At 39.8% G+C, this 278250-nt stretch overlaps 2 protein-coding genes and 3 pseudogenes across 9 annotated transcripts; 4 read left to right on the top strand and 1 right to left on the bottom strand.

The window, feature by feature from the left end:
- The first annotated feature begins 9440 nt into the window (after positions 1-9440).
- On the top strand, positions 9441-85253 carry GK5 (glycerol kinase 5). Of its 3 annotated transcripts, none has more exons than XM_060011362.1 (16): positions 9443-9660; positions 15057-15150; positions 16894-16969; positions 42206-42299; positions 46789-46920; positions 54622-54697; positions 55267-55328; positions 55798-55871; positions 56076-56136; positions 57545-57671; positions 58876-58980; positions 70341-70474; positions 76793-76896; positions 77760-77819; positions 78185-78318; positions 82064-85253. In XM_060011362.1, the coding sequence occupies exons 1-16, from the start codon at positions 9499-9501 to the stop codon at positions 82210-82212; spliced, it is 1644 nt and encodes a 547-aa protein (XP_059867345.1). In that variant the 5' UTR covers positions 9443-9498; the 3' UTR covers positions 82213-85253. The 3 variants fall into 3 exon arrangements, 2 of the variants coding, with proteins under 2 accessions (XP_059867345.1, XP_059867346.1); XM_060011363.1 differs by having other exon boundaries at positions 9444-9660; positions 70380-70474; XR_011246450.1 differs by lacking the exons at positions 77760-77819; positions 78185-78318; positions 82064-85253 and adding an exon at positions 70915-71263 and having other exon boundaries at positions 9441-9660.
- LOC132425038 (large ribosomal subunit protein eL15-like) lies at positions 16979-19335 on the top strand (annotated as a pseudogene).
- Positions 85254-94098: 8845 nt separating the features above from the next.
- On the top strand, positions 94099-265678 carry TFDP2 (transcription factor Dp-2). 6 transcript variants are annotated; one of them, XM_060011358.1, is made up of 13 exons: positions 94099-94412; positions 133636-133750; positions 141733-141799; positions 209707-209783; positions 214884-215005; positions 216578-216625; positions 236751-236913; positions 243013-243159; positions 245932-246000; positions 250376-250527; positions 254772-254938; positions 258931-259036; positions 259253-265678. In XM_060011358.1, the coding sequence occupies exons 2-13, from the start codon at positions 133736-133738 to the stop codon at positions 259434-259436; spliced, it is 1317 nt and encodes a 438-aa protein (XP_059867341.1). In that variant the 5' UTR covers positions 94099-94412; positions 133636-133735; the 3' UTR covers positions 259437-265678. The 6 variants fall into 6 exon arrangements, with proteins under 6 accessions (XP_059867341.1, XP_059867340.1, XP_059867339.1 ...); XM_060011357.1 differs by having other exon boundaries at positions 209680-209783; positions 243016-243159; XM_060011356.1 differs by having other exon boundaries at positions 94100-94412; positions 209680-209783.
- Positions 239655-239974, bottom strand: LOC132424286 (protein FAM32A-like; annotated as a pseudogene).
- A 6506-nt stretch (positions 265679-272184) lies between the features above and the next one.
- Positions 272185-272592, top strand: LOC132424285 (large ribosomal subunit protein eL32-like; annotated as a pseudogene).
- Positions 272593-278250: the final 5658 nt, after the last annotated feature.

Here is a 278250-nt window from a genome sequence, read left to right as displayed (position 1 = left end):
ATGTATACATATATCCCCATATCTCCTCCCTCTTGCGTCTCCCTCCCACCCTCCCTAACCCACCCCTCTGGGTGGTCACAAAGCACCGAGCTGATTTCCATGTGCTATGCGGCTGCTTCCCACTAGCTGTCTATTTTACATTTGGTAGTGTATATATGTCCATGCCACTCTCTCACTTCGTCCCAGCTTACCCTTCCCCCTCCCCGTGTCCTCAAGTCCATTCTCTATATCTGCATCTTTATTCCTGTCCTGCCCCTAGGTTCTTCAGAACCATTTTTTTTTAGATTCCATATATATGTGTTAGCATGCGGTATTTGTTTTTCTCTTTCTGACTTACTTCGCTCTGTATGACAGACTCTAGGTCCATCCAGCTCACTACAAATAACTCAATTTCGTTTCTTTTTATGGCTGAGTAATATTCCATTGTATACATGTGCCACATCTTCTTTATCCATTCATCTGTCGATGGATATTTAGGTTGCTTCCATGTCCTGGCTATTGTAAATAGAACTGCAATGAACATTGTGGTACATGACTCTTTTTGAATTATGGTTTTCTCAGGGTACATGCCCAGTAGTGGGATTGCTGGGTCATATGGTTGTTCTATTTTTAGTTTTTTAAGGAACCTCCATACTGTTCTCCATAGTGGCTGTATCAATTTACATTCCCACCAACAGTGCAAGAGGGTTTCCTTTTCTCCACACCCTCTTCAGCATTCATTGTTTGTAGATTTTTTGATGATGGCCATTCTGACTGGTGAAAAACACTACTCTTGAACGTAACAGGAGATGTTAAATACAATGGAGAAATGATGAGTCTCCTCAATTAAACCTAATTAATCCTCCAAAATAATATTTTAAATGTGGGCAAAAGTTCATCAAGCTATAGTAAGAAAGCTAAATTTTAATACTATTAAAATTAATCAAAAAACAGGCCTTGGCCACTATAATTGTAGGTAGTTTTTTTGCCTGCATCAGACAAACTGTATCATAAACAGGAAAATCATACCCAACATGACCAATTGAGGGATTTAACTTTTCACATACATACCAAATTGCAAACACCCAAGAGTCAGGGAACACACGAAAACTAACTCCTAGTAAATACTAACTGAATTCAACCCAGTTAGAAACCACAATTTCTCAAAGTAGAAAAACAGGCCAAAGCAATCCAATAGACTTCTTTCAAGTGCTAAATAGGTGGACAGAAAACATGTAAACAAGGATAAAATTTATTTAGTCTAGAAAAATGAGTGCAACTAAGCTTTATACCAAAATCTCTTTTAAGAAAATAAGAGGTTCCTTGGCCTAAAGGAAAATTTTTCTGGAGAACTTGCCTTAGAGATGAGAAACAGGGCAAGAAAAAATAGACTTCTCTTTTGATCTCAGGAATCAGGGTGCACACTTGTTTCATTTAACATATTGGTACTAAATCTGGGAGAGGAAGATCATAGTGACATATTTAGGTTGTTTGATGAACCCAAATTGTTGTGTTATAAAAATGTCAATCAATAAATCAATAAATGTAGAAAGAATGATGGAATGAAAAAAAATCACAATTTGGCAACCATCTTAATAATTGATTAAGGCAAGAATCATCAATAGATGCTAAAATTATTGGGTGAAATTTTGAAGAGTGATAGGATATTTGCATAGTCTCAAAGTATCTCCCTATAAGACATTTATTAATTACAAAAAGAATTACAGTACCTGCACAATGAAGAAATCTGGCTGACACCACCTTAATCAAGTGACCAACAGACATCATACTGAAATAATAGATACCACATACCTCCTAAGATGATGTACTGAGAAGCAGGGCGGGTACTCGGTTGAGGCAAGCAAGGCATTTGTAGCTTACCCTGTACTAGCTGAGAATGAATATCTCCTTAACTTTTGTGCACTGGGTACCTCCTTTGCCTCATCCAGGGCCCAGCCCTGCTAAGAAGAGCACGTTGCTTTTGTGCTGTTCTGGCCCGAAGTGCATAACCACCTGAATCTAATCAAGAAGAAACATCAGTCAAACTTAAAAGGAGGGACGTTCTAGGGCTTCCCTGGTGGCGCAGTGGTTGAGAGTCCGCCTGCCGATGCAGGGGACATGGGTTCGTGCCCCATCCCACATGCTGCGGAGCGTCTGGACCCGTGAGCCATGGCCGCTGAGCCTGCGCGTCCGGAGCCTGTGCTCCTCAACGGGAAAGGCCACAACAGTGAGAGGCCCGTGTACCGCAAAAAAAAAAAAAAAAAAAAAAATGAGGGACATTCTACAAAATGAGTAGCCTGTACTTTTCAAAAATGTCATTGTCACTAAAGACAAAGACTGAGCAATGGTGCCAAGTGAAAGGAGACTAAGAAACATGACACTGAATGCAGCACACAATCTGGGATTTTCTTTTTCTGTAAGAGACACTATTGTGACCATCAGTGAAATCTGAATAAGAACTCTAGATTAGCTAACAGGATTGTGTATGATGATTATACAAGAGAATATACTTGTTTTTAGGAAGTTCTGACTCAAGTATTTTGGAGCAAATGGGCGTCATGCCAGCAACTTACTTTCAAATAGTTCAGAAAAACATACAGGTAAATAGATAAATAGAAAAAGATAAACTTAATGTGGTAAAATGTTAGCGTTTGGGAAATCTGGGTAAAGGCTATATAGCAATTCTTTGTGCTATCTTGTAACTTTTCTGTAAGTCTGAAACTGTGTCAAAATCATTTTTTTAATCAAATATCTAATAGGAGAAACTAGGGAGGCTAGGAGGAGGCAACATGTACAAAGCAGTACATTTTCCAGAACTGAAGACCCAGGACTTCAGTCTGAAGGATAAACTAAAAAGAAGACCACACCTGTGAAGACCAGAACACTGAATCTGAATAGAAAATCTTAAAGGCACATGAGAGAAAAGACAAGAGTACCCACAAAAGAATGAGAATTAGACTGGCAGCAGACTTCTCATTAGTAATTACAGCTAGAAGCCAATGGAACAATATTTTCAAAGTGCAAAAGGAAAAGCTGTACACTAGTATTCTCTACCATGTCAAACTATCTTTGAAAAGTGAAGATATATGTGTAGATATTCAAAAACTGGGGAAGTTCACTCCCCAAGCATCCTCACTGAAAAGAACTACTTACTTGTATCATCTGAGAGAAAGGAAACTGGCTTAGAAAGATGGAAGTTGAATGAGATATGAAAGGCAATGCTGGGAAAATAAATTGATCTACATGTTGCTAAATCTAAATACGGAGACTTAGAGAGACAGAGAGATGTGCACATTCTCAGCTGAGCTCAGATAAGATGACATTCTGCCTTCTTCTTTCAGCCTTCATACTGTAAACAGATGTCCTTTCTACTGTCTATTTAGTGCCGCATTTTTCACGTGCTTGTGCTTTTTGTTGGTGATTTTGTGTTTAAAATGGCCCCGGCATAGTACCAAAATGCTCTGAAGTGTTTCTAAGCCCAGGAAGGCCACGATGTGCCCTGCAGGGAGAATACATGTGTTAGATAAGCTTCACTCAGGCATAAATTATAGTGCTGTCAGCTCTAAGTTCAATGTTGATGAACCAACAATATATATTAAGTAACATGTTTTTAAATAGAAACACATATTGAACAAGGTTATGTACTGATCAGTCGTTGGAAATGTGACCAGAGGCTGCAGGAGCCTAACCCTATATTTCCTCCAGCAGCAATGATTCAGTATTTGCCAATTGTGTTGGCCATAACTTTATAGAACAGTAACTACTGCAAATAATGAGAGTCAACTGTAATTCTTTTTCAGTTAACTTAAAATCTGCTGGTTTTTATGGCTCTTTATTTCTAGTTTCTTTACTTTGTGCTCTGAATTAATTAGATTTTATTCTGAGTTTCATCTCCTTTATAGTTAAAGGATCTATCTTATTAATAAAGCATAACAGAGATTATTAAGGCACACTATCTAGAGCTACAATTTGTGAAATACAACCTGTAGTAACTGTATTTCAAAACAGGGCTTTTCCTTCCTTGACAGGATAAAATGTAAGCTTGCCAACTGAATGTTCTCATTGCTTAGAATCACTTCAAGTAGTGTGGATTTACTCAAAACATATAAAGGAACCAGGAAGTATCAAGCTATTACACTTAGCTTTATGTAAGCATGTCATTTGGTGAAAACCCCAAGTCCACAATCTGGCCCACATGTCACGAGGACCAAGCTCATTTACAGTCAGTCTGGAACGGGCAACTTCTTTTTGGGATGGGTTGCATCTCAAATTACTGAGATCAATCTGCTAAATTCAAGAGTTCTGAGTTACGTATGCAGATGACATCACCTTATGCTCATAGTAAAGGATTCAGAGTACTGTGTGCAAAAGGGACTTTTTAGAGTGATGGAGATATTTTCTATATTAATGGTGGTGGTGATGGTTTCAGGGCTGCATATGTTTGTCAGAAGTCATAAAACTGTGCATCTCAATAAGTATGACGTCAAGAAAAGAATCCTGTGGGATCTGGGGAAAAAATAATGCCAACAGAGGCTAAGCAATATGTAAGGAGATGTTTCCTTCTTTATTCTGTCTTATTTTTAGCCAAAAGGCCAAGACAGAAATCTTTATTTTTGAAAACTTACCTCAAAAGTAGTAACAGTTACTTTTCTACATTTTCTTCCACAGTACCATTCTTTATTTTGGATTTAAAATTGCCTTCTACAAAAATTCAAAATTTTTCCTCAAAAAACAAAGTTTTATTTGTATCCATGAATTCAAAAGTGTTTTCAGCCATTCTCTAATGTGGTTTAAATCTTAACTCACAGAACTCATTCATTTGAGACTTTATAATCTCCCTAGTTGAATAAAGGCTTCTGACCACAAGTGAAACAGGATGATTGGGATGAGGAGGGAGGTCGAATGCTTTTGTTTTGTTTTGTTTTGCTTTGTTTTTGCAGTACACGGCCTCTCACTGTTGTGGCCTCTCCCGTTGCAGAGCACAGGCTCCGGACGCGCAGGCTCAGCGGCCATGGCTCATGGGCCCAGCCGCTCCACGGCATGTGGGATCTTCCCGGACCGGGGCACGAACCCATGTTCCCTGCATCGGCAGGCGGACTCTCAACCACTGCGCCACCAGGGAAGCCCTAGGATGCTCCTTTTAAGCCATGGCCTCTCTTCAGAACTTTCCAGCCTCTGGGTGTTCACAAACATGAGAAACCTGGCCACATAAGGCTTCTTCCCCTCCCACAATGTATACAGACAGGTGAGTGGAGGAAAAGATTTCCTGTCACTTAATCCACTTCAGGAGGGGAGAAGTTAAGACACGGAGCAACGAGCCAGCTCATGTTTCTGACACTGGATGCCTCAGAAGGGCATGGAGATGAGCAAATACCTGGGCAGGTGTGGCAGGTGTGGCTCTGGAAAGGACCTTAGCAGCACAATGGTGAGAAATGGGCAGGGTCTGGATCTTAAGTTGGCCCGGATGGAGGAGGCCAGGGCTTATAACCATGATTACTCAGAGCTGTGTAGGGAGGACAGACTTCATCAGCTGATGACAGTATTCAGGCGGTTCTGAACGGTGAATTGGGGACTATGTTACTCAGAGTGCATGCCAACGGCATTCCAGACCACCACACTGGGATCCAGAGAGGAAGTCCTCCTGGCTTTGAGGACTATAGAAAGGTGGGGAGGGCTATGGTGTTTGGGTTTTTTTGAATTTTTATTGGAGTAGAGTCGATTTACAATGTTGTGCTAGTTTCAGGTGTACAATAATGTGAATCATTCATACATATACATATATCCACCCTGTTTTTAAGATTCTTTTCCCATATAGATCATTATAGAGTACTGAGTAGAGTTCCCTGTGCTATACAGTAGGTCCTTATCGGTTATCTATTATATATATATAGTAGTGTGTATATGTCAATCCCAATCTCCCAATTTATCCCTCCCCTGCCCGCTTTCCCTCCTGGTGGGAGGATTATGGTCCTGTGGGAATCGAAGCTTGCACAATTTGGAGGGCCCACTTTAGGAAAATAATACAGAAAGAATCCACTTTTGCAAATGCCATAAAGCACAGGATGCTGAACAGTTTGCTAGGGCTCTGCTCAGGGCCTCGGTAGGAGCCCATGCAAAGTGGGGGACATGAAGACATACTACGGTAAGTCTACCCCTGTGTTGAGGCCAGGGCTGCAGACGCAGTCAGGAGTGGAGCTACAGAGCAGGAAGCCAAAGAGGGAGTCCAACCCAAGTTCAGCTGAGCTCATGAAATAAGGGTGAAAAGAAAGGATGTGGTTTGACGCTCACGTGGGGATCTGGGGCTCAGTCCTGATGTTCCAGGCGCCAGGCTCAGGGCAGGCTGCCTGACCTCCTTCCACATCAGAAGGGCTGCATCGGTGGTCAGATGACGACAAGCCCAGATGAAAGCAGACGTTAGGAAGGGTTCACTGCCCTCTGTGTCCTGTAGCCACGTCAGGCAGAAGGTAAGGTCTGATAAGGACTTGCAAACATTAACTTGTTTGTTCATTTAGTCATTCAGCAGTTACTTTGTGCCTCTTGGAGGAAAAATGACTAAGGCCCTGTTTCTGTCCTCAGGGAGCTCACTGTCTAAAAGCAGTGTCTGACACCTAAACATGAAGCAGCCAGCACCCCAAAGGAAGTCACCTGTGGACCCCAAGAGTCTCTGAGCGGTGAGGAGGACTGTTCTGGTTTTAGCATTGAATGTCCTGTGTTTCAAGAAATTCCTCAGTCCCTGGCAAATAGGGACAGTTGGTCACCCTAGGAGGGAAGGACAGTGATTTGTTTCCTTGGAGGGAGGAGGGCATCGAGTGAGGTCCCTGGACTCAGCCTTGAAGCACCATCCATTTCCCTTCAGGGAGTCCCAGGGAATGCTGGCTCACACGCTTTCTGATCCAGCCCTGAGTAACCGCATCCACGTTTCTCAAGAGCCTGGGAGGCTGGTGCAAGTTGTAATTCTGGGCCTGCTGCCAGAGGAGAAAGGGTAAGGAGACACAGTGGTGGGGAATGAGCCTGGGAGAAAGCCTCAGTGGCCACCTCTGGGCCAAGCCCAGAATCTGAGGGGAAGCAGCAGCTAAGCCAGAGGCAGACCAAGGCCATCAGGTGATGGAGCTCAGAGCAGCAGTGGCCTCTGAATCCAGAACAATGAACCGACCCACTAGCAAAGGGACTTTCAGAGTTTCTGAGCTCTGTGCCCGCAGCCACTTGCTCCTTTCCCTGAGGGCGGAGCAGGGTGAGAGGCGCTAGCAGAGAACAATGAAGGAGGAGGAAACACAGTATCCCTTTGTTCCCCCAGGCCTCTCCTAGGCAACAGTCTGTCCAGGTTAGGGAATTCACTCTGGATTTTTAATCTGCGATCTTCATGTTTAGTTTATCCCACACCCACCTGAAACCTCATGCCAAGTATTGTGTATATAAGCATGTTCTTGGGAAGATCGCGTCATCAGGATCTCAAAGTTGTTCAAGATCAGAAACAGATTAAGAAACACTAGACGAAGTGGTTGCTAAGCTCCCTGTTTTCACAGTCTATGATTCTTTGTTAATACTCAAGATCACTTGATGCGGATGTACAAAAAGAATCACAAAAGAAGTTACTGTAGGTGTCCAAGAAGCCCAAGAATTATCACTTTGAGAAATATGCTAAATGCTCATATCAGGAATACAAAACAGCTTTCTCTCTTGTGAAAGGGGACCCGGGATGGTTAATTTTATGTGTCAACTTGACTAAGCTAGTGGGCACACTGTAAAGGTGCCCAGTTGTTTGGGCAAGCACCAATCTAGATGCTGCTGTGAGATATTTTTTAGATGTGATTAACATTTAAATCAATAGACCTTGAGTAAAGCAAATGACGCTTCACAATGTTGGTAGGCCGCATCCAATCAGTTGAAGGCCTTAAGAGCAAAGATCGAGGTTTCCCAAAGAAGAATTCTCCTTAAGATTGCAACATAGGAACCCTGCCTGCGTTTCCAGCCTACTGCCCAGCAGAATGTAGACTCAGACTGTAACATCAACTCTTATCTGAATTTCTAGACTTCCAGCCTGCCCTAAAGATTTCTGGGACTTGCCAGCCCTCACGAGCATGTGAGCCAATTCCTTAAAATAAATCTCAATCTCTATCCTATTGGTTCTCTTTCTCTGGAGAACTCTGGCCAGACTACGTGACTCATTAGTCATTTATTTCAAAATTACAATACTGGGGATTAACATAGTATATATGACTCACCAAAATGGTCACCACTGGTGAAGGCAGTCCTGGGGCCATTTGGAACGAATGAGTACTATTAGAGAGTTACAGGGTACAAAGACAAAGATTAAACACAAAAACAAAAACCATGCTCTTCCAGGTGCTTGTTCCAAGTTTCAAGTAATATGGCCAAAGAACCATTGGTCAAAGGCCATTGGTCAAATGGGCTGAAAGCAAGTGGGTTAGCATGACAAATTGTTCAAAAGAACGATTTGGCTCAAAATGAATATCCCTTACTTTTTTTTTCCCTTACTTTTTAATTGATATACCACTCTGCACTGTGAAACTTTTTCACAAAGAGCACATATGAATATTACTTTCATAATTTTACAAAAAGAAGACATTGAATATTTTCAGACACTGGTATTTTTGGAGTGCTGGTGTGGTGATGGTGGAAAGGTGGCTGAAGCGGGCATTAACGCCTCCGCACTCCCCGCCTGTAAGGACCACCCCATGGGAATCCCCCTGGGCTCGAGGCTGGTGACCAGAGCTGCAGGAAACTCGAAATTTCCGCAGGCCTCCTTCTCTGTCCCCTGCATGGAAGAGCCCACGCTCTTCGGGCAGGAGTGAAAGGTAAAGGGCCCTTGAGGGACTTCCATGTTCCTGAAAAGGCAGTCGTTGGGGTGGAGCTTGATGGTAAAAACAGCCACCCCTGGCTTTGTCCCTTCTTCCCCACCAGAGGGCTGGGGAATGTTCAACTCATTTGAGTGTTTATTTCATTGAGCAAGTATTTTTTGATGTGTATTATATGTGCAAACCTGACCAGGTTTTCTGAGAAGTCTTGGGGGTAAAACCCTCAGTTTATTAATGAATACCTTCGGCGGAATTTTGAATTTCTTTTCTTTTAATTTTTCTTAATAGAGATTCATAATACGTAATTGGGTTGAAAGAAATGCAGGCACTGCCGCAGGGTACGTGGAGTTAGGAGGGAAATCACGAAAATTACGGGCCAGGGCAACGTTGAGAGCTGCCGGTGTTTGGAGAACCGGGCGGCACGGGTGACCCGGGACTCCAGGGACCCTCCACCTTCCTGCTCGCCTCCACGCACCCCACACTGCCGCCGAGACCGCGCTCTCTCCTGCAAAGAGTTCCTGCGCCGCCGTGACGTCACGGCGTCGGGGCGGGGCCCGAGGCGGGGACGGGGCTGTTCCCGGATCTCGCGGAGGGGGCGGGCCGGGGGCGGTGGCCCGGCGGGGAGCGCTCAGCCTCTGAGGTACGGGCGTTTAGAGCGCGCCCGCTCGGCTGGAGGCAGGTGCGGAGAGGCGTGGGGGTCGGGATGCCAGGGCCGCCCACAGTCGCGGAGCAGACGCGCCCCGAGCAGAGCGCGCCGGACCCGCGGCGCGCAGGCTTCGTGCTGGGGCTGGACGTGGGCAGCTCGGTGATTCGCTGCCACGTCTATGACCGCGCGGCGCGGATCCGCGGCTCCAGCGCTCAGAAGGTGACCGAGGAGCTGGCGTCGGGGCAGCGGGTCTGGGTCGCGCGGGGCACCCGGGATCGGGTCGCGGGGGGGCGAGAGGGCGGGACCTCCTCATGCGGCTTGGACGCAGCCACCTGCAGCACCGCGGGCCCTCCGACCTGAGCGGCGCGCTGGGACCGGCCAAGTCTCCGCATTCCCTCCCCGGGCAGGGCTGAAACCTGCGCGCCCTTCCTGTCCCGGCTGAAGATAGCAGGGGCTCGGTTTGTGACCTGGGGTCGCTCACTCGCTTCCGCTCACCTGAGGATTCGCCTCTCTGGCCTCACCTGGGTGGGACTGCGGTGACTCCCGGGGCAGGGCAGGGCAGGCTGGCTGCGCGTATCCAGTCAGAGGGTGCTTTGTGACTTGCTTGGTTTCTCCTGTACTTCCTTGATAGGCATCCAACCCTGTCTTTATTTACATTTAGGATTTTCAAATCTTGTTGGAATTTAAGTTTATGTTCGTAATTCAGTTATCATCATTAACTGATTCTCAAAGTGCTGAGCAACTGATTCCCAGAGATATGAGAAGTATTGGACAAGTTTCGAAGGCTGTGTTGTCATTACTTTTCTCATTTCCATCTTTGACAATTCATGAAAGTATCTTTTTTTCTGGTTTGAGAAACCTATCAAGTCATTAGTTGTTATTAGTAAAGCAACTAACAGATTGGTATTCTTCTGTTCTCGTTTTAATGAAGTGTTGATTTCTACACAGTTGACAGCATGCCAAAAATAATGTTGATTCCATGTGATGTTTCTTATTTACTCTTCTTTCCAATACCAACATCTTTTTATGTTGGCGGTGTTGGGGGAACAGGAGCTATTAGTTACCTAACCCATTCCCAGCAGCACTGGACTCCCTCATTTGCTTGGTTCCCACCCTTTCCCCCACCCCCTTAGAAGTGTTTTTCAGCTGCAGGGGTTGCCCAGGAGCAGGTCCAGCCAAAAGACTGCTTTGAGCGTTTGATTTCAGGACTTCCTCATTCTGGTTTCAGGACCAGGACAGGGAGCTGGGACTAGAGCAGCTCCCTGGTCCCTCTTCTGTTCACCTCTGCAGGAACACTGCCCACCACCCACACACCCCACCCCTAAACCCACCTGAAAGGACAGCTGAAAGGCGGACTCTGTCCTTCAGCGACTATGTCCTCCTTATCTTTTTATGAGTCTTTATCAGAACACGATGATACTTTACACAGTCTCCCTTACAATTCTAGACACAAAGTACTTTTGTTTTAAGCAGTGATTTTTTTTCAAAGAAGTTGAAGTGTTTGAAACCGAAGGGATGCAGGAATTGTTAGAAGATCAAGTTTCACAGTTGCTATATAATTTGGGGGGAATCATTATTTTTTTAGAAATGAGGTAAGAATCTCAAAGATGAATCGAGATTGCTGTGAGCAGCATTAGACTAGAATGGTTTGGTCAGACTCAAAACTGTGGCGAAGGTGTCTGGAAAGGTATGTGAGTAAATAAAAATACAAAAATTCCTTGCCCTCAAAGGATGAAGTGCTATATCTTAAATTAGGAGTTGAAAGCAGTGCCTCCCAACCTGTGATAGGCGTTTACAGCAGTGCTTCTGAAAGTGTGGCTCCCAGCTGCTGGGGTTGAAGAGAAAAACTAAGATTTAGAAACTTGTGTAGCAACTTGGCAGAGTCATTTTATGTCTGTTGAACTCAATAATAAAACATTTGGGATTTTACTTTGTATGTCCTTTTTTCCTAGAAAGTTGTTTTAATTGTGTCTTAAAAATTGTTGGTTCACGATGAATTACAAATCAGAAAAAAACCCAAACAACAGCTGGTCCTTTACTTCAGATGGCTTGAGTTCTTTGGGAAGAATGGTCTTGTTGGTCTACATTGCTTCTTAGCACCAGGCTTATTACTTCATGAGTACAGAATAAATAACTGAATTGCATTTAATCAAAGTATTAGGAAATCAGTTTGCTTCATGGGACTCTATGGATTAGACACGGAACTTGTGTTTATTTACTCAAGTGAAAATCACACCTCTGCTAAATTATGTTGGAAAGAATGTATAATAGAAACCCAAACGTCTTAGTATAGGATTTGATTGATATTGCTAAATAAATAGCTTAAAAAGGAGAGAAAGAAGAACTGAACAGATCACCCTTTAGAGATAAGAACAAAGTAGGCTTTGTTGGTCTTTTAATTAAAATTGAAATCCCAAACAGGAGCCTTTACATTAGAAGGCTAGTACTAGGTCTCTCAGAAGACTTTAATTTTATCTCTTATCTCATTTTTTAATAGCAGAGGCACATTTTTAGCCTTTTTCTATAAGTTGTATTTTTAAAAAAATCTTTCTATGGACTCTTAAATATTGGCATTATATACTAGAGTAGTATTCACAGTTAGAAATCCCACATGTGAATATTTAATATGTTTAGTTTTTCAAAATGAAGAAGGTTCATCATGTTCCCCATTGAAACATAATGCCATTGTGAGAAACCATAAAAGATGATAACATCTTGGTTGGAAGAACAGGACAGAAAGGCCACTCCAAAGAAAACAGTGGACTCTCCAATACTGTGTACCCTCTGGACATTCTTGAAAAACACTGGTTGTTGTCTTGTTGTCTTTTGTTTTTAATCAACAAAACACGTTTTCTTCCTAGCTTTGATTATATTCTTGATCTAATTTCGGTTTGGTCTTCTAAACTATTGTGACATGTTTAGGGATGGTGAGCTGTCCGGGTTGGTGGAGTCGGGGGAAGGGACCCTGAAGTGCCAGGGACCCTGGTTTGTAGGCTTGACGCGATTATGGCCACGGGGTACGCGGGCCTCTCACTGTTGTGGCCTCTCCCGTTGCGGAGCACAGGCTCCAGACGCGCAGGCTCAGCGGCCATGGCTCACGGGCCCAGCCGCTCCTTGGCATGTGGGATCTTCCCGGACCGGGGCACGAACCCGTGTCCCCTGCATCGGCAGGTGGACTCTCAACCACTGCGCCACCAGGGAAGCCCAAAAGTTGTATATATTTAAGGTATATAAATTGATGTTTTGGTATACGTATACATTGTTAATTAAATAACATAATTAATGTTAATTACTCATCATGAGTATACAGATGAGATACTCATCATCTCACATGGTGACCATTTGTGTGTTTGTGTGTGTGGGTGTTGAGAACACTTGAGAACTACTCTCTTAGCAAATTTCAAGTGTATAATACATTATTATTAACTCTAGTCACCATGGTGTACATTAGGTCTCTAGACCTTATTCATCTTATAACTGAAAGTTTGTATCCATTTCCCCCACTCCCCTAATAATTGTATTTTTTTAATCCTGAAATTGTTAGAATTTCTTTTTTCTTTTGTTTTTTTTGGCCATGCTGCTCAGCTTGTGGGATCTTAGTTCCCCGACCAGGGATTGAACCTGGGCCTTGGCAGTGAAGCGCCAAGTCCTAACCACTGAACTGTCAGGGAATTACGAAAATTTTGTTTTTCTTCATGTCTTTTATTTCTTTGCTGAGACTTTCTATCTTGTTTCAAAAGAATTCACCCTTACTTCTTGGAGCATTTTTATAATAGCTGCTTTAAAGTCTTTATCAGATATCTGTGTTATGTTGGTATTGGTATCTATTATCTTTTCCCATGTGAGCTGAGATTTTTCTGATTCTTAATATACCTTGTAATTTTGGATTATATCCTGGGCATTTTGATTATCATGTTATAAGACTCTGGGTCTTGTATAAAGTCTATGACAAATGTTGATATTTTTCTTTTAGTAGGCAGTTAATGCAGCTGTGTTCAGGCTACAAATGCTGACCAGCCTTCCTTGGGCTTTGGTTTCAATGTTAATTCTGTTTTTAAGATCTTGGAGGGACTATTTGGATCTGCCCTGTGTAGTATGTGCCACCTAGAGGTCAGTCTGGGACCTGGGCAGTGGTCTATTTTTTCAGTTCTGCTTTTAACATCGTTGCTCTGCTGTCTGCTATTATATTCATATGTGTGCAGCTTCCAGGTGAGCCTAGGAATTCATCCACAACTTTCTGGAGTAGCTTTCCCAAGCTCTTCCCTTTCAGATCTTCCTGGGATTTTTGGTTCCCTGAGCCTCCCCCTTTTGGGTCCTCTTGCCAGAAGCTGGAGCTTTCATTATCCCATTCTGCTGGACACTTCCTATGTCCACATCTGAGGCTAGGCATCAGGAGCACACAGAGAGAAAAAAGCCATCGGGGGTTCACCTTACCCTCTTGGGCCCCCAGCTCCTCTGATTAGAGAGGAAGTTTTACCTCCCTCAGTATTTTGGGTGCTTGTGGTTACTGCTGCAGCCACCACGATGGGCTAGCCAGGATATAAAAGTATGGAGGCGGGTGTGGGGGGATAAAAAACAAAAGTGAGGGATTTCTCGCATTCCCTCTGAGTGTTAGCAAAAACTCTGCAGGCGTTTTCACTGCACCCTGATACCCACTTCTGGTTTTCAGGCTGCCTTGAGTCCAGGCCAGGGGGTACCAGAAGAAAAGTGGGAAACTCACCACCAGTTCAGTGGTATTCTAATTCTTATCTTCTTCCCCAATCTGCCTGCCACCACATGCTTTTTGCAGTCCACAGATAGCTGCTCCATGCATTCTGTCCAGGTTTTACATCTGTATTCAGTGGGAAAGAGGGGGTGGAGTGTGCTTACTCCATCATAGCTTGAACCAGAACTCAGTACTTTATTTGCTAATTTAAGGTTTTTTTTTAAGTTTGACTTTTTTTTACATTACAAAAACAACACATCTTCATTGTAGAAAACCTGAAAAATAAAGGTAAACTTAGAAAATAAAATAAAGCTAAAATCTTCTGTAAACTTATGAACTGAAGAAAACTGTTATTTTGGTGTATCCTTTTTTATTTCACATATGTATTTTTAAAAATTTATTTATTTATTTTTGGCTGCATTGGGTCTTTGTTGCTGCGCACGGGCTTTCTCTAGTTGTGGCGAGCAGGGGCTACTCTTCGCTGCAGTGCACAGGCTTCTCATTGTGGTGGCTTCTCTTGTTGCAGAGCATGGGCTCTAGGTGCGCGGGCTTCAGTAGTTGTGGCACGCAGGCTCAGTAGTTGCGGCTCGCAGGCTCAGTAGTTGTGGCTCACGGGTTCTAAAGCTCAGGCTCAGTAGTTGTGGCACAAGGGCTTAGTTGCTCTGCAGCATATGGGATCTTCCCGGACCAGGGCTCGCACCCATGTCCCCTGCATTGGCAGGCGGATTCTTAACCACCGAGTTACCAGGGAAGTCCCTGTATATGTATTTTTTCCATGTTAACAATAAAAATGAATTAGGTAATTAATAAAATCTTGTTTTAAATTATTTTAACCAGTAACCTTAAGACCCAGCATGCTATTGACTTGATCTAATGTTGTTTATACTAAATCTTCTCTTTTCCTAAATAGGTAAAAAGTCTTTATCCTCAAGCTGGCTGGGTTGAAATTGATCCTGATATTCTCTGGCTTCAGTTTGTTGCTGTAATAAAAGAATCTGTCAAAGGTATTTGGATTTATAGAAGTAAAGATAGGCAGTAAATATGTTTTGTGTGTAATAAAGAGTTTTCCTCAGGCGTCTGTAGAATTTTGTGGGTTTCCTAAGTTATACATACAATATTTTATTGGGGTCACAGTTTCCCAGTAGTTTGGGGAGGGGAACATTTGTGGTTTACACTGAACCACTTTGTCAAGAAAAGGTAACAGCAGCTCTGTCCTCTGCTTTAACTCTTTTTGAGCTGCAGTATTAAAGTCTCACCTTCCCTCTTGGTTCCCTGTTGTAGCTAGTGCCGATTTGATTTCCTGTTGTGTTTAAAATACCAGAGGGTTATAAACAAAGTTACAACACACAGTTCCTGCTCTTAGGAGTTTACAACTGAATTACCTTTATTGTAAAATAAGTTTTTGTTTTGTTTTTTCCTGAGCAGCCTCTTAATGCAAAGTGCTCTCCTGGCCACAGCCAGGGTAAGAGATCTTAGCTCTTTAAGAACATTTGCAGTGCTACCTTCTTTAAGAATATGGCGAAACAGTACTTGTCAATTCGAAAAGGTCTTTTACTTCATTTTTCTGACTGAATTGCTTCTCCTTCTCACCTTTCTGGCTTGAAGTATTTCAAAACCTATAAAAAAGAGTTCAGAGAATACTACATTGGACAGCTGTGTACTTTCTCCTAGATTCAAATGTGTTTTACAGTGTTTACATTACCATCCTCTACAAACTATTTTTCTTTTTGGCTGACCAATGTGAGAGTTGGTTGTGATGTAATAACCTATCATCCCTAAATACTTCATCATTACCTCCACAGATAAGGAGTATTCTCAAATGGAAACACAATGCAGTTATCACACAGGAAATTTAACATTAACCCAGTGATATTTTCTAATACTTGGTCCTCAATATTCCCCACTTATCTCAGTCTTTTTTTGTTTTTAATCTTAGTCTTGAATAACTTTTTTTTTCAATCCAAAATCCAACCAGAGATAAGGCATTGCCTTTAGCAGTCAGTCTGTTTAGTCTCCTTTAATCTAGACCATGTTCTTCATGACACTAAGAGTTTTTAAAAGTACGGAAGAGTTAAATAGACTGTCCTGCATTTGGAGGTTGTCAGATTATTTACTTATGATCAGGTTAGGTTAAATATTTTTGGAAGGAGTACTGAAAAAGGGGGGGATGTGTCTTCCTCAGTGCTCAAACTGAATTTGTCCCTATGTTGTTCAGTGGGATAAATTGCTTTTTAAAAAGAATATCACGAAAACACTTGAGCTGCTATATTTTAAGCCTTCCAAAAATCCAAATTTTTATTTGCATTCTAGCATCTGTTTGTGTGGAAAATAAGATCTGTGCTTCAATATTTATACTACTTTCCCTGAGGACTTTCTCTTGTTGCCATCAACCAGCTTCCATTGTGGCTGATCTTTGCTTAAATTAAGATCCAATTTTTTAGTATCAGTATTATCAAGAAGAAAATACAATCTGACTTACTTTAAGTAGTGTTTGTTTTTTTCTAATCTTTAAAGTAAAAATGCCATTTTATTATTATTAGATTATAACCTTTTTTCCCTTTAAGTAAAAAAATACTAGAAAATCATCCTGGTAATGCTTTATTTATTAGCTCCAATTGTGTTATTAAAATGCTAAGCCCAGTTGTTTTTCTTAAAGATTATATTAAATGATTTCTTTTCCATATGATAATATTATAAAGAAAAACTTCCTGGGCTTTTAAATGTATCTTTTCTATCTTTATTTTTAGCTGCAGGACTAGAGATGAATCAAATTGTCGGTCTTGGCATCTCAACACAGAGAGCAACTTTTATTACGTGGGACAAGTAAGTGCATTGTGCAATAAGAACTCTAATGCTGGGTTCATACCATGGTGAACACATTGCTGAGAAACCTGTTTGGGTAGTTTTAAATTTTTGAAGTAAGAACAGTTTTGCTTGATTAAGAGGGATGAAGGTGGACCTACTTTCTGGCTTAATTAAATATGCTCGCTGCCAACATTGTTCTCAACGGTGAAAAACTGCAACCATTTCCACTAAGATCAGGAACAAGACAATGTTGCCCACTCTCACCACTGTTATTCAACATAGTTTTGAAAGTTTTAGCCACAGCAATCAGAGAAGAAAAAGAAATAAAAGGAATCCAAATTGGAAAAGAAGAAGTAAAGCTGTCAATGTTTGCAGATGACATGATACTATACACAGAGAATCCTAAAGACGCTACCAGAAAACTACTAGAGCTAATCAATGAATTTGGTAAAGTTGCAGGATACAAAATTAATGCACAGAAATCTCTTGCATTCCTGTACACTAATGATGAAAAACCTGAAAGAGAAATTAAGGAAACACTCACATTTACCATTGCAACAAAAATAATAAAATACCGAGGAATAAACCTACCTAAGGAAAAAAAAGACCTGTATGCAGAAAACTATAAGACACTGATGAAAGAAATTAAAGATGATACAAACAGATGGAGAGATATACCATGTTCTTGGATTGGAAGAATCAACATTGTGAAAATGACTCTACTACCCAAAGCAATCTACAGATTCAATGCAATCCCTATCAAACTACCAATGGCATTTTTCACAGAACTAGAACAAAAAATTTCACAATTTATATGGAAACACAAAAGACCCTGAAGCCAAAGCAATCTTGAGAAAGAAAAACGGAGCTGGAGGAATCAGGCTCCCTGACTACAGATTATACTACAAAGCTATAGTAATCAAGACAGTATGGTACTGGCACAGAAACAGAATTATAGATCAATGGAACAGGATAGAAAGCCCATAGATAAACCCACGCACATATGGTCACCTTATTTTTTATTTATTTATTTTTTTGCAGTACGCGGGCCTCTCACTGTTGTGGCCTCTCCTGTTGCGGAGCACAGGCTCCGGACATGCAGGCTCAGTGGCCATGGCTCATGGGCCTAGCCGCTCCGCGGCATGTGGGATCTTCCCGGATGGGGGCACGAACCCATGTCCCCTGCATCGGCAGGTGGACTCTCAACAACTGCGCTGCCAGGGAAGCCCTGGTCACCTTATTTTTAATAAAGGAGGCAAGAATATACAGTGGAGAAAAGACAGCCTCTTCAAAAAGTGGTGCTGGGAAAACTGGACAGCTATATGTAAAAGAATGAAATTAGGTCTTCCCTGGTGGTGGCAAAAATGAACTCAAAATGGATTAAAGACCTAAATGTAAGGCCAGACACTATAAATGTAAGGCGGAACACTCTGTGACATAAATCACAGCAAGATCCTTTTTGACCCACCTCCTAGAGAAATGGAAATAAAAACAAAAATAAACAAATGGGATCTAATGTAACTTAAAAGCTTTTGTACAGCAAAGGAAACTATAAACAAGGCGAAAAGACAACCTTCAGAATGGGAGAAAATATTTGCAAATGAAGCAACTGACAAAGGATTAATCTCCAAAATTTACAAGCAGCTCATGCAGGTAAATATCAAAAAAAAACAAACAACCCAATCCAAAAATGGGCAGAAGACCTAAATAGACATTTCTCCAAAGAAGATATACAGTATTCTATCTGCTGCAGATCTCTTTTCATCTCCACCATTCAGGCTCAGGGACCCTGCAGCCTCGGAGCTCCTCCTGTCTCCTGTGAGCCAAGATGGGCGCTTACAAGTACTTCCAGGAGCTGTGGAGGAAGAAGCAGTCAGACGTGATGCACTTTCTGCTCAGGGTGCGCTGCTGGCAGTACCGCCAGCTCTCGGTGCTGCACCAGGCCCCGCGCCCCACCTGGCCCGACAAGGCGCGCAGGCTGGGCTACAAGGCCAAGCAAGGTTATGTGATATATCGTGCACTGCGGTGGCTGCAAACGCCTGGTCCCAAAGGGCGCCACCTACGGCAAGCCCATCCACCATGGTGTCAACCAGCTCAAGTTTGCCTGGAGCCTTCAGTCTGTTGCCGTGCTATCAGAAGAAACCCTGACACCCAGTGGATCACCAAACCAGTCCACAAGCACAGGGAGATGCGGAGACTGACGCCTGCAGGCAGGAAGAGCCGTGGCCTCGGCAAGGGCCACAAGTTCCACCACATGATCGGTGGTTCTCGCCGTGCAGCCTGGAGAAGGCGCAATACTCTCCAGCTCCACCGCTACCGCTAATATAAGTAATGTTTGTAAAATTCTTACCTAATAAACAGTTTAGGACATCCAAAAAAAAAAAAAAGAAGATATACAGATTGCCAACAAAGTCATGAAAGAATGCTCAACATCACTAATCGTTAGAGAAATGCAAATCAAAACTACAATGAGGTATCACCTCACACCAGTCAGAATGGCTATCATCAAAAAACCTACAAACAATAAATACTGGAGACGGTGTGGAGAAAACAGAGCCCTCTTGCACTGTTGGTGGGAATGTAAATCGATACAGCCACTATGGAGAACAGTATGAAGGTTCCTTCAAAAACTTAAAATAGAACTACCGTATCACCCAGCAATCCCACTACTGGGCATATACCCTGAGAAAACTATAATTCAAAAAGAGTCATGTATCACAATGTTCATTGCAGCTCTACTTACAATAGCCAGGACATGGAAGCCACCTAAGTGTCCATCGACAGATGAATGGATAAAGAAGATGTGGCACATATATACAATGGAATATTACTCAGCCATGAAAAGAAACAAATTGAGTTATTTGTAGTGGTGTGGATGGACCTAGAGTCTGTCATACAGAGTGAAGTAAGTCAAAAAGGGAAAAACAAACACCATATGCTACCGCATATATATGGAATCTAAAAAAATATATGTTCTGAAGAACCTAGGGGCAGGACAGGAATAAAGATGCAGACATAGAGAATGGACATGGGGAGGGGGAAGGGTAAGCTGGGACCAAGTGGGGGAGTGGCATGGACATATATACACTACCAAATGTAAAATAGATAACTAGTGGGAAGCAGCCCCATAGCACAGGGAGATCAGCTCAGTACTTTGTGACCACCCAGAACAGTGGGATAGGGAGGGTGGGAGGGAGATGCAAGAGGGAGGATATATGGGTATATATGTAGATGTATAGCTGATTCACTTTGTTATAAAGCAGAAACTAAGACACCATTGTAAAACAATTCCAATGAAGATGTTAAAAAAAGTGCTTGCTGCATGTCAGCTGGGCCTAACTTATATAAAGTAATAGTAATAAAAAGACTGTTGCTTTCATTAAAATTCAAATAAGCATGGATTGAAGATCTGAAAAATTAGTTTATACCTAAAGAGATTCAGGAGAACCTGAAAAATTTCTAAGACACAAGACTATATAATATGAGTTATATTTTCAGTCTACTCCAAATTTAATACTGAAGTACCTACAGCATATGAGGTATGTATGGATTAAACACAGTAATAATACCATAATGGCTACCATATAGTGATTACCTGTGATACTTCCTTCAGGTTCCAGTATCCTTAAAACAAACCTGTTATTTAGTTGTTAAGTGTATTTTTACAGAGAAAGAAACTGAGGATCAGAGAAATAAGTAAGTTATTCAAGGTCACTCAGTTAATTAATCAAGCCAAGATTCCAAATTATCTTTTTGATTCCAAAGAATATGCTCTTTCCACTCTCCCCATATCGCGTTCAACAGGTGTTTCTTGTCTTAAAAACAATAACAACAGAAATGCTGTAAAATGTTTCTCTGTTACAAAACCCTAGATTCCAAAGGGCACCTTGAGCTTGGGGCAGTGGGGAAGAAAAGTGGTGGATGTGGAGATAAGGGTGAATTCGTGTGGACTTGGCCTTTAATTCAGTGTTAGGAAAGAGGAAGAAGTTTAAATTTTCCAGTATTTGACTGGATGGGATCGAGATGGTGGAGTAGGTAGACCCTGAGCTCACCTTCCCCCACAAACACATCAAGACTACGATGACATATAGAACAGCTCTCTCTGAGAACAGCCTGAAGACTAGCAGAATGGCTCTTCTACAACCAAGGTTATTAAGGAAAGTGGAGTCTGGTAGGAAGGAAGGAGAAGTGATCTAATCGGGACCCACATCCCTAGTGCTAAGAAATAAGAAAATATTTATTTGAAGGAAAAATATCTCACTGATGTATGTAAATATATTGTAAAGGCAGTTGATCAACCACTTAAGTAAGCTACTATGAAGGTTAAAAGACAAAATTGTAAAATCAACCATTAATCAACTATAACTACAATAAACAGTTAAGGGATATTCATAAAAATGTAAACTATGACACCAAAACATACAATGTTGGTGGGGGGGCTTAGTAAAAAAAAAGTAGGGCTTTTAGAATGTGTTTGAACTTAAATGACTGTCATTCTAAAACAAGTAGATATATTTATAGATATGAACCTCATGGTAACTGCAAATCAAAAACCTACAGTAGATACACAAAAAGCAAAGAGAAAGGAACCCAAACATAATACTTAAAAAGTTATCAAACCCAGGGGCTTCCCTGGTGGTGCAGTGGTTGAGAGTCCGCCTGCCGATGCAGGGGACACAGGTTCGTGCCCCAGTCCGGGAAGATCCCACATGCAGCAGAGCGGCTAGGCCTGTGAGCCATTTGTGAGCCTGTGCTCCACAACGGGAGAGGCCACAACAGTGAGAGGCCTGCGTACCGTGTACCGCAAAAAAAAAAAAAAAAAGTTATCAAACCCAAAGAGAAGAGGTTAAAAGAAGAAAAGAACAAAGAAATACAAAAACAACCAGAAAACAAGTAACAAAATGGCAATAGATACATACCTATTGATCATCACTTCTAATGTAAAATAGACTAAATGCTCCAATCAAAAGACATAGGGTAGCTGATTAGATTAAAAAACCAAGATCCATGTATATGCTGCCTACAAGACACTCACTTCAGAGCTAAAGACACACCCATTGATAGTGAAGGGATTAAAAAAGATATTTCATGCAAATGGAAATGAAAAGCTGGGGTAGCGGTACTCATATCAGATAAAATAGACTTTAAAACAAAATCTATAACAAAAGACAATTTAGGACATTAAATAATGATAAAGGGGTCAATCTAAGAAGAAGATATTAGACTTGTTAACATATATGCACCCAATACATTTATGCACCCAATATATAAAGCAAATATTAACAGACATAAAGGAAAAAATTGATAGTAATACAATAATAATAGGGGATTTAAATTACCCCAATCACATTAATGAATAGCTCATCCAGACAGAAAATCAATAAGGAAACATTGGCTTTAAATGACATTTTAGACCAGATGGACTTAATAGATATCTGTAGAATATTACATTCTAAACCAGCAGAATACACATTCTTCTCAAGTGCACATGGAACATTCTCCAGGATAGATTACATGCTAGGCCACAAAAGAAGTCTCAGTAAATTTACGAAGATTGAAATTAAATCCAGCATCTTTTCTGACCACAGCAGTGTGAAACTAGAAATCAACAGCAAGAAGAAAACTGGTAAAAACACAAACAAGCAGAGACTGAAAACCTACTATAAAAAAGCCATTGGGTCAACAAAGAAATTAAAGAAGAAGTCAAAAAATACCTTGGGATGAATGAAAATAGAAACACAACGTCCAAAATCTATGGGACACAACAAAAACATTTCTAAGAGGGCAGTTTATAGTAATAGAAGCCTACCTCAAGAAAAAAGAAAAATCTCAAATAAACAACCTAACTTTCCCTCTAAAGGAATTAGAAAAGAAGAACAAACAAAGTCCAAAGTCAGTAGAAGGAAAAAAACAATAAAGGTCAGAGTGGAAATAAATAAAATAGAGACCAAAAAACATAGAAAGGATAAATGAAACTAAGAGCTGTTTTTTTGAAACGATAAACAAAATTGATAAACTTTAGCCAGACTCATTAAGAAAAAGGGAGAGTGCTCAAATTTAAAACATAAGTAATGAAAGAGAAGTTACAACTGATAGAAGTTACAACTGATATCACAGAAATACAATCATAAGAGAATAATGCAAACAGTGATATGCTAACAAATTGGACAACCTAGAATAAGTGGATAAATTCTGAGAAACATACAGTTTTCCAAGACTGAATCAGGAAGAAACAGAAAATCTGAATAGATTGATTATTAGTATTGAAATTGAATCAGTAATCAAAAGACTCCCAACACACAAAAGTCTGGGACTAGATGACTTCACAGGGGAATTCTACCAAATATTTAAAGAAGAGTTAATATGTATACTTCTCAAAATGTTTCAAAAAATTAAAGAGGTGGACTTCCCTGGTGGCACAGTGGTTAAGAATCTGCCTGCCAATGCAGGGGACATGGTTTTAGCCCTGGTCCAGGAAGATCCCACATGCCACAGAGCAACTAAGCCTGTGCACCACAACTACTGAGCCTGCGTCTAGAGCCTGTGAGCCACAACTACTGAGCCTGTGTGCCACAACTACTGAAGCCCACGTGCCTAGAGCCTGTGCTCTGCAACAAGAGAAGCCACCACAATGAAAAGCCCATGCACCGCAATGAAGAGTAGCCCCTGCTCACTGCAACTAGAGAAAGCCTATGTGCAGCAATGAAGACCAATGCAGCCATAAATAAATGAATAAACAAACAAACAAATAAATAAATAAAAGAGGAGAGAACACTTCCCACCTCATTCTATGAGGCCAGCACTACCGTGTTACCAAAATCAGATAAAGATACTACAAAAAAATGTACAGGCCCGTATAGCTGATGAAATAGATGCAAGAATCCTCAACAAAATATTAGCAAACCAAGTTCAACAATATGTAAAAAGGATCATACATCATGATCAAGTGGGATTTATTCCTGGGATGTGAGGATGGTTCAATATCTGCAAGTCAATTAACATGATACACCACAGATACACCACATTAACATAACCAAGGATAAAAATCACATGATCATCTCAATAGATGCAGACAAAAACATTTGGCAAAATTCAATATCCATTCGTGATAAAAACTGTCAACAAAGTTGGCATAGAAGGAACAAACCTCAACATAATAAAGGCCATCTGACAAACCCACAGCTGGCATCATACTCAGTGGTGAAAAGCTGGAAGTATTTCCTTTAAGATCAGGAACAAGATGAGGATGCCCACTCTTCCCACTTCTACTTAATATAGTATTGGAAGTCCTAGCCACGGCAATCAGACAAGAAAAAGAAATAAAAGACATTCAAATTGAAAGGGAAGAAGTAAAACTACCACTGTTTGCAGATGACGTGATACTATATAAGGAAAACCTTTGACTCCACCAAAAAAACCTACTAGAATAAATGAATTCAGTAAAGTTGCAGGATACAAGATTAATATAAAGAAATTTGTTGCATTTCTGTACACTAATAACAAAAGAAATGAATCCCATTTATAAATCAAAAAGAATAAAATATCTAGGAATAAATTTAATGAAGGAGGTGAAAGACATGTACTCTGAAACCTATAAGACATAGATGAAGGAAATTGAAGAGGATAGAAATAAATGGAAATATATCCCATGTTCATGGGTTAGGAGAATTAGCATTATTAAAATATCCATACTACCCAAAGCAATCTACAGATCTAATGCAATACCTATCAAAATACCCATGACATTTTCACAGAACTAGAACAAATAATCCTAAAATTTGTATGGAACCACAAAAGACCCTGAATAGTAAAGCAGTCTTGAGAAAAAAGCACAAGGTTGGAGGTATCTCTGCTCTCTGACTTCAGACTATACTACAGAGCTAAAGTAATCAAAACTGTGGTATCAGTACAAAAACAGATACATAGATCAGTGGAACAGAATAGAGAGCCCAGAAATAAACCCACGCACACATGGTCAATTAATCTATGGCAAAGGAGGCAAGAATATATAATTTAAAAAAAAGACTGTTCAATAAGTGGTATTGGGAAAACTGGACCAGCTACACATAAAAGAATGAAATTAGAACATTTTCTCACACTATTTACAAAAATAAACTCAAGATGAATTAAAGACCTAAATGTAAGACCTGAAATCATAAAACTAGAAGAAAACATAGGTACTACACTTTTTGACATTGGTCATAGCTATATTTCTTTGGCTTTATCTCCTTAGGCAAGGGGAATAAAAGCAAAAATAAACAAATGGGACATAATCAAACTCAAAAGCTCTTGTACAAAGGAAACCATCAACAAAACAAAAAGGGAACCTACCAAATGAGAGAAGATATTTGCAAATGATACATCTGGTAATGGTTTCCTATGCAAAACATATAAAGAACTCATACAACCCAATATGAAAAAAAAATAGCCAACCCAATTTAAAAAGGGCAGAGAATCTGAACAGACATTTTTCCAAAGAAGACATACCGATGGCCAAAAGGCACATGAAAAGATGCTCAACATCACTTATCATCAGGGAAATACATTTCAGAACCAAAATGAGATATCACCTCATACCTATTAGAATGGCTATTATCAAAAAGAAAAAAAATAGCAAATGTTGGCAAGGATGTGGAGAAAAGGGAACCCTTGTGCTCTGTTGGTGGGAATGTAAATTGGTGCAGCCACTATGGAAATCAGTATGGAAGTTCTTCAAGAAATTAAAAATAGAACTACCATATGATTTAGCCATTCTACTCCTGGGTATTTATCTGATGAAAACACTAATTTGAAAAGATATATTTACCTCAGTGTTTATAGCAGCATTATTTACAATGGCCATGACATGGAAGCAACCTAAGTGTCCATCAATAGATAGAAGGATAAAGAAGATGTGTTATATATATAGAAACATAGGACTATATATATGTGTGTGTGTGTGTATATTTTATATATATATATATATATATATATATATAGGACTATTACTCAGCCATAAAAAAGGATGACATTTTGCCATTGGAAACAACATGGATGGACTTGGAGGGTATTATGCTTGGTGAAATAAGTCAGACAGAGAAAGACAAATACTGCATTTCACTTAATATGCAGAACAAATGAAACATATACAAACAAATGAACAAATAGAACAGATACTGAGAACAAACTAGTGGTTACCAGAGGGAAGAGGTGTCAGGGTTGGGCCAAGATAGGTGAAGGAGATGAAGAGCTACAAAATACCAGGTGTAAAATAAATAGGTTACAAGGATGTTATGTACAGCACAGGGGATATAGACAATATTTTATATCTTTCTATGGCATATATTTTATAAAAATATTGAATTACTATGTTGTACACCCAAAACTAATATAATATTGTAAGTCAACTATACTTCAGTTAAAAAAAATTAGTTCAATTTAAAAAATTAACTTACCACTATTTCTGGTCTTGATGTTTGGGACGACGTGAAAGAAATTATAGAGAACATAAGAGGAGGAATGAGTTAGGTGGTGATGAGGGTGGGTAGAAGGAAACATGATGAAGTGTTTGGTTTGGGACATGTGAATATGGAGATATCCCACAGGTTTAGGCAGGCATGGCTCATTTCCTCCAGAGAGGTACTCTTCCTTTTTCTTGTTTTGTTTTGTTGTTGTGTTGTTTTTTTGTTTTTTTGGCTGCACCGTGGGACATATGGGATCTTAGTGCCCCAACCAGGAATGGAACCCACACCCCGTGCATTGGAAGCACAGAGTCTTAACAACTGGACCACCAGGGAATTCCCTAGGTACTCTTTTTTTTTTTTTTCAGCTGCATTGGGCCTTTGTTGCTGTGCACAGGCTTTCTCTAGTTGTGGCGAGTGGGGGCTGCTCTTTGTTGCGGTGCGTGAGCTTCTCATTGCAGTGGCTTTTCTTGTTGTGGAGCTCAGGCTCTGGGCATGTGGGCTTCAGTAGTTGTAGCATGCAGGCTCAGTAGTTGTGGCACTTGGACTCAGTAGTTGTGGTGCATAGGCTCAGTTGGTGTGGGATCTTCCCGGACCAGAGATCTAACCCGTGTCCCCTGCATAGGCAGGTGGATTCTTAACCACTGCACCACAAGGGAAGTCCTCTTGCTCATTGTTGAGAGAAAAAGAGAGACAGATTTGACCCTGTGGAACAACCTATTGTTCATCCAGCCCCAGCCAGCGCCTGCTCTTCCCAGCTCATTGTTTTTTCCTCCAGCGTCCATGGTGCATTCTGTCATCATGGCCATAGAAATTTTGTTTTCCTTAGAATGCTGTTAGGATGTCTAAAACTTTGAACTTTCTTTTTTCTTTCTTTTGTGGTACACGGGCCTCTCACTGTTGTGGCCTCTACCGTTGCGGAGCACAGGCTCCGGACGCGCAGGCTCAGCGGCCATGGCTCACGGGCCCAGCCGCTCCGCGGCACGTGGAATCCTCTCGGACCGGGGCACGAACCCGTGTCCCCTGCATCAACAGGCGGACTCTCAACCACTGCGCTACCAGGGAAGCCCTGAACTTTCTTTTTATTTTTCTCCTCGTTCCCCCCCACCCCTCAGATGCCAGAAAACTCTTTTTGATGGTTTGTTTTTATTTCTATTACTCTAGGGGGTGGGTCAAAAAGATCTTGCTGTGATTTATGTCAAAGAGTGTTCTTCCTATGTTTTCCTCTAAGAGTTTTATAGTGTCCGGTCTTACATTTAGGTCTTTAATCCATTTTCAGTTTACTTTTGTGTATGGTGTTAGGGAGTGTTCTAATTTCATTCTTTTACGTGTACCTGTCCAGTTTTCCCAGCACCATTTATTGAAGAGACTCTTTTCTCCATTGTATATCCCTGCCTCCTTTGTCATAGATTAGTTGATCATAGATGCATGGGTTTATCTCTGGACTTTTTATCCTGTTCCTTTGATCTATATTTCTGGTTTTGTGCCAGTACCATATTGTCTTGATTACTATAACTTTGTAGTATGGTCTGAAGTCAGCGAGTCTGACTCCTCCAAGTCCGTTTTTTTCCCTCAAGATTGCTTAGGCTCTTCAGGGTCTTTTGTGTCTTCATACAAATTTTAAGATTTTTTTGTTCTAGTTCTGTAAAAAATGCCATTGGTAATTTGATAGGGATTGCATTGATTCTGTAGATTGCTTTGGGTAGTATAGTCATTTTCACAATACTGATTCTTCCAATCCAAGAACATGGTATATCTCTCCATCTGTTTGTGTCATCTTTGATTTCTTTCATCAGTGTCTTATGATTTTCTGAGTACAGACCTTTATCTCCTTAGGTAGGTTTATTCGTACGTATTTTATTCTTTTTGTTGCAATGGTGAATGGGATTGTTTCCTTAATTTCTCTTTCTGATCTTACATTCTTGGTGTATAGGAATGCAAGAGATTTGTGTGCCTTAATTTTGTATCCTGCAACTTTACCAAATTCATTGATTAGCGCTAATAGTTTTCTGTTGGCATCTTTAGGATTTTCTATATATAGTATCATGTCATCTGCAAACAGTGGCAGTTTTACTTCTCTTTCAATTTGTGTTCCTTTTATTTCTTTTTCTTCTCTGATTGCCATGGCTAGGACTTCCAAAACTATGTTGAATAATAGTGACAAGAGTGGACATCCTTGTCTTCTTCCTGATCTTAGAGGAAATGCTTTCAGTTTTTCACCATTGAGAATGATGTTTGCTGTGGGTTTGTCATATATGACCTTTATTATGTTCAGGTAGGTTCACTCTATGCCCACTTTCTGGAGAGTTTTTATCATAAATGGGTGTTGAATTTTGTCAGAAGCTTGTCTGCATGTATTGAGATGATCATATGCTTTTATTCTTCAATTTGTTAATGTGGTGTATCACATTGATTGATTTGCATATATTGAAGAATCCTTGCATCCCTGGGGTAAATCCCAGTTGATTATGGTGTATGATCCTTTTAATGTATTGTTGGATTCTGTTTGCTAGTATTTTGTTGAGGATTTTTGCATCTATATTCATCAGTGATATTGGTCTGCAATTTTCTTTTTTTGTAGTATCTTTGTCTGGTTTTGGTATCAGGGTGATGGTGACCTCATAGAATGAGTTTGGGAGTGTTCCTTCCTCTGCAGTTTTTTGGAAGAGTTTGAGAAGGATATGTGTTAGCTCTTTTCTAAATGTTTGATAGAATTCACCTGTGAAGCCATCTGGTCCTGGACTTTTGTTTGTTGGAAGATTTTTAATCACAGTTTCAATTTCATTACTTGTGATTGGTCTGTTCATATTTTCTATTTCTTCCTGGTTCAGTCTTGGAAGGTTATACCTTTCTAAGAATTTATCTGTTTCTTCCAGGTTGTCCATTTTATTGGCACAGAGTTGCTTGTAGTAGTCTCTTAGGATGCTTTGTATTTCTGTGGTGTCTGTTGTTACTTCTTTTTCATTTCTAATTTTATTGATTTTAGTCCTCTCCCTCTTTTTCTTGATGAGTCTGGCTAAAGGTTTACCAATTTTGTTTATCTTCTCAAAGAATCAGCTTTTAATTTTATTGATCTTTGCTATTGTTTTCTTTGTTTCTATTTCATTTATTTCTGCTCTGATCTTTATGATTTCTTTCCTTCTACTAACTTTGGGTTTTGTTTGTTCTTCTTTCTCTAATTGCTTTAGGTGTAAGGTTAGATTCTTTATTTGAGATTTTTCTTGTTTCTTGATGTAGGATTGTATTGCTATAAACTTCCCTCTTAGAACTGCTTTTGCTGCACCCCATAGGTTTTGGATCATTGTGTTTTTGTTGTCATTTGTCTCTGGGTATTTTTTTATTTCCTCCTTGATTTCTTCAGTGATTTCTTGGTTATTTAGTAATGTATTGTTTAACCTCCATGTGTTTGTGTTTTTTACGTTTTTTCCACCTGTAGTTGATTTCCAATCTTATAGTGTTGTGCTCGGAAAAGATGCTTGATATGATTTCAGTTTTCTTAAATTTACCAAGGCTTGATTTGTGATCCAAGATGTGATCTATCCTGGAGAATGTTCCGTGTGCACTTGAGAAGAAAATGTAATCTGCTGTTTTTGGATGGAATGTTCTAGAAATATCGATTAAATCTATCTGGTCTATTGTGTCATTTAAAGCTTATGTTTCCTTTTAAATTTTCTATCTGGGTGATCTGTCCATTGGTGTAAGTGAGGTGGTAAAATCCCCCACTATTATTGTGTTGCTGTCGATTCCCTCTTTTATAGCTGTTATCATTTGCCTTATGTATTAGGGTGCTCCTATGTTGGGTCCATATATATTTATAATTGTTATATCTTCTTCTTGGATTAATCCCTTGATCATTATGTAGTGCCTTTCCTTCTATCCCATAATATTCTTTATTTTAAAGTCTATTTTATCTGATATGAGTATTGCTGCTCCAGCTTTCTTTTGATTTCCATTTGCATGGAATATCTTTTTCCATCCCCTCACTCTCAGTCTGTATGTGTCCCTAGGTCTGAAGTGGTCTCTTGTAGACAGCATATATATGGGTCTTATTTTTGTATCCATTCAGCTAGCCTGTGTCTTTTGGTTGGAGCATTTAATCCATTCACATTTAAGGTAATTATCGATATGTATGTTCCTAGGACCATTTTCTTAATTGTTTTGGGTTTTTCTGGGTTTGTTTTTTTTTTTTTGCAGTACACGGGCCCCTCACTGTTGTGGCCTCTCCCATTGCGGAGCACAGGCTCCAGACGCACAGGCTTAGCGGCCATGGCTCACGGGCCTAACCGCTCCGCGGCATGTGGGATCTTCCCAGACGGGGGCACAAAGCCGTGTCCCCTGCAACGGCAGGTGGACTCTCAATCACTGCACCACCAGGGAAGCCCTGGGTTTGTTTTTGTAGGTCCTTTTCTTCTCTTGTGTTTCCCACTTAGAGAAGTTCCTTTAGCATTTGTTGTAGGGTTGGTTTCGTGGTGCTGAATTCTGTTAGCTTTTGCTTGTCTCTAAAGCTTTTGACTTCTCCGTCAAATCTGAATGAGATCTTTGCCAGGTAGAGTAATCTTGGTTGTAGGTTCTTCCCTTTCATCACTTTAAATATATTGTGCCACTACCTTATGGCTTGTAGAGTTTCTGCTGAGAAATCAGCTGTTAACCTTATGGGAGTTCCCTTGTATATTGTCATTTTTCCCTTGTTGCTTTTAATAATTTTCTTTGTCTTTAATTTTTGTCAATTTGATTACTCTGTGTCTTGGTTTGTTTCTCCTTGGGTTTATCCTGCCTGGGACTCTCTGCGCTTTCTGGACTTGGGTGGCTGTTTCCTTTCCCATGTTAGGAAAGTTTTCGACTATAATCTCTTCATATATTTTCTTGGGTCCTTTCTCTCTCTCTTCTCCTTCTGGGGCCCCTATAATGGGAACGTTGGTGCATTTAATATTGTCCCAGAGGTCTCTTAGGCTGTCTTCATTTCTTTTCATTCTTTTTTCTTTATTCTGTTCCATGGCAGTGAATTCCACCATTCTGTCTTCCAGGTCACTTATCTGTTCTTCTACCCCAGTTATTCTGCTATTGATTCCTTCTAGTGTATTTTTCATTTGAGTTATTGTATTGTTCATCTCTGTTTGTTCTTTAATTCTTCTAGGTCTTTGTTAAACATTTTTTGCATCTTCTCGACCTTTACCTCCATTCTTTTTCCAAGGTCCTGGATCATCTTCACTATCATTATTCTGAATTCTTTTTCTGGAATGTTGCCTATCTCCACTTCATTTAGTTGTTTTTCTGGGGTTTTATCTTGTTCTGGTACATAGTCCTCTGCCTTTTCATTTGTCTGCCTTTCTGTGAATGTCGTTTTCGTTCCACAGGCTGCAGAATTGTAGTCTGGTGAAAAAGGCTATCTAAGAGCCTTGTGCAAGCTTCCTGATGGGAGGGACTATTGGTGGGTAGAGCTGGGTGTTGCTCTGGTGGGCAGAGCTCAGTAAAACTTTAATCTTCTGTCTGATGATGGATGGGGCTGAGTTCCCTCGCTGTTGGTTGTTTGGCCTGAGGTGACCCAGCACTGGAGCCTACAGGCTCTTTGGAGGGGCTCATGGCGGACTCCAGGAGGGCTCACGCCAAGGAGTACTTCCCAGAACTTCTGCTGCCAGTGTCCTTGTCCCCGCGGTGAGCCACAGCCACACCCCGCCTCTGCAGGAGACCCTCTACCACCAGCAGATAGGTCTGGTTCAGTCTCCCTTGGGGTCACTGCTCTTTCCCCTGGGTCCCGCTGGGCACACTACTTTGGGTGTGCCCTCCAAGAGTGGAGTCTCTGTTTCCCCCAGTCCTGTCAAAGTCCTGCAATCAAATCCCGCTAGCCTTCAAAGTCTGATTCTCTGGGAATTCCTCCTCCCATTGCCGGACCACCAGGTTGGGAAGCCTGACGTGGGGCTCAGAACCTTTACTCCGGTGGGTGAACTTCTGTGGTATAAGTGTTCTCCGGTTTGTGAGTCACCCACCCAGCGGTTATGGGATTTGATTTTATGGGGATTGCGCCCCTTGTACCATTTCATTGTGGCCTCTCCTTTTTCTTTGGATGTGGGGTATCTTTTTTAGTGAGTTCCAGTGTCTTCCTTTCGATGATTGTTCAGCAGTTAGTTGTGATTCTGGTGCTCTCACAAGAGGGAGTGAGCACATGTCCTACTCTGCCATCTTCTGCCTATTCACCGAAACTCTTTTTTTTTTTTTAACTCTTTTCAGTCCTTGAGTTTTCTTCTTTTTTTTCAACATATTTGATCAGTGGTTGTGTTTAGCTTGTTTTCTAAAACAACTGTAAATGATAACTCCTCCATTTTGGTTGTTTTAAATTCACTTTGTTCTAAAAAAAAAATCTTGAGTTGTTTTCTTTCTTCTGACACTGTGTCTCTCAGGGAGGCTTCTGCCAACTAACCTCAGATCAGGGTGCGTGCCAATTAGTAGTATAAGCCATGAGTCCCTGCACCGGGATACACTTGGTAACTGTTTGAGGGCTCATCGCAAGCAAGGCATTGTGCTAGTTGCTGATTTGAATATAAAGATGCATCAGAACAACAGCCCTCCAGGAATTTACAGTCTCATAATGCAAGTATCTAAATTAGTCTGCATTCACTCAGCACCAAATCTATCTTTTATTGTGGCACCTGCTACTTGTGTTAATGGTTCTTAGCAATTATTTATGACACAAAATAGATTCAGAGCCAAGAATGGTACACTGTGTTAGAGAGGTTTAAGACAGTTCATTTACAATACTGCATTCTTGTTTTCCCTCTCTTTTTCCTTTTACTGTTGATAGAGCTAAAACAAACGTAAGTCACCACAAGTGAATGTTAAAACATGGGCTATTACTTGAGATCAGCATTATATATCATCTTCTATCCTGTTGAGTTAATGATGCCACATTCACTTTGTGATCTTCTCCCCTCTTTGTTCTTCAGCTATACCAGCCTTTAACACATCATGCCCCATCCTGCCTTAGCACCTTTGGACATATAATACATTTTGTTGGGAATGTTCACCCTCCTTGTTTTTTCCTACTTATCCTTTGGAGCTCAGTTCTGTTGTCACTTTTCAAAGAAGCCTTTCCTGACCTCCCAGACACAGTAGAGTCTCCCCATTAAGACACCCATGGTACCCTTCATGGACTTGTTCCTTTTGTAAGTAAGCAACTGAGTAATTGATTATTTGTTTGACTTCCCTGGTAGAAAATATATTCATAAGGGCAACGATGCCATGTCTCTGTTCACAGCTGTATCCCCAGCTTCTGGCAGAAATTGCTGTATAAATATTTGATGAACCAGTGAAAAAATCAGATTTAAGTGTGTAAGTATATGCTGTTGTAGAATGGCTCCAAAGAATCATATATCAATAGATTTCATTTCTGACAAACCCAGTCTGATAGTTCTCATTAGCAGAGCAGCGTTTATTCATTTATCAATCAAATACCTCTTTTGTATCTGGGCTAGGTGGTGAGAATCTGAAAATGAATTCACTGTTCCCTCAGGAGGCTCACAGTCTAGTGTTAGATACAGACGTGTACATAGTGAGGGTGCAGCTGACAGACGTCTGCTCTGCAGGACTGCTTTATACCTTAATGAGGGAGCTGGAGGGGGTGACTGAATAGCCTAGAAGTGGGAGTTAGGGAACGTTTCACAGAGCCAAGTCTCGAAGGATGAGTAGGAGTTCCCTTAGTGGAGAGAGCAAACCACTGGCAGAGGCGGGAGATGCAAGAGCATGGTGCGTCTGAAGCATCTAAAGGACTCTGGAAGGAGTTCCCTGGCGGCCCAGTGGTTAAGACTCCGTGCTTTCACTGCTGAGGACGCGGTCCAGCCTCTTGTTGGGAAACTAAGATCCTGCAAGCCGTGCAGTGCAGCCAAAGAAACTAAAAATAAACAAGATAAAGGGCTCTGGAATTCAAGCAGTGACATCGGGAAGGCACCACACCCAAGTGTTCTCACTCCTTCCTGACTCTAACCTCATCTCTGACCAACCCTCCTGCTCTGCTCTGTGCTGCAACCGCCCCTCGGCCTGCTTCTTGAATGCTCTCCACTGATTCCTGCCTTCGAGCTTTGTGCCTGCTGCTCCCCCTGCCTGGAGCTCTGTTACCCAAGATCTTCCCTTTCTCATCATTTGGAGCTCACCTCAAAGATCACTTCTTCTAAGGGACCTTCCCTGACCATTTTATTTACCTGTGACTTTACCATTTTATTATCTTCCTGTCACTCATCACTAAAATTTTTCATATCTAAAATCACTTCATGTCTAAAATTTTTATTTACTTGTTTACACATTTTAAAAATTACACCTCTCCCATAGAAGTAAGAAGTTCCATGAGTGTTGGGACTTTCATCTGCCCTATCCTCACAGGGTCCTTCACACCGAGTGCAGTACCTGGCACATAGTAGGCACTCAAGGCTTTGATTGCGATGAACCTGGAGAGGAACGCAGGGACCCAGACCAGAGAAGGCCATTGGTTGTGGTAAAGAGTTTACCCCTTATAAGCAGTGGGAAACTCAAAAGCTGTTAAGTGGGAGAGCAGTGTGACCAAATTTATATTTTAGAAAGAGTATTCTTAAAGCAGCATGGACAGTGGGTTTGAGGGGAATGAGGCTGAAACTGGAAGTCTCTTTGAAAGCTGTTGCTTATTCAGGTCTCTGATCTCATATCAAAAAGACACCTCAGGACTTCCCTGGTGGCACAGTGGTTAAGAATCCACCTGCCAATGCAGGGGACACGGGTTCGAGACCCTGGTCCAGGAAGATCCCACATGCCGTGGAGCAACTAAGCCCATGCACCACAACTACTGAGCCTGCGCTCTAGAGCTTGCGAGCCACAACTACTGAGTCTGCGTGCTGCAACTACTGAAGCCCGCGTGCCTAGAGCCCATGCTCCGCAACAAGAGAAGCCACCACAACGAGGAGCCTGCGCACCACAACGAAGAAAGTCCTCGGAGATCCAGTGGACTTGGCACTTTCACTGCTGAGGGTGAGGGTTCAATCCCTGGTCGGGGAACTAAGATCCTGCAAGCCACTCGGCCAAAAAAAAAAAAAAAAAAAGAAAGCAATACTAAATAAATAAATAACTACATTGATGAACGTAGTGAATGTAATTTTCATGAATGATTGGGAATCTAAATTGCATTTGAATTGTATGTAGTTGAGGTAGTAGGAAGTGATATGGAAACTGAGAGGGCTTAGTTGGGTGGGGAGGTATCGTGGGTCAAAGATGGGGAGATTTAAGCAAGTTTAGAGAAGACAGTTGCAGGAATGTTTGCAAAATGAAGTGATAGAAGAGACAGGAAGGCATGGATAAAGAGAGTACAGGTGGAGGTGCCAGCCTTAGACTTGGAGAGGGAAAGCTTCTCCTCTGACCCAAGAGTGAGATGCACCATCGCTGTAGGTGTAGCTGGAGGAGTAGAGAGTTGAGGAAAGTCATTTCCTGTGTCCTTACTTCCCTTGAGAAACAGGAGGCAAGTGGTGGCCTAGGGCTTGAGAAATCTAGTGAAAAGTTAGATGTGCCATTGGTGGGGAGTGGAGAGGAAACTAATTAGGGACAAGAGAGAGACTTTCATCATTTTAAGTGACTTTGAGAGAGCAGACGAGCTTGTATCTCATAGGTATGGTACCAATTCACAAGGTTATGGGACTTTCCTCCAACTCCTCTCAATGGTTCTGACATTGAAAGTGAACCCAGAAGAAAGTTAGATTAATCCCAGATTAGGTATTGAAAAGGTACATAGTTAACTTGTAAGTCAAGGGGTAGAGAGTGACATCACCAAAATAGTGGAGTGGGAAGCTATAGGGGTTGGTCCCTCCACCAAAGCAATTGTTGATTTGGAGAGATTGGAATAAGCTCTTTCAGAACTCTGGAACCTGATCCGACCTTATAACAGCTAGGGGACTGCTGGATAAAGGTAGAGGCTGCTATCCTTGGGTAAGAGAGGACATGTGCAAACCAGCCACCAGCCTCCATTCTTCAGCCCTACTGCACATGTGGGGAAAGCGGCCCACATTCCAGGAATGAGGGCTGAGAACTTTGTCCTACCAAAATGTGGGCCTATGTACTTTGGTAGATTTTGCAATGCCCTGCAGAACTGGCACAGATGCTTACCTAGGTTCTGGCCCTCTCAGCTGCAGTTGCTTCCTTTGGCAGCGTCTGTTGGAAGATTTAAAGGGCCAGTATCTTTTGGGGGTTCGCGAGGCCACACATTTTAGAAAATGTTCGTCAGATCACTAGCCGATCACAGAGAAAACATAACAGACGTTTCAGAAACTTCAGCGACCACACACCAACAAGGAATACATACTTTGCCAAAGTAGTTTGGAAAAGTCGCAAATTGACAGCCCTCAGCCAGGAAGAAATGACAATCCCTGAGGAGTGGGAAAAGCAGATTTCTAGAGTTATTACACTTATTTTCAAAGGAATAAAACTTGAAAAAATCTCACTCACCTGAGTTAAGTAATTAGTCAACTTAAGGAATGTTTGAATTTATCTGTTAAAAACTGAAATTATACATTAAGGTATAATACTACACATTACAAAAACTGTATAAAACCATACAGTTCAGGATTCATGCCTTTCCTTAAAACCTTTTCAACTCCCTTAATTACTCGGTCTTTCCTGTAAACGGCACCTCCCAGTATTCAACCTCACAAGTTATTAAAGCAAGGTGCATTTTTATACCTTAATCTAACAAAAAGAAAAATCAATGTGTGTGAGATTATGACAGATTTGTTTCACTCATGCATTACTCTCATATTCTATAATATATTCAAGTTTGCTTTCATCTAAAATTAATGTCTCCAAATACTTATTAAGGAAACCTGTAGTTCCAAACACTGCCCATGCACCGTCTGGAAGGGGCAGCCTAGCTGAGAAGGCATCTAACTGTGTGGCATTAAAAGTGTTAAAACAGTCAATATGCAATATTGATTATAAGAGCAAATATTGCAGGTTTCATCACATTTGAGGAGCTGGAAAATTGTCTTACTCTTTGACTTAGTAATCTCACACTTAGGAGCGAAGGAGATTTGGGGGAAATAACTCAACAGCAGTGCCTCAAAACGTAACCTTTGGAAATAGGGTCATTGCAGATGTAATTATTTAAATTAGGATGAGATCATAATGCAGGATGAGGTGGACTCCTCATCAAATATGACTGGTTTCCTCATATGAAGACTGCCATGTGAAGACAGACACAGGGAGAACACCATGTGAAGAAGGAAAGATTGCTGCAAACTACCAGATCCTCCCAGGCAAGGGAGGATCCCCTTACAGGTTCCAGAGGGAGGACGGCCCTGCTAACACCATGATTTTGGACTTCTGGCCTCCAGAACCGTGAGACAATACATTGCTATTGTTTTAGTCACCCAATTTGTGACCTTTGTTATGGCAATCCAAGGAAACTAATACGGTGGTCACTTGGTTTTATACCAGGGAGCCATGACCAGACAATAGGGAAAGAACAGTCTCTTCAACAAATAATGCTGAGAAAACTGGACATCCACTTGCAAAAGGAAGAAGTTAGACTCTTACCATATACCACATACAAAAATTAACTTAAAAAAATGGATAAAACACTAACTTTAAAACAGAAAACTATAAAACTCTTAGAAGAAAACAGAGGAAATCTTCATTACTGTGGATTTAGCGATGACTTTTTTTAAAATTTATTTTATTTTTGGCTGCGTCGGGTCTTCATTGCTGCCCCGTGGGCTTTCTCTAGTTGCGGCGAGCGGGGGCTACTCTTCGTTGCAGTGTATGGGCTTCTCATTGCTGTGGCTTCTCATTGTGGAGCATGGGCTCTAGGAGCACAGGCTTCAGTAGTTGTGGCTCACGGGCTCAAAGAGTGCAGGCTCAGTAGTTGTGGCTTGCTGGCTTCAGAGCGCAGGCTCAATAGTTGTGGCTCATGGGCCCAGCTGCTCAGCGGCATGTGGCATCCTCCCAGACCAGGGCTTGAACCTGCGTCTCCCACATTGGCAGGCAGATTCCCAACCACTGCGCCACCAGGGAAGCCCCAGCAATGACTTCTTAAATGATATCAAAAATACAGCTAACAGGGACTTCCCTGGCAGTCCAGTGGTTGAGATTTTGCAGGTTCGATCCCTGGTCAGGGAACTAAGATTCCGCATGCTGCACGGCCAAAATAAGATTTTTTTAAAAAAAAAGAAAAAGTGCAGCTAACAAATGAAAAAAATAGGTAAGTTGAATTTTATCAAAATTAAAAACTTTTGTGCATCAAAGAATACTATCAAGATATTTTCTTCTATTTATGATGAGTAATTTTTCTTTAATTTTCTTAACTATTGGAACTGTCCAAAGTAGAAACTGAGAAGAGCCCTAAATTTAGTACAGAATAATAAGAAATAAAGTCATGCTGAAATTATTTTGACATAACGAATAATTTGCATTTTAAAAATGTCTGAGGGCTTCCCTGGTGGCGCAGTGGTAGAGAGTCCGCCTGCCAATGCAGGGGACACGGGTTCGTGCCCCGGTCCGGGAGGATCCCGCATGCCATGGAGCGGCTGGGCCCGTGAGCCATGGCCGCTGAGCCTGCGCGTCCGGAGCCTGTGCTCCGCAACAGGAGAGGCCACGACAGTGAGAGGCCCGTGTACCGCAAAAAAAAAAAAAAAAAAGTCTGAAAAATTTTATAGCCATTGATATCTTAAATCTACAGTTAGATGTCTGAAAACTGACTGAAGCATGTAATATGGAAGGTATGTGTCTTGGTATGTTTGGTTTGTAATTTAAGATGGAGGACTAAAACAATAGGAGAGGAACTTCCCTGTGGCACAGTGGTTAAGAATCCACCTACCAGTGCAGGGGACACAGGTTCGAGACCCAGTTCGGGAAGATCCCACATGCTGCGGAGAAGCTAAGCCAGTGCGCCACAACTGCTGAGCCTGCGCTCTGGAGCCTGCAAGCCACAACTACTGAGCCCATGTGCCTAAAGCCCGTGCTCCACAACAAGAGAAGCCACCGCAGTGAGAAGCCCGCGCACCGCAACGAAGAGTAGACCCTGCTTGTTGCAACTAGAGAAAGCCTGCGCACAGCAACGAAGACCCAACGCAGCCAAAAATAATTAAATAATAATAATAAATAAATAAATAAATTTATTAAAAAATAACAATAGGAGAATCACTTCTCTGATTTGCAGTAACGATAATCGTGATCGTTTGGATCACTAAAGGAAAAAGACGTACCATATTCATGATGTATGTGAATGCTGTGATCCCATTAATAAAGGTGAAAAACAGAAAGAAAAAAAAGGACACTTTAAAGTAAGTGAAAACTCATAAAATGGGAGAAAATATTTGCAAATCATATATTTGATAAAGAATTAATATCCAGAGAATATAAATAACTCTGACAGCTCAGCAACATCACCAAAGCCTAAACCTAATTCATAAATGGACAAAGGGTTTAAATAATATTCAAGTGGTCAACTAGCACATGAAAAGGTGCTCAATATCATTAGTCATTGGGGAAATGCAAATCAAAACCACAATGAGATACCACTTCACATCTCCCAGGATGGCTATAATTTTTTAAATGTAAACTAACAAGTGTTGGTGAGGATATGGAAAAATTGGAACTCTTACATACTGGTTGCTGGAATGTCAAATGGTGCAGCTGCTGTGGAAAACCATTTGGCAGTTCCTCAGAAACTAAACCTAGGGGACTTCCCTGGTGGCGCAGTGGTTGAGAGTCCGCCTGCCAATGCAGGGGACACGGGTTTGAACCCTGGTCCGGGAAGATCCTACATGCCGCGGAGCAACTAAGCCCATGCGCCACAACTGCTGAGCCCACATGCTGCAACTACTGAAGCCCATGAGCCTAGAGCCCGTGCTCCGCAACAAGAGAAGACACTGCAATGAGAAGCCCTCGCACCACAGCAAAGCGTAGACCCTGCTCTCCACAACTAGAGAAAGCCCACGTGCAGCAATGAAGACCCAACGCAGCCAAAAATAAATATATAAATAAGAAACTAAACACAGAATTATCATATGACCAAGCAATTCTAATCCTAGGTATATACCCAAAAGAATTGAAAACAGGGACTCAGATATTTGTACAGCAGTGTTTGTAGCAGCATTATTTACAGTAGGAAGAAGGTGGAAACAGCCCAAGTGTTTGGAAATAGTGCTGATGGTTACACAACATTAATGCCACTGTACTGTGTACTTAAAAATGGTTGAAATGGTAAATTTTATGTTATGTATATTTTACCACAATTTAAAAAAGAGAGAGTCGAGGGATAGACAGTGTGTGAAGGCAAGTTATTAAAAGTAATAGACCATGTAAGTAAGCCTAGTAGGAAAGTAAGCCTAGGAGGGGTCGGTAAGAAGGAAAGGGAATGTTTGAGGGATTAAAGGATGCAGTAAGTCTGAAGGGAAGGTATTTAGGGAGTAAGATTGAGAGAACTGAAATAATAGCAAGAAGTATTGACTGATATATTAGAATGTTAGGATTTCTTTTTCTTTTTGGTTAATTTGCCTTATTTATTTATTAGCAAATTGGGATTGCAATATATGTAAAGTTTTTATCCTGATTTTTTTCCCTTTAATATTATACTGTGGGCATTTCCCCGTCATTAACCTATTGTTGTATAGCAAAGGTGTATAGCAAAGTGATAGAATTTCGTGGTAGAATGTTTCCAGGTGATGAGTTGAGGATGTGACCATGGGTGAGGACTGCTTAAAAAGAGTGGGAAATGACAGTCTTGGGAATTGAACGTGGTCAGTCACATAGGAGGAGGCCTGGAGGGAGCACAGAAGGCCAGCCTGAGCTGGATGTTGAAGCTGAGTGGATGGCAGTGGTTGATTTGTAGGAGCCTCAGAGGAAAAACGTTTATTTCAACTCTATTTCTTAGTGCTGTGCTTTTATTGTAGTATTGACCCAGAGTTTGTTGAATTTCTTTTTCTTGGACAAATTTTGGGAAGCCTGGGAAGGTCGCCAGTCAGGGGCTGAACCAGTCCTAAAGTTGAGAGGTTTAAAACAGGCTCAGGGGTTTCCCTGGCGGTGCAGTGGTTAAAAATCAACCTGCCAATGCAGGAGACACAGCTTTGAGCCCTGGTCCGGGAAGATCCCACATGCCACGGAGCAACTAAGCCCATGCGCCACAACTACTGAGCCTGTGCTCTAGACCCCGCGAGCCACAACTACTGAGCCCGCATCCCACAACTACTGAAGCCCACATGCCACAACTATTGAAGCCCACGCACCTAGAGCCCGTGCTCTGCAAAAAGAGAAGCCATCACAATAAGAAGCCCGTGCACCGCAACGAAGAATAGCCCCCGCTTGCTGCAACTAGAGAAAGCCCATGTGTAGCAACAAAGACCCAACGCAGCCAAAAATAAATAAACTTATAAAGAAAAAAAAAACAGGCTCAGGCTACATTTTAGCTGTTCTGTAGGTACAGAAGTTTTTATCTGATTGTGTATATTAAGATAAGTAAAATGAAAAGAGAAAATATTGGCTTCTTTGTCTTGCTTTTAAAATTGTATGAGCAAGTCTTTGAAGGCTTTTCATCAGTTTTGTTTTTGGAAGTGTATACATTGTAATGCTTCAAAAAGAAGATTTTTTGGATAGAATCTGATCTAAAATTTTATACTGTACATCACATAATTGTTACAAAGTGTGTTCAATTTATCAAATCAAAGAGAAGAAGGCATTCAGAAAGCCCCAATTAATTAAATCATATGTTGAAATTACAGTTTGGCTTCTAATTTTGTTTTCTCTTGTGACAGATCTTTTATATAATATAGTCTCTGATTTATATTGAGTCTCAAAATACTGTTTCCATTTTTCTTAGGAAAACGGGAAAGCATTTCCACAACTTCATTAGTTGGCAAGACCTAAGAGCTATTGAACTTGTAAAATCTTGGAATAGTTCTCTTTTAATGAAGGTAATATTTTTCTTATGTTCGGTGATTTGGTTGTTGCTGTTTTTTCCTGTAAATGTCCTTTAGCCGTAGGCAGAATTGTACCATTGACTGATGATGTCTTAGGACATTAAGCAGAAAATACACACTTGCACACTCCCCACCCCAGTGAAATTTAATAGTAGTCACCCAAGAGCGTGCTGGTGGACCGAAGTCCTTAACAGCTGCACATCAGGAACTGATGAGGAGGTTTGGGGTGGACCAGAGGTTCACAAGTTAGTGAGAATTCATTTCCATTCCTGGAGAAATTGAAAAAATACGGACTATGTCCAGAAAAGGTACAGACTATGTCCAGGTTTTATCATCTTTTGCTATAAAAATGGTTAATGGATGTTGAGATAGATAACTGGCTGACTGCCACAAGCTTTCACCATGATGCCTGGCAAATGATGATGCTGATGACTACAGTGACAGCCGTAGTAGCATCTCACTCTGAAGTGTGAGACTACCGAGTTAAAGAGCGAGACAATTTTCCAGCTCCTCAAATATGTTGAAACCTGCAATATTTGGTCTTACAATCAATATTGCATATTGATTGTTTTAATGCTTCTAATGCCGCACAGTTAAATGCCTTCTCAGTTAGGCTGCCCCTACCAGGTGGTGCATGGGGAGTGTCTGCAGCATCAGTTTTCCTTGATAAGTGTTCGGAGACATTAATTTTATATGAAAACAAACTTGAATACATTATAGAATATGACAGCAATGCACGAGTGAAACAAATCTGCCATAGGCCCACCCACAATGATTTTTTTTGTTAGTTTAATATATAAAAATGCACCTTGCTTTAATAACTTGTGAGGCTGAATACTGAGAGGTGCTGTTCATGGGAAAGATAGAGTAAGAGAGTTGAAAGTGGTTTTAAGGAAATATTGTGAACTTTGAATGATATAATTTAAAATTATACTATTTATAATGTGCAGTGTTATACTTTAATATATAATTTTAGTTTTTAATAGGTCAAGTCATTAGATGTTCCTTAAGTTAGTCAGTGAGGTGTTTAATAAAACTTTTATTCCTTTTAAAATAAATTGTGAAAACATTTATTTCTGTAGTATAAGCCCCAGATCTCAAATCGTGATGAAAAACTGACATCAAGCACAAAACTGAGCATTTAAAGCACTTGTCTACTTGATATTGAACAGGTATATGATATAAGTTTTGGCCTCTCTTAGCAGAGAAATGCACGCAAACAGACTCATGGAGTTTAGCACACAAAATTGCAGAGCTGGTCCTGCCAGTGAAGGAACCCTACCCTATAATCATCCTTTTCCAGATGCTTATGGTCTGTTGACTCAGGTTCTTGGAAATGTTTAGGGAGGATGTGCCAAAGCGGGCACCAAGGTCATGCGTTTAGCCAAGGCTACCCACAGGCAAAGTGGTGAAGTAATTGGGGCGTGGTGGCAATCTCCTGGCACCACAGTTTCCTCCAGTCACGCCAGGCACCCATGCTTCCTCTCACTGTTCCGATTCTTGCCTGTTGGTTGCTAAGGCTTCTCTTTGCTTTCAGCATAAAAGTCCCAACTCCTTACCAGAGTTTGACCCTGTCTCCAGCTCTGACCCCTTCCCAGACCCCTCTCTCCCTGAAGTTGCTAAGGATTAGGCTCCAGCTTTGTCAGCCCTCAAGCCCTTTCTTACCTGAAGGCCCTCGTATCTGCAAGGGGCTCTCTCTGCCACCATGGCTGGATCCTTCTCATCCTTCAGGGCCCAGCCTCACCACCACCTCCTCTGTGGGAGCCCTTCTCTGCCATCCTATTCATAGTAGCACTCCTCACCCCCCCAATCCGATCTCTATTACTGTCCTTTATTTCTTTCACAGCACTCATCAAATTTCAGAGACTCTGAGATGTACATTTCTTAATTGAAGTTTTAATTGAGGTCATTGCAGATTCACATGCAGTTGTAAGAAATAATAGAGATCCCTTACAGGCTTTGCAGTTTCTCCCAGGGGTAACATTTTACAAAACTATAGCATAATGTTACAACCAGGATATTGACATTAATATAATCCATAGATCTTATTCAGATTTCCCCAGTTTTACTTGTACTCAGTTCCATCTGTAGGTATGTGTATGTGTTTTAGTTTCTGTACAGTTTTTTCCATATGTTCACGTATCTGTCACCGCACGGATGATGAACAGACGCGGAACTGTTCCATCACTACAAGGATCCCTCCCTCATGTTGCTTTTCATAACCACATCCACTGCTCTCCTGTGTACCTCCCCACCCTCTCCCATCCCTAGCTCCTTGCAACCACTAATCTGTCCTCCATTACACATTTTTCTCATTTCAAAAATGTTATATATGTGGAATCATGCAGCATAAAACATGTTTTTGATTTGCTTTTTTCACTTAGTATGATTCTCTGGAGAATGCAGGTTGTTACATGTATCAATAGCTTGTTTCCTCTGTATTACTGAGTTGTATTCAGTGGTACAGATGTACCACCTGTTGAGGGACATCTGTGCTAATTCCAGTTTGGGGCTATGACAAATAAAGCTGTTATGAACATTTGTTTATGGAATTTTATGTGAACATAAGTTTTCATTTCTCTGAGATAAATACCCCAAGAGGATGATTGCTAGGTTATAGGGTAACTGCATGTTTTATTTTGTAAGAAACTGCCATACTTTTTCCCCAAGTGGCTGTACCATTTGCATTCCCACCAGCAATGTATGAGTTATAAGACATACATTTTTTTTTTCCAATTTTGAAAAGGATGATTTTTAACTAGGATACATTTTTTAATCATCAGGGGTTTTTTGGTCATTTTAACCATAATTTATATCTTACAATTATGTCATAATTTAACTAGCAGGATTTTTTACTTTTTTGCTAGTACATTAAATAGTGGTTCATCTTACAACCAGTGTCTTCTTAGATTATCTCATTTATTGATTTGATTACGTATTTGTCTGTCTCTTCCCACTAGAATGTAAATTTCAAGAAGGCAGGGATTCTGCCTCTTGTTCACTCTGTTTTCTCAGGACCTAGCACACTTCTTGGTACATGGAAGGTACTCAATAAATATTTGTTAAATATATGAACAAAAGTGTTCCTCGTTCATATGTTGACTAAAAGTGCAGGTATTAGAACTCTTAGTACTTTTTGTGTGCCCCTGCCAAAGTATCTGCATTTTAACAGAAGATCCCTGAAGGATCCTAAATCTAGGTTTTTATACGGAAAAGTATAAAAGTATAAAAGTATAAAAGAAGTATAAAAGAAGTTCTTCTTATGGAAGAAGAACTCATTTCAGTTCGAAATGTTTCTTAACATATAACACATCAGAAGAAGGATTCTGGGTGTTCACCTTAAATACTTTAAAAAAGTCTTATATTTAATAAGTAATGTAAAATATAAGGAAGTGCAGAAGGTTTGAGTACTGAACAGGGTGAAAAGGACGGTACAGACTTTCAGGTATAACGATGAATAAGGTCTGGGGATCTAATGCATAATATGGTGACTAGTTCATAATACTGTATCGTATAACTGAAATTTGCTAAGGGAGTAGAGCATAAATGTTTTCACCAAAAAGAAAAAAAGGTGAAAAAAATTAAAATGAGCCTCATTGTTCAAAAAAAAAAAAAGACAAAACTGAAATGTAGAGAGAACTGAGTCTACACATTTCTTGATTGATGCATTATGCTAAAAATGAAAGAAAAATAAATTTATTTCTATTTTAAATAAATAAACCAAAATCTTTCCATTTATTTTGGGGAGGGGTGGGAATAATAGGAAAAAAATGCATAAAGTAGGTAAGTTCTCTATAAATGAATGTTTTGTCCAACATCAGTTTCAGAAGTTGAATTGTCCATCTGCGTCCTTCTAGTTAGGTAGCAGGATAAGGGTTCATTTTGTTGTGGTTTTTTTGGGTTTCTTTAGTATGTCTTACAAACCTTAAAACTCAATGCTAGTTTTCTGTATAAGGCTTTTTTTTTTCAGCTAAAGGTTTTGCATACGAAAAAGTAAATTGAAAACTGTATGTTTCATCTTCAATCATTAGATAAATATAAATAGTATTAAATAAAATCTCTTATCCCAAATTTTAAGCACTTAATGTGTAGGGGGAGCTTCCCTTCTGAGTTAATACTAACTTGATTAAAAATATATTTCTAATAGAAAAATAGCCTTCTCCCTTGACTCTCTACCTTTACTTCCATAGTTAAAAATAGGTAAAGAGGTAGAAAATAGTTATTTTTAAAAGACTTTTATAAGTACTTGAGCCTCTAGTGTTTGCTAAAGAAGTTCATAGTAGATGTGTCACATTTCATAATTTAGAATGCAAATTGTCCTCTTAGGGTGCTTTGCTCGATCTCCTTAAGTGCTGAGAACACTTTATAAGTAGTTAAATAAATTGTTTGCTATTGGGTTTGTTTGCATGTGTATGAAACTTAATATAGAAACATCAAACACCATTAAATGCATTTTCCTAAAATATCTTTTTTTTTAAAATAGCTCATACACAGCTCCTGCCGAGTGCTGCACTTTTTCACTAGAAGTAAACGATTTTTAGCAGCCAGTTTGTTCACTTTCACAACCCAACATGTTTCTTTGAGATTGGCCTGGATTTTGCAGAACCTGGCTGAGGTAAGGAAAGAGTGTGTGTGTGTGTGTGTGTGTGTGTGTGTGTGCGCGTGCGCGCACGCGTGTGTGTGTGTGTGTGTGTGTGTGTCTAGATTACAGGGATGAAAAAACTGCAAGGAATAAAGATAATAATTTGCTTATTTGAGGGAAAATTAAGTGTCCACCACATTGGGGTGGAAGACAAGGAATCCTTACTCAGTTTGTTTTTTTAAAACCTTTTTATTGTGAGTCATGGCACATATAGAAAAGTGAACAAAACAAAAATGTACCACTCAGTGATATTTTGTGGAGCAAATATCTGTGTAACACTACTCGAATCAAGAACTAGAACACTGTGGCACTATGTATTACATTTTCTTTCCACTTTTACAATTTACATGTTTATTCCTCAACACTACACTCTAGCTTTCTTTGCCTGAATATTTTTGAAATTTGTAAATGGAATCATACAGTGCTTATTCTTTTGTGTCTGACTCCTTTTGCTTAACATATTTGTGAAATATGACCAAATTTTATGTAAATTAATTTCCTTATATTTTCATTGCTATTTAGTGTTCAGTATATGATTTTACATAGTTTATCCATTTATCCATTTTGTTCATGTACATTTGAGTTATTTCCAAATGTACATTTTGGGCCATTATGAATAATGCTATGTAAATGCATTTCTGCTGTATCTATACATGGGAATGGAATTTTTAGGGCATGAATGTGTATATATATTTTCACCTTTCGTGGATAATATCAAACATTTTCCCACAGTTTTTGACAATTTACACACCCCTCATCAGCGAAGGAGGGAATTTATAATTTCATTTACCATCATAATTGATATTATCAGTCTTTTTTTTTTTTTTTTTTTTTGCGGTACGCGGGCCTTCACTGTTGTGGCCTCTCCCGTTGCGGAGCACAGGGTCCGGACGCGCAGGCTCAGCGGCCATGGCTCACGGGCCCAGACGCTCCGCGGCATGTGGGATCTTCCCGGACCGGGGCACGAACCCGTGTCCCCTGCATCGGCAGGCGGACTCTCAACCACTGCACCACCAGGGAAGTCCTATAAGTCTTTTTAATTTTAGTCATTTTGGTGGGTAGGTAGTGATATTTCATTGTGGTTTTAGACTGGATAAAAAAGCAAAATCAAACTATATGCTGCCTTATGGGAGACATACTTTAGATTCAAACATACAAATCAGTTAAAAGTAAATGGATGGAATCTATGCAACGGAAACAGACTCACAGACATAGAGAAGACAGGCTTGTGGTTGCCAAGGGGAAGGGGGAGTGGGGAGGGAAGGATTGAGTGGTTGGGATTAGCACATGCAAACTATTATGTATAGGATGGATAAGCAACAAGGTCCTACTGTATGGTGCAGGGAACTATATTCAATATCCTGTAATAAACCATAATGGAAAAGAATATGAAAGAGAATGTATGTATATGTATATAGAATCACGTGGCTGTAAGGCAGAAATTAACACAACATTGTAAATCAACTATACTTCAATAAAATATTTTTTTAAAAAGCAAATGAGTGGAAAAGATTTCCATGCAAACAGCAACCACAAGCTAAGTGACTAATGTCAGACGAAACAAACTTTAAAAACAAACAAAAAAAATGTTGCTAGAGAAAGTAAGGGCATTTTATAAGAAGAAGTCCATTCATCAGAAATATATAACAATTGGGACTTCCCTGGCATTCCAGTGGTTAAGACTCCACACTTCCACTGCAGGGGGCACAGATTCCATCCCTGGTCAGGGAAGATCCAGCATGCTGAGCTGCGCAACCAAAAAGTATATATACGACAGTAATGCACATAATAACAGTGCTCCGAAATACAGGAAGCAAAAACTGACAGAACTGAAGGTGTAAATAAACAGTTCACCAGTGGTAGTTAGAACAACTAGAGAGAAGATCGACAAGGAAATAGAAAACTTGAACAGCATAAACCAACTAGACCTAATAGACATTTATGGAAAACTAATAACAGCAGAATATACATCCTTCTTAAGTGCACATGGAACCTGCTCCAGGATAGAACATATGCCCCACCATAATACAAGTCTCAATAAATTTAAAAGGACTGAAATTATACAAAGTATTCCTATGACTACAAAGGAATGAAATTAGAAGTAAGTAGCAGAAAGAAATTTGGGAAGTTCAAAAATATGTGGAAATTAAACAAAGCACTTTAAAATAATCAATGGGTAAAAGAAGAAGTGTCAAGAGAAATTAGAAAAATTTTGAGATGAATGAAAATGAAAACACAGTATACTAAGATATGATGTAGCAAGAGTAGTCTTTACAGGGAATTTTAGAACAAGACTATATTACATAGAGAGACTACATGAAAACAAATCTAATATTCTCTCTTAAGACACTGGAAAAAGGTGAGCAAACTAAACCCAAAGCAGGCAGAAGGAAAGTAATATAAAGGCTAGAGTGAAAATTGATGAAACAGAGAATCGAAAAACAGTTGAAAAAATCAACAAAACCAAAAGTTGGTTTGAAAAGATTAGCTAGACTGACAACGAGAAAAAAAAAAGAGAGAAAGATCCAAATAACTGAAATTATGAATGAAAGAGGGAACATTAATTCCAACTTCACAGAAGTACAAAGCTCTATTAAGCAATACTATGAACAAGTGTATGCCAAATTAGATAACTTAGATAAAATGGAAAACTTCCCAGAAATGCACAGACTACCCAAACTGACTCAAGAAGACACATACAAGCGGAATAAATCTTTTGTCCTTTAAAAAAATTAGTACATGTTAATTTTAGAGGAGTTTTAGGTTTACAGAAACATTGAGCAGAAATTACAGAGTTCCCATATTCCCCCCAACACGGTTTTCCTGTTATTAACATCTTGCATTAATATGCTACATTTGTTGCAATTGATGAATCAGCAGTAACACATTATTATAAAATATTATTAATGTAATGTATCTATGATTACAGTGTCATACAAAATAGTTTCATTGACTAAAAATCCCCTGCACTTCATTTATTCATCCCTCTCCTCTTACCCCTGAAATCCTGGCAACCACCGATTTTTTTTTTTAACTGTCTTTATATAGTTTTGCCTTTTCCAGAATGTTGTATAGTTGGAATCATACAGAATGTAGCCTTTTCAGACTGGCTTCTTTCACTTAACAATATGCATTAAAGGTTTCTCCATGTCTTTTTGTGGTTTGATAGCTTATTTCTTTTTACCACTAATTAGTATTTCATTGTGTAGATGTATCACAGTGTGTTTATCCAGTCAGCTATTGAAGGATATCTTATTGCTTCCAGTTTTTGGCAATTATGAATAAAGCTGCTGTCAACATTTGTGTGGAGGTTTTTGTATGAACAAATTTTCACCTCGTTTGGGTAAATACCTAGGTATGTGATTGCTGGATCATATGGTAAGACTATGTTTAGCTTTGTAAGAAACTGCTAAATTGTCTTCCAAAGTGGTTGTACCATTTTGCATTTCTACCAACAGTGAATGGGAGTTGCTTCACATCCTTGCTAACATTTGATGTCAGTTTTGGATTTTAGCCATTCTGATAGGTGTGACATAGTATCTCATTGGTTTAATTTGCAATTCCCTAATACAGGGGTCCCTAACCACTGGTACTGGTCGGCGGTCTGTTAGGAACGGGGTTGCACAGCAGGAGGTGAGTGGTGGGCAAGCGAGCGAAGCCTCATCTGCTGCTCCCCATCGCTCGCATGACCGCCTGAATCCCCCCAGCCGCCGTCCATGGAAAAATTGTCTTCCATGAAACCGGTGTCTGGTGCCAGAAAGGTTGGGGACCCGCTGCTCTAATAGCATATGATGTAGAAATGTGACTCTTCTCTCATTTCTTTTCCTTTGCATTGACAAGGACCTCCAGGATATATTGACGAGAAGGGATGACTACAAACATCCTTTTCTCATTCCTGATCTTGGAACAAAAGCTTTCAACATTTCACATTTAGTATAAATTTCTTTAGCTATCCTTTATCAAATTAAGGAAATTCTCTACTTTTCCTAGTTTGCCAAGACATTTTGTTATGACTGGATGTTGACTTTATCAAACACATTTTCTGTGCTTATTATCTAGATGTGACAACCTGCTTGGCGTTTGTAGGGCATCTTAAATTCATTGTTTGATGTCTGTTGTTGATTTGAAAAATTTCTCAGCCATTATCTTCAAATATAAATTTCTGCTGCATTCTGCTTATCTTCTTTCCTTCTGAAAATCTGATTACATGTATGTTAGACCTTTTGACTAAATCCTTTTTGTCTCTCACTCTGTCTTACATATTTTCTATTCTTTGGTCTCTATGGACTTTATTCAGGATATTTTCTTCTAACCTTTCTTCCAAATCTCTTATCTCTTTGTTTCTAATGTGCTATTATGAAAACCCGTCCATTAAGTTCTTAATTTTTTTAGTTCTAGAATTTCACTTGTTTTCCGCACATAATTAGCATCGTATTTTAAAAGTCCATGGCTATTAATTCCAGTATCTATAGCTCCTATGGACTGTCTCTTTCTCCTCCCCCCACCCCCTGCAATGTTCTCTTGTTTCCTTGTATGCCTGGTTACTTAATTGGTTTTTTAAAAAATTTTAAGCCACTTTATTGAGGTATGATTATTGGCATACAAATAGCTATGCATATTTAATGCATACAACTTGATGAGTTTGGTGAACCTGGCTACTTGTTTGTATGTATGTGTGTGTATATATATACATATATATGTGTGTGTGTGTGTGTGTGTATGTGTGTGTATATATATATGAACTAGACATTGTATTTGTGAGCTTGTGTGTAGAAATTACGAGAGCCTTAACATATGTTGCTCTGGATAGGATCTATGTATGCTTCTTCCATTCTTCTATGCACCAGCATTATCTCAATTCAATTTAATGATTGAGATGGTTCAAAGCTGAGTTGGAGTTCCTATGAGAGCCCATCCTTCTAGTTTACCCTTTCTCCGAGGGTAGAGCCGTTTGGAGTCTTAACCCAATGTGCAGAGGATTGCCCTTGGTCCTCCTACCTTAGGAAGCCCTGATACCTACTCTGTGTCCATCTAGCCTCACAAGGGCCTACTACCTATCAATCAGAGGGCCTGGCTCTCAAATATTTATTTTAATAAATTTATTTATTTTATTTATTTATTTTTGGTTGCATTGGGTCTTTGTTGCTGTGCGTGGGCTTTCTCTGGTTGCAGCGAGCAGGGACTACTCTTCGTTGTAGTGCGCGGGCTTCTCATTGTGGTGGCTTCTTGTTGCGGAGCATGGTCTCTAGGCATGCAGGCTTCAGTAGTTGTGGCACCCAGGCTCAGTAGTTGTGGCGCACGGGCTTAGTTGCTCCGCGGTATGTGGAATCTTCCCGGACCAGGGCTTGAGCCTGTGTCCCCTGAATTGGCAGGCAGATTCTTAACCACTGCGCCACCAGGGAAGCCCTCAAGTATTTTTTGAATGAGTAAATGAACTTACTACCTGGCACACATTATTGCTACTTGCTGAAATACAGATTAACCTTTGTCTAATCTGAAACAAATTTTAGAATCACAATTTCTAAATTTAAGAAGAGTTTGAAATCTAATAATATTACTTTAAGTACTCCATATTTAAGTGGTATAGTACTTGACTCTTCAAAATACTAGTTATAAGTAATCTACAAATGACTTCTTTTTTTGGAACTCATGTCATCTGTCTTCTTTTTTTTTTTTTTTTTTTGCGATACGCGGGCCTCTCACTGTTGTGGCCTCTCCCATTGCGGAGCGCAGGCTCAACGGCCATGGCTCACGGGCCCAGCCGCTCCGCGGCATGTGGGATCTTCCCGGACCGGGGCACGAACCCGCGTCCCCTGCATCTGCAGGCAGACTCTCAACCACTGCGCCACCAGGGAAGCCCATGTCTTCATTTTATTGATCCTTTCTACTGTTAAAATATGATTCATTCTTAAATGTCTCCATTTGCTGTTTTTTTAAATCTCATTTATTTAGCAAGCTTTATTTTTTTAACATCTTTATTGGAATATAATTGCTTTACAGTGTTGTGTTAGTTTCTACTGTATAACACAGTGAATCAACTATATGCATACGTATATCCCCATATCCCCTCCCTCTTGCCTCTCCCTCCCACTCTCCTTATCCCACCCCTCTAGGTGGTCGCAAAGCACTGAGTTGATCTCCCTGTGCCATGCAGCTGCTTCCCACTAGCTGTCTATTTTACATTTGGTAGTATATATATATGTCATATTCCATTGTATATATGTGCCACATCTTCTTTATCCACTCATCTGTCGATGGACACTTAAGTTGCTTCCATGTCCTGGCTATTGTAAATAGAGCTGCAATGAACATTTTGGTACATGACTCTTTTTGAATTATGGTTTTCTCAGGGTATATGCCCAGTAGTGGGATTGCTGAGTCATATGGTAATTCTATTTTTAGTTTTTTAAGGATCCTCGATACTGTTCTCCATAGTGGCTGTATCAATTTACATTCCCACCAACAGTGCAAGAGGGTTCCGTTTTCTCCACACCCTCTCCAGCATTTATTGCTTGTAGATTTTTTGATGATGGCCATTCTGACTGGTGTGAGGTGATACCTCATTGTAGTTTTGATTTGCATTTCTCTAATGATTAGTGATGTTGAGCATCTTTTCATGTGTTTTTTGGCAGTCTGTATATCTTCTTTGGAGAAATGTCTATTTAGGTCTTCTGCCCATTTTTGGATTGGGTTGTTTTTTTGATATTGAGCTGCTTATATATTTTGGCAATTAATCCTTTGTCAGTTGCTTTGTTTGCAAATATTTTCTCCAGTTTTTTTTTTAACATGTGCTATATGAAAGGAACCCTCCTAGTGCTGGGGTTATAAACGCAATCTAGTTCCTGCTCTTAAGGAGCTTAGGGAAGTAATGATGCTATGAGATAATGGCTATATGGAAGTTGCCCGTGTGGTACTGGGTTAGGCACACCCAAGAAATGCTAGTCTTGAAGGACAAATAGGAGTTGAAGAGGTGATCAAGTAGGATTTGTGGAATTGTTTTCCAGTGAGTTAATGATATCTTTACAAGCATGCCAATTTCTCTATTGGCTAGTTTAAAGAGGTTTTGATTCTTTTGTTTCTTTTGGTAGATTTTTTCTGTGACATTCCAGGTAAGTAATATTTTAGACTTTAAAGGCCATGAGGATTCTTTCACAAACAGTCTGCCATCGTAGCATGAAAGTAGCCATAAATAATACATAAATAAATGAGCATGGCTGTGTTCCAGTAAAACTTTATTTAAGGACATGGAAATTTGAGTTTCATATACTTCTCATCTGTCACAAGGTATTCTTTCTGTTCTTTTAACCACTATAAAATTACAAAAATGTTCTTAACTTGAGGTACAGACAACAGGTTGGATTTGACCTATGAGCCATACTGTGCCATCCCATTTTAGACTTTCTATATTTAGACATATTTGTATATCTAAACTGAAAAAGAGATACACTTTGTTTTTTTCATCACAAAAGTAAACATTCTTGGTGTAAAACTAAAGCCTTTCATACCCTATAGTAATTGCTTAGAACCATTGGGGGTAAATTCTAGAAATTATTTCTCTATGTATATATTAATTTTTATAAAAAATGGGATTATATTGTATTTAGTGGTTGGCACTTAGTCATGCACTTAATAATTTAGCCTTTTGAATTGATTTTGTGCTGTTGTGTTTTCAAGGTGCGAAAGGCAATTGAAGAAGAAAATTGCTGCTTTGGGACTATTGATACCTGGTTGTTACATAAGCTCACAAAAGGTAAAGATGATTTGATAGATCTGTATCTCAAGTAAGTGGAATTTGACTGACAGAAATGACTTATCTGAAAAAAGTGGAAGTTTGAAACTTTTTCCCCCATATCCCAGACATACTGTTTCTTTGGTACCGTGGTTACTTCATATTATACTAAAGCTAGATTAATTTCAGATTTATTCTAAGAGGAGGGTGATTTTAAAATTGTGATGAAACCTCAAACATAAGACCGAGGAACAGTCGTAATTTCGAGAGTGGTAAGACTTGAGTTCAATTCCTAATCTACCACTTTGCAACTATACCTATAGTATAGCTATAGGTAATCACGTTGCTTCTCTGAGCCCCTTTCCACATCTTTAAACTGGGAATCATGATATGGAAATGTGCCTGAAAGTGCTTTTGTAAAGTATAAAATTTCAAAAAGGTTTAGTGGGAAATTGCTTTGGAGACTTTGCACTGGAAATACACATTTTGGAATGAATTTGAGGGCAGACAAAAGTTGAGACTATAAACTAGGAATAGGTGTTGATTTATGCTACCTGATCATAAATAAATTGTTTCCAATATAAATTTAGGTTCTGAATTTGCCACAGATTTTTCAAATGCCAGTACAACTGGACTTTTTGACCCATATGAGGTAAAGTTTTTTTCCCTTCTTTTTTCTTTTTGAATTTATTTATTTTATTTATTTTACTTTTGGCTGCATTGGGTCTTCATTGCTGCTCACGGGCTTTCTCTAGTTGTGTCGAGCGGGGGCTACTCTTCGTTGCGGTGTGCGGGCTTCTCATTGCGGTGGCTTCTCTTGTTGTGAAGCCTGGGCTCTAGGCGCGTGGGCTCTAGGCGCACGCGGGCTTCAGGAGTTGTGCACGTGGGCTCAGTAGTTGTGGCTCGCAGGCTCTAGAGCGCAAGCTCAGTAGTTGTGGTGCGTTGGCTTAGATGCTCCTGGCATGTGGGATCTTCCCGGACCAGGGCTCAAACCCGTGTCCCCTGCATTGACAGGTAGATTCTTAACCACTGAGCCACCAGGAAAGCCCCTTCCCTTCTTTTTGAGTCACCAATTTTTCTGTAATTTAGCTTGGATTCTGATGACATGTTTCTGTGCTCAGATGTGTTGGAGTAAGCTCATCACCTCCCTGCTTTCAATCCCGCTCTTTCTGCTGCCTCCCGTGAAGGATACAAGGTAATAATGAAAATCAGACATAGAAACCAGCAAAATTGTCCCTGAATTCACCTGGCCTGTGTGGGGAAAAGCATCTTATTATACGTTTGAGGTGCTTGTATGTTCATTATGTAACTTTTTGGCCTACGCTAAAAACAATTTGCTGAATTTTAGAATTAATATTTCTAGAGCTATAACTTACTTTTTAACCAATTTTATTTGAAGCCACAATTTTGGATCAGTGGATGAAGAGATATTTGGCGTGCCTATACCAGTAGTGGCCTTGGTGAGTAGAAAACTTGAGGGCTTCTCCTTGTATAGTATAAACTAAATGAATGTGTATGAATAGTTAGGATTAGATTTAAGAAACAAAAAAGGTCCTTGCAGAATAAAGTTAAAGTATCTTTTTTCTTTTTAACTTAAAGGGCTCTCAATATAATCAGAAGTGTTCTCCACTTTCTGGAAAAGGGACCCGTGGGCCAGTGTTCTATCATGGAAATATTTTATAACCTTTTCTGACTTCTCTATATATAGTTTTTCAGAAAACTGTGTTAAAGTTTTTTAAAATGTTGTATTTTGAGTAATGTGTGGCTTGTATTTAATACTCTGAGATAAAAAACCGTGATGGGGCCAATGCTTAGTTTATATATGACATAGTATAATGATAAACCGTGATAGGGCAATTAAAGTAAAGAAGAAATATATTTACATTTTATAAAATCCTTCATCAGCATCTACTTAGCTGGTAAAGAATTTGTGGATGAGTGAAAAATTAGCTGTTTCTGATTTTTGAGGTTTCTTTCTTGATTATAGAAACTCAGATCTTGCCTTTAATTTCCTGTAACAGCTTAAACAGGAGGTATAGAGCATCTGTCCCTAGATGGACAGTCACTATGGTAGGTGGAGAAATCAAGTGAGGGGAGGGGAATTAAATTCTCAAGTTACAAATTCCTGGAGAGGATCAGTCTTAGTAGGCTCAGGTTTAGATTAAGGTATGGCTAGAAGACATAGATTAGTGAGAAAGCATTCTTCAGATGAGTTTTGGTCCTTAAAATATTGCTGTATATATATATCTACATGTAGTTACATTAACCAAATGTGATAGGGAAGTCCCTGGTGGTCTAGTGGTTAGGATTTGGCACTTTCACTGTCATGGCCTGGGTTCAATTCCTGGCTGGGGAGCTGAGATCCTGCAAGCCGTGAGATGTGGAAAAAAAAAAAAAGTTATAATTATTTTTAACAAAAATGTATGTTTGGGAAATGTATAGTTTTAACCTACATCTACTTATACACCTATCTCTCTTATTAAAAGAGAAATTTGTGTGGCCAGTTATTTTGACTAATGAATGAAAATGCTTGCAAGTTGCAAATGAACGATCTTAGTTGTTTTTTTCTGGACAAATTTTTTTTTTCTGGGCAAATTTTATTCTGACTTTTATTTCTAAGATTATTCTTATGATACTTAAAAGTGGTAAAGTAGGTAGACTGCTGAAAATTCCTGAGACACGTTAGTTATCCCCATAACGTTAGTCCTAGAGAGACTCCTATCATATAGTTGTTGCTCTCTGTTTCCTTTTTTTAAGGAAAAGGAAATAAAATGGTGAACCATGAGAATACAATAAGTAAGACAGTGGGATACAGTGAAATGGAACACTGCTAAGGGCCCAAGGTCTTATTTTGAATGTTTTTGGCAGGTTGCTGACCAGCAATCAGCCATGTTTGGAGAATGCTGCTTCCAGACAGGAGACGTGAAGTTAACCATGGGAACTGGGACATTTTTGGATATTAATACTGGAAATAACCCTCAACAGAGTGTTGGAGGTAGGTAGTTAGAATATATCCTATTTATTAATAAAATATCCCTTCTTTTTACTTGTTTAACTTTTGTGACACTATTTTCTTATTTTATATTAAGGATATTGTCTAATATTTTTCATTATTCTTCTTAGAGACAGTTAATCCCCATTTCCCTTTTTTCTTAAATTAAAAGCACTAAAAAATGAGAAAGATTTTAGGGAAAAGTTCAGAAAGACTGGGGTATTTTGGTCAGCTTTCCAAATATTTACCTATAATACATGTTATATTTGTTGAAAACATCTTTCTAGGCCTCTAAAATTTGTTTTATGTGTTAGAATTTCTTCTTTTTGCGATACTTTTTGGCGGTGGTACTTCTCAACTAGTGATCCATGCATATTTAGGGTTTTAATGACAATTGCTAAGCATTTGCTCTCTCTAATGGAGGAAATCCTGGAATGCACAAACCAAGAAATTTAGATTGTGTAACTACACCCAGGAGAGCTTGAGGCTCTTAGTCTGAGCTCTGGTCTCCTAACATGGTTACTAAGAGGTGGATTTAAAAATGTTTTTCTTGCCTTTCATCCCCCCTAAAGTTCTTCCTTTTTCCCTAACTGGGAAAATGAAAGCTGGAAAAATGATCATTATAAAAATTAAATTAAATGAAAAAAAAAACAGAAGAATGATTATTGTTTCTATTTAGGAACGTTGATTAGAAACTACAGATAGGGGACTTCCCTGGCAGTCCAGTGGTTAAGATTTTGCCTTCTAATGCAACAAATTCAATAAAGAGTTAAAAAAAATTAGTAACTACAGATAAATGCAATAGCATGGTTAGTTGTCTGACAAACCAATCTCATAATAACCTTTAATTTCTCAATTAAAATATTGTTTCTGTGTTTCTAGAGACACAGATATGCTTGTAGCTACTAAAAGCTAATATTTATTGTTCTTTTTCTATGCCAGGCACTGCCCTAAGTCCTTTTTCAGTTTATTTTCACAGAAGCTCTCCGAGGTAGACCACTTTACAGTCGAGGAAACTGAGACTAAGAAACAAGAAACTTGTAAGACCACAGCTAGAAAATGAGAGAGGGCTGGGATTTGAACTCAGGCAGTCTGACTCCACAGGCATGTTGCTAGTTTTTGAGATAATCAAATTGTTCCACTGTAGACTTCTCTGTAATTAATTCACTATTTATTGTGTAACTTATATTGTTTATTTGTTTTTAAGGCTTTTATCCATTAATTGGGTGGAAGATTGGGCAAGAAGTGGTGTGCTTAGCTGAAGGCAATGCAGCAGACACCGGTACTGCCATACAGTGGGCTCAACAGTTAGGTGAGTTGTCTGTTTCAACAGATTTCATAGGCCAGACATAACTCAGGAAAGCCACAGGATCACAGATCAGCACGAATGGATGATTCAAATGAAACGAAATAAAATGACGTGCTAGAAGAAAATACAGGATGTTATTTTTATGACATTGGGATGGTAAAAGGCTAGGCATTAAAGCCAGATACCATAAAGAAAAAGAATAATAGATGTAAGTATAGAAAACATTAGAACGTGTAGGGAGAGATGCTGTAGCAAAGTTGAAAGACAAACTGGTAAGGACAATTTGTAGCATATGTTAGAAAAATTTAAAAAGATGAACAAAAAATTGGACAAAAGGCAGAGGAATAGGTATTTTTTAAATCAAGTGACTTAAAATATGCTGTTTAAATTCAATAATCAAAGAAATACACATTTAAAAATTGATGTCTCCTATGATTGTCAGAAGTTAATTACTTCTACGATGCTCAGCATTGATGGAAACGTAGAGAGAAAAGTATTCTTGTTTTCCATTGCGATGAATGTTAATTAGTATGGCCTTTCTGGAGGGCAATTAGGCAACATGTATCATTTTATAGAGTACAGACCCTTGGCCCTCAGGTCTATTCTTTGTTTCCTAAGAAAATAATCATACAGGTGTGCAAAGACATGTGTACATACATGGGTGTTTAACATGGCAATTGGAAATAAGTTCCTGTCTAATAATAAAGCGTTAAGTAAGTAAATGTCAGTACATCCATATAGTGGAACACTGTACAAATAACACAAATACTGTAGTCACAAATAACCGTGTAGTTGCACATCTTATTGACATGCAACATTGTCTGTGATACATTAAGGAAGGGATGAAGCAGTCGCAGAACAGCCTGTATGAATATTTTTTGCTTTTTTTTAAAAACAGCTTTTTGAGATATAATTCACATGCCAAATAATTCACTTACTTAAGGTGTACAATTCAGTATTTTTTAGTATTTTTACAGCGTTGTGTAGCCATCACCACAATCTAATTTTAGCATATGTTTGTTCTCCATAAAAGAAACCCCCCTACCCCTTGGCGGTGACTCCCTGTGCTACCCCCCAGCCCTAAGCTACCATTAATCGACTTTCTGTCTCTATGGATTTGCCTATTCTGGACATTTCATATGGATGGAATCAAACAATATGTGGTCTTTTGTGACTGGCTTCTTTCACTCAGCATGTAATGTTTTCAAGGTTCACCCATGTTGTAGCATGTGTCATTACTTCATTTCTTTTCATTGCTGAATAATTTTCCACCATATGGATGAACCAGCATTTATCCATTCAACAGTTGATGGCCATCTGGGGTGTTTCCACTTTTTTTTTTTTTTTTTTTTTTTGCATTACGCGGGCCTCTCACTGTTGTAGCCTCTCTCATTGTGGAGCACAGGCTCCAGACGCACAGGCTCAGCGGCCATGGCTCACAGGCCCAGCCGCTCTGCGGCATGTGGGATCTTCCTGGACCGGGGCACGAACCCGTGTCCCCTGCATCGGCAGGCAGACTCTCAACCACTGCGCCACCAGGGAAGCCCTGTTTCCACTTTTTGACTGTTGTGAATAATGAAGAGCCTATATATTATATAACCATATTTAATGCATACAGTATGTAGTGTTATATACCAAAGTATTAACAATAGTTATGTCTGATGATTAAATTATGAGGGGCTCTGCTATCTACTTTGCTGATTTGAACTAAACTGATTTGTTTAAAGACAAAGATAATTCTGTTGGCAGAAAACATACACTTCAGGAGGAAAATGCCAATCCATTTCTTCCTTTCTCTCTCTTTCTCTATAAGCCTGCACCTGCATTATCACCATAAGATTACTTATTAACAACAACAACAAATTGTTTATTTGGAAGCTTTTTATCACTTAAAAGTCTCTTCTTCCTTAAATATACTTCTTTTAATTTTTTGGACATGTATCTTTAGTCAACTCAGAATTATCAGAAATAGAAAATATAGGTTACCTATTTCTTCTCTTTTAGTTATACCTTTTATTAATTTTACTCCTTCCCCCCGCCAAAAAAAAAGTGCAAAAAAAAAGCAGAATAATTTCACATTCCTCATTAAAAAAAAAATCTTTCCCAAGTTCCTTTGATATCATGTACACATTATCAGGGGGAATCATTTCCACTGCTTTGCTGAGTTGGGGCTCATTCACTGTGATTCTCAAATGATGAAAACTCTTTTCTGGGGGTTGGAGCTAAATGGCCCTGGCCTAGAAAAGAGGTGTGATTTCCAGTGGACACATAAGGCCCTCCTAAAGACCAGTCCCATCTCTGGCAGGAAGCAGGACCATTTGTCTGACTGGAGAGAGAGAGAATTCAGAGTTGAATTATTTACTTAAAAATTTCAATCATTGGCAGAGCTAAACATCACTGGTATACATCTGTCTGAAATGTAAAAAAAAGTTGACCTTTATTTGAATATATCTCTTTCTGTTCTGAGAATTCACTTTAATGAGTATAGTGAGAAAATAACTGAATTATGTTCAGGAGAAACACAGTGCATAAGAGCCTGAGTGACCCTGTCATTTCCTTGAAGATGTGTATTCTGAGAATTTATGTCTGTGTGACATGCTGGGTTTGTTCCACTCTGAATGGTGGCTTCCTCCTACCCCTTTACTGGGTTGAATGCCTCAGTCGAGCTCAGGCACGAAAGCTCTTTTAAGCCCCTTTCCTCTTGGCTTTCAGATTTATTTTCTTAATCTTTTTCACACAGGCCAATTCTCTCACTTTTTTCCCCCTTGAGTCCCTATGGGATCATCTCTTTTTCCTTTTCATCTGGTCCATCTCGGCTCCCCTTCACTCTTTGTTCTCTATTTTGCTATCTCAATCTTAGAAATATTTCTATGTCTTCCAGCTTTTATTCGGTTAACAAGTAGTTAAGTGCTAAGTACGAACCTGGACCTGTACATGCTAGGAGACACCAGTGGATGAGACAGTCACTCCCTGCCCTCACGGAGGTTATAGTCTAGCAGGAAAGAAGTATATTAAATGAATAATGGAAAAAAACAAAAGAAATTAGTGTTAAGTACCAGGAAAGAGAAGTAGAGGTAGAATCAGTGATCTCTTTCTAAAGGGAGGGCTTTGTTTGGTCTGGGGAATCAGAGGGCTTCTTTAAAGAAGTCATGTTTCAGGCTTCCCTGGTGGTGCAGTGGTTAAGAATCCGCCTGCCAATGCAGGGGACACGGGTTCGAGCCCTGGCCTGGGAAGATCCCACATGCCGCGGAGCAACTAAGCCCATGCTCCACAACTACTGAGCCTGCACTCTAAAGCTCGTGTGCCACAACTACTGAGCCCGTGTGCCACAGCTACTGAAGCCCACGTGCCTAGAGCCCGTGCTCCGTAACAAGAGAAGCCCCTGCAATGAGAAGCCTGCGCACGGCAACAAAGAGTAGCCCCCGCTCGCCGCCATCAGAGAAAGCCCCTGTGCACCAACGAAGACCCAACGCAGCCAAAACCAATAAATAAATAAATAATTTATTTTTTAAAAAGTCATCTGCAACTAAAAAAAATAAAAAATAGAAAAAGAAGTCGTGTTTCAGCTAGGACTGAAGTTAGAACAAGAGTGGCTGAACAGACGGGAGAAGCACTTGGTCAAGGAGCAGCCCAAGCAGAGAGGACCAGTGAAGAAGGCCCTGAGCAGGGAGAAGCATGGCCTATTTAAGGAACTGAAAGAATGCCCTATTTCTTTTCTACAACTGAGACAGTTCCCGTCTCTGTTGTCCTCCGGTAACTTGGGTCAGGGGACATCGTTTCCCTAGCAGTTCCACTTTTAATTGCTACATGTCACATCTGCCTGCTCCAGGCAAGCCCCATCAGACTCCCAGTATACATTGTAAATTACCCAGGACTCTTGTTTACTAGAAATAAAGGAAACTGATTTCTTCTCTCTGGATCTCTTCCGAAGAGAGATAACAGCCTCTCTCATTAGAGGAGATGAGATAAACATTCTCTCATCTAGGAACTAATTAGGTGGTGGTGAATGGTTACATGCTATTGCTAGTGAGTAGGGTTTTTGTTCATGGTCTTGCATCCCCCTTGCTTCCTGCTGGGATGACACACAGTAAGATAAATATGGCTGCAGCTGGAGTGGAACCCAGCCATGAATGAAACTTTGAGTTGTCAAGGAGACTGTGCAGACCCAGGGTCTGTAGAGGGCACCAACTGAGTGTTATTGGTGAAAATACCAGAGGCTGATGAGGACCCTGTAGATGTTCTCTATGGATCGAGCCGGCTGAGTCAAGAGAAAATCCCCTCAGATGTGGAGAAGGAAAAGCTGGGCCTCCCCACTCCTGGGAGAACGTGATAACAGTGGACGTCAGTACTGATTGGTCTGAATTGCTCCTCTTCCAGGATAAGTGGAGAGGCCTAATCTTTCTCATACTCTGAGAAACCCGAGAGCCAAGGGTATTCATTCCCTTACCTCTCACTTCCTGCCAACCCCATAAGCCTGACCTGAAGGAGAGCACAAAGCATTCAAGAACATCCAGTACCTTGAAGGAGGGTGACCAAGTTCGATAAAGCACAACAGGTGGCTCCCACAGAGGCAGATGTCATGGAGGAAACAGAAGATTAAAATAACAACAACAGTGGGCTTCCCTGGTGGCGCAGTGGTTAAGAATCCGCCTGCCAATGCAGGGGACACGGGTTCGTGCCCCGGTCCGGGAAGATCCCACATGCCGCGGAGCGGTTAGGACCGTGAGCCATGGCCACTGAGCCTGCGCGTCCGGAGCCTGTGCTCCGCAACGGGAGAGGCCACGGTAGTAAGAGGCCCGCATACCACACACACACACATGCACCCACACACACACACACACAAATATATATATATATATATATATATATATATAACAACAACAAAAATAAAACAGTAAATGGATAAAAGAAAATATTGCAAAGAAATGTTGGGAACAAATAAAGAATTTCAAAGGACAAAAACCATGATATATAATATGTAAAGAAATTAATAAAATGTAAAATGGACAGTACTGAAAACCCAAGTAGGGATCAGGAAGAATTTAACAACAAAAAGGAAAAAAATAGAAAATAAAGCTGAAAGGTAAGATATATAGAAGAAAGATCAGAGGAAAGAAATATGTGACTAATTGTCTCTTTTCTAGAATATGAAAATGGAATTATGAAAATGTAAAAATTGAAGAGAGAATTGAAAATAAATGTCCCTGAACTGAAGAAAGACCTAAGTTTTCAGCGTGAAATGGCTTTACCAAGTTTAAAAAAGTCGCACACTAAGACAGTCATATGTAGATGAATTGTCTGAATCCCAAGAATAAAGAAAAGAGTTGAGACAGGAAGAATAGTTGATTTATAAAGAGAAAAGAATCAGACCGGCCTGGAAGTTAGTTGTAAAATTTTGAAAGTGGAACAACATCTACCCATTACAGAGAAAAAAGAACAGGGAGCCAATATTCCAGGGTCTGGCTAAGATGTCATTCAGATTAAGTGCAAAAGGCACATTTCTTGGCCATGCAGTATATACTTTCTGAAGAAATTACCCAAAATGATCTAGAACAAAGATCTCAAAATGGAGAAAGCAAAGGATACAAATAAAGTGTTTTCCAAATAAGAATATATTTTTTTCCTGGTAGTAGGCCAGACTTCTCTTTGTTCTATTTTATTTGAGCTGTTCTTATACCAAACTGATTTGTTTTCTTACTGTAATGTAGACACTTTATTTCCATACATTAAGAACATAGTTTTGGGGCTTCCCTGGTGGCGCAGTGGTTGAGAGTCCGCCTGCCGATGCAGGGGACACGGGTTCGTGCCCCGGTCCGGGAAGATCCCACATGCCGCGGAGCAGCTGGGCTTGTGAGCCATGGCCGCTGAGCCTGCGCGTCCGGAGCCTGTGCTCCGCAATGGGAGAGGCCACAACAGTGAGAGGCCCGCGTACCGCAAAAAAAAAAAAAAAAGAACATAGTTTTGGATATCCTTTTAAGAGATTGAAATGATCTTAACACTAAAAAGAGCCCCTAATTAAGCTGGGCTTAAAGATTTTATGTGTGTGCATGCTTGCTCTACAAAAGAAAGTAATGTTCCTGTCCAATGTTTCAAAATGGTATTTTTTTTTTCTTTCCCATAAATGCTTTTAATTCTGTGATGTGTAATTTATGGGGCAAATTGTTGGTCAAGAATAGACAACGGAGTATACATCTTTTCTGTTGTTCATTCTTCTTCCTGTTCATCTATGTTTTTATTTCAAGTCTGTGTAAATCCCTTTTCACACACACACACACACACACACACACGCACAGAACCAAATCCTTTTCTCAGTGCCATACTTAGACAAGCAAGAGTGGAACATCTCAGGGCTTCCCTGGAGGCGCAGTGGTTGAGAGTCCACCTGCCGATGCAGGGGACACGGGTTCGTGCCCCGGTCCGGGAAGATCCCACATGCCGCGGAGCTTGCGCGTCTGGAGCCTGTGCTACGCAACGGGAGAGGCCACAACAGTGAGAGGCCTGCGTACCGCAAAAAACCCCCCAAAAAACAAGAGTGGAACATCTCAGCCTGTTATGTAATACAGTTAGAAATGAATAGTAAAAACAGTATTTAAATGGTACTTAGCCACATGGAAATTTGAAATGTCTTTTCTTAAGTAGCATAGGGCCAAGGAAAACATTTGAAACACAATTTAATAGTGTCCAGAAAATAAAGAAAATGACTATAATTCTGTAAAAATTAGTAATTAGATGAAAATGATGAATGCTTATTAATATGCAAATAAAGAGAAGCATTTTAAATTTCCAAGCCAAAAATGATAAAGGTATGCAAATCATAAAAGGTAGACTGATAAACTAAATCTCTTTTAAACATATCTAAGTTACCCTATATACGTTTCAGTGAGTTTATATACGTATATGTGGGGGGGTGGAGAAAGAGAAAATGAGAACTGTTTTAACTTTTTGTTTTGAAATAATTTCAAACTTGTAAAATTAGTACAAAAATTCTTGTATACCCTTTATCCCAGATTATCCCTATGTTTCAACATTTTGCCATAATTGCTTTGCCTATCTATCTATTACCCACCCATCCATCTATCCATCCAATATACTATAGGATAGATAAATATCTATATAATTTTCTGAGCTCTTTGATAATAGCTTGCGTGCATCTTACTTCTTTCCCTGTAGTATTTCACTATGTATTTCCTAAGAATAAGAATATTCTCTCACATAGCTAAAGTATGGTTATTAACTTCAGAAAATTTAACGGTGGGTACAATACTTTTGTCAGATGTCCCAATCCTGTCCTTCATGGCAATTTTTTTCCAATACAGGGTCCAGTTCAGGATTGCTTATTGTATAATTTCCTTTAATCTAGAACAGTTTCATCAACTTTTCTGTTTCTATTGACATTTTTGAATAATATAAGTCAGTTATTTTATAGAATGTCCCTCAATTTGGGTGTTTCATGTCTAGATCCAGGTTATATAGTTTGGACTGAAATTATACATAAGTGATAATGAGTCTTTCTCAGAATACATACCTGGAGATGCAAAGTGCCTCTTACTCCTGTTTTGCTTCTGTCAGTTTTGTTCAAGTGCATAAGATATTTTCTGATTTCTCCATTGTATAATTACCATTTTTTTGTAATAAATAATATGTGGCGAGATACTTTGAGATTAGCTAGATACCCCTTTTCTCACCAAACTTCCCCCATCCCCTAAATTTAGCTTTCATTGATGATTCCTACCCGGATCAGTCTTCACTCTGATAGTTGCAAAATGGTGCTTTCTAACTCCATTTTTCCCTCTGTTTATTAGTTAGCATTCTGTTATATAAGGAAGAGCTTTCCCTTCTCCTCTGTTAATTTATTATTGGTATAAACTCATGGTTTCTTATTTTATTCAGCAGGTTATAATTTTTACCGTTCTTATTTGTTTATTTTTTTTCATGCTCAAATAGCCCCAGATTTGGCCAGTGAAAACTTCCTCAGACTGGCTTCTATGTCTTTGAAGTGTCTATCTGTATTATTTTTGAGCACTTTCTTAATTTCTGGCACAAGGTGGTTTTAAGCTCATCTTGTGTTTTTTGTATCCCTGCCCTGGAATTAGCCACTTTTCCAATGAGCCCTGCCTCCTTTTAGTGGGAAATTGGTATTTAAAAGCAATGAGGGACTTCCCTGGTGTGCAGTGGTTGAGAATCTGCCTGCTGATGCAGAGGACATGGGTTTAAGCCCTGGTCCAGGAAGATCCCACATGCTGCGGAGCAACTAAGCCCATGGGCCGCAACTATTGAGCCTGCGCTCTAGAGCCTGCGAGCCACAACTACTGAGCCCGCGTGCCACAACTACTGAAGCCCGCACACCTAGAGCCCAAACTCTGCAACAAGAGAAGCCACTGCAATGAGAAGCCCACGAACCGCAATGAAGAGTAGCCCCCGCTCGCTGCAACTAGAGAAAGCCCGTGCTCAGCAACTAAGACCCAACAACGAAGACCCAATGCAGCCAAAAATAAATACATTTATTAAAAAAATAAAAACAATGACTGGGGGAATTCCCTGGTGGTCCAGAGGTTAGGACTCCGTACTTTTACTGCTGAGGGCTCGGGTTCAATCCCTGGTTGAGGAGCTAAGATCCCACAAGCTATGCAGTGCAGCCAATAAGTAAATGTACAATTTGATAAATTTAAAAAAATTAAAAATTAAAAAACATATAAGAACAATGACTGGAATGCCTTTGTAGCAGAGCTGGAAATGTGTGTGTGTGTGAGAGAGAAGGGTCCCTGTTCTATATTTTTGTCTCCCACTTGTTTTTTCTCGACGTGGAAAAAACCACGTCGAGAACCTGGCTCCCAACAACATTAATATTATGTACTTATTTGCTCAATCTTAAAATATACACCAAAGAGTTTGAGTTACTAGACCCATACCACTCCAACAAACAATGTTCAAAGATTTTTTTTTTCTTTATATTAAGGGTATATGGTCCAAGCATGCTATTCAAATTACCTGGATTAATTCTTTTTCTTCTCCCTTCGGTGAGTTTATTAATTTGAAAAGAACTGTGTTCATTTGTTTCTGTTACCATTCATTTTTAGTTTTTTTCCCTCTGCATCCTTTTTAAAAACATTTTTTAATGTGGAATTTTAACATGATTTCCAAGTCAAATTCATAAAAGAAGGAGCAGTTGACTCCCTCTCCTCTCCCTTCACCCTGTCTTCCTACCTCTTGTAGATAATCACTACATTTGTTTTTGGTTTATCCTTCCTATTTGTTTTTGCAAAAACATGAAGATACAATGTTTTTCCTCTCTCATTCAGGTAGAATGAAAAAAACATTCAAAAAACAAAAAAACAGGATCATTTCCCCACTCTCTGTCCTGTGGAGACCCCTGACTCTCACCCCTCAGACCAAAAAGAGGGGCTTCTTCAGAAGCTCTTCATATTTGTACCTGGTGTACAGACCCAAGTTTCAGGTTTCAGGCTGTCCCTGATTCTAGGACAGGAGATATCAGAGAAAATAAAAAACAGGAAACTCACTGCTGGTTTGGTGGTACTCAGAGTTCCTTGGTTGGACTGCCAGCTTATTCTTTTGAGTCTTCAGATAGCTTTTGTGTGTATTGCATCCAGGATTCTTAGTTGCATTCACTGGCAGAGACAGAGTGAAGTCTGCCTACTCCACAGGACTTTCCATTAATCAGCTCATTGGTGAGCATTTTAGGTAGAAGATTGTTTAGAGAAATTCTTCAAGCAAGGACAGAACAACCAGTAAAGAATGTGGACAAACTAGATTTTCTTCCCCCTGTTTCTTTGTCTGTTACCAAAAACTTTCCTCAAACCAGCCATCTAGTATGTTTTCCACATCTTGGTTGAAAAATGTAGACATTTAGACATGATTTCTTCAAAGTATAGATTTTAAGAGCAGTGTTTTCTTCTTAATATATTAGTTTTTGAAGTGCTGTCTATTTTGATGTGTTATTGGACATTTTGAACAAATGAATGTAACTTATGGATCTGATAACTGTCATTTTGAGTAAAATTTGTAATAATTATTGAGCAATCCTCATTAACCATAGTTTTATCATAGGTGTTCCTTAAACGTCTTGTCTTTAATCAATTCTTCATTATAAGAATAACAAAACATACAAGAAAATAAAACCAGCTTAAGTATTACTGTATAAGGCCAGCAATATTTATTATGACCAATTCCTGATCTTTTGCATCTGATCTATGCTGTCAGTCTCACATGCTTATTCAGGAGTCACATTACAAACAAGCGTATCCAAATGGCCAATGAAAAGGATTTCAACTTCATTAGTCAACAGAGAAATACAAAATCAAGCTATTGTGCAATACCACCAAACAGTGAAAATGAAAACCATAGACAGTATCAATTGTTAACAAGAATATGGGATAACTGGAACTCTCATATGCCTGGCAAGAGCCTTAAATTGGCAAAACCACTTTGGAAAACGATTCAGCAATATCTGCTAAAGCTAGTCCTAAATGTGAAGATCCTAGGACCAGCAATTCCATCCCTTGGTATATAACAAACAGAAATATATACATATGCTTACCAAAAAGAAGGTACATGAGTGTTCAAAGTGGCCTATTTATATTAGCCCAAAACTGGAAACTACCCATATGCATATCAGCTGTAGAATAATTGAATGAACTGTGTATGGCGAGAATGGAATACTATACAGGCATGAGAATGAATGAAGTACAACTACTTGTAACAAAAGAATCTCACAAACATGATGTTGAGCAAAAGAAGTTGGTATCTTGACCTAGGTGTTGGTTTCCTGGGTGTATTCACACTGAAAATTCGTCCAGCTGTACATTTAGCACTTGTGCATCTTCCTATATGTATACTTCAATAAAAAAGTATACTAAATAAATTAGATCTTGATTTTTTGTTTGTTTTATAAAGATTGACTCTTAGTGTATCTCTGTGTTACTGGCCCTTTACTGAACTCCTTAGATGGAATAGTTTTTCAGTTGACTCTCTTGTTTGTTATAGGTAGATGATCTTTTCATCAGAAAACTAGAATGGGTGTAACCTTTAGGAGAATAAAGTTTTTAATGCCAAAAAACACATAGAATTAATTCTTAAACAGCCCAATTATTTTTAAAGGAAAAAAGTAAGGCCTGTTACATCCAGAGCCCATCTAAGAGGGTCTTCTGTCTCCCTTGTCCTTTCCATGGGCCATAAACCTCTGCAGTGGGAGAACCCAGATAGCACTAGAGCAGATTGCCTTTGTGTTGACCCTTTTAAGTGAGCGACCTCTCACATTATATTCGTAATAAATGCTGATGCAGGTGAATACTAGTCGTATAACATAATTCTGTTTGTCCCTCCCCAACCCCTTCGTTTTGTTTTAGGGTTTTGTTGTTGTTGTTTGTTTGTTTTTGTTTTTGCAGATCTGTTCACAGATGCTGCTGAAACTGAAAAAATGGCCAGAAGTTTGGAAGATTCTGAAGGAGTTTATTTTGTTCCATCTTTTAGTGGATTGCAGGTATTTTTTTTAAGTTAATGGCAATTACAAACATTTCCCTCTTCATACTCACACCTAATATTATGTATCTGAAAATGTGGGCACTGAACAGAACTGAGGTGAAAGGTACTTTCTAGGGCTGAGAAGTTGTGTTTTGACCTAGCATGAATTCCACGAGAGGGCAGGGCAAATTCTGCTGGCTTCTGCTCAGAACTCCATCTCTGTGAAAACTAAAAGTTGGCAGGTTTATTATAGAACTTTTACATAAGACCCATGTTTACTTTATCATGACCAAAAATAGCCATTTGCCAGTGGGGGAAAATAGATCAGCATTCTTTAGTTAGAGGAGGTGTACCACTGAGAATTAGAAAAATAATGTTAAGGTATATATTATACCTTATTTTTTTCAGTTGTTTATAAGTTTCATTAATTTTTTTTTCTTTTTTTTTTGGCTGCATCAGGTCTTCGTTGCTACGTGCAGGCTTTCTCTAGTTGCAGCGAGCTGGGACTACGCTTTGTTGTGGTGCATGAGCTTCGCATTGCCATGGCTTCTCTTGTTGCGGAGCATGGGCTCTAGGCGCGCAGGCTTCAGTAGTTGCAGCATGCAGGCTCAGTAGTTGCAGCACATGGGCTCAGTAGTTGTGGTGTGTGGGCTCTAGGGTGTGCGGGCTTCAGTAGTTGTGGCGCATGGGCTCAGTAGTTGTGGCGCACGGGCTTAGTTGCTCTGCAGTATGTGGGATCTTCCCAGACCAGGGATCAAACCCGTGTCCCCTGCATTGGCAGGCAGATTCTTAACCACTGTGCCACCAGGCAAGTCCCTAACATTTTAAAAAAACATCAGAATTTCTTTTCGTTAACCATTATGATGTGGGATGTTGGTTACCTTGCCTAACTAAGAAGTGAACTCAGTATAATACTTGATTTTGTAATATTTAACTTTGTATTTAATTGAAAGATCTGTTGATACTACCTTTAATTTTAGCATAGTGTTACAAAGACTTTTACAAACTGTTTTCAAGTATATTATTATAAACAAAATTCCTTTTTGGGGGGATAATTAGTCCTTTAATACTCCTCTAAATATTTTTTTCTTTCAAAAAATAAAAATTTCCCTTTCTTCTAGTCCATCTATACTCAAGCAATCAGTTACAAAAAATCCAAAATTTAAAAGTTTGGATAATACAATGTAGAACCTGGTGAAAGGAGTTAGATCAGGATGGTTTTAAAGGCCTTAAAATACCGTATTTTCAAACTAGATTTTTAAATGAGCATTATTTTAATATCTGTAATAATTTCCTTCTATATGCTTTATCACAAAGGACTAAAAGTTTATTAACTACATAAAGAGGTTGCATTGCATCCTCTTCAGAGTGATGTGAGGCACCTAAATGGCATCCATGATAGGACAGGTAATGAAGAATATTTGTCTGATTGAGGTTTAAGGAGGAAGGTTGGATGAATAGTTGTCATCAGCAAAGGGAGGGTTTAACTAGGTTACTGTGGATTCTTCCCTTTTTGAAAACTGTGCTGGGGGACCTAGTTGTGACTCTGTCTTGACAACTCTAACTTCTCCACCAGTTCATATGCCTGTAAAAATAATGTAAACTATGTGATTAGAAAAACCAAAGTATAGCTAAAGTCTAAAAGATTAGACAACACTATCACAGATGTGATTTTAATTTCACGTTGCTAACAAAATGTCCCTATGCTGCCATGATTGCAGCCTGGCAGTATGTTGAAGTGGGTGGGGTGGGGTAGGACCGCAGGCTCATTATTTCCTGAAGTAAAATGAAACTCTTAATTGGAAACCAAAAGTTAATTCAAACAACAATAGTGTGTTGATACTAAGCTGTTCAGAAAATAGTGGGGAGATCACCTGTAAGTTGCCAACGTCAACAACTAGAGAAAATGTGGGCTAGGAGAATGGAAGGAAGGAAGGGTCAAGTATCTATGATACTGCCTTTAATTTTAGAATATTGTTACAGTTGCAGGTAATGGGAGGCAGGATATTGAAGGCTCCTAATAGCCTCAGGGGCGTCATCTGAGAAAGGGGCATTGGAGGAACTTTGAGGACAGGGGGAACTTGTGGGGCAGCCACTTTAGGGAATGGGCTGGAGCATAGGGCTGTACACAGAGTGGCATCAATTGGTGCAGCCATTGTGGCTTTGTCTAGGTTTGGGGAGGGGCATGCTAGAGCAGAGCATCCCTCACAGGTATCGGAGGCAAGAATCAGTGGTCATCTACCTGACGTTAAAGTTACTCTGATGTTGGCCATACATAGTAGGATGGCAGGACCGTGAGCCAAGTGCCAGTCTTCAGCGGATGAGGAGTCATACTCCAGTGAAGGTTCTTGGGTTTGCAAGGAACAGGCTTGCTTGAGCTCCTCCCTCTCTTCCCCTGCCCGCCCAAGAGGAGCTGGCTGTTCACACACTCCTGAGCACCAGGATTGGAAAGGAGTTGGCAACTGATGTAGCAGTTCTCAGTGTTCTTCTCTGTGGTTTCTGCCTCTCTGTGGCTCTGCTTTTCCCTTCTCCTTACCAGCTTTGCTCTGTACCCTTTCTTCCTCATAGCTTCTGTTTAACTGTCATTCTTTTCCTTATACTTTCTGCCTTTTCACAGTTTGGATATAAACACAACAACCTTTTTCCATCTTGCGCATCCTTTTCGCGTCTGTTCCCTCTGAAGCGCTTCCTCTTTCAGATTCCAGGGGAGGGAATCTGATTGGGCCACCTTGTCTTTTCAAGCCTTGGACAGACTTGTGCTCACCCCCTGCAGTTGTGGTGGCAGCAGTAGGACTAGGGCATGAAACATGGCTGCTTTAGACAAGGAATCAAGCAGTTTGCTGAGAACCCCTCCCCCTGTAATTCCCCCCCTAGTTCTGTGCGTGACTGGGGCATCTGAGCCATGGAAATGTAAAGGGATATAAAGCACGATATTGATGCGGGCCTAAGCAAACACAGGGGAGGCGACATGTCTGCTGACAGCAGATGCATGGTGGCTGACGGTGGTCATGGGCGGCTAGAACAGTCCTTCTGGTCCTTGTGTATGGAAGCCTGTGGACCTTCCCCTCCATAGCTGCAGCTGAAGCCATTTGCCCAGCACAGAGCCAGGCTCGTTATAGCAACCAACCACAAAATCAGTGGAAGGCACGTCTCAGAGTTGTTTAAGAGTTAGAGGAGTTTATTGACAACAGAAGGAAAAGTTGAAAAGGCATAATAAAAGAGTTATGAAGAAAGTGAGTAATAGTGGGAAGGCTTTGAGTAAGAAATGACAATTAAAATATAAATTATAGTGGCAGCTAACCTGTGAATACTCGCTGTGTCTCAGGCACTGTCCTAAATTCATTACACGCGTCGGTCTCATTTAATCCTCAGTCACTCAACAAGGTAGAAGATACTCTTATCATCCCATTCTGAAGCTGAGGTTTGGAGCAGTTCTATCACTTGGGCAGTGTCACACAGCTAGTGAGTGACAGAGCTGGCTTTAGGACTCCGGAGTCCAGATTCTTAACCGCTCTGCTGTTTCCTGGGAGAGCATAAAATACTCTGACAACAGGAATACATAACTGGAGCCAGAAGAACTTACTTTTAGGGTCTAGGTTGACAAGGACAAGAGGCATGGTGGCTTAACCATTGTGCAAGTCCCCAGCGGATTAGGCTGAGGTTCCAGTGGGGACAAGGACCTGTGGCCTGGGCAGGAGTCTGCTGGTTTTGCTTAGAGAGCCACACACAACTTTGCTGAGTCCTGCTGTTCTGGAAAGCTCACTTGATGGGCCTGGCAGTGATAGATTGGAGGTGTGGCTGGAGGCTGTCTGCCCTGGCAAGATGTGACCAGGCCCTTAAAAGTACCTTGCCAGTGTTTTTCCTACTTTATCATCCCAAAGAGAGACTCAGTTGGACTAACAAATGCAGGGACATTGTAACCTATTAAGAAATTTTTAGGTTTCTATGGAATTTATAACTCCTCAAGTTGGCCTATTACTAACGGTAAATTATGTTCATAGCTATTTGTACAAAAGTGATTTCAGGCCAGGATTTTATGTGGTATATTGGAAGAAGTAATTTTTACGCAGAAAAAAACCATAGCAAGGGAATTCCCTGGCTGTCCAATGGTTAGGACTCAGCTCTTTCACTGCCGGGGCCCAGGTTCCATCCCTGGTCGGGACCTGAGATCCTGCAAGGCACGCGGCACAGCCATAAAAAACACAAAAAACCCATCACATACTACTAGGGACTAATTGAACTGGCTGAGTCTGACCCATCTTTGTCATACAGTATTATATCACTTGGTATATAGGCCAGCTTTACTATATAACTTAGCTTTTGCTGAGTGAATCACCAAAAGATGTTTTAATAAGTTTGAAAAATTCTTTCAAAGTAAAGTTGAAAGATAAGATCGCAAGGAGGAAAATCATGGCTATGATAAAGATAAGATGTAATATAGAATTTCTTCATTTAAGGCATTAGGAAAAGTATTATTTGTTCATGGATTCAACAAATGCGTATTGATCCCCTGTGTGGGGCTAGGTGCAGTGCTAGGCCCTGGAGACACACCGTGAGCACATCAGATGCGTTTCTGCCTGTGATGCTAACAGTGTAGCACAGAAGATGGAGTTTCAACAATCACACAAACATCTGTGATTATAAACTGGCACATGATATGATGGGAAGTTACAAGGTTCCATAAAAATGGATAGTGGGGAACCTGACCTAGTTTCTGGGATTCGAAGTTTTCCCAGAGGAAGCGGAGCCAAAATTTGGAAGGGGAGTAGGATTAACTAGGAGGAGGTGTGGTAGAAAGTTTTCCAGGGAAAGATGGTATGTCAAGCTCTGAAGCTAGAAGGAGCTTCCGGGGACCATCATTTCCTGACAACACTAGCCTGTCCCTCTGTCATGACTTTGCGTAGGTGTGTTGGGACTCTTCTGTCTGTTTCCTTGTGAGATGGCAAGGCCTGACAGGGATCTTTGTGTTTCATCTTTGTGTCCCAGAATCGTCTTGCATTTCTGGCTACACAAAGATGAATACAAACTTCATCTGATGAATACATAATTCCAGCTCAAGATTATGCCTTTTAAACGCAGATGTTAGGCAGGGTCATTTCTTTTCTTTTCTTTTCTTTTAAATCTACAGCTCTATGTTCTCTTTTTTAATATAAATATTTATTTATTTATTTATTTATTTATGGCTGCATTGGGTCTTCGTTGCTTCGCATGGACTTTCTCTAGTTGTGGCGAGCGGGGGCTTCTCTTGTTGCAGAGCACGGGCTCTAGGTGTGCGGGCTTCAGTAGTTGTGGCACGCGGGCTTCAGTAGTTGTGGCTCGCGGGCTCTAGAGCACAGGCTCAGTAGTTGTGGCGCACGGGCTTAGTTGCTCCGCGGCATGTGGGATCTTCCTGGACCAGGGCTTGAGCCCATGTCCCCCGCATTGGCAGGCAGATTCTTTAGTGTTATTGCCTAATATCATAAATGACCCAGCCTAGGACTTCCCTGGTGGCACAGTGGTTAAGAATCCGCCTGCCAATGCGGGGGACACGGGTTTGAGCCCTGGTCCGGGAAGATCCCACATGCCGCGGAGCAACTAAGCCCGTGCGCCACAACTACTGAGCCTGTGCTCTAGAGCCCGCGAGCCACAACTACTGAAGCCCGCACACCTAGAGCCCGTGCTCTGCAACAAGAGAAGCCACTGCAATGAGAAGACCGTGCACCACGAGGAAGAGTAGCCCCCGCTCACCGCAACTAGGAGAAAGCCCGTGCCCAGCAAAGAAGACCCAATGCAGCCAAAAATAAATAAATAAAATATATAAAATAAAAGAAAAAACACTATTTAAGCTAAGAAATAGAGTTTACTTTGAAAGTCTGACAACATATTGGGTGTAAGTTATGATACTGGAAAACACTTTTTTTGCTTTGAAGTTTTTTTATCTTAAGTCTAACTTAATATCCTCAAAAAACCACTCTACATAGTAAACAGTTTCAGTGTAAACACTTTACAGTTGGAGAAAAGGGGAAATACTGGCATTGCTTTCCATTTTCCTCATATATCAAGCTAAGCATTTCATAATCTATTACTCTGGGCTTCAGTCCCTTTTCTTGGTACAGGTGCAAACAGAAGATCCAGCCCATATGTCTGATATCTGTGACTCATCCTTGCTTAAGTCCTATCAAAAGGTTATTTGAATAGTTAACATCATTTTGGGGCTATCATTTATGTTAAAACTATTTATCTCTAAATGAGCATTCTTTTGTTTTCTAACATGGCTATGTTTTTATTGTGTAATATACCTTCAAGTCTATAGATATAATTTAGAGCAGTAATAATATATTACTGTCTTTTACTTCAGGCTCCATTAAATGACCCCTGTGCATGTGCCTCTTTTATGGGTTTGAAGTCTTCCACCAATAAATACCACCTTGTACGAGCAATATTGGAGTCCATAGCTTTCAGGTACCAGAACCTGCCCGAAACTCCCCCCTCCCCATACAGTATCGCTATTTCCTTTTATTAATTTCTACTAAACTAAATTTTTAAATTTCTTAATTTTAACTGTTTATACCATTAGTTTAATTCATACTGTATATGATATAATCTATTCTTATTACTAATTTTTTTGCCTCTCTTTTTTTTCACATTTAATAGTACCAGTACCACTTAGATTTGATATCTGAAAACTGAATGATTTTTAAAATATCCAATTTATTAAGCATAAAGGATTCAAAATTTGGACTTTCAAAGTCTTTTATTTCCTTATTCATGAAGGAGAATTCTAACTAATAATGCTTCTTTTATACTCAAAGATTGACTCATCAGAATTATTCTTTATGTATATTTCTTTTGGTCTTTTTGTTACGGGGCAGGTGTAGCTCATTAAAATTAAAAACGCAGCTGTCATGAATGGAACAAATGGAACATTTGTAATGTTTAAAATAACATTTTCTCTGATTACAAAATCATTATTTTTATATTTGATTTCTATTAGATGCTATTTATGGTGTGTCATCCATACCTATTAAATGGATGCTTGCTTTAAATTTTTATTTGCAGGAATGGTAATAGATTAAATTTAGTTCTGAAATAAAAATTATGTTCTTTTGCATCAAAGTGAAAAACAGAAGGGCCTGAACCTCTTGTTTACTTGACCATCTGTTATTGACATCCAGTTAGCCTAATATATTTCTTTAGTGTTTTCTTTTGCATATTTTATAAATGTCATGTAAATAAAACCACAGTTATTATTCTAGATTGGAAAAAAATAGAGAATTATTATGATATGAACTGCCTCTAAATAGTTTCCTTGTTTTTTTAACTAGAAACAAACAGTTATATGAGGTGATGCAGAAAGAGATCCACATTCCTGTAAGAAAAATCCGGTAGGTAAACTTTGTTTCTAATAGATTTAATTAGAAATTGGAAGTTAAGTGGTAGCTGCTGTTGGCATTTTCATGATTATGATTATTCAGGATTTCAAAAAGAACTTATGCTTACCTTCTTTGCAACAAAATTCTTGGTCATAGGAATTTGGAGAGGAAGGAAAGCTAATTTTGGATTTAAGGAGAATAAAACCCAATATGGAATCTGAGAGGATCTTAGCACCCATATGTGTATTATAAGAATCTTTAAACTTTAAAAATAAAATCAAGGATCTAAAAAAAAAGTGTGGCTTTTTAAAAAAGAATTAATAATGTATTTATGCTTTTGTTACAGTAGTTTATCTCCAATATCTTTCTCCCCACAGAGCAGATGGAGGAGTTTGTAAGAACAGTTTTGTCATGCAGATGACTTCAGACCTGATTAATGAGACGATAGACAGACCCGTCCACGTTGATATGTCCTGCGTAGGTGCAGCTTCTCTAGCTGGCCTTGCTGTTGGTACGTGTGGGTTTTATTAAAACGAGAGCTGTCTTGCAAAACCATTTCTTACAGATAGCATTTCTCCTCCCAAATCACAAAATTATAGATAGAGAGGGTCTGGAAAGGCTTGGTGTCCATTAGACCCCATACACATATGCACATCACTCGCAAAATGTTCCAGTGATCTCTTCTGTGGGTGGGCCTGGTTGCACCTCCTCCCTCCTTGGTGCTCTCCTTCAGTCAGAAGAATGAGACCAGGAAAGCTAATTCTCAACTGCTCTGGTCTTTAGCAAGGGAATGTCTCTGGGTAAACTTTCTGATTAGATAAGCTTGTCTTTGGCATTAGAAACCACTCCACTCTTTCATTTAGTGAACGTTTGTTGAGCACCTGCTTCATGAGAGTCGCTGCTGGGAATAATAGAGTTTAAATGATATAGTCCCTGCTATGGGAGTCTCCAGTGGGAGCAGTCAAGCAAGTCAACCCATTATTATTCTTCTGTGATAAGCCCAGCAAACAGCCACAGTATCAAGCAATTGGTGTAGGCTTTCCCAGAGGCGACAACGTATAGTTCAATTTTGAAGGGGTTAGCAGACAACCAGGTGAGAGAATAGAGGTGAGTGGTCCAGTAGAGAAGGCAGCTCGTGCAAAGGTACTGGCCCATTATGGTGCTGATAGGATGAGAGCAAGAGGGGAGGCTGGAGAGGTACATAGAGGTCCAGTCATGGTGGCCTCTTCATATAGAGGAGATTGGACTTGATCTTGAATGCATTGGAGAGCCACTGAACAATTTTAAGCAGAAGGACATGGTTAGATCTATATTTGAACAAATCACTTTGGCAATTAATGTTTTCACTAATTAGTTGGGAGGAGTAAAGAACAGACATGGGGAGGCCAATTAGAGGGCTCTTTAGGAGCAGGATGTCGCTTGGGACACTGGGAGTGTTTTCCTGTGTTCCTGTATGGAAGGGAGGAGTGTTTGTACAAAACAGGATATCTTACACTTAAAAGTTTAGGCTGTTATTTAGCAATTAAAGTTATGGACCCAAAAAGCATCAAATCTTGGTAAGTTCACCTTATACTTTATTCTACTAAAAATCTGTTAACTTTGAATAAAATTGAAACAATCACTTTCATTTGTTCATTGATTGGTGTTTGATTAATTCAAGTTGAAGAAAATAACTTCCCCTTAAATAGTCATTCCCGTTTACAAATTTGTTACTTTGTGTATTTCAACTCTTAAGTACAATATAGCTGATGTTATTTTTAATAATTTCACATGACTAATTGAGCAAACTTAGAACTATAACAAGGAAATTTCTCCAGTACTTAAACAACTCTTGAAAAATGAATAAATTAAGCTTATCATTACAGTAAGCCAAATGCTCATAAGCATTCCAATATTGTTTATAAAGTTAATCAAATTGATCTACACTTATCACCTTATAAAGCTAAATATGTCAAATTCTCTTGAACATTTAATACACTTTAAATAACAGACACATGCAAGTTATTCTTACATATAATATAGTGGCTTGAGTTGTATCTACTTCATTTTATCTGTATTTAATTTCAAAACTTTTCAATACAAAGATACTTCACTAACTACAGGGAACAGTTTTACCTCCTCAGAGAATCTGAAATTTCTGGTTGGATTACTTCTCTCTCAGAAATATGAGGCATGGGGCTTCCCTGGTGGCGCAGTGGTTGAGTCCACCTGCCGATGCAGGGGACACGGGTTCGTGCCCTAGTCCGGGAAGATCCCACATACCGTGGAGCAGCTGGGCCCGTAAGCCATGGCCGCTGAGCCTGCACGTCCGGAGCCTGTGCTCCGCAACGGGAGAGGCCACAACAGTGAGAGGCCCGCGTACCGCAAAAAAAAAAAAAAGAAAAAAAAAAAAAGAAATATGAGACATGAAGGCTACGCAAATTCTCTGTATTTTCAAAATTCACCCAGAAACTGGGTCTGTTCAATACACATTTAATAAAGTGACTTTTAAGAGTATGTATGCCATTAAGTGTAAATAATAAATTCTGGAAATAAGAATTTTAAGAACATACTTATTTTCATGACTAGATATATCTACTTGTAGTACACTAATAAAGATTATTTTTAGCCTTTTAATAACTTCCATAAAATAATTAATATCTTTAAATATAGACAGTCTAAAACACTGACTTTGTAAATAGAATGTGGCCTGATGGAAACTTTTAGAAGAAAGAATTTTATGTGTCAGCTTTATTGGTAAGAGAAAAATGTACTTCTTGAAGACTTGTCAACCATGTTAATACTTCAGAGTAAGTGAGATGTACCAAGTTTATTAACAAGGGATCGCTACCATTTCAGACTACGTATGATCGTAGTTATAATATGTTTTCTTGCTGCTTTTTATTATAAATGATCCTCTTTGTAAAGAACAATATATGCCAGAACTACAAGATTATCTTGAACTGGAATTTAAAAGCCTTGTATGAAATGCAATAGTTTGAAAAAGAAACTATTTTTTATATTAATCCCCAACTTTGAATTTTATGCATATCCTGAGGAGTTGCCTCTTACCTCAAGATATATGACAAAAATCTTAACTTGGGGGATTCCCTGGCGGTCCAGTGGTTAGGACTCTGTGCTTTCACTGCTGTGGGACCGGGTTTGTTCCCTGGTCGGGTAACTAATATACTGCACAAGTTGCAGAGTGTCGCCAAAAAAAAAGAAAAACCTTAATTTATCATTGTTTTGCTTTGGTTTTTTTAATAAATAAATTTATTTATTTATTTATTTATTGGCTGCATTGGGGCTTCGTTGCTGCACACTGGCTTTCTCTAGTTGTGGTGAGCTGGGACTACTCTTCATTGCAGTGTGCGTGCTTCTCATTGCGATGGCTTCTCTTGTTGTGGCGCGTGGGCTCTAGGCACACGGGCTTCACTAGTTGTGGCATGTGGGCTCAGTAGCTGTGGCTCACAGGCTTAGTTGCTCCACGACATGTGCGATCTTCCTGGACCAGGGCTCGAACCCGTGTCCCCTGCATTGGCAGGCGGATTCTTAACCACTGCACCACCAGGGAAGCCCTATCATTGTTTTTTTTTAAATTGTATAAAAAGAAAGTATATCATTTCTTTTTTTTTTTTTTAGATGTTGGGGGTAGGAGTTTATTAATTTATTAATTTATTTTTGCTGTGTCGCATCTTCGTTTCTGTGCGAGGGCTTTCTCTAGTTGTGGCAAGCGGGGGCCACTCATCATCGCGGTACGCGGGCCTCTCACTGTCGTGGCCTCTCTTGTTGCGGAGCACAGGCTCCAGACGCGCAGGCTCAGTAGTTGTGGCTCACGGGCCTAGCTGCTCCGCGGCATGTGGGATCCTCCCAGACCAGGGCTCGAACCCGTGTCCCCTGCATTAGCAGGCAGATTCTCAACCACTGCGCCACCAGAGAAGCCCCTACTATTTCTTACTTGGGTTTTTTTTCTTTCTTTCTTTCTTAAGAGCTAGTCATGAAATTAAATGATGGCAGGATGTGGTTGCTCTAGAAATGATTTGGTGCCCTTCCACACAGAAATAAAGCTGCTAGTTAGATACCAAAAGACTTTTAAACCCTGATGTATTTATTCCCAGGGATAGTCAATCTAACCAAGCTCAAAGCAACAAAATAGTTTGAACTGTGTTTTAAAGTAATAACTGTTCACCTGTGCACCAGTTCACATAGGTTTGTGGATAAACTTTACGGACTCATTATGTGCCTTAAAACTTGAGAGTAAATTTTTTCATCTCTAGGGTTTTGGACTGACAAGGAGGAACTAAAGAAACTGAGGCAAAGTGAAATAGTTTTCAAGCCACAGAAGAAATGGCAAGAATATGAAAAGAATATGGGAAACTGGGTCAAAGCAGTGAAACGCTCCATGAATTGGTATAACAAGACATAGCACTAACGGAATGACTGAAACCACGCATGGCTGGTTGCTGTGATGTGCAGATGAGACAAAGCTCAGGGACAACAATACGACCATGAATGAGAGGAGAAGACTGGAGCTGAGCTCTGCAACCGGAGAGAAAAAGCACTGCTTTTTTGAAAACAAAACAAAACTCCTCATTGAAAAAATTCTAAACCTTGGTAAGATTGTAAGGCAACAATACCTCAGAACTTTTAAATCTTCTGTTTTGTAGCAAATTCCAAAGGACGCTAGCTATTTCCAGCCATGTTTTGACAGTCACGGGTCCTCCTCCTGTTTGTACTGGGCCAATATGAACATAAGTGTTTACTATCTGAGTTAATAGTTCCGGGTCAAGCACTGTTTGTGTTTTGTTCCAAAATGATGTGAAAAGTGTTTCCTTAATTCTTTAAAATGAAGTGGGCTCTTTGAAGTCCATATAGTTAAAAAGAAAGAATAACCAAGAAAATGTGGAATTTTGATATTTGAATTTTAATATTTTCTATTTAAAGCCATAATTGTTCAGTGTTGTATCCAAATGTTAGCTCAATATGTCTCTCTTAGATAGGCTCATTTGGTAGTCAATTCTTTCCCTTATTGGGTTTAAAGACACTGCCTTAATTTTTCCTTGTTTAACCAGAATCTGAGCTTTCTTTATATATTGAAAAACACTGAAAAAAATCATTTTAGTTAGTAAAACCAAAAAGGGTATTGATTCATTGGGTATTGATTCATAAGGAATAGGAGAATACTTTCCTTCTCAGATAGCATTCTTTCAAAAATTTCTGGGTAAAATATAAAATCTCATTTTTTACAAAATACACGTAGTAAATATAAATCTTGCCTTTCTTCTCCTCTTCTCTATCCTTCTTACTTGTTGAGATGCTGGTGTAAACGTCTTTTATTTTTATTAAGTGCCTAGTCGACAGAGCTTAATTTGAAGAAAGTGCCCTAATTTATTGCTGACTTAAGAATTGCCTTCATTGGGGTATTTTGCTTGTTTGGGTATCTTTCTTGTTTTTGTCCAATCTACTCATCTCTCTGAGATTTGTGCAGTGAGGTAGCTGACAGAGGGGATGGGAGTGTAGTCAAGCTAGTGACTGCCCCTCAGCCACTGAGCCAGAGATCCGCAGAGAGGAACAGCATGAGTCCTACATTTTCAAACTCACTTGATAGAAACAAGGTAGAGAAAGGTAAGAGCTAAGAGTTGTGAGTAGCTTCAGGCCAGATGTAAACTTGTCCTAAGGCAAGTTGACCACCTTCCAACATGTTCTCATGTTATTTGCCCCTCCCTGTTTTGGGGCTAGGTTCCTTTTAGATTTGCAGCAATAATGTATTTATTTCCCTCTTGGTCAGGCTTTATCATATCACATAAAGTCCTACTGTTGTAGAACTCACTGTTAAATAATAATGTAATTAAAGAAGTGACTGTTATAGGGAAGTTTGCTGTTACTATCATGTATGTCCATTTCAGAGACAGGTAATAGATACTAGACTTGGAAATATTTTTGTTAAGTCAAGGTGTTTTGTTTACTGTAATAAGTCAGATCCCCTTATGTAGATAACATCTTACTCGTTTCATTCTTTCTGTTATTCACATCCTTTTTTACAAAGCTTAGTGGCCAATTAAAAGCTTTCTTATCAAAGTCATATGAAAGCCACTCTGTTTTACTATTTCTTATAGCGTCTGCTCCTCAGTGGGTATGATGTCCATAGGAAATAATTGTCTTTTTGTATTAGGGTGTACTGAATTGTGATATTATTAATACCTAAACATTTGTTATTTCATTCATTTTCCACATTGTTCTTTCTCATCATGAAACCACAAAATAAAGGAGAAATATCTTTTAGATAATGTGGAAAAATAACTTTGAACATCTTTCTACTGGAATTGAGCATCTCCTCAAAAATCAGTGGCTAATTTTTTCTTCCATTAGTTTAGAAGTTAATCTTCTATTTTTAATATGTCTGGCCTTTTTTTTAGTAACACAGTTTACTAGATCTTTTGTCAGATTTGACCTAAATCAGAAACATGACCACATTTGCTTTTGTGGTTGTAGAAAGCGCTGATTATCAGAATCAATTGAGCAAAAAATTGTCCTTTCAAGTTTATTTTTCATACGTATGCTAATAATTGAAGTTAAAAAAATTTCTATGCTAATATTTCTCAGCATGTTTTATTTCCTCACTATGGGTCTATCAGATAATTTTAGGAGATCTGTAGCTATCTTATCAAGGAGAATCTTCCTGTACAATCCTTCCTAAAGTGGTACTAAATGCTTTTATACTATAGACTTACTGATTTTTAAATTTTTTTATATCCAACCATGACATGGTTTCTCAACCTCAGCATCATTGACATTTGAGGACAGATAATTCTTTGTTTTTGGGTGCTATGTATTATAGGATGTTTACCAGATCCCTGACCTTTACCCACTAGCATCCATCTACTTAATGATGGCAAAATGTCTCCAAACATTGCTAAATGTCCCCTGGGAGACAAAATCACCCCCGCAGTTGAGAACCAGTGATGTCGACTGTTGGAAGAAAATTGAAGACTCAGTGAATGTAGAGTGTCTATCGTACTCCTTTTCTCTCTGCTTCATTTTTACCTTAGGAAATAGTTGTTAGCAAAAAGAAGTAGTAGTATCTTAAAATAAATAGCGTTTCTGCTTTGCTGGTTAATGAGGTGGGGAAAAAATGTCATGCTGTAATTGTCTTCTGCTGTTTTTATCCACCTACCCTCACCCCCATGTCTGCATTCTCTGTGGTCTTAATGAGTGAATTTATGACTTCAGTATGGGATTAATGTAGTCTCCAGATCATCTTTGATTTGATCTGCCTTTTTGTTTCCTTTTCATCTCTGAACGAAGGAGATGATTACTCTTTTATCTGCCTCTGGGCAAGCCTCCACCAAACTAGAAGTTCCCTGAAAGCAGAAAACATGTCTGCTTCCACAGAACTTAACTCTGTGCCTTCATATTTGTGGGATGAATTTGTACTTTGTGTTTGTAAGTGCAACTTTTTTTGCGTATAAAATTAAAAGCCCAAAACACACCCTGGATCTATCTGGTCCCAGAGTCCTCATCTTGCATACTCAAATCCAGGTCATCTGGTTCAAACCAGCCTAAAGGGGTAACTCCAGAGAAGTCAAATAGGCCGTCGAGAATCACATTGTTTTTTAAAGTTTGGGATCCTCATAGCTGTAAGTATTTTGGCACCAGCATCTACTGTGAGTCACTGGTTATTTTGTCACCATGTTCCCATGGAACCTTTGCCCCTAGAAGGATGCAGGAATGATCATGGGAATGGGAATGATAGAGGCAGGAACCTGCAGAATCGGATGTTTCGGAAATTCTCTGTTATTCTATTTCCATTGTCTTTCCCCCCACTTTACATTACATTTGGTTTATTAAAATAAAATGGATGTGTCTGTATAGATACCTATGTTGTGTAGAAAATAAATGATAAGGTTTCCAATTTAAATGAGCCGTATCTTTACAAGAAACCGCCAAACTGTTTTGCAGAATAGCTGCACCATTTTACATTCCCACCAGCAATGTATGAGGGATCCACTTTCTCCACGTTGTCACCAGCATTTGATGTTGTCACCGTTTTTCACGTTCGTCCACTGTGATAAGTGTGTGGTTTTCTCATTGTGGATTGAATTTGCATTTCCCTAATTAATAATGATGTTGAACATCTTTTCATGTGCTCTTTTGCGATCTGTTTATCCTCTAGTGAAATGTCTGTCCATATCTTTTGTCCATTTGCTAATTGGGTTGTTTGCTAAAGGAGCCATATCCTTAAAGGAATATCCTTTTTAAAAACTTAAAAAAAAAAATCAGTCCAGTGACTTAAGAAGTCATTAAGTAGCATTTTCAAATCCTTCTGGGCAAAATGTATATAGCATTTGAACATGACTTTGTAATGTACTGAGCAGAAGAGCTCTTGTATTTCTTACATACTTATTATGTAGTGTGGTACTAACACTGTATAATAGCAAAAAAGTTTCAAAGACACCTTTACTTAGAATGTTAAGTAAAGGGTACAAGTACATGTTTTGTACATAGGTATCATAATCCTAAAAATATTTTTAATTTAAAATAAGCTGATTTGTGTAAATATTTCAGAATGATTTTGTGGAAAATTAATTCAAAATTTTCCTATTTGTGCAAGACAGTTAATATAGATTCCAATTTGTATGCATCAGTAAATTTATAATTTTATTTCTCTCATGTTCTTTATGAATTTCATAGTTTTATTAAATGGTCATTGAGAACATCATAAATCATTGTTAAAATCTATAGATAAAATCAAGGATGCAGAATAGAAGGAATCTTTTTCATGTGTATGGGAATTTTCCCGTTACCTTTTGTCTACTTTAACTTTTGGATTTATTTTTAAATTTTACCTGGAAGTTCTTATTTAATACCATTTCTTGTTTTGGTTTCTGCGCATTAAGAACGTCACAGAGAAATAAGCATATGTTAACTTCGGTTGTGACTCAAGATAAATTTGGGCTTGTGTTTCCCTTTTAACTGGAAGAAGAAAAAAATGAGGCTTAATATGGTTAGAGAAGGAAGGTTTTCTGTAACCCTGCCTCTTCAGATCCTGTTTAGGCTTATTCTATATTCTGCATTCTTGCACAGAGGAAATTACTAGAGATGAGAGTTAATTCTTTGTAGTGGAAAAAAGATGGTACAATCTATTGTGAAAATATACTGTATATTTAAATGTTTAGAAAAATTTTAAATAACTGGAAGAAACATACTTTCAAATGCTAATGTGATGGAATTAACCTAGCAGCTGTTAAAATCCATTATGAAAATTATCATTAAAATTATTTGGGAAATTATAACGAAACAGTGAGTGATCTGTACATATTGTGTATTAAAGCCATTTTTTTTTAGTGTTTCTCTCTTCGTTGCTTCACATCCGCGCACATAAATAGCGACATCCCGATGATGATGGCAGAGGATTCAGTCGGACAATCTGGATTCCATTCCCTGACCGAAGGGGAGCCCACGGTTCATTCTGTAGTAGGGATTTTGAAGGATACTAAACATTCAATTATTTGAAGAAAGAAAGGGGTATGGTTTTGATTTTATTGTTGTTCAAAGTCATATTAGTCTAATGAGGAGGACAGGAAGGAGCAGGTATGTGGAGCTGACTTTTCTGAAATGTATGTGACTATAAATTTATTAAATATTATAAAATTATTTTTAGGGAATTCGCTGGCGGGCCAGTGGTTAGGACTCCGTGCTTTCACTGCCAAGGGCCCAGGTTCGATCCCTGATTGGGGAACTAAGATCCCGCAAGCCGTGCAGTGTGGCCAAAAATATACATATATATATCTGTGTGTATATATATGTGTTTTATATATATATATATATATATATATATATATATATGTAAAGAATCTGGCTATGTAAAAGAAATTGTAGGAAAAAAATAAATGAGGGTGATAGGGACTAATAGTGGATTCTTTGCTATTTAGAAACAACCCACTAGGATGTGGAGATTGTAAGGCAAATACCTTAGATTTACTAAATTACCTCTCCCTCTTCCCCACCACTTGGGCAAGGTTATTAGCCACCAGATCCCAGGGAATTCTCATATTCTTTAACCCAGCCCACAGGGTTGTCCTGTCTCTCCCAGAAGGTCCTGTCTCTGTCAGCATCCCAGTTTCATCACCAAACTCTGTCAAGAACTGAGAAGAGTTTGAAGTTTTTCTGTACTTGGAAGCTAACGAGTTAGCCTCCCACAGCTCCATGGATACTGGCAGCAGATATGAGACTCCTGGGTCAGAGACTAAAGACTTTATTCCTCATGACATCGCAAACATCATAATCTTCATATTTGCATTGGTTTCCTTTGCCTCTTAACTCCTGTGTGGACTGTCTGGGTTGATGCTGTGCACACAGTGGGTTTGCAGTACAGCTGAGCGATCTCGAGCTTAGGAAACTTGAGTCTTTTGTAATGGGCTGCAAGCAAGTGTGCCCGATGCTTGCTCCGGAGGAAATAATTTTTATTATATTGGACAGGAAACAAAACTGCCCTCTACTCTGGAGGGAGACACTATCTCAGTACCTCTGCTTACCAGACAAGCAGAAACAAGAAAGCCGTGTAGAATTGCCTGCCAACCATAAATTCATTATCTTGATTGTGGGAATAGTTTCATGGTATATACATATGTCAAAACTCATCAAGTTACTCACTTTATGCATAGTTTATTGAGTGTCAGTTTCACCTTAATACAACAGGAGGGAACAAGTCTTGCTACTCAGATATGTTGTTGGGACCAGTAGCCTCCGTGTCACCAGAGTGCTTTTCAGAAGAGCAGAACTTCAGGCTTCATTCCAGGTGTACTGAAACAGAATCTGTGTTTTAATAAGATCCACCAGGATTTAGTTTTTTTTTAATTGAAATATAGTTGATTTCCAATATTTAGCTTTTTGGCTTTCTATTTTGAAATAATTTTAGACTTAAAGAGAAGTTGTAAAAGTAGTACATAGAGTTCTCCTTTCCCCCAGCTTCTCCTAATTAACACGTCACTTACATAACCATACTATAACTACTCAACATGGGAAATTCACATTAATACAGTAGTATAAACTAATCCACAGGCCTTACTTGAATTTTGTCAGTTTTCCAACTCTTGTCCTTTTTCTGGTCCAGAATTCAATCCAGGATCCCACGTTGCATTTAATTTTCATGTCTTCTTACTCTCCTCCAATCTGTGATGGTTCCCTAGTCTGTCTTTCTTTCATGACCTTAACATTTTTTAAGAAGATTGGCAGTTATTTTATAGAATGTCCCTCAATTTGGGTTGGCCTGATATTTTCTTGTGATTAGGTTAAAGTTCTGAATTTTTGTTAGAATCCTGCAGAAGTGATGTCCGTGGCCTTAGTGCAGTCTATCAGGAAGACATCAATATGTCTTATTATTGTTGTTAACCTTGATCCTTTGATTAAAGGGGTGTCTGCCAGGTTTTTCCATCATAAAAGTACTATTTTCCCCTTTGTAGTTAAGTATCTTGTGAGGAAATACTTTTTTTTTTAAATTTTTGTTGGAGTATAGTTGCTTTACAATGTTGTGTTAGTTTAGGCTGTACAGCAAAGTGAATCATTGATACATTTAAATATACCCACTCTTTTTTAGATTCTATTCCCATATAGGTCATTGCAGAGTACTGAATAGAGTTCCCTGTGCTATACAGTAGGTTCTCATTAGTTATCTATTTTATATATAGTGGTGTATATGTATCAGTCCCAATCTTCCAATTCATCCCACACAGGAGATACTTTTAGACCATGTAAATATCCTGTTTCCCATCACACTTTCACTCACTAGTTTTTAGTATCCCCGGATGCTTCCTGTCTGCAACAATCATTTCTGTAATATTTGCCTAATAATGGTGATTTTCTATTTCCATTATGTCTTTACATTTATGCATGGAATTCTACTGTAAGGAAGAGTTGTTGCCTGTCCTCCATTTATTATCCAATTATTTATATCAGTATTGGTCATCTCTTGCCCCACTTCACATCCTCTTAGCCCACTTTTTGATTCCAGTTGTAGCAACCAGGTGTAACCTGACAGCATCTTACTTTACCATATCTCTGGTTTTATGAGCTGGGATTTCTCTGCCTCCCAGCTTGGAATACTCATTTGAACTCATTCTGTCATTTTTCACCCATGGTCAAGCCTGGAATGCTAGAGAGTTGACACCATATGGGTAATGTTTAAACAATGGGGCCAGGAGCCAGTGTGTAAATGTGCTCCTCCGTATTAGTTAGCAGATGTAATAGTTTGCGTCTGCTAATCCCAACCTCCCACTCCATCCCTCCCCCATCCCCCTTCCCCTTGGCAAAAGCAAGTCTGTTCTCTATGTCTGTGAATCTGTTTCTGTTTCGTAGATAAGTTCCTTTGTGTCATATTTTAGATTCCACATATAATTGATGTCATATGATATTTGTCTTTCTCTCTGACTTCCTTCACTTAGTACGATAATCTCTAGGTCCATCCATGTTGCTCCAAATGGCATTATTTCATTCTTTTTTATGGCTGAGTGATATTCCATTATGTTATATATGTACCACATCTTCTTTATCCATTCTTCTGTCAATGGACATTTAGGTTGTTTCCATGTCTTGGCTATTGTAAATAAGTGCTGCTATGAACATAGGGGTGCATGTATCTTCTTGAATTATAGTTTTGTCTGGATATATGCCCAAGAGTGGGACTGCTAGATCATATTATCATTATTTCTTATACCTCACATATAATTTATATTTTTAGGATAAATAAGATATTTATCTTAAAATAATTTTAGGTTTGATATTAAGAAAAGTTTACTTCTATTAATGGTGGCTGTGTAATCTTTCTACTGCCTGAACAAAGTCATTCCAGAAATGAACTCAGGAGAAAGCTGTGTCCCTCACTGAGGAAATTCCAAGGCTTTGATTCCACTCTGCAGTTTAATGTGACTAAACTGCACATAATACAACTGTCTCTGGAAGACAAGGCCTTGCTGTAACACATTTTTCACTTAAGTGTTATTTCTTTTGTCCGTCACTGGATGGATTGGGTGTGAAATCAGGATGCTTTTTAGAAAGTCATCTGCAGGATTTCCCTGGTGGTGCAGTGGTTAAGAATTCGCCTGCCAATGCAGGGGACACAGGTTCGAGCCCTGGTCCCACATTCCGCGGAGCAGCTAAGCCCGCGTGCCACAGCTACTGAAGCCTGCATGCCTAGAGCCCGTGCTCCACAACAAGAGAAGCCACTGCAATGAGAAGCCCGCGCACCACAGCAAAGAGTAGCCCCTGCTCCTCACAACTAGAGAAAGCCCGCGTGCAGCAACGAAGACCCAATGCAGCCAAAAATAAATAAATAAAATAAATAAATAATAAATTTATTTTTAAAAAAGTCATCTGCAACTACAAAAGTGTAGACAACTATGGATTTTGGGGAATGGTAAAAAGGTGTCACTAAGGTCCTTGTCACTCAAACTGTGGTGTTTGCTGAAGCAGCAGCATCACCAGTTGGGAGTTCGTTGGAAATGCAGACTCTACCCCCACTCTGAGGTGGGGTACTTCAGACCTGCTGATCTAGAGTCTGCATTTTAATAAGATCTCTAAGTGATTCCTGGGTATGTTAAAGTTTGAGAGACATCGGTCCAGGAGCACTATAGCTACGCCTCTAGAAACAGCATCCAGCTTCAGGAGAGGGGCAGCACAGGGAAATTCCTCAGGTTTAATTTTAGCAGATCTGTCTCTTTCATGGCCGTCTGTTTGTTGCCCCGCATATACAAGTAGACTTTATTTATGCTCGTCTCCTCTTTCCAACGTGCTAGGCTGTGGCACACTCATCCATTCAATAAAAACTTACTGAGCTTCCCTCAAGCACCGACGATAATGTAGTGAATAGAATGGCATAGATCCGAATCGCAGGGAGCTTACAGTCTAACAGGACACAGGTACTAAATGAGTAATCAGAAGTTTGATGAACGTTAGAAAGACAAACAATTTTATGGGCCAAGAGCTGGAGACGGGGAGTCAGAGGAAGCTTTTCTGGAGAGAGTGTTGTTTCAGCTTAGATGAGAAGGCATGTGTAGATGAGGTGTGGATGAACTGGGGGATTGTTCAAAGCACAAGGAACACCCATGAACAAAGCTCTTTGGACATTTATGTGTGTATTTCCAATGCCTAGCACTGTTGGTGGCATACAATAAGCGCTTAGTAAGTGTTTGCCAAATCAGTAAGTGTTCGCCAAATCAGTAAGTGTTCTGTCGTGTTTCAAACATCTACTCTCTTGCTTTGGAGATAGTGGAAGCTTTATTTTCCTTTTCAAAGGAAATCAGATCTTTTAATGGGGAAATGAGAAGGAAGAGAGAAAGCTGACTGTTGTGCAAATTGCTAAATTGGAACTGTGAGTGGGAATGAAAAATTGATTTACATGAATTTTCCTCCCTGAAGCAACTTGACAATTTATTCTGTTCTGGGGAATTTTCAGTTTTTGGCTTGAAAACCAAGCTGTTCCTTATTCTGAATTTCTTGGCCTGCCGTGAAACTAGCATTTTGTGTCTTTTACAGCATACCCTGATTAGGTCATGGAAATTCACAGCTAGAGCAAACCAGTATATGGAAAATTTGAAACTTGCACTGCCCATTTTACTTCAAGGCGTTGGAAGGTGTTATGAAACATTGACTTTTAAATCATTCTTTTCAAAAGCACTATTATCAAATGATCATAATAATCACCATTATTTATTGAACACTTACTATATGTATTGCATAGCAAAATCCTCATATTAACTCTACGAGTCATATGAAAATTGCCAAATATTAACAATTTCATGTGGTTTAACTTAATATTATCTTCCGACTCTCACCTTAAAAATTTACAAAGAGGTTAGAGAATCCCTGATTGCCATAGCCTTACTCCAAAATTTAGCACTGAGTTGTCTTCATAGATAAAGAGATTCCGAGGTACAGTTCCTTAATAACATCCACTGCTTCTCCCTCCCCCATTAGCCCAAGCACAGCTCTGCATCTACTTCTACTTGGACAGTTTACACTTTGACCTGAGGTGATTAACAATCCATCTCCCCTGATAGACTGAGCTCCTTGAGGATGGAGGTTTCCGTCTGTTTTCCTCATTTTTGTATCTTTGTGCTTACGATGTTTGAAAAGTATTTAAGTTGAAACCACACAATTTCTGTGGAAACTAAATAAATCTTATTGATTTGTTATTGCAAAATGCAAGGTAGTGACTCCATTGGGGCTTTTGCATTTTAGAATGAGTCCAAGGAGACTGCATTCAGCATTCTTGACCACCTAGGACTTTATCTACGTACAATTATGCAGAAATTATCTCTCCACTCCACCCCAGAGAAAGGTCCAAAGGTGCTTTCTCACCTCCCCCAGTTCCTTTAGGCATTTATTTAAATGGCGCCTTTCCTGCTGCCTTCACTGAGCACTCTATTTAAGTCAAGCCATCCCTCAAACACCTTCTCTGCTACATATTTTCCCCAAAGCATGTCCCAGCTTATAACATAGCTTATATTTTGCTTATTTCTTTTGCATATTGTCCTTCCCACCCCACTAAAATGTAAGCTCACACATGGTTTTCAGATAGGCACAAAATGTATTAATATTGAACTAAATGGACAGGTATGTGGGGGGTGGGAGCTGCGATTTTCTCTTCAGCTTCCACGTGACATGGTGACCTGGCCCGGTTTGGATCTTACTTGCCTGTGTACTGAAGAAGCCACATGCCCAGCGGTCTCTAACCCCTGTCTGAATAATTTACCGCACACTCGTCCCCACACGTGGCCTCAATCACTCGTCCCCATGCCCCTCCATGCTGCTGCCCCGGAGGTGACCCATCAAGTGACTGGGGACGGAGTTGTGCTTGGGAACTAGGGATGACCTAGTTCCTCCTTTTCTAAGAGAGATGGGGGTTTTCCTGCTTGGGCCCGGGGGGATGGGGGTGGATGGAAAAGTCAAGATTCCCACCCAAGCCGGGGGAAGGGGCGGGGAAGGGTGTGTCTATAAATTTTAGGCCTCAGGCCTGTAGCCTGCCCCGGAGGCGGCTGGGGAGCCGCGTTGGCGAGATCCCTGCGGGGGACCCACTGAGAACCTCCAGTGGACAACCCAGGGACCCGGCACAGCGCCTGACGCCCCGCTGCTACACCTCGCGGCCCCCTCCTCTCTTTGGGAAGCCTCGGGGCGGGGTTTGTTTACTCCTCGCACGCACCGCAGGCCTGGCCAATCCGTGGGAAGAGGTGCCGTACGACATTCATCCCGAGGGCCAATCGGCGCTCACCGTGCTGCTCCGCCGCCAAAGCTCGCGCGGGGGAAGCGGGGCAGTGGCTTGGCCGGGCGAGGGCGGACGAAGCTGCCAGCGGTCTCGGCTGCAGCCGCCGCCGCTGCTCGGTACGCGGGCGCGCCCTGACCCTTCCTCTTTGGGCAGGCTCAGGGGCGCGCGCGCGGTCGGCGTCCCGGGGCCTCGAACTCCAGGGCCTCGACTGGGCAGGCCGCGGATCGCCAGCCTGCCCGGCGTGCGAGTCGGCCGGGACCCGGCCGCCGCCAGCCGCGGGCGCCACTGGAGCGGCGGCGCCCGAAGACGTGCCCCAGGCTCGAAGAACAGCCCTGGGCGGTCGCCTCGTTTTCTGCAGCCAAGCGGCGGTAAGGTTCAGGGTGCGGGCGCGGGCTCCGTGCCGAGGGCCTCTGGACCCGGCCCGGCGTGTTCCTGGCCAGTTCCCCTCCCTGCGCCTCCGGGTCCCCTTGTCACCCCGAGTCCCATCTGTTTATTCCCACGCATTCTTCCAGGCCTGGCCGAGTAACCCTTGAATGTCTGGGGAAGAGAGTCGGAAACCGGAGACCGCCCCTCCCCCCCCGGTCCCCCCCCGCCCCCCAGCCACACACAGACATACAGAGCAAATTGGGGGAGGCACCGTCCCTGAGTCACGCCTCGTGGAAGAGAGGAAGGGCTGCTTTCTACTTTCTCGGTATCTTCAGGGGAGAAGCATGGCTTCTGTGTCTGGTTTTCCATCTCTACCAGGTGTATTTCAGAGTTCTAAAGCCTCGTGCGCTTGGAAGAGCCTCGTAGCCTCTATAAGGGAACTTTTCTCTCAAGTAGAGGGTCACTTTTGGGGCCCAGACTCCTTTGAGAAATTCCGGAGAGCCAAGGTCTCTCTCCACAGAAAAGGGTAAAGATTTTTATAGGCTCTTGCAGGGAGACAGTGCAACTAAGGGGATGAGTGCTCCGTCTCTGGTACCAGTCTCTGTTACCTGGCGTTGTGTGGTCTCAGTTTCTTCATCTGTAAAATAGTATCCACCTATTGAGGGTGTTGCCAGGAGGAAATGGACTAATCGGTGTCACCATTTGGAACAAAGCTCACCTCCTATTAATTGCCCTGCCCTGCTTGAGTTAGGCATTTAACTGACCCCCGTGAATGATGGTTTAGAAAACTTCCCCGTATTGTTTCTCTTTTTCCGTTGAAATGGTTAACAGGCTCATCCCTTTCCGTATTCACTGCTGAAGCTCCCTTTGAGGCTTTGAATACTTTTCCTCATTCTGGCTCTGAGGGCTCAGACTCCCTGTCCCACTTCTTTGCTCTCTTTTTAGTAAGTCAGTAGCTCATTCCCTTCCTTCCCCTTTCTCCCCCAAATCTTAGTGTTGTGTTTTTTCATTTGATTTCTATAGCCTAATTTTTTTCTGGGCCACTTTTCTTTTCTCTTAATGGCTTGAAATCATCTTCACCTAATAGGTATAGTCGAGGTTATTCATCTGTCCTCTGTACGGTGTAATCATGACCCTAACTCTGTACAAAATTATACAGAAAATAATTTAGTTGATCTGATATTGCATGTTGCTTTTCCATTTCATTGGTTGGCCTATAATTTAGCTAAAGCTTTATCACTATCCTGTTACTGTAATAAATCTTTAATGGCAGTGTCCATTCTCAAGTAGCACCCGGAGAAAAATCAAATGCCTAGACCCCGGATTCTGTCACACTTCTGTGCTGGCTCTTGATGCATTTGTTATTTATTAGAACATCTTGTGCCTGGAACTAGAGTCTAGTCTCATGGCAGACATGGTGTCTGTAGCCCTGTTCTGGCAGTACAGTTGCGGTTTCAGCAATGTGGTGCTTATATTTAATAAAGGCCCGAGACTCATTAAACTCTTATTTTGGAGTTCTGTTTATGTCTAGTTGTTTAATTAAGAGGGAAAACAGAAGTTTCAAGCGTTTAATACTTCACGTTACCATTTTGTGATCATGTACTTTTCCCCCCAACTCTTAGAAATGTGTCCTCCGACTGGCACCTTCAGGTTTTTCCCTTGCACCCCAAATTCTTAACTGTGAGCTATGTCCCCTCAATACAACTTGAAATTGGGTGCACAGATATGTTTATCCTTAATGTGGAAAGCATTTGTGGATGGAAATTATACATTAAAACAACCTGAAGGATTCAAAGATTCCATTTTGTAATTAGGAATTGAAATGTGAATATACATTTGCTTTTTTTTTTAGCATTATAGAAAGACAGGCTTTGTTTTCTTGCTATTGATATTTTATGTTTTATGCATAATGCATGAGTCATATATTTACGTTGCACTTCACCATTTTTATTTATTTATTTTTAACATCTTTATTGGAGTATAATTGCTTTACAATGGTGTGTTAGTTTCTGCTTTATAACAAAGTGAATCAGTTATACATATACATATGTTCCCATATCTCTTCCCTCTTGTGTCTCCCTCCCTCTCACCCCTCTAGGTGGTCACAAAGAGCTGATCTCCCTGTGCTATGTGGCTGCTTCCCACTAGCCATCTATTTTACGTTTGGTAGTATATATATGTCCATGCCACTCTTTCACTTTGTCACAGCTTACCCTTCCCTCTCCCCATATCCTCAAGTCCATTCTCTAGTAGGTCTGTGTCTTTATTCCTGTCTTGCCCCTAGGTTCTTTATGATCTTTTTTTTTCTTGGATTCCATATATATGTGTTAGCATACGGTATTTCTTTTTCTCATTCTGACTTCACTCTGTATGACAGACTCTAGGTCCATCCACCTCACTACAAATAACTCAATTTTGTTTCTTTTTATGGCTGAGTAATATTCCATTGTATATATGTGCCACATCATCTTTATCCATTCATCTGATGATGGACACTTAGGTTGCTTCCATGTCCTGGCTATTGTAAATAGAGCTGCAGTGAACATTTTGGTACATGACTCTTTTTGAATTCTGATTTTCTCAGGGTATATGCCCAGTAGTGGGATTGCTGGGTCATATGGTAGTTCTATTTGTAGTTTTTTAAGGAACCTCCATACTGTTCTCCACAGTGACTGTATCAATTTACATTCCCACCAACAGTGCAAGAGGGTTCCCTTTTCTCCACACCCTCTCCAGCATTTATTGTTTCTAGATTTTTTGATGTTGGCCATTCTGACTGGTGTGAGATGATTTCTCATTGTAGTTTTGATTTGCATTTCTCTAATGATTAATGATGTTGAGCATTCTTTCGTGTGTTTGTTGGCAATCTGTATATCTTCTTTGGAGAAATGTCTGTTTAGGTCTCTGCCCATTTTTGGATTGGTTTGTTCGTTTTTTTGATATTGAGCTGTATGAGCTGCTTGTAAATTTTGGAGATTAATCCTTTGTCAGTTGCTTCGTTTGCAAATATTTTCTCCCATTCTGAGGGTTGTCTTTTGGTCTTGTTTATGGTTTCCTTTGCTGTGCAAAAGCTTTTAAGTTTCATTAGATCCCATTTGTTTATTTTTGGTTTTATTTCCATTTCTCTAGGAGGTGGGTCAAAAAGGATCTTGCTGTGATTTATGTCATAGAGTGTTCTGCCTATGTTTTCCTCTAAGAGTTTGATAGTGTCTGGCCTTACATTTAGGTCTTTAATCCATTTTGAGTTTATTTTTGTGTATGGTGTTAGGGAGTGTTCTAATTTCATACTTTTACATGTACCTGTCCAGTTTTCCCAGCACTACTTATTGAAGAGGCTGTCTTTTCTCCACTGTATGTTCTTGCCCCCTTTATCAAAGGTAAGGTGACCGTATGTGCGTGGGTTTATCTCTGGGCTTTCTATCCTGTTCCATTGATCTATGTAGCCTGCCCCGGAGGCGGCTGGGGAGCCGCGTTGGCGAAATCCCAACTTTTTTGTGCCAGTACCATACTGTCTTGATTACTGTAGCTTTGTAGTATAGTCTGAAGTCAGGGAGCCTGATTCCTCCAACTCCATTTTTCGTTCTCAAGACTGCTTTGGCTATTCGGGGTCTTTTGTGTTTCCATATAAATTCTGAAAATTTTTATTCTAGTTCTGTGAAAAATGCCAGTGGTAGTTTGATAGGGATTGCATTAAATCTGTAGATTGCTTTGGGTAGTAGAGTCATTTTCACAATGTTGATTCTTCCAATCCAAGAACATGGTATATCTCTCCATCGATTTGTATCATCTTTAATTTCTTTCATCAGTGTCTTATAATTTTCTGCATACAGGTCTTTTGTCTCCTTAGGTAGGTTTATTCCTAGATATTTTATTCTTTTTGGTGCAGTGGTAAATGGGAGTGTTTTCTTAATTTCACTTTCAGATTTTTCATCATTAGTGTATAGGAATGCCGGAGATTTCTGTGCATTAATTTTGTATCCTGCTACTTTACCAAATTCATTGATTAGCTCTAGTAGTTTTCTGGTGGCATCTTTAGGATTCTCTATGTATAGTATCATGTCATCTGCAAACAGTGACAGCTTTACTTCTTCTTTTCCAATTTGGATTCCTTTTATTTCTTTTTCTTCTCTGATTGCTGTGGCTAAAACTTCCAAAACTATGTTGAATAATAGTGGTGGGAGTGGACAACCTTGTCTTGTTCCTGATCTTAGTGGAAATGGTTTCAGTTTTTCACCATTGAGGATGATGTTGGCTGTGGGTTTGTCATATATGGCCTTTATTATGTTGAGGAAAGTTCCCTCTATGCCTACTTTCTGCAGGGTTTTTATCATAAATGGATGTTGAATTTTCTCCAAAGCTTTCTCTGCATCTATTGAGATGATCATATGGTTTTTCTCCTTCAATTTGTTAATATGGACTTCACCATTTTTAAAGGCTATTTAGGTATATGAAAGTTCGTAGAATGTGGTGAGGAAACAGACTAAGCCAAAATTAAATTCATGACAAAAATAGTGAAGTAGAACCTAGTATTCTGACTTCTAGTCCATTGTTTCTTAGTTTGTCAACCTTAACAATTAATCGGGACTCAAAGATGAGAAGGGAGAGTTTAAGATGAAGTCTTAAAGGCAGAGGGGGAAACTTTCTAATTTGGGCATTAAATATTAGTTATTGAGTAGTATATTAGCACCTCATCTTTTAATCTTTAAAATTAGGTATGTTTCTTTTAAAGATGAAATAGTAAGCCATTATTTCTTACAGTCAGAACTTACTTATAGTCAGTTTACATTGTCGCTTGGCAAACTTGATTTCACTTTTTTTCTGAACCTGTCATCATATTTTAAGCTCTTATTGTAACATGTATCTTAATGTGTCTTAGAGGAAACTAGAAAGCATGAAGTTCAGTGCTTTTTAGATCATAAAGTTTTAAGCTGTAATCAGTTTTAAAGATTATTAAATATATTTGCCTCTTCATACTTGAATCTTTTCTGTTTTAATTTAGGATAAATGATTCTAAGGATGGGGCATGAATACATTTAAAGTAGATTTGTGAACCCTTGGAAATTTTATGTGCATTTGTATATTTTTCTGGAGAGAGGATTCATAGTTTCTGAGGCAAAGATATTTGGACAACTCTAATTTTTATAAAATTATTTCTTTTACTGAACTAGAAGTTATATCTTCACTGGTTTTAGTTCTGTCCCCTCTGTAGTGGGTTTTCAAATATTTGAAGATACTTCCTATACTCTCCTGATTCGTTTCTTTTCTAGACAAAATATTCTCAGTCTTTAACCTCCTCTGATGATTTTGTTGTTTTGATTTGCACCTCCTCAAATTACTTATGGCTCATTTGTGGGTTTGTGTCAGTTCGTCCATATTCTTCTTAAAAGTGTAGTACCCATAATTAGATATTAACCAGTAGAGAAGACCGTAAGTTACCTCTCTGATTTAAGATGAAGGGTAGACTTGCTTCTTTGGCAATCATGTGGCACTGTTAATTTACAATCATGTCCTGTCAAGAAGGCGAACTCTGGGGCTAGCCTGCCTGGGTTTAAATCCTGGTTCTACAGTTTATCAGCTGGGTGACCTTGAGTAAATTATGTAAACATTTTGGGGCCTCAGTTTTCTCATCTGTAAAATGGGGTTTATCATAGTACCTATCTGATAGGGTTCTTCTAAGGAATAAATGAATGCATATATGTAAAGCATTTAGAACAGTCTCTGGCATTTAAGTGCTATGTGCATTACCCATTATTGATTTTGTAGTCACCTAACATTCTTGAGTTGTTTTGTCCATGCTCTCCCAGTTCTTTAATAGAATATTTTTTGGTAGGACTTCATATTTATCCCGATTAAATTTTATCTTGTCAGATTGGTTCCAGTATGTTGACTCTAAAAAAAGAAAAAGTCTTGATTTGGTCATTCAATAAAAAAGTTTATTTGTTTATCCATAGATTTGATAAACTGTAGTTTTGATAATGCTGACATAGCCTTCATGCAAATATTATTAAAATGTTGACTAGATGGGCCTAGGAGCAGAGCTCTTACCCTGCTAGAGACCTCATAATGCTGATTTTTAAAAACCTGTTAATTCTTTGATTCAAGTTGTTCAGCTAATTAGAAATCCAGCTAATTTATCATTATCTACCTCAAATAGTTTTAGGTTTTCACAAGGAAAATATAAGGAACTTTAACAATTGCCTTCCTAAAACCCAGGTAACTGTATATATACTTCATTAAAAAAATCCTATCTGTTTAATAACTGTCAAAAAAAAAAAGAGCATTAATCTGTCATTACTCATCCTTAATGAAACTACACTGATTTCCAGGAGCATAGGTTGGTTATTGCTTTTTCTGTGTTCATAGACTTCTCTCAGTAATGGCTCTAAAATCTTGTCTAGAGTTACATTTAACTTCGGTGATCAGTAGTTGGCAGGATCCCCTTTCCCTAGCAGCTGCATGGACATTTCATCGGGAGTGATACACCTTGTTGAAGGTTTCCTTAGAGCAGTTAGGAACTCTCTTTAGAATCTTCTCATCTATATTGAGCTTTGGTTTCCATTAATTCATTGATTAAATTTATTAAATGCACATTTTGTGCAAGATACTGATGCTCGTTTAACCCCATCCAATCGGAAGAGAATTTTTCTTGACAGAGATACCTGAAGCAAAAAGGTAATCCATGTCCATTTCTTGCCATTCCTACTGTTGTTACCATAGTCTGGGCCTCCATTCCTTTTCTCTACAATAATAGCTTCCTTTTGACCTTCCTTCTTTGATCTTTTTCTGTCTCCAGTCCTTAAGCATTGCAGCCAGAATCATCTTTTTTGTTTTGTTTTGTTTTTTTGCTGGACTGCTCAGCATGCAGGATCTTAGCTCCCAGACCCGTGCCCTCTGCAGTGGAAAAGTGGAGTCTTAACCACTGGACCACTAGAGACGTCCTTCACGTTTTTTCCTTAAATTAATTAATTAGCTTTTGGCTGCGTGGGTCTTTGTTGCCGTGCGTGGGCTTTCTCTAGTTGTGGCGAGTGGGGGGTCACTTTTCGTTGCAGTGCGCGGGCTTCTCATTGCTGTGGCTCCTCTTGTTGTGGAGCACGGGCTCTAGGCACGCGGGCTGCAGTTGTTGTGGCACGTGGGCTCAGTAGTTGTGGCTCGCGGGCTCTAGAACACAGGCTCAGTAGTTGTGGCGCACTGGCTTAGTTGCTCCGCATGCGGGATCTTCCCGGACCAGGGCTCAAACCCGAGTCCCCTGGATCGGCAGGCGGATTCTTAACCACTGCTCCACCAGGGAAGTCCCTGTATTTAAAATGCATGTATTTCTTTAAAGTATTTTCTTCCCCACTGGAAAAATGTTTAATGATCTAATAAGATTTTAATTTTTGACTACTTTCCAACTCCCTTATTCTGTTTACTAGCCTTTTAAATTCAAGCCTCCCCCGCCCTCTTTATTTTTTACCTTACTTATTCTTAGAGATGATATGAACCATCAGCCAGATAGTAGGCATGGAGCAGTGGTGATTCCTCAGCAGCTGGTCTGTGTGTGAGTCACTCAGCTGACAGATACGGAGCGCTTACTATCTTACAGGCACTGTGTGAGCCACTGAACTGACAGAAGAGCATGACATGGCCTCAGCCCTTGAAGAATTCTAAGTGCAGGGAAAGATAGAATAGGGGAAAGTGTTTGGAAAAGAGAAATCTTTCTTTTTTTTTTCTTTAATACTCAAAAGCATAATAAGTTTATGTAACAGATTCCGTTTTATTTTGAAAAGAACCAAGTATGTTGTTGTTAAAGAATGAGTTTGTGGGACCTGCCTGGCGATCCAGTGGTTACGACTCCGTTCTGGGACTTCCCTGGTGGCACAGTGGTTAAGAGTCCGCCTACCAATGCAGGGGACACGGGTTCGATCCCTGGGCTGGGAAGATCCCACATGCCGCGGAGCAGCTAAGCCCGTGTGCCACAGCTACTGAAGCCTGCTCTCTAGAGCCAGCGAGCCACAACTCCTGAGCCCGTGTGCCACAACTACTGAAGACTGTGCACCTAGAGCCCGTGCTCCGCAACAAGAGAAGCCACCGCAGTGAGAAGCCTGCACACCACAACGAAGAGTAGCCCCTGCTCACCACAACTAGAGAAAGCCCACGCGCAGCAACAAAGACCCAACGCAGGCAAAAATAAATAAATTAAAAAAACAAATACATAATCACTATGCTCACAAAATATTCCTACTTGTAAAGACTTTGTAGCTTAAAATGTATCAATTAGTGCAGAATCATTTATCTAACAGTTTTTCCAAACTTTCTTTAGCCTAGAAATGATTTTATTGACTGCTATTTGTTAGTTGCATATGTTCTTTTTCTTCCAGTTTTATTGAGATATAGCTGTCAAAAGCACGCAGAAGTTTCGGTGGACAGCATGATGATTTTTCTACATACATCGTGAAGGGATTATCACAATAAGCCTAGTGAATATCCATCATCTCATACAGATACAAAACTAAAGAACCAGAAAAATATTGTTCTCCTTGTGATGACAGCTCTTAGGATTTCCTCTCTTAACAACTTCTGTACATGCTTCTCATTGCAGTGGCTTCTCTTGTTGAGGAGCACAGGCTCTAGGCGCGCGGGCTTCAGTAGTTGTGGTGCACGGGCTCAGTAGTTGTGGCGCACAGGCTTAGTTGCTCCGCGGCATGTGGGATCCTCCCGGACCAGGGCTCGAACCTGTGTCCCCTGCATTGCGGTGCACGGGCTGCTTATTGAGGTGGCTTCTCTTGTTGTGGAGCACGGGCTCTAGGTGCGCAGATTTCAGTAGTTGTAGCTCGTGGGCTCTAGAGCACAGGCTCAGTAGTTGTGGTGCACGGGCTTAGTTGCTCCGCGGCATGTGGGATCTTCCTGGGCTCGAACCCATGTCCCCTGTATTGGCAGGCAGATTCTTAACCATTGCGCCACCAGGAAAGCCCCGTGATTATGTATTTTTGAGTTGAACACATCAGTGTTCAAAGGTAACAGAATATATTACCTGTGGAGACATTCTGAGAAACATACACTGAAAATCTTTGTGAAAAACGCCGTAACTTCTTCCATTGACCTTAACATTTGAGCAAATACTTGCTAACTTAATTAATTAGTAAACTAGTTAATTACAGTGTAAAAGCAGCTAAATATTTCTTATAAATGAGCTCTTTCTGAAAGAACTTAAAATATTCCTTCTTCCCAAGTCAAATTATTTTCTTTTATTGTTATTATATCAGATCCAGCAGTATTCTTGGGGTAATCTGGACTATTAGATACTATAACTCTAAGATCTGTTCCGAGTTATTAATTTCATAGGCTAATTGAAGTTACACTCTGGGGGAAATGTTCAAGACAATTGAATTTCTTCTCTTGATATAAGCGACATAAAATAGGAATAAATTTGAAGAAACTGAAATACTAAGCAAAAGCATGTGAAACTAATGCTAAGGAAAAGACTTTTTAGAAAGGGGTCACTACCTACAAAACCCTTCTTCCCAATAAAAGAAAGTAATTTCAAGTGAAATGAGAAAGATCATAGTAAGTAAAGAAAATAAGAGATTCTAATATAAGCAGCTCATTGAAAAAAGTGAAATCCTGTTTACAAGGCTGTTCTTTCATAACCTACAAAATGTAAAAGACCACAACATATTTTCTAGGATTAAGTGAGAAAATAAAGATCCAAAATCTGAAAGCTTTGTATTCATTATGAATTTTAATGGCTTACTTTGCGAACACTGACAATGTGATGAGGACCTCATGTAGTCCTGCCCAGCAGTGTGTGAGATAGGTTTAATTGTTTTTCATTTTATAGGTGAGGACATAAATTGTTTTACTGGGATTAGAAAGAGTGATGGCAGAGCTGGGGCTCGAACATGAATCTGTCTGACTGTAGTGCTAGCCACTCCACTATATTACGTCACTGAAATGTTTAGGCCTTTTCTTCCGTATTTGGCTGTACAGCAGATATTAGCACAATCTTGTAAATTACCTATACTTATGTTAAAAAAAAAAAGTTGGGCTTCCCTTGTGGCGCAGTGGTTGAGGGTCCGCCTGCCGATGCAGAGGAGACAGGTTCGTGCCCTGGTCCGGGAAGATCCCACATGCCGCGGAGCGGCTGCGCCCGTGAGCCATGGCCGCTGAGCCTGCGCGTCCGGAGCGTGTGCTCCTCAACGGGAGAGGCCGCAGCAGTGAGAGGCCCGCGTACCGCAAAAAAAAAAAAGTCACTCTGATCACCCAGCTAAATAAATAAATAAATAAATAAATAAATAAATAAATAAAAGTTTTGCAAAAATAATAATAAAATAAAATAGACCTTCAACATTAATGCAAGAACCCAGACATCTTTATAGGGTCTTCTTAGTTGAGTCTTTCCAGTATAGTTTCTGTTTTTCCTAGAGCATTGTGAATTGATCCTAATATAAGTAAGTGATTTGAAAATTAGCCACCGTTTTTGATTGATCATCCTTTCTCTAGCATCACTGTTTACTATAATTTAAAAATAGACCATTTCTGTATAATGTTGTGATATCTTCATTTCAGCTGTATTTCAGTTAATTGGTTAAATCCTGATTATGACTGTGTGAATATGTTATAGTGACTGGTTTACTGTGAATAGAAACAAGGACATGCTTAGATAAGACGTTAACCTAACTCCTTTGTAACATAAATTTTTAATTTATCTTAATGCCTATGTTATATGCTACATGTCCTTTTGACTTGTTTAAAAATTAAATATGTATGGGCTAAAAGAAAAAAAGTTGGGTATTATGAAATGATGTAAAATCTTAAAGTTGTGACGAAAGAAGAGAAAAAGGCTAAAAGTGTTCTGAAAAGTAAGAAAAATAAAAATATAATAGCAAATAATAGGGGCAGTGTTTATTGTTCGTCACAGAGCAGGAGCGCATGTATTTCATAGTCAAAAAAAGCAGTGGGTAATGATGCTGTTATCAACAGGGCTGTGGATATGCCTGGTGAATTGACTATGCAACAAGGAATGTGTTTTGTTGGTGTTTTTAAACATCTTTATTGGCGTATAATTGCTTTACAATGGTGTGTTAGTTTCTGCTGTGTAACAAAGTGAATCAGCGCTACATATACATATATTCCCATATCTCCTCCCTCTTGCATCTCCCTCCCACCCTCCCTATCCCACCCCTCTAGGTGGTCACAAAGCACCAAGCTGATCTTGAAAATAAGAATGATAGTACATATCTTTTCACCAAAGTAGAAAATATTGTACAGAAGGATTTTTTTTTTTTCCTCTTCACGTTTAACTCTAGGTATATATTGAAGCATTCTGATCAACTGTAGCATAGAGCTCAGACTGTCTAGTTAGGTATTATCTTAGGGTCAAAAGCCTCTGACTTATTTAATACCTCTTCCTGTTTGTGTAAAATTCACTCCAGTACTCACCCCGGAAAGAAACACTTTGACTCAGATTGACCTTGAGTGGAAACAGGGAACTATGACACTCGTTTGACTTAGTAATTTGTGTAAAACTTTTTCTGACTGTTTTTTATTATCCTAATTATATCAAGGGTAGAGTAATTCTCAGATCACCATCTAGTTATATTTTAGACTTTCTGTAACAATATGAAGCATTTTTTCATGTTGTGACTACTAGCAACTTAGATGGATTTTTCACATTGAATCTACATCTATCTTAAGTAACCAGTGTGTGTTTGGTAAAATTTTTATGTCCGATATCAGAAGCTCTCTCACAGTTTACATTATCTAGTGCTTACTGTGTGAATCTTGTTGTGTCTGATAGTTCCCTTGAAGATACTCCCTGTTAATTAATTAATTTATTTTTGCTGTGTTGGGTCTTTGTTTCTGTGCGAGGGCTTCCTCTAGTTGTGGCAAGCGGGGGCCACTCTTCATTGCGGTGCGCGGGCCTCTCACCGTCGCGGCCTCTCTTGCTGCGGAGCACAGGCTCCAGACGCGCAGGCTCAGTAGTTGTGGCTCACGGGCCTAGTTGCTCTGCGGCATGTGGGATCCTCCCAGACCAGGGCTCGAACCCGTGTCCCCTGCATTAGCAGGCAGATTCTCAACCACTGCCCCACCAGGGAGGCCCGATACCCCCTGTTATATCTACTCTTAGTCTTAGCTCTTGGTTATCTTGCACAAATCCCACTTTTTCTCAAGAGGAATATAGGAGATCAGTTGCTGACGACGGGGAAATAAAATAGACCAGTTATGCTTTCTATATTCTTCTGGGCTTAGGGTCTCATGCTTGCCTTTCTGACTTCTTGTATTAATATTTGGCAGTTACCGATTTAAAATTTTCTGAAAAAGAATCTTCTTCATATTTTTCATCTCACTATCCAGAGGTAAAACTATGTTTTTAAAAACTGCTTTTTTACTGAAAGATGATAGATACCTAAAATTGGACAAATTTTCACTAACTAAATAACACATCAGTGTAACTAGCACCCTAGATCCAGAAACAGACGATCAACAGCACCCTACTGCCCTTTCCAGTCACGAACACCTCTTCCCCAAGGGGAACTATCTTGATTTCTAACAGCATGAATTAGTAAAACTACCTTTAACCATATCTGCTTTTAGTTCTTTTGATGGTTATCACTCTTAGTGGTATAATTATTGCTGTATTTCTTTTTTTTAAACTTTTTTACTTTAAACTAATTTTAGACTTACAGGAAAGATACAACTTCCTAATGTTAACCTTTTCATAACCATTGCATAATTATCAGGAGCAAGAAACTAACATCAGGACAATATTATTAACTAAACTACAGACCTTAATTTGAATTTCATCATTTTTTTCTGTAATGACATTTTTCTGTTCCAGGATCCTGTCTAGGCTCCCACATTGCATTTAGTTGTTTCTCCTTAGTATTTTCTATTCTCTAACAGCCTTCAGTTTTTCTTTGTTACATGACCTTGACACTTTTGAAGAGTACCGATCATATATTTTCCAGAATATCCTTTATTTGACTTTGTCCAGTGTTGTCTCATGATTGGAGTATGGTTATGCCTTTTTACTAAAAATACCACAAAAAATGATGTGTCTGTCTTTCACAGAGCTCATCAAGGGCTTCGTCATGTCAATATGTTTTATCATTGGTGATATTTACCTTGTTTAACCTTGTTTACCTTGGTTAAGTTGATGGATGCCCACTTTCATTTTTTAAATCTTGATCTCTAATCCTTTTGGAGTTTATTTGTGTGTATGGTGTGAGATATGGATCTAATTTTATCTTTTTCAGAATGACTGCCCAGCACCATTTATTAAAAAGTTCATCTTTTCAGTTGATACCGAAAAGTATTTGACTAAATTCAACACCCTTTATGATAAAAACACTCAACAAACTAGGAATAGAAGGAACTCTCTCAACATGTAAAAAGGCCCTATAGGAGAAGCCCACAGCTAACATCACACTGAGTTGTGAAAGACTGAAAGCTTTTCTTCAAGTTCAGGAACAAGACAAGGATGTCTGCAGTCACCACTCTATTTAACATAGTACTGGAAGTCCTAACTGGAGCAATTAGTCAGGAAACAGAAGTAAAAGACATCTGAATTGGAAAGGAAGAAGCAAAATTTTCTCCACTGGCAGACAATATGATCTTTATATGTAGAAAACCCTAAAGATTCTACATACCCAAACCTATTAGAATTAATGAACAAATTCAGCAAAGTTGCAGGATAAAAAAATCAACACAAAAGAATCAGTTGCATTTTTACACACTAACGTAGTGAACAATCCAAAGGGGAAATTAAGAAAACAATTCTGTTCAGGATAGCATGAAAAAGAAAAAAGAAGAAAATACTTTAGGAATAAACTTAATCAAGGAGGCAAAACACTGGTACATGGAAAATTACAAAACATTGCTGAAATTAAAGAAGACACAAATAAATAGACAACTTGTGTTCCTAGACTGGCAGACTTAATATTGCTAAAATGTCAATACCACACAAAGTGATGTACCAATTCAGTGCAATCTTTATCAAAATCCCAATTTCTTTTTTTTAACAGAAACAAAAATCCATTCTAAAATTCATATAGAATTTCAAGGGACCTCACATAGCCAAAATAATCCTGAAAGGGAACAAAGCTGGCGGACTCAGACTTCCCAATTTCACTACTTATTACAAAGCTACAGTAATCAAGCAATGTGGTACTAGCATAAAGACAGACATAAAAATCAGCAGAATATAATAGCCCAGAATAAACCCTTGCATATATGGGCAAGTTATTTTTGACAAGGGTGCCAAGACCATTCAATGGGGAAAGGGTGGTATTTTCAACAAACGATGCTGGGGAAACTGGATATCCATGTGAAAAAAAAAAAAAAATTGGGCCTTTATACCATATATGACAATTAACTCAAAATGAATCAAAGACCTAAACTTAAGAGCTAAAAGTATTAAATTCTTAGAAGAAAACATAGGTAAGAATCTTTATGATGTTGGATTTGGCAGTCATTTCTTGGACATGATACCAAAAGCACAGGTAAGAAAAGTAAAAATAGATAAATTGGACTACATCAGACAATTAAAAATGTCTGCATCAAAAGACACCATTAAGGGTGAAAGGCAGCCTATGGTATGGGAGAAAATATTTGCAAATCATATGTCTCATAAGGCGTTAATATCTAGAATATATAAAGAACTTCTACCAGAACCCAAACAACTTGATTCAAAAATTGGCAAAAGGACTTCCCTGGTGGTGCAGTGCTTAAGAATCCGCCTGCCAGTGCAGGGGACATGGGTTCGATCCCTGGTCCGGGAAGATCCCAGATGCTGTGGAGCAACTAAGCCCGTGCACCACAACTTCTGAGCCTGCGCTCTAGAGCCCGAGAGCCACAACTACTGAGCCTGTGCCACAACTACTGAAGCCCGCACCCCCCAGGGCCCGAGTGCCACAGCTACTGGAGGCCGCATGCCTAGAGCCCGTGCTCTGCAACAAGAGAAGCGACAGCAGTGAGAAGCCCATGCACTACGACGAGGAGTAGCCCCCGCCGCTCGCTGCAACTAGAGAAAGCCTGTGTGCAGCAATGAAGACCCAACACAGCCAAAAAAAAAAAAATTGGTAAAAGACTTGAATAGACATTTCTCCAAAGAAGATATACAAATGGCCAAAAAGCACATGAAAAGATGTTTAACATCCACTAATCATTAGGGAAATGCAAGTCAAAACCGCAGTGAGAGGGCTTCCCTGGTGGCGCAGTGGTTGAGAGTCCGCCTGCCGATGCAGGGGACAAGGGTTTGTGCCCCGGTCCGGGAAGATCCCACATGCCGCGGAGCGGCTGGGCCCGAGAGCCATGGCCGCTGAGCCTGCGCGTCCGGAGCCTGTGCTCCGCAACGGGAGAGGCCACAACAGTGAGAGGCCCGCGTACCGCAAAAAAAAAAAAAAAAAAAAAAAAAAAAAAAAAAAAACCCGCAGTGAGGGGCTTCCCTGGTGGCGCAGTGGTTGAGAAGTCCACCTGTCGATGCAGGGGACACGGGTTCGTGCCCTGGTCCGGGAAGATCCGACATGCCGCGGAGCGGCTGGGCCCGTGAGCCATGGCCGCTGAGCCTGTGCGTCCGGAGCCTGTGCTCCGCAACAGGAGAGGCCACAACAGTGAGAGACCTGCGTACCCCCCAAAACAAACAAACAAAAAAAACAACGCAGTGAGATACCACCTCATACCTATTAGGATGACGCCTATAAAAAAAAAAACCAATAAAACAAAATAACAAGTGTTGGTGAGGATTGGAACCTTGGTTGGAGAAATTGAAACCCTTACCCTGTCGGTGGTAAAATTTATAAAATGGTACAGCCAGTGTTGAAAACAGTATAGACGTTCCTCAAAAAATTCAAAGTAGAATTACTATGTGATCCAGCAATTCCACTTCTGGATATAATACTCAAAAGAATGGAAAGCAGAGCCTCAAAGAGATATTTGTACACTCATGTTTACACCCATGTTTATAGAAGATAGAAGCAACCCACGTGTCCATCAATAGAGGAATGGATTAGCAAAATGTAGTATATACATACAGTGGAATATTGTTTAACCTTAAAAAGGAAGAAAATTCTTACACATGCTATAACATGGATGAACCCTGGGAACTTGTTAAGTGAAATAAGCCAGTGACAAAAAGACAAATACTGTATGATTCCATTTATATGAAGTACTTAGAGCAGTCAGACTCAGAGAGACAAAGCAGAATGGTGGTTGTCAAGGGCTAGGGGGAGGGGTGAATGTGGAGCTATTGTTTAATGATTATGTAGTTGCAGTCTTTCACGATGAAGAGAGATCTGGAGGTTGGTTATACTGCAGTGTCAATGTACTTGATGCTGGTGAACTCTAAACTGAAAAATGGTTAAGATAGTAAACTTTATGTTACGTGTATTTTACCACAATTTTTAAAAAATCTGAAAAGAGTCCATCTTTACCCAATGATTGGGGATGCCAACTTTGTCATATACTAAATTTCCATTTGTATTTAGGTCTAATTCTGTACTTTCTATTCTGTCCACTGGTCTACTGGCCTATTCGTGCATCTGTACCACAGTGTTTTAATTATAGAGGCTGTATAGCATATTTTAATATCTGGTAAGGTTATTTTCCATTCATAGTTTTTCTTTTCCAGGACTTTCCTAGTTATTTTTGCATGTTTGTTTTCTATGTCAACTTTATTTTAAAAAATTTTTAAAAAATTATTTATTTATTTATTTGGCTGTGTTGGGTCTTCGTTGCTGCGCGTGGGCTTTCTCTAGTTGTGGCTAGCGGGGGCTACTCTTTGTTGCGGTGCGCGGGCTTCTCATTGCGGTGGCTTCTCTTGTTGCGGAGCATGGGTTCTAGGCGCGTGGGCTTCAGTAGTTGTGGCACACAGGCTCAATAGTTGTGGTGCATGGGCTTAGTTGCTCCATGGCATGTGGGATCTTCCCGGACCAGGGCTCAAACCTGTGTCCCCTGCATTGGCAGGTGGATTCTTATCCACTGCGCCACCAGGGAAGTCCCTCTATGTCAACTTTAATATCAACTTGTCTAACTCTATAAAATGGGTTGTTAGTATTTTTATTGGGATTACATTGAATTTATAAATTAACTTAGGGAGAATTTATATCCTTATAATGTTCAATTGTCTTATCCAAGAACAGGGTATGTCTTTCTGTTGTTCAAATCTTCTTTAGTATTGAAAAATTTCCTTGTTTTTTTTTTTTAAAAAAGCTTTATTGCATTATAATTGTCATAAAATTCACCTTTTAAAGTATATGATTTGGTGGTTTTTGATATATTCACAGAGATGTGCAGCCATCACCACCACCTAATTCCAGAACATTCCCAGTAACCCGAAGAGAAACCTGTGCCCTTTAGCAGTCACTCCTCATTCCCTTCTCCCTCCAGCCCTGGGCAACTACTAATTTACTTTATGTTTCTTTGGATTTGCCTCCTCTGAATAGTTCATATAAATGAACTATTCATGTATAATATCTAAATCATATTTAAATTAAATCATACAACATGTGGCATTTTGTGACTGCCTTCTTTCACTTAGTGTAATATTTTCTAGGTTTATACATAGTGTAACGTAACAATACTTCATCTCCTTTTTATTGCCAAATAATATGCATTCCGTTGTATAGATATAGTCCTTTTTATTCATCCATTCATCAGTTGGTAGACACTGAGTTTGTTTACGCTTTTTGGCTATTATAATAATGTTGCTATGAACATTTGTGTGCAGGCTTTTTTGTAGACATGTTTTCAATTCCCTCATACAAGTTTTTATACATTTCTTGTAATTTATTATTATTTAATCTTTCCTACTATTGGACTTTCTTTACCCTTGTAATCCTCCTAGTGTTTATTGATTTTTGTGTTTTTCTGTATTGATTTTGTTGCTGTACGTAAGTTAAACTCGACTGTAGTTTAACATATTGTTCCTATTATCTGGCTTTGGTGTAAGGGTTATACTGAGCTCATCAAATGAGGCATTGTTTTGAAGAGAATTCTTTGGAAAACAATGTGTATTCTCCCATTTTGGGGGCAGGTTGGTACATATGTCTCTTAGACCACACTTACTAATTGTGTTGATGAAATTTTGTGTATACCCTTACTGACTTTCTTATTTTGTCTGTTCGACTCATCATTACTGAGAGGTGTATGTTAAAATCTCTTTTATAGTTGTAGATTTCTCAGTTTCTCCTTGTAAATTTGTCTTTTTTCTCTTTATACATTTGTGAACTGTTATAAAATACATTCAAATTTAGAATATTTGTGTCTTCCTGCTGAAAAGAACCTTTAATCGTTATATCCTCTTTATCCTCTATAATGCTCTTACTGTGAAGACCCTTTGTGTGTTTATAGAGTCACATTGTCTTTTTTCATTCTGTTACTTTCTGTGGAGGTATGTGTTAGATACTGCAAAGAGCAGTTGGATTTTGTTTTCCATTTTAGTGTTTATTTTAAACCCAATGTGACAATCTTTTTGACTAACGAGTTTATTTATGTATTTGCATTTCTTTCTACCATCCATTTATATTGCTTTTTCTGTGCTGCTTCTGTTTTTCTATCCTACCAGCTTTTGATAATTCCTTTATACTTTAAGTGGTTGCCTTTACATTTTTAGTGAGCATATTTAATTTAACACAGTATTTTCTAAACAGCACAAGGCCCTTTAATTCTGATCAAATGCCTCCCTTCTTATATTATTGTTGTCCAGGCATATTTCCTCCTGTTCTTCCCCCCACTTTCTTCATCTTCTAAAATTATTCAGTATAACTATCATACAGATGATGTATGTTTGTATATACTCGTACCTTTTTTATTTCTCTTCCTTGAATTTCTTTTGCATTTTCAGTTTAGTTTTCCATTTTCCTGAAGTATATCCTTTGGATGCCTCTTTATTGAATGTCTGTTGAAGGTAAACTCACTGAAAGTGTCTTTTATTTCACGCTTATTTTTAGGTGAAAACTATTCTAAAATAGTTTAGAATTCTAGTTTGCTATTATTTTCCCTTAACACCTTGAGGATATCACTTCACCGTGTTTTTGCTTTTACTGCTGCTGAGAAGTCTTCTGCAGTCTAATTGTCATTTGCTTGTAGATAATCTGTTTTTCTCTCTGTGTTCTTTTCCCCAGTTTTAAAAAATTGTAGTAAAATACACATAACATAAAGTTTACTGTGTTAACCATTTTAAAGGATACAGTTCAGTGTCATTAAGTACATTCATATTGTTGTGCAATCATCACCACCATCTCCAGAACTCTTCGTCTTGAAATCTGAAACTCTGCACCCATTTTCCCCTTCTCCAGCCCCTGACAGCCACCATTCTACTTTCTGTCTCTATGATTTTGATTACTCTAAGTAGTCATATAAATCATAGAATCATACAGTATTTGTCTTTATGTGATGGGCTTATTTCACTAAGCACAGTGTCCTCAGAGTTCATCCATGTTAGAGTACGTGTCATTATTTTCTTCTTTTTTAAGGTCGAATAATATTCCATTGTATGTGTATAGGTAGCATATTTTACTCATCCATTCATCTCTCTATGGATACTTGGGTTACTTCCAAATTTTAGGTGTTGTAAATAACGCTGCTGTGAACATGGGTGTACAAATATCTCTTTGAGACCCTGCTTTCAGTTTTTTCGAGTATATATCCAGAAGTGGAATTTCTGGATCACCTGGTAATTCTAGTTTGAATTTTTTCAGGACTTCCATACTGTTTAAACTCCACACTAGCTGTACCATTTTATATCCCCACTGGCAGTGTACAAAAGTCTCGACTTCTGTACATCCTTGTCAACGCTTCTTGTTTTGAGGGTAGCCATTCTAATGGGTGTGAGATAGAACCTCACTGTGATTTTATTTTGCCTTTTTCTAATGATTAGTGATGTTGAGTATCTTTTCATGTACTTGTTGGCCTTTTGTACATATTCTTTGGAAGAAAGTCTATTCAAGTCCTTCGCCCATTTTGGAATCGGGTTGTTTGGCTGTTTTTTTTTTTTTTTCTTTTTTTGGTTGTTGAGTTTTAAGAGTTCTCTGCATATTCTGGATGTTGATCCCTTGTTGGATGTATGATTTACACATATTTTCTCCTGTTCTGTGGGTTGCTTTGTTACTTTGTGGATAGTGTCTTTTGATGCACAGAATTTTAAATTTTTCATGAAGTTCTGTTTGTCTGTTTTGTCTTCTGCTGCCTGTGCCTTTGGTGTCATTCTCTGCTTGTTCTTAAGATCTCTTTATTTTTAGTGTTTTGCTGTGTCTGGATGAATTTTTTTTTTTAATTGGAGATCATTATGATACCTGAATCTAAGGATTTTTAGGAGACCTCTTTTTCCCCTAGTTTCCAGAGCTAGATAGAGACATTTTCTTGTCTTTGCTGGTGGTTGATTTCCTTCTCCTCCCTTAGTCCATCCTTTCACTGAGAATGTTTGAAACGGGGTGGGAAAAAAAAAAAAAAAAGGGAGTGGGGCCTTAATTCCAACTCTTCACTTCATGTGATTCCCAAAGCCTCGTCTCTTGTCACTTTAAGGCCATTAAAAGTTAAAAGTTTTGGTTATTTGTGTTGACAGATTCCTCCATGGCAGCTGAAAACTTTGCTTTCTTGTGAGCTTAGCATTTGAGAGAATATGTATTTTAATTTATCCAACATTTCTAGATATTTGTTAAGGTGAAGTTTACAGACCCTTTAGTTCACTATGTTACCAGAAACAAATATGTCCTTTTGGGGGTATAATTTCTTTCCTTCTTTTCTCTTTTCTTTTTCTAAAATTCCCTTTTAGTTGGACATTCTAGATTTGTGATTCTTATTTTTTTCTAATTTTAAAAAGCTTTTTGTTCTAGTTTGTAGATTTCCCACTCTTCCTTTGCTTTCTTTCTCTTTCTCCCCTTCTTTTCTTTCTTTCCTCTTCCTTCCTTTCTTTTCCTTCTGTTTTGTTAATTCAGTCTCTATTTCATGCTAGAGACTTTCCTCATTTGTTCAGTAAACTTTGGCCATCTGTTTAAAGAGTGAGACAGTAAAAACTCTGTCCGTGGGGAGTTGTTAACTGCAAGTCTTAATACAGGGTGATGGAGTGATTGAGGGTCTCTTCTCTTGGGTCAGATTCCCTATGGAGGAATCTCCTAGTCTCCTGCTTGATTGGCTTGTGTTCTAGAAGCTGATTTGGGGAAGAGGGCTGGGGTCCACTGTTCAGCATGTGAATCTTAATTTAATCTCTTTGTGGTATGCTGTGACACACAGCCCCTGTGTGTACCTGGTTTCTACATCCTGTCTAGTTCAGTGTCTTAAGACAAATCACTTGTCTCTTGCTAGGGTGCAGGAGAAGCAGTTTCTTGGCTACATGATAAGGCTTCTGGGTGAAACCTGTTCCTTACACAGCCTTTCAACCAATTTTCCTATTTTCAGCCCCGACCCAGATGTCTCCATTCTTAAGCCTTTCTGTTGTGTTTGCAGCTTATTGGTTTCATACCCTCACCTGCCCTCACGTGCATATAGGGTTTGGCTTGTTCTGTTTTACCAAGCCAAGTTCAGCTACCCTCTATCTAGCTTCAATAAGCTGTACTTATGTCCCTGATGTTTCCTTTCATGCTACATATGTATATGTTTTTTAAAAAATATTTATTTATTTGTTTGGCTCTGCTGGGTCTTAGTTGTGGCATGCGGGCTCTTACTTGTGGCATGCGGGATCTAGTTCCCTGACCAGGGATGGAACCCGGGCCCCTTGCATTGGGAGCGTGGAGTCTTAACTGCTGGACCACCAGGGTAGTACCAATATGTATATTTTTTTGATGGTTTTATCCTTTTTTAGTCCTTCAGTCTTCATTTTAGTGTAGTTTCAAAAGAGAATGGATATAAACCTGTGTTTTCATATTTAACAAAAGAAGCTTATGGACAACTACATGTAAAAGAAAGATATTAGAACATTTTTTCACACCATATACAGAAATAAACTCAAAATAGATTAAAGACCTAAATGCAAGCCTGGAAACCATAAAAATCCTAGAAGAAAACATAGGCAGAACATTCTTTGACATAAATTGTAGTAACATATTTTTGGATCTGTCTCCTAAGGCAAAGGAAACAACAGTAAAAATAAACAAATGGACCTAATTAAACTTAGAAGCTTTTGCACAGCAAACGAAACCATCAACAAAACAAAAAGAGAACCTACTGTATGGGAGAAAATATTTGCAAATGATATGACTGGTAAGGGATTAATACCCAAAATATATAAACAGCTCATACATGTCAATCTTAAGAACAAACAACCCAATCAAAAAATAGGCAGAAGACCCAAACAGACATTTTTTCCAAAGAAGACATACAGATGGCCACCAGGCACATCACAGGATGTTCAGCATTGCTAATCATCAGAGAAGTGCAAATCAAAACCACAATGAGATACCACCTCACACCTGTCGGAAATGCTATCATCACAAAGACCACGAATAACAAATGTCAGCCAGGATGTGGAGCAAAGGGAACCCTTGTACACTGTGAGTGTAAATTGGTGAAGCCACTGTGGAAAGCAGTGTGGAGGTTCCTCAAAAAAATAAAAATAGAACTACCATATGATCCAGCAATTCCGCTCATGTGTATGTATCTGAAGAAAATGGAAAACACTAATTCAAAAAGATGCATGAACCCCAGTGTTCATAGGAGCGTTATTTACAGTAGCCAAGATATGGAAGCAGTCTAAGTGTCCATCAACAGATGAGTAGGTAAAGAAGATGTGGTACACGTCAATGGAATACTACTCAGTCGTTAAAAAGAATAAAAATTTTCCATTTGCAACAACATGGATGGACTTGGAGGGTGTTATGCTTAGTGAAATAAGTCAGACAGAGAAAAACAAATACTGTATGACATTATTTATATGTGGAATCTAAAAGATGAAGTAGTGAATATAACAAAAATGAACCAGACTCAGATATAGAGAACAAACTAGTGGTTACCAGTGGGGAGAGGAAAGGGAGAAGGGGCAAAATAGTGTTAGAGGATTAAGAGGTACAAACTAATGTGTATAAAAATAAATATGCTACAAGGATATATTATACATCACAGGGAATATAGCCAATATTTTATAATAATTATAAATGGAGTATAATCTTTAAAAATTGTGTATCACTATATTGTATACCTAAACTTATATAAAATTGTAAATCAACTACGATTTTAAAGCAAAAGGAACCTTATAATACGTTTTAAATATGTTGTATTCACTTAAAATAGTATTGTTATAAATTCAGGAATTTCTTCTATCTTCCTTTTCCACTAATGTTTATTTCAGTTTCATATCTTGGGTGAAGAGTAGAAGGATAGGTAAATACAGGCACGAATGCAGAAGGGCAACAGGACAGAGGCATAGAGAAAAGGAAAAACAGGTCTCTTAATAAGACCTTGAGAGACTTAGATGTAGGTACCAGTGAGACTTTAATGAAGTAACAGTGCCATCTTCTGGCTTTTTAAAACCTGTGTTCCTGTAATTTTATCTTGGAATCCCACATGTCGCTACATTGCACTGTGTGTCAGATATGGTGAATTTGGTCTTGTTTAGTTCTCTACCTTATTGTAGAAAAAGGCTTTTCTTTACATAGGATTTGATTAGAATACAATAATTCTGGTTTTTCAAGCTCCTTAAGCGAGGATTCTATCTAAAATGTTACAAAAACCATACCCTGACTCTGTACTTCAGATGTTATTTCTACTTATTTTTTGAAAGCAGTATCGTTTCTCTCTCTCTCTCTTTTTTTTTTTGTGGCTACATTGGGTCTTCATTGCTGCCCACGGGCTTTTCTGTAGTTGCGGTGAGCAGGGGCTACTGTTCATTGCGGTGCATGGGCTTCTCATTGTGGTGACTTCTCTTGTTGCAGAGCACGGGCTCTAGGCATGTGGGCTTCAGTAGTTGAGGCACGTGGGCTCAGTAGTTGTGGCGTGTGGGCTCTAGGGCACGTGGGCTTTAGTAGTTGTGGTGCACAGGCTCAGTAGTTGTGGCTTGCAGGCTCTAGAGCACAGGCTCAGTAGTTGTGGCCCACGGACTTAGTTGCTCCACAGCATGTGGGATCTTCCCGGACCAGGGATCGAACCTGTGTCCCTTGCATTCGCAGGTGGATTCTTAACCACTGCGCCACCAGGGAAGTCCAGAAGTATTGTTTCTGTATGAAGGAAAATACAGAATTAAAAATTAAATTGGTGTGTTACATAGGTACTTTGTGTTTGTAGGAAAAATACAGAATGTATAAAGGATGTAAGTAGCTCATCTTATTATTTCATTAAAATTGATCAAAGAAAAGAAAAATGTGTTCTTCCCACTCTTTGCCATATGTCCAGCCAGTTCCTTGCCTAGGAGGTAGTCTTTTTATACAAATGCCTAGTATGCTTCACGTACTTCTCTTTAACTTGCTTCCTTTCACTGAAAGGTTTACATTGGAGGTCATTCTTTATTAGTTCACAATGTGCTCCCTTACTTCTTGTTTTAGGCCATGATTTGTTTAACTAGTCTAATATTGGTAAACAGGGTTTGTCTTAACTTTTGCTATAAAAGTGACACCATAGTGAGTATGTTTTATATCTATGGTTTCACATGACCCTAGAAAAAAACCTCATGGGATATATACATGTATAATTTTCATAGATATGGTGAAGTTACCCTGCATAAAGACTGTACCTATTTATTCTACCACCAGCAAGTATGATAAAGTCTGTTTTCCCTCCTTTTTCTCAGTACAGTATACCAGTGTCAGTATTTTTGATCTTGTGTATTACAGCTTTATTTTGTATTTCTCTTATGAGAGAGGTTGAATATATTTTATGTTTAAAAGCCATTTGTGTTTTCTGTTATGTATCTTTTGTCCATTTTTCTTTAGACTCTATTTATGTTCTGTTTATTTATAGGAGCTTTCATAGGTTAGAAATTAACTCTGTTTTTGGAATGTGAATTGCAAATGTTACTTTCCAGTTTATTTTTCTTATGACTTGCATTGTGGTGTTTTCTTTAAATATAAAAAAATGTAGTCATATCAGTTTTCTTCCTTTGATGACTCCTGGGTTTGGGTTCATATTTTAGAAGAGGTTTCCACACAGATTAAAAAATCAAGCTCCCATGTTTTCTTCTAACACCTAAAAAATTGCATTGGATTTTTTGATCCGTCTGGAATTTGTTTCAAACAAGGTACAAATTATGGCTCCAATTAATTTTTTAATATAAATTTATTTTATTTTATTTATTTGTTTTGGGCTGCGTTGGGTCTTTGTTGCTGTGTGGGGGGCTTTCTCTAGTTGCGGCGAGTGGGGGCTACTCTTCATTGAGCTGCGTGGGCTTCTCATTGCGGTGGCTTCTCTTGTTGTGGAGCACAGGCTCTAGATGCGCGGATTTCAGTGGTTGCAGCATGTGGGCTCAGTAGTTGTGGCTCGTGGGCTCTAGAGCGCAGGCTCAATAGTTGTGGCGCACAGGCTTAGTTGCTCCACGGCATGTGCGATCTTCCCGGATCAGGGCTCAAACCCACGTCCCCTGCATTGGCAGGCGGATTCTTAACCACTGTGCCACCAGGGAAGCCCTCCAATTAATTTTTTTAAGATGATTACTCAATTGTCTTGTATCCTATTGCTATTTATTGAGTAATCTACCTAAACCATTTATACCTAACTAATATGAAGTGTCAACTTTGATATATACTAAATTTCTTTGTAGATTTAAACCTATTCTTGCACTTGTTTTTTGGGTCCATCCATCTATACGCTTTTGCATTTACAGTATATAACATTTTAATTGTTGTAACTTTATAACTGGTTTTAATAATTAGATGGGGCTAATCCTTACTCTGTATTTTCCAGAATTTGTGTGGCTGTTTTGCTTACTTTTCCGTGTAAAGTTTTTTGTTTTTGCTCATCCCCTACTTTATTGTCTATCCATTAAAGAAATTTTTTTTATTGTGGGTAAAATACACATAACATAAAATTTACCACTTTAAGCCTTTTTTACTATGTAGTTCATCATATCTATAATTCTTCATCTTGTAAAACTGAAACTCTATACACATTAAACAGCAGTCCCCCATTTCCATCCCCTGTCCCCCAGCCCCTGGCAACCACCATTCGGTATACATTCTGACTCTCTGATTTTGCCTCTACTCTGAGTACTTCGTGTAAGTAGAATTACAGTATTTGTCTTTTTGTGACTGGCTTAGTTTGCTTAGCAGAATGTCCTCACGGTTCATTCATGTTGTAGCATGTGTCAGAATTCCCTTCCTTTCTAAGGCTGAATAATATCAGCTTGGGAGCAGATAAATTGAGAACCTGAACAAAACGGATGATTATCCAGGAAAATATAAACTACCAAAAACTACCTCCAGAAGAGGTGAAAAGTCTAAGCTGTCAGGTTACCATAGGAAAAATAAAGTTGTCAAAGGGTTGCCCATCTAAAGAGCAACTGGGGCTGTACTCTTACAAATAAGTTCTATCAATAAGAAAACACTTTAAGTATTTATTAGTAATTATTTTTAATTTTGACTACTAATGCCTTTTAAGCAAATGCTAAAATATGCTTTTAGAAGATTTGATAAGGTTTAACATGCATTCACTATACAGTCTTGTTAAATTCTCATTATAAATATTTAATAAGAGAAAATGATTAATATTTAGTAAGATTATATTTTATGAAGAATGCATATGGAATCTTATCAAATGCCCTTTCAGCACTTATGGATATATTTTTCATTAAGTATCATTAAAGGAACAGTCTGATTAAAGAATAATAAGAAAGAATGTCTGTTATTACCACTCACCACTATTATTTAACATTGTACTGCAGAAATCAGCTAGTGCAATCAGAGAAAAGAATGATAGAAGTATATAAAGTGGCTGAAGAGGTAAAGTAATCATTACTTACAGATGATCTGACTGTTTACAGAGAAGCCCCAAGAGAATCAACTGGAAAGCTCTTTCAAACAAGTGATATGGCAGATTACAAAATTCATACTCAGAAATTCACAGCTTTCTTTTTTTTTTTTTTTTTTTTTTTTTTTGTGGTACGCGGGCCTCTCACTGTTGTGGCCTCTCCCGTTCCGGAGCACAGGCTCAGTGGCCATGGCTCACGGGCACAGCCGCTCTGCGGCATGTGGGATCTTCCCGGACCGGGGCACGAACCCATGTCCCCTGCATCGGCAGGCGGACTCTCAACCACTGCGCCACCAGGGAAGCCCCTCAGCTTTTTTAAAAATGGGAAAACGAGAGTGTTTTGTATTACTTGTATGTGCTTAAAAGAAATCTGGGGCAGATACAGTAGAAACAAAGTACTTTGACTGTCCATGCAGGGGTATAAATGGGGCAGATGGGAAATAGGCAGATGGGCCAACAGCATCAGGAGAATAACATTTCGCTGTACACCTTTTTGTACTTTCTGGCTATCTTCTTTTAAAAAATTAATTTATTTTTAAACCAGTGTTAAATAAATCAAATTAAAAATATGTGATAGCTCTAAGTTGATAGAGGGCTCATATAAATAAGACAAATGTTCTTTTTCTAAAAAAATTTATTTATTTATTTCTTTGGCTGTGCTGGGTCTTAGTGGCGTCATGCGGGATCTTTGTTGTCGCATGCAGGCTCTCTAGTTGCGGGATGTAGGCTCTTAGTTGTGGTGTGCGAGATCTAGTTCCCTGACCAGGGGTTGAAGCTGGGCCCCCTGCATTGGGAGTGTGGAGTCTTAACCGCTGGACCTCCAGGGAAGTCCCAAGACAAATGTTCTTACCCTCTGCCATTTTTCTAGAAGTCTCTTTTAATTAATTAATTAATTAATTTTTTATTAATTTTTATTGGAGTAGAGTTGATTCACAATGTTGTGTTAGTTTTTTTTTTTTTTTTTTTTTTTTTTTTTTTTTGCGGTACGCGGGTCTCTCACTGCTGCGGCCTCTCCTGTTGCGGAGCACAGGCTCCGGACGCGCAGGCTCAGCGGGCATGGCTCACGGGCCCAGCCGCTCCGCGGCATGTGGGATCTTCCCGGACCGGGGCACGAACCCGTGTCCCCTGCATCGGCAGGCAGACTCTCAACCACTGTGCCACCAGGGAAGCCGTGTGTTAGTTTTTTTAATTAACTTTTATTGAAGTATACAGAAGTTGATTTTAGATCATTTTAAACTATATAATAGTTTATATTCTTCGCCATTTATATACAATACAAACTTTCTTAAATTACTTTAAAATTAAAACTGCTTGGAACTCATCTTTTTATGATATCATGGAACATGTATGTAGTAACTTTATTGCAAATTTTGGTTGTATATGACCTTGTGCAAGTTATTTAAGCTGACTCAGTTTTCCCTCCTGTAAAATGGAGGTAATAACTATTCTGTAGGTTATTTTGGGTAATTATATAGTAAGTAGCTCTTGTGATGATGCTGGATATAAAATTGTTTCCATTTGGATATAGATGAAGTATTTATATAAGAACAGTGCTGTTTTTTTTGTTGTTGTTGTTTTGTTTTTGCAGTACGTGGGCCTCTCACTGTTGTGGCCTCTTCCGTTGTGGAGCACAGGCTCTGGACGTGCAGGCTCAGCAGCCATGGCTCACGGGCCCAGCCGCTCTGCGGCATGTGGGATCTTCCCGGACCGGGGCACGAACCCATGTCCCCTGCATCGGCAGGCGGACTCTCAACCACTGCGCCACCAGGGAAGCCCGAACAGTGCTGTTTTAAATGAGGATTAGAAACTCTACTGTTTTCTTCACTGATTGCTTCCTTTTTTTTAAGCTTTTTTAAAAATTAATTTTATTGGAGTATAGTTGCTTTACAATGTTGTGTTAGTTTTTACTGTACAGCAAAGTGAATCAGTTATACATATACGTATGCCCAATCTTTTAGATTTCCTTCCCATTTAGGTCACTACAGAGCATTGAGTAGAGTTCCCTGTGCTGTACAGTAGGTTCTCATTACTTACCTATTTTATATAATCAGTTGCTTCCTTTTGATTGCCTCCATTTTTCTTTTCTTCTTGGACCCTTAGGTGAATTGAACATTTTACACTTGCATAGTTTTTTGTACAATACTTTGTCTGTAAATTATATTAATACCCAAATGATGTTTTAAAAACTCATCTAGTCTGTTGTGATGTATCAAGTAGGGATAAATCTTAACATTTGTATTACTTATCTAGAGCTACATTTATCTGGAAACAAGACTTTGCTAAAGAGCATATGGGCAACAGGTGATCTAATCCATGCATTGTGCATAAATTGATTAATGGTTTAAATTTTGGCTTGTACCACTTGATAAAAGAAGCTTTCTATTAGGTTCTTGGCAGGATCTTGAAATGTGATTTTTTTTCTAAATTTGGGTAACTTCTTCTGATGTTGCTTGTTTGGTCAGGGCAGAAATAAGTTTTCTCTCTTAACTTTTGTTTTCTGTAATTAAGAACAAATAATAAATGTTTTGATCTATGAAAATGTTTTAAACAATAATATTCCTTAGGTTTTATTGTGAAAGCTTGTATAAGACCATGTCATTAATGTGGTTTTGCCAGGGAATGAGGGAGGATTTTTTTTGTTTTTTTTTTCCTGCGGTGCCACATGGTCTGCGGGATCTTAGTTCCCCAACCAGGGATTGAACCCGGGCCACGGCAGTGAAAGTGCAGAGTCCTAATCACTGGACCACCAGGGAACTCCCGGGGGAAATTCTGTTTCAGTGAATTTACTTGGTAAAATATAATATGTCTAGTTTTCCTTAGTATTAAGCTGCCAGTTGTCAATTACTTTGTCAATGTACTCACCTATAGCAGTGCCTAACCCATTTGCTCCCTGAAAATCAAGATAAGCAAATTTACCAAGAATTTTATGTTAAATAAAATCAAGTGAAAAAAGGCCTGTGTACTTGAGTTACTGACAAGTGCATAGGTTTTATGAAAGCTAATTTGAGAGCTGGGGACTTTTTTTTTTTTTTGGCTTATTTCTGAGCTTTGAGTTTTGTTCTAATGGGATAAGGTGTTTGTTAGATAAATGAATTGTAGATGATGAATATACACTTAACCTAGTATAGTCAGGAAGTGAGTGAATATTTCAGTTACCAAAGAATTACAGAATATTATAGGTGATATTACCAGTTTTTCAAGAATTAGAATGCACGTAATTTGTACTTAATCTTTGGTGAATGTAATTTAGTATCTCTGGTTCAGATGTTCGGCTCTTAAAAATCTTTCCAAGGCTTCCCCCTAATTTAATTAAAAAGACAAGAAAAAAGTAATGTCCTGCATGATTGGGCCTCCAACCTTCTCTCTCAGTCTTTCCTCGTCTTGCCCTTTGTTTTCAGGTACATAGATCTTCCTTCAGCTACTGGAACTTGCCATATGTTTTTCTTCCTCTGAGCATTCCCCTGTCATGTTTGCACCCTCTGGCTGTGAGGTCCCCCTCTCTCTTTGCCAGTGGTTTACTCTGTTTGTCTGTTGAGCTCAGCTCAAACTTCACTTCCTCAGAGGAATCTTCTTTAAAACCACCAGAGTTCCAGACCCTTGTTGTACGTGCTTCCTTTGCATCTTTTTTTTTGCCTCTATAGTAGCACTTATAGTAATTGTAATTACATAGCTAATTGGGAAACATTGTTGAATGCCTACCTTCAGAGTTAAAATGTAGGCTCCATGAAAGCAGGGACCGTCTCGTTTCTCGAAGTATCTTTAATGCTCAGCCTACTGTTTGACAAGCAGCAGGCAGTCAATCAGTATTTACTGAATAAGTGAACCAATAAGTAGTGCTCAGACAACATTATTCGTAATTTCCCTGCACATATGTAGAAGACTCTGTTAAAAGTTGTTACAGATTGCTTGTAGTATTAACCAGTTTTTATCATTGTGTAGCATCCTAGGTGAAAGCTTATGTAAACCTGGACACATTTTTTTTCAATTAAAATAGGTGAACAATGAACGTAAAAGCAATTATCTTTTTCTTTTTTAAGTGTAAGATGTTGATGGTTTCTTAGAAGGGGCAGCTTGTAAATTTTAACTCTTGGGACTTCCCTGGTGGTCCAGTGGGTAAGACTCTACGCTCCCAATGCAGGGGGCCCGGCTTCAGTCCCTGGTCAGGGAATTAGATCCCGCATGCCTGCCACAATAAAGAGTTCTCATGTTGCAACTAAGAAGTCCGCATGCCTCAACTAAGAGTGCGTGCTGCAACTAAGAAGTCTGCATGGCGCAACTAAGAAGTCCGCATGCTGCAATTAAAGACCCAGGTGCCACAACGAAGATCCCGTGTGCTGCAACTAAGACCTGGGGCAGCCAAAAAAAAAAGAAAAGTTAACTTTTGCCTACTGTTCTTTTCACCTTAAACATCAGTGAAATTAAATATATCCTATTATAAAATTTTTCCCATTTTTTGAAATTAATGAACACAGATATAATGCTGGCTCCAAAACACTTTTTGTTCATGACAGGAAAGTGACACACACATTCTGCTATGTAGCTTAGTGGCATTTCGGATGTGTGAATGTGTTCAATGTTTATATGTTTTCTCATTTTCTGCTACCAAGTCATATTAAATGAGATTATCATATATTATTAAAGCATGAAAATAAATAAAATATTGAGTACATAATTTAATGAATATTTCTTAAAAAGCAAACAAAAAACAAATATTTCTTGAGTTCCAACCATGTGCCAGACACTGGGTATATAATAAGTGAACAAAATGGATAGGGTTGGGAATTTCCTGGAGGTCCAGTGGTTAGGACCTCCAGGGAATTAGAAGTGCTTTCACTCCGAGGACCTGGGTTCTATCCCAGGTCAGGGAGCTAAGATCCTGCAAGGCGTGCAGTGCGGCCAAAGAACAAACAAACAAAATAGATAGGGTCCCTGCCCTCATGGGATTTACTCTTCAGTTGTAGAGATGGGCCACAATCTGATAATCACACAAATAAATAATGACAACCAGATGTGTACTATGAAAGGAGAAGGTAGGAGAGCATTAACTGGAGACTCCTGACCTAGTCTGGGTAGTGGGAGAAGGACAGTTTTCCCTGAGAAAGTGACATTTGAGAAGAGATCTGAAGGAAGGAGCGTTAACTGCTGGGGAAAGTTCCAGGCAGAGAGAACAGAATGTGCAGAGGCCCTGAGGCAGGAGAGCCTGTCTTTGAAGAACGGACTGGAAGGCCAGTGGACCTAGATGAGAGAAGGATATGGGAAAGTGTTTCAACACAGAGCTGGCAGGGTGGTCAGAGAGCAGATCAAACACTGAGGATTGAGTCACTAAAATGTGATTACTGTCACCAGTGTAGAAATGTAGGAAATCTAAATGTCCATCAGTAGGTGACTAGTGACATAAGTTATGGTATAACAATGTCAAGGAATACTATATAGCTGTAAAAAAATGAGGAAGTTTACTACCTACCCAGAAAAATAAATGTAAATTTAATACTGAAATTTAAATAAAGAACCTTTAAAAAGGGGAAAAACCTGACCCAATGATATATGTTTTGTACTATATGAAAATAATTCTTTTGGTATAGTAAGTTATCCTTTTATATATGGATTTATTGTAATAGGAATTATGTATTTTGTTTTATTTTGAGGATATATTTATTGTATTTCAAGGCAAATATATTTTACAAATTAGCATAGTAGTTAAGAACATGTCTGCTGGTCTAAGATCCTGACTTCATATTCTGGCATTGCCATTTACACAGTTGATTAACTGGCCAAATTACTTCAACTCTCTAAAGCTCAGTTTTGCCATGTGTAAGATGCAAACAGTAATAACATTTACCTGATAGAGTTGTGATATGAATTGAATGAGATTATATAGGTGAAGCACTTAGATGTGCTCATCACCTAGGAAAAAGTTACATACTGTCACTTTTTATGAAAATATCTTCTCATTAATACCATTTATCAAAAGTTAGAGTGCAGAAAGAGAATACTGAAGAAAGTTATATCAAAAATTTATGGTAGGGCTTCCCTGATGGCGCAGTGGCTGGGAGTCCGCCTGCCAATGCAGGGGACGCGGGTTCGTGCCCCGGTCCGGGAGGATCCCGCATGCCTCAGAGCAGCTGGGCCCGTGAGCCATGGCTGCTGGGCCTGCGTGTCTGGAGCCTGTGCTCCGCAACGGGAGAGGCCACAGCAGTGAGAGGCCCACGTACCGCAAGAAAAAAAAAAAAAAATTTATGGTAGTTGCCTCTCAGAGGCGGGATTATGGCTGCTATTTGTTATCTGTTTTATTGTTGTGTATATTTTCCAAACTTTGAAACGTGAGCATGTATTTAAAATTACTATTGCCTTCCATTGAAATATGCTGGCTTTGCTGAAATTTAATTTTTAGTAACATCTTTTTCAGCAGTGTGAGAAAGTCTACAAACCCCGATTCAAGTGATGTTAGTTCTGTAAATGTATTCATAATTATTTTTGCTTTCATCCTTATATTTTGATTAACGTTGTACCAATTTAAAAGGCTTTGTGCCCACAGCTGCTAAGTTGTGATTGGAAAGGAAAGGGGCTTGCATTTTGAGACCATCTGTGGGAGTTGAATTGTCTGAGTCTGACAAGAGATCATGGCAGATGGTGAGGTCACTAAGATTGACTTTTTGAGCTTGACATAATGTGTTCATGAAGCTGGAAGAAGAAATCTGACTTAATTTTTTACCCAACAGCAGAGCATGGTGACAGGAAGAGTACAATTGTTGAGTCTGGATGAAACATAAGGCATCAGTGCACATGACTGGTTTATCTTTGAGAATCACCAATACTGCCAAAGATGGTAGTTTCTTGAAACATTCAGTGCTGCATTTATTTACTTTCTAGGCCCTTGATTTAAGTCATATACTGCAAATGAAGACAGTGTAAAAGAAAGATAAAAGCTTTAAAAATACTTAGAAATGTATATTTTTAATTAAAAGGTTATAGGCTATCACTCAAAGCCTGTACAGCATACTTCTTCATTTTTAATTGAATGAAGATGTCTGTTGCAATCCCATTTCTTTTTATAACATTTATCTTAATGTAATTTTATATCATTTAAATTACACTTGAAGGTTTATGCTTCCTGTTTCTGTCATCTACTAGGACGTCTCCAGTACCTGGATTCGTGTTTTGCCCATAGTGGGTATTCAGTAAATGCTGGATAGATAGATAAATTAATGAAGGAAGTTATTGCCGACTCTTGTTAATTTTAGATGAGTTTTTCTTAACCACAGTTAAACACTTGTTTTTTCTCCTTTAAACTTGGATTTAAATGTAATAGCATTGTAAACTTGGATTTAAATGTAATAGCATTTTACCACATTTAAATGTATTTATCACTTCAACTACATGTGAATTAAGTATTATTTATTTTGGAGGAAGAAACCTTAATTTGTCATGAGTCAGTGAACCACTTTTTTCTTTAACATTGATTACCTTTTGCTAGGCAGTGTCCTAATTATTTTCCAAGTCTTGACTCATTTAATTAAGTAGATGTACTAATACTATTTTGTAGATGAAGAGATTGAGGCACAGAGATATTAATGTAAATGTGCTCAAAATATTCATGTACTTTGGCTCTATTTCAAACTTTTATCATTTAGGTAACATTTAGAGGTTGCAGTTTATGCTTATCTTTGGTGAGAAGATACGAAGGGAATACTAAACAAAATTGTGTTTTGTCTTATTAAGCTCAGTTAATGTGGCTACAAAGTATTTTTATTGGTTGCCTCCTGTTACAGTGTGTTGAAATAGTAACACCCTGTTAATTTCTTCTTGTTTGCATGAGTAACAGTGTCACTCAACAACCTGGCCCTTAGGAAATATAATCCCATACTGAACACTGAGTATAATAAGGAAGCAGATGCATGGAAACAAGGAGCACTAGCCATTACAAGGATACTCTGGAAACGAAGAAATGGGGAGGGGGGAAAACGGCATTTACTAGCTGAATCTAGTAGCCCAGCCCAGTGATGGTCTGCTTATATTTCATTGGCTAGAATTATGTCATGGTCAACCCATCTGAGGGGGAGACAGAATGTAGTAGTTTCAGTTGGGCATATTACTACCTTCAGCTTCTCCTAAGGAAGAGGAGGAAAATGATACTGGGTAGGCAACAGGATCTGCCTTAGGTAGATACAGCAGGTTTCTAAAATTTAGCAAGTACTTTGGGTAGAAAAGAGTCTATTTTGTTGTTGTTATAACTATATTTCAATAGGTCATAAGACCATCTAAAAAATATTTAAAACTGATTTTTTTTGGCTGTTTGGAGTGTTCAGTTTTTATGTATTTATAAATTGGAGGACATTTGTTACATTGCCTTGGGTGATACAGTTGCTTTTCACTTTGACACAATGTATCTAACTTACTCCTAATGAAACAGCACAACTCAGATGGGACTTGAGTCCCAGATTGGGACTTGAACCCACAAGTTGAGACTCAAACCCAGCCAAAACCCAGACTGGGACTTGAACCCACTGTCTTTTAATTGAGATCACACATCTTGTCTCAGGATGTAATGAAGCGCAGGTTCTTTATGTCTTGTCACAGAAAGAATTTAGTGAGAGGCAAAGTGATAGGTAAGAAGTGGATTTATTTAGAGAGATACACATTCCGAAAACTGAATGTGGTCCGTCTGAAAAGGTGAGAATGGTCCTGGGGAAAACACATTCCACAGACAGAGTGTGGGCCATCTCAGAAGGCAAGAGGCCCCAAAATATGGAGTGGTTAGGTTTTATGGGCTGAGTAATTTCATAGCCTAACGAGTGGGAGGATTATTCCACCTCTCTAGGAGAAGGGATGGAGATTTCCAGGAATTGGGCCACTACTGTCCACTTCTTGGCCTTTTATGGTTGGCCTCGGAACTGTCATGGAGCCTGTGGGTGTGTCGCTTAGCATATGCTAATGTATTACAGTGGGCCTGTAATGAGGCTCAAGGTCTCCTGGAAGTCGATCTTCTGCTCTCTTGGACCTAATTGGTTCTAACCTGTTTTATGTCGTAACCTCAAGGGCTATGTCATTCTTTCAAAGGTTGTGCCCTGCCCCCTTCCCTCCTGTTTCACTAATATAACCCTGAAAAACTCTGTATACCTATTTTTCAAATGAGGACACTGAAGCTCAAAGAGGTTAAGTCACTTGTTCAAGGTCACACAGCTAATAAGTGTCAGAGCTCAGACTGAGCCTAAGTTAAAAAAAGAAAAATCATGCTCTTTTCACTCTGCTACACTGCTGCTTATTATATGTCTACTTCAAGCAGGACACTTAGAACCAGTTGTTATTTTAATTTTTTTTTCCTATTTCATTAATTCTTTTTTTTAAAAATTAATTTATTTATGGCTGTGTTGGGTCTTCATTGCTGTGCACAGGCTTTCTCTCGTTGCGGTGAGCGGGGGCTACTCTTCTTTGCGGTGCGCGGGCTTCTAATTGCGGTGGCTTCTCTTGTTGCGGAGCATGGCTCTAGGCACGTGGGCTTCAGTAGTTGTGGCACGTGGGCTCAGTAGTTGTGGCTCGCGGGCTCTGGAGCGCAGGCTCAGTAGTTGGGGTGCACAGGCATAGTTGCTCCTCGGCATGTGGGATCTTCCCGGACCAGGAATCGAACCCGTGTCCCCTGCATTGGCAGGCAGATTCTTAACCACTGCACCATCAGGGAAGCCCCCTATTTCATTAATTCTTACTCTTCTGTTTCTTTTCTTCTTTCTTTGAGTTCCCACTGATCTTTTAAAAAGCTTTTAAGTTGATTACTTAATGAATGAAGAGAAGTGTAAATTTACTTCTAAGTACTATTTCAGCTGCACTTTACCTTTTTTTATTATTGTTTTCATTGTCATTCAGTTCTAAACATTTTAAATTTCCTTCTCTAATTCATGGATTGTTTTAGCCATGCTATAGTTTTATTTTCTAAATATACAACTTTAGAAAAAAATGACTCCTAATTTAATTTCATTGTGGTCAGAGACCATAATCTGTATGATATTGTCTCTGAAATTTGTTGCTACTCCGTTGGTGATTTTGTATGTGGACAAATTTTGTAAGTCTGTGCTTAAAGAGATGTTTCATATCTGTTAGCTACAGAGTTTTATGTAGATATATTAAACTTGCTTAAAATATTAATCTTGCATTCAAAATGAATTCATTTGAATTGCATTCAAAATGCAATACTTACATTTTAGCCTTAAATTCCTTAGTGTGAGTATGTCAGGTAGTTTGGTGAATGGGATGTCATGAACTTGTACTTTATTATTTACATCATATTTGTAACACTGAAGAGGACATAACAAATAACTGATAAATGTGAAGCAGTTCCATTGTGGGAACTTGATTTTCATATTAGGTCATGACAGACGTGAACAGATCTGCAGCTACAGTGGGAAAGCAAAAATCACAGTCGTAGTTCAGGTCTTGCTTGGGTTTTTAAATATATGTTTTCTTTATCATTGAAAAATTACATTGCTTTACTGAAAAGTAAAACCATCTCCCCACCCCCCCAACCCCCAACAGTTTGACTTGTAGATTCAAATTCTAGCAGAGAAGGCGGACATATGGAGCCTCCATTTCTTTAAGCCCCTATTATTTATGGCCTTTTTGAAGTGAAATTTTATTTTATCCTTCCCCTTGAATGTCTTATAAAAGTTTTAATTTGGAAATTTTTTTTTTTTTTTGCGGTACGCGGGCCTCTCACTGTTGTGGCCTCTCCCGTTGCAGAGCACAGGCTCCGGACATGCAGGCTCAGCGGCCATGGCTCACGGGCCCAGCTGCTACGCGGCATGTGGGATCTTCCCGGACCGGGGCACGAACCCGCGTCCCCTGCATCGGCAGGTGGACTCGCTACCAGTGCGCCACCACGGAAGCCCAATTTTGAAATAATTTTAAAATAAAAGTGGCAGAAATAGGGCAGAGACCTCCTGAGTACCCTTCACCCAGATTCACCAATTGTCAACATTTTGCCACATATGCTTTATCACTCCCACTTTCTCCATATATAGAGATTATATTTTTTTTCATCATTTGAAAGTAAGTAGCTCCTATCATACCCTTTCACTACTAAATATTTTGGTATATTTTTTCTAAGAATGAGGACATTTACTTAAAAAAAAGAGCACAATCCTCTGATCAAAAGCAAGAAATGAAACAATACAGTTATCTAGCCTGTGGACCATGTTTTGATTTCTCCAATTGCCCTTGGTCTTCATAGCAATTATTTTTTGTGGTTCAGAATCCAGTCCGGGATCATGCATTAAATTTAATTTTCATATGACTTTAGTCTTTTAAAATCTGGACTGTTTCTTTAAGCCTCCTTTGTCTTTCATGATTCTAATTTTTTTTAAGAGCTCGGGCCATTATTTCATAGAATGTCTCTCAATTTGAATTTCTCAGTTGCTGCCTCATGATTAGATTTAGATTATACGTTTTGGGAAATACCTCAGAAGGGATACTGTATCCATTGCAGTGCACTTGAGGAGATGCATGATGTTGGTTTGTCTCATTGTTGGTTGTCATTTGGTAGCTTTGATCACCTTGGATGAAGTGGTATGTGCCAGGTTTCTGCACTGTAAAATTGGAATTAAGAGGTATTTTGTAGGGAAATATTTCAAGACTATGTAAATATCCTTTTGCTCACCAACTTTCATCTACTAGTTTTAGCATCTTTTGGTGATTCTTGCCCAATCCATTAATATCACAGTGTTTACAAATCGGTAGTTTTCTAACTGCTTCATTTCTTTATACATATTAGTTGGCATTGTATTGCAGAGAAGAGCTTTCCCTTCCTCCTCGTTATCTGTTTCTATCAGTATGGACTCCTGGATTATTATTTAATGGGTTTAGAATCTGTTCTAGTCTGTTGCTATCAGTATATACTTAGGTGCTTAATTGCCCCTTTAAACTGGCTTAAGTTGTCCCTTTAAGTTGTAGACCCTTTAAGCTGGCTCCTGTATACTTTTCATAGGTCTCCATCATTTTTTCGAGCCCATACTTACTTTAGGTACAACACAATGTTCTAGGTTTATCTTATACATTACCTGCCCAGTGCTGGGAGTGGCTGTTTCTCCAAGAAGCCCTGGTGTTGCTTTCAGTGGATTATCTAAAACAGCACGGTATAATATTTCAAAGCCCAGTCTTTGTCACTTCTTAGCTGAGTTGATTTGGTCAAATTATTTAACATCTCTAAATCTCAATTTTTATCTGGAAAATGACAGTTAGAATGGTACCTATCTCACAGTGTTGTTGTGAGGGTTAATTTAGATAATTTAAAGAAGAATGCATGCCACATAGTAAATATGACATAAATGTTGCTTATTATTATTATTACATTATTATTCCCTTTTTTCCCTTTAACAGGATGTTCTTTTAAAGAATATTGAAGACGAAGTTTTTTGTTTTCTTTTGGTTTTTTGTTTTTTAATGGCTTTACAGAATTTTAAATTGAATACAATTTGACATGACGGCAAAAAATGTAAGTATCTGTAAATTTTTAAATGTAAGTATTTAAAAAATGAGTTGTACTTTTTCGTATGCATATTTGCTTTGTCATTCTGATTAATGAAATTCAGTTTACCGGCATTAGTTGATCACTGTTTTTGTTCCTGCAAAGAATGAGATAGTAAACTTTAACACTGTTGAATATCGTGCCAGGTTGCTCCATCTCAACAGCTGCAAAATTGATATCTCCAGAAGGTTTCCCACTCCCCCACCCCTCCTGTTTTGTGTGCTGTGATAAATTTGTTTTGGTGCTTGCTGGAGACTTACTTGGCATTATTGAGAAAAATCACTGTTTTCTTTGGCTCACATTTTTTCTTTTGGGTTTACTCTTGGAAGTGTGTACAGTCAGATGTTATTCAGAAGAAGCTTGCTGTCCTCCATGAGATGATTTCTGAGGGAACATGAGACTTAGCTTTTTTGGAGAAGTTATTTCTGTTTTTCTTTTGCTTAAGGCTCTCACTTCTGAATCTACTTCCTTTCAAGTTACATTCTTATTATCACCCTGTATCAATGGATTTATTTCCAGTCATGGTGAAGGATTATGCCAGAAAAGAAATACTACAACATATAGGGAAATAATTTATTATAATTACTGTTCCCAGATTTTGTTGGAATATTTGATTACAGGTAACAGAAACCAGCTTGGGCTACCTTAAACAAAAAGGGAATTTATTATAAAGATACTGGATGTCTCAGGGAATTCAAGAGAAGGAATTTAGTGGGTCCTCAGAAAGATCTGGGTCCAGAAACTTGAAATCTACCAGGAATCGAAGCAGTATTTGGTTTCCATTTGTCATCTCTATTTGTTTCTGTGCATTGGCTTCATTACTCTCTGTCTCTCTGCAAAGCATCTTCCTCAGTTCTCAGTCAGCATCTTGATCTGCTTGTTACAGTACCAGCCTATTCAGAGAGAGAGAGAGAGAGAGAGAGAGAGAGGGGTGAGGGAAATGGGGGCAGGCAGCCTGACAAATCCTGTCTGCCTCTGTCAGCTCTAATTTCAGACTCCTTGGGAAGGACCTCTGGCACTACTCCAGCCTGATATCTGCTAGTAGTTTGGCTAGTTGTGACCAGAGGCAAGTGTTACATTGTATAAAAAGATCTTGTGAGCCAGACAGATAGTTCCAGACACTACCCATTATACATTTAAAGAAGAGCATCAAAAACAAACAAACAAAAAACAGCCAAAACCCAAAAAAACACCCTGATTACTTATCTCTATTTTCCCATTATTGACCTTGCTTTTAACACACAGGAGTAGCTATAAGCAGATATAGACTTTGGTTCATTATCATCTAATTAATTATTTTAGCATAAATTATCAGGAGTAGTCTGCTTTTTAAAAATTTTTTTTCATTGGGGTACATTTGTTTTACAGTGTTGCGTTAGTTTCTACTGTACAGCGAAGTGGTGTTGAGTTCCCTGTGCTATACAGCGGGTTCTCATTATTTATCTGTTTTATACATATTAGTGTATATATTGTCAATCCCAATCTCACAGTTCCAGCTTTCCCCCCTTGGTGTCCATACGTTTGTTCTCTACATCTGTGTCTCTATTTCTGCCTTGCAAACCGGTTCATCTGTACCATTTTTCTAGATTCCACACATATGGGTTAATATATGATATTTGTTTTTCGCTTTCTGACTTACTCTGTATGACAGTCTCTAGGTCCACCCACGTCTCTACAAATGACCCAATTTCATTTCGTTCGTGTGGTATATGTACCACATCTTCTTTATCCATTAAGAGTAGTCTGTTTTAATCTATGGCTCTTGTATATATTCGTTTAAGTGCTGTCTGGGGAAAAGAAGAAGCAAATTTTTAGTCTGTGTATTGGGAATTTTCTTCCAGGATATTTCCTTGATTTTCCCTCCTCTAGAAAAAGAATATAAAAGTTATCCTGAGCAACAAGATGGTTAACATTCAAGTAGCAAGTATATTTTGGCTTAAAAATGTACCTTAAATCTTCCTAGCCATATGTACAGTTTGCTATATTAAAAGTTGTTTCCCTAAAGTAACAAAGCATTTGAACCAGTGGTAACTATTCTCCCATTATTTCATTTGTATATTTGGAAGTAATCAAAGAGTATGCAAACAGTTTCTCTTTCCGCTACAGCAACCTAGGGGGAAAGGGCTACGTCATGAGCTCACCCTCTTCGGATTCCTTGGAGTTGGGGACATGGAGAGGTCAGGCCTCAGACTGGGCTGAAGCATGTGGGAAAGAATTGAAATAGGCTAAACATCTAATCAAGTTCGCTAGCCATTCTGCAGTAGATAAGAACATTTTTGTGACTTTTAATATATTTTGTCGAGGTACTTACGGGAAGGCTCATACCAGTTTACAATACCATGAACAACTCGTTCTCATCTCCCCCCTCCCTATCTCTCTCCAACAAATAGATGTGTCTGACGCTGTTCCGGGCTCCTACCTTCTTGGGGTTTATAGTGTAGTGAGAGAAGATGGTAAATATATAATGTCAGGTAACGATAACAGTTATGAAGAAAAATAAAACAGGGTAAGAGGAGAGAAAGTGACAGCGATGAGGGAGATCTCTTTCAACGAGGTGTTCAGAAGAGTCCTCTTTAAGGAAATGATGTTTAGACAGAAGAATGCTCTTCAGTCTCAGTGCAAGAAGAAGGAGCCAGCCATGTGAATATCTGGGGAAAGAGCATTCCAGGTAGAGGCCGGAGAAAGTGAGGCTGTTCAAAGAGCAGCAAAGGACCAGTTGATAAGACGGAACAGAGTAATTAAGCCGGGGAGAGTGCGAGGCTCCAGGTCATGGGGAGCCTCAAACACTGGGGTGAGCAGCGTGTGTTTTAAATGTCAGTGGGGAGCTATTGGAGGTTTTGAGGATGGTTTCATGTCCTGACTTAGCATTTTCAAAAGCTTGTCTGGCTGCTGAGTGAATAGACTGCAGAGGGGCATAGTAGAAGTGGGGAACTCATTTGGTACTTGTCCCAGTAGTTCAGACATCAGAGTATGGTGACTTGAGCTGGGGTAATGATATTAGAGATGGGGAAAAGTAGTTGAATCTAAGATGTATTTGAAGGGACAGCCACCAGGACTTATTGAGTAATTAGGATATGGGGACAGGGAAGAGGTTAAAGATTTCTCAGCATTTGGCTTGTGTAACTGGGTAAGTGCCTTTGCGGTTTAATGAGAAGAGGAACCCTTGGGGAAGTGCAGGATTTTGTGGCAAACTCAAAAATTGTTTTGAATATATTAAAGTTGAGGGACCATGAAAACATCCAGGTGGAGATATTGACCAGGCAGTTAATATAATGATTAATAATGACTCTGGAGCTCAGGGGAAAGCTTGGGGCTGCATATAAAAATTTTGGAGTCATTTCATATTAGATTGATTATTTTAAAGCAGTATGATTCCATGAGATTATATAGTTCATGCGTGGCTAGAGAATACATAAGGACCAAGGTCTGAATGCAGGGAATATCCAACAACTGGGGAGGAGGAGAGGCAGCAAAGGACACTGAAGGAATGGACAGAAAGGAAGGAAAGAACGTTACCCTGATGATGTGGAAGCCAAGTGAAGACGGTGTTTCAGGAAGTGGGGGTGGAGTGATAATTGTGTCACATGCCGCTGAAAAGTGACTCTTAGATATAGAAGAGATTGCGCAGGTTTTATGGAAGAATTATTATTATTATTGTTATTTTTGCGGTATGCGGGCCTCTCACTGTTGTGGCCTCTCCCGTTGCGGAGCACAGGCTCTGGACGTGCTGGGCTCACGGGCCCAGCCGCTCCGCGGCACGTAGGATCCTCCCGGACCGTGGCACGAACCCGTGTCCCCTGCATCGGCAGGCGGACTCTCAACCACTGCGCCACCAGGGAAGCCCTGTGGAAGCATTATTAAACATATGTTCAAATATTTGCATCTTCAGTTCCTGTTTCTCATTTTGCATTTCTCTTATGAGAACAGTTTTTTGTGAAACGTTAGTTTTGCCTCAGCCATGCCATCCTAGGTCTCTTACGGTTGCAGGTGTTAGAAACCCTATTCAGAATCACTTAAGGCAAAACGTGGAATGTGTTGATTGGCATAACTGAAAAGTCTGGAGTACTCTGGCTTCAAATACAACCGGGTTCAGGGAAATGATAGGCATCAGGGCTCTGCCTCCCTTTTTCCAACTCTTGGCTCTATATTGTGGCATAATAGCCTACATTGGCCTTATAATGCTTCTCTCAGAAGAAGAGAGGGAACTTTTCTTTTTTAGTATTTATATTTCAAATTCCATGGAGGAGCTCTGGTTAACTCTGCTTGGCCCACACGCTTAGACAAGTAGAGAAGGAAGTAGGGTACCATAAGTGGTTTGCTGCTTCACTGTGGGTCATGGGTCCACTCCTATTGTCATAGCACATTTGAGACTCCAAGATGAACAGCCCTACCAGAACTGCAGGGAGTGTGGGATGTTTCATCTTGCAAAAGGAAGTTCTGCAGAGCTGATTCATTGTATCTGGGACAAAATTGTTATCAGGTAGTATCTAGTATCCAGTGATACTCTTCTAGTATCTCCAAAAATGGAGATGTGTTCTCACTTAAGTTCACTTAGTATACAATAAAGAATTTGAAAGATGCTTTGAGGTGTAATTTTTTGCCTTGTCAAAGAATCTTTTAACAATATGTAAGCCATAATACTCATTACAGAAAAATTAGAAAGTACAGATAAAGAAAAGAAACTAGCCTAGAGATTATCAGCAAAATTCTGCCTAAGAACACATCTGGTATATACACAAATATATATATATATATACACCAAAATCTATGTATACTATATTTTTTTAATAAAAATGAGGCCAGACTGTTTTGTAACCTACTATTTAGCTTAGTCTCTATGATGAAAACCTTTTATTGTCTTGATAACTCTGTAACATCATGTTAAATTGCTCTTTTATGTTATCTATTCTATGGACATTACACTAGTTTCCTAATATTGGCCGTTATTTCCATTTTTTCTCTTTTTTTTAACTTTTTGTTTATTTTTGTTTACTCATTGGATTATTTCCATGAAACAAAAGTCTTATGAAATTAATGGCCCAAAGAGTATGTACTTTTTGGACTCTTGATTCATATTGCTAAATTGCATTTCAGAAAGGTTGCACCAATTTACATATTCACCGGTGGTGTATGAGAGTGCCATTTCCCTTTATTTTCTTTCTAATCTTGGTCAATCTAATCAGCAAAAAAATGGTATGTAATTTACTACATTTCTCTAATTGTTAGTTAGGTCAAATTGGTATTCTCTGTGTTTATTGGTCATTTGTGTCTCTCTTATGAATTGTCTAGGTCAGTGCTGAAGTAGTAAGGCCATTGCCCTTTGAATTAACTACCCAAACTTGAATATTGCTTTGCCATTAACAAACATGTTCACATAATTATTTAATTTGGTCTAAAGAGCTGTCTGAGTTGTACACATGTGTATTGTCATTCTCATTTTGCAGTGACTGTTCTAAGAATACCTTGCTTGTGAATGAATGGTAGAGCTGAACTTTGACCACAGACAATCTTGCTTTGAATCTTTCAGTTATATCAGTCTGAAATGTTAAAGATCAGTGAAATTATAATGCTGTTATTGGGGAATATCGTTTGACTCTTTAACATTTGGGCTTTGGATATTTTTTATTCAATAGACATTTAGTGACTGCTTACAGTATGCAACACAGTGTTTGAATATCCTGATAGAAAACTTTTCTCAGGATCTTATTAGATGAAAAATTTTATATAAAATCAGTTTACTTTTTTCTCTTGATCTGAGAAACATTATATAGAAAGATCCTTTTTAAATGGACAGAATAAAGAAAGAATAGCTAATATTTTTAAATGCCTTTCCTACCCAACTTTTTCTACTTGCATATCTACTTTTTCTTTGAATCTTTAAACTATACAGTGTTTATGAAAGCAGAAATTAATACATTTTTGAAGTTTTAATTAAATAAATTTTAGTAGTATTTATTTAAGCTCTGAATACAAACACCTCCCCTCCATCCATTAGACCAAAAGTACACACACTATTGATTTACAATTGACTTTTATCTTTTTGGGGTATAACCTGTTGTTCACTAAGGTGCAGGTGTACAGCTGCTTAAAACATTTCCTAATTCGTTTGCTACTTCACTTAGAAGCAGCAAAAGTTAAACAGTAAGAGCAGGTGTTTAAATGTAACAGTAATCCAGTAACTGAACTCTCGTCTGTGAATATGTGGTTTTGGTTGAGGTTTTTGCCGTTTTCTTTGTATAATAACAAAAAGGTATAAACGGATACTTTTGAAGTTATTGTAATGTATTAAATAATCACATTGTATGAAGCATGGAATATATTAAAGGCTGTCTTTGCCTTCTTTGCTTTCTGTGTACAGTAGAGCACCAACAAACATTTCGCCTTTCTCTTTTTTTGTAGTAGAAGAGCTTAAAAAGGAGAGGCATGTTAGTGATCACAGTAAACTCTTGGCATTTACAAATTGAACGCTTAACGTTAGTATTTGTGAGCAGCTCTGGAAATCCATGCAGTGGTATTTTGTTGGAAATTGTGTTGCAAAAGGTTTACTTCTCATAGAATACTTACGAGAAGCTAGACAGGATTAAGGATCTGCACCATTATCTACATAGAATTAAGAGGCTATGTTTTAGATGCCTCTGTCTTCAGCCGCTTCCATAAAAATTTAATATGAGATGCCAGACATAGGTTTGCATCAGAATTACTTTTCTATGATGTGAGCGATATGTAGAAATATTTCTGGTAGCATCTCTTGAAAAAAAGAAATAGCTGTTAGTAGAACATCTGAATTCCTAAATAATGAAATAATTAGCTCTTATATTATGAAATTATAAAGTATCAAATGAGTGGTTTTGAAGAATATACAGTGTTAAAGCAGTGGATAGTTTAAAAACATAAAGCAAGTACACAGATACAAACTTGCAGAACTACGTGTGCCTTAAAATCCTTTCGGTGTGTTAGTACTTTGAGGGGATGTTTGGGGTACCAAATTAGCGTGGATGTTTCAAGGTTACAAATCTACAAGGATTAAAACAATAATACAGTAGTAACAGTAGAACCATTTATTGGATACTTGCTTTGTGACAAGTTTTTAAAAATAGAGGGTTTTTTCCTGCTGGCTCTATCTATAATGAAATTTTAAAACTCCGCTTGCTGATACTACCATATTCAGCTTATGATCCCAAGTAGTCCAGTAGACATCACATTAAAAGAAATATATTGTCTAAAGGAGAATTTATGAACACACTTGCTTTAGGTAGTCCCTCAAGTATCTTACAAACAGTAATGAACATTAAAATGGATGGAGCACTTTGTGCCAAGCCCTGTGCTTTACATGAATTCTTTTTCTTAATCTTTCTAACAACCTGAATTGGTAAGCACCTGTAGCGGCCTCTAATTTATGGACGAGGGGACCGAGATATAGAGAGCTTGTGTGACTTGACCACGGCCATACACATAGTGGGCTTGATGAACTGCAGGATGAACCCAAGGCCAGTGGACCTCATGTCTGCGTTATGGTATTAATGGTCTTCATTTGGTCCATTACAGGTCATAATGTTTAAAAGCATTATATACAGTGATCGTGAACAGTAAAAATTAAGGGCAGCAATGAGGGTGGAATTTTGGTATATCTTTTGCAAACTTCATGGTTGCCAGATTACTTGCTTTCAAAAAAAAACCATCAGTGAAATCTGTAGATCTCACATCTGCTCATAAGTAACATTATTTCATTAATTTTTATCTTGATCTGGACAGTGCATTATTTTTCCCATTTCAAGCAAAATGACAATGTTTTAATCCAGCTCCTATAGTTGATATCATTAACTCATCTTTATGTGACAATGTATAATATTTGATATGGACCTCTGGTGGAAGGTTATTAATAATAGCTTATTAAGTGATCACATATTATTTAAGATCCTATGTATAATTTTTTAAACTGTTTTATTCAGGTTGGTTTGACTTCTACAAATGCAGAATTAAGAGGATTTATAGATCAGAATCTCAGTCCAACAAAAGGTAAGGACAGTTGAATAAAAATTTTCTGCATTGAGCTAGTTTTATTGCATTTGCTATATAAAATAAACAGTTAAATGAAGAATTACTTTATGTATAATAATTATATAATATTACTGTGTTATATTCCAAAGAACTGTCATATTCCAAAGAACTTTTATCATATAAAAGTCAGTTACCTCTGAGAGGTGGAGAGAGGGGGAGAGAGAGAGAGAGAGAGAGAGAGAGAGAGAGAGAGAGGGAGAGAGGGAGAGAGTTTTGAGAGACCCTATTTGCTAGTGGTTTAACTTTTAAGGAATACAGTAGAATGAATGAATATATATGTAATTCCTTTGTGTAAAGTAGATGGTTTACTGGGGGAATGCTTATATCAGAAATCTGATCCATCCATACAAGAATTTGTGCAGGACACTTGTCAGTATCTTTCACCATATATCTTTCAACAGTATCTTTTAGTATGTAGAAATAACATCTGAAATCTTTATGGTTGAAATGATATGGTGTTTGGGATTGGCTTCAGAATAATCCAGTGAGGGAAGAAGAGTAAAGTGAGTGGAATTATAGATAAAACAGAATTCTCTGTGAGTTGGTTAATGGTTTAAGCTGGGTGATAGTTATACGGGGTTTCATTATTCTTGTCTCTCTTCCTTTGTATATGTTTAAATTTTTCCATTATACATATATAAAGGTAAAAACAAAAGTGTCTACTGTTACAATACAGATAGCTATGAGAGAAACATCAGCTTCCTCAAAGGCTTTATGTCTAAGGTGGGCTATGTATGTCTAAGGTGGAGAGAAGGCTAGAGAAATCTGTATTTCAGTATAAAAATTGCTAGTTTAAGAGTAGAAATGGTCTGTAGAAGTATTCTAAGAATTAAAATGTATTATGAAGGAATGAAAGAGATACTTGAAGCCTTGATGCTTGTCATTTTTTCCCCAGTTTTTTAAAATTGTGGTAAAACACACATAACATAAAATTTACCACTTCAGCCATTTTTAAGTGTACAGTTTGGTGGCATTTAAGTACATTCATATTGTGCAACCATCAACACCATTCATATCCGTAACTCTTCATCTTGCAAAACTAAAATTCTACACCCATTAAACAATTTCCTATTTTCTCCTCCTCCTTTAAACCTCTGGCAAGAACCATACTACTTTCTGTATCTATGATTTTCACTACTCTACGTACCTCATATAAGTAGAATTATACAGTATTTGTCTTTTTGTGACTGGCTTATTTTGCTTAGTGTCCTCAAGTTTCACCCATGGGGTAGCATATGGCCGAATTCCCTTCCTTTTTAAGGCTGGATACCATTCCATTTTAAGTATGTCCCACATTTTGCTTATCCATTCATCCATCAGTGGACACATGGGTTGCTTCCATATTTTAGCTATTGTGAGTGATGCTGCTGTGAACTGGGAGTACAGATATCTTTTTGAGACCCTGATTTAGTTCTTTCGGATATAGTCCAAAAGTGGAATTGCTGGGTCATATGTCATATGGGTCAAATAACAGAATTATTTTTAATTTTTTGAGGAATTGCCATTTCGATTTTTACAGCAGCTGTACCATTTTACATTCCCATCAACAGTGCACAAGGGTTCCAGTTTCTTCACATTCTTGCCAACACTTAACTTATTATAGCCATCGTTATAGGTGTGAAGTGATATCTTATTGTGGTTTTGATTTGCATTTCCCTAATGACTAGTAATATTGAACGTATTTTCATGTGCTTATTTGCTATTCATATATCTTCTTTGAAGAAATGTCTACTCAAGTCTTTTGCCCGTTTTTGAATTGGATTTTTTGTTCTTTGTTGTTGAGTTCTAGAAGTTTTTATGTTCTGGATATTAATTCCTTATGAGATAAATGATTTGCAAAAATTTTCTCCCATTCATCAGGTTGTCTTTTTGCTTCCTTGATAGTATCCTTTGATGTGCAAAACTTCTTTGTTTTGATGAAGTCCAGTTAATCTATTTTTTCTACTATTGCCTGTGATTTTGGTGTCATTTCCATTTAGTGGTTGCCAAATCCAGTGTCACGAAAATTTTCCCCAATGTTTTCTTCCATGAATTTTAAAGTTTCAGCTCTTTGGTTTAGGTCTTTGATCCATTTTGAGTTAATTTTTGTATATGATACAAAGTCAGGGTCAAACTGACATAAGGATATCCAGTTTTCCCAGTACCATTTGTCAAAAAGACTGTCCTTTGACCATCGAATGGTCTTAGCACCCCTGTCAAAAATCAGTTGGCCATATATGTGAGGATTTACTTCTGGACTTTTTATTCTATTGCATTGGTCTATATGTCTGTCCATATATCAATACCATAATGTTTTAATTACTGTAGTTTTGTAGTATGTTTCAAAGTCAAAAAGTGTGAGTCCTCCTACTTTATTCTTCTTTGAGATTGTTTTGGCTATTTAGGATCTCTTGCAATTCCGCATGAATTTGAAGATTACATTTCCCATTTCTGTGGAAAAGGCTGTTAGATTTTTTAAAAAAATTTATTTATTTATTCATTAACTTTTGGCTGCATTGGGTCTTCGCTGCTGCACGCGGGCTTTCTCTAGTTGCAGTGAGTGGGGGCTACTCTTTGTTGCGGGGCACAGGCTTCTCATTGTGGTGGCTTCTCTTGTTGCAGAGCACAGGCTCTAGGCGTGTGGGCTTCAGTAGTTGTGGCACACGGGCTTCAGTAGTTGTGCCTCGCGAGCTCTAGAGCACAGGCTCAGTAGTTGTGGCTCACGGGCTTAGTTGCTCAGCGGCATGTGGGATCTTCCCGGACCAGGGCTCAAACCCGTGTCCCCTGCATTGGCAGGCGGATTCTTAACCACTGCGCCACCAGGGAAGCCCAGGCTGTTAGATTTTTGATAGAGATTGCATTGAATCTCTAACTCACTTTGGTTTTATTGACATCTTAACAATGCTATGTCTTCTTATTTATGAACATATTCAATTTGTCTAAGCCTTCTTTAATTTTACCATTTCTTTTTGAAGTCTTGAAAAGGTTCTGGAAATAGTGGTTGTAGCTATATAACCTTGTGTATATACTGGAAATCAGTGAATTTTTGGGTATGTGAATTATACCTTGATTTAAACAAAAAACATTTTCTTCAACTTAATCTGTCCTTCCAGCCCTCATTTGTTTTCCCCATCATTATCAGACTTCTTGAAAGAAGCTATACACTTACAGTCCCATTCTCAGCTTTCATTCACTTCTCTGCCCAATGTAATCTGGCTTTTGACTCCATTAATCCATTGAAACTGCCCTTGATTTTGTCTTTTTTTGTTTTCGGTTTATCAGCTTTTGGCACAGTTAATGTGCCCCCCACCCTTTAAAAATAACCTTTTAATTTTAGAACAGTTTTAGGTTTATAGAGAAATCACAGAAATAGTACAGAGAGGTCTCATAAACCCCTCACTCAGTTTCCCTACTGTTGACATCCTACATTATTCTAGTACAGATTTTATAATGAATGAGCCAGTATCGATACATTATAATGAATACAAGTTCATACTTTATTCAGACTTCCTTAGTCTGTAGCTAATGTCCTTTTTCTCTTCCAGGAGAGCATTCAGGGTACCATGTTACATTTCATGATCATGCATCCTTTGCTTCTTTTGGCTGTGACAGTATCTCAGACTTGCCATGTTTTTAATAACTTGACAGTTTTGAGGTGTACTGGTTAGGTATTTTGTAGAATGTCCCTGAATTGGGATTTTTCTAATTGTTTTTCTCATACTTAGATTGGGGTTATAGGTTTTTGAGAGAAAGACCACAGAGATAAAGGGCCATTTTCATCACAACGTATTAAGGGTATCAACATGACTTATCATTATTGGTGTGAGCCTTGGTCACTTGGCTGATGTAGTGTTTGTCATGTTTCTCTACTGTAAAGGCACTCTCTACCCCTTCCCCCTTTCCATACCGTAGTCTTTGGAAGGAATTCATTATGTGGAGCCCACACTTGAGGAGTGGAGAGTTTGCTCCACTTCTTTGAGTTGTGAATATCTACGTGATTTGTTTGGAATTCTTCCACCCTAGATTTGTCTCTTCTCCCCCATTTATTTATTTATTTAGTTAATTCTTTCTTTATACCAGTATGGACTCATGGATATTTGATGTACAGTCTGGGTCATAGTCTAATACTACTTCAGTTTTTTTGCTCAAATTGTTAGGACTATGGCCTTTGGGAGCGTGCAGTTGCTTTTCTGTGTCCCTTTGACATATTTCCAGCCCATTCCTCAGATCAGCCATTTTCCGAAAGAGTCCTGATTCCTTTTTATAGAGAACGTTGTTAGAAATCAAGGTCTTGGTGCTAAGCGAGCTCATCGTTACTAGGGTGGTGTCTTTCTTTTTGAATCACTGTTTTTCTTTGTGTCTGTGATACCACACTTTTTAAGTCTTACAGGAAGCAGTACAGTGTAGTGGTTAAGAACAAGGGCTCTGGAGGATGAGGGTGTAATCTTGGTTGCACTTCTTATACTCCACCAAATGTGTAAATCTGAGCAAGGTGATCTCTAAGCCAAAATGTCACATCTGTAACGATGCAGATAATAACGGTAAATTGCTCATAGGGTATGTAAGGATTAAATGAGGTAGTGCACGTAAATCACTTAGTACAACCCTAGCACATAGTAAGCATTCATTAAGTGCTTACTCCTTTTCCTCTTGTTAATATTTTCATCTTCCTTTTTGGCCATTCCCTTCAGTCTACTCTCCTCGCTCTTCTTTTGTTTGTCTTCTAAATGTTAGTGTTCCATGGTTTTTTTTTTTTTGTGGTTGTTGTTGTTGTTTTTTGTGGTACGTGGGCCTCTCACTGTCGTGGCCTCTCCCGTTGCAGAGCACAGGCTCCGGACGCGCAGGCTCAGCGGCCATGGCTCACGGGCGCAGCCGCTCTGCGGCATGTGGGATCTTCCCAGACCGGGGCACGAATCCGTGTCCCCCGCATCGGCAGGCGGACTCTAAACCACTGCGCCACCAGGGAAGCCCTCCATGGGGTTTTTGTCTTAGTTTTTTTTCCTCACCTTGTACATTTTCCCTAGGCAATTTCATCTATTCTCACTGCTTTTACTTTGTGTATGGTTGATTCTCAAATCTGTACCTCTGGCCCAAACCTTTGTATTGAGTTTTTGTATATTTAACTGCTTATGGGACACCTTCATTTGAATAACTTATATGCATCTCAGACTCAGTCTGTCCATAATTAAAGTGATTATTTCACCCTCTCAAAACCTACTTTCCCTTTTCTTTATCTTACTGGATAGTACAGTAGTACCTTTCACCCTTTGCCCAAACCAGAAACTGAAGCATCATCTTTGACTCCTTTTTTGACCTCTCTGCTCCCAGTCAAATCACTTACAAGACTTGTTGATTCCAGCTACATATCTCAGTTCTCCCCACCCGCTTTCTCTATTCCACTGCTATTATCTTAGTTCAGACTACGATAAACTATTTCCTGGATTACTGTAGCTATTTTACTTGCTTTGAGATTTTATGTCTTTCTGTTTCATTCACTGTACTATAGCTACATACTTTTTCTCAAACACAGATCTGAACAAGTCTTCCCAAGTTAAAAAAACATTTTTTGTTCCTTATTGCCCTCAAGATAAAGTCCAAACTCCAGTTTAAAAGATCCTTCATGATATGGTTCTTGCTTTCATCTTTAGCCTTATCTCAGACATTTATGCTTCTGCTACACTGAACTACATTCTCTCTTGTCTGTCTGTCCCTCTTCTCCCTCCCCTCCCCCCCTTCTCTCTCTCTCTCTCTCTCTCTCTCTGTCTGTCTTTCTGTATTCTCTTCTCTGTACCTATAATGCCATACCTCTCTGACAGCATCCTCACTTCACTCCTGATAGATATACATTTCACCTGGCTAATTTCTGTTCATTCCTAGCATCTAAGTTTAGGTCTTACACCCACTTGGCCCACAAGCCTCTAATACTCTCTACTTATCCTGATTGCAGTATTTATCACACTGGACTTTAATTTTACTGATTTACTTATTGGTCCCCACCTGACTCCATGAAGTCAGAGACTTTTTTATCTTATTCATCACTGTTTCTGTAGAATAGATACTTCAAAGTAACTATTCCATAGTAGCTGCCCCAAACTGGAAATTTGTTGAAAGAATGCGTGTCTTTCCTTCTACCTATAATTCCCTTGGCCACTGGGCAAATTCCTGTTTATGCTTTAAAATCTAGCTGAGCACAAATTCCTCTGTACCTCCTTGTTACTGAGCCTCCTTTGTGTTAACCTTTGGACCCTGTAGATACTTTGTGATTGTCCTTATCACATTATATTGTGTTTCTTTATAAGATTGTCCTTTCTTTTTTTACTAGACTCTGAGCTCTTTAAGGACAGCGTCTTTTTTTTTTATATATATAAATTTATTTATATTTTATTTACTTTATTTTTGGCTGCATTGGGTCTTCAGTTGCCACGTGCAGGCTTTCTCCAGTTGTGGCGAGTGGGGGCTTCTCTTCGTTGTGGTGAGCACGGGCTCTTGTTGCTGAGCACGGGCTCTAGGAGCACATGCTTCAGTACTTGCAGCACGTGGGCTCAGTAGTTGTGGCTTGCGGGCTTAGTTGCTCCGCGGCATGTGGGATCTTCTTGGACCAGGGCTCGAACCTGTGTCCCCTGCACTGGCAGACGGATTCTTAACCATTGCACCACCAGGGAAGCCCAGGGTCTTTTTTCATATTTTTGTCTTTAGAGTCTAGCTTGGCATCTAGCGCAGTTATATATATTCAGTAAATTTTTAAAAGTTTATTTTTTATTGAAATATAGTTAATTTACAACATTGTGTTAGTTTCTGGTGTACATCAAAGTGATTCAGTTATACATATAAATATATTCTTTTTCATATTATTTTCCATTATAGGTTATTACAAGTTATTGAATATAGTTCCCTGTGCTATACAGTAGGACCTTGTTGTTTATCTATTTTATATATAGTAGTTTGTATCTGCTAACCCCAAACTCCTAATTTATCCCTCCCCTCCCTTCCCTTTTGCATACTAAGTACATATTGAACTGCAAGAGCTTGTTTTGCCATAGCATTTCCAGACTTTTAATGCAAATATTTACTTATCTAACCTTTGAGAAATGTATAAAGAAGGAACTTGCCTTGAATGCCTTTTGAAACAAAGTGTTAAGGTATTCAGTGAGGAAGGTTTCTGAGCTTTTTGTCTTAGGGCATCTATCTAAGAGTTGGAGGTCTAAAAGTTACATAATTAATTAAAATAAGAACAAGCCTGAAGATGATTTTATTCTGCCATAACCAGGCGAGTAGCAGAGGATTCGAAAGCAGTTGAGTATTCATATATCCTTGTCATAAATCATGTAATTGTGTATTATTTTTTATTTTATTTTACTTTATTATAAATTTATTTCCGGCTGTGTTGGGTCTTCGTTGCTGCGCATGGGCTTTCTTTAGTTGAGGCGAGCGGGGTCTACTCTTCATGGCAGTGTGTGGGCCTCTCATCGTGGTGACTTCTCTTATTGCAGAACATGGGCTCTAGATGTGTGGGCTTCAGTAGTTGTGGCTCTCGGGTTCAGTAGTTGTGGCTCGTGGGCTCAGTAGTTGTGGCTCACGGGCTCTAGAGCGCAGGCTCAGTAGTTGTGGCACATGGGCTTAGTTGCTCCGCGGCATGTGGGATCTTCCCAGACCAGGGATCGAAACCATGTCCCCTGCATTGGCAAACAGATTCTTAACCACTGCACCACCAGGGAAGCCCTGTATTATTTTTTTAAATGAAAGAAAAAGATAGTGTAACTCAGGGCTTCATTATCTCTAGTGTTGAAAGCCCAGCGGAACCTTTGTTGAAGTCAGGGATTCCTTCATTATCTGAGAGGTACATGCTGTTTCTTGGGCTATATCTTTGGGTGGTTCTGGCATGTGAAAGAGGCCATATTTGCCTGTAAGCTGTATGCGTTTCTCAGGCAGCTGCTGTGGGCTGAATTGCTTGTGTCTCTGCAGGTAGATGAGCCCTGCCGTGTATCCTCCTCTTGCTCCTTTATGTCCTCAGCAGAGCTAGCAGTGCCACCTTGCCAGCTCCTTCATTGCTTGCACATCAGATTGAAAATATGTGTATCTTTTACTCACTGCCAGTTCTGCACTGTCCAAGAGATTGCAGTAGCCTACAGCTATGGAAATGACAACCTACTAAAAGGAATGCAGCAACTCAAAAGAGGGAATATCCCTGGATAATCAGATTCCTCCTATGGAGGCAGAACTAATGGAAAGGTAAGAGAGAGCATGACAGGAAGAAAGAAGAATGGAACTCTCAAGAGGATACAGTTGGAACACCAAGAAAGTTGTTTTGGAACTAAAAATATATTCACAAGTCTTGAATCTAAGGAAGATTAAAAACAAAAAAATGGCCAAAGATGTACCATGAGCAAAACAATATTGATACTAAATAAATATACTAACAGCCTCAAGCTATTAAAGGGACAAAGAGAAATATTGTATTGTGATGAAAGGAACAATCTACCCAACAATCCAATTTTTAGGAAATGGGCAAAACTTATGAATAAACAGTTCACCGAAAAATATTAATGGTTCTTAACACAGATAAAAAGGCACTCTACCTCATTCACAAACCATACGTAATTTAAAATTACACTTGAGTACCATTTTTCACTCTATAAGGCTGGCGAGTATTAAGAAGTTTGGTAAAACACTGTTGTCAAGGGTGTAGGATTATACTGCTGGTGGGAGCATAACCTTTATGGGAAGCAATTTCACAGTATTTATTAATTTAACATTCACATTTCCTTTGACCAAGTGGTTCCAGTTTTAGGAATGTATTCTACTGATATGTTTATAAATTTGGGAAATAACATTTAATCTTTGTAGTATTGTATGTAATAGCAAAATATTGGCAACAGTGTAAATCCATCAGTAAGATCTGGCTAAATAGATTATGTTCAATACATGTAATGGGGTTCTGTGCAGATGTAAAATTGGGAGTGAGAAAGCTATGTACAAGTATGGAATGATCTACAAAGACACATTATTAACAAAAGCAAAGTGCAGAACAATGTGCCGAATAACCATTTGTTTAAAAAGAAGTGACGTAACAAGCACACGTATCATGTTTCTTGTAAGGATACACAAAGGCTTGACATTCCTTATCTGGTAGTTAGAGAAACAGTATCTTTCACAGAGAAGTTTTCATCTTAATGAAGTCCAACATTAAAGCCTCATTTTTTTTTTTTCATGGATCACACTTTTTGGTGTTGTATCTATAAAGTCATTACCACACTGAAGGTCAGTTAGATTTTTCTCTTATTTTTCTTCTAGGAGTTTTACAGTTTACATTTAGGTCTGTGATTCATTTTGAGTTAATTTTGTGACAGGTGTAAAGTATGTGTCTAATTCTTTTTTTTTTTCTGCATGTGGATGTCTGGTTGTTTCATCCTCATTTGTTGAAAAGACTGTCCTTTATCCATTGAATTGCCTTTGCTCCTTTGTCAAAGTCTAGTTGAAAGTATTTGTGTAGGTCTTTTTCTGGGCTCTCTATTCTATTCCACTGATCTATTTTCTTATTTTTTTGCTGATACCACACTGCCTTGATGACTGTGAGTCTTGAGGTTGGGTGGTATCAGTCCTCCAACTTTTCTTCTTCAATATTGTGTTGGCTATTCTGGGTCTTTTGCCTCTCTGTGTAAACTTTAGAGTCAGTTTGTTGATATCTACAAAATAACTTGCTGGGATTTTGATTGAGATTGCATTGACTCTGTACATCAGTGGGAATAACTGACATCTTAACAATATTAATTCTTCTATGCATAAACATGGACTTCTCTCTCCATTAATTAGATCTCTGATTTCTTTCATCACAATTTGGTAGTTTTCCACATATAGATCTTATACATATTATTGGATATATCCTTAAGTATTTCATTTTTTGGTGCTAATGTAGATGGCCTTGTGTTCGTAGTTTCAAACTCCAGTTATTCATTGTTGGTATATAAGAAAGCAGTTGACTTTTATTTATTAACCTTGTATCCTGCAACCTTGCTATAATCATGTATTAGTTCCAGGATTTTTTTTTTTTTGTAAATGATATTTTTGTTATTGGTGGTGTCTTTTTTCTTCTTTTCTTTTTTCTTTTTTTGGCCACGCTGCGTGGCATGTGGGATGTAAGGTCTTAGTTCCCTGACCAGGGAGCAAACATGTGCCCCCTGCAGTGGAAGTGTGGAGTCTTAACCACTGGACTGCCAGGGAAGTCCCTGTAAATGGTATTTTTAATTTCAGTATCTAGTTGTTCTTTGCGAGTATGTAGACACACAGTTGGTTTTTGTATCTTTTGTAGCCTGCTCCCTTGTGAAACTTATTTCTAGTAATTCTTTTGTGGATTTTTTAGGATTTCCCTTATATACTCTCACGTCATCTGTAAATAAAAAGTTTAACTTTTCCTTTCCAATTTGTATTTCTTTTTCTTTCCTAACATCACTGATTAGGACTTCCAGTTCAAGGTTAAGTAGAAATGGAGAGAGCAGAAATCCTTGCCTTGTTCTTGATCTTAGGAGGAAAGTATTGTCTTTTATTATTAGGTATGATGTTAGCTGGTAGAATTTTCATAGCCACCCTGCAACTGGTTGAGTAAGTTTCCCTTCTAAGTTTTCTGAGTGTTTTGATAATGAATGGTGGATTTTGGTTAAATGTTTTTTTTCTGCACCTATTGCAGTGATTATATATGGTGGGAGTAATTTTAGCCCATGAATATGGTGAGCTACATTGATTTTTACATGTCACAAAAACTTTGGATTCCTTGCATAAACAGCACTTAATTTTTAAAAAAATGAATTATTTTTTTGGCTGCGTTGGGTCTTCGTTGCCGTGCGTGGGCTTTATCTAGTTGCGGCAAGCGGGGGCTACTCTTCGTTGCGGTGCGCGGGCTTCTTATTGTGGAGGCTTCGCTTGTTGCAGAGCATGGACTCTAGGCGTGCAAGCTTCAGTAGTTGTGGCATGTGAGCTCAGTAGTTGTGGCACACAGGCTCAGTAGTTGTGGCACACGGGCTTAGTTGCTCTGTGGCATGTACGATCTTCCCAGACCAGGGCTTGAACCTGTGTCCCCTGCATTGGCAGGCAGGTTCTTAACCACTGCACCACCAGGGAAGCCTAACACCACTTAATTTTGAGAGGAGCTTATGAGTTCTCCATTTGGAGAGTATTGTTGATTAGAGCCTGTTTTGTACTATTTTTAATCCCTTATAATCTAGAGATGATTCTGGAATCCCTGTGTAACAGCAGGGAACCAGTTGAGGTTAGACAGTACATACGTTTATAGTGGAACCAATTGTTCAGGTTTTGTAACGTTTTTTTAAAAGATCTTCACAGCCTGGAAACAGAAATAAAAGAAAGCATTTTGTGGGTAAGGCAGTAGGAAGAGAAGGAATTCAGAGTTTCCCCAAAAGTGTTGCTGGAATGGCTCCTTATAGGGGCCATATGAATGCATGTCTGCTAAGAAGGGAATGTGAGAACTTACCTTCCTTGATGAGAAGAAGTTTAAAAGGAGCTGGAAAGGTGAAAGGGTAAGGAACTGGTATTAGAGATTATTTCAGTCCTCAAAATCTTAAAAAGAGAGTAGCTTGTATATTTTGGAGTTATATGTTTTATTAAAAAGGCTGCTAACGTTTGCCCCATTTTTTTTTAATTTTACTTAACAAATTTAAGTCCTCAAATATCTAGTAAGCTTTGTTTTATTTTATATTTCTTTGAACAGTAGGTATAAGCGACATTTGGTTGCTATTTCTATGAAAATTCTTTGGCAGGCTTCTAAATCTGAGGTCATGGTAGGGTAAGTTGGGCCTCTCTTGCTGTGTGAGGCTTACTGAGAGATTGTATTTTAATAAACACAGTGAATGGTTCTGGCTTTGCCTTTTGAATCTGAATTTGTTTTCAGGATATTTAAAAATATCTTAATGATCTGATAATAGAGTAACACATTCTACAAGTAGTTTTATCGACCTGTTCAATCCAGTAGCTTGCTTTTCCTGTAGGACCGGTGCCATCTGATCTTTTTCTCTTTTGTATTTTTCTGATCTTTTTTTCTCTTGTGTTTATCTACAAGATAAGTTTTATTTAAATAATCATGTTTAGTTTACCATACTACATAATTAAATACTAAAATAAGAATGATCTTTTAGAAATAAACGTTAAGTTCCTGATTTAAAACAAAAAATAAAGGAAAAATTAAAATGTTTTTAAATAGACTGTGCTTACTACATCTTTTATCTTCCTGTTAACTGCTTTCGCAATGTATATTGTGGTTAGGTAGAATTACATAACTTTGTTCTGTGTTTTGATTGCATGTTCTAGATTTATAAATAATTTTGATAACACAGTATGTTGTACCTGAGACCGAATAAAATGGGTTCCCCCCCCCCCTTTTTTTTTTTTTGTGGTATATGGGCCTCTCACCGTTGTGGCCTCCCCCGTCGCGGAGCACAGGCTCCGGACGCACAGGCTCAACGGCCATGGCTCACGGACCCAGCCGCTCCGCGGCATGTGGGATCTTCCCGATCCGGGGCACGAACCTGTGTCCCCTGCATCGGCAGGCGGACTCCCAACCACTGCGCCACCAGGGAAGCCCTCCCCATTTTTTAATATACATTTTTATTCTCTAGTCTGATAGTTAATATAAATTGCTTTATTATAGAGCGTGACATGATGATACCTATTTTTAATATCTTGAAATAACGAGTCACTATTTCTTATGAAAGGATGATAAATGGATATTATTCTTTTTGGAGGAAAGGATATCTGCAGTCTTGTTTCTGTAGTATTTCAAAATTCATTTTCAGTGAATCAGCTTGTAACTTAGTTGGCAGAGTAGAATACTGTTGATGTTAAAAGGTCCTTCTTTATGTGATTTCTTATTTGCTAGGTAGTTGGAAAATGGAGTTGATCTAATTGCCTGTTTTTATTTCCTATTCCTATATGGCTCACTGTCTTCTAGAAGAAAACTTTTCCACACCTTTAACTTAGCTAGCCATCTTGCTTACTATTGGTAACAACTATTGGTACTGGTTAATTTCAAACCCACAGCACTAAGGGAAGATGATAATTTTGATTGTCAATTGGAATTTAGTTCTAAAATCAACTTCTTAAATGTTTTCTTTTTTTGAATTTCCTCATTTAAATTTATCTTGTTTATGACCAACATAAAATTTGCATGAGTTGCCAAATCTAAAAGCAAAATATCAAAAATCATGCCTTAAAGTTGTTTAACAGCTTTGTTGCCAACACAGTGATTTGGCAATTTAAATTGCAAATGTTATTTAGGAAAGATTAAATTGCCTCTTCTGAATTTAACCTGGTTTCTCCTCTGCTTTATAAATTACCTAGTAAATAAAAATGGTAGCTGTGTCTTTAAAAAATACTAAATAGGAAAACTATTAAAAGTTGGTAAAATTTTACTAACTATATTTCTTTAGGAGTTTTTTATTCATTCTAATGAAAACACATTGTATTTTGCTTCATGTTGTAAAGTAAGTTTGATATATTTGAAAAGGGTCAGGTTTTGGAATCGGTGAAGCAGAGCTTCAAATTTCAGCTTTGCTATTTACTAGATCTACAATTGATAACATCGGAAATATACTAAATCTCTCTTCTGATTTTCACATTTGTGCTTTGGTGATTGTAATACCTACCTTGGAGGGATTATATTTTCTTATTTAACTCTCATGTGTAAAGCTTTATGCATAATGCTTAGCATGTAGTGGGTGCCCAATAAAATATTAATTCTCTTCTCCTTTACTTCCTTCATTGTTCCTTTGATATTTGAGCCTTTCCTTATCATTGTATCAATTATGTAGAAAATGTCTGCAAGTTGCTGGTTAAATTATTGAAAAAGACCAGCCTGAATACATTTAATTACAAGCTGTATTTTGAAGTAAAAGGAAATTGCTATCAGGATTTACTGGTAATACAAATTACTTCTTTCATTTTCTGCCTGTGAAACTAATTAAATCCAATTTTTTGCATATCTCAGAATAAGCCAGGACCTGTTTTGTCATCCCTTTCTTCAGTGACATCCTTTACATCCCCTTTAGTGAGTCCATTTGGGACCCATTAAAGTGTGACGAGTAGCATGACTGACACTGCAGACATGTAAATTACAAATCTAAAAGAAGTGGAACAGAAGATGAAAACATTTATCTGACATGAAGGCCCTCAGTCTCTCAGATGAGCAAAGTAGCAATTAGAATAATAGTTTCTAAAAATTATTTATCTTTTTTCCATTCCCTGATTAATAAAGGTGATGTTTTCTTAGTACGCCTGGAGGTTTAGAGTGCTTTAGTCCAGTAGTTCTTAAATTTTAGCAACAGAATCACCTGGAGGGCATCTCATAAAGATTGACTCCAGAGTTTCTGATTCAGTAGGTCTGGGGTGGGGTCTGAGAATTTATATTTCTAACAAGTTCCTAGGTGAAGCTGATACTGCTAGCCCTGGACCACACTTGGAGAATTACTACTCTAAGGGTATGTAGAAGAAGTGGGGATCAAGCACAAGGTAGAATCAGACTGACTTTTCTGCCTAAGATTTTTCACTCAATTCAGAAAACTTCTTCCAGTACCTTCTATGTGTCTACTACTGCGGTATCATCAAGCCTCACGTCTTAGACTTTCAAACCACAGATTTTGCTTTACGAAAGGACTCTACTGCCTAAGGAGCACTTCTAAAAGAAAAGACAAGTGAAGAAAGGAGGATAGGCTCTCCATTTTGTTGCTTTTTCAAACCTCTGTCCTCATGTTATAGCAATATTTTATCTTTTGCTAATTTTAATGCAAGAACATTGGCTCTTGTAATTCTATCTCGAGGTATCTCTCCTAAGGAAGTAAATTTTGACTTATAATTAATATAGACAAAGACAGGTATTTATCATAGCATTGTTTGTAAATAGCAAAAAAGTAGCTCACACACAGAAGTATATTACTAGGTGATTTTAAAGTAAATTGTGTTTGTATATGATAGCTAAATTTGTAGTCGTATTTTGCTTATGAAGGAACACATTTTGAAAATAGAAAATGCTTAATACACATAATTATTTTACGTAGGTATGTTTTGATACAATTTAACCTCACATTTAAGTAAAATTGTATGTATTCTATGTTCTTAACTATGTGACATTTATAGAAAAATGAGGAAATCTATCAAATTACAGGTATCTTTTCGAATATGAGATTATGATTGATTGGTACTATATATTTTCTGCATTTTGTAATGTATCCAGAATGGAGTATTTACTTTTACAATGAAAATATTCATGTCATATATTTACATATATATATGTGTGTATGTATATATATATAAAGTTATCAAGTTTTAGTTGAAATACATAGAGAAAAGTACAAATATAGGTGTACAGTTCAGTGAAATTTCACAAACCAGCACTCGAAACTAGAAGCAAAATACCAGCATCCCAGAAGCATGCTTTGTGCTCCCCTTGAAGGCTAAGTGCTGTCTTGACCTCTAACAGGATAGACTATTTTTGTCTGTTTTGGGGCTTTACATATGGAATCATACAGCATTTATTCTTTGTGACTTGCTTTTCTTGCTCAACATGTTTGTGAGATTCATCCATATTGTATGTAGTTGTACTTGATCTTTTCTCATTGCTATATAATATTCCGCTGTGTAACTAAACCATAATTTATTTATTCATTCTAATGCAATTGGGCATTTGGGTAGTTTTCAGTTTGGGGATATTACAACTAGTGATCTGACAATATAATTTTAAAATACCGAGTCTGTCAAGTGTATTTTCGTAATTCAATTTTATTTTCCTATTACCTTATATTATATTGAAGTTATGTTCTCATATGCAAATTCTTCAGTAGAATGAGTTTAAATTTTTTGTCAAAGACAGATAAGTTGATAGGCTGTTGGCAGTTGTAATCAGGAACATTACTAGACTCAATACTTTTAAAGCACTACACAGATATAAAAAAATTTTTTTAATTTAATTTTATTTATTTTCTTATACAGCAGATTCATATTAGTTATCCATTTTATACATATTAGTATATAAATGTCAATCTCAGTCTCCCAATTCATCACCCCTCCAGCTGCTTTCCGCCCTTGGTGTCCATACGTTTGTTCTCTACATCTGTGTCTCAATTTCTGCCCTGCAAACCAGTTCATCTGTACAATTTTTCTAGGTTCCACATATATGCGTTAATGTACGATATTTGTTTTTCTCTTTCTGACTTACTTCACTCTGTATGACAGTCTCTAGATTCATCCACGTCTCTACAAATGACCCAATTTCATTCCTTTTTATGGCCGAGTAATATTCCATTGTATATATGTACCTCATCTTCTTTATCCATTTGTCTGTTGATGAGTATTTATGTTGCTTCCATGACCCAGCTATTGTAAATAGTGCCGCAGTGAACATTGGGGTGTATGTGTCTTTCTGAATTATGGTTTTCTCAGGGTATATGCCCAGTAGTGGGATTGCTGGGTCATATGGTAATTCTATTTTTAGTTTTTTCAGGAACCTCCATACTGTTCTCCATAGTGGCTGTATCAATTTACATTCCCCCCAGCAATGCAAGAGGGTTCCCTTTTCTCCACACCCTCTCCAGCATTTGTTGTTTGTAGATTTTCTGATGATGCCCATTCTAACTGGTGTGAGGTGATACCTCATTGTAGTTTTGATTGGCATTTCTCTAATAGTTAGTGATGTTGAGCAGCTTTTCGTGTGCTTCTTGGCCATCTGTATGTCTTTGGAGAAATGTCTGTTTAGGTCATCTGCCCATTTTTGGATTGGGTCGTTCTTTTAATATTGAGCTGCATGAGCTGTTTATATATTTTGGAGATTAATCCTTTGTCCGTTGATTCCTTGGCAAATATTTTCTCCCATTCTGAGGGTTGTCTTTTCGTCTTGTTTGTAGTTTCCTTTGCTTTGCAAAAGCTTTTAAGTTTCATTAGGTCCCATTTGTTTGTTTTTGTTTTAATTTCCGTTACTCTAGGAGGTGGATCAAAAAAGATCTTGCTGTGATTTATGTCAAAGAGTGTTCTTCCTATGTTTTCCTCTAAGAGTTTTATAGTGTCCGGTCTTACATTTGGGACTCGAATCCATTTTGAGTTTATTTCTGTGTATGGTGTTAGGGAGTGTTCTAATTTCATTCTTTTACATGCAGCTGTCCAGTTTTCCCAGCACCACTTATTGAAGAGACTGTCTTTTCTCCATTGTATATCCTTGCCTCTTTGTCATAGATTAGTTGACCATAGGTGTGTGGGTTTATCTCTGAGCTTTCTATCCTGTTCCATTGATCTATATTTCTGTTTTTGTGCCAGTACCATATTGTCTTGATTACTGTAGCTTTGTAGTATAGCCTGAAGTCAGGGAGTCTGATTCTTCCAGCTGTTGTTTTTTTCCCTCAAGACTGGTTTGGCTATTCGGGGACTTTTGTGTCTCCATACAAACTTTAAGATTTTTTTGTTCTAGTTCTGTAAAAAATGCCATTGGTAATTTGATAGGGATTGCATTGAATCTGTAGATTGCTTTGGGTAGTATAGTCATTTTCACAATATTGATTCTTCCAATGCAAGAACATGGTATATCTCTCCATCTGTTTGTATCATCTTTAATTTCTTTCATCAGTGTCTTACAGTTTTCTGCATACAGGTCTTTTGTCTCCCTAGGTAGGTTTATTCCTAGGTATTTTATTCTTTTTGTTGCAGTGGTAAATGGGAGTGTTTCCTTAATTTCTCTTTCAGATTATTTCATCATTAGTGTATAGGAATGCAAGAGATTTCTGTGCATTAATTTTTTTTTCTTTTTTTTTGCGGTACGCGGGCCTTTCACTGTTGTGGCCTCTCCCATTGCGGAGCAGAGGCTCCGGACGCACAGGCTCAGAGACCATGGCTCACGGGCCTAGGCGCTCCGCGGCATGTGGGATCTTCCCGGACCGGGGCACGAACCTGTGTCCCCTGCATCAGCAGGCGGACTCTCAACCACTGCGCCACCAGGGAAGCCCCTGTGCATTAATTTTGTATCCTGCTACTTTACCAAATTCATTGAGTAGCTCTAGTAGTTTTCTGGTGGCATCTTTAGGATTCTCTATATATAGTATCATGTCATCTGCAAAGAGTGACAGTTTTACTTCTTCTTTTCCGATTTGTATTCCTTTTATTTCTTTTTCTTCTCTGATTGCTGTGGCTAGGACTTCCAGAACTATGTTGAATAATAGTGGTGAGAGTGGACATCCTTGTCTTGTTCCTGACCTTAGAGGAAATGCTTTCAGTTTTTCACCATTGAGAATGATGTTTGCTGTGGGTTTGTCATATATGGCGTTTATTATGTTGAGGTAGGTTCCCTCTATACCCACTTTTGGGAGAGTTTTTATCATAAATGGGTGTTGAATTTTGTCAAAAGCTGTTTCTGCATCTATTGAGATGATCATATGTTTTTTATTCTTCAGTTTGTTAATATGGTGTATCACATTGATTGGTTTGCGCATAATGAAGAATCCTGCATCCCTGGGATAAATCCCAGTTGATCATGGTGTATGATCCTTTTAATGTGTTCTTGGATTCTGTTTGCTAGTATTTTGTTGAGGATTTTTGCATCTATAGTCATGAGTGATATTGGTCTGTAATTTTCTTTTTTTGTAGTATCTTTGTCTGGTTTTGGTATCAGGGTGATAGTGGCCTCATAGAATGAGTTTGGGAGTGTTCCTTCGTCTGCAGTTTTTTGGAAGCGTTTGAGAAGGATGGGTGTTAACTCTTCTCTAAATGTTTGATAAAATTCACCTGTGAAGCCATCTGGTCCTGGACTTTTGGTTTTTGGAAGATTTTTATCACAGTTTCAATTTCATTACTTGTGATTGGTCTGTTCATATTTTCTATTTCTTCCTGGTTCCATCTGGGAGGGTTATACCTTTCTAAGAATTTGTCCATTTTTTCCAGGTTGTCCATTTTATTGGCATAGAGTTGCTTGTAGTGGTCTCTTAGGATGCTTTGTATTTCTGCAGACTACACAGATTTTTGTATTACTTTTAGAGCTTTGATAAGTTTGAAATGTTCTTATCATCTCGATTTTCTTTCTGTTTCATCCACTGGTACCCTTATTCCGAACTCTAAAAGTATAGTTCTCAGAATTTATTCCCTTCTTCCTATTGTCTGAGTCTTTAGAACAAGGTGGAAAGCACAAAATAATTCAAATTCTCCAGTAAAAAAAAAAAATCCAGTTTGTATATATAATATGTAAGTTATACATGTATAATCTTATTAGCCTCGTTGGTATTTTAAAATTATATTGTAGTGGCAGGCTCTTGAGACAAAGTAGGACTTGTACCTAGCACAGTGCTAGGTAAGTGACTCACAGGTGTTTAACATCTATCTGTTGAGTGGATGAAACAAAGACAAAATTCCACTATCAAGTTTTTCTCTTCTCAGGTTTTGTTGGCGTTTCCACTTGTCCACTCCCCTCAAATTTTGTATGTTTAGTTTAAAAACAGGTATTTGAAATGAGTAAGAGAAAATTGCTATTAGTGGAATTTTTTAAAGTGGAACTTTTTCTCAAGATAACCCCATAGACAAGTCAGAGGAGAGAAAGGTAAAATCGTGAAATCACTGGAGATATTACACATTTTAGTGATTTTTTTTTTTTATAGTTCAAATTTTGGGAGAATCTATTCAAATTCCCATTAAAATAAAAAGCAAGGTTAGTGTTATCATAATATTAGTTAAGGTGTATCGGTGAAGTAAATTCTACAATATATATTGGCTACTTATGAACAAAGAGAACTAGGGGAAATAATGCTTTAAGAGAAGGAAAATAAAAGAAGTTCCAAATACAAGGAAAGAAAGCTAGAGGCAGAGAGATCAGGAACAGTGAAACTGTCTGACCAGCATCTGTTATCCTAGATGATATTAAAGAGCTTTGTGTTGAATGTTGTTTTCCTCAACTCTCTTCTACTTTGGATCACAAAATTTTATAGTGTATTATTTAGTTAGAAAAGACAGCTAATCCTCTAGAAATTGTTATTTGCTGCCAGTTTTTAAAGCTTTCCTTGGTTTTCGGTTCCAGATCTTTAAACCTCACTATGAACCAACCCAGTTGTTGAGAAACATTGGATACAGTCATTGGAAAATCTTAACCATATGTGTTAGAGTGGCTACAAAGAAAATGCACAGGGCTTAGGCCTGAAACTTCAGTGCTTTGTTTAATGTGTGTTTCAATTTTATGTAATTGATCAAAGCAAATATATAAAACTGCTACTTAATTTTGTATAAAAATATCTAAGTAACTGTTGCTTTATTCTGTAACATCAGATACTCAAATTCAAAGATAGTCTAGATTTTATTTGTTTACGTCGCTGTGTTCTCTCTTGGATTAGTATCCCAAGGTGATTGTTAAATGAACTGGATATTTTAAAACTTGTCAGCTTATACATGAAACTAATATAATATTGTAAATCAACTAACTTCAATAAAATAAATAAAATTTAAAAGTTTACTTAAAAATATTAATTCACATAGCAATTTCTAGAAAACATAGGTTAGATCAGGCTTTATTTAAATCAGTGAATTGTACTATCCTGGAGAGGTAAGCTTTTTAAGGCAGTATCCTTATCTCAGTTTCTATGAAATTTGATTTGGGGATCTTGTTAAGATAATTGTGACTGTTTTGCAAACCATGAGGAGAAAAGTAACATCTGGTATATCTGGAACACAGACTTTAAAGGATTCCAGCATTAACTCATACTAAGCTCAGTTGGTGTTGAACTGGCCTGGGGAATAATGTGTCATAATAGCATATGACCCCTGAGATGGTTTGGATAGAAAACCTTATTATATAAAGCCAAGGGGGCTGAGTCTGGGGCCTGTGATCAAAGAAAGCTTCTAGCATCTCCCTGCAGCCACATTTAGTTTTACTGTTATTACCTACTCCCTTCCAACTCATCCTGTATTTTTGGAAAAGGAGGGAAATGTCTTTCTCTGAGATTTTTCTATTCATATTAGATAGTTAGAATGCAATCACTTAAACTTAATCTATTGGAATACAATAATTTATGGAATTCATAATACTCAAATTGTTTCAACAGATACTCTTAGAAATTCTGGATTAGTTGATTAACCACAGTTCACAGCTCTTCAGTTGCACATTATGCTTAAGTTTCAGAAATTCCCTTCTGGATGGGAGAGTCAAAACAAGCCACCCAGGAGCAAACTCTTTTCTTGGTTGCAGAGCCGTTTCCATTCTTAACGTACATGAAATAGCTTTGCCATTCTTAGCTCTGCTAATTTTTTCTCTTATTCTGCTTGTGTTTCTATTTTCACACAATTCCCTGAAGTGATTAAGCTGATCTCAGAGAAATATTTTTTATTTTGTAATTTTAGAAAGATCTTTTAAAAGTATTTTGTTTCAGAAAGGATAGGCTGTCGTTAACAAACTTTGTTATCCCGTGGAGGCTGTGGAGATACGCCATTCAGATCTCCTGCTTGAACGGAGGCGTAACTGACTGACAGTGGCAGCTGTGGCCCCTCTGGATCCACTGCCTCATTCTTGCTGAGGCCACCCACACTGACTGTGGCTGCTCTCAGCCACGATGGAGCACAATGGAGTACTAGCATGGTCCCATTCTTACAGGATGCCGAACTCCTGTGATGGGCAGAGCATTTCTGTTGCTGCATAACAAATTACCCTGAAACCTAACAGCTAACAACAAGCATTTATTATCCCACACAGTTTCTGAGGGCCAGGAGTGGCTTAGCTGGGTGATTCTGCCTCAGGGTCTCTTGTGTATTGTAATCAAGCCCTGGGCCAGGGCTGTCGTCATCTGAGAGCTGGACTATGTCTGGAACATCTGCTTCTAAGATGGCTCACTTATGTGACTTTTGGCATGGGCCCTCAGTTCTTCCCTGGCTGTTGTCAGGGGCTTTCAGATCCTCGCCACATGGGGGTCCCCAAATTTGTTGGGGATAAGTAATACTGATAATTCAGTTTCCATCTTGGGTATCATTTTCTCTAAGACACTTTTCTAAACATCATCCCCACCTAGTGTTGCCGGGTATAGCAAATAAAAATACAGGACAGTATTAGGGGCATACTCTAGAAACGTATTCATTGTTTATTTGAAATTCACATTTAACTGGATGTCTTGGAGCCCTACTTCTGGCCTCTCTGGGTTTAATTTGTCTCATCTGTGCTCCTGTGGCACCCTGTGCTGACCTGTCTTTGCATCCACACTATATATTTTTTTTTGCAGTACACGGGCCTCTCACTGCTGTGGCCTCTCCCGTTGCGGAGCACAGGCTCCAGACGCGCAGGCTCAGCGGCCATGGCTCACGGGCCCAGCTGCTCCGCGGCATGTGGGATCTTCCCGGACTGGGGCACAAACCCGTGTCCCCCGCATCGGCAGGCGGACTCTCAACCACTGCGCCACCAGGGAAGCCCCACTCTATATATTTTTTTTTTTTCCCCCACACTATATTTTAATTATATATTTAGTTGTCTGTATCTTCCTACTAGGGTGAACGTTCCCTTGGGTAGGAACTATGTCTTGTTTATTTATTCACCGATATTTCCCCAGTGCCAAGTGCTGTGTTTGACCTTTATAGGTACTCAGTAAATATGCGTAGGCTATTCAAAGAAGGAAAATACTTGGCCTTGTAATTCAGTGTACTTTTTCTCCTCCTCTGTCTTTTTCTCCTCTTCACCATCATCATTATGATGAATGTCAAAGTAATACTAGTGTAGAGAAAAGGCAGGGAATTCCAAGATTCAAAAACTTGCTTTATCACTTTATATATAAACTTTAGTTTCCCCTTCTGATAGCTGGAGGTAATAACCTGTTTCCTGACTCTCTTGGATCATAGCTGCCTCCTGTCTCCCTTAGAAAAAAACTAAAAATTACTAAGCCTACTATTTTCTAGGAAATGTGCTAGTTTCAATAATTGGAAGCTGGGCTTTTATATAGTGGTAATAGGCTTAAGTAGTGGTAAGGACATGGAATCAAAAGCTCTGAGTTTGAATCCTAGCCTTGCCACACTAATGTCACATACTAATGGGCAAATTACTAAATTGTGTTCCGGAATGTCAATTTTCTCATCTCTGAAACAGCTAGCTGATACCTGATAAGGGCAATTGTGAAGATTAAATGGTACACATGTGACCTTGCACATGTTTTTGGCACATGGTGGGTACACAGCAAAACCCTAATGAAGCCTCTCAGCCTCGCCATGTTGTAATTCTTTGAGTGACTTTGGCTTTTGATTTATAGACATTCATAATTCTACCAACTGTAAATTCTCAGCCAAACACATATACAAAATATTTGATCCTGTGATTTCTCTTATTGAGATGGTTTACTATGGCAACAACATATCAGTAGAGTGAAGCTAACTTGTTTTATATCAGTCTAAAATAGCTAATTTTCCCTATATGTAGTGCTTGTTGAATCCTGTTCCCAGTGATGGAAGGAAACTACATTGAAGGATTGAAAATGGATGTTTACTATGATTATTTTTCTGCCCCGTGGTGACTTTTGTGATATCTCCTGCTTAAAAGCCAATATATAAGAAGGCTCATGAGATCCCACTTTCTCAGACTGTGGTTCTTCTGAAAACTCAAGTTCAAGTGTAACTTTTGGCCCTTTGCTTCTCAAGAGGTTTAACCGTCCTTATTGGCCTCACATACATTAGGATTGCTGGTTGTACCCACCCCAAATCCCCAACTCTGTCTTTCCCCACTTTATCCCAATGCTGTTCAGTTTAATGAATAAGGAAACTTAGTTTCATATAGATTAAATGACTTAACCACAGGTCACCCACGTAGTCAACTGAGATTTGAATCCAGGTATCCTGACTGCATTGTGGTATGCATAGTACATTCCACTTGTTTTATTAAATGAGAATTATGCAGCCAGTAGATTGGTGGACAAATGTGTGGTATTATTTTTAATATTGTGAAGTGCTGTACAGAGATACGCAGTAACCCCTATGGCAGAAGGGTTTATAGTTGATTTAAGGGGACATAAGTTAAATAACAGAAGATGGTAAGTGCCAATGATTCATGTAACCAAAAAAACGACTACTGAAAATCAGAATTATTTTTAGCCATATAGAATATTTTAATATATTTTATTAATATCATTTGTGTCTAGATTCTTGTATCAATACTTAGGATAATGCTTTTGAGATTTATTTGTGTTGTGTGTCAGTTCTTTTTTGTTCCATTGTATGGATGTACCACAACTTGTTTATCCGTCCATGAGTTGATGAACATTTGTGTTGTTTCCAGTTGTCGACTATTATGAATAAGGCTGCTGTGATTAACATTCAAATGCAGACTTACATGTTGACATAAGTTTTCGTTATGAGTGGAATTGCTGGGTCAATGGTATGTGTATATTTAACTTTATAAGAAATCACCAAAATGTTTCCCAGAGTGTCTGTACAAATCAGTCATCCCATCAGCGATGTATGAGAGTTCTGGTTGCCTTGCATCCTTGCTAGCACTTGATATAGTCAGTCTTTTTTCATGTTAGCTGTTCTAGTGGGTTTATATGATATCTCAGTGTGGTTTTAATTTGTATTTCCCCAGTGAGTAATGATGTTGTGCATCTTTTCACATGCTTATTTGCCATCGGCATATCTTCTTTGAAATAACAGTTCAAATTTTTTTGCCCATGTTTAAATTGGTCTGTTTGTCTTATTCTGGTTACAAGTCCTTTATCAGATATATATATTGCAAGTATTTTCTCCCAACCTGTAGCTTGCCTTTTAATTTTCTTAACATTAAATTTTGAAGAGTAAATACCTATTCTATTTTCTTTATTTTATTAAAAAAAATTTTTTTTTGGGTTGCACCGCGCAGCTCTTAGGATCTTAGTTCCCCAACCATGGATTGAACCGAGGCCCCCTGCAGTGACAGTGCCGGGTCCTAACCACTGGACTGCCAGGGAATTCCCCATCTTTCCTATTTTCATGTGCAGTTTGTCAATTTAAAAAATAGTTTGTTCTTCTTTATGTCCTATTTAAGAAATCTTTGTCTAAGCCAAGATTACTAAGGTTTTTGCTTATATTTTTTTCTTGGAGTTTTATATAGTTTTGGCTCTTAAATTTAAGCTTGGGGTAAGTTTTGAATTAAATTTTTACACATGGATTGAGGTGAGGGGTGAGGTATATCTTTCTTACATACAAATAACCAATCATTATAGCATCATTTATTGAAAAGATTATCCTTCCCCATAGAATTGCTTTGTGCCTTTGTCAAATATCAGCTGATACATAGGTGAGGGTCTATTTCTAGATCCTATTTTGTTCCATTGATTTAAATATTTGTCTTTATGACAGTAACACACTATACTTACATAGCTTAGTGGTTCTCAATGAAGGGCAGTTTTGCCCTCTATGAGTTATTTGGCAGTGTCTGGAGACATTTTTAATTGTCACACTTGGGGTGTGGAGGATTTGCTCTGGTAGAGGCCAGGATGCTGCTAAAAATCCTACAGTACACAGGACAGTTCCCCATCACAAAGAATTAGCCAGTCCAAAATGTCACTGGTACCAAGGTTGAGAAACTCTGCTGTAGCTGTATATTAAGTCTTAAAATCAGGTAGTGTAAGACCCCCAACTTTGTTCTTTTTCAGAGGTGTTTTGGCTATATTAAGTCTGGCATTTTTATATAAATTTTAGAATCAGCTTGTAAATTTCTACTGAACTGCCTGTTGAGATTTTGATTGGGATTGCACTGAATCTATAGATGAATTTGGAAAGCTTTGACAACTTAATATTGAATCTTCTAATTTATAAACATGTTTGATCTGCCCATTAATTTAAATCTTCTATAATTTGTCTCAGCAAAATATTATAGTTTTCATTGTATAGGCCTTGCACATATTTTGTTAAATTTATCCCTAAGTATTTCATGTTCATATTTGGTATTATTATAAATTATATCTTTTTTTTTTTTTGCGGTACGCGGGCCTGTCACTGTTGTGGCCTCTCCCGTTGCGGAGCACAGGCTCCGGACGCGCAGGCTCAGCGGCCATGGCTCACGGGCCCAGCCACTCCGCGGCATGTGGGATCTTCCTGGACTGGGGCACAAACCCGTGTCCCCTGCATCTGCAGGTGGACTCTCAACCACTGCGCCACCAGGGAAGCCCTCTCAGGAAATTTTTGATTAACATGGAACATTATTGACAAGACCAGAAGTAATTTAAAGAACTATACCACTGAGTAATCTCAATGCCCCTTGTTATGCTAACTGGTTTTAGTATTATTTGTGTGCTAACTTATTTTTCAGTTTATTTGGAGACTGTCTCTGATAATTGGCCTATTATCTCACCAGTTTATAGGTTTTATCATGTACACTCTATTGTGGAGGAACTTGAGTATTTCTAGTTGGTTGCTACAATTAGGCTTTTGTTTTGTTTTTAATTTATTTATTTTATTTTTGGCTGCACTGGGTCTTTGTTGCTGCACGTGGGCTTTTCTCTAGGTGAGGCGCGCGGGGGCTACTCTTCGTTGTGGTGCGTGGGCTTCTCATTGCGGTGGCTTCTCTTATTGCGGAGCATGGGCTGTAGGTGCACGGGCTTCAGTAGGTGTGGTGCGCAGGCTCAGTAGTTGTGGCTCACAGACCCTAGAGCGCAGGCTCATTAGTTGTGGCGCACGGGCTTAGTTGCTCCACAGCATGTGGGATCTTCCGGGACCAGGGCTCGAACCCGTGTGCCCTGCACTAGCAGACGGATTCTTAACCACTGCGCTACCAGGGAAGCCCATACAATGCTTAGATTTAAACCTTAGATCTATTGGCAGTTTCTTGACATTTTGGTCTGGAGTAGAGCTTCCTTGAGAGAAAAATAACACTTTCCTTTTTAATGTGCTCTATTCTATATGCTCAGTAATATCCATGAACATTTCTGTTTATGTAAATTCGTAGTGTGGTTGAAAGTTAAGGGAGGCAAGAGTAGATAAGAAGCTATTTCTTCCGCTTATCTGCTGGTCCCAGGCTGAACACGTGCCAGGTTATTGTAGGGCATTTTAGCCTCAAGATTTCAACTGTGGGAAGCCTGGGTTTAGCTGGCAGCCAGCTAGTGGAACCCAACTTAATTTCCTCTGTTCTCCCATGGTCAAATAGGTGAAGATACACAGAGAAGCAGGATTACAAATAGAATGAGAAACTAGAAATACAAATTAAAATATGCCAGGCATCAGGAGGATTTTCTACCAGTAAAAGTAAAGACAGATCCCCAAGACAGAATAGCAGGGACAGGCAGGAAAAAGGTAATTTCCTACCCATCTCTACTGCATACCTACATTTAAGGAAGTAAGTGCTTTGCCAACGAGAGAATTGCCAACTATCTCCTGCGGTGTTGCAACTGCTATCTACAGCCTCCAGGGCTCTTTTTCTCCCTCCCATCTTTCTTATCGTTACCTCTATACTTCCCTTGGTGACCACAGTTCTGTAAAGGCGGGGGCAGAGGTGGACTGGTTATGGTGTATTTTCAGATGTGAAGTAGGAAGAGGCAGGGAGAGGAAAACCCATGGGGTGGTATGCATTTTCTTTAGGCCCTATACACAAATAAACTCACAAATGAAGCTTTTTATTTTGAAATTTTCAAATATTTACAAAGAGAAGAACAATTTGATGAATGCCCTTGCACCAGTCACCAGCTTAAACAACTCTTGGTTAAGCCCTACTTTGGACTAGGGAAGAACTATATTCTATTTCAAAGTAACCAGGATTAAATTGTCAGTCATGTGCATCACATAACAAGGTAACAGGATCAGGAGAGCCTTCATTAGCTAATCAGAACCATAGTAAGGGAGGGGATCCTTAACCTAGAATCCATGAATTGACTTCAAGGCATGACGGACTGAATTGGTAATTAAAATTCCATGTTTTGGAGAGAGAGTATATAATTTTAATGGGATCCTCAAAGAGATCCTTAATCTCCAAAACATATGATAGTCATAGTAATGATGTGACTGCCCAACACTGGAAATACGGCTAAGCGTTGTGTGAATCAATCTTTTCTCCAACTTAAGAACTAAGAGTTAAAAGTCAAATAATGCCCCAATGGACAGTAAAGGGGAGAGACAAACTAGAGTTTGTCTAACTTTTTCTTAGCAAACACCAAACCTAGATCGTTTTCTCAACTTTCAAATAATTGACAGCATTTTTTAAAAAGGCATCATGGGCTTCTTAAGAAATTCTGCAAAATAAAAGAAGGAAATTTTCTATTTAAGACACAGAGGAAAATCATACTTGGAAAAAATTGATAAAGGAAACAAGAAAATATTAGATGGGAGTTGCTTGCTTCTCAGAATTATCTAATGAATCTGAAATAGTATGTAAAAGATAACAGATTGACATAAAAGGGAACCAGCTGAGATATTAGTGAAGATTATAGTAATAATAGCTAAATGTTTATTGAGTACGAGATACTGTATTAAAACCCTGCATGAATTAGCTAATTAAATAATTAAATGATTATTCCCAAGAAAATTGAAGTAAATAGGTTAAATTACTTCCCCTGAGATTATACAACTAGTCAGAGTTAGGCTTCACATTTGAATCCAGATAGACTGACTGCAGGGCCCTGGAACTAGAGGAAATAAACATGATTGCAAAGGATCTTGAATCATTTTGTACTTTTCTGCATGTTAAGTTTTCCTCATGACTACTCAAAACTCATAAATTATGATAGTGAAATTCAATGTACTATTAAAATCCACAATGAAGGAGTCAGAAGATGGTGAATGGTGAAAATCAAGTAAGTGATGTGGAAGAGAACCTGGAGAAGGTCTTCCAAAATACAGCAATGGAAAAGGGTCAAAAATGAAAATGATAGGTACAGAGGATAAAGACTCAGTATGTAGATAAGTAGTATTCCTGAATAAAGGAGCATATAGATAGAAGAGAAGCAATAATCAAAGGTAAAATGGAAGACTGTTATCTTCCTTGAGCTCAACAAGGACCAAAGTTTACAGTTTAAAGGATTTCACTGATATAGGGAAAGTACTCAATGTATCACTGCAGATTTTGAGGAAGATTAAAAGATGTACTGTAAACATCCAGGCAAGGGGTGAAAAGGGTACTGCTACAAAAAGCAATCTGTTCACTATTAAATAGCGGAAGACAATGGAAGAATATTTATAGTGTTATTATGAAAAAGAAAATGTCTACAGTGTGATTAGACAAGGACAGAAAATACAGGAGATAATATTAAAAATCATCAAGAATAACAGTGACATAATGTAAGACCACCTAATTGGTAATCAGAATAAAAGTGAATACATTAATATATAAGTTTAAAGAACAGAGACTCAGATTGGGTCAAAAAACAATATCTAAGACTTATACTACCTGATTTTGAGGCTTACTATAAAGCTAAAGTGATCAAGACAGTATAGTATTAGGGAAAGAGTAGAAACATACATCAATGGAGCAGAATAGAGAGCCCAGAAACAGACCTATTTATATATACAAATACAGTCAACTGATCTTTGACAAAGGAGGAAAGGCAGTTCAGTGGAGAAAGGAGAATCTTGTCAACAAATGAGGCTGGAATAATTGAAGTCCATGTGCAAAAAAAACTAGATGCAGACGTCACACCTGTCACAAAAATTAACTCAAAATGGATCATAGTCCTAAACGTAAACATAAAAAGATAAAACTTCTAGGGACTTCCCTGGTGGCGCAGTGCTTAAGGATCTGCCTGCCAAAGCAGGGGACACGGGTTCGGGCCCTGGTCTGGGAAGATCCCACATGCCGTGGAGCAACTAAGCCCATGAGCCACAACTACTGAGCCAACGTGCCACAGTTACTGAAGCCCACACGCCTAGAGCCCGTGCTTCACAACAAGAGAAGCCACCGCAATGAGAAGCCCATGCACTGCAACAAAGAGTAGCCTCTGCTTGCTGCAACTAGAGAAAGCCCGCGCGCAGCGCCGAAGACTGAACACAGCCAAATTTAAATAAATAAATAATTTTTAATTAAAAAAAAAGATAAACCTAGTAGAAGAAAATCTAGGTGACCTTGGGTGTGGCAGTGATTTTTTAGATACAACAGCAAAACATATCTTAAAAAGGACTTAGTGAAATTAGCCAATTGCAAAGTTCGGGAATAGTGCACAAAAGGCTGCCCTTAACTTCTGACACCAGTTGTGAATTCACGGTTCTCCAAAGTCACCTTTTAGGTTTGCTAATACTCCGGAAGGACTCACAGAATTCACTGAAAGCTGTTATACTCACGGTTATGATTTAGTACAACTGAAGGATACAGATTAAAATCAATCAAGTAAAAAGGCACATAGAGGGTCTTCCCTGGTGGCGCAGTGGTTGAGAGTCCGCCTGCCGATGCAGAGGACATGGGTTCGTGCCCCGGTCCGGGAAGATCCCACATGCCGTGGAGCGGCTTGGCCTGTGAGCCATGGCTGCTGAGCCTGCGCGTCCGGAGCCTGTGCTCCGCAACAGGAGAGGCCACAACAGTGAGAGGCCTGTGTACCGCAAAAAAAAAAAAAAAAAAAAAGACACGTAGAGCAGAGTCCAGAAAGTTCCATATGTGGAGTTTCCAAGTTGTCCTCCCCATGGAGTCATGGACAACATTACTTTCCTGGTATTATGTTTGACAGCTCATGTGGAGTATTGCCAACCAGAGAAGCTCACAGGAGCTTTATTGGGATTTGATCGTGTAAACCTGACCAGCTACTCATGTGGCAGATTTAAGTCACCATTTCCTCAGGAGGTCAAGCTGATACCACATGGCCCAAATGCCCCCAACCTAAATCTCATTGTTGATGTTACTCAAAGCCTCCACCCTAAATTATATTGTGACTATGTGGCTGGCCCAATGCCTCCAGTTAAGCAAAGACACTTTTATCAGACGAGACCTTCCAAGGGAGCAACTAGGCCCGTGAGCCACAACTACTGAGCCTGCGCGTCTGGAGCCTGTGCTCCGCAACAAGAGAGGCCGCGATAGTGAGAGGCCCACGCACTGTGATGAAGAGTGGCCCCCGCTTGCCACAACTAGAGAAGGCCCTCGCACAGAAAGGAAGACCCAACACAGTAAAAATAAATAAATAAATAAATAAACTCCAAGGGTTTAGAGATTACCCCCCAGGAGCTAAGGGCAAAAGGCAGACCTGTCTTTGGGTAAGATTAAATTCTTTACTACCTAGACTTGTATCCAAAATATAAAAAGAACTTAACAACAAGAAAACAAACCACCCAATTAAAAAGTGAGCAAAAGATCCAAACAGACACATCACCAAAGAATGTGTACAGACAGCATATAAGCATATAAAAACACACTCAATATCTTTTATAATTAAAGGATTGCAAATTAAAACAATAGTGAAACAGTGCTGCATACCTTTTAGAATGAGCAAAATCCAAAAAGCTGACGATACCAAATTGTTGACAAGGATGCAGAGCAACAGGGACTCTCATTCATGGTTAGTGGGAATGCAAAATGGTGCAGGCACTTTGGAAGACAGTTTGGTAGTTCCTTACAAAGCTAAACACTCTTCTAGAAGTTGTTCTTCCGGATCCCATTATCCTTTATATGTCTACTTATGTGCTTAATCTCCTATTTATAACTAATTTCTCATCTCTGCCACCCCACTAAATGGACACCTTCCTCACATTACTTCAGCTCTATCACTGGGTACCTGACAAAGAATACCCCTTCTCCTCAAGCATTCATGGAACATTTATAGAAGGTAACCATGCTAAAAAACAGAAAAATCTCAGTATAGTCTATAAAGCAGAAATTTGATAGACCATTGTATTTGGCGACAGTGCAATAAAATTTGGAATTAATGAAAGAAGTCCACTTGTCATTTCTTTTCCTAAATAGCTACTAAATCAAGGCAGAAACCTCAACTGCAATGACTATTAAAAATAACAAATTGTAATTTTATATAAATACACACATATACATATATTTATAGGATACAGCCAAAGTTGTATATGTGCATTTTTTTTAATTAAAAAAAATTTATTCACTTATTTATTTTTGGCTGCGCTGGGTCTTCGTTGCTGCGCGTGGGCTTTCTAGTTGCGGTGAGCGGGGGCTACTCTTCGTTGCAGTGCGCGGGCTTCTCATTGTCATGGCTTCTCTTGTTGCGGAGCATGGGTTCTAGGGCGCACAGACTTCAGTAGTTGTGGTGCTAGGGCTCAGTAGTTGTGGCTGGCGGGTTCTAGAGTGCAGGCTCAGTAGTTGTGGCGCACAGGCTTAGTTGCTCCACACAGCATGTGGGACCAGGGCTCAAACCCATGTCTCCTGCATTGGCAGGCAGATTCTTAACCACTGCGCCACCAGGGAAGCCCTGCATTTATTATTTTTCAATGAAAGAAAAAATGTATTCACCTCCCAAATTTAGCCAAAGGTTAGCAACAGGAGGCATGTAATAAAAATAAAAACAAAATTGAGCAAAATCAGAAGATAGAAAAGTGTAGAATTGAAAGATCCAGGTAGATTGGCCATAATAAACTCTAGGAAGTCACTTAGCAAAATATTGGAATATTAGGAATATTAGAGAAATATTAGAAATATTAGAGGATTTTTAAAATTAACAGTATCATATAATAATTATGTTGAAGAATTTGAAAATACTGATAAAAAATTATTTGGAGGAAAATATCAATTACCAGATTGATATTTTTTTAAGTAGAAAACTTGAAAATTCTAATTATGTTGGTAGAAATAGCAAATGTTGTCCAAAGAATTTACTTTAAAGAAGACTCTATTCCTGACAGTTCTATGGGCAAGCTTTTCCCTGTTTCTAAGAACAGATAATCCAGCCAATAAAACATGCAAAGTATAAAACCAAAGACTTCCAGTACATGGAACAAAACTGATTTAATTCATAAATAAAACTTAACAGTACAGAAGGTTATAAACCAATTGCACAACTATAGTAGCAAAAAACCTAAGTATTAGCAAATAAAATTAACATTATATTAAGAGAACTATATGCCATGAACCAGAATTTGCTTCAAGAAACTAAGGATGGTTGGTTTAATATTAAGAAATTACCATTAATATATTTACATAGGTAGATTAAAGAGGAACCATATTTTTGTCTGAAATACTTTTCAGGCTACATTTTAAAAGATTTGGTCACTTTTTAAAAAAATATCCTTATGAACTAGGGGTTAAAGGTATTTTAAAATATATTTTTTAAATGTCTATCATTAAGTTATTAGTCAATACTATACTTAATACATTTCCATTAGAAACATACTATATTTAATACATTTCCATTAGAAACAGACATTCTCATTTAAGATAGGAACAAGATAAGGAGATTCACTGGTACCACTATTACTTATTTGGTTTCCTGTTGTTTTGTTTTTTAAAGTCAGATTTATTGAGGTATGATCTATGTGCAGTAAAGTTTACTATTTTTTGGTGTTTTTTGTATATTTGGGGCCTGCTACCTTGCTATAAACTCATTAGTTTATTAAAATTTATTACTTTTGATAGCTTTTTTGTAGATTCTTTTGCATTATTTATGTCTACCAGCATTCTTTGGATAGATACCACTTGTTTGTAATGTATTATCCTTTTTTATCTATTGCTGGATTAAGTTTGCTAACATTTTGTTAAGGATTTTTTTTTGGTACTTTTTTTCAACTTTTTGGCCGTGCCACATGGCATGTGGGATCTTAGTTCCTTGACCAGGGATCGAACCCGTGCCCCCTGCAGTGGAAGTGCAGAGTCTTAACCACTGGACTGCCAGGGAAGTTCTGTTAAGGATTTTTTATGGTGGTAAAATATACATAACATAAAATTTACTGTTTTAACCAATTTCAAGGTATACTTTGGTGGCTTTAAGTACAGTCATAGTGTTGTGCAGCCATCACCACCGTCATCTCTAGAACTTTTTCATCATCTCAAAATAAAACTCTACACATTAAATAATAATTCCCTATTCCCCTTCCTCTAGCCACTGGTAACCATTGTTCTAATTTCTGTCTCTGAATTTGATGATTCTTGGTACCTTATATAAGTGGAAACATACATTATTTGTCCTTTTGTATCTGGCTTATTGCACTTAGCATATTGTTTTCAACGTTCATCAATGTTGTAGCATGTCTCAGAATTTCATTCCTTTCTAAGACTTGTTAAGGTTCATGAAGGATATTGGCTTGGAATTTTCTTATTATTTCTTTGTTTAGTTTTGGTATCAGCCTTGTGTTGGCCTTATTAAATGATGTGGGAAGTGTTTTCTACTGTTCTGTTTTCTGGAAGAGTTTGTATGTAGCCATGTAGGCCTGAAGTTTTCTTTGCGAAGAGGTTTTAAACTGGAAATTCAATTTCTATAATAGGTATAGGGCTATTCAGGTTGTTTTTCCTTGAGGGACCTCTGGTAGTTTGTATCTGTCAATGGATTTGAAAATGTGTTGTTCAGTTTCTAAATGTTTGGAGATTTTTTTCCAGAGACCTTTTCTGTTACTGATTTCTAGTTCAATTCTGTTGCTATCAGAGAACATCCTTTGGAGATTATTTGAATTGTTTTGCAGTTTTGAAGTTTGCTTCACAATCTCTCCCATGGTCTAGCTTAGTAAATGTTGCAAATGCACTGAAAAGAATGTGGATTTTGCTGATGCTGAGTGGAGTGTTCTATAAATATCAGTGATGTCAAGTTGATTGCTAGTGTTGATCAGACTTTCTGTATCCTTTCTATCTGTCTGCTTATTCTGTTAATTACTAAGAGAGAAATGTTGGTCTCCAATCATGATGTTGATTTTTCTATTCTGTGAGTTCTGTCAGTTTTTCCTGCATATATTTTGAAACTCTGGTTTTGGGCACATGCACATTTAGGATTGTTATGTGTTATTTTGTTCATTTGTTTGTGCTGTTTTCTTTTATCATTATGTAATACCTGTCTTTATCCCTGGTAACATTCTTTGTTCTGGGAATCTCTGAATTTACTTAGGGTCTCTAGATAATTTATATTTAATATAATAATTGGTATGATTGAATTTAAATCTGCCATATTGTTAGTTTTTTTCTCTATATCCCATCTGTTTCCTGTTCTGTTTCTTTCTTTTTCTTGATCTGTTTTGGATAAATTGAATTTTTTTTGTGATTCCATTTAATTTACATTCTATTTTTGCTTATTTGTTATACCTGTTTTTAAGTTTTTGTTTTATTCTGTTTTGATATAATCATTTATTTGTTTTATTTTTTAGATTCCACATATAAGTGCATACAGTATTTGTCTTTGTCTGATTTATTTCACTGAGCATAATACCCTCTAGGTCCATCCATGTTGTTGCAAATAGCAAAATGTTATTCTTTTTTATGGCTGAGTAGTATTTGTGTGTGTGTATGTGTGTGTGTGTGTTACATCTTCTTTATCCATTCATCTGTTGATGGATACTTAGATTGCTTCCATTATCTTGCCTATTGTAAATAATGCTACTGTGAACATTGGGGTGCATGTATTTTTTCAAATTGTGGTCTTCATTTTCTTTGGATATATACCCAGGAGTGGAATTGCTGGATCAAATGGTAGTTCTATTTTTAGTGTTTTGAGGAACCTTCGTACTATTTTCTGTTGTGGCTGTATCAATTTACATTCCCACCAACAGTGCATGAGGGTTCCCTTTTCTCCACATCCTCATCAATATTTCTTATTTGTGGTCTTTTTGACAATAGCCATTCTGACAGGTGTGAGGTGATACCTCATTGTGATTTAGATTGCATTTCTCTGATGATTAGCATTGTTGAGCATCTTTTCATGTGCCTGTTGGCCATCTGTATGTCTTTGGGAGAATATCTATTCAGGTCTTCTGCACATTTTTTGATTGGGTTTTTTGCTTTTTTGATATTGAGTTGTATGACCTGCTTATATATTTTAGATATTAACCCCTATTGGTTGTATCATTTGCAAATATTTTTTTCCATTCAGTAGATTGTCTTTTTGTTTTGTTGATGGTTTCCTTCTCTGTGCAAAAGCTTTTAAATTTAATTAGGTCCCATTTGTTTATTTTTACTTTGTTTCATTTGCTTAGGAGACAGATCCAAAAAATATTACTACAATTTATGACAGAGAGTGTTCTGCCTATGTTTTCTCCTAGGAGTTTCATGGTTTCAGGTCTTATATTTGTATACAGTGTAAGAAAATGTTCTAATTTCATTCTTTTACATGTAGCTGTCCAGTTTACCCAGCACCACTTACTGAAGAGATTGTCTTTTTTTCCCCATTGTACATTCTTGCCTCCTTTGTTATAGATTAATTGACCATAAGTATGTGAGTTTATTTCTGGGCTCTCTATTCTGGTCCATTGATCTATGAGTCTGTTTTTGTGTCAGTACCATACTGTTTTGTTTACTGTAGCTTTGTAGTATAGTCTGAAGTCAAGGAGTATGATAACCTCAGCTCTGTTCTTTTTCAAATTGCTTTGGTTATTTGGGGTCTTTTAGGAATATTCTAGTTTGTGTAAAATGCCACGGGTATTTTAATAGGGATTGCATTGAATCTGTAGATTGCCTTGGGTAATATGTTCATTTTGACAATATTAATTCTTCCAATCAGTGAACAAAGTGATCTCTCCATCTGTTTGTGTTGTCTTCAGTTTCTTTCATCAGTGTCTTGTAGTTTTCCGAGTACAGTTCTTTTACCTTCTTAGTTAAATTTATTCCTAGGTATTTCATTCTCTTTGATGCAATGGTAAATGGGATTTTTTTTGCGTAATTTCTCCTCTTCTGATGGTTCCTTGTTAGTGTATATAAATGCAGCAGATTTCTGTATATTAATTTTGTATCCTGCCACTTTACCAAATTCATTGATGAGTTCAAAGTTGTTTAGTGGCAACTTTAGAGTTTTCTATGTATGGTGTCATGACATCTGCAAACTGACAGTTTTACCTCTTCCTTTCTAATTTAGCTTCCTTTTATTTATTTTATTTTTTCTTGTCTGATTGCTCTGACTAGGACTTCCAATACTATGTTAAATAAAAGTGGTGAGAGTGGGCATCCTTGTCTTGTTCTTGATCTTAGAGGAAAGGCTTTCAGCTTTTCACCTTTGGGTATGATTTTAGCTGTGGGTTTGTCAGAAATGGCCTTTATTATGTTGAGATATGTTCCCTCCCACTTTGATGAGAGTTTTTATCATGAATGGATGTTGAGTTTTGTCAGAAGCTTTTTCTGCATCTATTGAGATGATCATATGATTTTTGTTCTTCAGTTTGTTAATGTGGTTTGCCCTAGAGTGTACATCTTTTAAGTTATTACAGTCTGCTTTCAAAGAATTTATACCATACCTTGTATACTTCCATTTCCTCTCTCCTCTTTTATGCTATTGTTAGCATACGTTTTATTTTTACATAGTTATAAGCCCTGTAATACGTTATTAGTGTTCTGGTTTAGACTCTCAATTATCTTTTCAAGTGATTAAAGATGAAAGATAGGAAAAAATTTTTCTTCCAGTCTAATAATGAGAAAGTTTAAATAGTTATTTTAAAGCCCCTGTCTGATATTTTCAACATCCAGGTCACATATGAGTCTGTTTCTATTGGCTGCTATATTTCTTGGCAGTGGGTTTTTTTTCCCTTTTGTGTGTGTTTTACAATTTTAATTTAATGCCAGACACCTTGTACAGAAGCATAGTAGAGCTTGAAATAAGTAGTATTTATACATGGAAATGGGCACACTTCTACTTCTCATAGGGCAATTGTCTGTGGGATTGAGTCAGTCAGTCAGGAGTTGAGCTGGGTGTGGGTTTTGATGTTGCCATGATTATGTTCATCGTATCTCAGAGGGAAAAAGAGGTTGAACCTTTAAGAAAAATCTTGGTCTTTGGAAAGGGGAAATGATTCTGAATAGTGCATGGTGGTAATTACTAAGTTTTGTCTTATGGCCAGACCTATTCAACTCATGTGTGAATCCTATGAGAATAGAGTGGGTATGGTTTTTATGAAGACAACAAAACAGTTATCTTTTAAAACATAATTGAACAAGAATCATCTTGTTAAGACACAGGCAGTGCTGCTTATGTGTATCTCTTATACGGCAGTCTAGTAAGGGAGCAAAATATTCTTCCTTATTTCAAAAAAGGCAAAACTTGAAGCTTGGCATTTTATGGATGCCCAGTGTTTCTGCAGAGGAAGGGGGAGGTGATCTGTGCCTGCTGCATTGCTCAGCAGCACTTACTGGAAATGAGCTTTCATTGAGGCCATGAAACAGACTGAGGTGGTGTTTCTCTAGCTAAGATACACATTGTAATCGCCAGAGACCTTTAGAACAGTACTTCCCACCCTCAGAGGTTCCAGTGGAATTGGTTTGAGATGTGACTAGACATGAGATGTTTAAGTTTCCCAGGTGATTCTAATGTGCCGCCAAGGCTGAGGCTCATTCCTCTAAAGGCTCGCAGAAAGCCCGTGGGCTGTTGGAGACTTTGTAGGATCTGGAAGATTTGCATTAGCAGATGGAGGAAATACTAGTGATATATAAATTACTATCATTGCTGTGATATACAGAAAAGCAATTGTTTTATTATGCTGAGAAACAACTTAGCACAAGGCAAGTCTTGTCTTTTAACAACTCAATAGATAAAAGTTATTCCATATTCCTAGCAGAGAAAAATAAGTATTTTAAAGTTGACAATTCCTTCCAAAGCAAATAACAGTTATGTAATGCCATTTCAATCAAATATTTTTAGAGTTTTTAAAAGCCAGTAATGTCACTCACTGCCCAGATCTTGGTGCTTAATACCGTTCTCCAATAAAAGCATCCAGGACTCCTTGGAAAAATAGCTAATCTATGTTTGCACAGGAAATATACAAAATGAACATGGTATCAGAAAGTAAGGAAATATTAAAAAAAAAAAAAAGTGGAACATGCCAAAGCAACACAGGAGCCAACCTGAAAAAGATCCCAGGGGCCAAAACTGGAGCAGTTTGAGCAACAAAATAAATAACGTAATGTTGGATTTTAACCTAAAGTATAAAATAAAAATAAACAAGTACATAGTCATATGAATAAGTGACTGAATAATTAAGTGGGAGAGAAGAGACAAGTCTCCCGTACAGAATTCCAAAAAATTTATGTAGGTACTCCCTACTCAAGGAGGTAGAGCTTTAACCCTCCAACCTCTCCTTGAGTGTGGGCTACATTTATTGCAATGCTTCCAAAGAGTGACTTGTGTCTGTATGGGGAGGGGGGAGAAGTAACTTTACAGTGGGGAAGCCTAGAAACACCAGCTTGTCCAGGTGATCCTCAAAGTTAATGTTAATAGTCATAAGTCATTCTGATAGCATGTGTCCTCGATATGATGTGAAGAGATCTTCCTCCCGATAACCCATACCCCTAGCCTAACAATGAGGAAAAAAAAAAAATCCAAAAAACCCAGATTGAGTGGCTTTCTACAAAATGCCTGATCAGTACTCCTCAAAACTGTCAAGATCTTCAAAAACAAGGCAGATCAGAGACCAAAGGAGGCTTAGTAAACACCACAGCTAAATGTCATACAACTATATAAATTAAATATTGGCATTACAAGAAAAAACGGGGCAGCAGAGTGGGAAATTCACAGAAGAAATGCAAATGGATAATAAAAATATGAATATATATTCAATTAACCAGTAATCAAAATGCAGATTTAACTGACAAAGCCGATGTTTGCCAGTCATATTAGCAAAGTGAGTTTTTTGTTAATACTCACTTTGGGGAGGTAGAGGAAATTATAGGAACTCATAGAGTGATACAACCTCTTTGGAGGCTAATTTGCTCAGTACCTATCAAAAATCTTAAAAATATGCAACCTCTGACTCAACATTTTTTCTTCTGTGGATTTATCCTAATTAAAGAAAGATCTGTGGGAAGATTTTAACAGAGAATGTTTACCATGGCATTGTTGATAAGAATGAAACATTGGAAGCAGTGTGATAAATGAGTATATTGTGACACTGTTGTATGGTGGTATTCTATAGATATTATAAACTAAGCAGTTTATTAAGTTCAGAAAGTTAAGCCAGCATATACAGTATGATTTCCTCCCTTCCTTTTTTAGAAAAAGAAAAATATGTAGCATAGAAAAGGAATTGATATATGTATATAAGATATTAATTATAATTATTTCTGGGTGTTTGAATTATAGATGATTTTAACTTTCTCCTATGTGCTTTCATATATTTTATAATTTTTCTGCATTGTACATGTGTAGTATTTTGGACATCATGTAAAAAGCTATTTAAAAACAAAATCTTATGCCTCTATCAAATTAACAGACTTTCTTAAGATTATGACCTGTGTTGGCAAAGGTAAGAAAAGTTGGTTATCTTCATTTCATAGCCACTTCTTGTTATCCTGTTTATTCATTTCTTCTTATCTACTTCTATTAGGAGTGTGAGTCAGTACAAGCACTCTGTGGGAAAATCGGTAATACTTATCAAACCCCTTAAAGTAATTTACAGTCTTTCACCCAGTGGAAACCGTTCCAGGATTTTGTCATTAGAAAAGAAAAAGATCTGAGTGTAGAAGTGCTTATTACATAATAGTTTATTAATGCAAAAATATGGAAACTGTGGAAATATCCGTTTATAAGGAAATAAAATATGATACATCCACACAGTGGAATATTATGCAGTCATGATTGTGTTTTAGAGAATATTTATTGAGGTTTGAGAATCCTCTTCCTTTTTAGTCTTCTGGTCAGAATGGCATTCATGATTCAGATTTTTTTTTTTTTACATCTATATTAGAGTAAAACACATTTATTGATAGTTGTAATGTATCATTTTATAGATGAGGAAATGGGGGCTTGAAAATGTTAAATGAGGTGCCCAAGTCATGTGGCTTGTAAGTGGCTGAAGTAAGATTTTTATTTATTTATTGGCTGCATTGGGTCTTCATTGCTGAGCCTGGGCTTTCTCTAGTTGCGGCGAGCGAGGTCTGCTCTTTGTTGTGGCGCGTGGACTTCTTATTGCAGTGGCTTCTCTTGTTGTGGAGCACGGGCTCTAGGTGCATGGGCTTCAGTAGTTTTGGCACGTGGGCTCAGGAGTTGTGGCTCATGGGCTCTAGAGCGCAGGCTCAGTAGTTGTGGCGCACGGGCTTAGTTGCTCCGCGGCATGTGGGATCTTCCTGGACCAGGGCTCGAACCCATGTCCCCTTCATTGGCAGGTGGACTCTTAACCACTGCGCCACCAGGGAAGTCCTGTTGTATACTTTTTAAATACACAGTGTATATAGTTTTAGGTTCACAGCAAAATTGAGCAAAAGATACAGCTGTTTCCCATATACCCTCTGTCCCCACTCCTATGTGAGTTTTTTTTTCTTTCAGTTCTTAAAATTGCTGTAAAATACACGTAACAAAATTCACAGCCTTAGTCATTTTTAAGTATGCAGTTCAGGGGCACTGAATATATTCATAATGTTGTACAGCCATCTTTAAGACAGTCGTTTTAAAGTCTTTGTCTGCCATCAGGACTTTTTCAGGGACAGTTTCTGATTTCTTTTTTCCCCTTGCGTTGGCCATAATTTCCTGTTGTGATTTTTCGTTGAAAACTGGGTGTGTAGATCTAATAACGTAGTAGCTCTGGAAATCAGAATTTCCCTCGTCCCCAAGGTTTGCTGTTGTTTGTTAACTGGCTTTGTTCATTTAAAAGAAAAAAAAAAATTGTTGTGGGCTGTCACTGTGCCAAGGATCAGCCTGAGGTGTAAACTTAAGGTCTGCTCAGGTCTTTTCTGAGCCTTTCCCTGGGCGTGTGTGGTCACTTTCTAATTTTCCCAGATATGCAATGTCCTAGTCTTTAATGTCTGGCTGTGGAAAGGGTAAAAAGAGAAAAATGAAGGAGGGAGGGAAGGCCAGGAGTCCTTTCAATCCCCTGGAAGTCACTTCAGCTGGAGGGGGGCTGGCGGGGGCTGGGTGGAAGGATGTGAGGAGTTACAACAGCAGTGCTGCCCACTTCTTTGTCTGCACCTCTGTGAGCAGAAGCAACAGTCCCCAACCAGGACACGGATGCCTGATATTTGGAGACCGGGCCCTTTTTGCCCACCCTGGCTCCCACATGCTGTGTGCAAACTGCTCCAGGAACAGTGTACAGCTGCCAGCCACATGGCTGGGGTTGGGGGAGGGGTAGCTACTACTGCACCATCAGCTATAAATTGACCAAAATTAGCTGAAATTTACCATCCAGGCCTTCCTCTGGAAGTTGCAAGACTTCCTTAGACTCCAGAGTTTCAGAAGAGTTGTATGAGACAGATTCTGCCAGTGCAATTGTTGCCCAGGTGAATAGATGGATTCCTGATGCTTCCTATTCTGGCATCTTCTCAGAATCCTCTTTCCAACATGAATTTTTAGGACAGAACTGCAGCAATATCTCTGGCATATTTGGAAAACTATTACAGAAAATTGTGGATTACTAACGGAGAGGACAGCTAGTTGATGGTAATTAGTAATGGAAAGTTATTAGTTATAAAAATTCATCTGGGTCTAATCATTAAGAGCCTGGAAATCGGGCAAAAGCAGATAAAATTTCTTCTGCTGTCAGTGGAGTTCTTTTAACAGATGGGAAGCAACTGAAGGTATTTGATCAGTAAAGGACACTTATTCATTCATTTATTTGTTTAATAGGTATTGTTTGAATATATACTGTGTACGAGATGGTTTTTTAGACAGGAAGGGTGGAGGGATGGAATGGGAGGGCTGGAGAGCCAAAAACCCGTTGTGGAGGAATTCACAGACATGTAACTTACAAAGGAATATGATGTGGGAATAGGAATATGGGAACTTAAAATAAGACCAGGTCTCCTTTAGGGAATTGGGAATATCTTAATTGAGGAGATAACATTTTATGGTTTTGGAGGAATACTAGTTTACCAGGTGAAGAATATTGAGAGCTTAACAGTAAGGTCATGGGCTGCTCAGGGAATGGTAAATAATTCATGCCTCTGGAGTTGTGGGAAATAGACCTTGAAAAGCAATTTGGGATCTGATCATTAAGGGTGTAGTGTGATTTATTTGATGAGGGAAACATCAGAGATTTTTAGGCAGGGGAACTGAAATGATTTTCTTTATTTTTTTCTCATCTGGAATAGTTTAATTGGCATTAATGAACTAATATTTGACATAAAGAACAATACTAGATTTTAGTAAGACTTTTTTTTTTTTTTTTTTTTTTTGTGATATGTGGGCTTTTCTCACTGCTGTGGCCTCTCCCGTTGCGGAGCACAGGCTCCGGACGCGCAGGCTCAGCGGCCATGGCTCACGGGCCCAGCCGCTCCGCGGCATGTGGGATCTTCCCGGACCGGGGCACGAACCCGCGTCCCCTGCATCGGCAGGCAGACTCCCAACCCCTGCGCCACCAGGGAAGCCCTTAGTAAGCCTTTTGATTACATCTACTCATTGAATTTATATCTCTAATTAATATCCATAGACTTTAAATGTGTGGACTTTAAGAACTGGATTAGAATCATAGTTCTACCATTTTGTAGCATTTATACAAGTTATTTGATGTGGTAAACCTCCATTTTCTCATCTGAATTATTGGGCTTCTTAAGTTTCTGGGCACTATTGACAGGGGGGAAGTAATGAGATTTCTGTTGAATGGGGAAGAAATCAAGTGAGACTCTCCACTGGATGTAATGTAGTCTTGAGTGTACTCTACGGACTGGTGGAAGGCCATAAAAAAGGTGTGCATTTAATCTATAAGAGACAATTAGTTCTAAATAGGTTTTTGTATGCTGGGCTTAAGGATTTGGACAAGGGAACCACTGAAGGTTTTTAAGCAGGAATCCGTATGATCCAGTTTTTCCAAACTGCTTCAGTTGTATCCCAGTATAATTATTAATAGTGTGCCCCCTTTAACTCTCAATGGTTAACCCAGTGTGGATAATAAATTTTGTGGCCAGTCACCTTCTAAAACAAAAATATAGTAAGAACAGAGAGCTGTGGTTGAGCCATTTAGAATACAAGTAATGAGAAAAAAATAAAAGGAACCCCCCTAGAAGGTTGGAGTGAAACAGAGAAGAGTCTTTACAAAAATCTTTACAAAAGCCAAGAGAGGATAATTTTAGTGGTATGAAGAACGTGAGATTTGTGAGGTCAGCAAGGTCACATTCGCAAGGTTATGGAGCATAAGTGTACATTGATTTTCCAAGTAGAGCTCCTTGTCTTCTCTAGACAGTACAGTTTCATTTGGGCACTTGGAGAGAAGCCAAATTGGGTCGTTTCTTTGAGGCTAAGGACTCTGCCCTTTATTTTTATATCCCTAGTGCCTAGCACAGTAGGTATCATGTAGGAGGTACTTGGTGCTTTTTTTAAGAATTGAAATATAATTAATCGTTTGTAAAAAGGTGAAAGAGCAGCTATGGATATCACACTTTAAAAAAATTCCGTCAGACGGAAAGGAGGATGTTTTTAGTTGGACAGCAGTTAGAAAGGAAAGAGCTCTGCATCTTAAACGTTAAGATGAACTCAGTGAAGAGGGAAAAATTAAAATTTCTGAAAAGGGAAGGAAGTTTGAAAGCTAAAGTTCTTGCCGCTTAGGGAAGAGTCTATTACAAAGTGAACAGTGTGGCCTTAAAGAGATAAGTGGATAACATACCCTCACCTACCCTCCAACCCCGCCCCCAACCCTTTGATGATTTAGGAATATTCTAATGAAAAGAGTACAGACATCAGAGTCAGAAAACCTAGAGCTAAATCTTGACTTTACATTTTACTAGATTAGTGGCAAATCATTTACTCTCTTATATTTAAATGATTCAGCTAGAGATTTTAGTGGCATCTGTGAGATGCCTGGAAACCCCTCCACAGATCTCTTCCTCATCTACCTAGCTACTACATTTTCGTGATTATGTCCTTCTGGCCACAGTTGATTGTTCCCCAGCACATCATCGCTTTGACAGCATTTCACTGGCCAGGACGAGCGCCTGACCCAAATTCCGCCAATGAATGTCTTCCTGGTATGTTAAGAGAGGGTTAGTGGAATCTGTAAGATATAAAACTAGTGACTCGTCAATGACCATGTTTCCCACCAGCTGAAGAATACTGATCTGTAGTGAAAGAGAATGATGCTGGCGTGAGAGAAAAATCAGAGGTAAAAGAAAGGAGTCAGACATACCCAGTCCTGGCAGCCTGAGAGTTCCTGAGACCCTGCTGACCCCTGACCCTCCTAGTTTGTTTCTCTAACCTTTTCTTGCATTCGGTGAGCTAGCCAGTTGAGCCAACTAATTTCTTTTCAAGTCAGACTAGTATGAGTTGAGTTTCTTTACCTTATAACTCAACTAATACCTGAATTTGGGTGAAGTGTTGTGACTCCAATGCTCATGCTTTCTCCACTGTAACATATTCTTTCTCTAGGGCTGAAAATCTTTGGTCTAAAGTTCTGTCCCTTCCTAACTTGTGAGGGCTTTAGTGAACTATGTCTGTCCTCTCTAGCGCCTTTGGTCTCTTCCCTTTCCATAGATCCTTCTCTGAGGTACTGGCAAATGCCTCCCTCATCCTGGAAAGCCTTCGCCTTGATTCATTCGGCTCCGCTAATTCAGCTGTGACTAAAGCACGCAAAGGGATTTTGGTAGAAGATAAGTTTAGAAAGGGGCCAGATTGAGGAAAATTTAGACAGCAGTTTTAGGTCGTTTGCTGTTATTGTCTAGACCAAAGATGTTTAATAGAACTTTCTGTGATGATGGAAATGTTCTGTATCTGCAAGCTGTTAGCCACATGTTGAGGACTTAACATGTGTCTAGTGCAACTGGGAATTGAATTTTTAATTTTATTTAAATTTAATCAGTTTAAGTTTAAATAGCCGTGTATGGCTAAGGCTACCAATGTTGATAGTGCAGCTCTAGCCATCAGGAGGTCATCAAAAGTTGTATTTCTTATTTCTTTTGTTTTGTTTTTTAAATCAGGGAAATGATGTGTGTTTTAGAAAAAAAAAAACCAACTGGAAACAATGTGGTCATTTGGATGGTGAGGAAGAGGCAAGAATAGAAAATCACTTTCTTTTCAGGATGATGATGCCTGTAACAAGGATGGGGAATGTAGGAGGGTGAGCTGCTTGGGGACAGTAGACGTGGAGCTCAATCCTGCAGAAGTTGCGTTGATGTCGTGGGACTTGTAGACAGATGTCCAATAGGCCATTGCAATGAGAGTATAGAGCAGAGAAGCCCAAGACTAGAAGTATACATTTTTGTAGTCGTCTACATAGAGGTGACAAAGCCATAGAAATGGGTAATGTCCTCCAAAGAGGAAATATAAATCTTGGAGAAACGAGCATCAAGGGCAGAACCTTGAAAGATGTCTACATTTTAAAGGTAGAGGAAGAGGAGGTGCAAAGGTGAAGTTAACTATGGTCACTATGCTATACATTAGATTCCCAGAACTTATTCATTTTATAGCTGGAAGTTTAGATTTAGATTACTTCCATGTCTTAGCTATTGTGAATAATGCTGCAATAAACATGAGAGTGCATAGAAAAATACTATATGATATTTTTAAGAAACCGACACTTACCCATGTGAGTGGTAGCAGGAACTCTTTGCTTTAGGCATAGCCCTCATCAGGGAGATTAGACATTTTACTTGAAAATGTGAATAAATATGTCCCTCATGATATGGATCTGGTAGATAGTTATATTTAGCAGGCATGGTGCAAGTAAAAACTATTATTGTGCTATCATAGTGTGATTTCTGCCTATAGAATCACAAATGTATCTGTAAAATATGGTTAATCTCTGGTCAGATGGCCAATAGACATAGCAAACCCTAGTCCAAATAAGTTAGCTTATAAACTTGGGGAAGAGAATGGCTTGTCCCCTTTGGTGTTTGCTAGATAATCAGTAGTTGTAAATAATATAATGCTTAAGTAGATTTTCTTTCTTTCTTTTTTGGCAACTCTGGACGGCTTGCAAGATCTTAGTTCCCTGACTGGGGATCGAACCCAGGCCCCCTTCAGTGGAAGTGCAGGATCTTAACCACCAGACTGCCAGGGAATTCCCTTAAGTAGATTTTCTATCTAAGATTAAGGAGAAATTGTTTGGGAGAACCTACATAAGATGCATTTTATTATGCCAGTGGGAAGACTCATGAACTTCCCCACCATGTGTCGTACACTCATGAAGGCGTACAGAAGGTAGTGATCAAGCTGCCTGCTGAGAAAAGCTTGGGAGTAGATTGAAGAGCAGTGTGAATGAAGAATTTGGGAGTTGAAAGGGGGCACTGGCAAGGAAGGGAAACAGAGACAAGTAAACATGGTAGAGAAGGGCTTAAGGTCAGATCTCTGGAGCAGACAATAAGGAGCAGGTCAATTTGCTGCCTAGCTCAGTGCCTGATGCATAGTAAGTGCTCAATAAGTATTTGTTGAAGGAAAGATGAATGATGGTTACGGAGAAAAAACATTGCTCCTGCAGGACCAATGGAATCCTCCTTTGGCCCAATGTTATTTTATTCATTACTTGACCTCAGTCATCACAATGTCTTCCTGACCTTGGGTTACTGTTAATTTATTGTTAGAATACATACTAACTATTCCAGGTAGAATATTTGAACATGTAAATCACTGTCCAGCCCTGGGGGCGGGGGAGGGGATGCTCTGCCTACTTCCTACTACTAGAAGTAGTAGGATCGCAGTGCCTGAGTATTAGAAAGTTTAATTTCCTTTTAAGACTGTAGCAGAGTAGGTATGACAATATCTAGACCCTGAATATCCTGGCCTTGGGTGACATGGGCGATCACTTCTGGCTAACCTCACAGGTTAGAGGTATGTGCATATTTACTCTGTGTGGTTTCTGGTAAGGTGATCAAGAATGGTGAGAAGCAGCATAGGGAGATTAAAATTATTTCCAAATGTGGGTATATAAACAGATGTAACCATGTTAGATTTTAATACACAAAACTGATTGGATGCTGGGTAATTTTCAAGTTTCTTCTTTTTTTATTCAAAACTCCTCTGAAAACTGATAGTCCACAAAACCTTAGTGTATAGAATTTTAACTGATGCCTTTACTCAAATATTATAGTGACCTCATTTGATATTGAAAACAGATTTTAGAATCTGAAAAGATACAGAGCCATAGAGGTTGTATTTTCAGTTTTAAGCTAATATGTACTTGCAGCTCAATTTAGTTTATACCCTATGCTATATTATTTTTGACATATCTCTGTGTGTATATAAGTGTAATATGTTGTACATAGTCTGTTTACAAAGAAAAACTTGACTAAGAAAAAGCTCTGTTTGATCTGTTTCATTCAGTATATGTTTATTGGGGTGTCTAACAGGCTCTGTTTTAGCCACTGGGGATATAGCACTAAACCAAGCGCAAGATCCTTGCCCTGCTGGAGCTGTTGTCAAGACATACTTTCAGAGAGGAATATTTCAGATTAGGTGGTACCTAATCAAAGAAGGAAAGGTACCTTATTCATCCAGGAGAGTTACACTTTCAGGAAACTGAGATATAAACCACTGAAGGCAGGGATTTTCATTTGGCTTTTGTTCACTGCTGTATCCACGGAGCCCAAAATAGTGCTTGGCTCATATGTCCGTTGACTGAAGCGTTTATTGTTTTGAATTTGTATAATCAGAGACATGTACTTTGATAAATGATCTTTACACCGAGCTGGTTGAAAATTTTATAGTCTCCTTTACCTTATTTTTATGTTTGTTACCTACTTTCTCTTCCTCTTGGGGCCCATTGTCAGGACGCAGGCACAGCTTATTAATATTAATAATTAGTCATATGGTAATCTGATATTGCAAAGGTTAGATTTGGAAAGGAATTTAATAGGTCATCTTTTGTTCAGCTTCCTGCCTAGGAAAAACCGAGTAAGATAATTAGGTATGTATTTTTAATTAATCATTTAAAAAACTAGGACAACATAATTGGGTTCTCTCGAGAAAATGGAGAAAGGTACTTAACCCTAGATACAAAGGTACTAACCTGAAAAAGTTAGAACTTCTAACTGTGTGGGAAAGTGAAAAAAATTCGAGCACCACTAAGCTGCTCTTTGTTGATATCAGAAATGGGCCTGTCATTCATTTTGGCATTGAAGCATAGCCTCCTATCTCAGGGGGCAGAACCAGGACTTTTTTTTTTTTCCCTCCCAGAGGAGCTGGACAGTTATTACAGGTTGAAAAGCCTGACTAGTTTTTCAAGAGTTTCTCCTCCTTTTTTTTTTCCCCCCTGAAACTCATGGTGCTTTTGCTCTGCTTTGAAGATGCACTGAGGCCTCCTGCTTTGTGACTGCTTTGGAGCCCGCAAATACCCTGACATGTATAATTCGAAATATGCAGGTTTCATAAGTAAGTTCCATCTTGGTGTTTAGCCAGTTAAAATTCAAGTTATTTTTAGAAAAATGTTAGGGTGGAGTTAGGCAGCTTATTGTTTCACCACTTTTATTTTAAGCCTGTTTCTAAAACAGTAAGACCTGTACTTGGTTCGTTTTTAAGTGTCTTTGTTGCATTAGACAGTATTCATATGTCTTTTAAAAGCTAGTAATGAAACTATTTTCTTGAGCATCTTTTTAGTTTTACTGAGAAGTATTTTAAATTGAGTGTTTCTGAGCTCGATTGCTCATGTCTGACACAGTCTCAAGTTTCCACTGAATGGTAACAAAGACTGTAGAGTGTTGTTGGTACTGCAGTGAGAGGCATGCTTCATTAGACCAGGTAAGAGAGATCATTTTGTTTCTTACTGCTGGGTGCGTTTTTACAGGGTTTATTTTATATTCTTTCAACAGCAGCAGTGTTAAATTGATAAATAGCCAGGAGCACGCTGAATTCAAGACGTCCTTGCTTGTTGCAGACAGGAAAGCTACAGGGTATGGGGGTTGGGGTGGGGGGGAGGGGTAGAGTAAGCTTAGTTTATCACTGTTACTTATATAAATCAATTTAAATATAAAGATAATTCTGGAGCTCCATTTTCTCCGTGCAAGAACTAAAGAAGCAGTTAAAGAAATGAATAATATTAAAGGTACTTCGTGGTTCTTACTTGTGAGTGCAATTCAGATGTGAGTTTTTACTTTCATTTCTTTCCAGTAGTTAATAAAATAAGCTTTGCCTCTAACTCTACATTTTTTTTTTTCCATTTACGAAAACTTTGAAATTGTCAACAGCAAAATATGCTTCCTCAGGATCTTTGAAATAAACCTGACACTTACAAAAACATTTCAGCTTTTATAGCTGTTTCATTCTCTCTTTTTCCAAGTACATTTTTCTTAAAAGTATTTGTGCTTTGAAAATGTCAGCTGTATTCTAATGAAGCTCAGGCATTGTTTGCTCATAAAGGGGCCGGTGCATTCCACTGCTTTATGGTGTATTATGAGGCACAGTGTGAGAGTTTGGGTGGCACCATTTGGTGTCTGCCTCTTGGGGTAGTGACTGCCATTACGTTCGCGTCGGATTGGCAGAGAAAATATAGAGTGCAAGATCCTATATGAATCTGGATCCTGTGAAGAAAATCTTTACCATAAACAATAGCTACGTGAGCCTGGAATGTGTGACAACTTGAGCTGATCACTTCAAGTATACTCTTGAAGCCTGTATTTTAGTTATAATTAATAGTCTCCCAGTAACATCTCTGGTTTTGTGATGTATGTAAATAACATTTACTCATTATTTGAACTGTAGTAAAGTGAATGTCTCTAGGTAAACTATGACATTTTAAATGGACACGGTACAATTTTCAATCATACATGTACTTTAAAAAAAAGTTTGAAGGAACTTAGTGTCGGGGGGAGGGGGAGTGGGAGTGGGAGAGGAGGTCAGGCAGAGAGGCTTTCTTTCAGTTGGGAAAGCCCTGATGAAGAGAAAAAGCAACAGATGTTTCTTCTGTTACAATTGAGGTTGTTTCATTCAAAATTCACAGTAGCTGGAAACGGGAGGGTGGCCATAAATCTGACTTAATCAGTGAATAAAGAAAACGTAGTCATTTCAAATTTATTCTTTTACATTCAGGATTTGAGAAACAGTATAGAGTAACATATTCTGAGTAACATACTTTTTGAAGAGGCTTTTCTTAATCTTAAAAATTTTATGTGTAATTAGTGGAAATGTGAGAAAGCTAATTTTAGTGCCTTTAAGTGATGGAGAAAATGATTATTAAGTCATAAAGAATATTAGGAAAAAAACGAAGCCACTATAAAATATATAAGGAATACTTAGGTGGCAAAAGTTTGTAATTACACAATAGGTATTAAGGCTCAAAATGAAATTGCAGTATGAAACATCATTTGCATTTAGTGAGAGACTATTTTATCTTCAGTGTGAAGCCATGAGACTTACTTCTAAAGAGCTTTGAATAAGAAATGTGGGAGAAATATTTTGAGTTTAATTGAAGTGTTGCAGTTTCCCTCTTTAAAAAAAAGATAGTAAGTAAGCTAATGGAAGGAGGGGAATGTTTATCTGCTGAAAAGAATAAGAAGAGCTTGGACGTGATATGCATGTAATGAAAGCAGTCAAAAAATAGTTTTTTAATTCGTGGAGTTCATAATGAGTAAAGTAAAAATCTATCCTTTTACAAGTAACATGTAGAGAAGTTCTGTGCTCCCGTATACTGTGTGTTTATATACATTACAACTTTATGTATTTCTTAAAGTTAGCTCTTAGAAAACCAGTGCTGAGCGCTGAATCTTTCACATATTAGGCACTTATTAAATTTTGCCCTACCCTACACTGTAAAGTTAGTAATAACATATAATAGCCAAAAACTTCTTTGAACCGTAGTTCAAAATTTGCATATTGAGCAAATGTTAAACGATTTTCTAAATGTTTAGTTGGTCTAAGGAAAGGACTGAGAAAGATACCAAGATTCAAGGAGGTTGTTAAAAATGTCTCTTGCTCTGAGCTAGGATCTGTGGGCTTCCCTGAAGATTTTCTTTGCTTCAAATAATGACAATAGAATTTAGAGATTTCAAAACTTTTCAGATCATTGTTTGAATTAAGATTGAGTTTAAAATCGATCTGTGTACATTTTGCTTTTTTAAGGAATAGCAATATGGAGCATTTGAATTTTTTTCTAAGATAACCAACTTACATGGAGTTTAAAATGGATTTACCAAGTTATAGGTTTGATTAGAGTAAGAACTTTTATAATTTTGACCAAAGAATGTATAGTTTTGATGGAATAGACAGTCCTAAAAAAAAGTTGGTGACCTCACATGTGAAACATAACTTTGACAGCATCATAGATTGCAGTTATCAAAAATGTGGGTCAGCGGCTTCCCCGGTGGCGCGGTGGTTAAGAATCCGCCTGCCAATGCAGGGGGACACGGGTTCGAGCCCTGGTCTGGGAGGATCCCACATGCCACGGAGCAACTAAGCCCCTGGGCCACAACTACTGAGCTTGTGTTCTAGAGCCCGCGAGCCACAACTACTGAGCCCACGTGCCACAACTACTGAAGCCCGCGTGCCTAGAGCCCGTGCTCCACAACAAGAGAAGCCACCGCAGTGAGAAGCCTGGGCACCGCAACAAAGACCCAACGCAGCCAAAAGTAAAAATAAATAAATTTATATTAAAAAAACTGTGTCACTTATGATCATAAATGTAGGCATGACAGTACGTTACAGCATCATTAACAACAGTGCAGAAGTAATTGAGACTGTTAACCCTTCAATTTAAGAGCAATATATTGGCTGAAAAAAGACTTCTGGAGTGAAGTACCTGTGGTTCCTGCCTTATATGTGAACTCTTTAGCAAAAATTGATGTCTGGGGCAATCTGAGCCTTCCCTATTCATTTTTCTCCAATTCAGAATACCCAGAGAGTGACCGATGTAGATGTTCTCTCTGCCTTACATATTTTAATGCAATTAGAAACTGTTGACGGTGACCTAGAAATCTCTCATTTCTGGTGTGGAAGTCAGAGGGAAGATTTGCCGGACACCTACATTTTTCTGAAAAGAAAACCTTTTACGCCGTTGTTTAGGAGCAGGTATGAGTGTTGTGCCTTAAGTGTATTATGAGCTAACTCTGTTTTGCAAGTGGCTCCAGGAACCGATGGTGTAATAGCATTCTTCCTTTCTACCAAGTTTTAAGCAACCAGTTTTCAAGTGAACTTTTGGGTCTTGACTCTAAAGCTGGAGATATCAGCAGGGGGCTTTGTTTTCGGCATTTGGCTCTCTCTTGCAAAGTTTGGCAGCTCTCTTGGCAATTTCTCTGACAGAAAGATGAAGAGACTTCTAACTGAGCACTTACTGTTTGCCAAGTAGACCCAGTAGAACTTATTTATAAAATTTAGCAGAATCTTTTTTTTTTTTTTCTGCGGTACGCGGGCCTCTCACTGTTGTGGCCTCTCCCGTTGCGGAGCACAGGCTCCGGACGCACAGGCTCAGCGGCCATGGCTCACGGGCCCAGCCGCTCCGCGGCATGTGGGATCTTCCCGGACCGGGGCATGAACCCGCGTCCCCTGCATCAGCAGGCGAACTCTCAACCACTGCGCCACCAGGGAAGCCTTAGCAGAATCTTTTAATGGGCAAGATTCTAGTACAAAAGCGTTTGTTGATACTGGTGTCTAAGATTTCCTGCTCTTGACAGTATGGTTTAAATGTAGCTTCAGTAATAGCTCTCAGTGGAACATATTATTGAAATACGAAGTTGGTAACAATGCAATTTTGAATGAGCTACTTACCATGACCTATGGAATATAATGATCCCTTTTCTTATTTGCTAAGGAAAAGAACTGCCTTTGAAATTCTGATTCATAGGTGGTCTTTGGTCTTTTTGAATTTGTGTCCTAAAGTTTTAAATTTATTTTAAGAACGCACCTTTTAAACTCTGGATCTGTCTGTAGTCATTGCCACCTTTTGTAAATACTAGAAAAATAGCTTCTCTTGACTGTATTGTTAACACTGTCTGGGGCAGGTTACCGTCTCAGAGGGTAGTGGGCTGCTTCTTGAGAGTGATTTCCAATTCAGTGCCTTTGGGTGTTGTAATGCTCATCAGTTCTGACCCTTGTGGTTGCGCCCAGCTGCGTTGATCTCCTCTAGCCATTCAGTGGCTCTTGGTACCAGATAAAATGTGCTGCTTTCTGTTCACACTCTTTTCTAGGCATGCGGACAGCGTCTGTGTGCCATCTGGCAAGTGTGTTGGCTGTGGTGATGGTGCTAAAAGTAGTGGTTGAAAATAGGCTAAACATTGAAAAGATATAGCATTTAAGAACAAGAGACAAAAATGATGATGATGATAATAATATAAGGGTCACTTGGCCCCTTCTCTTTTTAAAATGAAAATAGAGGTAAGTGTAGTAGAAAGAGTCTACTTAGACTCCATTACTTCCTTAATGTGAACAGAGAGGAAAGGGGCACTTGCAGCAGTTTGTCCCAGTCCTGCTTGATCCTGATCATCCTCTGAGGCACTTGTTTAAAATACGCATTCCCACCTGCTTTCTTTAGGTGTTTAGTGGAACCCAGAAATACATATTTTGAATAAGAGGGACACTGCTCTCTCCCACTTTTGTTCACCCCCTTTGTATCCTATGTCCAAGCACATTTGGTAAGAATTACTGGGAAGGCGTGGAAGAACCAAGTTGTTTGAGGCCATATGGTGAACTAATTCAATTATTAATCAGAAGATAGAGTGTCCAAAACTGGGAAATTCTAATTAAGGAGGTGGAAGAGAAATGAGAAAATCAAGAATTAAAAGATGGTCCTTGTCTGAGCAGGGTAAATAGAAAAAGGACAAAAGGACATGTTTTAAATAAAGATAAAGAAGCCAGTGAAGAAGCAGTAGGATCCAGCCTCTAGATGAGATGCGTGTTTTTGGATGGACATCGAGAAAGTATTGAAAGGGAAGGGTCCTACAAGAGAAACCCAGTGAGAATGGACTAAATGATTTCTAAGATCTTTTAGCTTTGAGGTTTGATGAACTAAATGAAAACAGTTATAATATTCCAGATACTAGAGCTTGAATTAAGGAGTTCATCTAAGCAATGAAGAGGCCCTGTTTAAATCCTGACATGTAGGAAGATGGAAAAAGAAATGTTTTTCTCCTTTCAAGTTGAAGAATCCGGGGCATTTATGGTTCTGGATACCAGAGAAAGAGGGAGCTAGCTAATTGTTTTAAAAGGTGTCCTCCAAGTAAAAATGCTTATCGAAGCCAAGAGAAAAGACTTGATCCTCTAGGGAAAGTATGTGGGAAAGACTGATGTAAAAGATTTATTGACCCATTAGGAGTATACCCTGAGGGCTGTAGAACTGTTTTTTGTTATGGTCATTTCAAGGATCCTTTCTGTGGTTCTTTGGGAAGATTCTGGTGAGGTGGTCCACTGGGGGGAAATCACAGAAGTCCTGTGCTCTGACAGCTGCAAAAACATCCCGCCTTTGGCTTCCATGCCTGTGATATGTAGGAATGTGCATTTCAGATCTTCTGTCTTTATCTATGCGTTAAGGATACTTGATTTCCATTTTGGAACCACATACAGAGAGGGAGGTTCTAGAGGTCACTTTAACCATTATACTTTGGAGATATTATGAACTTTTATCTTCTATTTCTCACCCTGACCATTTGCAGTGATATTGTGGTCACCCACGTTAAAGAGTTTAGTAATGGATGGTGGCCTTTGGATTTAATCTTGGCAACTTTGGTGAACATGATTGAGTACAGATGCAACAAAATAGAACATAACAGTGTTATAGGGTGCATATAGGTAATGCACATTATAGTAGCTAACCTATAAATAGGATGAAAACTAAAAAAAAAAAATCTGAGTATATTTAAACAAAACCGAATGAAGTCAGAGTGACTGCAAGGTTTATTTACCTTCAGTTCCCATTCCTGACATGCACCTTATGCATGGATGTGCTGTATTTTACTATCTTACAGATTTGCTGTTTCCAGTTGGATATGTTGTCTTTTCAAATTAATTATGAGCAATTAATATGTGTTTCATTTATGAAGATAGTGCTGTTGATCTATTGGGCCTGAGTTATTTTTCAAATAAAGGTGATAGATATCCCCTGAGCCATCATATTGTTCCCCCTACTTTACTCTCTCTTCAGTGACATATGTTGCTTTCTAGGTGGCCGGCTGAAATTAGAAATATAGTCTGAAGGTTGTGGAATCTTTGCTCTTTGCAAAATGAATGGGCCTATTCCAGAACCGGCCTGGGACTTGACCTCATTAGTACTGTATTTGAAACTGATCGATAGTCCTTTAAAACAGTTATTAACAAATAATTAAAAGGTAGTGTGGGAAGGAAAGAGATGCTTGACACTTTTCTTCTTCTCAGTCTCCTTATTCTCTGTTTGAAATGTTAGTTGTGGATGAAGTGAAGCACATGATACTGTCACATAAGTAGGCAGATCAGTGGAGCAAATAGAAAGTCAATAAGGTAGACTTTCATGTTAGCATGGGGGAGGGGGAGTAGATTACTCATTAAAAGTAGCCATTTAGGAAAAATAAATTGGATCATTCGCTTCTCACATCAAATAAATTCCAGATGGTCAAGGATGTAAAATTTAAAATGAAGGCATCGAAGGATTATAAGAAAACATGGGGGATGTTTAATACAGACTTTAATATGTAACGAATGATAATTAAATTCAAAGAACAGCATATCCAACTGGAAATACCAAACCTGTAAGATGAGTAAAACATAGCACACCCATGTATAACGTGCAGCTCCAGGGTGGGAAGCGAAGATAAATAAATAAACTTTGCAGTTACTCCAACCTCCTTTATTTTTATATTTAAACAGACTCACAGACCTTTTTAATGGCACTAAAGTCATAAAAGGAAAGAACTATGAGATGGACAGCATTCTTTTAAAATGTGGAAAGAAAATCATATATAAAAGCCAAAGACAAATGTCAAATTGGGAAAAATACTTTCAGCAGGTATAACAAAGAATACTCTTATTCCTTCGATATTTAAAGAGGGTCAACCAATAAAACAAATCATCAATAGCCAATAGAAAGTTGGTCATAATTCTCAGGAAGGAAAATTTAGATGACTTTTAAACGAAACACGTCAGTCTTATTCATAATAATAAAACCAAAATAAAATCAATGTGAGATACTATTTTTAACCTAAAGATTGACAACAATAAAGTTTGATAACACACTGAGTTGGTAAGGATATGTGGAAATGAATACATTTCATACATTTCTGAACAGGGTGAATTGTTACAGCCAGTTGGTACAACCAATGTGTGTAAAGACATATGTGTAGTCATTGCAATATTACTTGTAGTAATAAAAGATTTTACTGTTAATCATGTTTGTAACACTAAAAGCTTTCCATTATTAAGGGACTCAGATAAGCTGCTAGAGCCATAAAAAGAAGTATTACATAGCTAATGAAGTAAATATTGAAGCAAAATTACATATGTATGTACGTAGTATGGAAAGACATCTAAAATAGGTATAGTATTGTTAAGTGGTAAAAAAGCAACATGCAAACTGATATGCAAACCATATGTGTAAGGAGAAAAGGATATGTATTGCATATATGTTTGTATATGCCTAGTGTATTTCTGAAAGGTTATATATGAACTGGCACCAGTAGCTGTCACTAGGGAAGGGAATGGTTAGGTGGTGGTCGGGGACGAGAGGAGACTTAGTTTAACTGTATACTCCTGTCTCCGGAATTTGTATCACATGCCTCCATGCAGACATTCATGTATTTGTGCATTCATTCATTCATTCATCCATCCAACAAATATTTGTCGAACTATGCTATGTCCCAGGCACTGTGCTAGGTGCTGGAGATACAGCGGTGAATAAGATAACGAATCCCCTGTTCTTATAGAACTTAACATTCTGAGAGTGGGTGCTTATATGATTGTAAGCAAGTAAATATAAATTTGCAGTACATCATATACAGATAAGTACTCTGGCGGAAAGTCATAGTAAGTGAAGAAGTGCTAATGTAGGGTGATCAGGCATCTCTGATACACTGACAGCTGAGCACAGTCTTCAAGGAAGCTGGGGAATAAGGCATGTAGCTATCTGCGGGAAGAAAGTTACTGGCAGAGGAAACTTTTAAGGACAAAGGCCACGAGGTAGAAATTTGCTTGTCATGGTTTGAGGAACCGCAAAGAGGCCTGGGTGAATGTAGTGGATTGAAGGGAGAGATTTGACAGTTGATGAGGTCAGAAAGGAGGGGTCAGGTGACACAGGGCTCTGTAAACCATCACACAGACTGAGATGCAAAGCCCACTGGAGAGCTGAAAGAGAATTACTCCACAAAGCAGGATCACGCTGACCGCTGTGAACAGCAGTGCTGTTCAGTAGGATAATGGAAGTCGCATAATTTATAATTTTCTAGTAGCCACATTTAAAAAGGTAGAAAGAAACAGGTAAAATTAATTTGAATGATAGATTTTATTTAATCCAATATCCGAAACATTATCATTGAACATGTAATCAGTATAATCAAATTTTTAGAGAGTTAGGTTTTGATTACTTAGCCTTGAAAATCTGTATTTTACACTTAGAGCACACTTCTGTTTAGATGTTAAATTTTCAACAATTGAGGTGAAATGTAGTACTACCAAAACAATAATGCTGTTTTTAATGGGAAAATATTTTATACTGCTTCAATTTTTAAATTTAAATTCGTTAAAATTAAATACGTTTAGAAATTAGGTCCTCAGTTGTACTAACTACTAAAGTCGTGCTTTATAGCCTCTGACCTAGTGACTACTGTATCGGAAGGCTTGGGAGTAGTTTTGTGGGGTGAGGTGGGCCTAATGCAGGACAGGTGGATGAATCAGGAAGATATTGCAATAATTCAGTCTAGAAATGGTGACTTGGATCATAGTGGTAGCAGTGGAGTGGATGAGAAGTGGTTATATTCCAGATAACATTTTATTTTATTTTTTGTAAACATTAAATCATTTTTATTGTGGATATGGATACAGACATATAGCAAAGAACTAAGTAAAAATTTAAAATAAGGACCACCATCATAAATGTAAACCAGCAATGTTCTGACACAGCCACCTCTTGCTACATAGATTGTTTGGGGTTGGTTTTTTGTTTTTGTTTTTACATTGGCCATCTACCTTTTTTTTTTAGTATATACAATTTTTTAAAAAAAATAAATTTATTTATTTATTTTTGACTGTGTTGGGTCTTCGTTTCTGTGCGAGGGCTTTCTCCAGTTGCGGCGAGCGGGGGCTACTCTTCATCGCAGTGCGCGGACCTCTCACTGTCGCGGCCTCTCTTGTTGCGGAGCACAAGCTCCAGACGTGCAGGCTCAGTAGTTGTGGCTCACGGGCCTAGTTGCTCCGTGGCATGTGGGATCTTCCCAGACCAGGGCTCGAACCCGTGTCCCCTGCATTGGCAGGCAGCTTCTCAACCACTGCGCCACCAGGGAAGCCCCAATATGCAATTTTTAAAGGTTACTTTCCATGAACAGATACTACAAGACATTAGCTATGTTCCCTGTGTTGTACAATACACCCTTGAGCCTATCTTACACCCAATAATTTGTGCCTCGCACTCCCCCACCCCTATATTGTCCCTCTCCTTCCTCCCCACTGGCAACCACTAGTTTGTTTTATATTCAGGATACATTTTTAAAGATAGGACCAATAGGATTTATTAATGGATTGTATGTAGGCTATAAGAGAAGGTCAACAGTGATCTCTTTTGGTCTAAACAGTTGAAGAATGGAGTTGACATTTAATGAGATGAAGAGAGAGATGGGAGAAGGAGGTTTCTGGGTGGGATGGGGAACAGTCAGGAATTATATTTTGAGAATGTTAAGTTTGAGATGCCTGTTAAACATCAAAATGGAGATATTTGAAATGACAGTTGGATACATGAATCTGAAGTTTGGGCGAGAGGTTTAATCTGGAGAAATATACATGGGAGCTGTCAGACCACCTAGTGAGGAAGAGTTGACAGAGAATAGTCGGAGGACCGATGTAAGGGGCTCCCGAATGGTTTTAGAGAGGAGGATCCAGCCACCAAGACTGAGAAGGAGAAACCAGTGGGTTTGGAGGAGAACCAAGAGAGAACGGAGGTTTGGATGCCAAGTGGAGAGTGTTTGAAAAGAAGGTGTGTTTTTGTTTATTTTTTTGTTTGTTTTTTTTTTGCGGTACGCGGGCCTCTCACCGCTGTGGCCTCTCCTGCTGCGGAGCACAGGCTCCGGACACGCAGGCTCAGCGGCCATGGCTCACGGGCCCAGCCGCTCCGCGGCACATGGGATCCTCCTGGACCAGGGCACGAACCCGCGTCCCTCGCATCGGCAGGCGGACTCTCAACGACTGCGCCACCAGAAAAACCCAGAAGGTGTGTTTTTAAAAAGTATCAGATATGGCTGGTAGGTTAAGGTTAAGTTGAAAACTGAGAATTGACCATTGGATTTAGCAACGTGGAGGTGATCTTGGCAAGAGCTGTTTCAGTGAAGCCGAGGGGCGGGAATGGGAGTGGGTTAAAGAAAACAGAGTGGAGAAGTGGACACAGCAGATGTTGACAGATTTTATGAGTTTTGCTGTAGAGCGCAACAGAAAAGAGTTGGTAGCTGGAGAGCTGTGTATGGTTAATAAAAGTTGTTTTGTGTTTTGTTTTTAAGATGAAAGAAAAAATGCATGTTTATGTGCTGGTAAGAATGACCCAGCAGAAGGGGAAAGATTGTGATGATGCAGGAAGTTTTCAAAAGAGAAGGTAGCTGGAGGGATGTAATTTAGACAAATCCATGAACTACCTGTTTATAAAATAAATTTTAAAAGTAGATAGCAGAAGGTAACAGAAGAGGAAAAGCAAGAGGATCGTATAATCTGTAATTAGCTTCTTACTAATAAATAATGAAATTGCCTAGGTCACTTTTTCCCATTTTTTAAATTAAGGTATATTTTACATGTATATAGTAGAATTAACCCTTTTTAGCCTAGAGTTCTCAGTTTGACAAATACATACATACACTACCACAATGTAGGTCATTGTTTTTTCAAATAAATTTATTTTATTTATTTATTTTTGGCTGTGTTGGGTCTTTGTTGCTGTGCGCAGGCTTTCTCTAGTTGCAGTGAGTGGGGGCCACTCTTTGTTGTGGTGTGCAGGCTTCTTAATGCAGTGGCTTCTCCTGCCGTGCAGCACAGGCTCTAGGCACGTGGGCCTCAGTAGTTGTGGCACGTGGGCTCAGTAGTTGCGGCACACGGGCTCAGTAGTTGTGGCTCGCGGGCTCTAGAGCGCAGGCTCAGTAGTTGTGGCACACGGGCTTAGCTGCTCTGCAGCATGTGGGATCTTCCCAGATCAGGGCTCGAACCCGTGTCCCCTGCATTGACGGGCGGATTCCTAACCACTGCACCACCAGGGAAGCCCAATGTAGGTCATTTTTAAACTTTTTAAACTTATCTTTAGGGCTGTAAGTTTACCTTGTCCTGTGAAGTTTGGACCCTGTATATATGGGATATACACTACTTCTGATTTGAGGTATTTAGAAACCCATAAAATAAGCATATTCTTTCCTATAATAGGTTACTAATTAGGTTCTTCTGGGAGAATGTGATATAGGCTTGGGTGAAGATCTTCCCCAAAGCTTATTCAGGCCAAAAATAATTTTTCCCCCAGCAGGTCAGTACTGTGAAAAATAATTTATGTTGGCTTCATGTAGACAAACCACAATTATTTGACTGAATTTTTCATTTTAATTGGACATAGTGAAGGTGATTAACTATAACTGAAACCCCCCAAAGGATTATGAGTGAAAGAAGTCTTTGGTGTCTGGACAATTCTAATGGAAAACAGAAGGATTCCAGTTACTCAAGAGATCGAAATAAAATTTGAGCCGAAATTTTGTGCCTGCGCAGGGTTTGGCGTAAGTGTTAGCTTTTCTTAGCCCCTTTCCTAGGTGATCGATCTCATTTTAGTTAATTCAGGGAGCTGCCAGCACCAAAATCCAGGCAGGTCTTTAAAGTTTTGTTTTTAATAAATATATCAAGTGTCAGGCATTGGCTTTTGGACAGTGTCAGGACCCTGTTGCCACGGAGCTATGAATTAAGGCCAGGTACTTAAGAAAAATTGTTTAGACTTGGTTTGGTTTACTCCTAATGTGGCTGAAATTTCAGGAGACTGGATGTTTATAACCTATTTAAATGTCCTTTTGAGTCCAAAAAATTATATTTCTGCTGCTGAACCTAGTTGATTCGATGAAAGCAAACTGTGTCTAAATACGTGGCTATTATTTCTGGATATTACAATTACTGAAATCCCAGCAGAGCCCCTTTAACCGCTTCTAAAACAGATTTCATTTTTGCTAATTCTAAAACACAGGTACTTCATTTATAGATCGTCACCTTGTTTCAGCAGCTGTGGCTGATTCTCTGTCACTGTCTTTTTTTTCCTTCAGAATGGCAATAGCTTTTCCCATTATAAAACAGGTGCATGCATGTTCATAAAACTTTATTAGTAATAAAGTATAAAACAAAGTAAAACACTTCTCCATACTACTCACCCAGAGCTAACCTCTATTATTGTTATCTTGCCAGACTCTTTATGCGTATGTAAACGTATGTGTATATGTAGTTTTTAAGGTAAATGGAATCATACCATTTAATCATCCTGTCTTATAATGGGAACATTCTTCCATGGCAATACATACTTGTAATTTTTTTAGGGACTTTATAATATCCCATCATACGCATGTACCAAAGATGTTTAAACATTTAAATTGTTTCCAGGGTTTTGCTTTTATCCACAGTGCTGCAATCCTAGGACATGTGTAACTCTTCTCATCTGCTCAGATTATTAGGATACACATCCCGCAGAGGAATTGCTGGTCAGAGGGTATACCCATTATTAACTGAGATGTTGTTGCAGAGGCCAGGGATCACCTTGCCACTTAGGCAGCAGAGGGCAGTTGAAAGATTATTTGTTGAGGTAGAAAGAGCCTTTAAAATGTGTATAATTGCTTATAAAGCCCTTACTTAAAAATTTATACTCTAACACACAATCCTCAAACTCCTCTCTAATTACACTGTCGGACTGCCATCCAGAAAGGCTCTCCAATAGTGTTAGCCCCTTGACTGCAGTGGACAGTTCACTTGCCCTGAGTATCTGTAGCACTTAGCATTAGTACTTGGCATACAGTAGGTGCCAAGTAAATATTTTTTTTATCTTTTATTTTTTTATTTTTAAAATTTTTGGCCGCACTGCACGGCATGCGGGATCTTAGTTCCCCGACCAGGGATCGAACCCGTGCCCCCCCTGCAGTGGAAGCAGGGAGTCCTAACCACTGGACCACCAGGGAATTCCCTAAATATTTTTTAAATGCACCCATTTTGCCACATCTTTACCAACTCAGGACATTATCAGACTTCTTAATCTTTACCAATCTGGTACATTAAAAAGTTTCTTTTTGTGTGTGTGAATTTTTTATTTTTAAAATTAAGCGTCTTTTCCTGTGCAAATTTGTTTACCAAGTCTGAGATTTGTCTTAAGTGTATTGGGTCTCTTGCTGTTTAGAAAATATTTATTTTTAGGTAGTCAAATCTGTCAGTCTGTTTTCACTTAAGATTTCTGAATTCTGTAACATGCTTGGAATGTTTAATTTTTATATTTAAGCATTTGGTCTTTCTGGGATTTATTTTTGTGAAAGATGAGAAATCTAAGATTTTTTTTATCCAAATGGACAGTTTCTTGTCTCAACAACATTTCTTAAGTAATCTACCCTTTCTCCATTCATTTGAAAATCTATTTACCATATATAAAATTTTCATGTATAAATGAAGTAAATTTTGGACTTTAACTTCTGTTTTGTCAATTTCTTTGTCTGCATCTTAGCCAGTGTCACATGATTTCAGTCCCTTTAGCTATGTAATAATTCTGAAATCTGCGAGGCTACAGTTCCTCTCTTCCCCATTATTCCTTTTTTCAAAATTTTCTTGGCTGTTCTCTGTCTTTACTCTTCCAGAAACACTTTAGAATCAATTTTTTAGGTTTATTAAGTTCCATCTAAATTCTTTGATATTAACTGCCATGACAGATCTGGCTTTAACGAGGTTTTTCTATTTTTTTTTAAGATTTAAATTTATTTATTTATTTATTTTTGGTTGCGTTGGGTCTTCGTTGCTGCACACAGGCTTTCTCTAGTTGTGGCGAGCGGGGGCTACTCTTCGTTGCAGTGCGCAGGCTTGTCATCGTGGTGGCTTCTCTTGTTGCAGAGCACGGGCAATACTCGTGCTCAGCAGTTGCAGCACGCGGGCTCTAGAGCACACAGGCTTCAGTAGTTGTGGTGCACGGGCTGAGTTGCTCTGTGGCATGTGGGATCTTCCCGGACCAGGGCTTGAACCCGTGTCCCCTGCATTGGCAGGCGGATTCTTAACTACTGCACCACCAGGGAAGCCCTTTCTTTTTTTTTATTTAATTTTTTAAAAAATAATTAATTAATTTATTGATTGATTTATGGCTGCGTTGGGTCTTCGTTGCTATGTGCAGGCTTTCTCTAGTTGTGGCGAGCAGGGGCTACTCTTCGGTTGCAGTGCGCGGGCTTCTCATTGCGGTGGCTTCTCTTGTTGTGAGAGAAGCACTCTAGAGTGCAGGCTCAGTAGCTGTGGCACACGGACTTAGTTGCTCTGCGGCATTTGGGATCTCCCCAGACCAGGGCTCGAACCCGTGTCCCCTGCATTGGCAGGCGGATTCTTAACCCCTGTTCCACCCAGGGAAGTCCCTCTTGTTTCTGTTTTTGACCTAAGTTTTATATTCTTAGTTTGTCTTTACTGTTAAGTTTCAATTTAGGGTTATTCCCTAACCTTAATTATCTTTTTTTTTTTTTTGTATGTTTCTTGCTTCACTGTTTTTTGTAAGTTTTTGGCTTTTGTTTCTAATATGGTGTATCACAGATGATCTCATCTTAAACATTCAGCAGCCTTAAGGTCATTTTAAAAAACCATTTGAGGGCTTCCCTGGTGGCACAGTGGTTTAGAGTCCGCCTGCCGATGCAGGGGACGCGGGTTCGTGCCCCGGTCCGGGAAGATCCCACATGCCGCAGAGCGGCTGGGCCCGTGAGCCATGGCCACTGAGCCTGTGCGTCCGGAGCCTGTGCTCCGCAACGGGAGAGGCCACAACAGTGAGAGGCCCGCGTACTGCAAAAAAAAAAAAAAAAAAAAAAAAAACCATCTGAGAGCCAGACTTTATCATGGCTGGGTTCTTCCTCACATGGATCGGTGGTGTTTCCCCTCCTGTCTAGGACTGAGTTTATGGCACATGTCTATCAATTACAGACCTGTTCCTCCCTCTGGAATTATAAATTAGTATTCTCCAGTTAAGTGAATTCTTAAACAGGTGAATAACCGTATTTGGGTTATAAATATCAAACCGTATTTGATAACGTAGAGGCATGTTGTATAAAAGATCAGTTGCACAGTTACAGAGAAAGGAAACTATTTGCTAATACCAGTTGGTCAGTCATGTTTAAAAACAATAAACAAAGGACCTGGTGTTTAAATTTATTTCACCTGTTAAAAAGTAACAAAAGATACGATTTAGGCTACATTACAGGAAGCATGGCATCCAGATTAGGAAAGGTAATAGCTCCAATCTGTGCAAATCGAACAGTTTTTATTGTTTCCTGTACCTCTTTGGGGCCAGGGACTAAACCAGGTGCTGGGATACGAAGCTGACAACATAGCCTACTTATAGTAGAATTACAAGTAGATAATAATAGGTTTTATGAAAAGCCAGAAGAAGGGCATCCAAGACCTAGACCCTAGAGACTGGAGACGCCTAATAAGGGGGAGGTGACACAGACAGCAGAAGCTTCGGAGGTGGAGCTATGGCCTCTTACTGCCTGTGGGACCTTGTACAGACTGTTTAACCTCGCTCCGTGTTAATTTCATGTGTAAAATGGAGTCATCAATAATATATGTCTCACTGTTCTCCTAAGCATTAATGAGATGATGTATATGTGGGAAGCCTCTAGAGCAGACCCTGGAACATGGTGATTTCTCAGAAAATGGTAAGGAGTACCATTTTGAAGTGCCGGAAGGTAGGCCTTGTCCCAGTAGAGAGAGACTTCCCAGCAGAAGGAAGAGTGTGCATCAAAGCTGGAGTGGTTGATCTGGGGCCTTCCTGGAACTGCAAAGTATTTAATCTGATGGGAGCCTAGGGTGCATGTGGACAGAGTAGCTGAAGATGAAACTGGGAAGGGAGGCGGGGTGAGATCTCCAAACAGGAGCTTGTGTATCATGTGAGGAGTCTGAGAGGCATTTAGGAAGTGTCATGGAATCTCTGAAGGCCTTCAGTAGGGGAGTGTCCAGCACAGTTTCATCCGTGGAAAGACTGGTTTGTCACAGATGTGCAGAGGGGTAGGAGAGCTGTTTGGATACCCAGTCGGGGAAGTGGGGCTCAGCTCTGGCTGCACCTTGGAACTATCTGGAGAACTTTAACAGTCTGGTGCCCAGGTTGACTCCAGTTCAATTATATCAGAAGCTCTGGGGGTAAGACCGAGGCACTGGCATTTTTTATGGCTTCCTAGATAATTCCATTGCGCAGCCAGGGTTGTGAACCTCTGGATTAGAGAGTAACTGTTTTCAAAGCGGATTTGATAAAGTTCCAAATTAAACAAGCACCGGCAATATAAAGGAACCAGGGTAAGAAGGTAACAAGTAGGATGTGGTAGTTGGTTGAATAAGGAGGGGTTGATGGTTTCTGGTTCGGGTCACTGGGTGCAAGATGATCTATACCAAGAAGGAGAAGCAGATTTGGGTTACTGGGCCTTGCTGAGTGGGCATGAGAAAGGTAAAGAATTTGATTTTGAAATGTAGAATTTGAGGGGAAATAATACAAGGCAGAGGGTCAGAGAGAGAAGCTGAGGGAAGGAACCAGTGGTACAGTTGAAAACTCAGAAGACAGAGTAAATAATTGATGCGTGAGTTCCCTGAGAAGACAGGAAGTGCAGAGCAGACATGAAAGAAGTAATTTATATGAGAATCTTCCACTCAGAGAGAAGTAAAAATATGTGAGGGTGCCGGTAAGTTCCCAGGTTGAGGAAGAAGAGCCTGGTGGCCCGAGTTCCTTAACTGCAGGAGACCTACTGAGAGTTAGGAGATAAGAGAAGGGCATTCAGGAGTTGGGCAAGCTTTGGGGGAGCTCAGGAAGGGGGAGGGAGAGTGAGAAGGAGGTGCCTTTCTGGTTCTGCTCTTAAATGTTGTTTTTCCCCCAGAGTTTCAATATTGACCCTCTTTCACGCACTTCCTGTGTGATCTCCTTTGTTATATTGGATTACACTCTTATCTTCCAAGAGGAACATTGGTAAACTGAAGTTTGTCCAGAGAAGTTAAGTAGTTGACATGGTAGTTCAGAAAATTATTGGTTGGCTTTTCATTTGGGGGGAAGGCATTTTGCTACCTTAATTTGAAATTTAAATTGTTGAAATCACTTGAAAACACTATACAGATCTCATAGTTTCCACCATCAGAAACTAGGTGGCATCATTTATTTCTCCACTGTGATAAAAATCTCAGAACACTGCCAACTGAACATTTTGAAAACATGTTAGCTTTTAGTATAAAATGTTATACTGTAAAGAAATTCTAAAGATACTTATTTTATTTCATGTTATACTTCATGCATTTATTTTTGTTCTGTGATTTCTAATAAAGATCTAACTGGAATTCTCAACTCTGATATAAACTATGATGTGCATTATGAACTCTCAAAATGTTTTTTCCTCTAGAAAACCAACTTAATGTCCAGTAGTTGTCAGATAAACCAACTTTCCTCTAAAAAGCCAACTTTTCCTCTAAAAACCAATGTCCGGTAGTTGTCAGACGGACTGAACTATTTATTTTACAGGTGTGCTGTTCTGCAGAATTAATTGTTCTCACTACAACAAAGCAATAGTTGGTTGGCTTTTCAGTATGGCTCTTTGGTCTTAACTTCCTTATTAAGATAATTATAGATTACTTAAGCACAGCTGGTTAGGACCATGGATGCATAGATAGGTAGAAGGTGGCCTTGATATTGCAGAACATTAACCGAGTGTTTTGATATAATTTCAGGTAACGTTTCATTTGTTGCATTTCCAGTTTCCAGCACCAACTCACCAACAAAGATTTTACCAAAAACCTTAGGACCAATAAATGTGAATGTTGGACCCCAAATGGTAAGAAAATCATCATATCTTAGGACTTGAAACTTTGCTTAGGCAAGACTTATTTAAAGGAGAGTTGTACCAAAGATGCTTGGTCAGATATTCCAGTTAATTTCTTATCTCAGTCACTTATTTTTTAAAGTTTTGTTTTTACCTGAATGTAACTGATTAGTCTTACGAAAAAGAAAGTCGTTATACTCTTCAATGTTCAATTTTCACGTACTTGAATCTGTGGATTCTGAATGTGTTAATATTAAGGTTTTTGCTCCCTATATGAGACTTCTCTTGTTTTCAGTTGTTCGATTAAATTGATTTGAAATCTGTTATGTTTTATGTTCTCCTTTTTCTTGTAAAATAGCCTTTACTGCACTAAACCGTGTAATCTCGTATAAATTGAATATCATATAAATTGAGTATGACCCAACAGTTAATCTATATTTGGAGCTACTAATTTGAAACTCTTTGATGAAAGGACATTTAGGAAGAAACAACTCACCAGTTCATTTTAATCTTTAGCAGTAGAAATAATGAATTAAAATGGAAAGTATTTAACTGCTTCTCTGAAGGTATTCCATTAATTATGCTAGAGCTTAAAGTATATAGCACTTTTAAGAAAGCCTTATTTATAAACAGAGTTGCATGCAGCTCATCTAAAAACTATACCTAATTTAAATGGCCTCACCCACCATTAGCAAAAGTATGTAAACATTTGAACAGTAACTCTTCATTGTCAGTGTTTACATCTTCTTATCTGTAAAGCAATAAGCATAAATTTTGTTTGTAATGTACGGTACTGTGGACTATGTTAAATGCACAATTATTTAGACAGAAATCTCTTTTAACATTCTGAATGGCTTCAGAAAGTCTTTGAGATCTTAAGCCATTCTAGACACAACATTTTTCTTGATCCCTTGAGGACTGTTAATCATCTGCAGAATCCGAGCTAAAGATGTTGCACAATACTGTAACTATGAGAAGAATGTAATCTAGCTCCAAGCCTCTTAGAAACTTAAGCTCAGGTGAATATCTGCATTTCAAGGTAGTTCAGGGTATATTTTCAGACGTTTGCTAAGCATTTGCCCCTCACCAGCCACTACAGGAGGTGCAAATGAGATTATACACCTGACTTGAAAGTCGGTATTTTGAGATGTGATTATATAAACATCAAAATTAAACAAACAGATGTGAACTTTCTTGACTTTGACTCATACAGCACTCTTCTATTTTGAAAGACTGTTTCCTCTTGGTATTTCAGTGATGCTGCTATGGCTCAAATTTGAATTCCTCTTTTAGAAACATAATTGTTCTTCCCATTGTCAGTTTAAACTAATGTACATGTAAGCCTTTACACACTTCAGTTCTGACAGTGATAAGTAGTCCTGTATAGGACGTACCCAATTACTGCAAACCTCAGAATCAGCAAAGCAAAGGTCAGACAGAGAGATTTCGGCCTCTCCTTTGAAACAGGCCAGCCCAAGACCTTCATTTGTCTTCCGAATTCTGAGGTGCTTTTTGTAGTTTTTAGTCCCTAGGCAGGAATCAGAGTTTTCTTTTTGATTTCCTAATATATCGTGGAACCCCAGCGAGAGCCGCTCTCTCCTCTTGCTTGTCTCTTTTGAATGTTGTTCCCTCACATTCAATCTCTCATCCATGATTTAAAAAAATTTTTTGTTAGAAAATTCTTAAATGAAACCTCACCTGTTTCCTTCTTACAGTTGTCTTTCTCTACTTGCCCTTTAAATTTTACATGTCCCTTTGGAAGCCAAATCTTCATGGTAGATAGAAATTTCAAAAGGCCTCAAGAAAAAGTTGTTTTCTGTGTTTCTAGAAGCTAGTTTAGCAGTAACTGTTTCACTTTGGGATACGTGCTCTTTTCTTAAAGGTATCTGGTTTTATGGGAGGGGAGAATGGGTACATGTATATGCATGGCTGAGTCCCTTTGCTGTGCACCTGAAACTATCACAACATTGTTAATCAGCTTTATTCCAATACAAAATAAAAAGTTTAAAAAGAAAAAAAAAGGTATCTGGTTTTTTATATAAGATAATCTCATGATTATTTTAACATGGTTAAAAATTGCTTGTTTCTTACAGTGAAAATGAAAATTTTGTCAAATAATGAAATCCTTTAATATAACACTTTATAGTTATATAGAGTCTTTCTCTTCAGAGTATAGATTCTCTCTTGGCTTCTCTTACTGTAGATGGCAGTAGTACATAAGAAAATCTTCAGAATGAGGTTCAGTTGCTATTTGATTTATGGCTAACTGTAATCTATTGTCAGAGAAACCACATGATTACATTTAAGTTAAGGATGTCTGGTTTTTTTGTGGGGAGGTGAGGAAGACTTAAATTTAAAATAAATGTTCATTTTCCTTATCAGATTAACTGAATACTATTTTAGTTTGGGATTTCAAAATTAAGGTTCGGTTTTATAGCGCATATGTGACTTATCACCTATGTGAACTAATTTTCCTGTGTTCGTTGACTTCCCTTTGATTTTGTTTCTTAAGGCTCAGTCACTGTCACTGTCCTAGTTTAAGAACTCATTGCGTCTCATAAGGATTTCTAACTTGTGGTTCCAATTCAAGTCGAGCATCCCACCAGTTCGTTCGTTCATGAAACGTTTGTTGAGGACTTCCCAGGCCCTGTGCTAAGAGAAAGGAACAGAGTATTGCTCATCCCTCTCAGATCAGGAAAGAATAGCAGCTGACAATCTGACATTAAGGAAGAAAAATAGAGTAGAACATAACAATTTATTTCCAAAGTCATTCTCAATAAAGATAACCAGCTTTTCTCTATGTCCTATTTCCCTTCCTCCTTTCTTCGTCTTCTTTTTTTCCTACAAAGCCCTTTAAATCAGGTAAAACCAAGCCTGTAGGGTCCTAATAACAGATGAATAAAAAACTCCTTAGTAATAATACTGCACAAGTAATGCAGTCTGTTTCATGGGTAAATCAGAATGCTTAGATAAGTTGCTTTCTGGAGACTCCTGTTCTAGGAATAGAGTAGACCAGATTTCAAACGCTCAAAATTTCCCTCTCAAGCTCTCACACTCAGGGTCAGCATGAAAGAGAACATCTGAGTGTGTGGTGCTGTGATTGGTGAGAACTATGCCCTTTTCTTACAGGATTTTATATAATCCTTTCTAGCATATCAATGAACAAAGAAGCTACTCTTTTCCATCATTTTAAAAGCTGGGTCTTCTGTCTCAGTTCAATAAATATTTATTGATTCTTTCCTATGAGAGTCCCCTAGCACTATGGTAGGCCCCGCAGACACTCTCTACCTTTAAAGATCGTGCATTGAAATGGAAGTGAGGAGGTGGTGTGGAATATGTGCAGGGCTAGGAGGTACAAACACCTTGTCTAGTGTTCATATTTTCTCATGAGGCAGACTTCTGAATGCCCTCTTTAATAATCCTTGGCATATTAGGAGAATCAGAATTCTCCAGACATCTGTCAGTATTTGTTGTGTTTTGTTTTTTTTGAACTATAGAATTAACATATTAAAAGCATTTCCTAAGCATTTGTATGTAGTAACATCTCCCTAGCCCCATTAATACCCCCATTCCCTGGAGCATGCCTTTATTCTATTTATTTATTTATTTACTTATTTATTTATGAAAATACTTAAAGATATTACTAGGGTGCCAAATTATTTTCACCAATGAAAACTATAAGACCTGGAAAGCAATTTGGCAACACAGATCAAGAAACATTTTTTACAAGTCCATATCTTTGGACTTCCCTGGTGGTGCAGTGGTCAAGAATCTGCCTGCCAATGCAGGGGACACAGGTTCCATCCCTGGTCCGGGACGATCCCACATGCCATGGAGCAGCTAAGCCCATGCACCACAACTACTGAGCCTGCGCTCCAGAGCCCGCGCACCACAACTACTGAAGCCCGTGTGCCTAGAGCCCGTGTTCCACAACAAGAGAAGCCTGTGCACAACAAGGAAGAGTAGCCCCCACTCACCGCGACTAGAGAAAGCCCATGCGCAGCAATGAAGACCCAACGCAGCCAAAAATAAATTAATTTTTTAAAAAAGAGCAAATTAAACCCCAAATAAACAAATAATAAAAAGTGAAAATCAATAAAATAGAAAACAAAAAATATATAAAAACAATGAAATAAATATTTATTTTTGGCTGTGTTGGGTCTTCATTGCTATGCACGGGCTTTCTCTACTTGCGGCAAGCTGGGGCTACTCTCCGTTGCAGTGTGCGTGCTTCTCATTGCCGTGGCTTCTCTTGTTGCAGAGCACGGGCTCTAGAGCGCAGGGTCAGTAGCTGTGGCACACGGGCTTAGTTGCTCCGTGGTGTGTGGGATCTTCCTGGACTAGGGCTCGAACCCATGTCCCCTGCATTGGCAGGCAGATTCTTAACCACTGCGCCACCAGGGAAATCCCCAAAATAAAAAAATTTTTTTGAAAAAGTCCATATCCTTAGTTCCATTAATTCTCTTTCTGGAGTCTATCCATAGGAAATAGAAATTAAAGCCAATATCATTTTACAGAAATGTTTATCACAGCATTATTTATAATATTTAATATTTGAATATTCATAAAAATCTAATAATAGGGGATAATTAATCCACATGACAGAGTGTTTGATGGTCTTTAAAATGTCTTCGAAGAATATTTAATGACATGAGGAAATGCTCTTGAAAAAAACAGGTAAAATTATATCTGTATAAGAATCCAAATTGTATTATGTCTTTGTATATGTTGTGGACTGTGAAGAATTAATTTGCTGTTACCCCAGTTCTAGTAAATAGAGTTCAACTGAAATTAGTTTCCATAATTTCAAAGAAAGCTTTTCATTTTTCTGTTTTTAAAATGTTGTCAGTTGCCAACTTAATCCCTCCCAATTGCTGTTCACTTGCTGAAATCCACATTGTGACTTCATATCAGTATTCAGGATACTTGTGCTTTAAGATCTTAGAATATAAATGTATCAGAGGTATTGCTTATATTTAGATGATTGATATTAAGTACATTTTAGACAGTAAGGTTTACTCCTTGTGTATAGGTTAGCATTCAGCATTATTTTCTGCCTGTAGGTTTTCCTTAATAACTAAGAATATTTTTTTCTTTGTCCTGACTTTACAGATTATAAGTACACCACAGAGACTAACCAGTTCAGGAAGTGTTCTGATTGGGAGTCCATATACCCCTGCACCAGCAATGGTTACTCAGACACACATAGCAGAAGCTACTGGCTGGGTCCCTGGGTAAGAGTGGTACTGCAAATTACCATTCTTAAAAACTTTTTTTTTTAAGTTCTGATCTTTTTTTCTCACTATCTTGTCTTCTGTTCTTGTTTTATGTTCTTAAAAACTAATATGTTTCCTTTAAGATCACCTATTTTATTTCACTTTATATCCTAGATATAAATCAGCTCTGGAGCAACCATTTTAAATTTTATTTTATTTTATTAATTAATTAATTAGGCTGCACCACCACAGCATGCAGGATCTTACTTCCCCAACCAGGGATTGAACCTGTGCCCCCTGCAGTGGAAGCGTGGAGACCTAACCACTGGACCACCAGGGAAATCCCTGGAGCAACCATTTTTAAACAGAAAAATAGAACAATAACTTGTAACTGAATCTTCTTTCTTCAACTCTGAAAGAAGACTACTTTTTATGATTGTGACATTTAGCCGCTTTGGAGATATAAAAACTGCATTTTATATTGTTTTAACAAACATTAGAAAGGAGTTTTATATATACATGTGTGTGTACTCAGAATTTCCCCTTAAAACCAGCATGTTTATTTCCTTTAAAACCAGAAAAGGAACTAGGAAAAAGAACCCAAATATATTAAAACTTTCATTGAGTTTTATCTTCGTTCCTTTAAACACTGGGCAATTAAATCAGTATCCCTTCTTTGTTACTCATTTGCCACTTTTAGTATCAAATCTCTATGTTTCTTTACCTGTAAAATACCTTTATTCAACCTTTCTCCACTCCTTATCATTTCACCATCTCATCCTTCCATAAAGAAAAGAAGTAGTAAAATAAATGATTCCGTTTTAGTTTGTCACTTTAGAAGTTATTTCCAAGGTGGCATGCCACACTGGTGGTTCTATCATTGACTTACAGTTGTGAGTTCTAGCAAACAGTAAATCTTGGTTGAGTAAGAATCTCCTTGCTTCAAGGATATTAAAGAAATGAACGAAATAACAATCCTGGCAAAGTGCTGTAAGCCATACACACACAGACAGAGACAGAAGAGTTTCATGTGTATACATAATGTCTTTTCCATTATCGAATAAGATGAAGTGACAGAGTCACCTGTAATTCCTTTGCCTTTATTCAGTCGTTAACAACATTTCTCATGTAGATCTAAGATCTAAAAATCTTGGATTTTTTCATAGCCTTGAGAGAGAATTTAATGAAAGCCAAGCCTGTGCCAGTAGCGTTGGCCGACTTTGGAGGTGACCAGAGTTTGGCTCTTTTCAGCACCAGCTGTGCTGTATGCTGGGGGCAGTCTGATTATCTAATGTTTTTATAGTCATTTCTCCCAGAGCAAATAAAACTTTTCTATGCCTTCTCCTCTATAAACCTGCAGTATTTTCCTCCCTAAAGATTCATTGAGTTCATTTCAAACTGTGGCTATCATGTTGCGATGTCTTTGTCCAGTGATAAAATTTAAGTTTTTATTTCATGTACGTATCTTTTATATTTGTTACTTTTGTGTTTGGATATTTTCAATGTGGAATTAGACAAGTTACAATAAATTATTCATGAAGTAAAGTTCTTTATGCATGTTCTTTTTATGGTATCTTTTTTTCTTTTCAGTGATAGAAAACGGGCTAGAGAATTTATAGACTCTGATTTTTCAGAAAGGTGAGTATAAGTTTAACTATTTTGTTTAGGAGGTGCTACTGCATAGAGAGGGGTTTGGTGCCCAGACTCTAATGAGATGTTTTTCTTCGTATAACTTTAACTTTGTTGAGTTTCTACCGTTATTTCATTCCACATGGAGTATTCTGCTTCATTCGTCATTACATAAATTTATTGTATTTGTGTGGTTTCAAAAGATACTATTCTGTGAGTAGACTGTCTGTTGGCAGTATGCCATTTAGCCCCCTCCCTCCTTTTGGGAGTTGAAGTGTTTTGCCAAAGTGAATACTCCCTATTACCCCCAAATACACAAACATTTTAAAAACAAGTTTCGTTGAACACATTTAAAGGTCATAGTAAATTCTCACTTCGTTTTTTTCCTTCCAGCCTTATTGAGATATAATTGACACACAGCACTGTGTAAGTTTAAGGTATACAGCATGATTTACATACATCATGAAGCGACTATCACAGTAAGTTTAGTGAACATCTGCCATCTCATATAGGTATAAAATTAAAGAAATAAAAAATAAAAATGTTTTTCCTGTGATGAGAACTCTTAGGATTTACTCTTAATAACTTTCATATATAACATACATCAGCGTTACTCTATCATGTTCTACATTACATCTTACCTTTTTCTTAAATAAGACATCCAGTGTAATATAACCTTTCCTTAGACTATTAGGACAGTGGTTCTCAGTTCTTGGTGTGCATCAGAATCACCTGTGGTCTGTTGAATAAACTGTAATTGCCTACTAAGTCAGAAACTCCAGGATTGAAAACTGTCACTTTAGGGTCGTTATTTGAACTTAAGTTCAGTGTTCCACAAAAGCCACTCTACTGAATATCGTATTAGTGTCACACTATGTTAAAACAAGACACGTAATCTCAGAGGCTGTTGAGTTCTGTAAGATAGTTACTATTTTAGATAAAACCTTGTCATCAGTGCTTTTTAAAATTTACTTTTGATTCTGAGATTTTGGAATTGCTTTTGTCAATTGTGTTTTCATCTCTTTTCTCCTGTTAGGTCGTCTGCTTTCAATACAATAGTTTTCTGTTTCTCCAGTTCCTAGTTGCTTTCTCTGATTTGCTGTGCACTGAGAAACTACTTGGCCAGATGTGTTAGAATTCAGTCTAAAATAAAAGTGAATAGGTTCTGAGTGAGGACCTTGGGGCTGTATAAAAGAATGTGTGTTTTCTTGCATTGACACTAGCTCTGCTTTAGTTCCTTGGTGGCCTTTGTAGTTTACTTCTCACATCTTAACTGTTTTGAACAGATAAGATCATGTCTGAGGAACTGCTATATCATATAGACATACATGGCGAGATGGTCTTTTCTCTCTAATGGAAATTATGGCTCATACTGGTTTTTCTTCATGTATATCCTTGGAAAGGGCAGCAGCACACATTTTTTTTTTTTTTTTTTTTTTGAGGTACGCGGGCCTCTCACTGTTGTGGCTTCTCCCATTGCGGAGCACAGGCTCCGGACGCGCAGGCTCAGCGGCCATGGCTCACGGGTCCAGCCGCTCTGCGGCATGTGGGATCTTCCCGGACCGGGGCACGAACCCGTGTCCCCTGCATTGGCAGGCGGACTCTCAACCACTGTGCCACCCGGGAAGCCCAGCACAAGTTTTTTTAACCATATATTTAGCACTATTTAAGGCCTTAAAATGGAACTATTCATTAGTTATGATTGGTGGCACCTATGTATTGCAAATAATATAAAAAACAAGGTTCTTTTTATTCTTTATAAGAGAGAAAACTCTAAAGAGCACATATAAAAGTACCAGATTAAATTCTTTGGTATAGCCACTGATTCGACTTTCCCCTTCTACATTTGGTTCAGTGGCCTTTTTTCCTAGTGCTTTTTATTATTCTCTTTCTATTCTTTAATATAATTTTTCTATAATGAATCCCGTTCCCTCTCCCTAATCAAGCCACAAAAATTACTACGTGTGGTTTTCTTTTGTTGTTGTTGACCTTACAAATGTTATTTTCCTCCAAATTTATGTGTTTTTCTGTAATGCTGCGAAAAGTCTTCGGTTCCCTTTCCCCAAGTGCTGAGCTTCAAAAAGCCAGCTCTCAACCCAAAGTAATCTTCTTCATCTCTTTAATGTCTTATATGTTGATTTAGTATCATATGTAATTATTTGTATTACTGTTCCTCAGGGATATGGAGTGAGAGAGAGTGAAAGAGAGAGAGAGAGAGAAAACACACACACACATAGTCCCACATAGATAAATACCACCTTTTTATCCTCATCTTACACTTGACAGTACAACCTTAAGTATGTTTTACACAGCTATTCCTTCGTCAGGTTCATTTGCGAGAGCAAGTCAGTTTCTGAAGAAATTTTTTGTTGGTTAAAGATCCATTGAAGTATTCTCATTGGTTTTTTTCCCTGTGTTCTGATCCACTGGACTTGTTTGCAAAGAGCTTGTGGAAGGAGCTGCGAAAGCCCCCTTTCTGGTCTTGCCGGAGGTTTTGATCCTGAAAGATGTTTGCTCGCTTTCTTTTTCTCCCTTTGGACAGAATATGGTGGTGTCTTCTAAATGCATCTCTTCCAAATAGGGAAGGGGGACCTATTTGGGATCTCTTGGGTGGAAAGAAGGTCCTGGATGTGTGATGGGCAATGGCAATAGCTGGCATATGTTTTACTGTATTCCTGTCTTAAATGACTAAGATTTAGCACAGTGGTGTTTCACTGTTCCTTTGTGCTCATGTAATCTTAAGACCTTTTTTTAAAAATTCTGTTGGAATACAGTTAAAACCCTTTTATTTAGAATAAACTAATAATTTATAATAATATAATTTAAACTATAATAAGCTAATAAAAATCAATATAATATCTGTACTGCTTCAGTGATGTTTATGAAGTTGTTTGTTCAACAATTGTTTTTAAATTACTTTATTTATTTATTTAGTTTTGGCTGTGTTGGGTCTTTGTTGCCACGTGCAGGCTTTCTCTAGTTGTGGCTAGCGGGGGCTACTCTTCGTTGCAGTGTGCAGGCTTCTCATTGCGGTGGCTTCTCTTGTTGCGGAGCACGGGCTCTAGGCACGCAGGCTTCAGTAGTTGTGGCACACAGGCTCAGTAGTAGTGGCTCACAGGCTCTAGAGCACAGGCTGAGTAGTTGTGGCGCACAGGCTTACTTGCTCCGCGGCATGTGGAATTTTCCCGGACCAGGGCTCGAACCTGTGTCCCCGGCATTGGCAGGCAGATTCTTAACCACTGCGCCAACAAATATTTTGATGTGATAAATGTTGGTATGTTCTAGGCATTGGCAAGAATAATAAACAAGATAGATAAGTCTCTGCCCGTTAAAGAGCTTATATTTGGGATGGGGGAGCAATAAACAAAATAAGATAATTTTAGATTGTGATAGGTGGTATGTAGAAAACTAAGAAGGACGATTTGTAGAGTATTGGAAGGATGGTGGCTACCTTAGAAAGGCCTTTCTAAGGGGGTGACATTTGAATGCAAGGAAGACAGGCATGTAAATACCCTCAGGGAGCCAGGGGTTCTAGGCAGAAGGAATGGCAAATGCAGAGATTCTAAGTGAGGAACGAGGTTGTTGTATTTGGGGAAGCACAGTGGCTTGGAGAGAGTGAGAAAGTCAAAGAGTGATGTGGGATGGGGATGGAGAGGTAGGCAAGAGTCAGAACATGAAAAGCCTTGTAGGTCATGGTAGAGAATCTGGTTTTTATTCTAAACAGGGTTTTAAGTAGGGAAGTGACATGATCTAATTTACACTGACTGCTGAGGGGGAAATGGACTCTGAGAAGACAAGAACAGAAGCAGGAAAATCAGTTAGAAGGCTGTTGCAGGGCGCACTGGCCTGTCAGTGGAGATGGAAGAAAAAAATGGATAAATTTTGGAAATAGAATCAACAGGATTTATTGATAGATTAGATGAAGGGAAGAGAGAAATAAAAGATGGCTTCTGTTTTTTTGCAGTGAGAGCTGGGTGAATGTTGATGCTATTTAGACTTACTGTACTTAGGAGTAGGTTTGGGGAGGAATTGAGTTTTGTTTTGGACATATGAAGTTTGATAAGTTTATTAGTTATCTAAGTGATCATATCATTAGTGTATAAGTAGTATCATCAGCTTGTAATTCGTCACAGGCCTGGATGACATAACCCAGGGTGGGGAGAGAGTGAAGATCTGTAAGTGATCAACAATTATTTCCCATTCAACAACCCCCCCAACACACACACAATGAATACATATGTACAGGAAAGTGGGGTTTGGGGTTTTTTCCCTAAATTATTTTACTAAATTACTAAATTATTTTGCTGATTTAAACATTCTAGTTAACTTATTTGAATGGGAAATGAGGTTTTTATTGTATATTTTATATAATTTCTTATGTAAATGGAATATATTTATTATAACTTATACCTGGAGTATACTGTTATACTACAAATTTGAGTTTTATATTACTTTTGTAAATAAATATAAATTATTATGGGAAAATATAAAAAGACAGATTGTGGATTCTAGTTAAGTGCCTGGAAAAATAAATACTTTTTATTCCTTGGGAGTAACTCTTTTAAATACTTCATATGAATATGAAATTATGAATACTTCAAATGAAATAAAATACAGCATGCTTTTCAAACTGTGCTGTATTAATAGTTTTATTTTCTTAAATATCAAAAAAATTTTCAATTTGGTTTTATTTGGCAAGGGATGCTTCCTACTGGTTCTTTTTTTTTTTTGATTTAGGGACTAATAGAGATGATAGTGTGTACATCCTGTGGCCAAATTTTGGTGTTATTTGGAAAGAGGGTCTTGGTGTTTCAGAGAGCTCAGGTTTTAGGAAAATGTGTAAACTCTACTTATTTAAGGTTTAGAGGGCTTCCCTGGTGGCGCAGGGGTTCAGAGTCCGCCTGCCGATGCAGGGGACACGGGTTCGTGCCCCGGTCCGGGAGGATCCCACATGCCGCGGAGCGGCTGGGCCCGTGAGCCATGGCCGCTGAGCCTGCGCGTCCGGAGCCTGTGCTCAGCAACGGGAGAGGCCACAACAGTGAGAGGCCCGCGTACCGCAAAAAAAAAAAAAAAAAAAAAGATTTAGATAGGGAGCTTCCAGTTTGAGATGATGGGCTGAACACCTATTTTTAATCCCCAGCCCCTAAGATTGTAATAAAATTTTTTGTGTAAAAAAATAATAAAAAATAAATCTCTTAAATTGCCGTAAAACATGATAGAGGTGTAGATTTTCCAAGGACTTGAAGGTGAAAGCTGGTGTGATTATAATGATGACAAGTGAAAGTAGAGAAATCCACATCCCAAAATATGCATGGGAGAAGTCGGATTTGGAAGCTGCTCTCGCCTGCACTGACATGGAGAGGCCCCAGGGTCAGAGTTGACAGGTATTAAAAAACAAGAAGGAATTGGCAGGGGAGGTGCTGAGGGCAATGAAATGAAAACTATCCAAGGAACACCTGGGCCAGTGGAACCTTCTCAACCCTCCAGATCCACTGTCCCTACCATACTGTCTCCACACACATAAAAATTACGTGTTGTGGCATATATTAGTACTTCATTCCTTTTTATTGCCCAATTATATAACATTGTATGGATATACCACATTTTGTCTATATTTGTTCATTGATGATGGACATTTGAGTTGTTTTTACTTCTTGGCTATTATAACTACTGCTAGGAACATTTGTGAACAAGTTTTTACGTGGATATAAGTTCTCATTTCTCTTGGATTATATACTTAGGAGTGGAGGTGCTAACAGACAGTTTCTAGAGTGGCTGTACCATTTTACATTCCCACCAGCAATAGGTTGCAGTTTCTCCACATCCTTGCCAATACTTATTCTCCATCTTTTTTTTATTATAGCCATACTTGTAGATGTGAAATCATATCTTTTTTTTTTTTTTTTGCGGTACGCGAGCCTCTCACTGTTGTGGCCTCTCCCGTTGTGGAGCACAGGCTCCGGACGCGCAGTCTCAGCGGCCATGGCTCACGGGCCCAGCCTCTCCGCGGCATGTGGGATCTTCCCAGACCGGGCACGAACCCGGGACCCCTGCATCAGCAGGCGGACTCTCAACTACTGTGCCACCAGGGAAGCCCCTCATTTTGGTTTTGATTTGCATTTCCCTAATGGTTAGTGATGTTGAGCACCTTTTCATATCTTGTTTTCTTTTTATTGAAGTATAGCTGATTTATAATGTTGTGCTGATCTCTGCTGTACAGCAGAGTGACTCAGTTATACACGTATAGACATTCTCTTTTTTACATTCTTTTCCATTATGGTTTATCACAGAATATTGAATATAGTTCCCTGTGCTATACAGTAGGACCTTGTTGTTTATCCATCCTGTATATAATAGTTTACATCTGCTAATCCCAAACTCCCACTCCGTCCCTCTCCCACCCCCTCCCCCTTGGCAACTCTGTTCTCTATATCTGTGAGTCTGTTTCTGTTTTGTACATAGATTCATTTGTGCCATATTTCAGATTCCACATACAAGTGATACCATGTGGTATCTGTTTTTCTCTTTCTGATTTGCTTCACTTAGTATGATAATCTCTAGTTAGATCCATGTTGCTCTAAGTGGCATTATTTCATTCTTTTTTGTGGCTGAGTAGTATTCCATTGTATATATGTACCACATCTTTATCCATTCATCTGTTGCTGGACATTTAGGTTGTTTCCATGTTTTGGCTATTGTGAATAGTGCTGCTGTGAACATAGGGGTGCATGTATCTTTTTGAATTACAGTTTTGTCTGGGTATATGCCCAGGAGTGGGATTGCTGGATCATATGGTAATTCTATTTTTAGTTTTCTGAGGAACCTCCATACTGTTCTCCATAGTGGCTGCGCCAGCTTACATTCCCACCAACAGTGCATGAGGGTTTTCTTTTCTCCACACCCTCTCTGGCATTTGCTATTTGTAGACTTTTTAATGATGGCCCTACTTTTTTAAAGATTTATTTATTTATTTATTATTTAATTTATTTATTTTTGGCTGTGTTGGGTCTTAGTTGTGGCACATGGGATCTTCACTGAGGCATGCGGGATCATTCCTTGTGGTGCGCGGGCTCTTCGTTTTGGCGCGCAGACTTCTCTCTAGTTGTAGTTTTCTCTTCTCTAGTTGTGGCATGCAGGTTCCAGGGTGCGTGGGCTCTGTAGTTGTGGCACACGGGCTTAGTTGCTCCGTGGCATGTGCGATCTTAGTTCCCTGACCAGGGATCGGACCTGCTTGCCCTGCATTATAAGGCAGATTCTTTACTACTGGACCACCAGGGAAGTCCCAGTGATGGCCATTCTGACTGGTGTGAGGTGGGTACCTTATTATTGTTTTGATTTGCATTTCTCTAATAATTAGTGATGTTGAACATCTTTTCTTGGGGCTACTGGCCATCTGTATGTCTTCTTTGGAGAAATGTCTATTAAGATCTTATGCCCATTTTTTGATTGGGTTGTTTGTTTTTTTGTTGTTGAGTTGTATGAGCTGTTTGTATTATTTTGGAAGTTAATCCCTTGTCTGTTGCATCATTTGCAAATATTTTCTCCCAGTCTGTAGGTTGTCTTTTTGTTTTTGTGTGTGTGTGTGTGGTTTCCTTTGCTGTGCAAAACCTTCTAAGTTTGATCAGATCCCATTTGTTTATTTTGTTTATATTTCTATTGCCTTGGGAGACTGACCTAAGGAAACATTGGTATGATTTATGTCAGAGCATGTTTTGCCTATGCTCTCTTCTAGGAGTTTTATGGTGTCATGTCTTATGTTTAAGTCTTTAAACCATTTTGAATTTCTTTTGTGCATGATGTGAAGGTGTGTTCTAACTTTATTGATTTACATGCAGCTGTCCCAAGTCTTTTTTTTTATTTTACTAGTATAAATATCTTATAAATAATTTCTGGCAGTTTCTAACCAATGAAATATATTGCATAATAAACCACCTCACATCTTCCAGGAAGAAAAAAACACTAAATTTCAATAGTAATGACATCACCCACTGAATTAGGACACAATTGAAATTTGCTTTAAATATTTCTTTGGGGAAGGGGATACACACTTCTACTCAATTAAGAGAAACATTTTTACAGTTCGGAGGTCTTTTGTGTTTTTTTTTTTTTTTTTTTTTTTTTATCATGCCATGAATTCATAGGGACTGGGTTCTGGCAGCTCAGACTCCTTTCCATTGGTTCTCACAAAGTGTGCATCTCTAGGTGGAGCAGGCTGGTGCTTCAATTGAACCCAAGTCCCTTTCTCTTTGGCTTTTTTCTTTTTCTGATCATTTTCCTTCACACATTTCAGGAAGCCATCTTAGCTCTTAGAGTGCCTAATTTGCTTCATAATCTCTTTGCAGGAGTCTTGCCTTTAACTTGTTTGTTTACAACAGTGCCAACAGCAGCTGGGTGACATTGTAGACTCTTCTGGTAGCATTTGTGGGGTGTTCCCTTTTGAACAGTGCCCATTCCCTTGATGTCTACAATATCATCTTTCTTGTAGATTGGCATATTTGTAGCCAAAGGAACAACTCCATGTTTTCTAAAAGGCCTAGAGAACATATAGCGGGTACTCCTCCATCCCTTTTGTGTTGATCATTTTGGTGAATTACTAGAAGATGGCATTCTTGCTGAAAGGAAGTCTAAATATGTTCCTTGAAAAACTCTATTCCGATCTTTTGGGTGGTTGTTGTTGTTTTTTCTATTGAGTTGTAAGAATTCTTTATGGATTATAGATACAAGACCCTTATCTGATACATGATTTGCAAAAATATTCTCCTATTCTATGGATTGTTTTTTCACCTACTTGAAGCACAGAAGTTTTAAATTTTGATTATGTTTATCTGTTGGGTTTTTTTTTCTTCTTGTGTTACTTATGCTTTTGGTGTCCTATCTTATTTAAAAAAAAAATTGTCAAATCCAAGATCACAAAGACTTAACGCTTATATTTTCTTCTAAGAGTTTTATGGCTTTGCTCTTACATTTAGATCTTTGATCCATCTTGAGTTAATTTTTGTCGCATGTGACATTATAAGGTTAATTTGTCTAATGTAACCCAAAAGCGTATAGAAGATACGTGAAAATGTAGACATTTATTTTTATAACATTTTTCAACCATTTAAATTTATAAAATAAGCCTGTTTTAAATTTATCATTTTAAATTATTAGCTAAATTAGAAAAGTTTAACTTTAAGTTTTTTTAAGTTTAACAAAGCTAAATTAACTTTGGGTTTTTTTGGCCGCACTGCGCAGCACATGCAACTTCCCCCACCAGGGATTGAACCTGCGTCCCCTGCAGTGGAAGCACGGAATCTTAACCACTAGACCGATAGGGAAGTCCTGAGTTATTTTGGTTTTAACCCTCATTTTGTGGTGGGGAAACAAGCATTCCTGAACTATTTTTGTCAAGAAAAGGCACATCTTTTCTGAATGTGGTGACAGTAGTAGTAAGCCAGATGTGACAATGGAAATAGTTTAAAGAATGAAGAACAATAAAGTTTGTTTTGCTCAGAAGCATGTTCCCTTGTATACTGAGTTTGGCTTTTTTCGAAATAATGATGAAATGCTAAAACCACAACATCTTATTTTATAGATATTCAGGCTCGTGAAGCCATCAACACTTAAGCACAAAAGACAACAAAACATAAATAAGTTCAAAAGCAAAAAAACCACTGAGAAAATAAATAAGAAATTATTGTGCATCTGTTGCCACTAGCCATCTGCAGAACTTTTTCACCATCCCATACTGCCACTCCTTACTGATTAAGCAATAACTCCCCACTTTCTCCTCTTCCAGTCTGCGGTAACCATAGTTTTACTTTCTGTCTCTATAAATTTGACTATTTTAGGTGCCTCATATAAGAGGAATCATACAATGTTTACCCTTTTGTGTCTGGCTTATTTCACTTATCATGTCTTCAAGGTTCATTCATGTTGTATCAGAATTTCATTTTTTTAAAAGCTGAGGAATCTGTTATGTGCATTTACCACATTCTGTTTATTCATTCATCTATTGATAGATATTTGGGTTGTTTTCACCTTTTGGCTATTGTGAATATTGCTGGTATGAATGTGGGTATACAAACATCTGTTGGAGACCCTACTTTAAATTTCTTTGGGTATATACCCTAACGTGGAATTGCTGGATCATATGGTAATTATATGCTCAGTTTTTTGTGGAACTACCATAGTATTTTCTACAATGGCTGCACCGTTTTACATTCCCACCAGCAGTGCATGAAGGCTCCAATTTTTCCACATCCTCCCAACACTTAACTGTTTTTTGTTGTTGTTTTTAATAATAGCCATCCTAATGTGTGTGAGTGGTGTCTCATTGTGGTTTTGATTTGCATTTCCCTAGTGATTAGCGATGTTGATCGTCTTTTTATGTACTTACTGGCCATTTGTATATCTTCTTGGAAGAAACATCTTTTCAAGTCCTTTGTCCATTTTTGAGTTGAGTTGTTTTTGTTGTTGTTGAGTTCTTTATATAGCCTTTTACCTTTTAATGTTCTTTTACTAGAGGTGTTGTTCACTTAACTTTTAAAGAAGTGGTTTATAGAATTGGTCGCAGAACCAAATCTCCTGTCTGTGTACTGCAGGTATTAGCTATTCTAAATTCTGTTGAATTTTAATGTAGACATTGATTGGGTTTTGGCATGCTGCTCCACCAGCCTTCCAAAGATCAGGCTTAATTTCTTTTTTTAAAAAAGTTAATTAACTAATTTATTTATTTTTGGCTGCGTTGGGTCTTCGTTGCTGCATGTGGGCTTTCTCTGGTTGCGGCGAGTGGGGTCTACTCTTCGTTGCGGTGCGCAGGCTTCTCATTGCGGTAGCTTCTCTCGTTGCGGAGCACAGGCTCTAGGTGCGCGGGCTTCAGTAGTTGTGGCACGTGGGCTCAGTAGTTGTGGCTCGCGGGCTCTAGAGCGCAGGCTCAGTAGTTGTGGCGCACGGGCTTAGTTGCTCTACGGCATGTGGGATCTTCCTGGACCAGTTTTATATGTGATGTATGATTTAATCCTCACAGCAAGATGGGTATTTATGTCTGTATTTTTCAGATCAACGAAAACTGTGGGATCAGAGTTAAATGAAGTAAACTGCTGAAAATATATAGTTAATAAATAGTTTACCAGTGTTGATACTTAGCCACAGCTTTCTTCAAGTCTATCAATTCGTACACTGAACTAACCGTATAAAACTCATACTGTAGTCTTATATCTGTGTTTCGAGAATATGTTCATAAGCATTTAATAGTTGTTAAAAATCTAGTTATTCCTATCTAGTTTCTTCCTTTAAATATTATCCAGGTATGACTGTAGAGGGCAAATTAGTCAAGTGATCCCCCCAAAACTACTGTATGATTGTCTTATTACTCTCTTTTTAAAAAAGACCTAGAATTATATGAAAAACAACAACCCTGCTTCATCCCTGGCTTTTAAAAAGTATGTAAACACTGAGTTAAGGATTTTATTTACTTTAAGCCATTGTCCAATTCTTAACATAAATGTAAAATCCCACACACAACGTATTTCTTTCAAAATAACTCCTGTCTCTAGCAATTCTTAAGTATTTTGTTACCTAACTTGCACTAATTATGTAAATTTAGGTGTGACTAGCCATTTATGTCTGAATACACTAAACTCTAAGGACAGATCAGCGTAGAGTGGGTTGTGTGGGGAAATGTATGTAGCAGACAGGAATTGATGAATTCTTTTGAGAAATGAAATTACTTAGTCCAATGACTGGTACACACTTAAATTCAGGGAGTGTATGCTCTTTACTACCATTAGCACCAGGTTATTAGGGTTATGTAGAAAGGTCACCAGGATGGCCATGTGGAGGAGGGATTGAAAGCCCTCGCCTCTACGCAGCACAAAGGAAAAGAGTTATATGGCTCCAGTTATATTCTTTTTTTTTCCTTTTTAAAAAAAAAAACTTATTGAAATATAGTTGATTTACAGTATTAGTTTCAGGTGTACAGCAGAGTGATTCAATTATATATTGTTTGTGTCTGTATATATATATATATTTTTTTTTTCAGATTCTTTTCCCTTATAGGTTATTATAAGATATTGAGTATGGTTCCCTGTGCTATACAGTAGGTTCTTGTTGGTTATCTATTTTATATATAGTAGTGTGTATATTCTAACCCCAAACTCCTAGTTTATCCTCCTTCCCTCACGCTTTCCCCTTCAGGAACCATAAGTTTGTTTTCTATGTCTGTGAGTATATTTCTGTTTTGTAAAAATAAGTTAATTTGTATCATTTTTAAAAATATTCTGCATATAAGCAATATCATATGATATTTGTCTTTCTCTTTCTGACTTCACTTAGTATGATAATCTCTTGGTCCATCCATGTTGTTGTAAGTGGCATTATTTCGTTCTTTTTTATGTCTAGTTATATTCTGAGAGAGATTATGAGGGCCTGAACTTACGGCAGTGGGAACAGAGAGAAGAGGTTGAATTTAAGAACTCTTTAGGACAAGACTTAGATTAGATTTGACAGAATTAGACTGATGAGATAGAAAGGGAGATTAGGATGAATCTGTTGTTTCTGGCTCGGGTGATTGGGTGGATGGTGCCGTCACTCACCTAGATGAGAACTGGAGTAGGTTCAGGAGTTATGGATTGGACATGTTGAGTTCTCCTTTGTATTAATACGGTATTGTGATGTATAAGGACCCCTTCCTGAGAAGGCTGGGCTGAGTGGAGGAAACTGAGCCTAAGGACTAAATCTATGTAAATAACCGAGGATATGCTAGAACCATTATTTTTCTCTTCTTTTTTAAAAAACTCTTTATTTTGGAGAAATTTAAATATAGAAGTACATGATTCATATTATGAGCCTCCTATGTACCCGTCTCTGAACTTAAGCAATAATGGTGTATCTTGTTTTGTATATACCCCTTCTACATTATTTTATTTATTTTTTATTTTTGGCTGTGTCAGGTCTTAGTTGCGGCACACAGGAACTTTTGTTGCCGTGTGCGGGCTCTTCGTAGCAGTGCGTGGGTTTCTCTCTAGTTGTGGTGCATGGGCTCCAGAGCACACGGGCTCAGTGGTTGCGGTGCACAGCTCTCTAGTTGTGGTGTGCAGCCTCCAGAGCACATGGGCTCTGTAGTTGTGGCACGCAGGCTCTCTAGTTGTGGTGTATGGGCTTAGTTGCCCCACAGCATGTGGGATCTTAGTTCCCTGACCAGGGATCGAGCCCACGTCGCCTGCATTGGAAGATGGATTCTTAACCACTGGACCACCAGGGAAGTCCCTATCCCTTCTATATTATTTTAAAGCAAATCCAGGACATCCTATCATCTTCATCGTATCTCAGTATTTATTTCTAAAAAGACTCATTTTTAAACATATCATTATTATACCTAAGAAAATTAGCAGTAATTCCTTAATATCAAATATCTAGTAAGCATTCAGATTTCGAGTTGTTTCAAATGTCATGTTTTGTTTGTTTGCTTTTCTTAAAATTTTGTCAAATAAAATACAGATACAGAAAATCACCAAAAAGCAAATGTATAACTAATGAGTTACTCTAAGGCAAACACTCTTGTAACCATCACCAGATGAGGAAGTAGAACCCCAGAAGCCCCTCCATATGCCCCCATCCCCTCTCTCCCCTATAAATAACCATTACCCTGATTTTTATAGTTATCACTTTCTTGCATGTTTAATTAGTTTTATCACCTAAATGTGCATCCTTTGGAACATTTTAGTCTTGCTCACTAAAAACAAAAGTTGATTGTGTTTTATATATAGAATTTTCCTCTGTCCCATTATTTTCCTATACTTTAGTTGTGGAAGGAACTAGGCCATTTGACCTATCAAATTTCCCACAGTCTAGATTTCGCTGGTTGCACACTCACGTGCATCTCAGTATGTTTCTCTGTTCCCTGTATTTCTGTAGTTTGGCAGTAAGATTCAGAGGCTTTATTAGACTGACGTTTGATCCTTTGGCTGGAATATAGATAGTAGTGTGTTCTTCCGTTAAAAGGCACATAACATTTGATTATCTCTCTTTTTATGATGTGAACACCACTGATGCTTAATGCTTGTATCTGTTCATTCATGGTGTGTGGCTGTTAGTGTTATTCTGTCACTTCTACTTCATTTACTACAGGCACTACTTTTATATAAAGACTCTTTTCCTCTTCTACAGTTTGTTTACCTGAAGGGACAGTTTATATAGGAAAGCAGAATAAAGCGTGATCCCTTCCCTTTACTGACCAGTTTTCAAGATGATGAGTTTGTTTCTGTCTTCCTCCAAAGGTGAACAAGTCTTCCCTTTAAAAAATATCATTATAGGGACTTCCCTGGTGGTCCAGTGGTTAAGACTCTGTGCTCCCAATGCAGGGGGCACAGGTTCGATCCCTGACTGGGGAACTAAGATCCCGCATGCCACACAATGTGGCCTAAAAATATCATTATAAGGCTTCCCTGGTGGCGCAGTGGTTGAGAGTCTGCCTGCCGATGCAGGGGACGCGGGTTGGTGCCCCGGTCCGGGAAGATCCCACATGCCGCGGAGCGGCTGGGCCCGTGAGCCATGGCCGCTGAGCCTGCGCGTCCGGAGCCTGTGCTCCGCAACGGGAGAGGCCACAACAGTGAGAGGCCCGTGTACCGCAAAAAAAAAAAAAAAATCATTATAAACTCATGAATGTAAACGTATTTGATGGGTTTCATACAATGCAATTGTCACTATTAAAACTTAAATTGTCCCGTCTTAGGTCTGTGGGAGCCTCTTCTATAATACTTGACTCATAAGTCCTTTTGATATGACCCTAGATGACTTTGATAGCTTGTTTGTTATCTGGTGTGGCAAGATGTTCCAAGTTCATCTTGTCCATTTCCTGCCCTGTACATGGAATCAGCCATTTCTCTAAGAAGCTCTGGTTTCCTTTAGGGTGAATTATATGTCAAGCTCCAGTTAGGGGCTAAGGATGCTCTCTGCTACCAGGTTGGTCATATTTTCTAGTCCTTTTAAATGGAGAGAGCTAAGATACACACCCACAAAGATACAGTACTTCATGAGTTCATATTGATATTTCCAATTCAAATCTTATTAAACCTCTTCTCCATTACATCCCAATCCTCTTTTTTCCATTCCAAGAATCTTGATCTTTAAGGATGTTGGGGATGAGATGTTAGAATTAATGTATATGGTAATTACTCGTTGACTTTATCCCATAGTACATGCTCAATAGTCCCAAATAATAATACTAATATAATCATTAACATGATTATTGAAAACATTAAAAAAATTTTTTACATATGCTCTCTCCATTCTCTTCCCATTCTTCTAATGGTCATACATAATAGTCCCACAGTATTTGAGCATTTGCCTATTTAAATACTATACTCTCTGCCTCTTAGCCCTCATTTTGTCTCACGTCTACAGGTAACTATACATAAACACTCACAAGGCCTTTATGTCAATGTTTCTTTAGTCATTCTGATTGTCTAAGTCAGTTATGCTGGATACAAAAATCCTTGTCTCATACTTTCTTTCAAATTCTTAAATATATTAATATTCTTCTAATGTAACAATTTGCTGTTGAAAAATAGGATACTCTCTTTTTCTAGATACCTAAAAAGTTCTTTGAAATACAGCAGTTTTACTAGAATGTTTTGGTGTTTGTCATTCTAGGCTGATAGTCTCTTTTTCCTTTTATTTCATGAACACTTTCTTGACTTACTTAGCATTTAGTATTTATTCTGTTCCCTTGCCTTGATTTTCTTCTTCAGATCCTCTTATTGTCTATATATTCTTCGCCTCCCTCCAATATTTCTAATTTTCTCTTGAATATCACTCGTGGGAATCATACGGGCTAGATTGTTGCAACCTCTTCAGTCTTTGTTGGCAGGCTCTTGCACTCAGCTGGTACTGAGAGGTCAAAACTCCTTCTCATTTCAACTGCTGCTCTCAAATTGGCCTGTTGTGCTTTCTAGCAAATTCTTGTTGCCTATTTTGGGCTTATTCTGTTCTGAGTTCCATTAAATGCAGCCTCATTGAATCTCTCTTTTTCTGCCCACGCAGACACTACCGTGTAGGCCTTTTGGCTATTGGTAGTTTGTATTCTGGCATTTGTTGAAGGTACTTTGTCATCTAGTTTTGTTGTAAATGTTGTCGAGGGGTTTAGGTTTTGCTGCCTAGTCATTCCATCTGTTTTTATGTGGGGATTTGGAGAGTTTGAGAACTACGCTGCTATTGCTGTGTTCCCAGACTCCCCCATAACTGGGGTGTGTGTGTGTGTGTGTGTTTACAGTCTGTATGAATCAGAATTTAAATAAATTGATGTCTTTTATAATCTGTAGATTCCCCCTCTGTATGTCTCTCACTCTTTCGCTCCTCTTTTCCCTTACAAATTATTAGTTGAAGAAACTCCATTATATGTCCTGAAGAGGAATCCTAAAGATTTTGCGTATCGCATCTCTCTTGTATAGTTTAACGTGTTCTTCTGTCCTCGGTATTTCCTTCAAACTGGTAGGTGGAGCTGGAGTCTTGAACAGATTCAGCTTCCATCATAGGTTGTACATTCAAAAAACAAACAAAACACTGGATGGGCCAACTCAAGGAAAGCAAACAATACAGAAACAGAAGCACTCCATTTGCAAAGTTGACATTGAAGAATAGGCAGTTCCATAGAAACAGAAAATAGAATAGTGGTTGCCAGGTACAGGGGGCAGGGAGGCTGAGGAGTGACTGCTCATGGGTACAGAGTTTCCTTTTAGGATGAAGAAATTAGGTTGTGGTGATGGTTGCACAACTTCTGAAAACCACTGAATTGTATACTTTAAAAAGACGAAGTTCATGGTACGTAAATGGTATTTCAATAAAGCTGTCATCTTGTAAAAGGAAGTTAGATTTGAAAAGGAAGAGGGTTACCTAATTCTCTGAGACTGGTAGGAAGGAGAGTTGGCATGGGTACACGTGCTGATAAGTTTGTAAGTGACCTCTCCCACTAGCTGTAGACTAATATATTCAACTATCTATTGAATACACCCATTTGGATGTTCTATAGGCATGTCAAACTCAACATCATTGCTGCCCGATAGAATGTAATACAAGACACATGTAAGTTTTAATTTTCCAGCAGCCAATTTAAAAAGTAGATGGAGGGCTTCCCTGGTGGCGCAGTGGTTGAGAGTCCGCTTGCCGATGCAGGGGACACGGGTTCGTGCCCCGGTCCGGGAAGATCCCACATGCCACGGAGCGGCTGGGCCCGTGAGCCATGGCTGCTGAGCCTGCGCGTCCGGAGCCTGTGCTCCGCAACGGGAGAGGCCACAACGGTGAGAGGCCCGCGTACCACAAAAAAAAAAAAAAAAGTAGATGGAAGTATGTGAAATTGATTATATATCTTTTATTTAATCTAGTATATCTAAAATAATATATTTCAGCATGTAGTTATAAAAATTATACATGAGCTCTTTTACCTTCATTTCTCATGAAGGTCTTTGAAATGCAGTGTGTATTTCACACTGACAGCATACGCAATTCAGACTTGGCACATTCCAGGTGTTCAACAGACACATGTGGGTTACACCTAGAGTACTGGACAGTGCAAATGAGAAGGTTTAAAATGGAATTCATGAATTCATTCCTGTCTCCTTGACCTCAGTAAATGACCCCTCCTTTTAAGGATCATTGTCCTATTTCTTCTTCCCTACAATCCACATCGATCAATCATTTAGTTCCATTGATTTTTTTTTTTTTTTTTTTTTGGCTGCGTTGGGTCTTCGTTTCTGTGCGCGGGCTTTCTCTAGTTGCGGTGAGCGGGGCACTACTCTTTGTTGCGGTGCACGGGCTTCTCATTGCGGTGGCTTCTCTTGTTGTGGAGCACGGGCTCTAGGCACGTGGGCTTTAGTAGTTGTGCCTCCCGGGCTCAGTAGTTGCAGAGTGTGGGCTCTAGGGCATGCGGGCTTCAGTAGTTTGGCGTGCAGGCTCAGTAGTTGTGGCTCATGGGCTTAGTTGCTCCGCAGTATGTGGGATCTTGCTGGACCAGGGATCGAACCTGTGTCTCCTGCATTGGCAGGCAGATTGTTAACCACTGCGCCACCAGGGAAGTCCTCCACTGGTTTTTATCTTTAACATTTTTGCAAATCCATCTCTTCTTATCCGGTCCTACCAGTTTCCTGAAATTCAGCACTGCTTGCCTGGGCTATTACAGTAGCCTCTCAACAGGTCTTCCTGTTTCTGTTTCTGCCCTTCGTAAGTTACTCTGCTGCCAGAATCTCTGCCTCACTGATAATTTCACCAGGCCACTCCCCCACTCAATACCATTTAGTGGCATCCCAGTATTTCAATAGTAGTCTGTGACCACAGTGAGTACTACACAGATGATTGGGAGTGTGGGAAAAAGAAAGTAGACATCTGTCCTTATTCTTTTGAAAAGTACATTTAGCATATATTTCTTAATGGACATAACACAGTAGAACATGTAAATAACTTATAAACGAATATAATTATACTGATGGAATATGATAAAGTCTAGGTTCCTTTGCATAGCAAACTCCCCATTTCCCCTTTCCCTCCAGCCTCTGGCAGGCACCATTCTACTCTCCGCTTCTGTGAGTTTGACTATTTCAGATCCCTCATGTGAGTGGAATCATGCAATGTTTGTCCTTCTGTGACTGGCTCATTTCACTTAGCATGATGTCCTCCAGGTTCATCCATGTTGTCACATATGGCAGGGTTTTATTCTTTTTCAAGACTGAATAATATTCCAGTGTGTATGTGTGTATATATATATACATACACACCCCCCCCCATATTTTCTTTATCCATTCATCCATCTATGAGTTTTCCATATCTTGACTATTGTGAATAAAGCTGCAATGAACATGACCGATATATCTCTTTGAGATCCTGATTTCAATTCTTTTGGGTATATACCCAGAAATGGGATTGCTGGATTATATGGTAGTTCCATTTTTAATTTTTTGAGGAACCTCCATATTTTTTTTCCATAGCAGCTGTACCATTTTTACATTCCCACCAACAATGTGCAAGGGTTCTATTGTAATTTCTCTACACTCTCACCAACACTTGTTATCTTTTTTTTTTAAATAATAGTCGTCCTGACAGGTGTGAGATCATATGTCATTGTGGTTTTGATTTGTGTTTCTCTTACGATTAGTGATGTTGAACACCTTTTCATATAGCTGTTGGCCATTTGTATGTTTTCTTTGGAGAAATGTCTATTCATGTCCTTTGCCTATTTTTTAATTGTGTTATTTGTTTTGCTATTGAGTCGTAGATGTTTCTTAGATATTTTAGATATTAACCACTTACCACATAAAGGGTTTGCAAATATTTTCTCCCATTCCATGGATTTCCTTTTCATTTTGTTGATTCTTTTCACTGATTCTTACTCCAGGAAGACTTCCTCCAGTTAGACTAGATATCCCTCTTCCCAGTTCCCATAGAACATTGTGAATAACTCTGACTTGGCACTTACGTTATTATATTAGAATTATCTGTCATTATATGTCGGTTTTGTCTCTCTTCCGGCCTCAAGACTCATTGAGGGAAAGGATTTTGCCTCGGTTATCATTTTTGTACTTCTAGTCCCTAATACAGTTCCTATTATATAATTGGTACTCAGATATTAGTAGAACTAAACTGTGCCCCTGAAATTTTAATGATTAAGTTATCAAAGGTTAGACCTAGGCATTAACCTAACTTAAGATAACCGAAGATGTAGATTCGTTATTAATACCAATGACCTCTGATTGAAAATTGAGTAGATAACTGAACCTGAGAACAGTGGTATTTTTAATTTTAGGTGGAAAAAAAAAAAGCTGCACCATATATAGAATAAAAAATGATAAGTATTGAGAATATAAACTGCAAGTGCAGAGTTTTTGTCTGTTGTTTTCACGGATCTTCTCCCAATGTGTAAAACAGTCCCTGGCACATAATAATAAGTAACTGGTCAGTAAATATTTATTGAATAAATGAATGGGCATAGAAAAGCACTCTAGCTTTATACTTTATTAGGCTTTTAAGGCAAAAATTAAGTTTAAAACATTTCCTTATCTCTAATTCAATGAAAAATCGATCAAATTCCTGTCTTCTCACATTATTTTACGTTTTGTAAAGGAAATCTCTAAAGTATAATGGAGTATAATTTTTTTTTCTCTTTTAGCAAACGAAGCAAAAAAGGAGATAAAAATGGAAAAGGCTTGAGACATTTTTCAATGAAAGTGTGTGAGAAAGTTCAGCGGAAAGGCACAACATCATATAATGAAGTAGCTGATGAGCTGGTGTCCGAGTTCACCAATTCCAATAACCATCTGGCAGCCGATTCGGTAGGTAGATCATGCACTTGACATTGACTGTGATGAGTGATGCAGCGGTGTCCCTCTCTGGGTTGTCTGTGTCAATTCGGGGATTCGGACAAGCTAGGGAATCCCCAACTCCTCCTTTACTTGAGGGTTTCATAATTGTCTTGGGGAATTTTGTTGTTTTGATTTTTTGTTGTTTTGTCTTAGAAGGAATTCTTTTACTATTTATTTAAACATAAAGATGGACAAGTATTTTTTAAATGTCTTTGGGGGTTATTGAAGAAACATACTTTGTAAAAATATGCTTTTTATATTTGAATGACTTCAAATACATTGCTGAGCCTTTTAGTGTTTCTTCCATGTCTAAGTCAATAAGAAAATTGTATCTCGTTTTTAATTGAAAAAATACTACATGAACATGTTTATAAAAATTCACTTGTACCGAAGAGTATGTAATAAAAAATATCTCTCCTCTACCACAGACCCTAATCTGCCTCCCCAAAGGCACTCTTCACTATTACCAGATTCCTGAGTATCATTCCAGACATTCTATATGCATATATATATAATAAAATTTATTTCTTTTATTATTGTAAACCCAAATGTGATTATGCTTTTGTATGCTTCATTTTATTTTAGTCATTTATTTTTAAAATTTATTTATTTATTTTTGGTTGCGTTGGGTCTTCGTTGCTGTGCGTGGGCTTTCTCTAGTTGTGAGCGGGAGCTACTCTTCGTTGCAGTGCGCGGGCTTCTCATTGTGGTGGCTTCTCTTGTTGTGGAGCATGGGCTCTAGGCGTGTGGGCTTCAGTAGTTGTAGCACACGGGCTAAGTAGTTGTGGCGCACAGGCTTAGTTGCTCCACGGCATGTGGGATCTTCCCAGCCCAGGGCTCGAACCTGTGTCCCCTGCATTGACAGGCGGATTCTTAAGCACTGTGCCGCCAGGAAAGCCTGCATGCTTCAGTTTTAATTTTATTTTCTTAGCAATATTTATCTTAGAGCCTCTTTTTTTAGCACGTATAAATCATTCTCACTTTTTAAAAATGGAGATAAAATTACATGCAGGGAGGGAAATACACATGTCTTAAGTGTGCAATTAAATTATTTTTTCCTTATCTGTTGGGGGAATAATTTACATACAATAAGATGTATTCATTTCAAGTGTAAAATTCAGTGAGTTTTGACACTTGTATGCACCTGTGTCATCACCACCATAATCAAGGCACAAAACATTTACATCACTCCCAAAAGGTTCTTCCTGCCTTTGTCATCCATCCCTCCCTCTCCCTCTATCTCCAGGCAACTGCTGATATGCTTTTTATCATTATAAATCAGTTTGCATTTTATTTAAATGTAGTCATACTATAGGTATTCCACAACAGTATTAAGTAATAGTAGTAACTGTAGTCATATTGAGTCTTTAATTCTTGACAGTAGAAATATTTGTAGTTTTGCAACCTTAATTATGATAAAGGTTTTATTTTGAGATGATAGTAACCATAACTTAATTTTTTAATGAATGTTTATTTCTTTTTTCTTAATTAAAACAATTAGGAATGGATGCTGAGTTTAATCAAACTCTGGATAGTTTCCTGGAATTTTAGGATTTTTACACTGGTATTAATGAATGAGATTGGTGAGGGTTGTTTTTACTTTTGTTTTTACCATCTTTGCTGTTTTTTTAATAACTTTTTTCCCTTTATTCTGCAGTTCACATGAGTCCCAGACTGGTTTCTCTTCTGGCTTTGTTATTCTTTCAGTGTCTTTGTCAATACAGACATTTCTCCCAGTAGCATATGCAGTTTGATCCCTATCTAGTGAGTACACGTATAGGCCTTCAAAGTTCCTGGTTCTCCAGCATCAGAACCTGGGTCCTCCTTTTTGACTGCACCCATGTCTGTCTGTGCTGGGACTCTGCCGCCTTGGTCCCATCACCCTTGAGGTATCCTTAGGCCAGGAACGCCAAACACATTAACGTGCCAAGTCTGAATAAATACGGGAACTACTTCGATCTTAGCGTTGAGAGTAGGGAAGCAGACTGTGTCTGAGTTCTGTTACAAAGAATGCTGTACGCGATTAGCAGCGTCTGCCTTGGCAACACTCACTAGACATGTCGGGAATGGAGTATTGGGAGGAGAGGCTACGAGCTGGCCCAGATTCAGAAAGGGACAAGGGGTATATTCCATCGTCACCTTAGGTAGTTGTTCTGCCGCCCAGGCTGCGTTGTCTCACGGGCCAGGTGGCTGGGGAGGGTGACTGAAGGCTCCCCAGGCTCTTGGTGGAAGAGCAGAAGCCCCAAGCTAGAGGGAGCTTGGCAGGGCAGCCCATGCAGGGCCCGAAGGGGGTGTACATGCTGCAGGCTGCCCTGGCATCAGCTCCTTGTCCTCTGGAGTCAGCCTCACGCAGGCAAAGGCAGCTGGATGGCTGTCAAAGAGGCAGATGCAGCTCAGGGGTGAAAACACTCTTCCATGGCACTTACCCAGAAACAACCTTAATCTCTGGATAAACTTGCAAAAATTCCCATTCCAAACTAAAATGGTTTACCTCCTGTGTGCTACCAAGAAATCAAAATAGAATAAAAGGACAGTCTTACTTTAATCAAGTCCGGAATGAGGGCACACTGCTTTGAAAAGCACTGTCTCAGCAGAAGACACAAGGGTGTGTGTAAAAGAATGTTTCTGGAAAATACCAAAGGCACCAAACATACCCCCAGCTTTGCCTTCTGCTTCCCTTCCGTGCCACCCCATACCCTGGGGCAGGGAAGCTACTTTTCCCAGCTGACGCTGGGCATGTCACAGTGCTCCGTGAGCGTGTCCAGGTCTGTGTTGAGTCCTCTGCTCTCGGTTTGTGGGTTTGGGATGCTTTCTTCAGGGTCCTCTCCATTTGCTGCATCTCCTCCAAGGCCACCTGGGCCGAGGTCCACATTTCCAGGCCACACCTCTTCTCCTTGTTCTTTGTGCTCATTCCCATCGCTTCCAGGCGTTTTGCCTTGTCTTTGTCCTTTTTCTTCTGCTTGGTCATGCTGAGCTCTGCCACACCTTTCAGCTTCAAGGGCCCCTTTTGGACCTGCTCGCAGGCCTCCATGGCGCCCGTCTGCAGTTCGGTACCATCTTCGCAATTTTGATTAGTAGTGTTATGCTGGCTTTATAAAATGAATTTAGAGGTTTTCTCTTTCTCTTTACTTTATCACAGATTTAATGGCATTGGATGTCTAGTTCTGTTCCCTGAAATTTTATAGAAATCACCTGAGATGCCATCTAGGCCTGGTGACTTGGTGGGGGGTAGAGTTTAGATAGCTTTTTCCATTTCTTTTTTGGTGATTAGTCTGTTTACAATTGCTTTCTCCATTAAGAGTCAGTTTGGTATTTTATGTTTTCTTAGAATATCCTCCATTTCATCCATGCTCTCAAAATTATTTGCAATTATATTTCCAAAATTAAAAAAACCCAAACATCTCTTAGATTTGTTTGTATCGACCTCCTGTTTTGCAGTTGATTTCTGTTTTTATCTGTATTTAATAGTCTGTTCTCTTTCCTGAAGTTACTTTTGTTATTTCTCTACCCTGCAGACTATGATATATACTTTATTTACTTTTATTATCTTTGTTTAGTAATGAAAGTCTTTGTGGCTGTGACTTTTCCATTTATGTATGTATGTATGTATGTATGTGGCTGCATTGGGTCTTAGTTGTGGCACGTGGGATCTTCGTTGTGGCATGTGGGGTCTTTCGTTGCGGTGTGCAGGCTCTTCATTGTGGCATGCTGGCTTCTCTCTAGTTGTGGCACGCAGGCTCCAGAGTGCGTGGGCTCAGTAGTTGCGGTGTGTGGGCTTAGTTGCCCTGCGGCATGTGGGCTCTTCGTTCCCTGACCAGAGATCGAACCCTGCATCCTCTGCATTGGGAGGCCGATTCTTAACCACTGGACCACCAGGGAAGTCCCGACTTTTCCTCTTGTGCATGGCTTTAGCCATATCCCATTGATTCCGATATGTTATTCTTTAGATATTCTATAACTTTGGTTTTAGTTTCCTCTTTGACCTAAGAATTGCATTAGAAAAGTTTCTTGTAGTTCCAGATGGTAGGAATTTTTGTTCATTGTCATGAATTTTTACCTTTATTACCTATGATCAGAAGTTGTGATTTGAACTTTTTCCTTTTTGGGGGGATTGCTTTGAGATTTTTCTTGTGAGCCATTATGTGGTGATTTCTTTTTCGTTTAATTTCCCTGGGCACTTGAAAAAAAAAGTATATGACATTCTGATTTTCAGTGAGCTTCAGAGTTCTCTAAATGGTCTCCCAGCCCCCGTGTGACCCGGCCCAGCATTACCTCTCATCTCCTACTATCCACTCCCTCAGTTACTACACTCCAGCCACACATTTCGTGGATATGCTCCTAATCAAGCCATTGCACCTGCTGTTTCCTTTGCCTGGAATACTCTTTGCTAGGGGTACATATGGTTTCCCTCTCCTCTCCACCGAATCTTCACTCAGCTGTCACTACGATGAGGCATTTCTTCCCAGCACTTCTCAACATCTAACATACATACATTTTTACTAACTACCCACCTCACTCCCGAATATAAGCAAGGGTTGGGTTTTTTTTTCTGTTTATTCACTGCTTTTTTTTTTTTTCTGATAATTTGGAAGGTTTGTAGTCTGTAGTTCGGGTTTTTTTTTTTACAACTTTAAGTAACTTCAGTATTTTATTTCTTAAGTTATCACCTACAGACCAGTATCTGTTGATTATGGAGGGAAAAATAGATCAATATGCCTATTATTTACTCCCGTCTCCCAGTTTTCCCCTCTGCCACAGGATTCGGATTGATTAGTGGCAGTTGTTAAAAGACTATTATTATTGTTGTTGTTTTTATGACTTTAAATGAATATATTGTGCCAAAATTGTTACTTAGTTCCTCTGCTTTGAATTCATGCCCCTTCCAGTATCAAGGAGGAGGAGATCAGCAGACTTCCTTTGCTGCCTCCTTCTGATATTTGTGGTTTTATTATTATTATTTCTACAGTGTCAGGATTTCTAATATTTACATTCAGTTCTATAACTTAAATCTCCCATTTATTTAAGTTTAGTTCTATATTTAACTTGATTCAGTGCTCCACCATCCTTTATTTTCATGGATTGATTGGATTTGGTTCATATGACCCACCTGTGCACAGTGAGATAAGGGGCTTTTCCACAATGTAAGTTAACACAGTTTCCTTCATTAAGAAAGTCTTGCTAACCGCCCCTCCCCCCCCAAAAAAGGTCAGCTGAACTAAACAGTGTGTATAGTGATCTGTGTGATTATATTTTGGTGCAAGTTCACTATTTTCATTGTATATTAGTAATGGTTCACAGATCAGCACTAGTGCATGGACCACATTTTGAGAAGCACGTTTACTAGAGCTTAAAACATGGATCCTTGGGCTTCCCTGGTGGTGCAGTGGTTGAGAGCCCGCCTGCCGATGCAGGGGACACGGGTTCGTGCCCCGGTCCGGGAAGATCCCACATGCCGCGGAGTGGCTGGGCCCGTGAGCCATGGCCACTGAGCCTGCGCGTCCGGAGCCTGTGCTCCGCAACGGGAGAGGCCACAACAGTGAGAGGCCCGCGTACGGCAAAAACAAAAACGCAAAAAAACATGGATCCTTGACTTTTCAAAGTCTGATATCCTCCTAGGCACTGCAAGGCCTTAGCCACTTTAACTTCATTATGCCTTTCTCATATATATACTATTGTCATGTATATTAGTTCTATATATATTCTAGACTCTACAAGATACTATGTTTTATACAGTGAGTATTGAGATTTACCTTTAGAGTTGGTCTTCATTCCATCCTACATCTCCAAGCTTCCATCTTAGATTATCTTTCTTTTACCTAAAGAAGGCCCTTTATTTAGTATTGTTTAATTTAGATCTGTTGGTAACATAATCTTTATTTTTAAGATTGTTTTATGTTTTAGATTGCTTGAAAGTATCTAGTTCATCTTTACTTTTGAAGGATACTTTCACTGGGTGTGCAGTTCTTTCAGGTCTTTGAAGATACTATAATAATATTAATTAAATATTCTAATATCCTGTGACTGTATCTTAACCTTTAAAATTTATCACTCAATAAAAATATTTTTTAGCAGGCTTATGACCAGAAGAACATTAGGCGAAGAGTTTATGATGCTTTAAATGTGCTAATGGCAATGAACATAATTTCAAAGGAGAAAAAAGAAATCAAGTGGATCGGCTTGCCTACCAATTCTGCTCAGGAATGTCAGAACCTGGAGGTAAGTGAGGAAAATCTGTTTACAGATAGTAGTTTGCTTTCTTTTACATCAGAGACATTTTAATTTAGAGATGTAATCACATAGTATTAAAATATTCCTAATTGTTCGTTCATGTATATTGTGCCTTTTTTTAGCAGATTCTTCTATGTAGAACTTTAGAACTGGAAGGAGATTTAGAGAGGTCTAGTCTGACTCATGTCCTGATGAAACCGAGGGACAGAGAAATTAAATGACTTGATTTTTACTGTTTCTTGGAGATCTTTATTTTATTCTAATTTCATTCTGAGCAGTCTACTAATAAATGTTTGGTGACTCGTGTGACAGAAGTGCTATCTTATTTGATGAAATGCTGTATCCATCCAAAAAAATGGATCAAGTTGGCTGTTTATTTCTTGTATTTAACCTTTGACTCTAGAATCTGCAACAGAATGGTATGGTATTTCATTTAAATCCTTATTGGAATGTTCAGCTTACACGAATTTTTGGATGATGTATGCCAAAACATTGTTTATTCTGTTAGGTTTAATCATTAGACAAAATCTTTCCTAAGTGAGCATGTGTCCTGACATACTATTTCTAAATTGATTTGACATAATTTTACTGTCGTGGCCATGAAAGGTAATAGACCAAGGCTGAGTACAGCTTTAGAGGTGAATATGGTTGATTTTGTGGGTTTTTTCCGTCCCTTTTTCCCTCCAGCAAATCAAAAAATTTTGGTATTATTAGACTTGTGGATGGAGGGAGAAACCAGGCAGTCATCAGAAGTTCTAGAATAATGTTCTTCATGTGCTACGGTGGATATGTCCTTTTTTCTCCTCCTGATAGAGTGAAATTTGAGGGTTATATTAATTACCAGTAAGATTAAGCCGATAGCAAAGACTCAGTAAGCAGTAATCTATTAGCATCTACCATGTGCTTAAACAAAGATTATACGAGACAAAATCTCTGACCCCAAGGAGCTTTCATACTAATTGAGGAGAGCAGAAATGTAAAAGGAGTTAACCAGAAATGTGATGACACCTGTGAAAGAAGTATGTACAGATTCTCTGGAAAGGTAGCTAAGGGAGGGCTTTACCAAGAAAAAGAAATCCCTGTGCTCAGTCCTGAGGGAGGGGTAGGAGTTTGCCAAGTGGTTTAGGGCAGGGAGGGCTCTCCAGGCAGAGGCACCGCCTGGGCTGAGGCAGGCTGAAGAGGGCGTGCCCGCAGTGGGTGTGGCCAGGGTACAGGCGAGGAGAGAGGGCATAGGTTTCTGAGTGCTAAAGCAGTAGGGACCTGATCCTATAAACAACCGAAGCTGCTGGAGAATGATAAGGACGAGAGCTGAGGGCATGTGTTCTAAAGGGTCACTCTACTAGTGGGTTGGAATTGAACTGACAGGAAGGTGAGGAGGGAAGGTGAGGGCGGGTGGGTTGGAGAGGGGCTGAGTTCTGGCTGTGGCGGTGAGGCTGCAGAAGTGTTTTAGAGGCAGCGTCAGTACAGCTTGGCCTGGCTGGGTGCAGAGCATGAGGGGCAGGTGGGGGCTGCCCTGTCACAGCCTCAGACACAGGGGGAACCCCCTGCAGCATCTTTTCAAATGGGGGAGAGCACAGATTCTACAGTGGGTCTTCAGTGTTTTAGGACTCAAGTGTGGTAGTGGTTAGAAGGCACCATGAGAGAGACTCTCGCTGCAGACTAGATGGGGAGCAAACAAGAAAGACGCTGCTTAGTTCCCTGGCAGTTCAGTGGTCAGGACTCAGCGCTCTCACTGCTGTGGTCCCGGCTTTCATCCCTGGTTGGGGAACTAAGATCCTGCAAGCCACGCGGTGCAACCCAAACAAACAAACAAACAAAACATATTTATGGGACTTCCCTGGTGGTCCAGTGGTTAAGACTCCGCGCTTCTGGTTGGGGAACTAAGATCCTGCATGCCGCAAGGCGCAGCCCACAAAAAAAGAAAAAGAAATACGCTGCTGGAGTAGATAAGAAAAATGTCTTATTAGATGACGTTGGCTTTTGCCCAAAGACACAGTGAGGAATTCATCTACGGGAAATTCAGACCCCAATATATGTTTTCTAGGTAGCTGTGAGAGTGAGGAAAATAATAGTTATTTGAAGCTGGGAAATATGTCCCATAAGCATGTTTCTTACAACAAGTAGGGATTTCGTATTGAATATGTAGCCTCTCTGTATTAGCAGCTGTGCCTGTTTAAAAGGCAGTTAAACGGAGATCTTAAATGAGATCTTACCTCATTCTTGGCAGTTCATAGAGCAAAGGAATTAATAATAGGGTCTCTGAAACCAGGTGGCTTAGGTTCAAATCCTGGCTGTTGCCACTCACCAGCTGTGTGACCTTGGGCAGTTACTTAACCCTCTCTGTGCCTCCATTTCCTTACTGCAGAAGGGGTAACAGCAGTACTTACCTCTAGGGTTTTGTGAAGACGAATTAAGAGAACATGTGTCCAGGGCTCAGCTGAGTGCTGGCAAGTAGAGTAGGTATTCACCACGTGTTAGCTGTTACTCTGATAAGCGCTTCTGTAATAAATAGCAACAGGTACTGCAAAGCGAGTGTTCACTCAGGGGATGGTTGTCATCATGGCAGTTGCCACAGTTCTGCTGTCTTGCCTGCGTGCTCACCCAAACCCAGAAGGTGCGATTTGCCTTTACTTATGTTCGTTAAAACGGGTTGAGTGTCTCTAAGGAAAATTCTCGATATCTCAGAACTGGGACCTGAAAAGCGAGCAGTACTTTCTACTCTGCATATGTTCATGCTATTTTGTTACCTGTGTTTTAAAGATCGAGAAGCAGAGGCGGATAGAACGGATAAAGCAGAAGCGGGCCCAGCTTCAGGAACTTCTCCTGCAGGTAAAGAAGCGGGGGTGTGTTTCGTTACCTTCCCTGCCTGTACTCTGCCTCTCCCCTTACTTGCTTTGGGTCAGCGTTTTCTGCTTTGGGTGCCTTTGAGAATCTGGTGGGGCCCTGCTAGGGCAGCCGCTGCCACGCCCGAGCTCATCACCGTGCTCACGACCTGCCCACCCCACCGACATCAGGGGGCCTCACAGCAGCTCTAACGTGGAACATATTATGCAACAGTTTACTTTTGACTCTTACCCTTACTCTGAACAGAAATTATTTTAGCCCTTATTTGGAACATCAAGGAATAAGGCTAGTTAAATTTTAGGCGCCTTGAGTAAAACAATCTAATCCACCTGTAATACTTATTATCTGTAAGTGACATTATAACATAAAAAGCTTTGTGAAATACCAAAACTGAAGATGCATTTCTGTTTAGGAAAATTAAACTTTATAGTGTAATGAGGATCCCTGTATTTATGCTTTTTTTTGATAACTGTCTAGAATCTGGGTAATTTAAAAAAATATCGTAGAGGCCTTGTATAAAATCATGTGAGGTCAAATCACAGGGTAGATGGACCTTTTTTTTTTTTCTATTTTTGGTAATTGTCAGTTGGTGTAAAAATTCACTTTGAGCAGTACAGCGAGTCATTTTCAGTCCAATCAGAAAAACTTTGTAAAATGAGCCAGCGAGTCTTTATACTTTTGTTTTTAATCAGCAAATTATCTTTATATGAAAAGCTTTCAACCAATCATGAAATCGATGTGGATTTGAACAACCATAGGTCCTATTTCACTTTTGGTGTAATCTACTTTTCAGAAATAAAGGAAGCAATAAATTACCAAATAATTGTAACATTTTTTTTCCCCCCTAAAATACTCACTTTGTCTCATGGACAGAATAGGTTAAGTATTCCTACATGTTCCAGATTTTTGTTTTTCACTTTCTAGACGTGTATTTCTTTGTTCGTTTTTCACATTTTACATACACATCAGAGAGGAAGGAGAAAACCGCTAGCCCTTCCACAGCTGTGCGTGGTCTGGGAAGGAAGGAGGGGAGGAAGCGGGGCAGGGGAGACGGGACAGAGGCTCCGGCGACGCAGGCAGCCCTGCCAAGATGTTCCCTCCTCATTAGGCACCGCCTTCTCGCTACCCTGTGTCTGCAGCTCACACTGGCCCCTATGGGAACTACCTCTGGAGCAGGCGTCTTACGTATTTTTCATACTGGATTTCCAAAGTAGTCTTTGTTGGAAGAGAGCATTCTGCAGCTTAAAAGAAAAACAAAACTTGAAAGCTGACAGTTTATTCCTGTGCTGCTCCCCGTACAGCTCTGCCTGCTGAGAGACCTAGCCTGCCTCGCCGCCACCTTCCCCGGCTGCCTCTCTGTCGTCCCTGTCCCTGCAGCATCTGCAGTATTTCCCTCCCCACTCACAGACCCTGAAACCCTGTGCTAGGCCTTCCTCACATTTCCTCAAAACCCTCATGGAACATTTTGGTGCTTGATTTTTGGCATCTGTTATTATAAAAACCTGTTTATCAGTATGCCTGTAATTATCTGTTTATCAGAAAGACTTGCGCTGGGCAAAAATCGCCCTCATGTATGTGGTGTTTTCCCATCCCTAGATGGCCAGCACAGAGGATGAACTGGAATATGTTTTCCCCTGTTTATCTTTATACAATGAACATTGCTTTTTTTTTTTTTTTTAAAAAGTCCTGAGTTTCTTTTCCTCTACTGTCTCTCAAAGTAAATGTTTATGGAAGATTTCAACCCAGGCACAACCTAGCTGTCAACATTTATAAAAGCAAGTCTCTCTAAACATTAAAGTGAAACCCCAAGTATAACTTCTAATCTCCTGGTAGACATATAGCTTATTTCTTCCTCGTAAAATTAAGCAAGTTGTCCCTAAACAGGAAAAATTTGCCTCGCTGCGGCTAAGCTAGCTTAATTTTTTTTAACAAGGTCACAGCTGCTGACGTCACGTGACCCAGGTCACTTTTACTTACATGGCACCCTTTCGTCCTTGGTGATGTGGGAGAGGAATGGTGTGAGTAGCTTCTGCCTACACATAATCTAGATGCCCTGCTTTTGTCTGTATCATTGTCCCTTCCAGCCAGTAAATCTCTTCCAGAGCTACTAATGCAGGGCAAAATGAATGAATACACCTGAAGCTGCTTAGCCTCTGAAATAGATGTTAATGAGCCCGGAAAAGAACGAAAGGCTGAAGGAAATCAAAGGGCAAAAAATAAGGAACTCAGTCCAAAACAACTGGGAAATGATTTTTGTTTTTTACTATCCAAATAACTTTATATCTGTATTCACAGTGCTTTGCACAAGAAAAATCTTTTTTTTGTTTTTTTTTTTGTGGTACGTGGTCCTCTTACTGTTGTGGCCTCTCCTGTTGCGGAGCACAGGCTCCGGATGCGCAGGCTCAGCGGCCATGGCTCACGGGCCCAGCCGCTCCGCAGCATGTGGGATCCTCCCGGACCGGGGCACGAACCCGTGTCCCCTGCAACGGCAGGCGGACTCTCAACCACTGCGCCACCAGGGAAGCTCAAGAAAAATCTTCGATGCTATTAAATGTACACAGTATTTAACAATGAATCATACATATATAAGAACTTTTACTTACCGCTGTTTATATGCCACCCTCTACCGAGGCCCTCCCATGGCACTAGGACCACAAAGCTAGGAAAAGTATGGGGGTGTCTCCAAGATGCTTTTTCTAGAAGAGTAAGGAAGCTAGGCAGAAGTATTCAAACGTATAATTCTTTTTCCCAGTTTTACAGTTTCAGCATATTTTTCCTCTATTAAGTGAACTAAGCATTGAATATAAAATAGCCTTAGTTCGTTAGCAGCAGAAAAGAACAAATTAATAAGTATGACTTAAGTAATGTTTGGTAATGAATGGTGTTGACAGTGATGGTTCTGGACACACTGTCAGGGCTAGAATAAATTGGTTTCCCTTCTGTTTTGTGCATTTTAAAAGAGTAAATGTTTACTTTCTAGGGAGATAGCACCCAGCCATTTTAAGATGACAGTAATCTTAATCAAGCTTCAGTTAAGGCCCAGCACCTAAAATAAACACTCGTAGGATAAGGTTGCTAAAACATAGAAAATAATTTAAATGCGTCACTACTGGGTGAGAAGAGGGAACACGCTGATGGAAGGGTTGAAAGGCTGTGACTTTAGGAGCTTTTTAAGCCAGTATCTGTTCCACAAGCAGATGAAAGACTTTGGCTGCGTAAGGTCTTTCTAGCTGTGGAATTCTGAGATACGTTTGCCTTATTTAAAGGGGGGTGAGGGGCTTCCCTGGTGGCACAGTGGTTGAGAATCCACCTGCCAATGCAGGGGACACGGGTTCGAGCCCTGGTCCGGGAAGATCCCACGTGCCGCGGAGCAACTAAGCCCGTGCGCCACAACTACTGAGCCTGTGCTCTAGAGTCCGCGAGCCACAACTACTGAGCCCACGTGCCGCAACTACTGAAGCCCGTGCGCCTAAAGCCCATGCTCTGCAACAAGAGAAGCCACCACAATGAGAAGCCCACGCACTGCAATGAAGACCCAACACAGCCAAAATTAAATAAATAAAATAAAATTTTTAAATAAAATAAAAGGGGGTGGCAGGGTCTCTTTCTTTGACTTTTGATTAATGGTTATAACTTAAAAGTAGCAGCAAAATTCATTGTAAAGATTCAGGCCTTATATACCTTATAATCAATGCGAAGCCTCAGTTCCCTCATCTGGAAGATATCAGGTGGGGAGGGGCTTGGACTAGATTCCAAACTGTGCCCTAAAGATGCTTAGAAGTTCTGTGAAGGAACTAAGCGGTGAATGAGGGCAGAGCTGGCAGGACTCAGGACTCAGCCCCAGTGCAGCCAACCAGAGCAAGGATGCTTTGATCTGTTTTATAAACAGTGGGTGTCCCAGAAGATTTCATTTGAAGAAAGCATTCTGTGGCTTTATAAAGTTTGCATATTTCTGGGCTAGACAATCTAAGGGGCATATTTTTAACCCTAAACTCTCAGGAGTCTGTGTTAGATAAACACTGTATCTGTTGCTGTATCACTCTAAGAAGAGTTGTAGGTGCCACTGGCTCTCCCAGATTTGTAAGATCCTGTTTCTATGCTTGATGGAAACCATGGGTCCCATTTTCTGTGATAGGATATGTTAAACACCATTTAAATGTATATTTTCTTTCCCTCGAAATATATTTATTGAGTTGGATCATTCTCATCTTTTTTCTTAAATGTTTAATTAACTCATAGGTGAAGGGCCTCTTTAAATGCTCTAATTTTAAACTATATTTTAAATGTATTTAATTCATTTACTTCCAACTCACTTATCCACGTTAAATAACTATACGGGTAATTTTGTTGATCATTACAGCAAATCGCTTTCAAAAACCTGGTACAGAGAAATCGGCAAAACGAACAGCAGAACCAGGGCCCTCCAGCTCTGAACTCCACCATTCAGCTGCCATTTATAATCATCAATACAAGCAGAAAAACAGTCATAGACTGCAGCATCTCAAGTGACAAGTAAGTGGAGAGCCAGCGGCAGAGGGCGGGGCTGACCTTCTGTTAACCTGATTCCTATCATTTGCAAAATAAAGAAGGTTGTACCCATTATCCGAGCGCACCAAGGCTAACTTCCTTGGGGCTCATGAAACAAGCTTTTCAAACGTGGAGTGCTGTCATCTACTAGCGCTTGCTTCCACATTCACCCTCCGCAGGCCCCTCTCTTGAGCCTGGCACTGTGCTGCCAGTGCTACAGGCATACTGGTGCCCAAGTCAGGATGTGCACGTATATGGTATAAGTCTGGGCAAGTCACTGCGGTAAAGTAGAGCGTCACTGGGGTCTGGGACAAGGTAGGTTCACTAGTGATGACTGTCATTTATGGTGGAAATAGTTGAGATCAACACGCGGCACTAAAGCAGTTGTTTGTTTTGCTATATCCTATTTGAGTGTGCTTCTGTTTATAATGAATGAATAGACATGAAAGTGCTAGATGCCTTCTCTGCTTGCTTGCTTTCCTATTACCTTATAACTTGAAGTTTGTACTATTTATGACCTTCATTCATTTTACTCACCCCCAACCTCTGGCAACCACCAGTCTGTTCTCTGCACCTATAAGTTTGGTTTTTAAGATCCACATATAAGGTCCATCATCCGTGTCATTGCAAATGGCAGAATTTCCTTTTTTTTATGGCTGAATAGTCCATTTTCTAAATACACCACATTTTCTTTATCCACCCATCCGATGATGGACACAGGTTGTTTCCATGCCTCGGCTATTATAAATCATGCTGCAGTCAGTGAACATGGGAGTACAGATATCTTTTCAGGATAGTTATTTCATTTCCTTTAGACGTATACCCAGAAGTGGGATTGCTGGATCATGTGATAGTTCTATTTTTAATTTTTTGAGAAACCTCCATACTGTTTTCCAGTGGCTGCACCAGTTTACATTCCCACCAGCATGTTTTTCACTTTAACTAAGATTGATGGCAATATTTATCACAGTAAGTGAGAAATAGCAGTTTTCAAAATACAGAATTTATTTGTAACTTATTTTACCCTTCATGAAAACAGTAGTGGTCTTCAGGCCATGACCAGTATCGAGGTCGTTAAGGGCATAGGGTGCAGAGTGAGGCAGACACAAGTGTGGGTTGTGGCTCCCGCATTTAACTGCTTCAAAAGCTCTGTGTCCAAAGAACAAATGGGGATGATGCCGGGGCCTCTGTCACTTCCTTAGCCTTGCTGTGAGGATTAAATAAGATTATGCCTCTAAGAGGTCTGACTCATGGAAAGTGCTTTGTAAATGTTAGCTACTTTTCCAAGGAGTCAGCATATAACTTACCATCCAAATTTGGGACACGTTTGAGAGCAAAAGAGGGCTCAGTAACCACATCGGTGCCAGAGGCGTAGCCTAGAACTGTCCTGGGGACTGGAACTTCGAGCCTCTTAGAGCTACTGCATCACCGTGGGGCTTTACCACTCCTGGTTTCTCCCACTCTTTTCTCTGGCGGTGTTGCTTCCCTGTCTTGATTGCATACAGAGATTATGGGTCACTTAAATAAGAAGGAACCAAAAAAAAGAAGAGTAAGAGAAACAACAGGGATTTCTAGAGTATTTGGTAATTAAGCCTATAGACACAAGTAGAAATAGTAGGGACCGTGCAGGCTGTGATGTCAGAAGATGCATTTTTCAATCTTTCCTCTAGTTGTATAGTTTCTTAACTTCTCTGAGATCTCATTTCTTCCTCTGTAAAAACAAGAATTATAGTATTTAACTTGCTGGTTTACAGATGTTAAATTCATAAAGGACCAGCCCAAATGGTAGATGTATTATTATTCACACACTTAAAATTCTTTACAGAAACATGTGTCTACAAGGACTTGTGACATATTCTCATAAATCTGAGAATTCTAGAGAATGGTTAACATATTTTTGGGAAAAACTGTTAGAATTCTAGTTATTCTCTCTAGTTAGTCTCTTGTTTTGTGGGAAATCATTAAAATTCTCTTCTTTGGTTAATCTTTGAGGTCTAAAAGAGTAGCAGGAAAGTGTGGGGACCAGAGACCTAAGGGAATTAAGGATTCTTGTCCTTCTTGGGTGGTTACTGACTCGTGCCCTTTCCTCGCCCTCCCCTGAGTGGAGGGAAGGAGGCTCTGAGCTGCTTGTAGGAGCTTGTTATTCAGGGTGGGGTGCAAAAGCCTGGTCTTTCAGTTACTTTGGTGATGCAATCCTTTCCCCTTAGCCAGGAGGCTTTCCCACAGTGATGATTACATTTATGAAACCTTCAGCTTTTAACGTATGCCTGAAGTCACCCCTGGGGCAGGCATCCACTCCAGATTTTGTGTGGTTTCTTTTTTTTCTGAATTTCTATTAATGTCCTTATTTAAATTCATATACTTCAAATTACTTAAATGTGGCATTTTGCTTTAAGTTATAAATTTTGCCCTTAAGATCTAGCATAAAAAGTTTTACCCTTGCGTGACTTTAATAGAATTTCGTGACAACGTAAGCCCACCACTGTCCCAGAACTTCGCCTGCACTCTGTCCCTGAGGGGCTGAGGCTCTGGGTGATGGTGCCCCAGGGCATAGCCTGGGAGTCAGATGGACTGTTTCTTCTTACAGTCTCCTCTTTATTGAAAGCCTGTGCTAGGTAGCTGGGCATCCTGATTTGGTATTTTACAGAAACGTTCGGAAACGTGCTGTGTGTTATATACGACACTTTTTTCTTGCAGCGTTTTTACTCCTTAGGCCCTCAAGACAGGATTTGGGGGTTGGTTAGTTTGTGAAAAGTCTTCCATTTTCTGCTCATCTAAGGTATCATGTAGCTAACACTTGACTCATGAAAATGAAGTAAGCATCCAACATGCTTTTTCCTCAACCCTAGTTAGGCCAACTCATAGTAGGAAAGTTAGATGTTAAATTGGAAAGGCTTTCTTTGCGTTATTTTTTTGTTAATGACTGCTTGCTTTATTTGTTTTTATTGAAGTATAGTTGACATACAATGTTATGTTAGTTTCAGGTGTACAACATAGGGATTTGACACTTGCATCCATTACAAAATGATCACCGTGATAAGTCTAGTAACCATCTTTCCCCGTACAAACTTATTACAATATTATTGACCATATTCTTTATGCTATATATTATATCCCCATGGCTTATTTTATAATTGGAGGTCTGTACCTTTTAATCCCCTTCACTTATTTCACCCACCACCTTCAGCCCCTCCCATCTGGCAACCGACCACCCATTTGTTCTCTATGAATGTATTTTTATTTGTTTCATCTTTTAGATTCCACATATAAGTGAGATCATATGATATTTGTCTGTCTCTGCCTGGCTTATTTCATTTAGCGTAATACCCTCTAGATCTATCCATGTTGTCGCAAACAGCAAGGTTTTTGTTTGTTTTTTTTAATGCCTGACTAGGAATATTCCTCTGTGTTTGTGTGTGTGTGTGTGTGTACATCCCACATCTTTATTCATTCATCTATTGATGGACACTTCAGTTGCTTCCATATCATGGTTATTGTAAATAATGCTTCAGTGAACATTGGGTGTGCACTTTATGTTTCTGAATTAGTGTTTTTGTTTTCTTCAGGTAAATACCTAGAAGTGGAATTGCTAGATAGTATGGTAGTTCTTTTTTTAATTTTTTGAGGAAACCTCCATACTGCTTTCCATAGTGGCTGCACCAGTTTACACTCCCAGCAGCAGTGCACAAGGGTTCCCTTTTCTCCACACCCTCTCCAGCATTTATTTGTTGTCTTTTTGATGATAGCCATTCTGACAGGTGTGAGGTGATATCTTATTGTGGTTTTGATTTGCATTTCCCTGACGATTAGCGATGTTGAGCATCTTTTCATGTGTCTTTTGGCCACCTGTATAATCTACTTTGGAAAAATGCCTACGTGGGAAGGCTTCCTTAATATTTTATCTTTTGTGACAAAGTTATAGACAGCTTTGAAAAGTATTAGATTTAGACCAAAATTTCTGTCTCCAGTTTGCCACAGCTTAATGAGGGCTGAAATTTATGGACTCCTCTTGTCTGTCACAGGAAAGGTGTTTTAATTGGCAAGTGGTTTATTTGAGATGTCATTCTTCTGAACCCAGCAGAATGACTCATTGCCCTAAACGGTAACAATTTCTAGTACTGTAGCTGAGCTTAGGTCCTCATTCTTTTATTGAATATGCAGAGTACAAAACTATTCAGACCTCCCCAATACCGCAGAAAACCCCACACTAACTTTGTTTCCTGATGCAGGTTTGAATATCTTTTTAATTTTGACAATACCTTTGAGATTCATGATGACATAGAAGTGCTGAAGCGGATGGGAATGTCCTTTGGCCTGGAGTCAGGCAAGTGCTCCTTGGAGGATCTGAAACTTGCTAAATCAATGGTGCCAAAGGCTTTAGAAGGTTATATCACAGGTATGTTAACTCATGCTTTTTCAGTGTTGTCCTTGATTAAATGTCAGACCCTAACTTGCTAAAACCTTTCTCATAGAAAATTAAAGCCCACACTGTATGCCCTTCCTCAATTCTGTGCCCTTCCCTACCCTAAAATGTAACCTCTCTCTTGAATTTCTTGTTTATCACTACTTGCTTTTCTTTAGAGACACAAACACAAACAAATATAGTAAGCTGGAAACAATTTATTAGTTTTGCCTAATTCTCACCTTTACGTAAATAGAATCATAGTGATATATTCTTTTGTGATTTGACTTTTTTTCACTCAACATCATGTTCTTTAGATTTGTCCACGTGGTTTCATATAGCTGTAATTGATGCATTTTTACATAGAATTCTTGTATGCATAGAATTCTAGTATGTGGGTAAAGCACAATTTATTTGTTCATTTTACTGATCATAAACCTTTAGTGTGTTTCCAGTCTCTTGATATTTAAACGGTGCTGCTTTGAACATCCCCATAACTGTATCGCGGTGGCTGTGTGCAAGTGTATAGAGTGAGATTGCTGGGTCAGAGTCGGGTGCATCTTCATCGTTACTAGATGATGCCGCAGCTTTCCAATCTGATTTTGCCAGGTTACATTCTCACCTGCAGAGTGAAAGAGTTTTATCTTCCCAGGCAGGTGGATGTGAAATGGTATGGTAATTTTTTAAAATTGAGATTTAATTCATGTACCATTAATACACCATTTTTTTAAAAAAGTTATTTATTTTTGGCTGCGTTGGGTCTCTGGTGCTGCGCGCGGGCTTTCTCTAGTTGCGGCTAGCAGGGCTACTCTTTGTTGCTGTGTGTGGACTTCTCATTGCGGTGGCTTCTCCTGTTGCGGAGCATGGGCTCAAGGCGCGCGGGCTCAGTAGTCGTGGCTCACAGGCTCAACAGTTGTGATGTGCAGGCTTAGTTGCTCCACGGCATGCGGGTTCTTCCCAGACCAGGGCTTGAACCCGTGTACCCTGCATTGGCAGGTGGATTCTTAACCACTGCGCTACCAGGGAAGCCCAAAATACATTTTAAAGTGTACAATTCAGTGGTTTTAAGTATATTTACAGGGTTATTATGCAGTCATCACCAACCATTATCTCATTCTAAAACATCTTATCACCCCAAAAAGAAACCCCACATACACTAGCAGTCACCCTTTATTCCTCCTTTCCTCCCGGCTCCTGGCAACCACTGATCTACTTCCTGTCACTGTGAATTTGTCCATTCTGGACCTCTCATATAAATGGAATCATGTAATATGTAGCCTTGGTGACTGACTTCTTTTACTTAATGTAATGTTTTCAAGATTCATCCATCCTGCTTCATCCCTTTTTATTGCCGTTTTGTGGACATACCACATTTTTTTAATCCATTTGTTAGTTGGAGGACATTGGGATTGTTTTCAGTTTTTAGCTATTATGAATGATGTTGCTATAAACATTCTTGTACATGTTTTTTTATGAACATAAGCTTTTGGTTCTGTTGGGTGTATGCCAAGCAGTGGAATTGCTGGGTCATATGATAAACTGTATTTAACATTCGGAGGAACTGCCAAACTATTTTCCAAAGCAGTTGTACTGTTTTACAATCCTACCAGCAATGTACCAGGGTTCTGATTTCTCCATATCCTTCTCCACGCTTGTTCGTCTTTTTTATCGCAACCATCCTGGTGGATGTGAAGTGGTGTTTCACGGTGGTTTCAGTTTGCATTTTCCTCATGACGGATGATGGTGAGCATCTTTTCATGTGTTTACTGGCGATTTGTTTATCTTCCTTGTAGAAATGTCTATTCAGATCCTTTGCCCATTTTTAAATTGGGGTGTTTTAAGAGTATAGTGAGTGTACTTGAAAATGGAAACACTATGTTTTGCATGTTCTAAAATTCAGATTTTCACTAATTCAGAAATTTTCTTTATGACTGTCCTAGTTCCTAAGACTGTGGTATATTCTGCACATAGAATTTGGATGTATAGACAAAAGCATTCTTTGGCCTTTGCTTTTGCCAGTTTCCTTCATTTATAAGCATTACTACCTAGAACTAATATTAAAATGCCTTTAAAACATGATGAGAAATTCTAAAGTATATTAAGTCAAATATAAGCAAAGAGGTTGTTTTTATTTTGTTTTATGGTTTTGGCCCTTTAGTCACAACACAAGAGTCTGTTGATTGAGATTTGGTTTCTGTTGGATTTAGTTTTTAAATTCGCACCACCCGCCTCCTGCAAATGGGACCCCCTCTTCTTGCCCCTCAGCGACCCAGTTCCCCGTCCTCACCCCGACCCGCTCCGTGCTCCCCTCGCTCCCCCCAGAGAAGGACCTCCTGTTTTATTAGCAGCTCAGGCATCCTAGCCGTCCAGCAGGGTCTGCATAAAGCTCTTACTCCATAAATCACCAGGACTTTATTTTAGCTCATTCTCAGTGAAAAGACTCAGGGTGATTAGGCGGGCTCTGTGGCTTTGATCTCTTTGTGACCTTGTTTGCAGACCGGGATACAGACTTTCAGGTTAGTTCAGAAGCAGAAGCGTGTGTGCCTTCAGTATGTGGAGGGACAGGGTGGCTCTTGAGGAGGGTTGTGAGAACCGTTGTGTGGGTCCTAGGAAAGAAAGAAATGTTGGCTTCTCAGAGCCACTGTGAAAAGAAAATGTGTCAAGAGCTGTGTTCTGGCAGAAGGTTTCCATATATACTAATTGATAACACTTAGCACAGGATTCTGGCCTTAATTTCATTATGTACGGACTTGTTCTTATTGTATGTGTTTAAAGTCTACTCTTCTTCTTAGAATTGAAGGGTTTTTGTTGTTGTTTTTTTCCCCACAGCTGCCTTAGTTCGCCTGGGAAGAAAAGATCCACAAGGCCATTTTAAGATGAATGTAGTCATTTAGTTTACTTTTTTCCTACGTGGGAAGCTTCTCACTTGGTCAGGTAGTGCCAGGATAGTGGAGTTCCCAATCCCAGTACACAGTTTCTTTTCCTTTTTGCACAGTGATAATCAAAATAGTTTTATAAAGTATAATAAAAGCTTATTTGGCAAATTACACTTTCTCAGCATACACTTGGTCTTATCTCACAACGTAAGTCAAATAAGTTTCTTTTTTTAGGAATGCATTTCTGCTGTACCTACCACCTGTGTTGTAAACTCACCGTTGAAAGAGATGGTACTCCTTCGTGCGGTAACAGATCTCAGATGTTCCAGTCACTGCCTTCTCTGAGCTAACATTCTAGATAAGGAGACAAGCGTTTAAACAAGTCGAAGTACAATAAGAATTGGTCAAGGTCGTGATAGGAAAACTATGGTAAATGCATAGAAAATGAGATTGCAAGGACGTAGCCAAAATGTTTCATACAGACTAAAACAGCAACGCCTCTCTCGCCCTCATGAAAAACGCGACTGTGCGTGGCCTTTTAAAATAAGGTCTAGTTCAAGTTGTAAAGCAGAGGGTACCAGGAAGAAGACTAGGCCTCTGGTGCCTAATAGCACTGAGTTCACCAGGGGGCACGAAAGGACGGCGTGCTGGGGGCCTTGGGCAAAAATGTGTCTGTCCTTCTGGCCTAAGGCATTGCGACTTGACTTTGTCTGCACCCACTCGTGCTCAGCTTGTTAACGCCCCGGCCAGAGGCTTTTGTGCTGAGTTCGGCGGGTGTTCAGGAGTAGTACGGCTCTCACTGTACTGAGTGAGCTGCCCTCTCGAGGTCTTCTGTAAGAAGAAAGAATGAAGAGTCTGTGATTGGTTTAATTTGAATTCTTTCCTGCCGTAGTCTGCCTTCCTGTATTCCCCCCACCCACCCACCCACCCACCGCTCTTAAGTTCTATTTTCCAAGCTGAAGAAACCTGGGTTCTTCCCAGGGCAGGAGACTCGTCCGGCTGTAATTCAGAACAGGCCGATGGCCTTACTTGTCTGTGTTTTCTTCACGCCATAACAAAAGCAGCCACGGAACTTACAGAGCTGCCATCTGTTTTTGTTTTTCCCTGTAGATATCTCCACAGGACCGTCGTGGTTAAATCAGGGACTGCTTTTGAACTCTACCCAGTCAGTTTCAAACTTAGACCTGACCGCTGGTGCCACCTTGTCCCAATCAAGGTACGTATTTTTTCAGGGTGAGAAGGGCGAGCCGCGAAGCCCTGACCCTCCCTGGAGGGGGAGAGCCAGTGTGCTGCGCCGGCCGGCCGGGTCCCAGGCGGCTCCGGCAGGGCTGGCCTGCGGCTCCCCCCTTCCCCGGGTTCTTTTCCCTGTGTTCTCCAAAGCTTGAGACATCCACCACGTTAATGAGCCTGTGTGTTTTCAATTGTTTGCTAGTGCAAACCAAGGGTTGTGCTTGGATGCTGAAGTGGCCTTAGCAACGGGGCGGCTCCTGGCCGCAGACACTCACCGGTCCGGCAGTGCGGCCTCCCACTGCTCTGAGTCCCGAGGCGAGACCCCCTGTTCCCTCAACGACGAGGACGAGGACGAGGACGAGGAGGACTCCTCCTCCCCAGAATAAAGACAGGCGCAGACCCACGTTCTGCTCTTTGATGCTCATGTGTGTTTTTAGTGTGAGCTCTTGTGTTTGAAACGATTGCTTCGGTCTTTGCCTTTGTTTGCACTGTGTGTTCAGTGAAAACTAGGGAAACACAATAAGCAAATTACCTGAAGGCTGAGAGGATTGAGGTGAAAGTTAACGTAGTGTGAATGAAAACCCTGAACGACAGAGCAGTAGATCACATGGCAAACAAAGCACGTACTCGGAGGTGGCAGAGGGGATAGTCCCTGACTTGGCAGCACGAACGCAGCGCATTTATCTTCCGTGAGGCGGGGCGCCGTGGCCCCCAAACCCACGCAGCCCTCCTTATTGCCGAGGTGGCTCCATGAACAGTCCCCGACGGCCGTGTGCCCCACGCCCCGCTCCCTGCTCTGGGCTGCCTTTCACGAGGCGGAGCTGAACGCGAGAGGTTCCCGGTGGGAGGAGCTGTACAGCGAGGGATGGAGACCCTCGTGGCCCAAGGAGCACAGATTGAACCGCTGAACTAGTTGAAAGTCTAGTCGAGGTGCTTTACGCATCAGCTGCCTTAGACGGCTTCTAGAAAGGAGCGAACGCTAATTCTTGAGTACTTAAGTGACATTTAGAATAATTTATAGTCAAACTGAAATGATCACTATTAGCCAATGCATTGGTGCATAGAATTTTCTAGGGCTACTTCTGGAAGCCAAAATAGAATAGCATTTCCACGTGCATTAAATACTTTGCCAGCACTGCCTTTCGCCAGCAACCTAAATCTGGAGTTTTACAAGAGAAGAAAATTGTCTCTATCGTTTTAATCAGAGCTATGCATTTCATACCGCTTTTTCACCTAGAACAAAACAAAGGAACAAGTCCCTATGACCGAGTTGCTTGCTTACAAGTTCCCTGCCGTAATTGTATGATTTCACCCCGTGTGCAATTTGTGAAAATGAACTGTCATTACTTTTGTCTGAAAAGTATTTCCAGAATACGAACAGCAATGTTTTCCTGTCCATGTCACCTTTGGTACATTCTCATTCATCAAAATGACCATATTGGGTTGATTCCTGGGTCAAACGCATTTCAAACTCACCCGATATTCAGTGTTTCACAGAAACACCAAAAAACGTTGAGCACTCCAGGTGACTGGGTGTGCGGTAGATCAGGACATAGACTGTCAGGTCAGAGCCAAAGATGCCGCTAGGAACCGCGCACTGCTGGGTTCACTTCCCGCCCCTCTGAATATGAGTGTGGAGACACTGCCACCACAGCCAAACCCCGACCTAAGCACACATTAGTTAAGGTCTTGGAAAGGAGCAAACGATAATGGAAGATTAACTCTAAATCTCTGACTTGAATCATTTGGATTTGCCCCGAGATTATGCATCCAGCGTCTGTGGGCTCAGCGCTGAGCTCAGCCCAAACCGGCTCTTCCCTAAGCCCCGCAGGGGAGCGCGGGAGCCGGTGCCCACAGTGAGCCGGCGGGGAAGGGCCTGGCTGACCCAAACAACCAGTACACAAGGATGTACAACTCTAAGTTCCTTTGAGACAAAACGCATTCCATCAGGAATAAGCCATAGCGCAGACTCAGAGTGCGGAGGGGCCGGAGAGGTGGAGGCAGGTGCAGGAGGGCCCCATAGCAGCCTGAGTTCCGGGCCACCCTGAGGCCGGGGTGGGCGCGGGAGGGAGGGCCCAAGGGCCTCCAGGGCACGTTCTGCCTGGAAGGTGTCAGCTGCACCATCAGGGAAAAACCGGGTCTCCTTCAGGCTGCCTCTCCCTCTCCCGAGCCCAACTTTTCTTGCCCCTGGACTTGAAAGGGGCCCAGCGGGGACCTGGAGAGGCCCAGGGCCACAGCGGGCTTTTCAGACTTCAGAATACCATGCCGCAGGTCCCAGGGCCACACATCAGCGTTCATGACAGGTACACCAATCGTGAGCACTCCTCTACCAGGTAGCAGGCTCCTTGCCAGAGTTCGTGGGGCACCGATCCCCTCCCTCATCTGTTCTCTCTCTGCTGCTGATAAAATATGGGTTTAAAAGAAAAAGCAACCAAAGACTCCTCTTACCATTCGTTACTGGTGCCCCATCAGTGGCCTCCACAGCCAGCGAGCAGCGTGTGGTGTTTGTTTGGCAGGAAGTGGCCTCCGTTCCTCAGTGACACCCTTGGGTTACTGCTGAGGACGCCCAGCAGAGTCACACTGTGGTCACAGGATGTGTTGTCACGGGTGTAAGGCTTTACCTGAGCAGAAAGCTAGACTCAGATGTTTAGAAAGAGAAATTCTGTCATTCTTCTGCTTCTCCCCTAAACAGATTTATGTGGTTCTGAAGTTCATTACTCAGTCACAATTTCATATAGAAATCAAACAGAAAAAAAAAAAAAGGAAATTGTGGTTACAACATCCAGGCTTCTCTATAGGAGTAGCACTTGGGGTTATTTGCACACGCACATGTACACACACACGCGGACACCCCTCCCGGAGGGTGCTGGTTACACTCTGCTTGGGGGAAGTTCAAGAGTCCCCTTTTCCCTCAAGCGCCAGCGTATTCGGTAACCTTTCCGGTGCACGGTGTCGCCCAGTCAGTGAAGTCGTGATCCGTTTAGCACCCGCGCAGGTGGCACCAAGCCTGGCGTCTTTGGCCCTGATGTGGGAGGGTCCAGGCAGTGCCCACGGCGCCCAGGCAGCCGCCCACACTTCCTGCCCTTCCCCGCTGAGCGTCTGTCTGACCCGCTTCATTTTCTCCTGTGATGACAAGGTGATGGGAGCAGCTTCAGGAAGTGTTGGCATAAACTGTGCCTTATGATCACGGAGGACCTTGGGGAGGGGCCAGGAAAGGAGGTGCTGAGACGGTGATTCCTCACCTCTCAGCGCTGCCCGCCCCCCTGCAAAACTTTACAAATGACCCCTGTCTTCTAGAAATGGTGGGGAGAAAACTGTCTGCAGTTGGCTGCCACTTTACCAGGATAAAGAGGGTAACTCTCTTCGTTAGCAGAATTTACAGTTGTCCCCATACTCTGCCCTACCTGAAAAATGATGCCAGGGGCAGCCCCCAGGTACACATGAGCCCCTGCAGGTAATTCAAGCAGAGAGAATTCCACAAAGGCGTGGCTCACTTTAGCCGTGCAGACATCAGAAACTCGGCTGTTTGGTAAAACACAGCCCTTTCTGGGCTGCTCAGGTTGTAGAGACAGCAAAGTTTGGGTGTAACCTGGGCCCTGGGACCGTCAGAGCTTAGTGGGCATGGGTGGGGCAGGGTTAGCAAAGGAAGGAAACTGCCTCAGCTCTTCCTACAAGAACCACACACAGGGGGCGAAGCCTGGTTAGCTTCATGCGTGAGTCACTTCACGTGGCCTCTGATACCTCACCAGGCCCCTCGCCTCGGGCACATCTGTGAGGTGGCCTTCAGGGCTGCACTGCCACAGTGGTCCCTGCAGGGTGGGGGCTGGACAGTGAATGGGAAGATTTAATCCTTCAGTAAGTGTGTGAGTGAATACAGAACAGAAGATGTTCAGGTTGATTCGTGCTATGGAAACAATGACAGGGTCATGGGGCAGTGGGGGAAAGGCTACTTTGGCTGGCGGTATCCGGGGAAGGCCCCCTGAGAAAGTGACTTCTGTTCTGAATCAGACAATTGAAAGACCTCCCTACCAGGCCACCCTACCCCATAACATGCACTTGGGAATCTCTGCTAAATTCCAAAGGCCCCACTCTTCCAGCTTTCAGTGTACATTTTGGAGTCTGTCAGGGAATTTCTAAGATTAATAAAAGAAAACCAAACTTAGCTACCAGCAGTAGCCATAAACTAAGAGAACATTCTAACCCATGGAGGTCTCCTTGTTGGCTCTGTTACCTTCCAACTGAACCTACACAATAGGAAAGTGAGTAGAAATGGAGAACTTTTCTAGGTGTTTTCTTCTAGTTTTACAAGTTGTTAGATACATAAAGATCTACTTTTCATATTAGATGTATAAAAGAGAATCTTTTATCCTGCATATGGACTAGTTTTAGCAGAGCTGAAGACTACCTGAGGATCATTTTCCCAAATAGGTTCCCCATTTTCAGGCACCCGAAGCAGTGGTCCCCCAGCACTGACGATCACTCCCACATTTATCCAGACCCACGGGGTGTGCCAGGGCCCCTGCAGGACGCCGCTTGAGCGGCCCTCAGAAACGTGCCTCCCTGCCCTCTGATTCACAGTCATACAACGTTCAGTTCATTTGCTTAACTTCCATTCAAGCCGAAGACTATTACCCAAAAGGAAAATAGTGTCTGACGCTGACTTTACCGTTTTCTAAAAAGTTCAAGCTAATGCCCACGTAAATTACATTTCTCAGGAATTAGCCAAGATCTCTCTGGAAAGCTGTGCGTAGATAACCTTCGGGACCCCGTTTTCCCACCTACTTCTACACTCACACTGTGCTAAGGAAGAAAAGGTGAGGGCATAAACTCTGCCCCTCCAGTTCTGACCTGGGAGTCCCTGACAAGTACAGAAGTTTCAGTGGCCGCAGGTGTGCACTGACCACGCTCTTGTGACAGAAGAAAGTATATTCGCTTACTTCTGTGCAGCTGTACTTTCAGATAAAATCCTGTATTCTTACAGGGCCTTCGCTTTACACGAAGGCCTGTGAATTCCATGCTGTCGTGACCCCTTGCTACTCCAGCAGATCGGACTTTGGTCCTCTGCCTGTAGCTGCCTTAGAAGCCAGCGTAGTGGACACGTGGGGGCAGGACTCGCCCCTTCTCCACCAAGGGCCTCAGAATAGGGTCAAACCCTCCCCACTCACTCAGGCATGTGAAACCGGCCGGGGGCGTGACCGGCCCGATGCCCTCAGCCTGTCTGGCAGAGCCTGCCCTGCATCCCGAATCTCCCTCCTCCCGGGCCCCACTGCCTCCTACAAACCCAGCCCTCACCCGGGTCCTCCCAGAGGGCTTCTGGGCTAGCATCAGCGCTCTGTCACACCAAGTGCTGAACAGCTGAGCAGCAGGAGTGGACTCCGCCCGTGGGTCCCGGCGAGAGGCTGTGGTGTCAGCCTCGGGCCTGTCCCGGCCCGGAAGACCCAGGCTTAGAAGAAACCCGTTCCTCCCTGGGCAGAGCCCTTCACGCACGTTGGAGGTCAACTGGCCCTTCTGTAGCAATGTTAGCTTTTTTCTGTCCGTACCCGTCTCAACCAGGAGACGTCCCCAGATCACGTTTGGGTTTTAAAACCCGTCGCTTTGTCGCTTCAAACTCACCATGTTGTCACTTCCCATGCGCTGTCTTCAGCATGTCGGGCACTAATAGCAAATGGCCTGATGGTTCTGTGTGTTCACGACTGGGGTCAAAGATTTCTCGCAAACCCAAAGTCTCTGGGGACCGAGATTCTCTTCTGCTAAGAGACTTCTCTGAGCGTGTTGCAGTTCTGTTTTCCCCAGTAGAACCGTGGCGGCTTCAACCGTTCGGTGTCCCGAAAGGCGGACCCACCGGCCGCGCCGGAGCTCGGAGGCCCACAGTTCAGTACTGTGAGGTCTCGAGGCGGCTGCTTTGCCATCACCACCCTGACGGTTAGACAAAAAAGAAAGGCCATGAGCCCAAATCCCCAGCTGGTTCACCTGTTCATTTGTAGATGTCGTACTCTGATCATGTGCTGATAGGTTTTATTTCCAGAAAATACAGTTCTGCTTTTTTCTGCATGAAGGAAACATCATGGTGCCACATGCTTTAAGCAGTTTAAACGAGACATAAGGGGAAAATGCAAACACCACATCTGACCTGCCTAATGTAGACTTTATTAGATTGAAGTATCTAACCTGATTATTATTTTGTAGCATTCTCAAACTTTGTAAATAAATACCATTATTTTTATATGGAAATTTTATAGAAGAGCTATTTCTGTATACTTAATTATTCCTGGGTTTTCTGAAATTGCTTCCAATAGGTCATGGACAAGTGCTAATCTGTGTTCCTGTAAAGGATGGTTCAAGGACCACCCACAGCAGAATTGATGGGGGGAGTTTTAAAATTTTGCCTCCCTGGGACCCACCCCAGATGCTCACTCAAAAGCTCTGGTGGCAGGGGGGAGGGGGGAGCCTGGGAAGCTGTATTTTTAATAAACTCTTGAGTGGGTTTTTTTGTCCATTACAGTGTGTCTGTCCATCCTGAAAGATTAAAAGAAGGAAAGAAAGAATAAGCATTTGAAATGAGTTTAAGTTGTGCTTGAGGAAAAAAATGTATCAGACTGTTCCATGATTTGAATGAGATGTACTATAGAAAAAATAAATAATTTAAAATAATTGTGGTCTCATTATTAGCAGGCTGATGGCGATGGTGGTTAGTGAATACTGTGCAGTGCCCAGACCCCGGCCCCATCTGAGTCCCTCTCCCCAGGAATTGCCCTTAAAAGGGAGCTGCCTCACCCAAGGTAATATACCACACGCAGCCAGTGAGGGGTACAAGAGGCCCAGCCGCCTTGCCCCAGTTGGGGTATCTGAAGGGCCGTCTCCACGTCAGAGTGCCTCGGGGAATTGGCTGGTTCCTCTGACGACTGTGTCATGGCTCAGCTACCCTCTAGCCCACCCTGCCCCCCTCACTACTTACAGGTCACGTCCCCAGAGCACTTCAATGCACATCCACCACCTGTCCCACCTAGGATGGAAATGTCAGACATTTAAAAGGTTTTCTGCATTGGAGACCTGTGACTTTACATCTTTGTAAGATCACTTTAGAAGATAATCGCCTAAAGAATAATGTCTTTACAGTCTCAGAAACAACCGACTGTAATACAGTTTTTTAGGGAGAATGCTCATCTTCCCTTTAACCAAGCCGGCATCAGAGAGACGAGCTACAGTGATGAGTACGGAGTGAGGCCCCAGGAGCCACCGTGGCCCCCAGAACCTCCTGCTCAAGCAATCTCTGCCTGCCTTGGGAGGGGTGGGAGCCCTTGATAACGCTGTCTTATATGCAGTCTGAGCTGGGTATGTGGTGGGCACGTGGACAGTCGGAAGGGTTTGGCGCAGTTGGGGGATGGCAGGATGGGGCCGCGTCTTAAAGAGACACTAGGAAATGGTGAAGGAAGCACTCACTTGAATGTTAATGTCCAGTGGGACTTCCCTGGGGGTCCAGTGGTTAGGACTCTGTGCTTCCACTGCAGGGGGCACAGGTTCGATCCCTGGTCCGGGAACTGAGATCCCGCAAGCCATGCTGCATGGCGAAAAAAAAAAAAAGAATGTTAATGTCCAGGAAGAAAGGCATCCTCCCTTAAAGACTCTCACTTGAGTTGAGCAGACCAAGTCAGTGATGGTGGTGTGGACTGTCCAGTGTTGAAGTGGGGAGCCAGTGCCCGCCCCCTTTCCCAGGGACTTCCTGGAGTGGTGAGCCCAAGCTGGTAGCAGCTCCTCCCTAGGGCTATTTGGCGAACGTGTCCAAGGACCCATGCGAGTAACACTGGATCACTTATTTGGCCATGAGGACGTGCTTTGCTCTTGTGGCCGCATGGGGGATGTCGTGCGAGACTGCTGGGAGTGTCGTTGGTAGCTGTCAACACAACCAGTGGCCACGGGATTGGCCGGGGAGATGTCCACAGAGCCCCAGCAGTTGTTTACGTCAATACCCAGTTCCTTGAGCTGGGCTCTGCTGAGGCGACACGGCATCAGCGAGAGGATGGCCTCAGCCAAGGGTCCTCCCCAGAAGCCAGAACTCATCTGACAATCGACTGTTGCCTTTTTCGGTTCCTACTCCCAGAGCTAGTTTTTCCCCATTCCATCGGACAGACGAACTGCTACAGTAGTTCCATCCTCCTTCCATTTCTGTGTCTTATTTATTTGAGCGCTGGCTCCTCTAACTGCTGCTTGCGCCTGAGAACACCTCGATACTTCCCCCGTTTCTTGCCTGGGAAGAGGGCTCCGCGTGTTCATACCGTGAACCACTCCCAAATGCCCGGGAGCTTCCTGCTTACTGCCAGCTCAGCCTTCTTCCCGAGAGGCCTTTCCAGCTTCTTGCTGAAACTTGCTTTCAGGAAATCTGAGCGTATAAAATGCTCTGTAGTAAAGGCAGGCCTGTATCAGGGTGGGTGAAACCAATCCCACTGAATGCAAAGTACAATTTGTCATGACCCCTCTTTCACTTTCATGCAAATCACTTTGCCATTTCTGCCACTGGGGCACAGCTCCCATCGCCAACCACTTCCTTCTTGCTTGCTTGTCTCCTGCCTTACTCAAGGGCCTCGAGTACTATGATGCCTGTCATACTGAGGTCAGATTTGTTTTCATGCCCTAGCACTTGGCCATGGCCCCCAAAAGCCAGAATTTGATTAGAAATCCCCAAAAAAGTATGCACTAAAGCCCCAAAATAATGGTCCTTAAAAAGGTACCATCTCCACAGGAATTATTTTCAGATTCTGCTAATAAATAGATTTGTTTTTGAACCTCCAGTGAACAAAGTCTTGTATTGCATCTTTAAAAAAAATATTTATTTTTGGCTGCATTGGGTCTTAGTTGTGACACATGGGATCTTCGTTGAGGCACGTGGGCTTCTCTCTAGTTCTGGCGTGTGGGCTCGGTAGTTGCAGTGCGTGGGCTCTCTAGTCGTGGCATGCAGACTACAGAGCGCATGGGCTCTGTAGTTGCGGCATGCAGGCTCTCTAATTGTGTCTTGCGTGCTCAGTAGTTGCAGTGCATGGGCTTAGTTGCCCCACAGCACGTGGAATCTTAGTTCCCTGACCAGGGATCGAACCCACGCCCCCTGCATTGGAAGTGCGTATTCTTAACCATTGGACCACCAAGGAAGTCCCTTGTATTGCATCTTTAATCTGAATACAACAAGAAGTGCTCTCACAGAAGGTGTCTGTAGAACATCTAGGTGCGGCCTGCTTCGTGCGATGGGCCGTTGGAGCAGTGCTGGGCTCTTCCACTCCTGCCCGTCCTGCGATCATCTAAAAGATGAACAGTTTCCTCAAGGTTTATCAAAATTCAGTTTATAAATCACTATTAACACTTGTAAGAATGATAGATTTTTTACTTTAAAAATACTTGTGGAAATTATTTTTTAAGAACAAAAACCAGGGACTTCCCTGGCGGTCCAGTAGTTAAGATTCCGCGCTTCCCCCGCAGGGGCACGGCTTCGATACCTGGTTGGGGAACTAAGATCCCGTATGCCATGCAGCATGGCAAAAAAAAAAACAAAAAAAAAAACACAAACCAAAACGTAAGCCCAGTGGACACTCCTGAAAGTCAGACTAAAGGCATGTAAGGAGACAGAGACCATCAAACTGCAGTTCCTACTGGGGGCGGTTAGTGTCCCGCGGGCCTCGTCAGACAGGCAGGCGGGCCGGGGCAGGCCGTGGGGCTGCCTGCTTCTTCCTAGGTGTTGGCTCCGACCCTGGCAGCACCGCAGAGAAGACAGGCAGCTTCAAAAGCCACAGGCTCTGGCTTCCTCACCTGCACTCCTGGATGCAGACCTTTGGAGGAGGCGTCTGTCTTCAAAGACAGTGTTTGTTAACGGGCAACACCTTCTCCAGGGCTTCCAGGGCCAAATTCCTCAAAAGACATTTCTAAAACCTCTGGAATGAGGGTCGGTATCAGGGCAGCTGTTTCCTCCCTGTTGGGCCTCTGTGCCAGGAACCTGGCCTGTACGTGACTGGGCAGGTTAAGGACAGGCCTGGCCAAAGAAATCCGCTTGCTGAGGGGAGAGAGTTTCCCCCGTGGCTTCCCCACCCTGAATCCCTTTTGAAAGTCTTCTCAGAGCCTGGAGGGCAAAAGCATGAGCAAGTTGCAGGGTTGGCTGGAGTTAGGCCGGGGAGGTAGGTGCTTGCTGGGGCCACTCCCAGTCATCATGATAAAGGACAGCAGATGGGGAAAAAAGTCCAGGAGAAACACCACGGGCAGAACAAACACAGAAATGAAAAACTGCGACGCCCACGTAGCATGAGCCATGGGGGCCATGCAGGCGCTGGAGGGCCTCGCCCGTCAGCCAGTAGCGGCTGGAAAGCAGCACAATCTCCTGTGAGGTGGCCGTGTGCTTTGCTTAAGTTTTTGTTTGTAAGACTCAACAAATACCAGCTGCTGCACTGGGAGTCCCTGATGGAGTTAAAGTCCTGCTGGGTATACGGTAATGGATTGACGAGACAAGTCGGTAACACAGTCTACTCATCTGATGAGCTTGGATGAGCTGGCATTTGAGAAATTTTAGTTGACTTTTTTTTTTTTTTTTTGCGGTATGCAGGCCTCTCACTGTTGTGGCCTCTCCCGTTGTGGAGCACAGGCTCCGGACGCGCAGGCTCAGCGGCCATGGCTCACGGGCCCAGCCGCTCCGCGGCATGTGGGATCTTCCCGGACCGGGGCACGAACCCGTGTCCCCTGCATCGGCAGGCGGACTCTCAACCACTGCGCCACCAGGGAAGCCCAGTTGACGTTTATTTACATTTGCGTGTGTGTACACAAATTCCGTAATTCCTAGGCATCGTCTGATAACAAAATTCTAATTTTTCTGTAGGATTTTGTCATGTTCAATAAGCAGTATTAGAACACACTCTGCAGTTGACAGTCTGTTGACGTTCTTGGCAAATTTTTAAGTGAAGAGAGACAGTCAGGAAAGTAGGGAGTGTAGCCAGGCTTTGGCCAGATCATTCATGCTGAAGGTGAGAGTGCTCCTTGGTTATTCAGGCAAACCAAAGGGTCAACATAAAGAGTGTGTAGTTCACCTGTTCATTCGTTCATTCACTCGTTTGCACACCTTGACCTGTCTTCCTCTGATCACAGCGTGTGCGCACGTGGGGGTGGGCTGGCTGGGGCTGTTTGAGGGACCTCCATGCAAGAGGAGGGAGGGAAGCCCCTGCAGCTCACAGGCTCCAGCATCACAAACCGGCACCCACCTCACTCGGGCATTCTCAGGCTTCACTGTCAGTGGGAGGGAACCCAGGGAAAATCTTTGTCTCTCAGAAATTAGAAGTTCTCTGAAAATAACCTACAATAGGAACTTGTTTCTTATACATGGACTTTCTTTCATCTTTGTAAATTCAGGGCCTGGCACAGTAACTGGTATGTAATGATAGGTTCTTAGTCTTTATTGAACGAGTGAATGAACGAACGAACGCATGAACAGGTGAACTGCACACTCTTTATGCTGACCCTTTGGTTCGCCCAAATGACCAAATAGCACTCTCACCTTCAGCATGAAGGATCTGGCCAAAGCCTGGCTAACCTGGAAAGACTGACCTCTTAACCATCCTATGTTCTGCTGGATTGAGTCAAGAGAGGACAAGACGGTGAAAAGAGACATTTGCCTGGCTTCGGAAGTAACTGGGTGATAGGAGCAAATAAGCTGATGCAAGGAGAAAAACTCTGCCTCTTGGGGAGAAGGTCGGGGGTAGCAGGCCTCACTGTCACCCGCCTCTGGGTCCTACCTGACAAATCCTTTCTAGCGACTCGCCCACAGGCCCGACTGTGCTTTTCCAACCAGCCCAGGCCCCTGCGTACTATACGCTTCTCTCCCCACCAGGACGTTAGTAGTTTATTTTCTATGAGCCAGTAAGAGACCATGGAAAGATGAGGGCTCCACTCTGATAAGTCTCAAGCCAATATGGTTTGTGTTTCCAATACAGAAACAGCTGCTTCATGCCCCCCCGCCCCCGACGCCAGTCCAGTACCAGCTAGTTCTGTCTTTCCACTGCTGCCATTAACACACTTGTTCTAACCAGCAGCCACTGGATTTTTCCATACTTGAGTGTGGGCAGCTGTTAACAAGAGAACACTTGCCCAGAGAAGCCAGCAAGCATGGGAAGGAATGAGCTTGTTACACAGGCAAAAACAGATGACTAGGAACTACATGAAGTCCGTAGCACTTCCAGCTGCTTTCCATGTGAATTTATCAGTAACAACTCCACAGGAGAAGCTTGAGTGGGAGAGAAGGTGAGGGACTGTCCTAAGGTCATGAAGAGACCAAATCACTTGCAAAAGAGAGTTCCAGCCAACCTTTGTATCCAGGGAGGGAAAAGCCTTAAATGCTGGAGGGGCCGACACGAGGCTCCCCACAAGCCCTCTCCTCAGAAGTCCATTTTAAAAGGCCTCCTGGGACTTCCCTCGTGGCACAGTGGTTAGGAATCTGCCTGCCAACGCAGGGGACACGGGTTCGAGCCCCAGACCGGGAACAGCCCACATGCCATGGAGCGACTAAGCCCATGCGCCACAATTACTGAGCCCGCGTGCCACAACTACTGAGCCCATGTGCCACAACTACTGAAGCCTGCGCACCTAGAGCCCGTGCCCTGCCGCAAGAGAAGCCACTGCAATGAGAAGCCCACGCACTGCAACACCCACGCACCACAACCAAGAGTAGCCCCCGCTCGCCGCAACTAGGGAAAGCCCGTGCGCAGCAACGAAGACCCAACGCAGCCAAACATAAAATAAATTTATAAAAAATAAATTAAAAAAAATAAATCAAAAGGCTTCCTGGGCCAGGCACAGAGCTGTTTTCTTAGTCTCTGCACCCATAGGTGTATCACAGGCCAGGGATGCACCTCTCTTGCATCTCTCTTCTAGTCTTGATGGGGCAAGATTCTTTTCTACTACCCCAGGGAACTGCCGCCAACCCCTAGCAAGTCTCCCAAGCTGAACGGTGGGCACTGGCTCCAGATGCCCACGGTGGTCAGAGTGGGCCTGGACCAGGGAGACTCTGAGGGGAGACAGAAATCCTTTGTTCCTAAATAATGAATCTTCTTTAACAGTAATAGCTCTCTTCTTCGGCGCTGCCTACAGAGCAGGCAGCATCTCCCACCCGGGATCATGGCTACCCTCAGACCACTCGTGAAGCCCAAGATGGTCAAAACCTGATGAACCAAGAAGTTCATCCGGCACCAGTCAGACTGATACGTCAGAATGAAGCGGAACTGGTGGAAGCCCAGAGGCATTGACAACAGGGTGCGCAGGAGATTCAAGGGCCAAAGGTTGATGCCCAACATCAGTTACGGAAGCAACAAGGAAACAAAGCACATGCTGCCAGTGGCTTCCGGAAGCTCCTGGTCCACAGTGTCAAGGAGCTTGAAGTGCTGCTGACGTGCAACAAATCTTTCTGTGCTGAGACTGCTCACAGCCTCTCCTCCGAGAACTGCAAAGCCGTTTTGGAGAGAGCAGCCCAGCTGGCCACCAGTCACCAATCCCAACGCCAGGCTGCACAGTGAAGAAAATGAATAGACAGCTCATGTGCACATTGTGTTTGTGTTAATAAAACCATGAAACTTGGCCAAAAAAAAAGACACACCAGTAATAAAAAGCAGCTAAGGCATCTAGCACTAATTGCCAGGCACTCTTCTAAGCACTCGCCCTACTTTACAGACAAAACTAAGGAAACAGAGAGGTTACTGTCCGAGGTCACACAGCTCTGAGCAGGGGGCAGAGCGAGGACTGAAAGCGAGCCCAGGCTGTGCCCTTAAGGATAAATTAGAGCTGCCCCTAGTCCCTCCAAGGCAGTCTTTTCAATTCTGGTAAGTGTATTGTCTTAAGTTTTATACAAAGAAATCCAGGTCAAACAGGCTGTCACTTGACCCAGAGTTAGTTGGGGGCGGGGTGAGGGTTGTCAGTTCTCTGGGTTTTGAGGGGAACGAGAGTCTGGTGTTGAGATCTGTGCAGTTAGTTGGGACAGTGGCCCAGGGAAGAATGACTAAGGCCGAGAGCAAAGCCCCTCTCCTGTGCCAGCCTCTCCCAGGGAGGGAAGTGTCTCTTGGAAGTGGGGTCCCCAGCAGGCGGTGTCTGAAGGTGGCATGGCTGTGCCCACAAGTCTCCTGTGTTTGCCTCCCTGCCCACCTCTTGACCCTGTGAGTTTCTTTCTCAGGCAAGCTCTCCCCAAATGGTGGCCAGATGGTCCCCAGCAGCTGCTGGATTCCTCACTGCCCTCCAGCCCTCTAGCCCAGAGGTCAGCGCTTCTCCTGACCAGTGTCTTGGGGTTTACTCTTCTTGGACCAGCCTGGGCCACATGCCACCCCGACAACAACCAGTGTGGCTGCAAAGAGCATGCAGATGAGCTCGGCCCGGGCAACCCCTCGCCCTTGGAAACAGGTCGGTGTGGCAGCCCTGCCTGGACCGCGTGGCCTGAGGTGGGGAACATCAAGGCGCTGTGATGGGCCTGGCAGAGACGGGTTAGGGCAGGAAGAGACACGGACACCCGCATTTACCCTGAGCAGCCTTGCTGGAGGAGACCCTCTTAAAAGTGAAAGCATTTGCATTCTACAGCAACACTGTTTTATGTGCTGCTGTGAAGTTAAACACAGTGGGGGTGGTCTGGGCACTTACAAAAACAGCCATGCTTTTCAATAGTGCATTGAAACGCTGGAATTCATGGGATGGCAGGTCTGGAGCAAAGACCTGGATTTCCACTGCGGCTCCACTAAAAGTAAGTCCCTGGGCTGGACTTGTTTCCATCCTCACAGAAGGGGAGCCTCACCTCCACCCTCCATGCCTCACAGGCATCTCAGGAGAAATATGAATGTGAAAGTGCTTAGCGCTGTTGCAGGAATGTTCAATCCTGAGCAAAATCCCTCAGGAACTGGGGCAAAGTGAGTATGGCCAGAAGTCAGTACGACAGACGACAAGTGCAGGGGCCTCTGGGGCCTTGGAGGACGGGGTGTCACAGGCAGCGCCGGGTGGGAGGGGAGACCAGAGGGCCACAGAGGGCAGGCTCCTGGGCTCGGGGTCTGACAATCACAGCTGAGAAAACACATACTTCATAGACTTGATACTTCTGCATCAGGAAACGGCACGAATGATCAGGTCTAAATAGAACAGAGAAGCACTGACCAGCAGAGAGGCCTGCGAGCACAGCGGGCGGGCGTGGAGCCGCACATCCCCGGGGCAGGACAGCTGTGGACAGAGGCATATTCCCAGCAGGCAGGGGACAGTCGGGCCGGCAAGAGATTGAGTGCTACCTCAGGGGACCACCCATTTCAGAGGCCCTGTAATTAGGAGACACACAAAAGATGGCGACATAGTACATGGAGAGAGCTGAAAAGGGTGAAAAGACCCGACTGCTACTATGTATAAAATAGATAACCAACAAGGACCTACTGTATAGCACAGGGAACTATACTCAGTATTTTGTAATAATCTATACAGGAAAAGAATCTGAAAAAGGATATATATATATCTTGTGCTGTATACTGAAACTTACATGATATTGTAAATCAACTATACTTCAATAAAAACAAAAGACTTTGAAAAAAAATAAAAACAAATAAAAGACCCAACTGGGCATGTCTGCTCTCGGTCTCCGCAACAGTTCAGAGAACAGGCTGTGCTTACCTGCCCAGGCCAACCCTAATCAGAAGGCTCTTCATGGAAAAGACATCCAAGACACCCATTCAGACCGTAAGGAGGAAATGCACCAGTGGCTGCTGTTCGCATCTGCAGTTTCAACACGGAAGGTAACCACTAGTTGGGGTTCCTCTTGTAAAGCTGCCACAGAGGTCTGGGGCTCCCCGAATCTGGCTGATGCTTGGGGTCTGCTAGGGAACCACCTTCCTTAGGAGGCCTCGTGAACAAACTTCCTTGGATGGATTTGGGGACAGTCTGTCTTTAAAACAGCTGCTTCTGAGGGATCCAGATGATAGTCAAATTACCACATGAGATTTTCAAGGAGCCCTTGTGCTACTTTTTTTTTTTTTTTCCTTGTGCTACTTTTAAACCCTAATGTGTGTTTCTTGTATTGCTACGCACATATAAACGTCACACTATTCTTTTCCAACTAATACGGATTTTAAATTCTGCTCGCTACACCAGATAAACTTCTTGTCCATTGGAGTTATTTAAGGATCTGATAGACTCTTCTACAATCCTTTCTCTCAGAGCATTTATAAAATGCAAATATCAAATTTTAAAAAAGGGGGGGGAATCCCCTGGCGGTCCAGGTTAAGACTCCACATTTTCACTGCTGAGGGCGCGGGTTTGATCCCTGGTTGGGGAACTAAGACCTCACAAGACGCGCGGCTCAGCCATAATAATAAAAAATAAAATGAAAGGCAAGTATCCTGAAGACTGTGTCTGCAGGTGTGATTATTGCCATCCTTCTGGGTGGCTCCAGACTTAAAGCCATTTAAAGCCAGTTCCAACATGTCTCCTCAGAAGAGGCTCCCCAGACCTGCTGAGCGCTGGCTGAGGGCTGTGGACTGAAGGTGTGAGCAACGTGTGGACCAGCCTACTCTGGCCAGAGGCCATCACCTCCTGGAAGGGCAGCGAAGACAGTCACCACACACACAGCCTACCAGCAGCAGTTCCAGCCTTGCTGTAGTTGCTGGGCTGTTAAGTTCCACGAGGGCAGGGATCTTGTTTTCATCCCCAGTGTATGCCAGGCTCCTAGCCTGGCATACACTGGGGGCTCAATTAAAAAAAAAATTTTTTTTTAAATGAATGAGTCCATTCCTTCTCACTAAGCGATAGCAACTTTGCAGAGTTTTCTTTGTTGATGAGGTGGGTTCCCTTCATCTCCAAGCTGGTGGCCCCCAGCATCTGACCTTCTATTCAGCTGGGAGAAAGGGTAATGCTGGCGAGGACGTTGTTAAAGGTCAGGCTGGGACCACGCTGTCCTCAGGAAGCTGGAACCATGGCTGCAGGCTCTTGTCCTCCCCCAGGGCCTCAGAAAAGCAGCACAGGACATGGAAATGCCTCATCTGCAGCCAGGTCCTGCCTGCTGTGCAGGCCACGGATCACAGACGTGAGGCTCACGATCCAGAAGCCAGGGGCTCACGACACAGGGCACCCCTCCCCCTCGACCTCTGTGAAGACTAGTTCACAGCGGAGCAATACGTATCCTAGGCCTTTCTTCCCTCCGTTCTCATTTCCTCCCTCCTCTGCCCTGGCTCTGAATCCCAGGTGCTGCACTGACCAGGATGGTGCACGACAGCCTCGTGGGCAAAGGTGATCCTCAGAGGAGCAGCACACAGGAGCTCGTCAGGAAGGCAGACTCTCAGGCCCCACCCTAGACGTGGCTGCATCAGAAAACGCATTTTAAACAGGGTTCCTTGAATGAATCCCATGCACCCGAGACTTGAGAAGGACTGGGTTGGAGCATACGATCTTCATTGAGAAAACGACCACCTTAGCTTTCTATCTGCTGCTGAAACAAATGACCACAAATGTAGTGGCTTCAGATGATACTCATTTATTCTCTCCATGGTTGTGGTCAGCCGTCTTGGTGGGCTGGGCTGGGCTCTCCTCCGGAGGCTCAGGGAAGACTGGTCTTCCAGAATTCGGTTGCTTCTCCTGTTTCCACACGGCCCCCTTCATTATCAGAAGAGCAACTGGGTGTCTTCTCACGCTTCGGACCCGACTTCTGCTTCAGGCTCCCATGATTACACTGAGCGCTCTGGATGATCCAGGATATTCTCCCCATTTTAAGGTCAACTGACTAGTAACCTTAATTTCATCTGCCAAGTCCCTATTGCCACGGGATGCAACATAAGCACAGGTGTGACACCAGAAGGCAGAGGTCATGGGGGCCCCAATTCTGCTTACCACAGTGATTTCATCAGCAGTAGGTCCAAACCCGGATGAATGGTCTCAGAAGGGCACCCCAAGCGCTCTGAATGCTCGGTCATCTCTGTTGGCGTCTCTCCCTGCCACGCCTCATTTGGTTCTTCCTGCCTGACCCTTAGTTTCACTCCAGTTACCACTGCCCGCCCCCTACCCTGCCATACAGTCTCAACACATCTCAACTCCCTCCCACCCAAGAGAGCTCTTATCTGAGGGTGCACATAATTCTGCAGGAAGTCCATCCTTTCCACGCCATCTCAGCTCTTCTCAGCCACCCAGAGGGAAGATCACAAGGAACAAGGCTAATGCCAAAACAAGATGGCGCCCACGCCTGCCACTTCATGTCACCCCTCGCTCTCCCTCGGCTCTGGCATTAGAGACCTGGGGCTCTGACCTGCAGAACAGAAGGGGCGCTGGACACGTGAGTGTCAGCAGCAGGGTCTCTGGGAGCTCAGCACCACCCCAAGGTCACCTGAGCCAGCAGCCCTGCATACTCTCCAATTCCAGACAGACTCATACTTGAGTGGATAGAGTGGTCCTGTCTTCAAGCAAATCCAGAACTAGCGCTAGCCTGTCACTAGCTGGTTGGTCACCAGTCAAATCCAGTTTATTCTCATGAAGGCCCTTTTGAGTTATCCCAAGGCCGCACAAATAATCTGGAAAGAGAGCGTCAGGAGACATTCTCCGCTTTGGTTTTCATACTTAAATATCAGCCCTTCCCAGTGTTGACTCCCTAGTGAATTCTGTTTCTAAAAAGCAAGCCCATCCTCAATGGACAAATCCTGCCATCCGTGACAAGGGCTAAAGGCTGTTCCATGCTCCTGAGAGCAAATCCAGAAACCATTCCCGAAAAGTTCTGAAGGACTTATTTGAAGGACAAGTCACTGGAATGTGAGGAAACTGGTTTGTTCAAAAAGCAGACACACTGATCTCTGTGTGACCTCCAGTATGAAGGAAGCCCTCCTGGGAACAGATTCTCCCTCCCTGGAGTACCAGTCAGCCGCAGGCCGGTCTCGGGGAGGCGCACACGAAGACGCACGGCTCAAAACACAGCTCCTTCTGTGCGGGAACCAATGGAGCTAAAAAACTCTGAAACCAATGTAGCAAATTCTGTTGAGCCTTCTTTAAACTCCAACTTGACAAATTTATTAAAGCAAGAAAAGCCAAGGGAAATTAAAAATCCCACGTGGATGACAGTTTCAAATTCACCCATTTGTGACCCCCGCCCTCATACAAACCTGCTGCACAAGGCCACAGGCAGCCAGGAAGGACTTTCAACTCCTTCTCTACCACACCCCTCCCAGTGATAAACAACCCGCCAACGCAGCAGCA

The sequence above is a fragment of the Delphinus delphis genome, chromosome 4 (assembly GCF_949987515.2).
Source record: "Delphinus delphis chromosome 4, mDelDel1.2, whole genome shotgun sequence".
Taxonomy (NCBI): domain Eukaryota; kingdom Metazoa; phylum Chordata; class Mammalia; order Artiodactyla; family Delphinidae; genus Delphinus; species Delphinus delphis.
This window is presented reverse-complemented; position numbering and strand designations above follow the sequence as displayed.

Bases quoted from the DNA above. Each gene is read 5' to 3' on its own strand.
- GK5 (XM_060011362.1), top strand. From the start codon at position 9,499: ATGCCAGGGCCGCCCACAGTCGCGGAGCAGACGCGCCCCGAGCAGAGC. The intron at 15,151-16,893 runs GTATTTGGATTT...CTTTATTTTTAG, and splicing joins AATAAAAGAATCTGTCAAAG to CTGCAGGACTAGAGATGAAT. The intron at 77,820-78,184 runs GTAGGTAAACTT...TTCTCCCCACAG, and splicing joins ATTCCTGTAAGAAAAATCCG to AGCAGATGGAGGAGTTTGTA.
- TFDP2 (XM_060011361.1), top strand. From the start codon at position 201,850: ATGGCTCACGGGCCCAGCCGCTCCGCGGCACATGGGATCCTCCTGGAC. The intron at 216,626-236,750 runs GTGAGTATAAGT...TTTCTCTTTTAG, and splicing joins GACTCTGATTTTTCAGAAAG to CAAACGAAGCAAAAAAGGAG. The intron at 254,939-258,930 runs GTATGTTAACTC...TTTTCCCTGTAG, and splicing joins TTTAGAAGGTTATATCACAG to ATATCTCCACAGGACCGTCG.